The sequence below is a fragment of the Maniola hyperantus genome, chromosome 1 (assembly GCF_902806685.2).
Source record: "Maniola hyperantus chromosome 1, iAphHyp1.2, whole genome shotgun sequence".
NCBI lineage: Eukaryota > Metazoa > Arthropoda > Insecta > Lepidoptera > Nymphalidae > Maniola > Maniola hyperantus.
The window spans coordinates 8,560,426-8,827,590 of record NC_048536.1 but is presented as its reverse complement, the minus strand read 5'-3'; the positions used below and the strand labels follow the sequence as shown (position 1 = coordinate 8,827,590).

At 37.0% G+C, this 267,165-nt stretch overlaps 7 protein-coding genes and 1 non-coding gene across 10 annotated transcripts; 5 read left to right on the top strand and 3 right to left on the bottom strand.

The window, feature by feature from the left end:
• Positions 1-9,531: 9,531 nt before the first annotated feature.
• Positions 9,532-15,419, top strand: Eogt (EGF-domain O-GlcNAc transferase). The gene is made up of 8 exons (XM_034971532.2): positions 9,532-9,993; positions 10,494-10,584; positions 10,915-11,015; positions 11,705-11,881; positions 12,655-12,929; positions 13,470-13,804; positions 14,430-14,532; positions 15,139-15,419. The coding sequence occupies exons 1-8, from the start codon at positions 9,678-9,680 to the stop codon at positions 15,304-15,306; spliced, it is 1,566 nt and encodes a 521-aa protein (XP_034827423.1). The 5' UTR covers positions 9,532-9,677; the 3' UTR covers positions 15,307-15,419.
• Positions 15,420-41,288: 25,869 nt separating this feature from the next.
• LOC117986607 (uncharacterized) lies at positions 41,289-222,488 on the top strand. Of its 2 annotated transcripts, none has more exons than XM_069501657.1 (2): positions 41,289-41,295; positions 220,693-222,488. In XM_069501657.1, the coding sequence occupies exon 2, from the start codon at positions 220,695-220,697 to the stop codon at positions 221,400-221,402; it is 708 nt and encodes a 235-aa protein (XP_069357758.1). In that variant the 5' UTR covers positions 41,289-41,295; positions 220,693-220,694; the 3' UTR covers positions 221,403-222,488. The 2 variants fall into 2 exon arrangements, with proteins under 2 accessions (XP_069357758.1, XP_034829402.1); XM_034973511.2 differs by lacking the exon at positions 41,289-41,295 and adding an exon at positions 220,209-220,439 and having other exon boundaries at positions 220,737-222,488.
• LOC117997389 (zinc finger protein SNAI2-like) lies at positions 101,038-150,612 on the bottom strand. Its single transcript, XM_034985665.2, has 3 exons — positions 150,602-150,612; positions 102,920-103,248; positions 101,038-102,631 (listed from the first exon to the last, which is right to left on the bottom strand). Exons 2-3 carry the CDS (start codon positions 103,086-103,088, stop codon positions 101,670-101,672), a joined length of 1,131 nt encoding a protein of 376 aa, XP_034841556.1. The 5' UTR covers positions 103,089-103,248; positions 150,602-150,612; the 3' UTR covers positions 101,038-101,669.
• TRNAI-UAU (transfer RNA isoleucine (anticodon UAU)) lies at positions 160,719-160,810 on the top strand. The gene is given in 2 exon segments: positions 160,719-160,756; positions 160,775-160,810. It is a non-coding gene; the product is annotated as a tRNA-Ile (tRNA).
• Positions 210,117-214,999, bottom strand: Ccm3 (programmed cell death protein 10 Ccm3). The gene is made up of 5 exons (XM_034968491.2): positions 214,769-214,999; positions 214,081-214,258; positions 213,520-213,652; positions 210,957-211,118; positions 210,117-210,374 (listed from the first exon to the last, which is right to left on the bottom strand). The coding sequence occupies exons 1-5, from the start codon at positions 214,838-214,840 to the stop codon at positions 210,290-210,292; spliced, it is 630 nt and encodes a 209-aa protein (XP_034824382.1). The 5' UTR covers positions 214,841-214,999; the 3' UTR covers positions 210,117-210,289.
• On the top strand, positions 216,386-218,768 carry Arpc5 (Actin-related protein 2/3 complex, subunit 5). The gene is made up of 3 exons (XM_069509630.1): positions 216,386-216,661; positions 217,503-217,574; positions 218,441-218,768. Exons 1-3 carry the CDS (start codon positions 216,521-216,523, stop codon positions 218,678-218,680), a joined length of 453 nt encoding a protein of 150 aa, XP_069365731.1. The 5' UTR covers positions 216,386-216,520; the 3' UTR covers positions 218,681-218,768.
• tim (timeless) lies at positions 222,489-251,818 on the bottom strand. Its single transcript, XM_034972834.2, has 17 exons — positions 251,482-251,818; positions 237,746-237,852; positions 237,088-237,638; positions 236,421-236,574; positions 235,361-235,602; positions 234,463-234,743; positions 234,019-234,379; positions 233,361-233,552; positions 232,230-232,330; positions 229,931-230,129; positions 228,868-229,082; positions 227,847-228,322; positions 227,572-227,772; positions 227,295-227,478; positions 226,418-226,519; positions 225,385-225,552; positions 222,489-224,139 (listed from the first exon to the last, which is right to left on the bottom strand). Exons 2-17 carry the CDS (start codon positions 237,843-237,845, stop codon positions 223,911-223,913), a joined length of 3,756 nt encoding a protein of 1,251 aa, XP_034828725.1. The 5' UTR covers positions 237,846-237,852; positions 251,482-251,818; the 3' UTR covers positions 222,489-223,910.
• A 6,051-nt stretch (positions 251,819-257,869) lies between these two features.
• LOC117986033 (WD repeat-containing protein 55 homolog) lies at positions 257,870-264,490 on the top strand. Of its 2 annotated transcripts, XM_069501534.1 has the most exons (6): positions 257,870-258,247; positions 258,696-259,018; positions 260,053-260,170; positions 261,012-261,180; positions 263,375-263,518; positions 264,270-264,490. In XM_069501534.1, the coding sequence occupies exons 1-6, from the start codon at positions 258,142-258,144 to the stop codon at positions 264,373-264,375; spliced, it is 966 nt and encodes a 321-aa protein (XP_069357635.1). In that variant the 5' UTR covers positions 257,870-258,141; the 3' UTR covers positions 264,376-264,490. The 2 variants fall into 2 exon arrangements, with proteins under 2 accessions (XP_069357635.1, XP_069357625.1); XM_069501524.1 differs by having other exon boundaries at positions 257,876-258,247; positions 263,375-264,490.
• Positions 264,491-267,165: the final 2,675 nt, after the last annotated feature.

Sequence of the window (267,165 nt, the reverse complement as noted above, 5' to 3'; positions counted from 1 at the left end):
CCTAGCACAAGATTGACGCTTAGTTGGTGAGGAAAGGGGAGTATTAGTCATTTGACATCTCTATGTTTGACATGGCTAATATTCTTTTAAAGAAAAAAAAATGATATTTAATATTTTTAACGTATTAAAACACTGGAGAACCTATACCGTAAAACGGGGTGAATAGGAACTGGGGTGTGAATAGGGACAAAACTGGGAATGAGATTTGAACGTAAAAATAATACCCAAAACAGCTTAGAATTTTGGTAGCATTGTTTTTCCCTATAGTAGAATATTTGATCTTTTATTTGGCAACACTGAACCAGACACAAATTGACATTAAAATAACGAAAGCGTCATTGCAAAAACGTTGTTCAAAACACGCTAAACCGTAGGTCTCAAAACTTTGTTTACTTTGACGCAGTACGAGAATAAAACAGTACAAAAACTATTAGAAATCATTAAACATTTATCTAAGAGGCGTCACAAAAGCAGATTTGTCTAAATGTTACATATTTTTCTGTAAAAAAGAAAAAATTGGAAACCAAGTGGTTTTGGCTTTGCCATGGGGATTATAGGTACGGGAAAGGGGTGGATAGGAACGCTATACTTACTGAATTGGAACGAATCAAGGTTAAATAGGAACAGTAAGGTTTATATAGGGACAGGGCTGTCACTTTAAATATTTAATTAAATTGTTCAAAAAAATTCTTCCTTCTTGTGTAGTCGACTAGTAAAATTTTGTTAAATGGCATTTTACTGTTTAATATTGATAAATAAATAAATAAATAAAAATATTTTTTATTCAATTAAACTTTTACAAGTATAGGTAACTACACTACTTGTAACAGTTTAATTAAATAAAAAAATTTTTTATTTATTTATTTTTGAATCGTCAAACCACTGATTCGGAATGCCAGCAACCAGCAAGAAACTCGGCGGTTGCTTTTTTTTAAAGATTTGATACCTACTATGCCATGTATAATAACATATAGCCTATGTTACTTCTGAATAAAATAGCTATAGAATATGGTGAAAGAATTCTCAAAATCAGTCCAGTAATTTCAGAGTTTATCGATTACAAACAAACAAGTCTTCACTTTCCTAATCTAAATATATAAAAGGAAAAGGTGACTGACTGACTGATCTATCAACGTACAGCTCAAACTACTGGACAGATCGGGCTGAAATTTGGTATAAAGATAACTATTAAGACATAGGCATCCGCTAAGAAAGGATTTTTGAAAACTCAACCCCTAAGGGGTTGAAATAGGGGTTTGAAATTTGTGTCGGACGAAGTCGCGAGCATAAGCTAGTTTTGTAATATTAGAGGATAGACTAACTTGTGTTTGACAACCCTAACCTTTTTTCCCTATTCACCCCTTTGCCATTCCGTTACACCCCGGATCAAGTATAAATAGGGACAGCATAATATATTTTGATTAAAATATACCAGTAATTTATCATTATTTTATATTTTTTGGATGTTTCCTTAGAATTCTTACAACCGGAGATGCTTACAAACAGTTAAAGCATCATAATTTGTACCAAAACATCCGTAAATTTTAGTGCGAAGTTAGATTTCGTACCTATTCACCCCGTTTTACGGTATAGTTAGTAAAAATACTTAAATTATTTATAATATACCTACCTCGTGTAAACATTCAAATAATTATTACTCTATAATTTTCTAAAACTTTTATACTAATTCCATGCTCTGGTGAATTGCATATATTTTTAACAACTTAAAGCTTGTGTTAGCCCTACAGAAAAATAAAGAACCCGCTTTAGAGGCGCTTTGTGCTTGTTTAACATTAAAGCATAGATCATATAGAAGGTGTAATTTTTCGTCTTTAATGGTGGTAGTATTCAGCGCCATCTATAATTTTTTTATCGAACGTTGGCTGGAAACTTTCTCATTCGGCTTTAGTAGGTACCTACCTACCTACCTATCTAAGATCCGTGCTTGATGGATCAAGTGATTAGATAATAATGATAATAGTAGGTACTCTTTGGCACGTAGTCGCATATTCTGTTGTCTCACGTATTATTATTGAACTTGTCTGTGGTTATTACATACTCTTTGCTCCAAAGAGTACTTGCCATAGATTATCTACTATATACTAGAAATAGATGTGCGACTCTAGATTTCTTTTTCAAAGTTACGCGTGTACTCACATCAAGAGGGCACTAAAAGCGCGCTAGGCGTGCGAGAGCGCGAAAATTTAAATGCTATTTAAATGTACTTTACTAGAATATTTTATATTTTTGGAACACGTTTTAAATAAACATTAATAATTCCATTAACGTTTGTTTAAAACATGTTTAAAAATATATATTACAAGACTATGACTCTTTGAGCTACTTAATTATAACTATATTATAGAAAGAAAAAGGTTTTAAGGTTTTGTAAATATTTATTATCATAAATTCGTAACTAGGTAGATACATAAAATACAATAGAATAGAAAACAATACGAAGTGTATGTAAACACTATAAAATACATACCCAAATTCAAGACCCGCAAGATTGTGAAATAATTACTATTCAAATTTAACATTTTCGGTTATTTACTTTTAATAATTTTCAAATTATTACCACAATTGGTGTATTTGTGTAGTCAGAAAACAATAAAATAATTGTTATATGAGCCAAAGATAATTAACATAAAGCTAGCTTTAAGTTTTATTGTAATATTAAAAATAAAAAAAATTAACATAAATTATATTAAATAAAATTCCCTGTAAATAAACTGTAAATAATAAACATAAATTATACTAAATCAAGTAATCAATAAAACCAATCTACTAGATTGATTTTATTGATGGGAATTTATGTTTACTAGCTTATGCCCGCGATTTCGTTCGCGTGGACTACACAAATTTTGAACCCCTGTTTCACACACTTAGAGTTGATCTTTAACAATGAGATTTTAACATATGAGCTTAATAAAATATGTCATACTGCAAATTGCAAAAATATTAACTACAAAACTTTATAGACACTTCAAAACTGACAGAGTTTCATACAAACTTCAAACCCCTATTTTATCCCTTCAGGGGTTGAATTTTGAAAAATCCTTTCTTAGCGGACGCCTACGTTATAATAGCTATCTGCATGCCGAATTTCAGCGTGATCCGTCCAGTAGTTTGAGCTGTGCGTTGATAGATCAGTCAGTCAGTCAGTCAGTCAGTCACCTTTTCCTTTTATATATAGATTATATTATATTTGACTAGTGCCACAAAGGCAGTAATATTAAAAACATAATTACACAAATTAATCACACAGGATTGGCAAGAGTCTGTGATCAATCTACAATTAACAATTTAATCCCCCATATTTGTTAAAAGGAATACAAAACAATTTACTAAAGAAAACAATTTAGTAAAGACTGCCAAACGGATATAGCTTCTGTTAGATATTGATGCAGAAGATGACTTACGAATGTGCAATAGTTGACAGAAGCTTGAATGATTCCCCTTATCTAAATATATAAAAGGAAAGGGTGACTGACTGACTGACTGACCTATCAACGCACAGCTCAAATTACTGGACGGATCGGGCTGAAATTTGGCATGCAGATAGCTATTTTGAAGTAGGCATCCGCTAAGAAAGGGTTTTTGAAAATTCAACCCCTAAGGGGGTGAAATAGGGGGTTGAAACTTGTGAAGTCCACGCGGACAAAGTCGCGAGCATAAGCTAGTTTTATCAAACGAAGTCTGTAATTCAACTACTGATTTCATTAGATTGCATAAAATAGATTATTTACCTTTATGTGTTTGATAATATCTCAACGCCTGAATTTTTATGCTATCATTTTCAGTATCTGAATTTTTACCTTTTAAAATTTTATTTACATTATTGCACCAGCTGTGAATAATCAATTTGATCACAAAATTTATTATATAATTTTTCAAATTGACTTTGTGTGTATCACATGTTAAAAAATCAAAACTTGTACTCTGATCAACTAATAATTTTATCATTTGACTTTTGCCACTTTTCCCAGGATCATTTTTTAACATGCTTTTTACTATTTTTATTATATTTCTCACACAATTTGAAAAGTTACGCGAGGGTCGGTAAAGAGATCTCCTTGTGATATCGATAGAATGTATGTATTCATCTGCTTGAGGTGGGGTGGTGTCACACAATTCATTATTGCATTTTATACAAGATTTACACACATTCCTTTTTAGCTTTTTATGACAAACCCTGTCACATACTTTTTAGTTTCAGAGATTATTAATTTGTCTCCAATTTCTGAACTACTATCTGCCAAATTTTCTATACTTAGATCTGTATCCATTGGCTCATTGCTCATCGGGGGCTCTTTGATGTCATTTTCTATCAAAAGACAATCTAAATTTTGTAACATTTTGTTAGGATCTTCCTCACAGTTAGCCCCTAATGAGTGACTTGAATTTAAATTATTTACAAGTAATGTTTTGTAAATACTTTCAAACTGCTGGCAGGTAGGGTTTGTGTTTCTAGCCCCGTGGCTCCTCACAGAGGAGAAAAAGTTTTCCACAGGATCTTGGTTAAAACAGCGCGTTAACAAACTAGTTACATTATGTTTTTCATTTAGATATAGCCACAATTCTTTCATAACTTTAATATTGTGGATCCAATTTTTAATTGATGGAACCTGTTCATAACGAATACTTACTGTTCCATCTTTTTTTTTTGTTTCCATCTTAAATCGCATTGATTTTAATATTGGCACACTTTCATCCCATAATTTAAAATGGTCAGACTTCATTTTCAAACAATTTTTATATATTTTATGGGTCTTTTTATAAGACCCTCCATTAAAGGAGTCAAAAAGACGATCAAATAATAGCAGCAAGTCGGCTGTGTCAGCACACTCTTGTGGTAGTAAATTATTTTCTGAAAAAGAAAAAAGATTAAAAATTAAATACTTAAATAAATACTTAAATATATTTTTTATACATAAATGTCAGGCCACATTTACATGGATTTGTAGCTGATGCTCGCGACTTCACCCGCGTGGATTTAGGTTTCTTAAAATCTATGAACTCTATGATTTTCAGAGAAAAAAGTAGTGTCCTTCCCTAAGAAGTTATTTGTATACCAAACGTCAAAATTGGGTGGGCTGTGGGTCGATTTCATAAAACCGGCATCAATCATTATTACAATCTCAGTTGTTGTGATTGGCTGAATTTGTGCGATTCTTGTTGCAACAATGCATTGTAGCCAATAGTGAGCTGGCGTCAACCATTTATAATTGGAGTTGTGGATGTTTTAAAGTTGCACTATCATCACATTACAGATGTAAAATAGCGCCATATATGTTGCTAATAAATAATTATTGAGAATAAGATTAGTCCTTGCTAGTCAAGTAGTACCAAAGTCTGATGAATTAATTCTAAAGTGAAGAAGGTCTTCAAATATCAGGTCTTTAAAAGTTTCAGAACATTAACAGTACTTACTTGCACAAAATCGTAGCGCTCCTGATACACGCTGACTAAAAACTTGTGCAGCATGTTTTACTTTCATCTTCGGAATTTTCTCTATGAGTACATGAGCTTCTGTTAACTTGTTGCACATTCGTAAGTCATCTTCTCCTGCATCAATATCTAACAGAAGCTTTAAATGTATCCATTTAGCAGTCTTTACTTCGTCCTCCTGTGTGAATCTTAATTCTTTTGTCAGTAAATTGTTTCGTATTCCTTTTAACAAATGTGGGGGATCAAATAAGGGGAATATATTATTATTTTCTACAGCAAAACTACTATCCCTAGGCTCGTTGCCTAATCTAAGACAATCTACTTTAGTCTCTTTTATCAGCTCATTTATAACTTTGTTGTTAATTGTAGATTGATCACAGACAGTTGAGACGACAGCCAATCCTGTTTGATTAATTTGTGTAATTATGTTTTTAATACACCTTTTTAATATTACTGCCTTTGTGGCACTTTTGCAAAACAAATAGCAAATTGGCTGTTTGAACTTAGCTTTTAGCCCCTTTATCATGAATACCAAAACATGGTCAGCAATATTCTCTGTAATTTCATTTCCCCCAAAATCTTCAAATCCGATTACTTGATCGAATGCTGTATTGAAATGTAGGGATGGAGACAAAGACATTTCATCAAAGATTAATACACATAATCGTTGCTCCATCCCCAATTTGTCTGCCGCATTTTTCAAAAGTTTAATTATCGCAGGGTTTAAGCCTGGTTTAATTGTTATTTGTTTAAGGACATCCAGTAATGTTCGTTTTGATGGCAAAGTTAACATTTTTCTCAAAAAGTTATAGCCTTTTGGACTTTTCTTATATATCGAGAGTGACATTAATTTTTCTGCATGATTAAATCTTCTTCCACGGCTTTTTTTGTTATGCTGTGTTAATTGCATTTTTACAAGTGTTTGAGCAGGCATAGGTAAGTATTTTAGAACCTTGTTAAATAATTTTGTTTTTGACATTTTTTTTGCTATCTTTACTTGGTTTCTTTGTTCGAATAATTTATTTTTCAAATTAACTATTTTCCTTAACAATTTCTGAACTTTGAGATTCACATGTCTTTGACCAGCTTTTCCTGAAAAAAAAAGGTGTTTTTATTAAGTATACATTAACTATTAGACAATTTTCAATACTCTATTCTTGTTAAAATCTTGTTAAACAGTAAAGATTTTTTATCTCTTATTTAATTAAATTAAATTAAATTTATTGGATATTATTACATATTAAATTACATATAAGGAACACAAAAAATACTTATAATACAGATAAAAACAAGTAATAACAATTAAGTAGACCTAGGTCTAGTGGGGTGCCAGCCAGGTAACCTCCCAGTGTGTATGTGTGTATGTGTATTATTTGTTGTTTATGGCCACAACTTACTAGTAATTATTTTTTTCTGAATCTGAGTTTGAGAATATCCTGCTTGGATGTTGTGAACCACAGATGGGGTACTTTGAGCGACCGATTGATTATGTGTAGAACTTTCTGGTTGATTTATTGTATTAGCATCTAGACTTGAATCAATGGCACCTGAAATATGCAAAATAGAGTTTTAGAAGAAGTGTTTATGTTATAATTATTAGTTATACATAGTTAGTTTCTGTCTGCAACTTCATTAGGAGATTTCAGTTTTGAAGATTCCATAGAAACATTTGTACTTATTACATTTGATACCAAGTGGGGTATCCCGTAGCGCTGCCAAGTCGATTTTTTTGATATTAACAATAAACCTCTACAGTTTTGCGGCTTGTTAAGAAAAGTGATCTGTTTTACTCTTGTGTATTACAGAACCCTATGTGCTGTGTCCAACTCGCACTTGGCCAGTTATTTTCTACATAGCAGTTCTTGATTTATCGTGCAAAACGTCGAAAAATACGACTGAAGTATGGGACCCTCTGTGCACAAGTCTGACCCACACTTGGCCAGTGTTTTCAAGCTTCTACAATCTGTGCTTTGACCTATTATTGACATGTCAATCAATGTAATTTCTCAAAATCCTCTCTACTGTAATAACTAATAAATAAAACTCACCAAGGTTAAGAGAAGGAAATGCTGTCTTTGCTAGTCTTTTACTGTGATGGTATAAAAAACGATCTTCAAAGTGGTGATTGCAAATTCGATAATTCGTATATATTTCATCATCAGTCTTGCTTTCTAAATCTTGTCCTACTATCTCTTTCCATTGTTGAAATCGTTTCAAAGAGGAGTGGCCAGGTTTTGGAAAGTGATGCAAAACATCTGAAAAAGTAGTAACATAAAATATGCAATATATTATTGTATTATCTATACTTATTGTACTTATTTACTTAATCTCTATAATATATATATAAAAATGAATCACTGAATGTGTTGCTAAGCGCAAATTTCGAGAACAGCTGAACCGATTTCGCTAATTCTTTTTTTATAATATTCCTTGAAGTACGAGGATGGTTTTTATGGAATTGCCCGAAATCGACTAGGCGGTAAGACGTTCGCTGGGGCAGCTAGTAAAATATAAAAAAACCATAGTCATTAAAGTTCAAAATAATATCTAATGTTGTACCTACGTACCTACACTTAATTACAAAACAAAAAATGTACAGAATTAGTAGTCAATAATCCTTACCAATATTATAAATGCAAAAGTATGTCAGGCTGTCTGTCTGCTAGCTTTTCACAGTCAATTTGTGTAACCGTTTATGATAAAAGTTAGAAGGTACAGAGAAGCTTGCATCCAGGTAAGGACATAGGCTACTTTTGCCTCGGAAAATCAAACAGTTCCCATGGGATTCTTTAAAACGCTAAACCAACGTAGACAAAGTGGCGGGCATCATCTATTTGGTGAAGAGATAGCTTGCATCGGAGACGGTTGTAGGCTACTTTTATCACGGAAAATTGGACTTCTCACGGGATTTCTAAAATGGTTTTTTGGATGATATCCACGTGGACGAAATCGCAGGAATTATTTAGTATCATGATAAAATACCTAATGTACTAATGGAGCATAGAGTTTGACTCGTTTAAGAGATTTGTGTTAGATTACAAGTGAGCTGATTTTAAACTTACCGAATTGCTCACATCCGAACACACATCGAGATCTCCGTGGCATTTTCCCTGCACAAATCTATCGACAGAAAATCTTTTCACAAAGCAAAAACAAGTCCGTAATCCGTAGCCGTGGTCAATCGTTCAGGCATGAATCGAGTCCGTAAATCAATCCTTAGGTAGTTATCGAGGTGGTTAAAGGAAACACAGAGTCCAGTAAACAAAGCAGGGTCAGATAAATTTATCAGAAATAGAAATATTTAGAACCGCACAAACAACAATACACGAAAACATGAAAAGTTTTGAACTTCAACGGTGACCAGGGTTGCCAGATATTTACCAATTGAATTCGCCCGTTTTTTTTTTTTTTTTAATAGATATAGCGAGCAAGCGAGCAGGCGGGTCACCTGATGTTAAGTGATTACCGCCGCCCATGAACATTTGCAGCACCAGAGGAGCCGCCGATGCGTTGCCGGCCTTTAGGAATTTGTTTTAGGATTTTGCCTGCTGAGTAGCCTAAAATCGCCCGTTTCTATCTTCCAGGGGCCCTACCGCGGTTGTTTGACAGCTACAATGTTACGATCACAATCATCTCTGATTGGTTAATGCTCGCTCACTATTGGCTACAATGCATTGTTGCAACAAGGATTGCACAAATTCAGCCAATCAGAACAATTGAGATTGTAATAATGATTGATACCGGTTTTAGACAATCGCCCTACTGGTAGCCTAAATGGTTACTGGTAGCCAATCGGGATTTTTGGGCGCCGATTGGCCCGCCGAGGTAGCCTAAATGGCGGTAATTCGCCTAATCTGGCACCACTGACGGTGACTGTGGCTGTCCAAATGTTTGTAATTTAAAATTACAACAATGTGCCCGCCATCTATTTACGTCTTTTATTAACTGTTATCTATTTGTTTAGCCGTACTCGCGCTTAGATGGCACCACAAGCGAATTTCAATTTGCGATTTTTTAATGTTCTGGAGTTGCACCCCTATGGTACTTGCTCTTTGGTTAGGATTTAGGGATTTGTTTACCTTACAATCGGTGCTTACAACTTTTATCCAATACAAAACAAAGAGTATGTATCACTACGTAAAAATATAATTTGCATTTTTATATTTAATTAAATTAATAACCAACCATTAAGAACTAAGCCAATATTTACTGTGTAAAAAGTGAAAATGTTGTTATTTGTTATAATAAGTTTTGTAACATACATAAGTGATGTGATGTTAATCAACCTGACTGAATTAAACATACCACCGGAGCATATTCCTTACATTCTGAATTCGTTCCCTATCTTAGCCGAATCGTGTGTAGCTAATTCGGAATGCCCTTATAAGAGTGTCGTTGGTACAAATGTTTGTTGGGGCTATGAAGCTAACTGTAATAAAAATAATTCATATCATGTAAGACCTCGATGCCCGGGAGATCACAGAGGCTGGGTAAAAACGAAAGAAGCACAATATGATACCTTTTATACTCAAGCTGATTTTGGTAGGTAACTTTTATTAATCATCATCGTTTCAACTCATCGCCGGCCCACATCTGAGCATGGGGTTCCTCTTACAATGAGAAGGGTTTTGGACATAGTCCATCAGGCTGAGCGAGTGCAGATTGGCAGACTTTACAGTTTACACACCTTTGAGAACTCCCAGCCATGCAGGTTTCCTCACGATGTTTTTTTTTTCACTGTAAAAGTTGACATTTAAATGTTAAAAGCATGAATAACTCCCAAAAGTTACAGGTACATGCCCAGCCACTTAGCTATAATCGAGCACTAGGCTCTCATTTTTATTATTATACAAAAAATCTACCTATAGTCCGCGACAGGTCGAGATGGCAAAATATGATGCGGTGGGACGTCCCGCACACCCCCACATCGCCGGCACCAGGTTAGTGTGAGGGCTGTGCGGGTAAAGACTTTCATTGTATTGCCATTTCAACCTATTGCGTACTAAATATTTGTTTTGTAAATAACAGTATATTTTACACAGGTTACATAAAGGAACAGATACAGGAATTGATGGTTATGTGCAAAGCATCATATCCTAGTGATAGTTCTCTAGAATGTTCAAAGTATCTGAGGTAAGCACTTTACAATTATTTAGTTTAGATTTTAGAACAATACAAGGGAGGTTAACAATAAATGGCTTTTTAATATTAAAATAGTGGCCTCCTGTGGCTTCTTTTTATCCCGATAAATCAAAGAGTTCCCACAGGATTTTTTAAAACCTAATTCCACACAGACGAAGTCGCGGGCATCAGCTAGTATTTCATAAATAATTATATAATAAGCAATGTCAATATGTTACATAACTGTTGTTTGTATACAAAAATTAATATTTGTCGCATTTTTATGGAACACATCACTTGCTAGTCATAGTCTTGACATAGCTTACTACTTTATTGTTGCAGATTTTGTAGAGGTCGGAACTTAATGCTCAATTTTACTAGTCTTACAGGCAGAGGTGATAATCTTAGATATAAAATGGATATTCTTGGTCCTGGTCAAATAGGTAACATAATACATTTTTTTTAATTTTGGCAATATCCTATGAATGTGATTCACAAAATAATATTAAAATGTTGAATCAATTAAATCATTTTCTTTGGATTTTATTACATAATAGCTAAGTACTAATTTCAAGATGAAATGGGAAGAAATAGTATCTATACAATATGAAGTTGTTCCATAATATTTTTTATACATGCTTGTATCTCAAAATCCTGATTATGTATTCAAAAACTCTTTTGTTGTGTTGACAATATAATCAAAAATGATGCTTTAGTAACTTTTTTTTTGCATTATAGCACAGTTCAACCTGAGTTCAAAGCTTTGTGTTCAAGTTATTTGAGCCTTGGCTGTACTGATCTATAAATATCAGTGTTGTATTTTTCTGTGTGCGTGCGCGATTTTTTTGTCATACTGCTATTTTAATTATTGTCATTTGTAGGCTTGTGGCAATAAGACATATATTATTTTAGCCATATGTTAATTAATTTTTACTGTGTTTTTGTTGGTTATATGTTTTATTTTAAGGGGGAATAATAATTATGAGCAGAATTTGTCTCCACCTGATATTGTAGCATTTGTATTTTGCAATACTGGAAGTTGCAACACTCTTTGATAGATTGTCACGTGGAGTGGAGCTGACATGCTTATTTCATCTTCACTGCTCTTTGTAATAATTCTTTGTATTTTCAGGGGGCCACTGCCATTTATACTCTGAAAGATTAAAACAAGAGTCAGAACACATGAGTGCTTTACAGTCTTGGGCACCAGAGATGGTTAATTTTGTTAAAACATTGCAAAGACCCATTTCAGATGGAATGTGTGATATTACTATTGATAAGCCAACATATATTATGAAATTAGATGCCAGTGAGTATTAATGATTTTGCGGATAAATGACAATTATATAAGTCTCTATATTATGTGAATGAATCGCTGAATGTGTTGCTGATCGCAAATCTCGAGAACAGCTGAACCGATTTCGCTAATACTTTTTTCATAATATTCCTTGAAGTACGGGGATGGTTCTTACGAAGAGAATTTTTTTAAAAAATATCCTGAAAAATAATTGACTGTTAGGCGGTACGAAGTTCGCTAGGGCAGCTAGTTTATTATAAATATATAATATTATGTATGATGGCTGTACTCACGTGTTGTCGGTGTGTGCCCGACTAGTTTCTAAACCGTCTGGGGTCCTTCTTTAATAGCCCTTTGCTCGCGACGTGGTCCCCAGGAGACTGCGAGCCGTGCGGGCTGCGACAGCTAGGCATACTGTGGGGTGGCTGGAGATAAGGGGAGGTGACTCCAGATCATCTCCCGATGGTTCCTGCGGCTTTGTCTCTGCCATCGTCATACATATACATATATTTATAACGAATATCACTCACTTTAGTTTTTTTTTTTTAAAGAATATTAGCCATGTTAAATGACTAATATTCCCCTTTCCTCTCCAACTAAGCGTCAGGCTTGTGCTAGGAGTAGGTACTACAATAGTGCAAACGGGCGGGGTTTGAATACTAAAATTATAAATTCACGTAAAAAGCCAATAGCCCATTCTCTCTATCCCTATAGCCCACTTAGTGGACCATCAGCATTCCATGACACATGACATGATCTGAAATTCCTATTTTCTTTAATTTCAGCTGTAAATATGTACCATCATTTCTGTGATTTCTTCAATTTATACGCCTCACTTCATGTAAACTCTACACATCCATCTACATTCAGTAGAGATAATCATATTCTTATTTGGGAGACTTTTACCTATGAATCCGCATTCCAAGATGCTTTTAAAGCATTTACCAAGAATGCTATTTGGGATTTAAAAAAGTTCAGAGGTAAAGTGGTGTGTTTCAAAAATGTGGTGTTTCCACTTCTGCCTCGCATGATATTTGGGCTATACTACAACACACCTCTGGTAAGATCTTTATGATAGTTTATGGATTCAAATTAAATTACTAAATGCTCAATGAGGAGTTCAGTACTTACATTTACCTATTTACTAACATCTGTTAATGCAAACCTGAGAAATCGTACTTTACACTTCATAGTGGTATACAAGAGCTTGATGATTAATGAATGATAAAGATAATACAGATTCAAACAATAATCTCAAAAATTGCGGAACTGATTTACGTTAAGTATTCATCCCATAGATTTTCTCCAGGAAAATTTCTCTTTCCTGTGTGAAGTTGTGTCTTGACTCCAGTCATGACTCAACTACTTGATAATCTAATACTTCTATACTAATATTATAAAGAAGAAAGATTTGTTTGTTTGTTCTTAATTGATAAACTCTGAAACTACTCAACCGATTTTAATAATTCTTTTACTATTAGAAATTTATTTTATCCAGGATTACCATAGTCTATAAATTATATACCTTAGAGGTTTGTACCGCGGACGAAGTCCTAGGCAAAAGCTAAGTAATCTTCATGTTACTTTTCGCACATTTCAGATATATGGGTGTGAAAGAAGTGGTCTCTTCCATGCGTTTTACAAACATTTGCTCCATTCTTTAAACGTTAAACTACATCTGCGGAGTAATGATAAAGTAAGAGTGACATTGCTTTCGAGAGGGACCACATATCGCAGCATATTGAATGAGCAGGCGATTGTTGAAGCTTTATTAAAAGTCAAAGGCTATCATGTGCAAAGAGTGATGTATGACAGAACAGTGCCATTCACGGAGCAGTTGGAAATTACGCACAATACTGATATTTTCATTGGCATGCATGGTGCTGGCTTGACACATTTATTGTTCTTACCTGACTGGGCAGCCGTTTTTGAAGTGTGGGTATATTATTTTAAAAAATCCAAAAGATTGTTTTAAACGCACCTACTCCATTGCAAAGTCATGCAACTAGTTAAGTTTATGTTTCGTTCTCAAAAAAATATGTATAAGAAAAGCTGTTTTTATATAATCGCAACCGCGTCGCGCCGGGATTCTGTTTACCTACAACTGAAATGGATTTTGGAAAAGGTGTGCCATACAAGCATGTTTAAATAGGTGTGCCATACAAAATGAAAGTTATCTTTTGTAGTACAGTAGCCGGCAAGAAATATTGTACATCGAACTTTAGAATGAGGTTTCGGCTTTGTAGAGCGTTGTCTCTGTCGCTCATACCTATGTGACGTTTTGTCGATCTCAATCCCTTAAATATATAATTAGGTTATGCTCGCGACTTCGTCCGCATGGACTACACAAATTTGAGACGCCTATTTTTTCCCTTTAGGGGTTAAATTTTCAAAAATCCTTTCTTAGTGGATGCCTACGTCATAATAGCTATCTGCATGCCCAATTTCAGCCCAATCCGTCCATTAGTTTGAGCTGATATATCAGTCAGTCTTCAGTCAGTCAGTCACCTTTTCTTTTTGTATATTTATGTAATGATGCATATTTTTTGTTTTATTTTAGATATCACTGTGAGGACCCCAACTGCTACTCCGACCTAGCCCGACTTCGGGGACTTAAATATGTCACATGGGAAGATAAAACCAAATTAACACAACAAGACCAGGTAGGAGAACATAGTATAAAATCCTTACTATTATTATAAATTGAAATGGTTTGGTTTGTCCTTCATGCTGCAACAGAGCAACGGATCTAGGTTAATTTTCGTTTGGTGAAATTATTATTTTTCTTCAACGTGATATCACATGCGATTTTTCACAGAAAGTGACTTTTTCATATTTGTTTAATACAATTTTTAAGCTGTTTAGAAGAATTAAGTATAAAATTTTACTTGGCAAAGGTGTTCAATTATTATTATAATGTTTTTTCTTGAATTATTCATTTGTTTATTGTTTCCTCACAAATGTGAGAAAAGAAGTATACAAGTTTCGGCCAAAATAGCAATTAACATTCTCGTTTACTTAAAAAGAACTCTGCTAACGCCTCATACTTTCATGGCCCATCCATTCAACCGATTTTGACGAAATTTGGTACAGCGATAACTTGCATCCCGGGGAAGGACATAGGCTAATTTTCATCCCGGAAAATCAAAGGGTTACCACTGGATTTTTAAAAACCTAAATCCACGCAGACGAAGTCGCGGGCATCGTCTAGTTAGAAATATTACAATTTAGTAGATATTTATCTAAACACAATATTTTGTTGGTTTCAGGGACATGGGCCTGGTGGTGTTTCACATTCGAAATTTACAAATTACTCCTTTGACGTGGAAGAGTTTTTACGCTTAGTGGAAATATGCGCTGCTTATGTGCGCAATCGGCAGGATTTTAAGAATTTCGTTGAAGCATCTACATTGAAACAATATCACGAGGAACTTTAACACTACATAGTTATTTTAATTTGGTTTACGTATTTAGCACACCCATACATTCGCACGCAGAAGCGAAACGCCTTAATGTCTATGAAATAAATAAATACCGCGAATGCGTAAGTGTGCTAGTCTTGAAGTAACATTCCTCGAATATTATGTGATATTATCATATTATTTTACAAGGTAGTTTTGATAAGATTTTTATTGAATGTTTGTATAATACCTACACCATAAATTTTTAATTTTTAATTAGGTATAATAAAATAATGTTGATGAACTTAATTTTAGGCGAAACTCATAGCTTGTAGTAATTTTAACGCTTATCTGTGAAACTAAAACATTCCTAATATTTTTTATTATTTTCTATGTCTATAATAATATGATTCTACTTATCTAGGTTCGTAATGCATATAATCGTTTACTTCGTGCAATAGTATTTTTTTGGCTTTGTATAATTATGTATTATACAATATTTTTTTTTGCATAAACAAAAAAACATGCTTGATCTCACTAAAAAAAACTACAGAGATTTTAGTAAAGTATATTAGGGTGGAAATAAAGAAATTCCCGGCTGAGTAATATTGGAAAAAGAAGGCGAAGCTGAGTACTTCCCAAGTGATCTTATAGGACTCTGCTGGCGTTTCGACTTTAAAACGAAACGAGGTCATTAGTTATTGCCATTTCGCCCGAGACTTGTGTAGTACTTTTCGATCATTTGCGATGATCTGATCTGTAGCTCGCAGTCGAAATGAGTTACATACCTGAAATATGGATATTTGGTGTAGAATGTTGACCCAAATCAAAGTATTGCATTGCATAATATAGGTATCTGTAGCTGTGTATGTGTTGCGCGTATGATATGCGCGTTAGATACTACAATTAATTTAAAAGTAAAAAAAACCCTCTGGTATATTTTCATAGTCGTAAGTTTTCACTTCTGTCGGCGGTCGCCACCAACAACCATATTAGATGTGCTATTTAATCTATGTTTCACTTTTAAATGAAATAAAATGCTCATTTTTTAAATCAGTTTTTGTTATCGATGTACGATGTGGTTCATTGCGGTTAGAAAATCCTTTTCAATTAATTACGCCGAAACTATGAAAGCCATTAGATTGTTTATTTTAGTAAAACGTAGCTATGTATGTATGTTTGTATTTATATGCATTGCATGTTCCACTGTAGCGCCTAAACTATTGAGCCGATTTCGATGAATAAGGTGTCAATCGATTTGTAATTATGGTAACAGTGAGATATATGTTACATCCAAAAATGTCGGGGTTTCAGATTTTTTATTTGCTATCGTATCGAGTGGGGTGTCAAATGAAAGAGGAGCTGAGTTTATAAAATACTGTGCAATGACTACCCATAATATTATTAATACGAAAGCGTGCTTGTTTGTTAGTTTGTCCATCAATCACGTCACAACGGAGCAAACGGATCGACGTGTTTTTTGCTTGGGTTAAAGATACGTTTTTTCCCGGAAAATCAATCGATTAGAATTTACAGAAATAATAACATAACACTCACTAACAACAGTCTACTCTAGCTTAAAGTGCAATCGTCTTACAAATTCCATTATATTTATTCCGCCTCAAATGGTTGAACATAAACAAATTCAGTAATAAGTTCTAATTCTTTTATTTACCAAACAGTTTCTAGTATTTGCAAGGCAGTATCCTTATAGGTCTGTATCTGTAGAATCAAAATTGACGAATTAGAGTCTAAAGTTCATTGATGAGGGCTGTACCTACTTTGGGATTTATAAAAACCTAGATCACGCGGTCAAACATGATTTAATTTTAATTAAGCTTGTCTGGCCTTTTATTATTATTACATTGGCAAGAAAAAGATGCGCCTACCCTAAAATTTAGTTGTCATCCGAATCAGCACATTAGCATGAGCCAACAAACGTGCTGTTCATTTATGATTGTACGGATGCCCCGATAACTGTATCAGCATTTAGGCATTGCCGCGCATAACTGCCGTAATTGTACCCTGTTATATTGCGATAAATGGCTTTGTTTCGGTGAGGTGAGACCATGGTGAGAGAGTTGACTGAAAATAATATTATATACGAATAAATGATGCCTACGACTTCGTCCGCGTGTATTTAGGTTCAAAAAATGCCGTGGGAACTCATTGATTTTCCGGGATAAAAAGTAGCCTATGTCCTTTCCCGGGATGTCAAGCTGTGTTTCGACCTACCAAATTTCGCGACAATCAGTACCTACCAAATTTCGACAGACAGATATATAAAATTTCGCATTTACAAATACAATATTCTAATTACAATTAAGAAACGATCTTTCAAAAATCCACTCCTAAGGGGGTGAAATGGGGGTTGAAAGATTGTATGAAAATTGTAGGTACTCGTACCTACCTAAAAAGGTGTATGAAGTTTGGCTATAGTGCTATGGAGTGAGTAGGTAAGTGAGGACTTTTACAGCGGGAAAACTTCTAATCTTATGAGAAACAAGAGAATTTTCGCGGACGAATTCGCTTGTAACCAATATGAGCACATGGCAGCCTACTTGTAAGGAAATTGAAGCGGTATGTTACCTAGTTTCTAGTTCCAATATTTTGGCCTATCAAACTGGTCTGGCTGGATTCAGGCGGCGGCGCAATACCGGTGGCGTGTGGCAGTCCCTGCAAGAGACCTACGTCCAGCAGTGGACGTCTATCGCTTGATAACGATGATGATAAACGCGACGAGTGTTATACCTACTTAGGTTCATACGAACTATGAATAGTAGAATCCTACGTAGAGCATTTTATTCAATAAACTTTTACAAGTAGGTAGGTACTTTTCAATCGCCAAATGCATCTACCATTCGTTCGGACTTCGGAACCCTTTCCTACCAAGAATAATCAGCAAGAAACTCGGAAGATTTGATTTACAATATTATGCCTATACTAGGTAGTTACTGCAATCCAGTGCATTACTGGAGCGAGCTGCAAGTCAAATCACATTTACATTATCTTCGATTGTGTAATATGCTTTTTCAGGAGCATACTTTTAATAGATTATTTATACTTAATTCTCCAGAAATACCTATCTAATAAATACTAATAATAATAATAAATAATTATTTGTTATTTACTCGTGAAGCGGTAAATCGTAAAACAATCGATAACACAGGCAATATTTACAGATGGAAAATAATGAATGACCAAAGCCCGCGAGGCTCGGCCGTCGTGGCCATAATTTTGGCTTAACCAGATTGTATCGCTAAATAAGAATCAACAACTAATTGAAATAAATCCGAAGTAATTTTAAGATGATATCTTTAATAGTTTTTACAGTACGTCTTAATTTATGTTTCTGCAAGTTGGGCGTTATTAAGTTTTGTTTAAATGTGTGATAATAACTAGGTAGGTTAGAGGCACCTGCTTACCTATTTCAATAGTAAATACCAACCTATTTAATAGATTATTTACCTATACACAGAATTGTTTTTTTTACACTTCCCACTGACTGGTTTTACGATCTATTACTTATTTTATTGGTAAACTACAAACCGAAATAGGTTTGAGTCGGAGAAAGTTTGTAAGTCCGGCCCATCCACTTAGGGGTGGAATTTTGAAAAATACTTTCTTAGTGTATACCTACTGTTTACAAAGAACACACCTTCCAAATTTCACGACTCTTGGACCAGCGGTTTAGGCTGTGCGTTGATATATAAGTCAATCAGTCAGTCAGGAATTTTATATATAGGTACAGATGTTCACACTTCACTTATGGTAGTCCTACTCTAGGGCGATTGTAAATCTATAGTAGTAAGTAACTTACCTGTAGTAGGCTAGGAAGGTACTACTTAGGTGCGCAATCTGAGATCGTAAGATTAAAAATGTTTGCCTACTCAAATGAATACAGTAAAACCGTAAACAGGTTAATAAAGCTAGGTGGTTCGGTCGGTGGCGGTAGCAGCGCGCATGGTGGTCGCCTCAACGACCGACGCTACCGATTCTTGTCGCCGATAGCAATCATAGGCGCCGGCGCTCAGAACTATCCCTGTGTTTATCCGTTTATCGCCATTTGCGAACTACACCGTCTTTATTAAACTTCTATCCGGAATCTACCTTTTTTCTTTTCCACTTTTTCATTCAATGACAATTAGATGTGATCATACTTGATGGTAGGTCTGTAAGTGCCCAGTGGCAGGTACCTAATGTACCTCTCTAATCTATACCTATAGTCCGCGTCAGGTCGAGATGGCAATCGGGGTATGAGGCGGGGGGACGCCCCGCACACCCGCGCTCGGCCGCACCGGGCTAGCGCAGGAAAGTGCGTTCCCTCCCCGATTGGCATTTCAACCTGTCGCGTACTATACATAGATTTGTATCGAGTCAATGTAAGTAGGTATACCCAGCAGTTTATTAAACCCACACCCCCATCAATTTCTACTATGCTTCGCATCAGAACGCTAGATTGCCGGTAATACCTTTGCATATACCTAGGTCCTAGTATTAGAATGAAAACCACTTTGATATACTTTAGAAGGCTTTTATTCACTGTTCACATAGTAATTCTTAGTTATATCAGCACAAGACCAAACTATTCTTTTTTTTACGCGCCATTTTTGAGTGACGTTTCGCATAGATGCTACTCCACAGAGCACGCTACAGATAATACAATCACCTAGTTTTATCCGTCTAACACTAACACTAAACTAGCGGCACGCTATGATGGCCGGTTTGACGTTTGTCCGCTCATGAAGTTCCGTATTAATTGATAACGACTTTGAAGGAAATAATTGTATTACTTTATTGACGATAGTGATGTGCAGAGATTCATAAATTTTATCGAATGTAGTTTTAGGTTTAGGACTCAAAATTTATTTATTAAATTGATTTCTTAAATGTATACAAGTGTAGAAAAATCAGTTTGCACCATTTAAGGGGTGAATGTACTTGTGAATATGAACAATTTTCACTATGTGGACAAACCTCTGAAATCGCAAAAAAATATCAATAAATTTTTAAAAATGGAATCTAATACGATCGTCACATAGGATCGCTGGCTAGCACAACTACTACCTCCGGCAAACTCGCGTCAATGCTCAATGCAAAACAAAGCAGTTTCGAATTGACGTTGCTTCGAAAAGTATAAACTGTCAGTGCAATGCGATTGTGATATAGTTTTGACCTGGCTTTGGATTTCAAATATTGATACTGCATTACTGTTGACCCTTGCTCGTTAATTTGGACTCTGTTCAAGCCCTTTGTTGTGGATTTCGTCGATATGACCGAACGTACGCAGAGAACTGTTCTAAATAGTCAGACACGTGAGTTCCTAATACGCCTTCGTAACTATTTCGATCGTGAAGCTCAAAATGGAGGGCCAATTTTACCTATAACGTCAGTGGTTGAACGCGTAGCTGATGCGCTTAATATTGGACAACGAACTGTTAGACGGATAACTAAAAAAAAATATGGCGAGACTGGCACAGAAGAAAATAAACTTCACACACCAAAAAAGAGAAAACGAGCAAAACCAGTCGTAGGCATCGATAGCTTTGATGCCGATGCTATCCGAAGACATGTTTACGGCTACTATTTACAGAAGGAGTATCCAACAAGAAAAAAGTTGGTGCATTCACTGAAGGAAGCTGGATTATTCTTCGGTGGGGAAAGTTCTTTAACGAAGATTTTGAAGACCATTGGATTTCGATACAAAAAATGTAACAAACGCAAAATATTGATGGAAAGATTTGATATAGCGATGGCAAGGTATACTTTTTTACGGCAAGTGAAAGAAATCAAAAATTGGCAAAATGTTGTGTTCTTGGATGAAACATGGCTTAATGCTAACCATACTGTAGGCCGTTCTTGGAACGATGACACAGCAGCATCTACTTCCAAAGTTCCTGTAGGAAAAGGATCGCGACTTATAATTTGTCACGCCGGAACCATCAACGGGTTTGTCGAAGGTTCTCTCATGGCTTTTGCGTCAAAAACCACTGGAGACTATCATGAAGACATGAATGGAGAAAAGTTTACTGAATGGTTTACCTCAATGTTGTGTAGCCTCCCTGAACCATCTATTATAATTATGGACAACGCCCCATACCACTCGATGCAAATTGACAAGCCACCTGCCCAATCCCAAAAGAAAGCTGATATCGTCGCATGGCTTCGTAAAAATGGCGTAGATGCAAACATGAATATGTTAAAAGCGGAATTAGTACGTCTTTTAAAAGAAAACAAACCAACCAAGATCCGATACGTCATTGACGAAATAGCATTAGAACATGGGCACAGAGTTATACGGTTACCGCCTTACCATTGTGAGTATAATGCGATTGAGTTGGTGTGGGCTCAAATTAAGGGATATGCTGCAAGACACAATACAGAACCCCCATTTACCACAAAAAAAATGCTAAAATTATTAGAAGAAGCTTGTGAACATGTGACTAAAGGAGACTGGGAAAAGGTTGTGAATAGAACTGTTAAATTAATAAGGGAAGATTATGAAAGAGATGTGAAAATAGATAATATTATAGAAAACGAACATATAATTATTAATGTATGTGATGATAGCAGTGACGACAGTGAAAATAGTAGTATGGACGAATCTGATTAATTATGGCCTTTTGTGGCACCTTTTTCGGTATCTTTTGTATTCATATGTTTCTTGTGTGCATATAAAGTATGTATATTCATTTTCGTTCAAATATTCAGTTCGTTCAAATAAATTAAATAAACATATACATTTTTGTTTTATTAAACCTATTTAATCAGGTACAAAAACAAAACTTAATTGTTTTTTGTTCGAGAATAAATTGACATTCCACATCACTATTGTAATGTGTCAAACCGGCCATCATAGCGTGCCGCTAGTGTAGATACATTTTAGTTACAATATCATCAACTGCTCTTGTTCTGACTCTGGTACATCTGCATATTGAATCTAATAAGAATTTTCTATTTAAAACAAAATTGGGGAAAGTAAAATATGCTAAGTCAAGAAGTCAAGATGTAGAAAAAAAACTTGGAATTTTCGTTTTACCATAATTCGATATTAAGTAATCAAAATAATATGTATAACTATCACTTGTTTTAACGTTGAAGTCAGGAGACAACCTGCATGCCTGAGAGTCCTCCATAATGTTCACAAAGATGTGTGAAGTCTGCCAATCCGCACTTGGCCAGCGTGGTGTATGGTTTCTCATTCTAGGAAGAAAACTGCTCAGTAGTGAACCGACAATGGGTTGATGATGATGATAATTCGATAAGAAGGTACTTACCTAATACCTACCTACCTAATAGTTAAGCCATGGTATGGCAACAGGCAGGCGATTAACATTATAACAAACAGTAGGTAACAGATAGAAGACAAACATTCGTGGCTCTTTCAAAAGCGTAGTACAATAGTCGTCATCAATTACAGGCAATAGATCGCCCAACATCATTTGTCCATCCGTCCGTTAGTCGACTGGGGCATTCCCACGACTCGCGGGATGGTCGTGTTTGTTGTCGGAATATGTCCAATGAGAAATAGTAATAGAAAATTGGTTCTGATTGCGTTCGCTGTCTATTTTGTTCGTTTTATCCTCGTTCTCACTAGATTTCTTTTATCCACATAAAAATACCAATTTAATATCTAAAATAAACATAGTCGAGTACTTAGGTACAACCAAAGTCTGAACTTTGAAATACCTATTTACGTAGGTACATTCTGTAAATAATTATGTAGTAGATAGATGGCTGTAAGTAGTTGTACATTTGAAATCTAGGTCTAATTATATCATTTACACTTACGTATATTTCATTGAAATACCTATAGGTAAGTGCTGTTATTTATTCATTGGTACAAGTTGTACCAATATCTTAAGCATTTAAACTTTTTACAAAGGTATTCGCGTGATCGGCGATTAGAATGTCATTGGAATGATTGAATGGCTCTTTCCTGCAATATAAAAAATTAAAAATACTTAGAGGATTAACAGTTCTGCCTCACAATAAGATGCCGTAACACGTAGCAAAGTAGGAATAATAATAATTAATTGATCAAATGCGAGTCGGAGTCGCAAACGAAGGGTTCCGTAATCCGTTGCATCGTATAAGAAAATATAACACTTTTTTTTTTTTTGTGATGTAACCATAAAGCCATGGTTTTCGTATTTTTGCCTTTTAAATACTTCTACTATAAGACATTGCTACCTGCCAAATTTCACCACAACGGAAAGTAGGTACCATATAAGTACGTTTTGACTTCCTTGACGGGTCTTGACAGACACGACAGGCAGAGAGACAGAAAGACAACAGACAGACCGACATACACGACAAATAGACAGACAGATATGATAGACAGACAGATAGACACGACAGACAGACAGACACGACAAACAGACATACCGACACGACAAACCTATAAGGGATCATTTTTTTGGAGAAACGGAACCCTATAAAAATGTATGTACAGTACGCGGTAGAAAAAAAAGTACATTGGCCTTAAGAATGACATTTCAGCTTTGTAGAGCGTTGTCTCATGGTTGTCTCTGTCACTCATACATACCTATATGACGTTTTGTCGGTTTCAACGCCAGAGACAATGCTCTACAAATCCGCTAGGTATCTCCTTCTAAAGGTCGTTACAAACATATATACCTAAATACATTATTTTTTGCCGCGTACTGTATCTTATCTGGTCAGAAAATTACACTGAAAGCATGTTTTCATGAGTCCACCAGTGACCAGGGCCGGGTGCCGACAGCAGCTACCCGCTCTATGCCGCACTGCTCGTGTCGTCGCTATCGCGTTCCACGTCGCGGTTATCGCTGCGTTGATAATCTGCATAGTGCGAACCGTTATTGAAAGCCACGGTACTAGTTTGTGCGTGAAGGCTACAATAGCGGCACTTTAATCTGATATTTATTGACCGAGAGATAGAATGAGGGTATAGTGAGGTGGCCTAAATCTGGAGCTAATATGTGTAAATAATGATCTAGTGGTCTATGCGCTTCGTATGTAGATTATACGGGTATTAAAACTGAAGTTGACGTCGTAACCGATAGTGGGCCGAGATTGATTTGACAGTTGCTTGTAAGCGCGATCGAAAGAAACGGTCCACACAAACAAAATGGAAATCGATTATAAAGAACAAACTTTTAAAATTAAAATTGAGTATTGACGAGAGGCGTGAGTTAGTGGCGGATCGCAGCAATGGGACTCGCGCGCGCCTCCTATCAATGATCAATTTGGTTCCGGAGAGATTATCTTTTGATCGAAGCAATTTCTCTTCGGCCTTGTAGTCGATAACATCGAAACAGCAACGGTTCGCATCGATATCCATAATTATAAACCAGGGATAAATAAAATTCGAGAATTCTCTGAATCTTTTGTTCAGCATGAAATTAATAAGTAATTATAGTTAGTGGCTTCGCAATACATTTACAAAAATACCGTTATTGTTAGACAAAATATTAATTTTTATAAACAAAAAGGTAGTAGGTACTTAACAGCTTCATGACGTTTCCTCAAGGTACCTACTAGCTACAGAAATCCTCTGTGGGGTTCAGCACACGCATTTATAATATAACACCGAGCAAAATACTAGTTTATAATATAATTTCGAAAGAATTCTTAGGTTTGCCATTGCATAGGTTTAAAAAAATGTGTGAAACAACATTTATGAAAGCTTACCTAAATGATGAATTTATTAAAGGTACAGGCTGCTTGCTGCTTTCCAAACGAGTACCTACGCAACTGCGCAGTGGTAGCGTCTTAACGTAGCAGAGAGCAAGGTACACTTTATGCTTTTAGCTATATAGTTGGGGCCGATTCTATTGTACACAGTCTCTAAACTAAACTAAAATGACACGTCTAAGTCTAAGTCTATTGCATGTCATAATGTTGCTTGCGGGAAAGGATAGCATAAGATTTAAACCTGTTAATTTAGTTTAGTTTAGAGATTGTGTACAAGAGAATCGGCAAGTGTTTGATTGTATGAATTTAGCCATAATATTACGAAACTTTCGGCTTTGCTCTACAAATGCGCCCCGTATGCGCGTACCCGTAAGAGCCACAAATTGTCCTAAATACTATTACATGTAGAATGTAAGTAGGTAAATAAACTAAAAATATTTGAATTTATGTGAACCTATATTTTAATTAATTCAACCCCTAAGGGGATGAAAAATGAGTTTGAAATTTGTGACTTGTGTAGTCCACGCGGACGAAGTCGCGAGCATAAGCTAGTAAGTTATATTGTAGGTGATTAGGTAGGTACCCAAGTACCTACTTATAAAATTGACTGAAAGGAATATTTAAGTCTTACCTAAGTTTCGACGTAGGTATATAAAGTGTAATTGACGTTTGGCCAAGAACTTGTCACCGCTACTAGGTAAATCTAAGATCCAAATGAGGTTTATTCAAACTTTTCGATAGCTTCAATGTAAATACTGTCTATAGATATGCGCTTGCTACAAATCATCATCATCATCATCATGATCAACCCATCGCCGGCTCACTACAGAGCACGGCTCTCCTCTCAGAGTGAGAAGGTTTTTTGGCCATAGGCCACGCTGGCCATGTGCGGATTGGTAGACTTCACACACCTTTGAGGACATTACGGAAAACTCTCAGATTTCCTCCCAATGGTTTCCTTCACCGTTAAATCATGTGATATTTAATTAATTAAAACGTACATAACTCCGAAAAGTTAGAGGTGCGTGCCCGGGATCGAACCCCCGAACTCCGATTAGAAGGCGGACGTCCTAACCACTAGGCTACTATCACAGCTTTGCGACACATATACTTAACTAAAGAATTAAAGACCATCATCGGATTCCTATTATTCATTTGTGACATTGATGTAGAGATGAATCATTTCACAGATTACATATGAAAAAACCGGTCAAGTGCGAGTCAGACTCGCGCAATGAGGGTTCCGTACTACAGTCGTATTTTTTCGACATTTTGCACGATAATTCAAAAACTATGATGCATAAAAATAAATAAAAATCTGTTTTAGAATGTACAGGTGAAGATCTTTCATATGATAACCCACTTGATATAGTTTCTCACTTTGAAAGTTGAAAATACTAATTATTAGTTCATGACCACAATTTAATTTTTTTTGTGTGATCTAACCCTAAATTCACGGTTTTCAGATTTTTCCCCAAATGTCAGCTATAAGATCTATCTACCTGCCAAATTTCATGATTCTAGGTCAACGGAAATGTAGGTTTCTTGACAGACAGACAGACAGCCAGACAACAAAGTGATCCTATAAGGGTTCCGTTTTTCCTTTTGAGGTACGGAACCCTAAAAAATCACGTGAAAAGTCTTTTCATTGTACCTAACTATTTGCTACCTCACTTAAAGTAGCCTGTGAAAAATTATGAAGCAAAATCTCACAAAATCTTAAAATTGGTACATTGATAGCTTGCATCCAAACTGTTCGTCCTTTGGAATCCAAAGGATGGACATTGCCCCGGAAAATAGAATATAGAATATAATATTTAAAATAGAGTAGATATATTTTTATTCAAGTAAACTTTTATAAGTGCTTTTGAATCGTCAAATAATTTAATTTAAAATCAAAGAGTTACCACGGGATTTTTAAAAACCTAAATCTTAAAAATTACAAATGTGTTTCCTATCTTATATTTAAGACTCAATAAAAAAAGTTAACAACTCTCTATTTCTAAACGGATTTGCACTTAGGTTTCCACTTTACGTCGATATATTGAATATTAAATCTCTTGTAACAATAAACCCCGCATATTATTAAACAAACCGGCCAAGTGCGAGACCGAGTGTGCATCGAGGGTTCCGTACTTGGGAATTTTTTAGACATTTTGCACGATAAATCAAAAACTATTATGCGTAAAAATAAATAAAAATCTGTTTTAGAATGTAGGTATAGGTTTATGATACTTCACTTGGTATAGTTATCTTACTTTGAAAATTGAAAATACCAATTATTTGTCCATGAACACATTTTTTTGTGATGTTACCTACCTACCTCTGCCAAATTTCATGGTTCTCGGTCAACGGGAAGTACCCTATAGGTTTTCTTGACAGACACGACAGACGGACAGAGTAGTGGTGAACAGACTATTGCGTAACTACTCGGCGTTTCCTTGACCGAACCGCCCTCCCCTCCCCTCGCGACCCCGTTACACTACTATAGATAAATTCTTACAAAAACACAAAAACGTCATATTTAAACTTCACATTCAAAGTGCAAAGGTGATCATTGCTATGATTTTATTCTACCTAAATAGTTATGTCTTCAGAAGTATTGTTCGGACAGTTGAATGACCAATGTGTCAAGGTATTGGTATTTAACTCAGTGCTGTGAGCAAGTAGCACTCAATTAAGAGTACAAGTACGTTAATATTATTGTATTCTGTGGTACAAGGTAATGTGTTTTCAAATACTATGACGCTGCAGAGATCGATTGCATAGTTTTGTCTAGCGCCTCAGAAATCAGAATACATAATAGAAGGTACAGGCTATAGTGCGATCTTACCAAATCACCACTCAAATACACTCCTTTGCAAAAAACGGGCACCTATGCTAATAACTGTACGATACCTCGACGTAAGAAGTGATTTTTTCAAAATTACACTTAGGTACCTCGTCCTCGTCGAACATAGTGGAATCCAAGCTTCATTAGAGAAAGTACGCTACTTCAATTCGCTTGTGTCCAAGATGCATAATTTGTTGCGAATCTGCAACGGGCAATCCGGTGCTCAGGGAGTAATTTAAGGTCCCTAGCTGGCTGCTGTCTGCGTATGTTAGCAGCTAGAAGCCTCCTTCTCACCATCGAGACTAACTTAAGCTCCTAGGTTCCTAGGTTATTTTTTATGTAAATGTAGGTATTTGTAAACTACCTACATTATGTTCATAATATGCATATACCTACCTAGAATACTAGACTAATAACGACAGAGGAATGTGCAGTGCTCAGACAAGCCGCCAAGCGCTTACGAGCACGAAGAAACCAATATTGTAAGTGTTTTATTTTTGTGGAAAAAAAAACGAAGGTATATTCATCTGGTTATTGCCAGGAATTGAACCCGGGACCTCCCACAAATAAGACCACAGTGCTTACCACTGCGCCAGGGAGGTCTTCGTTTAGTGAGTAAGTTACCTACTCACTAATTAAATAACGACCTCTCTGGCGCAGTGGTAATTTATAACTGACTTCTTAGTAATTCTCTCCTCTAATATCTCTAAATTCTCATAATCAGGTTAATCACATGACTTCATGATAGTGAGCCAAGTAACACTGTGAGAGCTTGTTGCTATGCCTGAAAAATAGTGCTAGTAGCGACTAACGTGGGTGTAATCCAACAGAAATAAGCGTTCTGGCGCGGTTATTATTGCTCTTAACCTTTCACGAGTGTATCTAAAAGTTCACAAGAAATAATATAAAACTGACAATTTCAAGTGTATTACTCTTTCACAATATCAAGTATTTGTTTAGTTTAAGTACGTTTTGTTAAGGTATGATCTGTTTGTGTAGCGGTGTGGGGTGTACGCACTTTAGGCGCAGTATTAAGGGTGGGTCCACACGGCACACCTGACTTTTTGCTGATCACGTTTACGTATTTATATTATCGTATCAAATACGCGTAGGTATCTAACTTAAGTTTATACTATGTGGAGATGCTCGTTTAGATTTTAGCCATACCGCATCACTTGTCCCATTACCAGTCATTCGATCGTGTTATTACTGGAATTCATAATAGTCAAGCTAGGAGCTTCTTTAGGGGACCATTCAGGCGACATGTGTCATATTCAACCTTTAGTGCATTGACAATATGGACACAATATGTCGTTTGAATGTTCCCCTAAAGAATCTTCTATGAATCCCAGTGTAAGTCAGATCTGTGTAGTATTAACGCTATAAATTTTTCACCACAATAGGTACAAGTCCATAATATTTACTAATTTTTTATACACGTATCGCGATTCGCGTGGAGATGTGCGAGCTTATACTGTTTAGACCGTAATAGATCAGCGCTTATATTGGCGTAACACAAGTTTTTATCCAAACTACCATCATCGCGACGAAGCTGCACAACGGGGATCGTAATTGACGAAAATATAATAATATCTCTATCAGATGTGGACTCACCCTTTTAGATAAGTGTCAGGTTTCATAGATTTTGCTGTCTCAATCGAACTTTGTAAGACCTAACTTTCACTCGTGATGATTCATGCTGTAGGCAAACTGTAGGTATAATTATTATGTACAGTGAGCATTGGGCTGGGCGACATAAAATCAGTATAATAGGACTAGAATATCTAATAACAACAAAAAGTGAAGGATTAAAATATTTATTGAGAACTAATCCCAACTAAGTGATTCGAATAGGAAATCGTAACCAAAAATATTCCTGGTATTCAGGCACTTTCCCGGATGAAAATTAGGATACTAAAACACATTATTAGCATTAATAAAATATACTTAGTCATACTTAAATTGTCTTTGGCTCATAAAGTAACTTGGCGAAATGGTGGCGAACGTTCCAAGAGTCTTTTGCACAGCTTTTGCGTCTGTGTACGAGTAAACTCATAAGTCATAAGTTGGCGAAACTCAATGAATGAAAGAACTCAGGTGTGTTTGGTTTTATTAGGTGGTAATCAGGATATTATCGATCGTTTAAAGGACACATTACAAGATAGCGGTGTTTGGTGCGGTTGACACGTTCGATGTGCGAGATAGGGCTCAGCGCGTGTCCTGCGAAGAGCCTAATGGCCGCGATCGCTGCAGGCACAACGTGCCTCACAGTTTAAATTGAACGTCAAGCTATCGATTTGCATAAATCACTGTGTTACTATTTTCAATTATTTGACCGGTTATAAACCCTGGGTCGGTCGGTCGGCTGGTTGGCTGACAAACGGAATCTTTTTAACCAGTAGGTACCTACTTAGTCCTGACTTCTGACCCCTGAAGCTTAACATTGCTACAAATTGGGCCTTTTCGTTTCTTTGCGCTTCGGAGAGCACGGTCGTGGTTATTATACTAACATCTAATAATAAATCTCGTTCTCTTAGTCGAATTGTACCTATAGGTACGTGTGCGAAAGGGTCTGGGAACCCACCGCTTATCCCAAGAGAACACCTACCATAATGGATGGGAGTTAAGACTTAGTAATGAGAAATACTACCCCCAGTGAAAGAGGTGCATACAGCTTATCCTGGGGAACTGTGTTGCGATCGATGTGTACGACTCGTCCAGCATGTGCGAGCAGTTCTAATCAGTATCTATAGTTCGCGACAAGTTAAAATGACAATCGGGGAGGGAACGCCCCGCACACCCGCATAGCCCCGCGCTAACCCGGTGCGGGCGAGTGCCGGTGACGTGCGGATGTGCGGAGCGTCTCCCCGCCTCATATTATCTCGATTGCCATCTCAACCTTTCGCGGACTATACTACATAATGTATAGGCATCAGATAAGGGTGGGCAGGTAGATGCTAGATAGGTACTTTAATTTCTATGAACTAGGTACCAAAAACTACTTTCCAATTGGAATGGAAAGTTTGGTGTTGATGAATCAGTCAGGCAGAGGACATCCATCTTTATAACAATACGCAGTTGTTTATCTAAGTAATAATGTGTAAGTACCTACAGGTTACTGTCATCCGTGTTAATAATGATGTATTGAATCGAGTATCATCGTGCCAATCTTAAAGTCTTGTCGACAAATGTTAAACTTATGGTATGTCGACAGGATTGAGGGAAAGTTGAAGTATGTGAATAATTTTTTATTGCAGCGATTCATTTATTATTATCTGACATCCGAGTTCCGTAAATTACGATCGCTTATTTTGACAAGATTTTTAATGCAAGCAAGTTTTGAGCGATAATTTGTGAACATTATTTAAGCGGATTGTTGACGAAAATCTTAGGTTCAGGGGCAGATGCCCTTCTAAGTCTAATTTCCTGGCTGTGGCCCAACCTCATCTGGAGGCCCCCACAATTGAGCCCGCTGAGAACGGATCCATAAAATCACATCAGATAAAAAAATCTGAAAATTCTGAAGAATACTTAACTCTATTATTTTGTGCCCACAAAGAATATTCATACTACCTTTTCACCGATTTCACCGATCTTGATGAAATTACAGAGATAGGTAGTTTGCATCCTGGAGATCGACACGGGCTGTTTGTATCCCGTAAATCTAAAGACGTGTTCTCTAGGGATTTTCAAAAACTTAAGTATATCCACGTGGAAAGTGTCGTGGTCACCATTTAGTTGTTAATAAGGAGTTGTTGCATTAATTTCAATGGCCCTGGGGTTTTGTGAAACTTTATAGGTAGGTACGTATTTACTTAGTGATACGTCTTGATACTTCTAATCTAATAGGAGTATCAAGACGTTGGCTTAATTTTCGTAGTCCGCTCAGAAAATTTGAGTTTTCCTGCAAGCGATTTATGTAACTGGGCCACGGAGTCGAGCCCAAGTTGCAAGGGAACAATGGCCTCTCTTGTAATACAAGCGCTTGAGCAGAGTCGCGCGACCACGCCTGCCGCTTTCCGCGAACAACTTGACAGCTGATAAATGTGTACCTTATTTAAATATTTATGAATACGACCCCTTCTTACGTCGTCATCGGATGATAACATAATTATCACTCCACTTCCCCAGTGTTTTAAAAGAATGGCATCTACTAACTTGCAACCCTATATTAATAACAGAGACTGATAAACTTTTCTTATTGGAGTAGCGTTATTAGACATTCAATTAGTCATCACACTCAATTAGATAAAAGAGCGTGGATTTGACTCGCAGTAATGCGCGAAATGTATGAAATTCGGGATGAAAAGTGTCTCCAGGTATAAATCATATACAAGTGCGATTATGTTTTTCTGTATGTCATCTTGTAATTCATAAGGGTCAAATGAGGCCCAGAACGAAAACTGAGCACCCCGACTCTAGGCAGTCTTGTCTGACTTACCCCTAGAGTGTTTTCGTAAAGCGCGAAGACAGAAGCTCGCGAAAAAGGAACGAAGGGGCGACGAAGCGACTCTTCTTGCGAAGCTCTTTACAAAACTTGATCTTTAATTACTATCATCATTATCACCATTATCATTATCATCACTATAATAATGATCATCATCGTCATGAAAAATAAAACAGAAACTGAAAATCATAATGATAACTATGATAATCATGGTTATGGTGATCATTTATCATTATGAACATCAGGATTACCATCATAATTCTCAGTTTAGCTGCGTTTTATTTTCTATTTATTCACTAATTCTACGGTATAATATTACATTTTATACATTTCCTAGAAGCACTTTGGAATTGTATAGAGTGCCTATGAACTGTATACAATGCTAAGGAAATGTATAAAATGGTCAACAATAGATTGCATATTTTATACTTTGCCAAAACATAAGCCCGTATTTCACGGAATGCCTAGGTATTCTATCGAATCACTGAATTATATACATTTCCGGTAACATACATATAAGTAACACATTTGTGTTGTTTGCATACATTAAACAGGTATTTTATTTTAATGAAACCAGTGAAAAATAATACCTACCTAGCTAGTAGCTAGTTGAAATGCTTGGCGTCGTTGAAATTGTTTGACTTTTTCTAACTAGACTTGAAACGACGAGGAAAGCGGTGTTAAAGGTTTTTGCATCCCTATTTCTTACAACAGAGACCTGTGTGCATTTTTGTATAATAGAGAATTCCTATCATACTTGTGAAATTATCTTAGAAATATGCACACCGACCGGCCTCAGGCAACCTCGGCCGCTAATTAAAGCAATCATAATTCTTAAACACAACGAGCATAATGTCTGCTTACAGTTAAATACCCCTCTTAAACGTTATTAACTAAGTGACATTTCCGTAAATATCTTCTCCATGCGATGTGCAATAAAACGCATCATATTTACTATGGCTCTGTCCGTAAAAGCTTGTTAGTTCCTAGTCATCTACTAATTGACATGAGGTAATTTGAAGCATTCACACGTTTAAACTTTAATTATAATATCATGTTAATTTTCCTATTGGTTTGTAAAGTTTATATATAAAGCCGCTTAGTAAAAGGAAACTAAAACTAATGGAGACATTCCTGAATAACTATAGTTTAGGAGTGCTGTGCCTGCATCATCAGGGTTGAGGAATTGGGACTTGGAGTCCAAGCATGAAGTCGTTGCTTTGTATTTACTTAAAATATTAGTTCACTATGAACACTTCCTGAATCTTGATAACTTAGGTGGGCAGTAACCCTGCGCCATCAGGATTAAGGAGTTGAATCAAAAAAAATGGAACCACCACGAAAACTTCTACTGATGATTAAAATAAAATTTTGCAAAATTGGTCCAGAAACCTCGAAATAATCGGTGTACATACATAAAAAAACGCGCCGACTCGAGAACCACCTCCTTTTTGGAAGTCAGTTAAAAATAACATTTAACATTTTACTGATTTTATAAATAGGTACCCAGGACTAATTGATGTTGATAAATGAAATTTTTAAGAGGACAAGAGACATGGTGTTTATGACTATATTCAGATTAAGCTTTTTAAATTATAATTTATCACACACCTTTTCTAAACGAAGTAAGAACCTTTTTTGTTGTGCCACGGTTATGATTTCTATAAAGGTACCAAATCTGGTTAGGCGATTGCGCTATTGTTTGTTAGACATTACAGACCGAATATGGCAAGCACACCTGTTAATGCTACCAGATAGCTAACTAAGCCAACTTAAGAACATTATTTCATTTGTTTCTGACTCATAATTGTCCAGTAATAGCCGGTTAAATCCAAGCGTAGAATATGGAACGAACAAAAACTTGAATGTAAAGTTAGTAGTTACGAAATGTTTTCACTAGAGTCTAGACAATAGAAATAGATAGGCATGTAGATTTATGGGTTTAATAATTTTTGTCATGATTTGGTTTTTCAGCTAAACGCAATGAATTATATATACCAAGTTAACCATTAAAGTTTGTGCACTGGTTCTATTGGAATCCGAGAAAATACGGTTAAAATTGTTGTAGTGCTACACCTGGCTATACCAAAATATATATTTAACGAGTTTGGATCAGACTCTTTCAAGGTCTAATGACATCAGCGGGGCGGTTGTCTAAAACCTGCATCAATCATTATTACAATCTCAATTGTTCTGATTGGCTGAATTTGTTGCAACAATGAGCAACAATGCATTGTGGCCAATAGTGAGCGAGCATTAACCAATCAGAGATGATTGCGATCGTGACATTGTAGCTGTCAAACAACCGCGGTAGGGCCACCGATCTATATTATGCACATAAAAATGTTCTCGATTCATTTTTTCTCGGTATACCTACTAAGCGTAAAATAAATGGAAATATTGAATCTGAATTGTATGTAGGTAGGTCATTTTACCCGACCACGCAACGTATTTACATTATGTCTCTTTTTTGTTGGCAAAACTGCCACAAAGGAACAAAAAACGCGTGGACCGATTTTAACGATTCTTACACCAATAGATCTGTCTTCCGCGTGCTACTAAAGAATTATTATTAAAGTTATGAAAAAACGATATGTGAAAATTATAACACTATTTCTGACCTTTTCTGAAAGAGATGAAGGTGAAGGAGATGAATCAAGGTTGCGGCAGGAATGGAGGCGGGGACAATATTACATACGGGAGAAAGAATGGGTTTTAACCGGTAGGAGTCCGGCACTATCCGTTTCGGATGTCCATGAGGATTTCCCTTCCTACGGAAAAAAACGGTTACTTACCCATTATAATATGATCATAAGCATTTATGAAAATTAATATTATAAAGCGACTTTACCTAGTGTGAGGAGGGACCCTAATTTGTAGACATCCGTAGGCGTTTAAGCGTTATAATCGCGATTTACAATTGACAGAGCGTATTATTCTTTCATTGTAAATTTAACATCTGTTAACGTATTTGGTTATCGCTTTAATTCGACTTTCTCTACCTCCTTGGTCACATTGCATATATAGAAAACGGGGAGACGGGATTGTATAATTATTGTAGTCAATTCATTTTGGTCTCTTTGTGGAAGTTTACAAATAAATTTAAATGAAGATATCCATGTAAGTTGGTATCATCTAAGTACAGTAGCCGGCAAGAAATATTGAACATCTATCTTTAGAATGAGGTTTCAGCTTTGTAGAGGGTTGTCTCTGTCACTCATACCTCTGTGACGTTTTGTCAGCCTCACCGACAGAAACAACGCTCTACGAAACCGCTATCTCTGTCTAAAGGTCGATGTGCAATATTTTCTGCAGCGTTGAAAGCTTTAGAGGGAAAGCCAACAACATGTCTGTAATAATTAAACATCAGTGATATTATTATGTTAGTTTGAGTCATTTTATCACCATATTCATCATCATCAACCAATGGACGTCCACGGCTGGACATAGGCCTCTTGTAGGGACTTCCACACGCTACGGTTTTGCGCCGCCTGAATCTGGATTCAGCCACTGGTGGCTCCCTCCGATTCGTTTGATGTCGTCTGCCCAACTAGTGGTGGGGTCTTCCAGCGCTGCGCTTTTCGCTGTGCGATCGCCTAGCACCGTGGGACCCCAACGTCTATCGGTTTTTCGACCTATGTGCCCTGCCTATTGCCACTTTAGTTCCTCACCCGTTTAGCTATTGCGCTCTGGTTATCAAAGTACCTATTATTATATTATGTACCTATACCTACTCTGTCCTCGTTTATGTCTGTGTCCTCATTTTTATTTTACCTAATCATACGCGGTATCGTAAAGCTTAGTAACTTGGCGTTAAGTCTGTCGGTAGGGTGGTAACTCGCGTAACTAGCCTAGCCAGGGCCGAAGCCTCCCAAGACCAGGCAGGTAAACCAATTGCAATATTATAAATTCACATTTTGCCCTAAACGAGAACCTGGGACCTATAAAATTACAGCGCTACACAACTGCGTCAGGCAGTTTCGAGTTTAAATTTTTAACGGTGAAAAGAAACAAGGTAGAAACTATTACACAGTGTGTCCGCAAAAGGAGTCCTCACACTTACGTCCACGGCACTACAGCAAGACTTTAAATTGGCGTGCGTGAGATCCAATATCTGGTGTACGTTGTAAATATGTTGATCTTAATGCCGTTACACTATGTGTTAGTGATAGCGATGGGTATGATTGCTAATTTTAAATGATTTTCTTTTGGTGTTTTTTTTTTCACAGCGATTTCACAGGCGATTTTTCACGGAAAGTGATTTTTAAATTTTCGTACTTACAATCGTTTGCTATATTTCATGTAGATAATTATCAAGATCAATAGCGCTGATATTGCGCAGGTTGGTTTTGACGCAAAATAATTTTTTTCACTTAGGTATTACGTAAAAATTCACATTTCGTGAAAAGTAGCAAACGATTGGTTTCTACATTATTAACTAGATGTTTTTCATTTTCTAACGAGCAGCGAAGTGAGGGTTCTCGCTCGGGCGCTATTTAGCTTGGCCGTATGACCGTATGCGTGCGAAATTTTAACAATAGCGGAATTACCTAAGTGTAATAATTTTCAAACCGTGAGATTTTGCTTCGTGAATATTCATTCACAGGCTATTTTAAGTAAGGTAGCACGTGTTACAGTTATACTAAAAGGTTTTTCACGTAATTTTTCACATACCACCTGTGAAATGGTCCATCTCTAGTTAGTGTGTAGTGGTGGCCGAGACAGCGCCGCGGCCGAGGTGCGACAAGGGCGTGCGACGGACCGTTCCAATTTACGGGTCACGAGCGGAGCACTCGCGAGCCGACCTATCTGCTTTTCCTCTATAATTGAATCCACTGGCGTGGGAGAGTCGACATGGCGAAATAAAATAATCCATATCTGTACCATTGTTAATCTTACTTGTTATAACAATAAATTACTAAGATTTCCTTTATTGTTTACGAATATTTTATTTCCGATTAGCATCCAAAGTGCCTGTATAAAGTTCTGTAGACTATAACTTACAATATTTATTGATACGATAGATAGAAGTATTTTGATTAGAAGTCCTTTGGTTTAAATCTTTTTAGGTAGGTGAGTGAGAGAACCTACTTAGATATTATTTCAGTACCACGTACCCTCCTACAATAATGGCTTACATTGCTTGCGACATAAATCGCTTGGCGGCACGGCTTTGCCAGTAAAGTGGTAACTAGCCACGGCCGAAGCCTTCCACCAGACCAGACCAGAGGAAATATAAAAAATTATAAAATTCCAAACCGCCCCTGCCGGGATTCAAACCCGGAATTTCCCACTGATGACTGAGTGATCACAGCGCTCACCACTGTGCCAGGGAGGTCGTCTGTATTAAATTATACGTTCCAGTACGTATACTTACACCACCTTACACCATGACGTAGGCAGATTAAATGGCCTATTCTTTTTTTTTTTTTTTTTTTATTCAGATACAAGTTAGCCCTTGACTGCAATCTCACCTGGTGGTAAGTGATGATGCAGTCTAAGATGATAGCGGGCTAACCTGGAAGGGGTATGGCAGTTTTTATTAAACCCATACCCCTTTGGTTTCTACAAGGCATCGTACCGGAACGCTAAATCGCTTGGCGGCACGGCTTTGCCGGTAGGGTGGTAACTAGCCACGGCCGAAGCCTCCCACCAGACCAGACCAGAAATTTAGAAATTATAAAATTCCAAACCCCTGCCAGGATTCGAACCCGGGACCTCCCACTATTAAGACCACAGCGCTCACCACTGCGCCAGGGAGGTCGCTGAGGTCTCTTCATTTAACTCATAAGGTAAGCGAACCGAAGCCTAAAAATTATTGCAACTTGAATTTTAATAAGTAGGCTCGTTAAACGAAAAAGTACATATCCGACATCCGTGACTTACCGATTTTATTTGAGAGTGCGTTGGCGTCGACCGCGGCGCCGCTGGGTCGCGGCACAGGTGCGCTGTCGTGGATCGCTACTCGATAATGCTATAGTATTAAACCAAAATAAGTAAGTAGGAACTAAACACTTGTGCTATATCCCCTAACGATTTACTGCTGTCAGATTATCGCTAATCGGCATTTGTGGTGCAAGATTGCATACCGAAACCTAATTAAGATATGTTTTAGTGACACGCGACCATTTCAACTGTAATCTATCTAGATTGTGAATAAGTCTAAGCAACTAGGTATGACTAATGTACCTACTTACTTAGTTACCTACTGGTAAAATTGTTTTTATATATGATTAATAAATCAGTATTTCAACCCATAGTACTAAATAATATGACTTTCGAAACTGCGTCCTATCAGATTTCAGTCTACTTTTACATTATTCAGTTCATTTTGCTTTCGTCAAGAAAGAAATGTCAAAACTCGCAAGAGTAAAGTCAAGGTAAGATAGGCAAAAACCTAGTGAATGTCAACCCTTGCTTATGGTTTAATTATTTACCTCCAAGCTCTACCTAATGCCTATTCAGGACAAAGTCGTGTAAACTGACAATTTTTCCTTAATTGTACCGTAGAAGCTTTTGCTCCAAATTTAGATATAACTCGCAACCGTATACGCTCTATGGCGATCACATTATAAGGCACATGAACCGCGATACGGCCGCACGAAAGGTTAAGGGCACACGGCACCACGTGGGAGGTGCCAGTTTAAGAAACCCGAGATCCTGTCTTGTTCTCAAATGGCGTCCATATTCATTGCAACTTTGTCCTGCAACAGCAATATGCAGGTACTTTGTTCTACTAAAGTACTCTAAAGTGACTCGTTTGTTTACGACGAATGTCAGATGAACTTAAATATAGGCAAGTGGCTAAGAGGCTCGTGGCTCGGAAGTGGTGATAGCCTAGTGGCTCATCATCTTCCTTCTTTTCGGGAGGTCGGGGTTCGATCCCGGACATGCACCTCTAACTTTTCTGAAAATTAAGTGCGTTTTTAAAAATAATTAAATATCACTTTTTTTAACGGTGAAGAAAAACACCGTGAGCAAACCTGTATGCCTGAGAGTTCTCATGTTCTCAAAGGTATGTGAAATCTGCCAATCTGCATTGGGCCAGCGTGGCAGACTATGATCTAAGCCCTTCTCACTCTGAGAGGAGAACCGTGCTCTGTAGTGAGCCGACTGTGGATCGATCATGATGATGATGTTTGGCAGTTAGGTATAATGTGACTAGGACTAGGAAAATACTAAGAAAATGTTATTAGAAAATAAAGTTATTGCATAAACCTGCCTTTTTAAGGTTTTAAGGAAAAGGAAAAAAGGAACCCTTATACTTAGTGAACCACTTTGTTATATTCTGTCTGTCTATTTGTTTGTCTGTCTATCTGTCTGTTTGTCAAGAAACCTATAGGTTGACCTACAATTATGAAGGTAAAACGTAAAGGGAAAATCCGAAAAAATACGACGATATTACGGAACCCTCGGTGCGCAAGTCTGATCGAACTTGGCCGGTTTTTTTTAAACACTAGCATCTGCATATTCACCAGACACCACCGAAGTGGTAGATTCACTTGATGATTCAAAAGCACTTGTAAAGGTTCATTTGAATAAAACAAAACTTTCTATATCTATTACAATAATTCTATACACAATCACGAACGTGGACGGTTAAGGCAACATTCACACAGTCAAATATCATGAGGGATGTTTTATATGGTGACGGCTAAGTAAATCACGATTCGAGAAGGCGAGAATAGTGCATTACACGTGAGTTTGTAAGCGCAGTCGTGCACACGAGCCAGTTTATTATCAGGCGTGATGCATTTGCCTCCTCTTGAGCCCAACCGCCGTGCCACTTGCTGTTATGGGACTACTTTAAGAGAAGTATCAAGTATACCTACTCTTGCGCTCAAAACATACATACTCGTAGTCATTAGCTTTGATTTGAATATAAATCAATGAATTAGATAGGTTCTAGGAACTATCTGTAGATTCCCGTAAAATATTTCGTTTAAAGTTACATACAATAAGTACAGGTAAAGTTAAAGTCAAAGTTTCAATCGTTAAAATTAAGTTTATTTTAATATGGATGTAAGACGTTGAAAAGTAATAAACAAATGTACAGCCTTTGTGACGTTTTGTTACAAGTGGCTTTGGTTTGAAATAATATTATCTAATGTGTGACGCCTTTTGGACTGATTTGCAATGTAAAGCCCATGATAATGATGGAGGAAAATATAGATCCTCTTTAAAAACACGTCAGTTTTATGTGTAAACCGAGCGACAACTGTAAACAAAATTGTTAAAGGCATCCACGATACAAAATTACCTAGTGTGAGTATCATCACAGACATCAATTAAAGTTGTTTTTCATTTTTTAAATTTGTTTTTTCAGTATTAGTGAATAAGCGATCTTCAGTGAAAACAGTTGATATACCTACAGGACTTTGTGAAATGTGAAGTTGTTTTACATTTTCACACAATGACAAAGTAAATGGAACTTTCCAATAAGTTAGTGGAGAGTAGAATTATTGATGCTCCAATTTTCTCCATTGTTACCACAGTCAACAAATCCCGGCCGGTCAATTCACCGGAGTCCTAATTCCGATCGGTGATTTACAACTTGTTAATAATACGGCAAGTTCAAACCGCACACCCATAAATCAAGATCAAGACTGAAGCTTAAAACGAACATATTGATTGTAATACCTTGCTTTACGTGCTTCGAAGTAAATGTAACAATTTTTTCTCGATGGCTATGCGTGAATGTATGCATACTATACAAGCGGTGATAGCCTAGTGGCGGATGTCGGCTTCCTATTTGGGGAGTCTAGGGTTCAATCCTAGGCATGCTCCCCTAACTTTTTGTGGGTTTTAAGTATGTAAATATCACTTGCTAGAGTTGCTTAAAAGAAAGGCGAAGGAAAACATTGTGAGGAAGCTTGCATGCCTGAGAGTTCTTTATAATGTTCTCAAAGTGTGTGAAGTCTGCTAATTCGTACCTGGCCAGCGTGACCCTTCTCATTCTGAAAGGAGATGGATTGATGGTGATGATACAAGAGTTGATTGAATGTTGAGAGAATACTTACTACCTTTCCCTCTTTTAAGTTCCTGTCACTTCAACTTTTTTTTCCGAGTAATCAATTTGTGAGACAAAGAACTTTTTGCTTTCTGCACTTCCATTAAGAAGAACTCTCGAAAATACCAATTCATTTTAAACTGATGCGTTAGGTTACGTTACACGCACGGTATCACTGACCTCTACTAATACAAGTACGCTGGACCTGCGATTGCAGATCTGCGGTTGAAGCACCTTGATTTTCGCCGTTTTGGTGCTGATAGGTATCAGCGTAAGCGTTATAAGAGCGTACTTGGACCTAAATGTTAGAACTAGACGTAGTGAGAGTGACTGTCAACATAGTGTCAACACGAAGACCAATTTGATAAAAAGTGTCGATTTCCTTCCCAGTACGCTCGGTATCGGCACATAAAATAGCTGTCTGTTTGTATAACACACCTCTTCCAGCGTACTTATATGGTCCATTCCAGTGCACGGTAGTCATTACGGAAGTGACAGATTGCAGTAATAAATACAATTTTAACACGGTTAGATGTAAGGGATTACACGTGGGTATCTCTTGGCGTCTATTCTTACTCGGACATAATTAGCAACGCAGGTGTAATTTGTTAGGTGATGGGCGTTCTGTCTTATTGGGAGAGTTAATTTAAACTGAATGTTGGACGACCACGTTGTTTCAAGAAAATCTAAGATAATTTAGCAAACGAAGCGCTGTTTTAGTTCTTTACTACACTAATTAGCTAAATAGGAAGAAGGTAAATTATGTAATAAATACATATTTTAAAGAAATAAATAGGCAAATTAGGTTTAGAGAATACTTAGGTATTGCATTTTTTATACTTTACATGTCACGAATTTACGAAGAAGTTTAATTTTAAGAAAAACAAGACTTCATCATCATCATCATGATCAACCCATCGCCGGCTCACTACAGAGAACGGCCATAGTCCACCACGCTGGCCATGTGCGGATTGGTAGACTTCACACACCTTTGAGAACATTATGAAGAACTCTCAGGCATGCAGGTTTCCTCACGATGTTTTCCTTCACCGTTAAAGCAAGTGATATTTAATTACTTAAAACGCACATAACTCTGAAAAGTTAGAGGTGCGTGCCCGGGATCGAACCCCCGACTTCGGATTAGAAGGCGGACGTCCTAACCACAAGGCTATCACAGCTTATAACAAGACTTATCTCGTTTTAAATAAGACATACCTACCTACTTCAGTCCAGACTTTTTATTATTATCGCGTAGAGCTGCCAAGTTGAAATTAATAGAGAGAGAGCCAGCGCGTGCCCGACCTGCGTTATTTTATAAAAATTGAAAATTTCTCTGCGTATTTGCCCCAACAAAGGGAGAAACGATCAGCGACTAGTCTACATATGAAGTTTGGATCATGGTGGCTTTGGGCGATAACAGGTAAAAATGATTTTTGAAAATTTAAGTCATCATCATTCAATGAAGGGGTAAAACAGCGGTTTGGATTTTGTATAGTCCACGTTGACGAAGTCGCGGCTAGTAAAAAATATTTTTATAACTCACATATTTTGCGGTTGGAGATAATTTAAACAATAAAATAATTACACGTATCCTTCCAAGTCACGGGACTTTCGGTGCGCGAATCTGACTCGCACTTGACCGGTTATTTTATTTCAGCATTTTATTACCTCTTAAAGTTCAAATAGTTTGTATCGCTACTTACCTGTTTCATTAGAGGCAAATTATTATCTAAACAGTGACTGTATGAACCTGTTAATACGCAGTGACTTCCAGTTACCTGTGCCCGAGATCGTTCAGAAGGTGGAACAATGAGAGCCGAGAGACGTGCGTGCGAGCTACGAGGTGAGTGCAGGCCGCGGGGTCACTGATCTGACCTGTGCGTGGGCGCGCCCGTTTCCGCCCGCGAAACCAAATCATTGAGCTACACTAATCTTCGATATTGTACTTCGCCACAAACACATTAAGCAATTGCCACTGAATTGCTTTACGTCGCACTTTTCAATTCAGTTTTATTTACGCTTAGTTATGAGTTATGATATTACCGATCATGAGCTACGCTATAATAATCTGCGATATTGTACTTACGAATTACGACCACAAATACAATTTAAGTTACTACTGAATTGATTGAATTGGTATGCGTTAAGTTATTTAAAAAAAATGAATTCTGCTTTTTTAACTACGAGTACACATATATGAAACACCAATAAATATGACATAAAGTTTAGTACGGAGTAGGTACCTATAAAATACATAGAAATATTTATTTTTAATTTTCAAGGACGCCCAGGCTATAACGATAGCACGCTATTCATTAGGTTTTTACGCTGATCAAAAATGTGCAGTTAACTGCTTAGGTTAAAATATATTTTTCGGTTTCATAGTGTGTAACCGGCACTTGCATTGTTCGGCGCTATCGGAACAATTAATAGTTTAAAACAATTGAGTTAAGAGAAGCTCCGTTAGTTCACTCCATCTGCGTCAAGAGAGCACCGCACCGAAATATGTTTATCGGCCATCGTCGGATCGAACATTTGAAAGTCCTCATTGATGCTAAAAACTATGGAGAGCCTTTTTAATTAACAAGATTTTTCTTTTAACCCCTTTTTCAATCAATTCCTTACTTAGTCACACCCAGAGTAACTGTGTGACTCGATGGGAATCCTAACGGATAAAAAAGTTACAACTAGAAACAGTGCCACTCGACGGGAAAAAAATCGTCAAGTTCCCAACAAGTCACACTGTGACACGATTGAGTGTGACTTGTGGGAACCCACCATTTTTCCAGTGAAGTTGTATTTAGTCCAACCAAAATTCGGCGATATTTTGTCCTTGACCAAAGGCCGAATTCTAGCACATAGTTCCTTTGTTTAATTAATAGTTTTTTTGCGCCCATATTCAGTTTCCGATGTCGTATAAATAACATTAAATCGCATAGATGAAAAAAGCTCACAAGCAGCTTAGCTTAGTGCTTTTTAAATTGAAGCAAATTAAAGGTGTAAAACTTCCTGTTTATGTGCCCTATTGTGCAAAGTTTTTTCACCGTTCCTAGGTATTATACAAATTACACTCAATGTCAATGTACCAACTTGAACGTTTTCTACTGTTTACGAGTTGCTAAAGTTTCACTTATTACTTAATTCAGCAAAATATCATGATTATTCAGTGACATCGTTAAGAAACAGATCAGGTTAGAATTGAGCTCGGGACTTAATATAACGTTCCATAATATGTATAGGTACGTATATCCAGGCAATATTTTAGAGCTACTCTACTGGAGAAAATAATTATAAGTAATAAACTGTTGAGATGGGAATCGGGGTATGAGACGGTGGGACGCCCTACACACCCACCGTCACCCGCGCTCGCCCGTACCGGTTTAGCGCGGGGGCTGTGCGGGTGTGCGGGGCGTTCCCTCCCCATCTCGACCTGTCGCGTACCTTATAATATGGTCGTGCTTATCGTTGTAGCGTTGCATTTTTTAACTATTATTTTAGTTCTACAGCTATTCATTTATTGCTTGATTCGCTTGAACAAAGATATTATAAAACTCCAAGATAGACATACATAAATAGATAAATAAATATGCTGAGGCTGACTTTGTTGTGGGCTCTTGTTAGACTTGGCGGCTTTAGAACCCTCGTAGCTTTAGTTTTAAGTTACGTACGTACGTAACTTAAAACTAACTACGCAACTAAAGTACGCAATTAATTATCACCATTACATTATAATCTTATAAATCCAACTTATTGATAATCAAAAAGTGTACAATGTTATAAATCTAAATACATAAAAGGAAAAGGTGACTGACTGACGACTGATCTATCAACGCACAGCTCTAACTACTGGACGGATCCGGCTGAAATTTGGCATGCAAATAGCTATTATGACGTAGGCATCCGCTAAGAAAAGATTTTTGAAAATTCAACCCCTATAAAGGAGGTGAAATAGGGGTTTGAAATTTGTGTAGTCCACGCGGACGAAGTCGCGAGCATGCTAGTTTTGAATAAATTATTTGACTTAGACTTTGAACATTGGCACAGGCTTCATAAGTTACACAGTTTTGACACCTTCGAGCAAGCTTCAAAAAATGGTGGCCCGTCAACAGGATTGTGTCTGATTAGTGATTAAACTTATCAAAAAGAAAGTGCTAGTTATTTGCTTATTCTAAAACAGTCATGAAGAATCAGTTTCCATAATTGTAACATATTGCCAAGTTACAAAAAACCTATTTGCATACACATGTAGGCAACTACAATGGTTGAATTAATTACAGTTTATTTTTTCGTATGAATTAATGATAGCTTTATGTTATGTTATAAGAATTAAGAAAGTAGAGGTTTAAAAGTTTTTATTCAAGACATTTTTCACATGTTAGGTGCATGTTGACTGCATGCTGTTATTTCTTGTGAACCTTATTAAAATTAGTTGTGAATCTTTAAGTCTCCATAGCCATGTCCCAAATATAAATAACCAGCTTGCGCCCGCGACGTCCAGTGAACTAAAACACAAATTTCAAACCCTTATTTTACCCCCTTAAGGGTTGAAATTTCAAAAATCCTTTCTTAACGGATGTCTAGGTTATGTATTATAATAGCTGTCTCATGCCCAGCTCCATCCGTCCAGCAGTTTAAGCTGTGCGATGAAAGATCAACGTCAGTCAGTCAGCTTTACCTTTTATGTATTTAGTTATTCGTGGTAACATACAAATAATAATACTTATTAGTTATATGTTGGTATATGTTTGTTGGTTTGTCCTTCAATTATGCTGCAACGTAACAACAGACGAGCGTGATTTTTTTGCATGGAAATAGTTAAAAACTTGGAGAGCGACATAGGTTACTTTTTATCCCAGAAAATCAAAGAGTAAATTAGTTATAATATGAAATGACGGCGTATAAATGATATTGTTAGGTTTTTTGAGATACAATTACTTACATCCTTTAGTTAAATTTAATTAAAATTAAAATATGATATTTATTTTGAACCACGATCACTTACATGTTTTTTTTGCTTTGGATCCTGGAATAACAATAAAACATAGAGTTGGTTGACAAACTAACATTATGGTCTTAGAACCTAAATTTCGTGGATAGAATTTGTGGTTTATGTTTAGTGAATTTCGGGATAAGGACACTTGATATATACATAATCTGAATATATTTCATTCAACTATGATCCCAACAAACCCGTGGACTTTTATTTTAAAAATATAAAATGCTAATTTATGTAATATATTCATTATTCAACGTAACATGTTCCCATTATATATAACCAGGGTCTGCTTGTTATTCTAACCCATATATTACTGGCTACCAGTTTATTACGCTAAGCTATTATACCATATCAATACTAGCTTTAGAATAAATATCCTACTAAAATTATTGATTACATCAATAGCTGGGAAATAGGTATAATTAAAGATCAAGTACAACCATCGATCACTATCATATGCGTCCATGATTTGTCATACAAATAATTGTATGGTGCACGATAGCTTGAAGAGCGTGATGGTTATGGCAGCCGATAAACGTAGCTCAGATAACCGTCGTAACTCGTAGCTGATGTGGCGGTCTCCACATACATGCAATAGATGACACTATTGACACGCAATACGAAAGGATCATACAGCAATCAGCACTTGGCCAGTGTGCTAGACTATGACCAAACTCTTCTCATTCTGACAGGAGACCCGTGCTCAGTATCGAGCCCGCGATGGGTTGATGATGATGATGACAGGTATCACAAATTGCGAGCCCGTGATAAAACTACGTGACTAGATGACACCACAGGTATTCGATCACGCACTAGAAAGCCTGAATCGCGCTAATGAAGTGTTAATATCGGAAGACTAAGTATACCTATTATACGAGTTCATAGATACAACTGTTGGATCAACTAGACTGGGCCTCGAGCAACATTACCTGCTCAAAGGAAGAGCTTTATTTTTTTGTTTAACAAAACTTCTAGAAGCGATTTTGGATATGTTTCCGTTGCGCGTTTTGTTTATCCAGGCCTTTACTGCCGTGAGACAGCGTGGGTTAATTAGCTACCCAATATACCTTTGTAGTAATTATTTATTACTGAGGACAGCTAAAAATTTGGTGCTAATTCTAATTATTGTCAGCTTCAATATTAATTATTGTTTATCTACCTACCCTTTTAAAAGAGTTCAACGCGCACACGGCTAGATAAGACTTAACTATTGAGAATAGAGAATAAGAGAAAATAATTATTGTGGTTTGATTTTATAAAGCAATATATTCAATAGACAAAAATTGTTTGTATCCATTGAATAAAAAACAATACTAATACATTGAATAAACAAAATAAAAAAGCAAAATCATATTATTTTACTGCATCTGGATTCTGGACTGGATTTGAAGTTTGAATTATACTGATACTTGAATCCATACCTACTAAGTAATATAGATGCCAAAGTATGTCTGTCTGTTTTTTGTTACCTTTCCACTGCCCGTCCACTAAACCGATTTTGAAGTTTGGTACATGATACAGATAAGTAGCTTGCCTCCTGGAGACGGAATAAGACTACTTTTGTGTTGGAAAATAAAAGAGTTTAAGGGGTTTAAAAAAATCTAAATCCACGCGATTAATATTGCGGGCACCATCTAATCTTGTAATTAATAAAATAAAAATTCATATCCGCAATGGAGTATAAATGTGAAAGTGTGTTTGTCGGTCTGTCCGCTAGCTTTTCACGACTCGTCTGTTTAACCGATTTTGAAGTTTGGTATGGTTATGGTACGGAAAACTAAACTAAAGAGTTCCCACGGGATTTTTAAAAAGGCCTAAACCTACATGGACAAAATTATTTACTCAGTACATCTAGCTTGCATTCTGGAGACGAATATGGACTACTTTTTATCCTGGAAATTTAAAGGATTCCCGTGGGATTTTTAAAACCTAAATACACACGGACGAAGTCTCAGGCATCATTTAGTAAGACATAAGTTAAACTTAAGCCAATTCAGTTTACGAAGACAAGATAGTCTCGTCAAGCTGCTCAGGGTTTAATTTTTTGCTCTGGTGTGTGATAAATATAAACACGTCAACTTGCAACCTGCTAGTCGAGGTTGAGGAAATGCGGGCGATCCCGATTTAGGACTAACACCTGCAAAGCTTCGATGTAATGGTACAGTGATAAAAATCATTATTGTATTTGTATACCCTTTTATATTACAAGTTTTTGTTACCATAGTAGTTTCCTATTTTAAACATATACCTATTTGCATTAAATCACCTTGTCCACGCTGGCGAATTATGCTTGCACAGTAGTAAACCAAGGTTGCACTGTGCTGGTTTAACAAATAACACAAATGTGTTATGTGTCACAAATAAAAAGAAAAAACAAGAAGAGAAGATTGAAAATAAGTTAAAGTAAGTAGTTAGTGCACTTCTTTCACTTATCCATTTCATTTATTTATCATATTGCTTTTTTGTTATTTAGTTATAGAGTTGAAAAAATAAGGATTTATTTCTCAATTTATCGACGTCTCATAGTAAAAGAGAACTCGCTTTCACTTAAAAGAAGTTCAGTCAACCAATCATAAAAAGTAATATTCATTGTTTACACTGATATTTATTAAACTATTATTGTATGAACATAACAACACATTGATAAGACGTAACTAATTGTGGTATATGATTCAGGCATCTATATTCAAAAGAACTTTCATATGCTTTCATTGTAAGCGTTTACACTCCAATATTTTTTGGCACCAGGCCATTGTATGCAAATGAAGAAATGAATGTTTTCACTGCAACAAATCACGAGTAACGGTTCCCTAAGTGAAGATTTGTCGGCCAATAATAATTATCTTGACTTGTAACAGTTTTTTACACGCATTGGTGACTGGTGTTCATTCTTAAGTAAAGTTCTAAAGGTTACAAGGTAGGTATATAGGTACATATATATTATATCTTTACCTATACCAATTAGGTGATAATTGAAATTAGAATACAGTTTGTTGCAATATAACAAAACAAAGAGTTAGGTAGGTATCAACTCGTAATAAATAAGATGAAATGCAGGAATCTATAAATAGGTAGTAAGTGCCTTACATGAGGTATTTTATATGGTGAAACGTAAAGTATCTGATATGTTATAAGTGTGTAGTTAGGATAAAATTATCTAGGTTGGTATCAGTAGGTACCTCAAGTAACATACCAGGCTTCGCAACCCCTACCCAGAACCCAAAGTAAAATTCTATAACTTTCGAGAGCTTCATTAGGTAGATACTTTTAAGTTTTCTTTACAATTATTGGTGGTTATCCAACAGACATACCTACAATTAAAAGTTATTGCCGACACGACGTCAGCTCCGTATCTAAGTTTCATCGTAGATTTTTTCAAATCTGACGGTGCGATAAGTGAAAGAAATCATAATTTCGTCAACCGAAAGTGATGCTGTAAAGTAGTACGCTGGTAGCAGGCGCGGGTTTAATAGTGACTAGCGATTGATTCAATTAAGCGATTGGCAATTGCGCTCACTTGTTGCCGACGGGACAGCGGGAACGACGATCGACAGATCGCATCATGGCACTCCGCACCACTTTCTGCTACGCGTAGGGTTGCGCTTACCAACGTAAGTATAGTCGTGAAGTTAACGTAGGTAACGAAAGTTCGTTTGCAGTAAAAAAGGTTGGAGCGCCGTGAAAAGCTTTTCTACGATTTATTTACCTTTTATTTACGTATTTCAATAATTGAAGAAAACCTACTTGCCGGCAATTATGTCCCGCGTTGATTTTTTCAAAATTCTATTTGAAATCTTTTATCAAATGAAAAGTATTCGATGTAGAGGTACTGGACAGGCAGGTTTGTGCAAAAAGTCGTTGAAATCGGTCCAGTAGTTGAGGCGCAAAAAGTAACAAATAAAAATGCTGACATACCTACTGCCCAATTATATTAGTAGATACCTACTAGATTATGACCGTAACTTTATTCGCGTGGACTTAGGTTTTTTCAAAAATTCTACACTTAATATAATTAGATACCTATACGCATTTATGATGGAGGTTATAAAATCTCCAGCAATTCGATGTAGTCGCATCACTATTGTCTGTCCGATATGCCGATCCGATGCCAATGATACGATCTACTTCACCGCAGAGTCAATGTCGTGATGTATTAAACTCTGATCTAAAAACTAAATGGACGATAGTTTTAGGATACCATTAGTGGGCTTTTATTGTTTAGATTCGTTGCTATGAAAATTACTCGCTATTTTGTTTCTTTCAATTGCATCGATTTGTTTAAAATGTTAGAAACAGTTTTCTCCGAACAGTCACGTTTTTTACTGTCGTTACATTTCGAAGCAAGATTTATAGTCTTGTGGCCATAATTAAGCTATATTTTTTACTTAAGAATTATAATGATAAACGCCGAGCTAATATATTAAAATATGTGTTAACTGGTCTAATAAATAATTAAGTTGTCTCATCTGGTTGCAAGTTAATTTAACTTCTTTTGTTGGATCTAACATAGATTGATGCTGTGCTCTATTATTTTAAGAGCTCAGAATATTTTAACAATTTAAACATTATTTGTTACTATTAACAAACTCTTATCAACTTTTTCTAGAATTGATGTAGGCGAAGTTATAGGAAAGGATGTAAAATGAGAGTAGAAGTTTTCAGATTGGCTGGGTATTTATACTTATAAACTAACTTTTATATGAAATGGTTACTTAGGCAACTCAATAAATTTTTATCTCTGCTACGTTTTATTGAAGCAAATGTAAATTTGTCTTGGAAGATATACGTTGGGCGTCGGCCGGTGACCCTGTCCAATAATTGTCTTGTCACTCCAGTAGAGTTACGCGCTCCATCGTCGTTATGGTATAATAATGTTTGCTTTATATAATACAAGCTGAAAAGCTAACTATACCCGGCTTCGCTCGGATGGAATTTCTGGAAATCCTTCCTTAGTGGTGGACTACGCTATATACAGAAAACCTACATACCTACATATATGCAAAATCACAAACTATCTCCTTTTCTATGATAGCAAATCGCTGGCTGTCATAGTCGTTGTAACTCCTGAACATGAAAAGCGTGAGTCGAAAAAGTTATGGTTTATCTCCTCAAGTATATACATTTGTTAAATAAAACTAGCATTTATTTTAAAATCGTTATGAGATTTCTAAGACGTAATGACACATAATTAATGAATGACCATCAAAGTTTTATGGCTACGGAACCTTACCTGATTCGTATTTTGAGACGCACTTGATCGGTTTCATAAGGATATTTTGTATGGAGGAATACGAAAAAAAATAAGAATGCAACAGCATTCACCCGATTCTGTCCAACTAACGCAAGAATAGATTATCTTTTCTATTGATTGATTACTCCACCCATTATTTGAACATTTATGACCAATACTGACAAAAATAAGCCATTACGAACCTATAATAAAGATAATAGCTCAATAGCAATACAAAGAACGAAGGTGTAATTTACTTTTTGAGCAGGTTGTTGGGGACCTCGCAGCACGTGAGAGCACTCGTGGGCGGAACATTTTGACTATTGGTAATTACATTCAGACACCTTAGACGGACGTATAGATGAAATAGGCAATTACGTTTCATCATAAATATCGTACTAACTTTTTGTCTAACAATTTGAGCCATATATTTTGTTAACCTCACATCATAATTATGTAGACATACCCACGCGCAAAGATGTATTTAAATAATAATTTCTTTACAATTGGTTTTAAACTTTACACGTTTGCCTATACATATATTTTATACCTACTCCTATAGATAGGTACAAGTATGACCTACTATACCTAATTATTATACTTGTCGTTTATAATTAACTAGCGACCCGCCCCGACTTCGCATGGGAAGCTTATTACAATTTTCGTAGATCTATAATTTTTTTGAAAATAAACTATAGGTATATAAAGCGCTCAGGAATAATGTAGCTTTCTACTGGTAAAAGACTTCTCAAAATCGGTTCAGTGGTTTCAGAGATTACCTCCTACAAACAAACTTACAAACTTTACCTCTTTATTATACCTATTGGTATAAATTTATATATCCTACCCCCGATTTCGTCCGCGTGGATTTGGGTTTAATTTAAAATCCATACTTTAGTTTTGTGCGATAAAAAGAAGCCTATCTTCAACTCTAGAATGTACCTAAGCTATCTCTGTATACTAACAAATTTAATAAATGATGCCCGTGACTTCATTCTAGTGTTTTTAGGTTTTAAAATCTTTTAAAATCCCGTCGGAACTCTTTGATTTCCCGGGCTAAAAAGTAGGTGGTATGCAAGCTATCTCTACCAATACCAAATTTTGACAAAATCTGTTTAATTGATGTAGGTACCATGAAAAGCCAGCAGACAAACAAATACACATTTTCGCATTTATAATATTACTATTAGTATGAATATTAATATTTTACAAAAATCTTTGGCTAATCAATCTTGTGGATTCCATAAGCTCTGTAGATCGAGCAAAGAATTAGAAAGAGAAATAACTTTAACTAGCTTATGCTCGCAACTTCGTCCTCGCGGACCAAACAAATATCAAAACCCATATTTCACCCCCTTAGGAGTTGAATTTTCAAAAACCCTTTAGCGGATCCCGTAGCGGATGCCTACGTCATAATAGCTATACCCGATCAAATTTCAGCGCGATCCGTCCAGTAGTTTAAGCTGTGCGTTGATAGATCTGTCAGTCAGTTAGTCACCTTTTCCTTTTATATCTTTAGATTCAAAAGGAACTGTAATATATCTACTATCTAAATATATGTACTATTTATGCCATATCTTAACTATTCTTTGAGTTGCTAGTTGATTAGAAAAAGACGCTAATTACGAATTGTGGATTGCGATAGTGTTTTGATCGCCTTCGTTTCACAAAGTGAACAATAGAAAAGGTCACTGTGAAATCATCTCAACTTTTCGGTTCCTAAAATTCACTTTCACCATAAAATATGGGCAGGCTACACACTATAAACAAAGTTAAAGAGGTCAGTAGATACATTTTATAAGTTAACATACCAATTGTGGTAGATAGGTTATTTTAACTCCTTTGTATTACGTTTTGATATATGAGGTATGTATTTGGTTGTGTTGATTCATTGTGGAATATTTTATTTTTCATTGCTTCACAAATAATATAACGTATACGAAGGAGCTACGTACCTAAATAATAACTGTTATGTAATACCTAATGATAGACGTTGGGGTTCCAAGGTGCTGGAATGGCGATCTCGCACCGGAAGACGCAGCGTTGGAAGACCCCCCACTAGGTGGACGGGCGACGTCAGACGAGTCGCAGGGAGCCGCTGGATTCAGGCGGCGCGGCTCAAGACCGTGGCGTGTGGAAGTCCCTACAAGAGACCTATGTCCAGCAGTGGACGTCTATCGGTTGATAATGATGATGATGTTATAATATTTAGCAGTGATATCATCATCATCTGAGCACGGGTCTCCTCTCAGAATGAGAAGGGTTTGCGGATTGGCAGAGTTCACACTATGGAGAATTGTGAGAATTGTCATTCTCTCAGCGAGGTAGAGAGTGATATTTTAATTGCTCAAAACGCACATAACTCCGAGAAGTTGTTTAAGAGGTGCATGCCCGGGATCGAATCCCGACCCCCCGAAGCCCCCTATGTTCTCTGACTACTTTGGAACGTATTTTCACGAACTCGGATCGAATGAGTGCGTAACCGCCCTAAGCATTACGGATTCGGTCCGAGTTTTTTATATCCGTATTTTCACGGATTCGGATCGGATGAGTGCGTGATCGCTCTTATTGTTTGCTGCCAGAGACTGCTCGGGTCGTGCTAACGCTCGCGGGTGATGATCATGTTCCGTTGCCACTGCGACTGGTGCACGATCTATTTAATATTGTTCCGCTGCTCTAGTGAGTCTTCATAAAAGATAATATTTCAGCGACCACCAGCAAATTGAAATGGTTCGTTTCCTTGACTCTCAGGCTGCAGTGGATCATATTTCTCATATTTCTATTTTATTGATATTAATCCCTCAAGTTTTTTGTTTTATATGAACAATTAAGTAGGTACGTACCTACTCGCATTTATGATAGAAGGCCGTGGGCTATCACTGGATCATGCTTGCCCCGCGGCCGATGGGCAAGTCTCATGTGTGTGATTTGATAAAACTACGAGCGTTTGCGTCACTTGTTTTTACTTAGTTTTTTGTTGTAGCATGGTGCGTTGGATAGCGTTTAATCGAATAAGTAAATACTAATTATAGAATATCATGGTTTAGTATTAGTTGTAGTTACTCTAGTATTAGTTAGTACTTATAGTAGTCGATGAAAAACGGAAAAATATTTCAAATTTAATGCAGCAGCTAACAAATTGTTTAACTCTGTTTGATATTATACTTCGATTATTTGAATGATATCTCTAGCCGAAAATGGAAGACATACTTAGTAATATAGTACTTAATTGCAGGTCATGCAAATGAAAGAAATTAAAATTTTAATTTTTTCACAGAGTTTCACCCTTTGATCACAACTAATGGTCTACTACCAATTAATAAAAAAAATTGATCAAGTGTGAGTCGGACTTGCACACGAAGAATTCCGTATATCGTATAATAAATAATACAGCACGCGGCAGAAAGTAATGTACATCGACCTTTAGAAGGAGATAGCAGATTTGTAGAGCGTTGTCTCTGTCGTTGAGACCGACATAGGTATGAGTGACAGAGACAACGCTCTACAAAGGCCATGTCATTCTAAAGGCCGATGTATCTACATTACTTTCTGCCACGTACAGTACTTTTAATTTTTTGTAATTTTCATAGCGGCCATATTGATTTTATTTATCATTTCTCTACCTATTACCACAGCCTTGAAATATACAGTCCAATTACAAATGTATTTATACAGAGCAACGGTGAGGTGGGTTGCGGAGCGCGGGCGGCGCGGCCCGCTGCACACAGATTCGCGTAGTCTGTGTGATTGATGGACGAGGGTTTACGTGAGCGTGGTTTTAAATATTTTAAGTGTCATTTAGTAAGTTCTATCATAAAATGGTGCATTACTGTTCTGTCTTCGGATGCTATACGAATTCTAAACAGAACAAGGGTCTAAAATTTCACCGATTTCCCCACGATGCGAGGTAAGTTTAATCCGAATTTTGTGACAACCGTTGCATATTTGCGTAGGAACACGTATATACACGAGCGGCGGCATCGCTCGACTTCAAAGGCGTCGAACAACTGGTAGTATTTCGTTAAACTGTGCTATTACGGTTCACGAGATACAGTCCGTTGACAGACAGATGGACGGACGGACGGATGACCAGTGGAGGCTTAGTAATACTTAGTGCCCCGTGGCACCCTTCGGGTACGTTACCCTGAAAAACAGAATGATGTTCTCACAATCGCTTCTTGTGTTGAATTAATGAACCTTAGTTACGGTCATCCTGCACCATGATATAACGAAAATAGTACTTATAGTTTCTTAAATTTATTTAGGGGATTTTGCAACTACGTAGGTAGGTATATAGTTTTGATGCAGATATCATTCGCGGCCGCTACGTCGTGCTTTCGCCCGCGGCTGATGACCATGCCCCGCAGCCACTGTGGCTGGTGCACGATTTATTTTCAATTGTACCCTGATTCACTTCGTTTGCATCATTTGATCCACTTATTGTTATCATGTTACAGGCTTAGAAGTGACTCAATAGTCAAGGTTATACACGTTTAAAAATTAAAGTATATCACTTTGCCCCCTGAATACGACATGAATCGTGTTTGGAGTTTGGACTTTGGATACAGCTTAGGTATGTTATGATCATTCCACGCAACCCAGCTAGTATATACCTTCAATCAGTTTGCTATTGTTCCATTTTCATTATTTGGCCACACGATAGTCATTAAATAAGTAGATGATTAATTTTGCTTAGTAATATAATGTATCATTACCATCAATATCAAATCACATTTATTGCTACAGATATAAATGGTAGTCCTAGTCTTCCTATGTAGATAGAACGAAGTCCTATAGGAACAGATAGTCTACTTATAAGTAGACGCTCATGCTAATGTAAGCTGTCGGTCTTCATTTTTCAGAGCTAATGTGATTATTACAATGATGCATCTGAGACCTGTTACCTACCGACATTATTCTCTTACGCGATAGAATGTAAATTAAAAGTAGTTATAAAGGAAGACCCTTTATATTCCTACATGAAAAGAAAAGTAATTTATTTTTAAGAATATCTGTTTGCTATATTTGTTCCTTAGGCGGGTAAAGAGGTAGGTACTATGTTTAGAAAATTCTTAGTTTTAATTTAAACATTTTTATTCCTTAATACTATGACAAAAATAAAAAAATACAAGATAATATACTTAAAAACTTAGTATCTAAGTATAAAGTTTCTATAAGACTAGACAAAAAAGTTACGAGTGGTAATACCAAAGATCGTAACTCTGTCTCTATAAGTATGCATAGATATTACTTTTCCCTGAATTTGTTACACATACATAGCTTATTCTTTATTCTCGATAGTTTCTGAGAATTAAAACAAAGAATAGCATTTATTTATAGCCACTATGTTACAGACACCGAAAGAATGAATACCACGATGGTCATTAAAACATTTTTGGAAATCTAAGTTATGTATGTAAATTTTATATTATAATATCCAATAGTCTTATTTAATATCTATTGATATGTAAGTATGTAACTTAACAGGTAGGTTTCATTTATCTGTCTTTTAAATATTATTTAAATTAATGGTAATTAAAAAAATAGATTAGGTAAAATATTTTAAACATTTTAGATCAAACGAGAACCGAAGCGTGTTTTGTTCTCTGTCGGCTTTAGTGGAATCTCTGGCTCATTTTTAAATACTGTAGAAATGTCGCGCTTGATTATTCCAAAAGATTTACTGCCAAAAGTAGTTTTCGTGAACACATGTTAATTGTTTTTGTGATGTAACAACAAACCCACACGACAGACAAACGGACAGCAAAGTGATCCTATAAGTGTTCCCATTTCCTTTTTTCCTTTTCCTTTCGGAAAAACTCCATTCAAATGAGTCCGGGGCATGTAATAATAATAAAAAGTTGTAGAGAGAGTATGAACGTTTATCTGAGCGACAGAAATAAACAAACTTTATTCAAATTGTAGATTGCTCATAGTGTACCTATATAAGTGACATCGACTGAAGGTTTGCACTCGGGTAAGACATTCAAGTAGTGAGATGATATTTATGGAGGAGCAAACCTCCATCGTCTACATACTAACTAAACATTACAAAAACCCAACTTTAGAACGAATACTTAAATATTTTTTAGGTACAAGGTACCCTTTTCATACAGTCCGTCTGCCTGGCTATGTGTCACAGCCATTTTAAAAAGAAATTATTAGAGCTGTAAATTACTATACCTACTTAGCATTATGAAGCTTCTTAAACAGTTTTTTAATAAAATCTACCGTTTACGAAATAATACTAAAATATAATAAATATGCAAAAGTGGCTGTCTACTAGATCTTAAAACGAAATGGGATTGAAGTTGTACACGGGTGTTCTCAAAGATGCGTTGCGGGCGACCGGGCCGTCCGAGCGCAAAGTTGCACGCTTTTTATAAATATTTACATTTAAAATTCTATGTGCTCTGTTACCATAAAATAATACCGCCATAGTGTATTGAACGTAAATACGAAATTTTATTGAAATTACTTTTATATCAATCGAATAAAACTGGTTTTTCTCCTAATGGTCATGTAAAAAACGCGTCTTTTGGGGAAACTTCATTTTTTTTGTATCGAGCCAAATTGTGCCAATCGTGTTTTGGCTCTCGTAATTCTCTAAAGAATATTATTTGAACGTCCAAAATGTGTCGCAACTCCGCTTTTGGAACGCATATCGGCTACACGACCCATAATTTTAACCGATTTTGATGAAATTTAATACAGAGATAGCTAGAGTCCCGCGGATGGACAAAAGCGCGGATTGTCCAGGAAAGGTAGAGTAAATTCTCATGGATTTCTAAAAAACCCAAATTCACATAGTCGAAGTTGTGGGCATCATGTAATTTTGTATAGAGATACATATACTTATATACTTGCATGTGGGACACGAATATAACTACTTTTGTACCGGAAAACTGAAGAGTTTGCAAGGAATTTTAAAAAACCGTCCAATTCCAGGTGGACGAAGTATCATCATAATATTATCATCTAGTTTATCTATATTTGATAGCAGCTGATGCCTGCGACGTCATCCGCGTGGATTTAGGTTTGTATTATTCCGTGAGAACTTTGATTTTCCAGGACAATAGCTTAAGTTGTAACTTTCCAGGTCTTTAACTATATCCATACAAAAGAATCACACCGATCCATTGCTCCGTTGCGGCGTGATTGAAAAACAAACTACAACAATCAAATAACAACCAACAAACAAATACACTTTCGCATTTATTTATAACTAGCTGATGACCGCGACTACATTCGAGTGAAATTAGATTTTCAAAAATTCCGTAGGAACCAGAAACTTTTTGATTTTCCGCCTAAAAAGTAGCCTATGTCACTCTCCAGGTCTTCAACTATATCTATGTAAAAATTCGTTGCTCCGTTGCAGCGTGGTTGAAGGACAAACCAATAAACCAACAAACAAACACACTTTCGTATCATTATATTATGGATAGGGATTTTGCGGAATAGTGCGCGCTCTAATAATGACATCTCTCTGCATTTAAGTGAGCCATTCACCCCGAACCTGCACTCGACACGCGCCTGCGCTGATAGATCCTGCACAAGTAAATTATGAGTATCTCGCCACGATTTATGCTTATCCTTGATTTCTACCACGACGACTTTTATTGCATGTGTTGAAACCACAGATTGTATTGATCTATACGTGTTATGGTGTACAATTATGCAGGTATTATTTTATTAGGTATATGCTCTGGCGGAATACAATGGCAATTAAAATGAGCAACGAAGATAATTAATAGTAAGCGGAAGTAATAGTAATGAATACCAATAACTTTTTCTAAGTGACGTTGTGAGATGATGATAAGTGATGATCACTTATGACCTGATCACTTAGATCAATTGGTATATCTATTGCTAGAGTAATTTCTTACAGACATCCTTTAAAGAGAAGTACGTTCAGATGGCTATTTATTAAGTTTGAAAACTGCAATTATATATTTCGCAATTCTAAACACTATTAATTATTCATAGTACCCAATTCGTTTACAACAATAAGTTTGTGCGTGTCCTTGTTTCGCATAAATTGTTCCAATTCTAAAGTAATTTTGAGATGTCTTGCCGATAACACTGAGTGCATGACTTAACCTTAACTAACCTCTTACTTAAGGCATGACCCCACAAAAAGCGAGACGGCAGCGACTGCAATGGCAACTGTGCTGCAGGAGATTATAGTGAACGCGCGCATACGCGTGTAAGATTTTTAATATAAGAGTCTGTATGAAGAAAGTCATACCGTAGAGGGCTACAGCGAGCTGCGCTACTGCGTCAGCGTCGCTCCTAGTCCTATGTGTGCTTGGTAGTGTGAATTCCTTCTTGCATTTCCTTGTATTAGGCCATCAAAACAGAAAAGAACAGAGAGGATAGGAGATGTCTTATAAATGACCAATCAGATATCATTATTTAGTACATATCTCTCTGCGTAGCTTCAGTGGACACCATTCAAGAGTCAAGAAAGGATGTCTCATTTTTCTAAGATAATTTTCAGCATATAAGCGGCGAGCAGGCAATTGACGCGCGGCGGACACGTGAAATATTATGTCTGATGACATGTCTTTCTTCCATGAGCGATGCACTTTACTTTACCCGGTTCACGTGGTCCTGACTGAAAATCATCGCTGTATGCTCTTGTGTATCAAGGCATACAGCATAGTACTGAGCTGGTGGGCTGGAATCTTTTTTCGGGTTGTGCCACACACGACACTGTTTGTTTCAGTGCTTCTTCTGCTTGAGGTATGTTGACTTTAATGCTTAAGTGGAGGAAGGGCTGGGATAACTAAGTCTTAATTATAAGATGATGAAGATGTGTGGGACAATTTAAGAAATAAACATTTTTCTTTCTTTGTCTTTTTTTCTTTCTTACTGTTGTACTCTAGCCAGCTCATATTATCTTCGCTCCGCATTGGTGAAAACACCCCCATTACGCTGCTTGTCTCCTCTCCTCTCTGCTTTGGTAGAAACTAGGAGCCGCATTGAACCCGTTGCCGCGGTGTGTATGTCCAAACCTTTAACGCCATGCACAGAAACCGTGCCGTTTTCAATACAAAAGAGGAACTAGTGTTAAAATCATTTAGAGGTATCATTAATTTTAAATTATGCATCAGTGAAAATTAACATAATATAATGAATTGCCTTTGTCTGATCTTGCGCAATCACATTCAGATTCTTACATTAAATAAAACAATGTAGTGTATGGTTCATTTACTACCACGAATAAGTACTTCGTATTCGTTATCTGTACAGATATTAATAGATTTAAGTTTTGTGATGGTCATGTCAGTATAGATTATAGAGAGAGAGCCAGCGCGTGCTAAACCTTCGTTATTTTATAAAAGCTGAAAGTTTCTCTTCGTGTTGTCTCCAATACTGAGAGGAACGTTTGTTTGGATCAATGGTGGCTCTGGAAGATAATAGGTAGTACCTAAAGGTTTAAAAAATCTCACGTCAATGTATATATTATATAAGGGTGTCTCGCAAAGGTTGCCATGATACTAAGTGTCTGGCAATGCATGACGTTATTTCTAATACTATTCTAAACAACAACAAAAAATGAATTTGAAAATCCGTGCTCAGTAGTGGGCCGGTGATGGGTTGATGATAATGATGATTCTTGTTTAAAATTATTGTTGGGTGATTGAAAAATCAAACATTAAATATTTTGGGAACTGTTTTTATCAGTTAATAAGCTATGAAAGCATATGGACGACCAAAAAACGTAAAAAGCAAAATCACCATAATAGATTCGGTTGCTGTATGTCGATATAGGGCCATAGTGTTGAAATATCTTTCTATTTATTTTATAAACTTTAGCTACAGCCAGCAAAAAACCGTTAAAAAAGTTATGTTAAGCTTTTAAAGTGAAACGAGCCGTTTTGTGAGGCGTGTAAGCAATCCTAGTAGCGGGTAGTTATCGCATTTCGTTCCGGCTATGTCACTGCGGCCGCAGGTAACTGTTGCATGCGGTCACCTGTGGACCGATTGTGATTCATCAATCGGGATCGGAATCACAACATTTTTGTACCCGTATTTTTTTTTTAAATAAGGTAAACAAACTAGTAAATAAATAATAATTGTATACTAAATACTATCTGTCCCGGCTTTACTCACGCGTGTAGTCAACGTTAGCCCGACTAGTTTCGAACCCATACGGGGTCCTTTTTCAAGGGAGTCCGTTCGCGCACGCGCCGCGGAATGGAAATCACTCACGGTAGTTTAAACGCTAAAATAATTGTATACCTATACCTATACACAAGTACATAAAAGACTAAATTGAAGAATACACTTGTTATCTACAATTGTAAAATTGCAAATGACGTAGGCGTATGTATTACATAATAAGTAATTTATAGTTATTAGTTAATTTGCTTATCGAAAATCTATAGTCTATACCAATACATAATATTGCTGTAAACATACTTAAGCGGTATTGCTCGTAGGCCTACTTGTTTGATTTGAAAATATGATGCTAACAATTTTCTACATTAACTATCATAAACGATCTCGATCCTTAAGTAACAATTCCACTGAACTTCACCACTGCCCGCTAGCACCGACATCCTACACTAATTAAATAACTAACGACACGTGTCGGGTTCGCGGCGACTATATTGCACTGCTTTCTCTCAGCGACACCCGAGAAGGCCCTCCTTACTGTAAAGAGAAAATATAATTGCGGTTACTAATGGTGTATGTAAATATGTCACGGAATGCGTTCATAATTCATATTAATTACTTTTTAATAAAAAAGGAGGGAGAAATTTCCTATAGTCAGATTTATCTATTTCTAAAAAGCAGTTAACAGCAAAACGTACTTTTGAGTTAGATATCGCAAAAAAACGTGGGAATGATGGACATCTACTTTTAGTACCGAAAAATCAAAGAGCTCATACAAGATTTTTTAAAACCTAAATCCAGGTGGTTGAAGTCACGGATATTATCTATTTGGTAGATACATACATACATTGCTTGCATACCGCACACGGATAATAGGCTACTTTTTATCCCGTAAATATTAGACTTCCCACGGGATTTATAGAAAAATCTAGATCTACGCGGACAAAGTCGCGGCCGTCACCTAGTGGTAAATATTCACAGGGCTGTACAATAAATTAACATTATAGATTGTCAAGTAATGAAGGGTTGTGTCCGCAATTTTTCACGGGCAATACCGAGGCACGGCTGGCGCACTATTTAGCGCTTGATCTGAATCTACGGCCGATAAAAATGACCCGTCTATATTCATATTTGACTGCCAATTAATTTGGTGCTGAATCATTTTTATGTTGACAATACTCGACATTCGTTACAAATATAAGTAGGTACGTCTCTCTCAGTAACAATGCTGAGAGTCGTGACTCCTTCCATATTTATCACAAGGACAGGCATTCTCTTAAGTATCGTCTAATGTAGTGGACTCCCATATCTTTCCGCAAAAATATATTATAGCTGTGAGAGTAAGAAAGACATTAAAATATTGTTACTTTAAACATATTGTAATGTAGGTAATATATAATTTTATTAAATTGATAGTTTTTGATCAGAAATATTTGTTAATCATGTTGTATCATTATACTGCGCATTGACATAGTTTACTCTGGCATTGCACAGCCTGGTTACAAAAATCAAAGACACGGGCCCGGCATAAAATTGCTGTATGACTAGTGATTTAATCAATAAGTTCTTGTCTTTCGCTGGTCCACAGAAGAAATCAGAAATTATTACGAAGTATGAGAGATCAGTCTGAAGGAAATTATCTTATTGTTTCTGAAAAATATGGATTTTCAAGAAAATAATCTTAACATAGAGCCCCTACAGTCATTGATGTTGGAATCCCACAGTCATCACAAATATTATTTGTCAGTTGGAGTACCAGTCATAGCATTCGTTATTTGTATATTTTAGTCCATGTTATTTTTAAGTAGGTATCTGGTATGATACTTAAACAAGATAATTGGCCGTGATCTTCATAACGGTCCAAGTATGCCACAATAGACGCAGTTCACGTTGGAGTTTTCGGAACACGTTCGCTTAATAATGGGTGTTTACTCTGTTCTTAAGTTCAAAAGCAAATAGATGTCGATCATAGCTGTGCCTGAATTCCAAAAGCTACAACAATAATAGCTCACGCCGCCGCCGACAATAACGAGGGCGAATATTTTTGAATAACTAACAAATATTTTAATATCGAACGAAACCATCAGCAGTATCTAACGAATACCCAACTAGCCTTCGGAGTTAGTATTTTAGACACATGTAGCCTATTTTGTTGGAATACTTTACTAGCTTGTCCGTCCAGGCTTTGCTCGGCTGGAATTTAGAAAATCAGCGTGGGGTGGAATTCCCAAAAATCCTAAAACACGTATTTCTTCATTTATTTGCAACCCACGTAACAATTTTCATGGAAATAATTTGAAAAATTACGAACTTTCATACATACTTTCATCCCCTATTTAACCCCATTGGGAGTCAAATTTTCAAAAATCGTGTAATACATACTTATTATTTAATTTTAACCGAAAGCCTAAATATCAATTTCATCGATGTACCTAACAAAAATGACGGACTTACATACAAACTTCCATACCCATATTTAAACCCCTTAGGGGTTGAACTTTCAAAAATCCTTTATATGCTATTGACAAAATTTCATGTTTCTAACCCCAGCTGTTTAGGCTGTGCTTTGATAGATCAGTCTGTCAGTCAGGACAAGTTTTTATATATACCTACCTATAGATTATGAACATATCTAGATGAGCAGATTGAGGACATTATTGGATAGGTACGACGAAGTTTTAAATGTCTCAAAATAGATTGACTCTATGTATACGCAGAGGTACACATTCCTAAGAATAACTGGAGAACTCTCAGGCATATAGGTTTCCTCACGGCGATGTTTTCTTTCACCGCTAATGGTAGTTATATTTCAAATTATACTTAAAATAAGCTCACATAACCCACAAAAAAGTAAGAGGTGTGTGCCCGGGATCGGACCCCGCATCCCCAGAAGAGGAAGCCGTATTATCGCTTTTTAACGATTAACATTAACTTGAAAAGCCTCTAAATTTAACTTCGAGAGAGTGAATTTAGCCTTAGCTCCTAAGTGTCGAGACCTCGTGTTTGAGGAACAAGCCTGCGCAACGACAAAGGAGACTGAGTAGGTTCATCAGGGCATAATATGATATTTTGTTCCTTGTATTTTATGCATCAATATATCAAGAACAACAGACGTAATTATAGGGGATTGATTAAGGGAAAATATGTATATTAACGTTATGCATAACACGTATAATTTAGAGAAACTTTTTCGGTGAAGAAGTTAAAACTACGCATAAATTGGTTTTTAACAAACGTGATCGTTACGTCGGACTTTCGTTGCAATACACTGGAATACATTATTTAAAATGATTTAAAACATAAATTATTATAAATAAGCCACAGGGCGAAATTTCTTATTACGAAGTATTTTCCTCAAGATGTACCTGTACCTACCTACTCGTATGTATACCTCCTACGATTTTACAATTTATGAATTGTAGATTGTCAAATAGGTACTTAGCAAGGTTTGTTTATTTTTAAATAAAATTCATTTACATAAAAGTAACAAACAAAATATTTAATAAAAAACCTATATACTACAAACTTCACAGATAGATGTCTAATTGAATATTCCGAAAACAAAACATGAATCGGCGCAAACTTTACCTACAGGACCAAATTAAAATGTCCAAATATTCACACCTATAATATAAATTTGTTAATTAATTTATGAATAATGTGTCTCTCTAAAGTAGTAAACACACATTTATAGTGCAGTAATTTCGAGTTTGTAGTGTCATTAATAACTACGCAAACAGGCGTTGGCAAGTTTGTAGAGAGATAAGTTTTATAGTGTCGTATCTATTAAAAGCTTTGCAAATGCTACCAAGAACTATAAGATGTCTTAAAAACATAATTTATATAATGGGACCTTACTTACTTTGTTACACTCACTGACCTCTACTAATACAAGTAGGTACGCTGGACTTGCCATTGCCGACCTGTTTTGGATGTTACTTGATTCTCGCCGTTTTGGTGGTGACAGCAGTGAGCATCATGTGAGCGTACTCAGCAGAACTAATGAATCATTAGTGATGACGATGAGATATAGATATCAACATAGTTTGAACACGAAAACCATCTTCAAAAAAGGAGGAGGTTCTCACTTCATTGGAATCTTTTTTTTATTTTTTAAGTATTTTCCCGATAAGACGCCTGAACCGAAATTATAAATTCTTTTTTGTTTGAAAGGGTTTACTTCCAAGGTGGTCCCGTATAAATTTGGTGAAGATTTGATGAACATCTTCGAAAATAGATACTGGAACTCCTCAACGGATAACAGTAAATTTCTCGCGATCAGTGTAATAGTAAACAGAAACATTTTTGACCAGGCATAGCATATTTTAATACAATGGGGCCAGTAAAAATTGTGAATTAATTTTTTTTACAAAAAGAATAAAAACTGACTTCAATATCTAACCGTGTTTGTACACTAAAAATTAAAATTAATTTTTATTTATTACCGAATATATTATGTATACAAAAGTTAATATAAGTAAAGTAAAAAGTGAAATATTCTTTATTGTTCATCAATGTACACCAAGGTGCTGGCATGGCGACCTCGCATCGGAAGGGTGTTGGCAGATACGTGGACGGACGACATCAGACGAGTCGCAGGGAGCCGCTGGGTTCAGGCCGTCAGGTTGCAAGACCGTAGCGTGCGCAAGTCCCTACAAGAGACCTATGTCCAGCCGTGGACGTCTATCGGTTGATGATGATGATGATGCTCAGCAGGGCGTTTTGAATCGGCATAAAAAATTTCTGAATGCTGTCATTTTGTATGCATACCTCTTCCAGCGTACTACGTAGGTAGGTAAGTAGTTTTATATTATGTCCATTTCAGTATTTATACTGCATACATACATACTGATATAAATAGTTCAAACGTTTTAGGAAGTAAACTGCAATCCAAAAGATTGTAGTTTCAAATCTCATCTAATACAGTTAAACATACCATTACTTAGAGCGAAAACTGGAAGAGAACTTAACAGTATTCCGTAAAATTAAAAAAAAAGATTCCGACGAATTGAGAACCTCCTCCTTTTTTGAAGTCGGTTAAAAAAATGGTTGTGAATAATTTCGATATCACTTGCGGTACGGTACCTATGTAAGTAGTACAATTCATAAATCTATACGAAAATTGTCTTTTGTCCATAATTCACAGTCGTAAATATTGTCGCTTTTATGGGTGTATTAAGGTATTACCTACGCAAACCCGTTTTTCGATGCGATAATAAAACTGTCGTCTTTTTTATTATAATCTAACACGTGCCACCCAGTTCCGACGTAGGCAGGTCTGCCTAAATAGAGAACACTGTAACAATCTGTTTATTAAAAAAAAACTGTGGAAATAAATAATTATTCTGCAATCTGCATTCTGATTTATTCCCATTCTATTACTCCAAGACTTCGTTTGCGTGGATTTTTTAAAAATCCCGTTGTATTTCTTAGTGGAATATTATGTTCAAATATTAGAGAGTTGATATATTATATCGGCGATAGGGAAATCGGCTCTTATATAATGGTAACTTATTTTGTTCATAAAAATATAAATTTTTGTGATTACCATGTGAAATTATAGGTAATATTTGACTAACAACAAACACAAAAGTTTCAAAATATTGCTTCACACAAAGTCTAATAACTCAAAAATACATAATTAAGTATTGCCTAGTCCGAAGCCGAATTGACAAAATGGAGTTTCGGCTTTATGAGGCACTTTTAGATTGGCCTGAAAACACAGACCACCCTGAAGGTTAGGTTAAGTTAGGCGGTGCTATGGCCGGTCCGTCACTCACAGTTTGCTCCTTGGGTTGGTTGGCGTGCTATGGTTCCGGCAAGCCTCTGGCGGTGTTTGGGGGCACATAGTGCCCCTAATGGTGGGTCTGCTGTGGCGGACATCCGCTGGCGGAGTAACGTCGAGGCGTTGTTGGTCCCTTGTGCTCCGTCGTTAGCGGGGGGGTGGAACTTCGTGAGGTTTTTAGTCGGTAGGAGTCCGACATAACCACTGTGCATCCTCGTGGCCGGTGGTATCCATGATGGATTTTCCTCACGAGAAAAAAAAAACAAAAGGCGGTGCTCAGGAGGGGTACCAGTCAGGTAACCTCCCCGTGTGCCTGAGTGTTGCAAGTCCCTTCCGGAGGAAGAGCAGCGCTTGGGCCGGTGTACCCTGGTAACATGGTTAACAGTTTCTCTTCATGGGATATTGTTAGCCATGGCTCTCTCTATATATAAAAATGAATCGCTAAATGTGTTGCTGATCGCAAATCTCGAGAACAGCTGAACCGATTTCGCTAATTCTTTTTTCATAATATTCCTTGAAGTACGGGGATGGGTCTTACGGAGAGAAAAATTTAAAAAAAATCCTGAAAAAGAATTGACTGTTAGGCGGTACGAAGTTCGCCGGGGCAGCTAGTATAATATAGATTATTTAAGCTAGAGACGGCAAGAATGCTTATCTCTCGTCTGAATTTCGAGATTATAAAATGAACCTCTCTGAACTTCAACTTTCTAGATAGGTACAAGGTTTTAAGTAGGGTGTTGATCATACAGTCAGCGAGATTAATCATGACTTTTCATTTATATAGGTATACCTATCTATATTTTTAAATATAATTGCCTTAAATAAAAATTAAAACATCAAATAAAATTAGAAACTTAGAATGTAATACTCAGAATGGAATAATTAAAATGAGTCGTTATCTTCTAGGGATATATCTACCTCTGTTTGGTTCAAATGCATTTCCTCCTAATCCTTTTGTAGAGAAGGTTACGAGAGTTGATGCTCAGCTTCCAGTTTTAGGAGCGAGCACGCACGCTAACTGCCTTCATGAATATTTAGATGCGCGATACTTCATTAGTCACTTGTGGGTCGTAGGAAACGGGCGTGTCAACATAGAGTTATACCTTATCAGCTAACCTGTCGTTTTTATTAGGTACCTAGTAGGTAATAATAGTATTAGATTCTCTTAAGCGAGATAAAACAATAAAAACTGTTTTTGAGAGACAGATGTCTTAATTGTACCCTATAATAATGAAAAACTTTTTTGGACAAAATTTCCAGGATAATAATATTTTAAAAATTTATCGTTCGATTCCAACTTCACTAAAAAATGAGTAATAATGCGTAAAATTTAACTCCTCACGCACCATTTTAACTTTTTGTGTCAAATTTTATGTCAAAAGTACTACTTTAGCCCTTATTTTAAAGGTTAACCATGGGTTAACCGTACTTTTGACATGACAGTTGACCCATAGAGTTAAAATGGCGCGTAGGGGTCATTTTTTACGTACTATATATCTAAGTATGGAAAGTCAACAAAAACATTTTTTATTTTTATCGGTCCTTAAAAGATGTAGGTACCACTTAATATTATATGAATGATTACTCGAATGAACTTTCACGCTATTAAAATTCATTCATCTGCTGTTAAAAGTCAAACCCCCACAAAATCAGAGCCATTGTTCTGACAACAAAATGAAAGTTCTTTATTTGCATATTTGATATTCGGCGCCTATATTATTATCTAGATTTGTATTGTATGTCATATCATAACAAGATTATTATCGTTGCGCGTCGCTAAGAAATTCCAATGGCCTTTTATGTATTATTGACTACTGCTATTATCTATATAGATAGATAGGTTACAAGCAAAGACATTTAATAACCATTTAATATTATTATACTTACCTACTGTACCTACGGACTGCACAAATATAGGTACGTCCGCATCCGCATCCGCAACCGCATCAATTAATGCGGAGCTTTTACGGATGCGGATTCATATTTGCAACAAGTAATGACCTGCAAAGAAAGTGGGCTGTAGGACCAGAGTGGCGCGTGCTCCGCGCGTGTTTGCTAATTATTGATATCTTCGTTCGCTAACTGACCAATGGTGTACAATGGTGCGCAACAGGGGTGCTACGGAATGTTTCGCATCCACATTCGCAAATGCGGAGCAGTCGCATTCATTCAGACATCCGAATCCGCAGATGTCAAAATATTGGCATCCGCAACAACTCTGCTAGGCACCTAAAAGATATAAAACAGAGGCAAGCACAGAGGATAAAACATGTTATATTTTTTTAATGTGCAACCCTGTCCACGATAAACTGAGTGTTCAATAAAGCCTGACCAAAGAGATTAATAAATGTTAAAGGTTAAATTGTTATATTATGCGTACAATCTTAGAAGGGACTCGCCACATTTGCTCTATGCATCAACTGTCATGACAATTTTTTTGTGTTTTTAGGGTTCCGTAGTAAACACGGAACCCTTATAGTTTCACCATGTTCGTCCGTCTATCCGCCCGCCCGTCCGTCCGTCCGTCCTCGGTTAATCTCAGAGACTATTAGTGCTAGAAATCTGTAATTTGGCATGGGTATAAATATTAATCACGCCGACAAAGTGGTGAAATAAAATTGTGATAAATATTTTTTTAGGGTATCTCCCCTACATGTAAAGTGGGGATGATTTTTGTTATCGTCTACCCCATAGTATAGTGTTGAATAGGTCTTTTAAAAATACTGTGGGTGTGGGAACATCAGTTTTCGATTTCTAGATCCGTTTGTAAAATTATGATGTCCCCCCCCCCATCAGCCAAATGGTAGTTTAATCAATTTTAAAGGAAAACTATCATGGCTAAGTAGGGTTTGTGGCCGATTTTTACAAGAAAGTTTACATGACTGTTGAGACATAGAGTAAATCAATATGGAATCCGTCCTCAGATTGTACGAGCAATACTTATAAATAATATATATTGCAAGTTTCTAATCCTCGAAGTTTCTGGAACAAACGCTGATTTAAAATAGTTGTTAGATACTTATTAAAAATGTTTGGATAGGTATGATTATGATGGACTAAATTAATATTATGCGAGTATCACTTTGGTGACAACATGACTTGATGGTTATCTTCAATGGTAGGTAGGATTTAATTATAATTTTATATTACCTACCACGCATGTAAGTAGGCAGGTTATACATAAGAGGAAGAAAGATACACGAGGCGTACGTTATTGTTGTTGAACATGATGAGTTCTTGACGTTTGCTTATTACAATTGTGAAAGTAAGATATTTAAGCATACGAGCGTGCCGCTGACACGGACAGGCTGGCGTGGGCGCGCAGCTCCCGATCGCCGCCCCGATACGTGCTGCGCCCCCCGGCCCTGCTCTTGTTTAGAACACTGAATAGAGAGACTGTCTGGAACTGAACTGAAACTGGAGGTTAGGTTAGAGTAAGGTTAGGTTTTGATAGATACACCAGTAACTTATACGATGCACGATGGTTTCTAAAAGTTGTATAACGTAGGTATAAGCAGCACCAGCCCCAACAAACTCGGCACCTTAATTAGTGGACTTGCTCTTCTTGAGCAAGCAAAATAAAAAACAAACAGTTAAAAGGAAAAGATAAGAAGTGGACAGGGATGCTTTGGCAGTGGGAAAGGCACATTATGTGTGATTTAGAAGCATTTATATAATCGATGTTTACTCATAATTAAAGCGAAAGGGGAAGTAGATCCAGATACCTACTGAATTACAATACCAGATTGCTAAAAATACCAGATGCCCGAGCGAAGCGAGTGCGCAAACTCTAATTTTATAAAAACAATCATCAGTTCAGCCCGGCGGATATTACTTATGGCATTGCTAAAAACTATGTTTTTATAATTTTGTATTGTTATGCTGGTGAAACATAGAGAAAGAGGTGGCCAAGTGGGACAGTCTCTGATTTGCGCCAACATACCATATGTCCCGTACCATCGCTATGTCGCTCCCAAATTAGAGCGCCTGTTGCTTAGTTCGCCTATATGGAAGAGCTGGCCGTGATTACAAGGAACCACCAAGGAACTGTATGAAGACGTTCACAATGTGGGGAGCGCAAGGGCCGCGGTGCTGCATTCACGTCACCGTCACACTCAGGAGTATATTATATCGTGCATTGTTATACAAATTATAAAGCACGACACGTGCTTTATATAGTTCCTTGTGGTAAGAAATCCTCATATATTATAGTAGAAACTGTAAGGAGTATCTAGCAGAGGATATTTACTGCTTGGTATGTTTTTAAAACCTCCCGTGCCTCCTCCGTTAGTAAAATCATAATTGATTTGATAACTGCGATTTAAAACCACTTAACGTTTGTAGGATGTTGGTAGGTATTAATTTGTTGTCCATAATTCTCTTTTTTTATTGAGTAAGGAAAACAACTTAAGTTGAAATATTCGTATCGAATTGAAAGAGTCGTAACGTGAAATAAAAACCAAGGATGTTCATCAGACGCGAGGCTATAAAACCAGCCCTAAAATGTTAAACGACTGCTCAAAATTGGTGGTAAGAAGAAATTACAAAATAAAACGATGGGATTACGGTACTTTGAATGATTTTTGAGAGAGTCCGTCTTAACCTATATTTCACTTTATGGGTGAACGATTTTACAGCCGCCTCGCAGGCAGTTCGAACGACTATACGCTCGTAGAAAGTTTCAGATATAATTTCGCAGTGATCAGTCATTGTATTAAACCTACTTTTTCTTTTATACACCCCAACATGTTTAAATAATCACAATAAAAGTTTACGGAACTCTTCAGTTTTAAAATAGGTAGGTACCTACTTATATTTAAAGTAGATAGGTGGGTATTTAAAATAGCATTTACTTACTAAAAACTTCATAAATATTTTCAAAAAAATAAAAGTAATACAAATCCTATGAAAATCGGGAAAGGTGCTCAAGAAAAACGCAGTCGTTTTATCGCTTCGTAGCTGCTAAAACCTTCAACCTACATAAGTTTCTAGGTCACCAGGTCAATTTTTATGATTTTAAATTTTTCTTTGTTAATGTTCATAGGTCTGTCTTGGCCGTTTAAGGTATGGCGTATGCCGTTTAAGTAGTTAGGTATTGATTAAAGGAAACAATAAAAGTAGCATTTAGGCAAAATACTTATAGTTTTTAGCTTATATCCACATTCGATTTAAACTCGTTCGACATAGTGGTTATCGTAGACCAGTGTTTCTCGAGAAAACACTAGACCAAAAATTCTACAATTTTTTTTCACCAACTTTCTCGCATTTAATTCCATATATAGATAGATAGGAAATAGATAGCAAATAATTTGCATGATTATTAGCGGTGATAACCTAGTGGTTAGGACGTTGGCATCCTTCAGGCGGCCTGGGGTTCAATCCCGGGTATGCACCTTTCACTTTTTGGAGGTAGGTATATGTGCGTTTATTTTTAAATAATTAAATACAATATAGTTTAACGGCGAAAGAAATCATCGTTCGAAACCTGCTGCCTTTTTCAAACGTATGTGAAGTCTGCCAAACCGTACTTCGGCAGCATGGTGGACTTGGCGTAAATCCTTGTATTCTGAGAGGAGACTCGTGCTCATTAGAGATTATTTTGCGTTCTCTACTTAGTAAGAGAAATGTTCATTGTTCATCTATTTTGACGCACACATAAATATTAAGGCAATCGGGGGCACCAACATGCATAGTAGGTCGATTGAAATGGTGGTATCAGTGTACAAATCGGAACAGGCTGTAACAAAGCGTGTCGCGCAGTGATCGACGCGTTGTCGTCGGGGCTCTATGACAAACGCAGCTATGAGTGATTGTGTCCGTCCGCCGCACACTGGTTCTCTTTGTGTCGAATAATCCGCTGAGTCGTGATCTAGAGTCTAACGGTGCAGGTCTGCAGCCTATTGAGTACGCTCTCGGTAATAGGAACAATTTTTCAAGCTTTCACATAAGATCACTAATACTTGTTAAGCCAAAAATCCAAATAATGATATATTGACTGTGAACCAGATAATCTTGACTCTATTGTTCGCGTGCTTATGCTTTAATAATCACGGTAGATCTAAATTTGTTTATCCGTTTCAACATAAAGAGTTGCCTCGTTGCAACTAATATTAGGTTAGTATACACTGATAAATACGTATAACAATCTATTCGTTGGCCTCTTCGTATATATTGCACTCATTTTTAACTTAGGTGTTTTTAACAACTTATATACCTAGGTAGTTAAAACACCTAAGTTAATTTGTGTTATTTATGATCGTGAAGCATACTTAGATAATGGTGATGGCAAAAAAACATTTACTCGCATGCCTAAACTTTATATTATACTTAGGTAGGTATAGTGCCTTGATTATAAAATAACATAGTCACAACTATAGCTACAAACCTAAATCATTTGCCCGCGTCTGTCACTTTTTCCACTAGTTCCTTGACAATTCGTCAGACTCTGCGGTGAGTATAGTAATAATTGCTTTTAAATTTTTGGTGTATTATAATTTCAAGAAAAACTAAATACCAAGCCACGCTAATCATTCAGTGTAGCTTTTAAGTACCTATTTAATTTTTCGAAGTTAAGTTTGGAAAATCAGCGACACCTGACCTTACCACCTTGTTTACCTTGTTCACAAGCTTCAAAATCAAAACTATTACATATCAATCTCGTCAACGAACGAATAATAAACCGAATTATTCATACCAATAAAATTTGCACACTGTTTATGACATGCTTATACATATACTCACTATCGTGGCGCATGGAAGTCCTTGGCACATGAAGACCTATGGCTAGGTAGCAGGTAAGTAGGACGTCTTCGATGTCTAGGTAGGTATCGATTGACTACGATACGCATTGAGTGTGTAATAGCTTATGGGCTATAATTTTGCGTATCAATTACGAAAATTGCTTCTGTTCTTGAACATATAAGATACATAATATTGACAGAGCAGATAATAAATGTAAAAATATGCAATTTATGGAAGTTGTAAGCTCTTAATTTGACGTACTACAGGCTCGTAATATTACAAAAAAAATACCCACCGCTTTTTATCTTGATGGTAGCACGCGTGATTTTTCACACTGAGGTTAACTCGATTTGAGTTAAAATCTCAGGTCTCACCTGCAAACAGGCAGCCACCTGTTAACTGCAACTTGGCTCTACAAAAAAAGCAAAGGAGCGAGCGCCAGCCAATGCAAAAAAACAAGAATCCAAGACGACACGTTTGGGAAATAAAAAAAGCTCTCGCCCACCAGATGGTTGCCTCGACGCGCCGAGAAACTCGCTTTTGAGCAGGTTGTGACTTACCACGCAAATTCATTTGCACTTAAGAATATGGGGAAAATAATAAATCTGATTTTGAACAATTAAGTAAGTAGGTACCTACCGAGATTTTTATAAATTCTAAACTAAAAGCTAAACGCTACACTTATCTACATTACAACATTTTCGTTAAAAGGTTGAATTTGAGGTGGGGTTCTTATGAAAAAATATGTAGGTAAATAGATGTGTGTGTGTAAACCCTTACTTTACGTTAGAACAACAAATAGTAGGTATACTTAAATCGAGTCCGAGAGTCGACGCGGTTGACGTTATTCTCGAATTCCAAATAAGATGCCATAAAGAAATTATCTTTATCTTTTAAAATTCTTAAACAAGTAATAATTAGTATAATTCATATTTATTATCTGTATGAAGTAAATAACCTGAATAATACTTACATGAATAAAAACACAAGAACGTGATGCGAGAGCTTTTGATGAACTAACTTTTTTATTACACCTTTCGAAACCGATTCCGCTGCGCTCATTTGGCAGAGTTAGCAGAAATTAATTGGCCATATGTTTTCTTTACATTGTCATTAAAATAGTCTTTTAAAAGATACAACCCCATATGGTGCAATAATTTTTTTCTGTTGCAAAAACAAAATGGAAACACTGAGTCGACATAACAATCAAATAACAAGCAGGAAAAAACGGACGTGCTAACCTGTTTTACTTTTAAATAATGTGTCAAGTCATCTCATCACCTTAGTTCCTGTCTGCTCTTTTATCTTTTTAATGATATTTGTAAAATGCTGGGGCGGCTGATTTATACGGTTATATACTAGTAGTAAGTATTTATAAGTTTTAATTAAATATTATTTCTCTTTATAGGTATGATAATTAATGTAACTCATGATCGGATTATCACAGTCCAAGTCATCTTTTCATTTTGTAGTGAAATCAGATGAAAATTAATTTGTATAGGTATAGTAATCATCAACCCTTGCCATTTTTATGATGAACAACTCACGCGCTATCTATTGTAACTACACGAACTTTGAAAATACTACGTCAGAAACCTTTCTGTATACACGTCCTGACAACAACTGTACAAAGTTTAAAAATGAAATGGTACCCATAGGATCGCATAAGGAACAAGCAAACAAAGAAACATTTATTTTTAGGTATACATTTAGATAGATATACTTGATTAAATAAATATCTACTGTGGATTTCTGAGTTACTATTGAGTTCCGCCCATCATCATCATGCGACGCAATCTTGCCGACTTCAAATGCAACATTTGTTTTAATTTGTAGTAACTGTTTTTACATAATATTATATCACATTTTTATGAATTAAATCTATGAAGAATTAACACTCAAGCGGTATTTAATAGTTTTTAGACAATTAGCTGCAGTAGGTACAAGGTGGGAAATTGGTCTGCCCCCGCAATTAGTTCCGAGCTAACTAATGCTCGTGTAACTTATGACCAACGATAGCAGCCGTCTTATATCGCTCATTAATGGATTGTTTCCATTACTAATCAACACCAAACAGCATTTCCCTTCACTTCGTAATTATAGTATTTGGCAAAGATTAGCCGCATTTAATAGCAGGACCGAAATATCTGTTGTTTATGGTAAAGATAGCTTCAAGTTTAAGTTTTCCTTGTTTAGATTCGTATGAGCGTCTATGTAGAGTGCCTTTTCCAACAGTCACATTATCTAGCGGCACACAGACAGACGCAACCTTACTTTACTTTAAACCTATACGAGTTTATAGTGCTAGTAAAATGTAGCCGTGATAGCCTAGTGGTTACGACGCCCGCCTCCTACTCGGTAGGTCGGGGGTTCGATCCCGCACGCTCATCTAATGTTCACGAAGGTGTGGGAAGTCTGCCAATCCGCACTTGTCCTGCGTGGTGAACTAAGGCCAAACCATTCTCATACTGAGAGGAGACCCGTGCTCTGTAATGAGCCGGCTATGGGTTGATCATGATGATGATAATGATACTTTAGTCTTTGTGGCAAGTAGTAGAAATAGTAAAAAAAAAGGTTGATACTAGAATATAACTAAGTACTAGCTACTATATAAATACCTACATAACATGAAATGAAAAGCTTTCTTCCAATTAAAACTATTTTAAGAAGGAAAGTATTAGTGTATAATATTAGTAAAATCTTTGAAATGAAATCCAATTAGAAATCCTGTTTATCCAGATTTTTGTAGATAGCTAGGTAAAACTGCAGTTTTCCAATGACGAAATGGATAACTTCTGTTTGGTTGTATAATTTACACTCAGCAGATTGACTTTATCTCGAATTGTAATCAGTTAACGCTTCTGAAAGTAATAAGAAATCACTTCAGTTAATCAATACATGTAGATAGCTTTTTATTAATGTTTGTCAGTATTACGACACAGGTGGCTCACGGGTGTCGGCAGTTACTACGGTCTAGGGCTGACAACTTTCAGTAGTAGGATATTATATACTTTGTCAGGACCGGTCCTGCGTAGTCTACGGCGACTTTAGAAAAGAGTCTGATTTGCACGCGAGCCGAAAGCAAATCAGTAATTTTAGATTCGAAAAAGATTACCCGAAGACGAAAATATTTGAAACAGTGGAAAATTATTATTTTGACAATTTGTTTGGTGCAAATAATCCAATAATTTACTGTAAACGAAATTAATGTGGCTCGTAAGAACGAATGCAAATTAATTTTATATGCGAAAGAAACGAAAAGATGATTAAAATGATTTTCAGAACATAATAGTAAATAGTTTTTCCGATAATCGAAATCCGAGTTAGATTTTCGACTAGCTTATGCTCGCGACTTCGTCCGTGTGGACTACACAATTTTCAAACCCCTGTTTTATCCCCTTAGGGGTTGAATTTGTCTTCACTTTTTAAAATACGAGTAGGTACAAGTCGGAAATATCTGCGCATATAGGTATCTTCCCCTCGCGCTTCAACTTGCCAGTTTTCGCCTATCCAGTACCGGTGCCAACGAGAACGCGTTGCATGACGTCACTAAGCCAGGTCCACAGATGTTTCCGACAGTTTGTATAATGCATAAATTTTGAGAAAGGACTCGCCACATTTGCTACTTACTATTGTCTACTACTATCATGTTAAAAGTACTTATGGTTTAAGGACTAAAATAGTACTTTTGAAATGACAGTTGACACATAAAGCAAATATGGCGAGTCCTTTCTCAAAATATATGCACTATGAAATGAAATGTATTTGCTGGATAAGTATATGTACAAAGGATGTTTAAAATAATATTATAAATGAGTATAAGCATCTTCATATTTTACTACATAGCATGCAAATATTCAATACTCATCAGGAATAATCTATACAAATAATCCTGAGGAGATAATATAATAATATGAGCTTTGCCGATTTGCAGTTTAATTAGCTTGATGAATTGGCAGCCCTAGAGAGGTTACCTGCGCGAAGTGCCGCGCACCTGTGCCCGCATGTGCCCACCACTACGTAAATGGTGACACGCAGCGTGATGTCCATCCATTACTATACACGGTCGTTGTGATGACACTTTAGCTTATTGGGTAAATTCAACATGTGAGCGTAATGAACCTATTCAATCCCATATACGTTAAAGACGTGCTTTATTTAGTATCAATGTATCGTTTGATAAGTATTCTCCTTGGTTATTTTTGTAATAATGAAATACCAGAAATCGCGGTGAGAAACGTGGAAAAAGTATGTTATACCCAACTATATTTTTGTAAGACTGCAAAAAATTCCAAAGTTTTTATGTAGGATAGGATTGAGGAGGAATAAAACTATTACGTAATTTTATTGTGCTTTGCAAAATATGATCTTGCAGTCTTTGATAGTTTTCCCCTTTTTAAAAAACGAGGTAGGTACCTAGGTATCAAAGACATTCAAAATGCAGGCACGTAACTACAATATTTAGGTACAAAATGAAAAACTATTCAAATTCAAACATGAAAGTATAAAACAATTTTAAGCGAACATTTAAAAAGTTTCTGCTGTAAACTGCATTCATGTACTACTCTGAAGTAATACTCACAATTAATGTTGGATAATTCGGAGAACTCTTTGAACTTTCAAACACGTTTGTAATAACACCTCTCTTATAATACAAAAATGATTCGAAGCATATCAAGAGTAAGATTCAATCATACGATAAAATAATAAATGATCCCACTCCGACACATCAACACTTAAGTCGTTAAGAGCACTCCGCATAATACTGCGCACGCGCTATTGACATGCACTTACGTATTACGGTGGAGATGGAATGTTTTTCTCGCAAATGTTCAATTAGGGTAATTGCTAGCTATTGGTAGGTATTATGGAATTAAGTTATGTTATTTCCAATGTACTGGTCTTGTATTATCTTGGATCTGTTTTTGTTATAGGTACTTTGTCCTACATAGAACTGATAAAGCGGGTAGGCAGGTACCTACTCGTAATAAGGTGAAATATAATATTTCAGTAAGTCCGTCATTCTGAGGATGATTGTCGTCGTTCGTGGTCTAGCGGCCGACCAAGTAGCATTAATGTGAAGCGTGTCCTAGAAAGTGTTGAGAAAATTTCTCAAAAAAATATTACATACTATTTTATTACTATCCGAGTATTCATATGAGTATTTATATGATTTTGTTGCATAGTTTATATTGTAGGACAAGTTAAAATATAACAACGTTTTATTGATCTGGGGTAAAATAGTATAGCGTTGCTGCAAAACACTACTTTCAAGGTTTTCATTTCAATTTATCAATTGTGAGCTTTTTACGATGCCTTACCTTTGTCAGAAATTTTATCCATCTATCCATAAGTGTGGCAGAACTATGTAAATAGAACAAAACCAGAAGAATCCAGCCTTCAATTACTTATTTTGTTTTCATCATCCATTTATCATTCATTTATAATTGCATCAATCTTGTCCGAAGCTTTGAGAGATAACTACATCCATACAAGAAGAGCACGACAAAAAGACTATAACAAAACTATTAGAGGGTCAGATTTTGTGCTTTGTGTAACTTACGAAGCGACATAGTCACTAAGTGACTAAGCTTCTAAATAAAGAGTAAAAAAATGTCAGGACTACCACAAGACTACGACAAGACTACGACATACTATGACAAGAGTAAGACAAAAGGATGACAAGAATATGACAAGAATGCGACAAGACTACCACAAGACTATGATAAGACTACAACAAGAGCATGCTAAAACTTCGACAAGACAGCGACAATAGTACGACAACACTAAGACAAGAGTAGATACAACAAGACTACGATAAGAGTATGACAAGAGTACGACAAGACTACGCCAAGACTGTGACAAGTACGGCCAGAATACGACAAGAGTAAGTACGACAAGACTGCGACAAGACCACGACAAGACTGTGACAAGAGTACGACCAGACTAAGACAACACTACAACAAGAATGTGACAAAAGTACGACAAGACTGCGACAAGAGTACGACAAGAGAGCGATAAGAGTATGACAAGACTACGACAAGATTACGACAACAGTATGACAACAGTACGACAAGAGTACCACATACCAGTACAGCTTTCATTGATGAGATAAGATAAATGTATCGATTTGTAAAGGAAACGGAAACTTCTCTGCTAATCTTCAGAAGCTCCTGGTCTTGCGGAATCTGGTAGGTATACTTATACTTTTTGAATACATTTTGAAATAATTGTGTAACAATTTGTGGAGGCGTATTAGTTTCAAATTACGATGAAGACGTTCGTTGTACCTAGTAGGTACACAAAGATGCCTGGCACTCGGCCACAGCGAAACGCTACTCAGTCCGATCTTATCGTATTATCTGCTATATTGATTGCGCCCGTGTCGAAAGCCTCGCGCGGTCAAAAACGACGCAAACGCAGATTGAAACCCGAACGTATCCGATGATTGATTACATCGTAATGGACACTGACACACGGATGCGATTCACTCAAAATACCAATGTGACAATATGTAGTGGTATTTATGATGCCCGTTTATCAATCACGACCTGATGTATTACATGGTGTCCATTAAAGCTTTTTTTCATCATGCATACTTAGACTTTTATATCACGAGCAAAAAAAAATGTGTAAGAACTTTTTAACTTATACCTACATCGCTTATTTTGTGAAAACTTCTTTATGCGCGTTGGGCAATTTAGGGATGGGTAAAAACTGCAAGTTCGCGTCACCGACATGCTTATGTTAATATAGTGCTCGGAGTGTTGACAGATGTAAAATATTATACATTATGGAATTGTAAGTTTTGATAATTATATAGGCACAAAAAATTTAAAAATAATTATTAAATTACTATTATAAATTAAATTAAATTTGTTTCACTTCAGTCAGCAGTCCCCACTGAATGAATGACAATTTTTTAAGGGGCAGCGTGTATACCTACCTGCCGCATCAGCCTTGAATATAAAATAAATGACCGTCGGAATACTTCAGATACCTACCACAATATTACCAATTACCAAAATTTCACGCTCTTATCGACTCATAACGGTTATGTAATGAGTTTTAAACAGCATTTTGAATCGCAAAGTACTCAAAATCTTTACATACGAGCGAGATCGTAATCTAAAGATTGAAGATGTACTAAAGATCTTTCCATACTAAATGATTTATATACGTGTTCCGGTAAGCACCATGATAAAAATATCAGGGAAGGTTTTCGCAAAGAGACGCTTTAAAATAATTTATCGAATGTTCGGATTTCCCTTGTAAAATGGCATCATAATTAAAATAAAAAGGCTGCGAATTTTGATGAGGTTAATGCGTTGTCGCGGTGCAGTATATTATTAAGAATAATAACGGGTGATAAAGCTGTAAATTGCGAGTGCGTGAGGTCGAAGCACTCGGGCGGCGCGGGCGGCGCGCGGGTCGGGCGCGACGACGCGCGGCAGCCGGGAGCCGTATGCGCAGCCTCAATTGATTGATAATGCCTGCCATCAAATCGCCTAAAATACTTCACGCACTTGACTTAAGAGTTCACAAGTTTTTATTTATAAGAATTTTTTTACTACCTGTTTGTACATGTCAAAATTTATATTACGGGCATTTGTTAAATTCTTTCTCGTATATTTTTAAACGAGTAGGAAAGTACCTAGATGAGGGTGAGGTATTCATATATAATCAGTAAGCACATACAAAACAAGATAATGACAATGTCATCAATCTACGAATAAAAATATCTAAGAAAATGATAGGTTAATATTGTAAGTGATTAGAAATTCTTGTGGACACTGTTAAACTAGATTATAGTTTTCCATAATAGAGATGGCGGTAGCGGGTGATGCTACAAACTACAACTATTTAACAGCCTGGCCACTGGGATGGGCAGCGCGAACGCGGGAGCGGCGGTGAGAGCGACGGCGGGAGCGGTGGCGGGAGTGGTGGCGGGAGCGGCGGCGGTAGCGGTGGCGGGTGTGGAGGCGGGAATGGTGGAGAGATTGGTGGCCGTAGTGGTGCCATGAGTGGCTTTGGGAGCGGTGGAGAGAGCGGTGGCAGGAGCGGCGGTGGTAACGGCGGTGGGAGCGGCGGTGGTAGCGGCGGCGGGAGCACCACTTCACTCGGTACATTGCGCCGGTCGCTTTGCCTCGCCGCTGCGCGTGGCTTGATCAGTAGTCAGTACATTTCTATAAATTTATTTTAGTCGCTAAACGCTTCACCGTTCGCACCGCGCGAATATTCGCCCGTAGTGTCTAATAATGTCCCGTAGCCAGGTCGTTATTTAGTGTTTTTGAAGAACCTAATTAGAATTTCTTAAAATCCTATATTAGAGAGTCTACATTACAAAGAGAATATAAATCTATTCTATCCTAAACTCCGTTTACCCAAAATTCTATTAACTTTAGGTGTTGAACTTTATGCTTTACCTACTTAGATCCTTGTTGAGCTAGACGATAGATGCAGGAATGTCAGTCATTTTTTCCATTTGTTTGTGTAATCTTTTTGGACTAAATAATCACCATCGTGTGCTCTCTTCGAAATGAATTTTGGCGGTCATCACGCAAACAGCTGTTCTACCTAAAGCCGCTTCTTTTGAATTCGGATAGCTAAGCGCTCCCCACCCTCTTGTATCGCCGAACCCTTTGCGTCTTTGGTGACCTGGACCTTTTTTGCCTGTAATTCTTCCTTCCAACACTAATCTTGGAAATAAGAATTGAACTCCTCTCTGTAAATGTCTAAATAAAGCGAACTTTCTCCGCATGATGATGGATATAAGTTTTCTCTCTTTGTTGACCATTTCCAGTAAGTACCTTAGTGTTCGGTGTAAAGCTGTTCCCGGTGATCTTGAGCATTTTCTTGTATATTCATACTAGATGATGCCCGTGGATTTAGGTTTCTTAAAACTCCTAGGGAACTCTTCGATTTTCCAGTATAACAAAACAACCTATATATCCGTACACGGAATGCAAGCTATCTCTGTACCAAATATATGATCCATGATCCCCAATGGGCCGTGAAAAGCTAGCATACAGACAAACAGCCACATTTTCGCATGTATCTACCTATCTATTGATTTCAACAGTTTTTTATTTGTGCCAAAAATTAGTACTCGTTTTTACGAGTACTAATTTTTGGCACAAAAAAGAAAAAAGATAAGTAGGGGACAGGGAAGGAAGGATCTCTATAAGAGATCTCTATCAGTGACCCTTGGCAGTGGGATAGGTTGTAAATAGGAAGAGCATTCGAAAGCTTGTAGCCTTCCTTTTTGAGAGCCCAACTTTTGCAACCATTGGACTGAATGTTTTCGTGCAGGGATAATTAGAGCACTACCTAGTACCTAAGTCGACTAGATCATACTTGGACTAGTCAACGGCGCGTGACGTCCACCTGTCGCGTGCGAGGCGCGTGCCAACTGCCAACCGCCCGCCTCTCAAGCGTGGCCGACACTTGCTGCTTGCGCGCGCGCCCACCGACCGTGGACGCCACCAACACCTGACGCGCTATGAGCACCTCCATAATGTCCTGTTTCCATGACAACTGACCCTCCAAAGAAAGTAAACTCAGCTTGCTAGCTGTTGACCGCATAAATTATGTTTCGTTTTCCCCGCCAATTATAATATTGGGTCCTTCAAAAGAAGAGTGAATAGGCATCTTCTTGGCGGGCGTGTTTCACATCATTAGGCAATAAGTTTTCATTGGAGATATAGATCTACATTATATTTCAATTCTGTTGTAATTTTTTTTTAATATAAATATATGTAAGTACATAATATCTCATTTATATTTTTCGAAAATATTACAACATTACAAAAAAAATAAAAACCGACTTCGTTACACAAACACTAAAAATTGAAAAATAATTTAATTTATTACCGAATATATTATGTATACAAGAGTTAATATAGTTCCATAATAATACTTTTTGGTGCCGGTGCCAATTAGCTTTAGCTGCGCGAATCGTCTAGACTTCATATTTTTATGGGACTCCACAATGGCACCTCATTGGCACCGACCCCAAAAAATATTATTATGGAACTATATTAACTCTTGTATACATAATATATTCGGTAATAAATTAAATTATTTTTCAATTTTTAGTGTTTGTGTAACGAAGTCGGTTTTTATTTTTTTTGTAAAATTTTTTTATTTCACAATTTTTAGTGGCCCCATGGAATTATGCTATGACTGGTTAAAAATCTACTGTTTACTAAGCTATTACACTGATCGCGAGCAATTTACTCTTATCCGTTGAGGAGTTCCAGTATCTATCTTCGAAGATGTTCATCAGATCTTCACCAAATTGAAATGGGACCAACTTTGAAGTATACCCTTTCAAACAAAAAAAGAATTTTCAAAATCGGTCCAGGCGTTTTCGAGTAATCGGGGAACATAAAAAAAAAAAAAAAAAAAAAAAAAAAAAAAAAAATAAAAAAAAAAAAGATTCCGACGAATTGAGAACCTCCTCCTTTTTTTGAAGTCGGTTAATAAAAATTGAAAAATAATTTAATTTATTACCGAATATATTATGTATACAAGAGTTAATATAGTTCCATAATAATACTTTTTGGTGCCGGTGCCAATTAGCTTTAGCTGCGCGAATCGTCTAGACTTCATATTTTTATGGGACTCCACAATGGCACCTCATTGGCACCGACCCCAAAAAATATTATTATGGAACTATATTAACTCTTGTATACATAATATATTCGGTAATAAATTAAATTATTTTTCAATTTTAGTGTTTGTGTAACGAAGTCGGTTTTTATTTTTTTTGTAAAATTTTTTTATTTCACAATTTTTAGTGGCCCCATGGAATTATGCTATGACTGGTTAAAAATCTACTGTTTACTAAGCTATTACACTGATCGCGAGCAATTTACTCTTATCCGTTGAGGAGTTCCAGTATCTATCTTCGAAGATGTTCATCAGATCTTCACCAAATTGAAATGGGACCAACTTTGAAGTATACCCTTTCAAACAAAAAAAGAATTTTCAAAATCGGTCCAGGCGTTTTCGAGTAATCGGGAAAAAAAAAAAAAAAAAAAAAAAAAAAAAAATAAAAAAAAAAAAAAAAGATTCCGACGAATTGAGAACCTCCTCCTTTTTTTGAAGTCGGTTAAAAACTTCAAGCTAGCCTTATCTAATTACTTTACAAATCATGCCCGCGTGGAATGGTGCCAAGAATACTGGCTGCATTTCCGCGCTGGACAGCCAGGCTGATCCGTTGCGCAAAAAATGAGCCAGCCCTTCTGTCACCAGATGAGGCTATTAATCGCGATGAAATGTCTCGTAATTTTTTTTTGCACTAAGACTCTATGACCCCAGGGTCTCCACGGTAAACGGAACAAAAATGTAACTCTCAATAAGAGAGGCATACTTGCGCCGCTTACCGTTTTCAGCTGTTGTTACAGAAGTAGTTCCTGTCATCATCATCATCATGATCAACCCATTGTCGGCTCACTGCAGAGCACGGGTCTCCTCTCAGAGTGAGACGGTTTCGGCCATAGTCTACCACGCTGGCCATGTGCGGATTGGTAGTTCCTGTAGCAAATTGCAATTAATGATGGTCGAAATAGGCGTATTTTCACACCTTTTAATCGCATTAATATCTTTTAAGTTTGAGATCTTTTTAATTTTTCCATAACTCTGCTGAATAGTTGACCGAACGAAGAAATTTTACAAAAATAAAATCTCTACTACCCGTTTGTCTAAATCGACATTTGGAAGTATTATTTTGTTTAAATATATACTTTACCTACTTTTTAAATACAAATAATTATTATATTACTATCCGACAATCTTCTAGATTAGCTATCGTTATGGCGCCTGACTATAGATAATACCTTTAGATATATTGTTAAAGTTCACAATGCGGTCTATCAACGAGAAAGTTGTATTTAATAGTTCGCTTAAGCCATTTAAATACGAGGACAGAAGTAGTTCCTGTTATAGGCAACGCACGCAAAAAATACCAGTGTGTAGGACTGTAGGTATACTACCTACTTCCTCGTTATGAATTACCAAAAAACTTTCTTTCTTTATCATCTTTTATCCTTATCGCCTTTATTTCCTTACACGCATAATTTAGTTAATCTATCTTCTATCTAAATATATAAATTCACGCGCCATTTTAACTTTATGTGTCAATTGTCATGTCAAAAATACGATTTTAGTCCTTATTTTAAAGGTGAACCGTACTCTTGACATGACAGTTGAGATTTAAAAAAACGGGCTGAATTGAGAACCACCTCCTTTATGGAAGTCGGTTAAAAATGGCGCGTGAGAAGTCATTTTGTACGGATTATATCTTGGAGACGGACATAGACTACTTTGTCCTGTAATTGAGGATTTTCAAAAAAACCTATATCTACATGGACTGTCGCTGGCATTCTAGCCTGTCTGAGCTACAGCAGCAGCTGACCACAGCTTACAACGTAATAATGTTCAAGTGACAACAACGGCATTGTTCTTATTCACAACGAACAAGAGAGTCGCAGTGCGTGCAAATGTCTCCCTGTCTCCGCCCAACGGCGAATTTTGTGCCGTCGTCGTCGGCGAGATACTGTTTTGTAGACAATACAAGGGCTAATGAAACGGTTATATATTGTTTACAAATTGTTCTTAAACAGTTCCACTTGTCTTCGGCTTAAATATGGCATTATAGTATTTCTGTACCGGAAACAGTACAATTTTCTTTAGAGGGTACTATGTAGTATACAGTATACACATAGTTGTTTTACTTTCATTTAAGGCATTTTACTTTACTGGTACAATAAAAATAGTAAGTACCTACCTACTAGAGAGAGAGCCAGCGCGTGCCAGACCTTCCTTATTTTATAAAAGCTGAAAGTTTCTCTGCGTTTTGTCCCCAAAACTGGAAGGAACGTTTGTTTGGATGTGTGTTTGGATTATGGTGGCTTTGGGAGATAACAGGTAATAAAGGAGAAAAATAATTTTACGTCAAAGTATAAAGTGTAATTTTGTATATTTTCTTCGGAGTAGTATTAGAAATCACGGCATGCATTGCGAGACACTTATTGTCGTGGGGACCCCTGCCAGACACCCTTAATAATTTATTAAACTTTAAATATTTATTAAACTTTTAATAATTTATTAAACTTTAAATATTTATTAAACTTTTAATAATTTATTAAACTTTAAATTTACGTATTCCAGCATAATGTATCTAAGTACCCATTGTAAAAATATCACAATATATTAATCCAGTGGGTGATACAAAAATATTGAGGACTAGATGACGTCTGTGACTTCATTCGCGTGGATTTAGGTTTTTGAAAATTCTGTACGAACTCTTTGATTTTCCGGGACAAAAATTACTTATGTGTACCAATTAGAAAATTTCCACGACGTCGTCCATGTGGATTTAGGTTTCATAAAAATCCCGTGGGATTGTAATAATAGGATTGTAAAAAAAAATGAGATTGGGCCGTGTAAAACTAGCAGATCGACATAAAGGCACACTTTCGCATTTATAGTAGATATTAGTACCTACGGATTAACCCAGTGGGTGATACAAAAATATTGAGGATAATATCTGCCCGCTGGGTGGCCGCGGTGAACAAACAACTAGATCGCCTACGCTGCGTGCAGGCAAAGGTTATCAGAGCCGCGAGAGATTACGCAACTCGCTCTAGGATGTATATGCTGCGTTCCCAACATAAATAACAGCTACAATGAGAATTACATTAAAACGGACATTGATATTGGGCACGTGTCGAGGCTATAGGCGCGTGTGCGGCGCCCGCTCCCGCCACGCTCCGGTGCTCTACACCCTCTACCCCTATCACCGTGACATTACCACTTTTTACAATGAGTCTAACAAACATTCTTCCAACCGTCATGTGCACGACAGTTGGATTCAGGAGATAAGGCAAATTTAGTAACACATTTAACATTACGCTCATACTTAATTAAAATTATTGTCAGCTCTCTAAAACTCAAACTCAAAACCAACAAGGGTAAAACTCAATGTTTAGGTACGTTACATAGGTGCTTATTAGGTATAATATGTGCGCATATTATAATCTATGGAGATTTCTGTAAAACAGATAGTTTTAAAGTGGATAAACAAAGCTTTAAATTTTATTGTATAGTTTTCAATATAAAAACAGTTTCAAAGTTACACGAAATCAAAGATAACAATAATTTTAATAACGTAAGTAGGTATATACAAATCATCGAGTTCGATTTGTTCATTAAATATATATAAAGAGGAATCAAACTCCGTTTGTATGGCTAGCATTTCGAATACACTCCTCTAACTCAAAAGCTACCAAACAGCAGTCGGTGTTGCATCATTTTAATACATATTTTACTCATTCGAAGTAGGTAGTTGCTTAAAGTAAATTCGGTGTATCAATTACAGGAGTGGGATGGGATGTAAATAATATGAAAAATGTTAATGCGGTGATGGCACGAGATGATTTGACCAGCCGGTGTCGGGTGTCGGGTGTCGGCAACTAGCGGTGCTCAGTCGTCACGATGCATGGTGGTCGGTCGCGCACGCGGGGGCGGCGCGGCGGCGGCGCTTCGTCGCCGACTCACAAGTTGCTATATTTTATTTATAATTGCGGATGACGACGCTCCGAAACCCGGACCTGTCGCGATTTCACCTGCTATTATTGCCATTTTATTCATTGTTATTTCATTTATTACGTCGCTTGTTACAGATTTTACCGTCGGGAGGTTTTAACGTATGGTTCTTAATGATGAGAGTATATCTTCGTGCTGATTTCTCCTTATAAAACCCGCACACGTAACCATTGCATCTTTAGTTAGTGGTGGCGATTTTATTGATATGATTAAGTTTTTATGTTTTCCAGATACACAATGTGAAAAGAAAGTAAAACGGAATCCAGCGTTAATGTTTAACTTTCTTGTAATAAATGTTGGTACCTCTCTGGTTGGATATTAATGTTTTTACGGATACCTACTGATTATTTGTAGAGCTCATTTTTAAATAATTAATTATTCATAGCTGTTATTCAATTATTTCCTAATATAAAACCATTGTAAGGTGGAAAGTTATCTATATCAGTTTTAAAGTCTAGTTATTTATTCAAATCGGGTACTGTACCTACACTTTTTGACTGTCTGTGTTTTTGAGTGTTTGATGAGTATGACTTATGGGGATAATGATTAATTATTTATCCGTGAAATATTTTTTAGAACCCGATCATTAGTTCCGGAGATTATCCCCGATCCCTAAATACAAAACAAACTAACAAATTCTACCTCTTCAAAATATATTAAACTAGCTGATCCCCGCGGCTTCGCCCGCGTAGATTTAGGTTTTTGAAGATCCCGTATAGCCTATGTCACTCAGGAATAATGTAGCTTTCTACTGGTGAAAGAATTTTTAAAATCGGTTCAGTAGTTCTAAAGATTACCCCCTACAAACAAACTTAACGACATTACCTCTTTATATAATACAACGGGCCGTGCAGCAGAAATCGTAATATTTTAATTTCGCCATAACTTCAAAACCAAACGTCCAATTTTAATCATTCAAAGACCAAATATTATCTCCATAAACTGTTCTTAGTGATGAAATCATTTATTTTGATAAGGATTAATAGCATGAGTAAAATAAACGCGTTTAAATGTAGTCCAAAAAAAATTCAAGATTTTTAAATAAAAAAATGGTTGCTGTGCCTCACTCGACATAGATGGGTATAGTGTGTCGCGGATTTTTTTGTAGATATTTATAAGATCTACAATTAATTAGAATATTTTATGGTTGTATCTTTTATAGTTTAGGCAGCGTATGCAAAATAAGTAACTTTTCTGGTTGATTTTTTACACCTTGTGTCCGAAAAACCCAAATATCTTACGGAACCCTATTTTTTTCCAAAATAAAATATAGCCTATGTTACTCGTGGATAATGTAGCTTTCGAATGGTGAAAGAATTTTTAAAATCGGTCCAGTAGTTTTTGAGCCTATTCAGTACAAACAAACAAACAAAGTTTTCCTCTTTATAATATTAGTGTAGATAGGTAGGTACAATATATGTAATGAAATAAAAAGTAACATAATGGGTAAAACTAGATGATGCCCATGTGGATTTCGGTTTTTTTAAATCCCATGGGAACTCTTTGCATTTCCGGGGTAAAAAGTAGCCTATGTCCTTCCCCGGGATGTAAGCTAACAGCTAACTCTAAGTATACCAAATGTTATCAAAATCGGTCTGCTGGGCCTTAAAAAGCTAGCAGACAGACAGACACACTTTCGCATCCCGGAAAATCAAGAAGATTCCAAGGGATTTTTAAAAAACTGAAACCCGTTTGGATGAAGTCTCGGGCATCATCTAATATTATTACAAATGAAGAAAATTAATTTCTAAATTTATTTTTTGTAAATAATATTTTTAATACATCAGTGGAAGGACATAAGGTAAATGATGGACGTGTCTGGCTGGTGGATCAAGTAACAAGAACAATACTTACCTATATGATCCCGCGCATGCGAACTGTAGGTCGGTCGGAGGTGAGGGTCGGGCGAGCGCCTACGCGCGGTACCGTTATACAGCGGTTAATTTTTATACCGACAGGATTATTGTATTAACGCCCGCGCCAATGCGCCCTCTTGCTCGACAGGTAACCATTCTGATACATATGTATCTACTACGCATTCCAATGATGGCGCCACCGCTCATTTATAGTACGGTTTTATTATCCATGCAGACAAAGTCGTCAGTAAAAGCTAGTTTAAATAAAACTGTAGAAATTTATAGTAAAGTACCTACTTCTAGTATTCTCAGAAAAGAGTAAGTATATCAGAAATGAGAAGATCCGTAGGAGAACCAGAGTAAGCGCCATAGTTAAACGGGTTGCGAAGCTGAAGTGGCAATGGGCAGGGCACATAGTTCAAAAAAACGATAGGCGCTGGGGTCTCCAGGTGCTAGAATGGCGATCTCACACCGGAAAGCGCAGCGTTGAAAGACTTCTACTATAGCTGGAGAGACAATCACAGGAATCGCAGAGACCCGCTGGAGTCAGGCAGTGCCAAAACATCACGTGGAAGTCCTTACAAGCCACGGTCTATATCCAGCTGTGGACGTCTATTCAATCGATTGATAATGATGAATGACCTATAAAAAAGTTCAACTAAATAGGTATGTATGCTAAATCACTTTCTGATAATCATTTACTGATAATAACCGAATTTGATAAGAGCTGGTCAGTTTGAAATAAGTTGTCTAAAAAGGTTCATCTTATTTTATTTCTTATTTAATTTATTAAAGAGCTTCATGACACAGCTACACTTTACATAGAGAGCTCGACAACAATGATCTAGTCTTTTATGCTTAATAATACGTGTGCCAGACTGTTTATGTCCTCTTTTGTACTTTAACGAACTCGTAACAAAGCCTCCATAAACAATCCATGTCATAACTTACCGCGCTCTGTGTACAGTCTCCTTAATTAAACTGGTCAAAAAATAAACATCACATAAAATCACAAATACGGACAAATACAAGTAGGTACGCTAGATACGCCATACAAAATGACAGTAGTTTTTGTGCCGATTCAAAGCGCCCTATCTGTAGGACGCATTGAAGGCTGAGCGTACGAGAAGTTAAAATTGGCACTGCGTCAAATGGTTTTCGTGTTGACAGTATGTAAATAGATGTTTCATCAGTTGCATTTAGTTCCAAGTATGCTCACATGCCACTATGCTGCTATCAGGCAGCCCCAAAATGGGGATAATCAAGTTGTTTTAAAAACAGGTTTGCAATAGCAAGTCCAGCGTACTTGTATTAGTAAAGTTCAGTGCATAGATCCAATACCTTTCTACAATAAAAATATGAAGATGCACTATTTTACAGAAATTACGCTCTCTGTAGTACATTTTACTGTATATAATTTTAATAAAAGAGGGTATTTTTACATTATTTAAAATACTTATACTTTTACTAAAATTAACTGCAAACTTAGATAGAAAACGTTGAAAATATTTGTGTATGCATTTCAACTTTCAATAGAAGTAGTGTGATGACGTTGATGTCTTTTATATGGCGCCGATTTGGAGCGGTACGGCGCTTGTTGTTATAAAGTGCACAATACCTTACTACTTCGGTCGTTACTTTATAATAGCATTAAAATTATTGAAACGCAGCACGGGGCTTAAGGACATAAACAACTAGAATCCATTTAGGTGAATCTGAAAAGGTAAGCTACCAGTGAATAATCTTTTGAAAGGCGTTGAGGCGCATCGCTCGCCTACGCGCGGCCTGCACCATACCTTACAGTCTTGCCTGTAGTTATTGGCACAGGATCATGGGATTTATTGACCCAGCTCTCTACTTCGTGTTTGGACTTTGATACTAGGTACCTACCTGTAATATCTTACTTCCTATATTTTGTCTGTTAGGCAGATTTATTCATGATAAGACCACACGAAAAACGGTGCTGTCCGACAAAACTCCAGTTGAAGTAATTAAAACTAATTAGCGCTAATTGGAAATCTGATCCAAATAATATAAAACATTATTTATATAAATAAAAAAAATGGACCAGTGCGACTTGAACTCGCTAGTAGAGGGTTCCGTCCAATCAAATCGGTTTAAATCAAAGATAAATTGTAACCTTTCTGTATATATGAATATTTGATTCGAAATCGATGGGGTAAAAAAGTTATTAAACATTGAAAGGAGTATAAATCAATAGAGTTTTTTTTCATGGTATAAAAATTATTTAAATTTTTCGTGATTCCCACATGACTCACAACGCGACCTTCGTCAGTGTAGATCAGAGGCGTATTTGAATACATACTTACTACTGTTAATTTCACTTGTGTCCGCGCCGCGGATATGGCTTCCATACTGAAGTACAAGTGCCCGTTTTGCCTTTCAGTTTTGGAGATTAGGAGGAAGGATCAGTTTTCACAAATTTTCTTAAATAACTTCAAAACCATTTATTTTAAAATTATAAAAAAGTTTATATTTAAGACTCAAGTTTCTTTTATTTAATATGTCACACTTTGCACAACTTTTTTAAATTTTATGATACTATGCACCCAAAAAGTATTCAAAACTCATTTATCTATACGTTACACGTCTGTGTTTAGGTCACAGAAATTCATATTTGTACAGATTGCAACTTAATCGGTCCAGTAGATTAGGAAAAAATTGGCAGTGACAGAGGGACAGACAGACACACGACTGATCCTATAAGGGTCCCATTTTTCATTCGGGCGTACGCAACCCAAAAAATAATGTTTTTATTTTTATCTAAAAACAAAATTTACTTAACAGTGGAATAAATTATCGGACCGTCCATAAAAGTTGAATGTGAACGTGGAATGCTAAGGTCTTGGCTTCTTTCGTATCCGTGTTGAATAATTACTCCCTAAAGAGTTAGGCAAAGAGCCGATACCAAGAACATGCTTTACAAAATTCACTACTATTAATAATTATTAATGATGGATAAGTTCATGGTAGATTTGAGTTAAAATTTGATTTATTGAGGAAAATTCAAGGTTACCTGAGAATCGAAAACTTACCATATTAGTAAAATATAGCATTTTAAAATAACGTGATCAAATGTCTGATTACAATTTTAAATGGTGCAATGGTGCTAAATACCTAGAGTATTTTATATGGTACTTACTTTTAATATGTTTTCCATATTAGGACACAACTTAGATTATGATCTGCTTCTTCTTGTGGTGTATTCTTATGGTGTGTTGTCTTCTTCTACTCTTAAAACACCTGTAATAATCATTTCCTGCTCTGCGGCGACAAAGGCCAATCCATATAGCGCTCCGGACACAATAAGTAGGTATAGTGGACCGAGCAATACGAGCAAGTAATTATCATACTTTTAGAAATCAATACTAGCTTATACTGGACAAATTATTATAATAGTACACTAGTTTACTCCCGCAACTTCGTCCGCGGGGACTACATAAATTTCAAACTCCTATTTCACCCCCTTAGGGGTTGAAATTTCTATAAATCCTTTTTTAGCGGATGTCTAGGTACGTCATAATAGCTATCTGCATACCTTTCAGCCTGATCCATCCAATAGTTTGAGCTGTGCGCTGATAGATCAGTCAGTCAGCTTTTCCTTTTTACTTATGGCGCTGGTCAATTCTTCAAAGTTTGGAACATTTGCGCAAAGTTGCATGTCTATCGGTATTCTACAGGATACATTTCGGAGAGTGTGCCGAAGAACTTTTCAACCTGGCTCCTCTTTTACTTTTCTACTATCGTACCACAAGGCATCGCCAAGGCATTCCACGGACACGCACGAAGCCATTGGCCTCCTTATTTCTAACCGCTAAGATTTGGAACACCCTTCCAGTATCAGTTTTCCCCTCCAATTATATACCTTCAAGTCAATTTATATTTTTATACTATAAAGGAAAATAATTTTTTTTGGTGGTTATTAAATACATCGTCCAAGATACACGAAACCCATGCTCCCTGCTAATTTTTACGTTGGTAACCATTTCAAATTATGTACTAACTACAAAAAGCACGTTAAATTGTTATGACGTTACATTTCACTATTCAATAAAAGCTCCCATACTTTAGTATCTATGTGTTTTTCCGTTTCATAAAGAGTTGCGGATTTGATTAGTTGGCAACATTCCTATTTTTACCATGGGCTCTCCGGCTAAGTTGAGTGTGTGAAGGAGGCTGGCCGAACACGTGCCGTGACTTTCGCACCTCCAGCTTCGCCATTGTTCGCTAACAGTTCTGTGACACCTACTTACTATAAGGTATGTGTATATAATATGCTCCGTAGAAGTTTATTGCAGGAGATTATCTATACATATTAGAATTACAAATAATACAATGGAGCCGGGATTAGGTACGCTTTCATATTTTCTTTACTCTTTAATAAGTAAGTAGATACTTATATTTTTTATATTCATTCATTAGAAATATAAATATTTTATAGCTGTCCTGTGTATTACAAACACATAATATATTTAATTTTAGTAAGTACATAATCGTGTAATTAGAATCTAAAAATAATGTTTAACTGAAGAGATTTCCTGTAAAAAACTGCCAAAACTTCAAAATTGTTCCTCAGTTAAAAATTATTTATCGATTGGAAATTAGAGAAGTAAACAAAAATAACTTACTGAAAAGTCCTGCGCATATTATTATAATATCTATACCTACGTACGTTGTTAACGTTAAAATATGTGTAGGTACCTACAGACATACCTAAGTGAAGCGCAAAAAATCTGCTACAGTTGTGGTTTGAGCTCACGACACCCAAAATTGAGAACGAAAGTTATTCAAACACACAAGTCGACAAGCGTGTTTGGTTATCACGATGCTCTCGGATCAGTAATGAGCGCACGTGACAATCACTGTAGAATATAGTGATGTACAATATTCTTCCTTATAAATATCGATGATGGTTTAATCAACAAATAAAATTATTGTTGTCCACAGGCTGAAATGATATGATGAATAATTATCTATACCCACTAATATTATAAAGAGGTAATGTTTGTAAGTTTGTTTGTAGAGGGTAATCTGGAAAGAACTACTGAACCGATTTTCGAAATTCTTTTACCAGTAGAAAGTTACATTATTCTTGAGTGACACAGCTATATTTTATTTTCAAAAAATTTGAGATTCTTACGAAAATTGTAATAAGCTACCCGTGCGAAGCCGGGGTGGGTTGCTAGAATTCTATATAGAATATGATAAGGTTTCAGATTTTTCGTAGTTACTAACATATTATAAGTGGATTTTTTTTGCTGTAGGTATACTTAGGTCTGGCATACTCTATAGGTACATTTTTAAAGTCGAACACAACCGCTTTTAAGACGTTACAGTTTCATGAAATAAATAGCTTAGACTGAAATATATCTCAAAATAGAAATCGATTGTTTAAAATACAAGCAAGTTGATTTCCAAGTTTGCGGTCGGATTTCTAAATGTCTCCGTCGAATATTCGTATTTGTGTTTGATCTCACGAAACTCTACGCGTACCTATTCTTGCAACTCTATAAGTACATGCTCAGGTGTGCTTATTCAGGCAAGTTTGGCAGGCACATTTAATAATCAAAATTAGTAAAACATTAAAAGTTCTTATATATCTTCCACTGCACAAATATTACAAATAAATAAATGACTGAGCTGGTTGCAGAAAACTGAACATTTTATTATCGCCTATTTATTAATATTCCTTACATCACTACGACATACAATATTGCTCACAACTCGTGCCATACTTACCTTACCGCGCAGGTACGTTGATTAGCGTTTCTTAGAAATTAATGCCTTCATTAAGGTTACACTTTCTAGTTGCAGAGATATAAACATACCTAATTTACAAGTTCATTGTCTTTTACGCAGTTTTAATTTTTTTGCCTTTTAAGATATATAATATGTTAGCGCAGATATTTTACCTAAGCAAAATTCTGAAAGTGAATTAATTTCAGTAGCGTTTACACTGTAAGTACAAATTTAACTTAAAAATATAGGTTTAAGAAATAGAGATACAAAGTTTAAAAGCATCCTATATCTATTGCAGAGATTATTGCGGGACGAGTATACATTAGTAAATAATCTGAATCTGAAAATTCTTTCACTGATAGATTACATTATCCCGGAGTGCTTTGAAGAGATTTGTATCTGAAAAGCTAGTCTGTACGTATAAAAAGATATGTCCTTGAAAGATAAGATTGAAAGATAAGTTGGTATGAAAGTCCGCCACTTGGGTGGGCAAAAATTAAAAAGCATGTGTTTCAGGGTTTTTAGAAATTCCATCCTCACATCGACCTTAAAAAATCGAAGTTGGGGCGAGTCAACTAGTCACTACCATAACTACTATAAATGCGAATGTGTGTTATTTTGTTGGTTTGTCCTTTAATCACGTCGCAACGGATTTACGTGATTTTTTATATGGGTAGGTACAGTAAAAGACCTGGAGAGTGACATAGGCTACTTTTTATCCCTGAAAATCAGAGTTTATAAACCTAAAACCACTCGGATGAATTCGTGAAAATCAGCTAGCATGTATAGTACGCGACAGGTCGAGATAGCAATCATGCTGGGGACGCCCCGCAAACCTGCATAGCACCCGCGCTAGCCCCGTGGGATATCGCGGGCGTCCCCCGGCCTCATACCCCGATTGCTATCTCGACCTGTCGCGTACTATTTATAGTATATACTTATATATATGTATATCATCAAAGGTTCTATATTTGAAGAGATTATAAATTGTCATATCAAGAGTGGGTTAGGTAATTTATTGAAAGGTGAGCATTGAATTCACGTTTATTTGCGCGCACGCGTCGAGCGACGTGCCACGTTACAAATCATGCTTATCGGCCGAGCGCGACTTGCTCCATTGCCGCTGCTACTCCTAAATCTACACGGATCAGATACTCTACCTACTCATTGCTTCTTCGGGTTTGAGCCGTCTTAATATTCAACTTGTTTCACGGGTGCTGTGTGATAGGAAACTTGTTTATTATGGCTTATTTAAAACTTAGTAAGTAGATTCTGGAATTTTTAGACTAAGTATATGCTATTAAATTTATTTTCGTATTATATAGTTTTCCGCGCTGGTTCTTCTCGGTAGGAACGGCATTTCGAACCAGTGGTAAATTAAATTATTTGACGATTCAAAACCACTTGTCTAAGTTTACTTGAATAAAAATATTTCCCACGACTTCGTCCGCGTGGATTTAGGTTTTGTGAAAATCCCGTGGGACTCTGCAATAAAAGCAATTTCATTTAAATATATACCTATTTATTCTTATTAATATCAAAGTTCAAAGTTCTATTAGCCTAAGTACCTACTAGTACTAAGTGTGAACACTAACTAGCACGGCATATCGGTGGTCAATCTCGGATTAGATAATCACGATGCAAATAGAAACAGAATTAATTAATTAGAAATGCGTTGGATTGGACGTGTCGGACGCAGCGCACGCGCTCGCCGCCGGCGGTGGTCGGCGAGACCAATCCAGCGCGTCGCACGTGCGCTCTAGTCTATACTACTTCGCAGGTTCTTTCTAATTGGCACTCGTGTGGGTTGATGTGGGTATTCACAGGCGAGTGTCTCTAGCGTCGATGCTCGCGAATGTTACCTATGCCCCTCTACGCCCTCTAGTCGCTAACATCTTCCGCATGCTCTCTTTTCAATTAAGTAGTTATTAATTATCCTACTTATTAGATAAGCTGATGCCCACGATTTCATCCGCATTTTCTTAAATCTCGTAGGAACTTTGATTTTCCGGGATAAACAGTAGGTAAGTATATAGTCTATATCCGTATATGGGATGCAAGCTATCTATGTTCCAAAAATGTGATACTCGTGACTTCAGTAAGTGGAATTAGGTTTTTAAAAATTCCGGGGGAAGTATTTAATTTTTTGGGTCAAAATACCTATAAGTCTATTTCTATGCCCAGGATTCAAGTTATGTACCAAATTTCGTCAAAATCAGATTCGTTTTTTGTCAACTTAAACGATGGGCCGTGAAAAGCTACCAGATAGACATACACGCACTTACGCATTTCCAATATTATGTACCTATAGGTAACTATGTAATTACATATTCATCTATGAAATTCATTAATATCAGTAGGTACTTATTTTATCATTAAAGTGTAGGAACGTACTCTATATAACGTCTCGTTTAAAATTAAAATAAAACTTCCTATAACGTAGACTTTAGTTCAATTTGGTCTACACTCTTACGCACTATAACGCAACAACCATTAGGTAAATTACAAAGAAATAACTGTGTTAATATAATAAAAAAACCGGCCAAGTGCGAGTTAGGCTCGCGCAACGAGGGTTCCGTACCACAGTCGTATTTTTTCGACATTTTGCATGATAATTCAAAAACTATGATGCATAAAAATAAATGAATATCAGTTTTAGAATTCACAGATGAAGACCTTTCATATGATACCCCACTTGATATATGTATAGTTATCGTAATTCGAAAATTAAAAATACTAATTATTAGCTCATGACCATAATTAATTTTTTTGTGTGATGTAACCACAAATTCACGGTTTTCAGATTTTTCCCGAATGTCTGCTATAAGACCTACCTACCTACCAAATTTCATGATTCTAGGTCAACGGGAAGTACCTTGTAGGTTTCTTGACAGACCGACAGGCAGACAGACAACAAAGTGATCCTATAAGGGTTCCGTTTTTCCATTTGAGGTACGGAACCCCAAAAATAGTCAAGGTGTGTTGTTGTCGCAAAGTTTATTTATCAATTAAAAAAGAAATTACTTAAATCGGTTCAGTAATTTCGGAGATTTCGGTGTACATAGGTAGAAAAACACAACTCGTCCTTTTTGAAAGTCGGTTAAAAAAGTAACCTCTGTTACTCCTTGGTTAATCCTCTACTTGTCTGTGAAAGTCCCGTCAAAATAGGTTCAGCCGTTGCAAAGATAAGCCCGTTCAAACAGACAGACAGACAAAAATTTTAAAAACGTTTGATTCAGTTAAGGTAAAGTTCAAATAACCATACCTATGTGAATATGGGGCAGTTATTTCCAAATAACAGACATACACTCCAATTTTATTTATTAGTAGGTATGGGTAATGGATGAATTGTAAATAAGAAAAATGAAAGAATAAGTTTTTCATATTTGCAAATAGGAAAACTTTATTTAGGCTGGTACTACTATTATAGAGGGCGCCGTGAGTTTTAGACTATACGCTTATTTTGTAACGGCACCAATGTTTTGCAGATAATATCTAAATCTAAGCATTTCGATTAAAAGTGTTACCTATTCAATGCTAAGGTATCTTAACTTCGAGAAACGTGCACTTGCCTGACAGGGTTAAAGGTTAATACAGATCCGATTGTTATCTTATTGGACCACTTTCTTACTAGTGAATGACATTGTGACATTACTGTTGACTTTTGGACTGAAATGTCTGTTTTTTATTTACTTATCTTACTGCTACCTGCTACTTTGAGGTTTTGAGAGCAATATTTATCTTTATCTATCATAAACGAAACTTAATATTTAAGTAAGAGTTAAAATACGTTAGTACGGTACATAGTTTCCTAATTTGTGTAGTACGTATTAGTACCTATTATTTATCTTTCTAATCTCTGTGTAGGTAATAAAGAGTCCAATTCGGTTTTTCTGGATAATAGCTCTGTGTGGTACCTACTACACCTACACCAGTTGTCACAGTGCGAACAGTGTCGAATTTGGCGCACGCACTTGAATTAAGTAATTTTGAAAGAAGCGCTCTCTCCACATAATGACTATGTTCCTACCTCTCCCAAGGATGTGTGCGTCTGCAACTTTAGTTTATATAAAAAACTACAATTTAGTGGGTAGGTACATCCTCTTCCTATCCCAGTCGTCTAACTATAGGCTATATAAAGAATTTATAACATTATATAAATTCTTGCAGTCTTTCATTGTAACCTTGTTTAGCAACAAAGCAGACCTCTCTTGCTACCTACATTTTTACATCTTAACCGCTGTACTTATCTAATATCTATGCCTATATAATTATAATAAGTAATATCTATACTGATATTAGGTTAAGGTTTGAATAGTTTTTTGTATAGGTAGGTAGTTTTATTTTATCTAATGCAGAACTTGCATAATTTTTCGAATGTTGGGCCTTCAAACATCGTACTGCAAATTAAAAAGACTTTGTTGTCAGATAAAAGTCAAAGGCGAATATTTATCGGAACAGGCATCGCAATTGCCACTGAAAAATAGAGATCTGAGATACTAATCGCGGGATATGTTAAGAGATGTCAGGATTATAGTAAGTAGGTACATATCAGCCTTAAAAAGGCTGACCTATAGGTAGACTTGCCCTAATTTACTTAAATTAGGGCACGCCGCACGTCTTATTTAGGTAGGTAGGTACTAGGTAGATAGGTACTTACTTAGATAGGTACAACTAACAATTTTTTCAAATTTCGACATTGCATTACACCTAGTGTCCAAGTTTACCCAGGTAGCCAACAGTACCTAGATCATAAGGACGTTCTAGTTAAATTATATTAAAAACAAAATAAATAATTTAAAATCTTTTTATTTTCTGCGGAGGTAACACAAAGGAACGCATATCGGCAACGGTTTTATAATTTACAGCCTCTTGAATAGGTTTGTGTTTAAATATATCTTATTCAATAATAAAAATACTAATCCTACAACTGTTATAATTTTTTAAGAATATATTAATCATCTATAATTAAGGCACTTTGTACATGGCTTAGGATATGAATATATGCATATAAAAGTGTATGACACTAGGCAAATGCCACATGACTAGCGATGCCGCAAACAGCGCGACTAAACAAATAATATAATCTACAAATTGCCTTACTCTATCTTACGTCTACGGAGCTTACTTTACAATGGTCTTTTCTAATATACAATACCTACATAGTAACAACTTAAATAGAATAGACGCACACAAGTTTTATGTTGTAAAATGTACATGAATAATTTATTTTAAAATAATCGGGTCTTGTATACATTAGTGAGTGTTGTTTGTTGAACTTAATCTAAATAATTCGAGATCGAGGATTCTACGGTATTCAGTCTATCAGTAAGCATGAACGGTGGCGTGTGGCGGAAGTGGCGGATGCGAATGCGACGGTGGGATTGCTTCAGAACGGTATTCATACGGAGACGTACCCGGAGCACCGCAACCGCCTTCTAAATGTTTGCTGAGTAATGACATACGAGAAAAAGTTTTGCCACAACCCGTGCAAGAGTACTTCTTCACGTCTGAGTGAGTTTGTAGATGAGCACGAAGGTTGGATCTGTCGGCGAATGCGCGGCGACAGTGGTGGCATGAAAATGGCTTTTCGCCTGTGTGGGTACGAATGTGACCCTGTAACAGCCAGGGTCGTGAGAAAGCTTTTCCACACAAGTGGCATTTGCACGGCAAAGTGTGGGTCCTGATGTGCATCTTGAGCGCACCCAGTGATGTGTATACCTTAGCGCAATATTTGCAACTAAAGGATTTTCGGGCTAGACTTCCTTCGGCAGCTGCGCAATGGTATTGTTGGTGTTTAGAAAGTCCAGAATAGGTTGAATATGATTTCGCACAATCAGGGCACTGATAACGAGGACGACGAGGTGCAGTCACGGAGACTCCGGAATCTGACGAGACTGACCCCGGCGAGCGGAGATCTTCGGGGCAAGGCGGCGGCGAACAAGAGGAAGGTGGAGAGGCGGGAGAGTACCGCGTGTACAGTTGCGGATGCGAGGGAGGAGAGAGAGCCGGCGCGGCGGGGTACAGCTCTTCCAGGGGGTACGCCGGGTAGAGGGTAGGCAGATAGGCGTACTGTGGTGTCGGTCTAGGAAGCTCCGTGGCCATGGGCTCTAATCTTGCCCGACACGCTGCAAGGTATTCCAGATGCTGCTGGGACCACTCTTTTGGCTCTACTTTAACGGCTGCTGTAGTAACCGGTGACATTGCTTTGCTGGGATAGTTGCCGGTTTTAGACAGATCTTCAGGCTTTGTGCTTAAATTTTGGGGTTCATCATTTTCTGTGTCACCTGTAGGCAAAGAAAATAATAATTAATAAAATATACCTATTTATAGTTAGGTACAAATAATATCTAAAAAAATCACGGAATAAAATATGTTCAAAATAACTAAATATGATTTACTATTTTTTGTGCATAAACTACGAGTAGCTTATACACAATAATATATTGTGCATTAACGATTGATTAAACTTTGCGATGAAAACTTTTCACGAGCTTTTTATGTCCCGTTTTTGGCAAGGCAGTGGGTTAAGGTATGAAGATTAGGTAAAATTACTTTTAATTTATTAAACTTACATTGATAATCGTAATAAAGCCTCGTAGCCATGTGGGCGGGGTGAGGCGGCGTAGTGGGCGGCGTCGCCGGCCGCTCCTCCCGCACAAGCACCGGCCGCTTCTTCAGCGGACAATGCGCATATTTCTTCGTCATTAACGCACGAGCAGTTTGAGAATCTTCCACTAGCATCTTGCACTTTTGTCACAACACTTAATCGCTCAACGTAATAATTAGAAGAATTATAATCACAAGCTCACTATAGTTCGATAACAACAGTCAATCGATCACAAAGTCGCACCGGAGTCGTAGTAAGTTTTTCGCTTTCGGGACGCAAAGACATACGTGTGCACTCACTGACATCCGGAACTCGAAGTGGTGCGGCGAGGGAAGAGCGCTACTTATAAGCGATCCCCGGCAGGTCTCGCCAGGTGGCGGCGGGTAGGCTGTGCACGTGCGCCGTGCCCAATCGGCGGAGGGCGCGGGGCGGCAATGGGGCGCGGCGCGGCGCGGGGCGGCGGCACCTGCGCCTGCGCAGCCGGCCGCATCGCTCTCGGTGCAATATGCCCAGCTTCAGCACCGTTCCGGTTCAAACCGTCCTCGTCTTAGCAGCCGATCTAATTTTTTGCGCAACTCTTGGGGTTAAGCACCTTTGAACCGAGCCATACGTCTTTGTGAAACGGTCCCGTCAGAATAATAATAATCGCGACCGAACCGTCTCGGCGGGCTTATTATTAAATGGTAAAACACGATCTGCTTTCTTGTTGGGCTTAAGATCAATAAGTAAGTAGGTGTATACCAACTAATACGTACCTGGGTACTGAATATATGACGTGGTTACTATAGTAGAACCTGTTTAAAATTACTTTCCGTAACATATTTTGAAAACTTTCTCAAAAGAGGTTTATGATGAATACCTACCTAATGATATCTAAATAGGTAGATACTTACCCACTTAGTAGGAAGGTATTGTATTTCTCTTCTTACATAATAAGGAATTAAAAGTAAAGACTAAAGAGTCATTTCATCAATAAAACGGTGTCGAATTAGCTACCTAGCTATGTCATGTGGCTGATTATGACCTAGTTAGCGAAAATGGTCTGATATATGAGACAATGATGACACATTAGTTACGGACAATAGGGCAGTCGGGCTAGACCTTGCCCTCTATAAGCAACGCATCTTTCCTTTTTTGATTGTGATAAGTAGGTACCTACCTAAATGGGTTCTTGCACCTATATTAGTAGGTAGGTAACTTTTCTTGGAACTCTACAAATATGGATAGAGTAGGTAGGTATGCATCTACCTTTAGTCGTAAATTAATTAGTTATTAAAGGCAGACTTTTAGGTAGTACCTACCTATAGTACGTAAGATACCTGTAGTAGGGAGATAGGGTGCTCTAAGTAGGTATAAGTGCACTAGGACAATACCTTGTGGTAGCGGCTGTTCCCTTCAGTGAATCTCTATTGTTCCGAATCTGTACCTACCTAGGTAGTAGGTATGCCTACCTATACCCAGCCGGCTTTGTGGCCACATGGCTGAGGGTAGTACATACCTTGCCATCTACCTCAACCTCACCTGTCTCTAATCTAAGCAATCTCCCGAAAACAATATTGAACACAATGGAAAAATGAAGATTACGATGAAACTTTTTATAGTTATGACTTTTTATAGTTAGTTAGAACTTGCATGAAGAATTCTGACATACCTAATACCTAGATAGGTACCAATAACGTACAATAAGTGGTAGGTAGGTACGCAAAACAAGTCCTCATTGTAACGCATAGTGGACACTAGGTAGGACAATGGTAAAATTCTAAAAAATAAAACATGTGAACAACTACTACTGGTTCGGAATGAAGATTCCACTCAGAAAAGCCAGTCAGAAACTCAGCCTCTTTTCAAATCATAACAAGTTACAATACCTATAGGTATTACAATATACCTACTTACCCAACTTGTGGGCAACTGAAAACTCAGCCGGTTGCTTCCACGCAACTTTGTTACTAAGGAATTCATCAATTAGGTATAGCCTTGACTTCTTATCAAAGTGTGTTTTACACCATACCTAAGTACTTCAAGTCTAAAAATTCTTTCGGAAACATATAATAAAAACAAATACTCAGCCTTAATAAATGTATTCGTAACTGGACGTAACTAAAGTAGGTAAGACAGGTATGCTTGCTTCACAATCGATCTATGGGAAAATAGCTGTAGTAAGTGGGCATAGGTAGTTAATTGATCTGATCGTACTTACGACCATCACGAATGCCGACGAACGACAAGTGCTTCACAATTAATAAGCTCATTCAGCATTTTCGACAAGTGCTTCACAATTAATAAGCTCATTCAGCATTTTAATTAACGTTTCGAATAACACATGGACGTGTCACTTGAACGGTAACTGATCATGTGCTAAGTAGGTATGCTGTGTGTAGGTATCTACTTACATTCCTTGTTTATTCGACAAAGCTGTACCTACCTAGGTATCTTATCTTTTTCATAAGAATTTATTTTATGAAATGTTCTTTGATATGCTTAGGTAGATGTGTTAATCAAATTTAGTTCGAGCTTATCGATCCGGCTTGGTATATGAACTTTATTTACAAACACAATTAGGTATCTATTACCATTGTCTTCCTACAAGATCGATAAATCCTTGTTTCTCTACTAGAAATAAATACCTACCTAGGACATTATTAATTATCCAGCAATAATGTAGAGAAGGTGGCAATCAGGTAAAGAGTATAGAGACGTGGGATAGGTAGACGTAAAGTTTTATAACTGTAACCTAATCATAAAGTAAGAAATAGGGGACTGTTTATCGGCAACATCAATACGAATGTATCATATTCATTTGAAGCCCCAACAAATAAGTGTTTGTAATAATAATCTCTGTAGTGCTAACCGGAAACTCTGAGAACCCGTTTGTAAAGATTTCCTTGTGCTAGTATCAAATCAAACAACGATCGTCCTCAACCCCTTCATAACGCGGAAGTACAACGTCCATAAGTCTTTTGTTGTTGTATTCTGTGACCAGTGTTAATTCCCACAGGCTGGTGTTCCCTGGCCAATTTCGATATTCTAACAGAACAAGTTTCTTTTTATGTTCTTAAGTAGAAACTGCTTGACAAGTTCCATTCCTTATCTTTTAACGCTGCCCCAATGGCTAATTTCCCGATACACACGTTGGGCGAACAGTGTTGGTGCTGGAAAGGCAAGTATTTTTGTTGCTACCTACTGGATTTGGTCCACAAAGAGAAAATTAGATATAGCCCTATAATCATCAGTTACAAATTACAATACAACACAAAACTTTAAATGGAGAAACTTTTCATACCTATGTTGAGCGCCAAACTTCGTTTCGAAGAGGACATGCGATGATAATAATGATGCGAGTGTTGGGTACAAAACGCAGAGAAACTGTCAGCTTTTATAAAATAAGGAAGGTCTGATTCACTCGCTGGCTCTCTATCACGAATACGAATTTAAGGTAGGTAAGTAGTGAAAGCTATGTCATTAACTGATAGGACATTTTATAAGAGAACCTTTTAACAATTGGTTTAAATTGTACCATTCCAGCAGATGGCAAGTCATGCTGCAACTATTGTTTGACGATCGATGGAGATCTTGCCTCAAACAGAGTTTTACATAATAATATCATGTAAACTTGGTCAAACCTATAAGCAATTTATATTTACCGGAACGCTCGAGTGCTTGGCACTCGAAGACACATTCTGCCTATTCTGCAAGATCAACTGTCACTTAAGGTCAGATAATCCATATCACGATGACGAAAACCTTGTATTGTGAAATTACACCATGAGTCACTGCAAACGTGTCAAGGGATCGACGTGCGTTTCCATTGCTCGATTTATGCACATCTGTGACTAATCGCGCTGATTGGCGGTCAGTTAATCAAAACTATAACAGATCATTAACTAACCATCTGTATTGTCTGCACGTTATAAAAATAATTCAATACATTCCGATAATAAAAACAAACCAATTTGCTTTGTTGACACATTTTTCACTGTCTCTCGTTACCTAAATACCAATGCATAGAAGTCATGAATGGACACTTATCGCTAATGACCTGGGAAACGTAAACAACTCATTGGAAGATGATAATAATATTGTAAACAAAAGTGCAAACTGATATTACTTAGTTAATAGTTAAGTAGTTAAATGTTGTAATGAATGACAGTGATAATAACAGGCAGACATGAACAAATATTTTGGTAGTGTAATTAGGTAGGTGAAATTATGAAGTCATTGTATTAGTCATTATACCATCAGTGAAACGGTACTTATAACTATACCTATCAATGACTTTTTATTCTATCTTAATTACACAGGCAAGGTGTTTAGTTATTATTAAGTACCTGCCCATAGGAAACCGCCCTACGCTGTTTTTATACTAGATACTATAAATTGGAGATAGACCAGTAGTTCTGGACCACTACCTATGCAATTTTTTTTAATCAACAGAGGATGTTTCCGTGGTGGTCCCATAAACATTTCTGGATCCAACTCCTCAATCCTGATGCTGCAGGGTTACTGCCCGCCTAAGTTATTAAGATTCAGGAAGTGTACATAGCGAATTAATGTTATAGGTACAAGCAACGACTTTTTGCTTGGGTTCCAAGTCCCAACTCCTCAACCCTGATGAGGTAAGGTACAGCACTCTTAAACTATAGTGATTCAGGAACTGCGGATGATGCAATATTATTTTTGATGCCAAGCATAGACTACACCATTGAATTTTGGATCCCATCTCCTCAATCCTGATGCTGCAAGGTACTGAACTCCTGAAATCTGATGGTGCATGGTATAGCACTCTTAAACTATAGATATTCAGGAACTGTTCCTGGTGAAATAATATCGTAAATACCGAGCATAGACTTTGTTATTGAATTCCAAGTACGGACTCTTCAATCCCGCTGCAAGGTACTGAACTTCTAAGCCGTTTGGATTTGGAAAGTTTTAGTGGTAAATTGATATTTTGGGTACTTACCAAGCAATGACTACTTACACTAAAAATCTTTAAAAAAACCGACTTCCAAAACCACTACAAAGTACAAAGTAAATAATCTTATATTATATATATATATATATCTATTGTTTCTACACGTGTATTGTACCTATGTATGAAGTCGGGCGAGCATATTAATGCAACTAGAAATCAAAGCGTGAAGCTCGCTCGACTTCAACATACATAGGTAATATAGGTACACGTGTAGAAACAAAAGTTATTTTTTACTTTGTAGTGGTAATGGAATTCGGTTTTTTAATTTTTTTTTTCATACGAGGAAGGTCCTTATGGTTGTACCTACCTATACCACAATTATTTTTATCTACACTTATAAAAAGACTTTTCCTGCGTGACTTGCCTGATCTATCAAGTATAAACGCACGGCCCAAACCACTGACAGTAGGTTCATTTTACTACGTAGCTGTAGGTACCTACACGGTAGGCACTCACTAAGGGAGGATTTTTGGAAATTCCACCCCTTCAGGATTTTTCAAAAATTCACTCGTGCAAAGCCAGAGTGGGTCAGCTAGTTCTATAAAAAAGTCCTACCCATGAGAAACCAGTGCGACTCAGTATAATAATAATGATAAACAAAATATGTGCTGATTACTGATATTAAGTAAAGCATCGATAAAATGATAATGAGGTGATGATTGGTGTCAAATGGAGTGTCATCGGTGGGGTGTCAGTGCGGGCGGAGGCGGGGGTGCAGAGCGCGCGGCGGCTGCGCGGCCACGGCCAGGTGCGAGTGCGCGGGGGCAGGCGCGTGCGTAACGGTCGGGGCACGAGCTGCGGCGCGCACCGACGAGGGGTCGCGCCGCGGTGCGCTATGGCGGAAATAGCGATGGACAGGGGCGCCGCGGGCAGGTGGTGCTGCCAGCCCGCTCTCAATGTCACACAAATTGGCGGTTGATTCCGAGCATACATTACCCGATATGAATAAAATCACTGTTGCTCGGTACCTACTTAGTTATGTACCGATTATACCGAACTATGTTGTACTTAGGTACGTTAAGCTAGTTTACATGATAATTGAAATTCATTGAGTAGGTATTCAATCATAATACCTATTATATACGTACTTTGTACCTATGGTACCCACCTATATTTTAAACTAGCTGATGCCCGCGACTTCGTCCGCGTGGATATAGGTTTTTAAAAATCCCGTGGAAACTTTATGTTTTTCCGGGAAAAAAGTAGCCTATGCCACTCTCCAGGTCTTTACCTCTAACCTATACACATACAAAAATCACGTCCATCCGTTGCTCCGTTACGACGTGATTAAAGGACAAATCAACAAACAAACACACAGTCGCATTATAATATGGGTAGTAATGTAACATTTTGATATGCTTGGCTTCTTTTCTTATTTAATTTAATTATCTGCAAATTTTGTCTGAAACTGAGAGTAGATAAGTAAGTGGGTTACAAGCACAGATAAGGGAATATAGGTGTAGTGTAGGTGTGTATTGTATAATAAATAGGATAGTAGGTAGGTACCTATAATAAATATGAATGAAAAAATGCGCTACATACCTACCTGCCTAGCACCGCATTTCTTTCACTCATTAAAGAACACAATAATAAGTAAGATGTACTTAGTTATCACTTTATTTACCCTTTAAAATTATTGTCACTGTTACTTAGCTTCGGGTAGGATCTATTAAGATCTTATTATCTACCATGCCGATGTACCTACATAATATAGATACCTAATTATTAGATAACTAGCTGACCCGCCCCGGCTTCGCTCGGGTGGAGTATTTCGGACTGGGAGTGTCATCGTGAAGCCGTTGCTTGATACCTAAAATATCAATTCACTATCAGAAATTCTAAAATCCCCACGATTTAGGACTTTAGTACTTTGCAGCATCAGGATTGAGGAGTTAGGATCCGAAGTTCAATGATGATAGGCTACATCTGATAGTGAATTGATATTTTAGGTATCAAGCAACGGCTTCACGATGACACTCCCAGTCCGAAATACTCCACTTGGTACCTAAATTAATTTTGCATCATCCGCAGTTACTGAAACATTATAGTTTAGGAGTGCTGTACCCTACATCATCAGGGTTGAGGAGTTGGGACTTGAAGTCTGAGAATAAAGTCGTTGCTTGGTACCTACAATATGAATTCACTATGAACACTTCCTGAATCTTGATAACTCAGGCGGGCAGTAACCCTGCAGCATCAGGATTAAGGAGTTGAATCCGGAATTTTTTATGTGACCACCACGAAAACTTTTTTTGTTGATTTTAAAAAAAATTTTGCAAATCGGTCCAGAAATCTCGAAAAAATCGATGTAGAAAAAAGAACCACCTCCTTTTTGACAGTCGGTTAGAAATCGATGACCTTGAAATATTTACGGAACAATCTTTAAAATATCCCCTTTCTAACAAAAAAAGAATGATAATCATAATTACGGTATTTTAATATATGCTACACTACACCACCTCGGAAATGTCTAAAATTTTTACCTACACTACCTGCATATTTAACTAAAACTAATTTCAGCTTTACCATGTAAGTATATAACAAAATAGTTGTTACAAAGCCAACTTTTTTCTGGAATCTAGCTAAATACTTATAAAAAAATTGATTAATAATACTTCTTATCTGTCATATCGAAGGTAGGTATAGGATCGCAAGCATCGCACACCTGAGCCATACCTACGTCATTGTTGTGTGTGTATCTGTTTCATTGTTTGCTGAGCATACCGTCGTACATAGCTACACAAAGCGTACAGGCACCCACGAGCGCAGACCCTGCATTGAATTGAATCAGTGCACAGCTATGCCGGCAGCTGGCTGCGCGTGCAGAATCACATGTCTGTACCCGAATCGCACATCTGCATCGACTCGTCCACTCGACCTAAAATGACGTATTCACCACACTGAACCCTACAATATTCCATACCGATGTACCAGCTTCGTACCTTTCAAAAATAAGCACCTCGATTAGGGTCTCCCCCATTCATTGTTCCGATTGCGCAGGGTTAAAAGACGTAACCGACAATCCCCAGTGAACTTGTAGTGCCGTTTTATTATGAGACGCATTTATTTTTCAGTTACGCTGTGATTAAAATGATTTTGGAAATGAAACTTTACTCACATGTGTTTACGATTCTATTTCATTTATTTATCTAAGTTCTACTACGAAATTAGAGTCCTCGTTTGAAGATAAAATATTTTGGATGTAGTTCTTTTTGGCTCTGAAGCCCCGCGACTTGCAGGTAGGTGAGTAGTTTAATTTTAAATAATGGCATAGCTGTATAGTTCTATAAAAAGCACACAGGACCATTCAACGCTTTTATAAACACTTTTAATACAGATGGATTGAATATGGTTTTACAGGATGATATTTTTATGGTCAAAATTATTTTGTGAACAGAAAGACTATTTGTATAGAAACTGACTTTATATTGTCAGAAAATAGAATAACGATTTAGAAGAAATAATGTTATATTTACTTTTAACTAATTTTACCTACGCCATAATAACGTATCGTATGAACCACTATCGAAATATTTTCAAATTGCAGACTATAATATGCTGGCGAATCGATCCTGTCCTAATTTAAATAGTTATAGATATCTTACTAACAAATGGGTTTAAGTTTCGTGTAATTACTAACACCAATATGATACTTTTGTTAGTCGAAATAAAAACATTTTATTTGTTATTTATATGGAACGCACTAACGAAGAGATGTTTTACAAACCAATAGGTATAGCAGAACCATTCAGTGCCGAGATCGCTAAAGCTTGTTTGCACCTAACAGTCAGGTTCTAAAAGTATACGAAGAAAATACGGACACATAATTAAAAAATCCTATATTTAAAATGTGACTCAGTTTTTAATTTTTGCACTTGTTGTTTGAAGTTGTGTTTGTCTTCTTGTGGAGTAATTTTACAATGTAATGAAGCAGTAATTATTGTCTCAATCACTCCAGTGATTTTTGCATGATTCGCGCACAACTAAATAACAAGCACTAAAATTATTCTGATAAAATATCTAATAATGTGAATATAAATGCTCCCGGCTGCACTCATGTGGTAAGTCAACGTTAGTCCGCCTAGTTTCGAACCCATCCAGAGTCTTTTTCACAGGGACTCAGCTCGCAACGCGTCGCGGTTGAGACTAACAACATAAAACATAAATAAGTCGGGCTCACGTCGACTAACCACGTGAGTACAGCCGGAAGCATCTATATTTATAATGGAAACTACTCACGATAATTTAAACGGTAAATAATAATGTTATAAGTGAGAACAACCTGTAGAGCGGCGGCTGTAACAGCTGAGATTTCGGCACACGCTATAGAGCGGTGCGCGGCCGGTGCGTCACCAGCCGGGCCACCTTTCACCCTCGCGACTCTCGTTCCCTTATGGCCTTCTATTCCTTTACATATGAAACTAATGTGAGATTTATAATTATGTACTTCTATTTATAGTTACATTATGTGGAATGAAAATGTTGAGCACAATAATATAGTATAACAGGTGTGAAAAGTAGCAATTATTGACTACCTATTTTAGGCTTTCTATATGTAATTTCATCATATGTGTACCTACATAATATTATCTAGGAACAGTACGGTACACGGGTACGGTACGTGATTTGCTTATTTAAAATTATACTTTACTAGATGATGCCCGCGACTTCATCCGCATGAATTAAGGTTTTTTAAATTCCGTGGGACCTCTTTAAATTTCCGGGATTAAAAGTAACCTATATCCTACCCCGGGATACAAGCTATCTCTGTACCAAATTTCACCGAAATCGGTTAAACGGATGAACCGTGAATAGCTAGCAGACAGACAGACTGACACAATTTCGCATTTATAACATTAATTTATAATTTATAATATTAATATGGATAAGACGCAAAGTCGGCGATGCCCACGACTCCATCTGCATCGGTGGGGAATTGGGGATTTAAGTTTTAGGATTCCATGCCCAAAGGAATTAAATATCACTTGATTTAATGGTGAAAGAAAAAACTGTGAGGAAACCTGCATGCCTGAGAGCTCTCCATGACGTTCTTATAGACCCATACTCGGTAGTCAGTAGTGAGTGGCGATGGGTCGATCATGATAATAATGAAGATGATTCCGATTCTAGGTAGGTTATAATGCGTAAAAAATATGTCAAAAGTACGATTTTAGCTTTTTTTTCAACGGTAAACCGTATTTTTGAAGTGTCAGTAAATTTGACAGTCAGTAAACGCGTGAGAACTCATTTCGTATGGACTTTGTTTTTGAAAATAAAATACGAAATATGGCTCTACCTAGGTAGCTAGGTACGTAGGTAATGTAATAAATAATTTGTACGTGCTCTACTGTAGGTCGTTCTGCTTCATCATATAAGTACATGTTAATTGTAGACTGTATGTAGGTACCTACTTACCTACCTACCTACTAAGTATTATAACGAATTTTGATCGATAAGCAATCATACAAAGGTGATGCGTTATATGTCTTTATTTTCCGTGCTAGTTTAACTATCTAAAAAGACGTTCAGGGAAAGGTATATATTTTGGTTCCCACATTTAAATGATTTTTTTTATGTAAAATTTTACCGTTATACGGATTTTTTGCGATCCTTATAGTAAGTATTTATAGTGCAAAGGTAAGGGGAAAATCTGGGGTTGGTGGCAGGGCAGCTGCATCACCGCGCCAAGACCGAACAAGTTGATACAGTATGGGATTAACGCAAGCGTAAATGACGGGTAACGGTTTTGACACTTTTTCTACGTAGGTACAAAACGCAATTTTTTATTAGATCCTAGATACTTACATAGGTAGCTTAGTACCTAACTAATGAGAATGCTCCACCTCGCTTCAAAATAAAAACTGTATGATCGGTGTTTGCCAAAGACCTAACTAATATTATTAGATTAGATAGGTAGGTAAGTATAGCCTACTGTACCTACTGTACATTCCATTTACCTAGGTTATAATGCATAGATACATTTTGAAAACTCACTCGCCATTTATGCTCTATGTGTCAACTGTCATATTATCAAAAGTAAGATTTTAGTCGTTAATAAAGCTGTAAGGCTAGAAAACCGGCCAAGTGCGAGTCAGGCTCGCGCAATGAGGGTTCCGTACTACAGTCGTATTTTTTCGACATTTTGCACGATAATTCAAAAACTATGATGCATAAAAATAAATAAAAATCTGTTTTAAAATGTACAAGTGAAGACCTTTCATATGATACCCCACTTGGTATAGTCACTCACTTCGAAAATTGAAAATACTAATTATTAGTTCATGACCACAATTTAATTTTTTTTGTGTGATCTAACCCTAAATTCACGGTTTTTAGATTTTTCCCCAAATGTCAGCTATAAGATCTATCTACCTGCCAAATTTCATGATTCTAGGTCAACGGGAAGTACCCTGTAGGTTTCTTGACAGACAGACGGACAGACAGACAGACAGACAGACAGACAAAAAAGTGATCCTGTAAGGGTTCCGTTTTTCCTTTTGAGGTACGGAACCCCAAAAAAAGTAAAAAGGTTTTAAAAAAGGTAGATTTAAGGATTAAAAATTAAAATCGTACTTTCGACATGACATTAAACACATAGAGCAAAAATGGCGAGTGAGTTCTCAAAATGTATGCATATAAGAGTACCTAGTTATGTAGGTAATTAATTTGTGAATGTGACCAAGTGGAAAATAGAAGTAAGTAAATACTGTACGTATTTTACAACTTCTACTTATTTACTGCCTATTATATACATATTTAATGTATATTCCTTTAATATCTTCTTCATGCAAATGCGCCAAACATAAAATGTATGTTTTTATAGTTATTGGTGCTGTAGAAATGCGTGCACCGTATTTGCATTTAGTTTTCCAATGAAATAATTATTGTTACCTCGCCTAGATATCAAACAAAACGTAATTACTTAAAGCAAACGGCGGCGCGGCGGCACACCCGTTCCGGGACACCTTTTCATTTAATCAAAACTTGTTTGCACACCCAGCAAACGGTGTTTAGTTCGCGGAGGGCGACCGATCTGTACCAGAGGAGCGATGCATAGTTGCACCCGACCACTGGCACCGGTTTATTTGGCAACGCCATTTTTCCATAGAACCTTTTTAGGGTTCCTTACCCGAATAATGCCGGTGGGACCCTATTACTAAGCTTCCGCTGTCTTCCTGTCAGCTGGCTGTATTGTATCTTATGAACCGTAATAGGTACAGAGTTGAAATTTTCAGTGTGTAGGTATTTATATTGCCGTTATAACAAAATAATAATACTTAAAAAAAACCAAGATGGCAAATTTCAAAACAACGCTCATACAAATTTAAAAAACTTGTCAAGTGCGAGTCGGACTCGCACACGAAGGGTTCCGTACCATCGTACAAGGTCTACCTAACGCTTTTATGTAGTATACTGCAAGTTAAACACATACAGACTGAGCCATCTATAGCCTCTATAGGTATGTGATTTAATAAATTTCTTTTTCGTGAACACATTTTTTTTTGCGATGTAACCACAAATTCACGGTTTTCAGATTTTTCCTTTATTTGTACTATAAGATCTACCTACCTACCACATTTCATGATTCTAGGTCAACTGGAAGTACCCTATAGATTTTCTTGACAAACACGACGGACAGACGGCCAGACGGGCAGACAGACAGACTGACAACAAAGTTATATAGGGTTCCTTTTATCCTTTTGTGTTACGGAACCCTAAAAAATTAAAAATTACATAGTATTATATCGTGATGGTACGGAACCCTTCTTGTGCGATTCTGACGCGCACTTGGCCGGTTTTTTCATTTATTGAAATTTGTTAAAAGCGCAGAGAGGGTGCGCGTGCGCGATGACTGTGATTATTGCACCTGGTGAGCTGGCCCACGCGTGCAGTACTAGTACAATATTAGCTCCGTAGTCCCTATCAATGGCGAACGTTGGTGATCCATTGCAGGCTGCAGGCAGCTACGACAATATTATAATGTCATGTGTTACATTTGCATTAAACGTTTCACTCATTCATTTAGCCCCAAGTCCCCAACCCACAATTTGTCACTTCCGATAGTGAAGTTACATTCTATGGTACAATGTACCTACCTATAATCATAATAATATGCATATCAAATATCGTGGACGCGTTTAAATCTTGAACCACCATCAAAATTAGTGTGTAATCCTCAACATAACTACTAATCAAAGTTCCTTTTGTGAGTTTGGCGCGACCATGTGCTAATTGCTTGTCAGATATTGCTGATATTTTTGAAAGAATCTGGGGACCCGTCGCATTATAAAATCTGCCAAACTCGACTCCTGAAATGCCAAAAATATGCCATCGCAAATTTTCAGAACCATAAAAGATTGAGATAATTTTGCTTGAATGATCCCATTATTCGAAACGAAACGGTAAATTGCGTTCCTCTAGGATAGCATAAAAATTAAGCTACCTACCTATGTTTTTTACTGAAGCCGCGAGCTTCGTGTGCGAGTCCGACTCGTCTCGCACACGAAGGGTTCCGTACCAACGTACAAGAAATAACAATTTTTAGCGTTTAAACTACCGTGAGTAATTTCCATTCTAAATAATATCTGTCCCGGGCTGTACTCACGTGTTTAGTCGACAAAACCGCGGCGCGTGCGCGAACGGACTCCCTTGAAAGAGGACCCCGGATGGGTTCGAAACTAGTCGGGCTAACGTCGACTAAACACGTGAGTACAGCCGGGACAGATATTATTTATAAATAATACTTTATTTATTTAAATTTTTATGGCGTATTTTGAAATTGTTATTATAAGTACATATTTGCTATTATCGCGGAAATAGAAATAGAGATTCTGTGAAAACTACCTAAAATGGGTCACAATCCTTAGAATTGAGAAATATGACTCAGATATAATGCTGACATTAACTAATTAGTACGAATTTGGTACGAATACCATAAAAGGTAAGTATCTACATAATCTTAAAAATTCAAATTTCGGAACGGTGAAAGTTAGACGTGTAGGACTTAGGATTGGCGCTTATCTTTCGGTTCGAATACTTTCGATCAAGCATAAGAGCTAAGGGATAATACTGCTCCTGGAGAATGTTTTGTCATACCTGGCGGTCGCTAAGGAGTTGCAATCTATTGCACTTCTGAGACCACACGGTCGAACATCTAGTGCACGACGTGGAAGCAGTATATCTGACCAATGTCAGTTTGTTCAGTGGATCGCGTGCGTGAACAGTGAGGCTGCGACGCTGTGGTCCCCGTGTAACGTAACGTCGATACGTGTCATGCTATCGACCGCCCACTGAGCACCGCTTATGTGGTCTGCACTAATTCAAGAACCTGCTGCCTTCTAAAGTTCTATACGTGGCTAAGCCATCTTGTCTTTATCTTTAGTATGATTGATCCGAGATCTATCTAAGGATTTTTGTAAGTTCCACTCTTAAGGGGGTAAAATAGGGATTTGAAATTTGTGTAGTCCACGCGGATAAAGTCGCGGGAATAAGCTAGTAAATAATATGTAGTAGAGAAGTGTATAAGTTATTATTATACCTACATAGAGACGTATGAGTTATGAGTGAACAGGAAGTTTCAAAGCGCAGTATGTACGAGTACTACCTATATGCAAAGTACGTACAAGCTCGATTGTCGGCTCAAGCAAGTTGATCGTATTAGGAACCTTTGTCCGCAAAGCCTCAATGTCGCCCTCGATGCCGCATTATGCGGAAACAATGCGGACAACATTCGTGCGCCGCGACCGCTGGCCCGTCGTGTTCGTCCGCGGTCCGATATTTGCGCTCGTAAAGTGTCATTATGGTAACAGTACCTCTTTGTTGTTTTCGGCGATGCCCGTCTCCCTATTTTCTCCGCTCGCCGTGAAAGCTCGGCTCGTCACGGCGAATTATAACAAAAATGGGTTACGACCGACTGTTGCGAAACTTTTTACGGGCCAGCGTCTCCGACGAAATCTCGTTCGGTTTAATGGCCTTCGAATTTTAAGTGCTAAAGAAAGGTAAATCACATTGACGTGTCATGAACTTAAATTCATGATTTGATTTGGATTGGATGCTGGAGGATTTCCATTTTGTATTATGACGTTATTATTCAATTTACTTCCTTTAATGGTAGATAATATAATATATGTACATATATAGGTACAATGATCGCAAAACAAGTAGTTCAATTTGAAGTTGCAACATGACGGTTTGCGCAGGTCATAGTCATAGAGTGCGACAAGCCCGCATGAGATCTGTTTATGTACAATGCGTAGTCATACACACCCTGTTCAGATTGGACTATAAGAACTTCCTACTTGTTTTGCGCGCATTATAATTTATATGATAGAGTTTTAAGTTACGTTTTGTCTGAAATCTCACAATGGAATTTGGGAATACCTAAGGTAAAACAGAACATCTTTGAACTGACTGTTGATATCTTGCTGCAAACTTTAATAATTGTTGGGGTCATTCTGCACCACACATCATCTTGTATTGCAAATATGTGCAAACATCTTTTCTTTGATTTAAGCATAATATATTATGTATAACCTTCTAAGCCCTAATCAAAATAAATCAAAACACAGATTAAATGTAGGTATGTAGGTGTAAGTATTCCACTTGTCGTTATTATGTTTAGACTAGGGCTATTTTTGAGTAATAAGTCGAAAAAAATTCTAGACTAATCATAATGTCAGCGGAAAAGTTTGCCTTTAGTGTCAGTAACCTTGCCAGAAATATTCATGTCATATTATTGTATAGTTACGCAATAAAAGGAGTAGCGTAATCGAATATAACAAAATGTTCTATTTTTTTTCGCTATTAGGTACCTACGTAACAAAATTGACCTCTTCGCTTACTCATATTAGCATTATGTTTCGCGTGGCCTGCGAAAACAGGAGTCGTTTATTGATATCAAATGTGTGCACGAATAAATTACCGAGGTAAGTCATTTTTTGCAATAACAATACACCTTACTTATTGCAAGCAAATATTGTTTTGCAAGTTGTCAAAAACAAGGTGCTTGACACGCTAAACTCTAATAGGTAAGTTCTAAGTTTTCCGTGTGTTTTCCTTTTTATAATTGAAGATCTCGGGAATATTAACATAGCTAGGCTAATTTAAATAGCATACCATACCATTTACCGATCATATATAGGTACCTACTATCAATACTTAATAAAATTATAATTGTGAAAGTATATCTGTCTGTCTGCTATCTCATCACGGCCCATCTATTTAACAAAATAGTTTGGACGATATTTAGTACAGAGTTATTTTACATCACTCTGACAGACATAGGCTACTTTTTGAGAAAACCAAAGAGTTTAAAAACTCAAATTCACGTAGACAAAGTAGTGGGCATCATCTAGTTGGTAGAGAGATGGCTTGCAGCCTAGAGTCGGACATAATTAAATTTATATCATAAAAAGTAGACTATATTATATTATATTATATTATATTATATTATATTATATTATATTATATTATATTATATTATATTATATTATATTATATTATATTATATTATATTCTACGAAAGTGGACCGAACAGTCAATATACTCCATAATTATCTCCAAAAAAACAAAGGCCAATGGTAGTAGCTATAGATGGTGGCATCTACCTGAATAAAAATCATAAGGTAGGTATAATATTATGTATGTTCAGTCTTCAGAACGAACTGCTGTTGACTTAAAAAATATTTATTGACACATAACAATGGATCACTAATAAAAGGTAAACTATGTTGGAATAAGCACCTACTTCAATAGGCTACTTGACAATTTTTTTAAGTTGGTCTTAAATGGTTAATATTTGTCCTATTATATCAAAAAAATTAACACTATATTTTTTTGCGCCCTAAAAACCGTAAAACTTTAATTTAAAAAAATATTTTTCTTAGACAGGTGAAAACACTGTCGGCCATGTTTGGCCGATAGATTATCTGTGCTCTGACGTCATGCATTTGTAAACAACAGCATAACCACAGAGTACATTATATATACTGAGCATAACCTACCAAAGTTTAATAAACATGACTTCTATACTAGTTTACATGAAAAATATAGTAATTATCGTTATTGCATCATCCGAGAATGTAAAAAACGCATCGATAAAGACCACAGGAAAGTTGTGGATTAGAGTGCCCAGTGAAATAAATATACGTAACACGCAAAGACTTGCTTAAAGGGATCCTATATGACTAACGACTTCAACCCAAATTTATTTTTGCAAAGATCACTTTGTTGTAAGTCTTACTTAATAACTTATTCAATTTATAAAGAGAAAACGATATTTTTTTACGTTTACTATGAGTTTTTAGAAATATATAAAAACTAGCTTATGCTCGTGACTTCGCCCGCGTGGACTTCATAAATTTCAAACCTCCATTTAACCCACTCAGAGGTGGAATTTCAAAAAATCCTTTCCTAGTGGATACCTTCTCTTTACCTACAAAGAACACACTCACCAAATTTCATGTATCTAGGCCCAGCTGTTTAGATGTTTAGGCTGTGCGTTGATATATAAGTTAGTCAGGACTCTAAATTTTATATATATGGATACTACGTTAGTCCCCGCGTGACATAGGAATGACATTTCTTTGTTTACATATTTAATGACGTCACATCATGGCTGACAGCGTTTTCTGCGTTTCAAATAAAAATAAAAATTGTATTTTTTTAAATTGGATTTATATATCCATCCTGCGTTTTTAATAATTGTTATTGATATATTTCGTTGTTTTAAGCAAAATACTATATAAATAATCATTTATTGGACGAAATTAGATATGAGTCAAGTAGCCTATTCCAATAACTGATTAAGAACTAATCCAGCTATAGAAAGTGATACGGCAAGTTTCCTCTTCCTACAACACCTATTTACTTATACTAGCTTGTGATTGTGACTCCATTTGGATAGTGATCGTTTATGCTGATCTCTTTCGCAGTGTCACAAACATGTCACAAAACACAAAAATAAATTCTAAAATCATCGATTTTCCCATCATATCAACCGTTGGGATTCAGGAACTGATGAAATAGAACAAAATATAAGAATTATTGGTTGTCGTGTATCGTACTCTTTAATAAACTAATAATGATTATTTTAACGAAAAAAGTTTATTTATTTTAGATGAACTGATTTGAACATTTACCTTCTACCCTCATACGAAATGAAATACGTCTTATTAGCTTTTTATGAAATATTACTTTTATTGTGTATCGTGTATTGTATATGTTATGTATAAATGTGTGACCTAAGTTTCACTCAAAAGCGTGAAATCAGTAAACGTTTTCCACAAGAATTAAAATTTGAATAATACTTTTTAATAAAATTAATATTTTATTACCAAGACTCCATTAAGAAGGGATCTCAAAGATCCTAAAAAATCGACAATCGGAAATACAGATTCTTGAACCTAACTCAGGCAAAAAAACGGAAAAAAGTCTTTTTCACACTGCTTCGAGTCCCTACCTTGTTTGTGTAAAATATTTTCAATGTACAGAAATACTGGTTATATAAATTTAAAATATTATAAATAGACAATCTGTTTGGGTTGAATTAAAAACTGTTATTAGCATTCTGATTATGCCATTGTTTGTGAGTCATAAAACAATGATTATTGAAAATCATTATGAAGACGTCAGCCAGTGATCACGGTTTAATAAGAAAGTACGCTTGAATAAGCAAATATAATGGCCTCAATGATATAGAAGACAATGGAGTTCCTCTGGGCGCAGCATATAAGTTGTGACTAAAACTCACGTACGGTTCCCACTTGACTGAATATTACTCGCTCTGTTGAACAGTTTCTTAAAATTATATTTTTTGAAGATACCTATATTGTGTATGCTGTGATAGCCTAGTGGTTAGGTCCTCCACCTTCTTATCAGAGGTCGGGGGTTCGATCCCGGGCACGCACCTCTAACTTTTCGTAGTTATGTGCGTTTTAACTTTTTAAGTAAATAATTATCACTTGCTTTAACAGTGAAGGAATAAATCGTGAGGAAACCTGCATGCCTGAGAGTTCTCCATAATGTTCTCAAAAGTGTGTGAAGTCTACCAACCGGCACATGGCAAGCGTGGTAGACTATGGCCAAAACCCTTCTCATTTTGAGAGGAGACCCGTGCTCTGTAGTGGGTCGACTGTGGGTTGATCATGATGATGATGATGATGATGATGATGATGATGATGATGATGATGATGATATTGTGTATGATGTATTTTTACTTATTACGATCTCTTTGACGTAACGTTGCGTCCAATGGCGAGACTTTTCCCCGTATCAGTAAAAATTATCAAATGAGTTTCACTATATTACTCATACCTTAAATATAAAATGTTATAATGTCCCTTACACCCCCCCCCCCCCCGCCCCCCCCCCGCCCCCCCCCCCCTCCCCCTCCCCGCTCCCAGCTCGTTGCACTATTGTCGTACCTCCTCGTAGCACAAGCCTGACGCTTAGTTGGAGAGGAAAGGGGAATATTAGTCATTTAACATGGTTAATATTCTTTTTTAAAAAAAAATCGCTTAGCCCTTATGTCTTCACGATCCACCTGTGTCCATCCCTCATTTTAGTTTAAAAATCTCTACAAATTATTAAAAATTACATTAACACAGTAGGTTTTTTAATGTATTCAAATGGAACAGGTTGTCCAGGTAAGCCACAGTTCTGTTGAATGGAGGTGTAATCAGCGCTATTGAGGCGGCTCGTCACCTGCAGAACTTGTTATTATTGTGAGCATTTGCTAGGAGGCAGGAGCTGAATAACGCCGCGGGGCCCGCAGTGCTCCACCATTCAATCCGTGAAAACCGAATTCACTCAACACTCGAATCGCTTCGTTTGTTATGCGACCGGTTCCTCTATACCTCGGTAGGATATTATTTAGGTTATAGGGTAATATTATCATCATCAACATCATCATGATCACCCCATCTCATTAGTGAGCATGGGTCCTCTCTCAGATGAAAAGCGTTTGGCAATATCCACCACGTGCGATCGTCAGATTTCACACATCTGAGATGAGATGAAATTAAATGAGAATATTATGGAGAACTTTCAGGCATGCGGGTTTCCTCACGATGTTTTCCAAAACGTGCGGGATAGAATTCCCGACCTCCCGATTAGGAGGCGGATGTCTTAACCACTACGCTTTGACGGCTATACAGTACAGCATTTGTAAGTACCTAACTACTATACCTAATAATAAATGAAATACGATGCCATATTATGCTTTTGCCTTTTCATTTTAATTTTAATACTCGAATCTCTAGCGACAAACGTATGACGCGACGCAGCACATGCGGACGGACGGTGTGGTTCCAGACGGACAAACGGACAGACAGTCAGAAAGACAGACAGACAGAGAGACAACGAAGGGATCCTGTAAGGGTTCGTTTTTCCTTTTCAGGTATGGAACTCTAAAAACGAGTCAGCTCTACGACATAGTTTGTCTTGTGGTCTTGTGGTCAATTTCCTCAAACCCAAAAATATTACTGCACATGTACTTACGTAATACCTACCTAGTTTATAGTTTTATCATTGGTGAAAAAAAAGTTACTTGACTAGCAAACATAAATTGAATAAAATATATTAATAATATAATGTAAAAGCTACCAGTAATTCAATTGTGCCGGATATAGCCGTATGACCGGAAATACTTGTTTGTACGCCATGCAGGTAGGTACGTTCCCATTGGTATAATACAAATACATACTTACACATGAGGCCCGCGGGACCCTCCGAATGCACGTGCAAGGACCATGAACGAGTACAATAATCTTCATCTCATGATCCGGATTTTATTACGTCGTTCATCTTTATACGTCTTCAACTCTGCGCCTCGTAGAGAGCTGCGTTGATTTTATTTTGTGGCTTGCACAGGAAAGTCTTTAGAAATGAATATAATAACATTGTAGAAATAGTTACCTACATTTAGTTACAAATCTATGGGTATAGAATAGGTACATATTTTATGCTGAAGAAGAAAAACTTAAATTAAAAAGAGAGAACTATTTTAAGAATTACTAGACAGGCTTTGGGATTAGGTTGTAGGAACAACAGTTTGTAGGATGTAACAACACCGTCCGGTTAGAAGGATTTAAGATACAGATTATGGTCCGAACGCTGCAATAATTGAGGATATCTTAAATGTGTTGTTAATAGGCAGATGGAAATTTTGTACATTAAGTAGGTACCATATTCCTTACTAGCTTATTTCCGCGACTTCGTTCGCGTGGACTACACAAATATCAAACCCCTATTTACCCGTTTAGGGGTTAAATTTTTTAAAATCCTTTGTTAGCGGATTTCTTTTTTATTATTATTCAGATACAAGTTAGCCCTTGACTGCAATCTCACCTGGTAACTGATGATGCAGCCTAAGATGGAAACGAGCTAACCTGGATGGGGTATGACAGTTTTTACTAAACCCATGCCCCTTTGATTTCTACCCGGCATCGTAACGGAACGGTAAATTGCTTGGTGGCACGGCTTTGCCGGTACAGTCGTAACTAGCCACGGCCGAAGCCTCCCACCAGTCTACGCCATAATAGCTATCTGTATACCAAATTTCAGCCCAGTAGTTTGAGTTGTGCGTTGCTAGATCAATCAGTTAATCAGTCCGTCAGTCAGTCAATCAGTCAGTCAGCTTTTCCTTTTATATATAAGAAACTAGCGGATGCCCGCGACTTCGTCCGCGTGGATTTACATTTTTCAAAATCCCGCGGGAACTCTTTGGTTTTCCGGGATAAAAAGTAGCCTATGTGTTAATACAGGGTATAATCTATCTCCATTCCCATCTAAATCTGTTCAACCGTTTTTGCGTGATTGAGTAACAAACATCCAAACATCCACACTTTCCCATTTATAATATGAGTCGGGATTAGGATTAAGATTAGGAATTAGGATTAGGATTAATATTATAAATGCGAAAGTGTGTCTGTTTGTCTATCTGTCTGTCTGTCTGTTGGTCTGTCTGCTAGCTTTTCACGGCCCAACAGCTCAACCGATTTTGATGAAATTTGGTATAGAGTTAGCTTACATCCCGGGGAAGGATATAGGCTACTTTTTACCCGGAAATTAAAGAGTTCCCACGGGATTTTTAAAAAACCTAAATCCACGCGGACGCATTATCTAGTAGATAATAAAATCCATTCAATAAGTATATTTTACAGTAACAAATTTCACTAACACAAGCGAGATGTGTTCCACATAGTTCACAGACAGAAGTGCATGGTTATTAATCAAACAATGGGCATTCCGTGAAACAGTGTGTCGGCAAGATCTTCGATAAGGGTCCGGTAGCAGATACAAACGACTCTCGGTAGGCGCCGACTCAGGCGCAATAAGTATTTCGTGTTTATAGTTGAATGATTTTGAATAATTGAAGAAGTTATTTATAAGTTTCCTCTTTAGAAGCGATTCGTGTGCGCGATCGCAGCCGGATGCCGCCACCCTTCAGAGGGCATGCCTTCACAAAGGTATTTAGTCTATTTAAAGACATCCTGCTCAGTGCGGGGGCCCAAGTCTCCTCCTCGCACGTGCGTCAAGTGTCCTGCGCCCGCCGACTTGTCAATTACTGTCACCCTCACCTATCTCCGAGCGCACTGCGTCTAAACTGATAAACTAGTGCTCGCTCTGCGAGACCTGCCATTCCCAACCTCGTAGACTGCAAACTTGACTCGTTTTGACACTAAGTATGCCGACATATCCATGCAATGTCATTCCAGAACCCGTATCTACTAATAACTAACTAACGTCAGTTAACAAATAAGATCAATACTTAAGTACTTTTATTTATACTTTTCTGTTTAAGTAAGTAGATACATATATTATATTCTTATTACACTAGTAATTTGATGACCGCGGTTCCGTCCACGTGGATTTAGGTTTTTGAAAATCCCACGGGATAATTTTCCGGGATAAAAAATAGTCTATGTCCGTCCATCTTACAGGATGCAAACTCTCTGTGAAGTGTGAACCAAGTAAATGATGCCAACAACTTCGACCACATGGATTTAGGTTTTTAAAAAATCCGTGAACTCTTTGACTCCAAGATAAAAAGAAGCCTGTCCTTCTCGGGATGCAAGTTATCTTTGTACAAGTACAGCTACCAAATTTCGTTAAAATGGGTTAAACGGGTGAGCCGTGAAAAGCTAACAGACAGACACACTTTCGCAATTATATCTCATTATTATAAGTATGTTACGGCTAAAAGCCGAAGTGATGAAATAACTTATACCTTTACTTGAGCATGATTATTTGGTTGTCTGAAGTTGGAATAGTCTTTCTTGTTACGCTCTGTCAACTCTGATATTGTTCAAGAAATCTAAATTTATCTGATGAACACACTGGAATATAATGGAGTCGAAAACAATACGCACCGATTATAAAGAGTAGTGAAGCGAACATTATGGCCACTTCGGCTGAGACAACGCGGGCGCGGCCGCTCCCGAGCGCAAAACCTAATGATTCGGAGCAACTAGCCACTTGTACTATTGTGATACATACTAAACTACCTACCTGATGCTTACACTCAACTACTCCTCGTTAACTGCCTGAACTTGATAAAATTCTCATTCTCAATCTTACCTAGAAACCACCTACATATGTACTTACTATTTAGTAGGTACTTATTTACCTATCTGTCCTAAGTTCAGTAGCTGAATATGGTTTGGTCTGGTGGGAGGATTCAGCCGTGGCTAGTTACCACCCTACCGGCAATGCCATGCCGCTAAGCGATTGATTGATTTTTTGCATAGTTAAGTCAAAGTCACTGGTCTTTGCCTAAACTGAGCAAAAAATCACGCCAATCTATTGCTACGTTGCGGCATGATGGATGGACAAACCAATAAACCACACTTTCGCATTTATAATATGGGTAGTGATAATAGGGGTAGTGAATAGTGATTAGTGAAAGTAGTGCCTATGATTTTAATGTCTAGGTATTCCTTTACCTACGCACACATAGACGTACAGAATAAATTAATATCCAAAATTACTATAACATCCTTCTATAACAAATCGTCCATTAATTAAATTGCAAAACTAATTATTTGTAATCAGGGTACGCTATCCGAACTAATCGTAATGCGTAAAATTAGAAGATCAATCGGTATTATGATGTCACTTGCGGCAATCGTTTCATAACCTTGTTGCAGCCGTAGTTTACAGCGGTTTGAGATTCATCTACGTGGTATTGCTCCCCTAGTGTTATTTTTGAAGTGGTAAGTAAAGCATGGAAGTAAGATTTATAACTAAGTAAGGGATCACCTGCGCGCGCGCTTCCCGGGGTGATCACGCGGCGGTTCCTCCGTAGTGTAGATCTCACGTACGGCGACATTTCACCAGCGACAACCCTCCTTTCCTTCAAACAGAGCAATGACCTCACCCGCTGTATGCTCCCCTCACGAATTTCAAAACTATCGAAACCACATGTTCCTGACTTACCTTTTTGTTTTTTCAAAGTACGTTGAGTGACGCTTTCTTCCGATACCGGAGAAAGAACTTGATTTATTTCCGTTTCGTGCTTTTATTTTGCAAGGATGTAGGTTATTTAAAGCCGCCTATGCATCATAATAAAATGTCGTCAAGATAATATAGGTACCATTTTACCAGCTACTATTCTATCAAACCAGCAAAAATATTTTAAAAGATGAAAGGCATTAGAAAAGCGCTGATTTTTGGAATTAAAAATAGATATAGATTAGGATATTAAAAAGAGGTAAAATTTGTAAGTTTGGATCTATGGGGTAATCTCCGGAACTAATAATCTGATTCTTAAAGATCTTTCACTGATGGATAGCCTACATTATTCCCGAGTGTTAATAGGCTATAAATTATCTCACGCGGATAAAGTCTATAATAATGTCGAATTGAAAATAAAAAACCGGCCAAGTGCGTGGCGGGCCACGCGCAGTGTAGGGTTCCGTATAACTCCTTAAGAGGCCGTACGCTGTAGCGCTCTAACGAGTTTCAGCTCGAATTTTAAATGTGTGCGTGTACCTCACAATGGCACCGTAATCTGCACTCACACATAGACATGGCATATACTTACCTTAGGTCGGGCAGGCCTATATTGATACTTTGCGTAGTCGATTCCAAAAATTCTAAGCTCTTATAGAACACAATTTTGGATCTTTAGTATGTTTTTATTTTATTATTTTGTTAGATTTATTTATTTTGAATTAAGATGTGTGATAACTTACACATAGGTAAACACCTATAAGAATGCATATTATAAATGCGAAAGTGTTTTTGTTAGTTGGTTTATTAGTTTGCTGGTTTGTCCTTCAATCACAAAACAACAGATTGGCGTAATTTTTTGCATGGATATACCTAGTTAAAGTGACAGTGATCTGGAGAGAAACATAAGTTTTATCTCGGAAAACCAAAAAGTTTGGATGGGATAATTAAAAACGTAAATCCACGCGGATGACGTCGCCGGCATCAAACTGCGATGAACAATGGAAGGAACCCGATTACTAACTAATGTTTATGACATTGGTCAATAGAGTAATCTGGTTATCTCGGGTATACCATTGTTATTTTCATAAAGAAGTACTCTCAGGCACGTAATATTACCGTGTCTTAGGTGTGCAATTGTCTATTGTACAGGTGCTAAGCTTTAGGTAAATAAAATTTGCACGTGCTGAATTCTTGCAGGGACATTTATTGTTTGTAAATGTAAATTTTAAGATACTTTGATAATTTTTTTCGGTCATATAAATAGCTTCTAGAATTCTATTTTTTTACAATTTACGCTAAGTGAATACTGAACTTTCGTGCTATATTTTTTATTATTAGTTAAATTGCGACAATTTAAAGATATCCGGGTTATTCTAACGCTTACATTTTCATAAATCGTGCGTACGGTTTTGATTTTTTTATCTACTAATTTTGTATACAACATATAACAACTAAATCCAGGATTATAATTTTGAGAGTGTGTTCATAATATTGGTATTTTTTTTAAGTCGCTTTCTACAATTTTTTGGTTATTAAATATGTGGCCGAAGTTTCACTCAAAAGCGTGAAATCAGTAAAACGTCTTCTGGAAGAATTAAGATTTGAATTATAATTTTTAATAAAATTAATGTTTTGTTACCTGTAGTCTATTAAGAAGGGATTGATCTATGATATTTTACCTTTTTTTAAATTAGAATCGTTATATCTGAAGCTTCAATAGTTCCCAAAAAATCGAAAATCGGGCATGCGGCCTCTTAACCTGTGAACCCTACTTAGCCATGATAGCTTTTCTTTAAAATTGATTATATATACTACTGCTGTGAATTTTGTGTGATGTGTGATGTGAGATTAACCGAGGACGGACGGACGGACGGACAGACGGACGGATATGGTGAAACTATAAGGGTTCCTTGTTTACTACGGAACCCTAAAAATAGAGCATCCAATACCTAAATACCTTCTAGGTAGAGTTTTTGAATCCTAATTATTTTTATCTATCTATACTAATATTATTATAAATGCGAAAGTGTGTTTGTTTGTTTGTCCTTCCTTTACGTCCTAACTAAGCAACCAATCGACTTGATTTTTGGCGTAGAGATAGTTGAAAGGACCGAGAGTAAACCTAGGCATTTTTATCTCGGAAAATCAAAGAGTTCCCACAGGATGTTTAAAAACCTAAATCCACACGGATGAAGTCGCGGGCATCAGCTAGTTGATACATAAACAATATATCAGTATTCTGCTTAAAAAATGGTTGGTAGAACCTCTCTACCTAAATATTATGTTTGGTCAATTAGTTATTATTGATCATCCAATCCTGAGTTTCTCAGAACTCACCACTGGCATTGTTTCCGGCATCGATTACATAAGTAAATCAATCGAGTTCAAATATCGCACAGGCCATCTCATTTTCTAGTCTCGACACTTGCATAATTGGACCGATTTGCACAGAGTGGCCGCGTTGAGCATCGAGGTACAAGCATAAATTGCGCAAACTAACAATCGTTCAAGCTTTGACGATTAAACAGTGAAATCGATGTTTCGCTGTAACTCGCCGCATCACTTGTTGTTCCAAATTTAATGGACTATGTTATCTTATTTTTGTACCATTCTCAATCATTAATAATTATACCAGAAGATAAAAAACCGGTCAAGAGCAAGTCGGACTCGCACCCGAAGGTTCCGTACTATCGTACAATAAATAACAATATTTTTTTTGGTGATATAAGCACAACTTCACGGTTATCGGATTTTTCCCTTTACTTGTGCTATAAGACCTGCCAAATTTCATGATTGTAGTTCAACGGGAAGTACCCTATAGGTTTCTTTACAGACACGACAGACAGACAGACAATAAAGTGAGTTTTTTTCAAAAACTTAGACCATCGCCGGCTCCCTATTTAGAATGGGTCTCCTCTCAGAATGAGAAGGGTTTGGCCATAGTCTACCACGCTGGCTAAGTGCGGATTAGTAAGCATGCAAGTTTTCTCACGACCTGTTTCTTTCACCGTCAAAGTAAGTGTTATTTAATTGAATTCCTATTTAAGCAGTCCAGTAGTTTTAGAGCAAATTGGCTGTGACAAACGGACATACAGACAGGCAAACACACGAGTGATCAATATAAGAGTTCCATGTTTACAATCGGACGTACGGAACTCTAAAAACTACTTACTAAAATAATTAATGAAACGTAAAATCGTGGTAACTTGTGTCTGAAATATGAAAACATATTAATGTTCAATACGAAAAACGTAAACAACAAATTACAAAACTGAGTTGTTAATAAGTAATAACATTAATTATTACGTTCTGTATTGCAGAGTTTATGGGCACCATCAATAATTAAAAGAGGGATTATTTAATGCTTCCCTTAAATACCTATGTATAAGTACCTGCCTACATACAGTGGTACCTACATTATTATAGAATGAATGACGGATTACAATTTGGAACTCTACCTTACTACAATCATTTTACAGAATGCGGTTTAGGTACAACGCACTATAATAACATAATTGATTTCATAATTTAAAGCCTGACAAGAAATATAAAGAACTTTGCGCCACATAATGTACATCGACTATTAGAAAGAGGTTTCGGCTTCGTAGAGCGTTGTCTCTGTCACTCATACCTATGTGAAGTTTTGTCGGTCTTAAGGATCGATCTTATCACTTTCTAAAGGTCGATGTACATTATTTTCTGTATGTTTTTACTTTTAAACAATGTTCAAATTTGTATAATTATGAATCTAAAAATTCTTTTACTTAGCTAAGTTTTCAAAGCAAATAGGTACTCAGCTAAAAATCTAAAATTAATTGAATAAACTAGCAATCTGAGCTTTTGTAAGTTGGTCAATTCTGCAGGTACCTACATGTAGAAATAACTCAACTGTCGGCTCTTAGTCGTTTAATTGAGCCACACAAAGCGACCAGCCGTTGCGGCTGTGTCGGCTAGTCCGGACCAACTTAGTGCTTGCTCATAATTTCTCGCCGCCTGGCTCTGTTCCTGTTGGTTACACCTACATGCAAAATATAGGTACTATTTGCATGTCATATTCAATCATTTCAAAGCGCCACCGGCCTGTTACACCTTTGGTATGTATACAATAGTGCTAACGCAGGCACACCCCACCTAAGCTCTCCTAACAAGAGGCTAGACGACAACAGTTAGTCTCGAGGGTAACGTCAACCAGTTAACACGTCTTTCCGGTTATTTGTTTTCGTAATATAAATTGTGTAGAAACTAATTAAATAGTTTTAGGGAAATAAAATCTTTTTTTAAAAAGCCTTTCCCCAAAGATCCCGTAACAATTTGGTGGCAGCGCGGTGGGATCCTGAACATTCCGGTTTGCCTAAAAAGTGTCGTATACCCCGGGCTCCGCGTAGACCGATTTTTGAACGTTTTTCCGGAAGGAAAACCTAAAAGAAGAAACAAGGACTCTAAAGTGAAAAGTGCTGTGCAAAAAGCTCATAAGTGAAAAGTGTAGTGAAAAGTGCACGAGTCCTGTGTCGGCAGACGATCTCAAATTCGTGAAGTGTTGTTAACCCGTCCGGTGCAACGCCAGGGTGTGACCCTGACCCCACAGAGTTGGAATTCACGGGAGGTCCGGCCGCTTATTCTGTAAACATCTTCGCTTATCGCTGAAGAATGCAGGCGAGCGTCTTGTTTATGTTAACATTCGTCGAACTGTAAGTGTTATCTCTATTATGGTCTACGCGTTATAAATGAACAATATTGAATTGAATACAAAGAAGATTATAGATTGAAAATTATAGATTTAATATTCAAGGAATTTGAAAGTTTAAAAACTATTAACTTTTGACAAAGTTATATAAAAAGGAATTTATAAAAGGAGAATACATAGAAAGTTGTGGAAGGAACTTATATTTGACATTTTACATTTGACATTTTATATTTTTACAGTTTTATTTTACATTTTTGTGTGTACTTTATTTTACTTGTGTGTTTACTCTATTCTATTGATTGTTTTTTTTGTGTTTTGTGTATCAAAGTATCCAGATCGAACTACTAACATAGTTTTACAAAATGCCGAGGTCAGATAAGGTTAGCTTAGACGTCCCACAGAGACCTCAAGACAGTGAGACTAGGTCACCGTCCCCGGTCCTGTCAATTAAAGGCGAAATAGAAGTAGATTTGAACATCTTGTTAAAATTTATAAAACCTTACGATGGGTCACGAGAAACTATTAATTCTTTTATCACGAATTGCAATAACGCTTTCGATTTGGCTACAGAGTCACAAAAGTATATCCTATTTAAATACATTCTAAGCCAACTTCAAGGCAAGGCTGAAATAGCAGCCTCGATTAAAGACTTTACCTGTTTCGAACAACTTAAGGAATTTCTCAAAACCCAATTCAGTCAAAAGAAACACTATTCCCATTTAATCATGGACCTGCAGGAAACAAAACAATTATCCACAGACAGTGTTGTACAATTTTCAACCAAAATTGAGTCAATTCTCACCCAGCTTCTAACAGAGATTACCATGAATTCACATAGGAAGTTAGAAATTCCAGGGCGTACAGCCGCGATGGAGGACTTAGCTCTCCATCACTTCCTTATGGGTTTACACCCTAGGATTTCGAACATTGTTAGGTGTCGGTCCCCTCGGAACCTAAACGAGGCAATTTCGCTAGCAATCTCGGAAGAAAAGATCCAACAGACATTATATAGAAAAACTGAAAACTACCAAAAGGAAAGAAGGAATTTTCCGGGTCAATTGATGTCAAAACCCCTTCAGGGACAACAAAGAAAATTCTACAAGCCTCCTCAAGGTAATAATTCCTTTATGCCTAGACCCCCTCAGGGTCAGCAAAACCAATTTGGGCCCCGACCCCCTCAGGGTCAACAAGGCCAAAGAAACTTCTATAGGCCTCCTCAAGGCTCATCATATTATCCACAAAATAGCTTTGTGCCCAGACCTCCTCAAGGTCACCAAGGAAACAGATTTCAACAACCATCTTATTTCAATAAACCACACATCAACTTCGTTGATGAAGAAGAGGAAGAAGATGATAGGACTCCTTATGATGAGGAAAATCATCCGGGACCTTCCGTCCCCGACGAACAGGATCATGACGAAACTACCGACTACTATGAGAACGACGAGGATTTAAACATGTAGATGTCACGTCGTCGTGCCGGACGCGACATCACCCAAGTCGTGGCACGAATAGGATTTTCAAAATCAATAACAACAACAACAGGCTATTACCACATATTAACGTACAGACTTCAGGAAGTTCCAGGCCTCTTTCATTATTGCTCGATACAGGCGCATCCATCTGCCTTATAAGAAGGTCCGCCTTAACAAACACCATGAAGGTGTATTCGGAAAATGTGTCAGTAAAGGGAATCGATTCCAAAATCGATTTACCCCTCAAAAGTTTAGGTTACGTGAACCTTAAAATAAAAATAGGAAACGAATTGATATGCCATAAGTTCCATGTATTCAACGAATTACAGATCCCCTATGATGGAATCATAGGATCAGACCTTTTTGCGGCATACAATTGTCAGCTAAACTATAATACAAATAGCCTCGAAATCAATCAACACAAGGCATATTTAATTTTCACTGAACCAAAGTACCTTATTACACCAAGATCAGAAACTGTCATCGAATGTTCGGTAGAAAATCCCGAAATAAGAGAAGGAATGATAATAGATCAGAGAATTTCCGAACAGGTTCTTATTTCCAACTGTATGGTTAAAGTGAAACCCAACAAAAGAGTCAACATCACTATATTGAATACGACTGAAGAACCTATTGAAATAAATTCTAATCTAAACCTTAAATTGCAGAAAATTCCGTCTCACAACATAAAATTAGTTAACAATTGCCAGAACACGTTAGAGAGAACCGAACGAGTTGTTGATTCTCTCAGGTTGTCGCATTTAAACGACGAAGAGGGCGAACAACTCGTGAATGTTTGTTCGCAATACTCCGATATATTTCACTTACCAGATGACAGACTAACATACACAAACGCGTTGAAACATCAAATCAAAACAAATTCGGACACTCCTATTAACGCAAAATCTTACAGATTCCCTCAATGCCACAAAGACGAGGTTCAAAACCAGATAAAGAAGATGCTAGACCAAGACATAATCCAGCCATCGATATCACCCTGGTCATCACCCATCTGGGTGGTACCCAAAAAAATCGATGCTTCAGGTGAAAGAAAATGGAGAGTGGTGATAGACTACCGAAAACTCAACGATATAACCATCGGAGAATCGTATCCCATTCCACAGATCAACGAAATCCTGGACCAACTAGGAAATAGTAAATACTTCTCTACCCTTGATTTGGCATCTGGGTTCCATCAGATCCAACTAGACCCAGAGGACGCGGACAAAACCGCCTTCACCATCCCGGAAGGGCACTACCAGTTCAAAAGGATGCCATTTGGACTAAAAAACGCCCCAGCCACGTTTCAGAGGATGATTAATACCGTTCTCTCCGGGCTGCAAGGAATTCACTGCTACGTCTATCTAGACGACATCGTCATTTATTCTTACGATCTAAATTCGCACATAGAAAAGTTAAAAAGTGTATTCGATAGGTTACGCCAATTCAATCTTAAACTGCAACCAGACAAATGCGAATTTCTGCGAAAGGAAGTAAACTATTTAGGACATACTATTACAGACGAAGGAGTTAGACCAAATCCCGACAAGATAAAAGCTGTAAAAGAATTCCCTATCCCAAAGAATCAAAAAGATGTAAAATCTTTCCTAGGTCTCATTTCCTACTACCGAAGATTCATTTCAAATTTCTCCATGCTTGCAAAACCACTTACCTCACTCTTGAAGAAGAATACCACGTTCAATTGGGGTAATGAACAACAACTCTCTTTCGAAACTTTGAAAAGTAAATTATTAACAGCACCAATACTTATCTACCCAGACTTTACTAAGCCGTTCATACTTACCTGTGATGCATCAAATTATGCTATCTCTGCAATTTTGTCTCAGGGAGAAATAGGAAAAGATCGTCCTATTGCTTTTGCGTCGCGTACATTAAATAAAGCTGAAACAAATTACAGCACTACAGAAAAAGAATGTCTTGCAATTGTTTTTGGTACTAAAACATTTAGACCTTACCTGTATGGAAATACTTTTACCATTGTCACAGACCATAAACCGCTTCAATGGCTTTTCAACTGCAAGGATCCTGGATCACGTTTAGTAAGATGGCGACTCAAATTGGAAGAGTATGATTACAGCATAAAATACAAAAAGGGAAAAGTTAACGCTAATGCTGACGCTTTATCAAGATACCCAGTTAACCCTGTTACAGTAAATCCAGAAGAACTAAATTTAGATGGAGATCTAGAAGAATTACTCATTTCTCCACCATCATTTGAACTAGATGAAATCTTACCTGATACCGAAGACCAACCTATTATTCCCACTTCTAATCCTCAAATAGGAGACTTCTCTCCGTTACCGATTGCCGAAGATCTACCAGACATTTTTGAAACACCACTGGTTTCAAAACCATTACCACCTGTACCTTCTGTACCATCTCCACCTGAACTCATTGGTTCACCACCTATCGAGCAGATCGATCTACCAAGTAGAGAATTAAGCCCAACTGATGATGACTACTCCACATTTCTGAAAACTGTGTCTGACAAGAATAAAAATTTCAATACGCACATCGTAGAACACAATGAAAGTTTACTGAAATCATCGGTTAAAACATTATTAATACCCACATCCATTGATCTCGATGAGTCAAATCCATATGTTGAAGAAATATTAGGTAATGTTGCAAATTCAAACGAGATTATGGAAGCTGAAAAACAATTACATTCATATTACAAAGTAGAAGCAACCAATAAAACATATTTTCTTCTCTTTACGAAAGTGCACCATTTCGATGAATCACGTTATATTGAAATATTTGAGACTCTGAAACGCGTTAGAAATCAATTATTAATATTTGGAAATATAGATGAAATTGCAATTTCCGATTTCAGAGACCCGTTTGAAAAACATTCCTTCACAAAGATATATAATATTATTTTATTTCTTTTCAATAACACTGGTATTAAGGTGAATATATATCACAATAATATAACTTATCCATCTCCTACCGAAATAAAGAAGATTTTACACGATAACCATGATATCCCAGTCGCTGGACATCTAGGATCAGCCCGCATGTTTAGTAGAGTAAAAGATATGTACTACTGGAAAGGAATGCGTAAAGATATAGAAACATACGTCAAAGCCTGCAAATCTTGTCAGGAAAACAAAGCACTAAGGAGGATAAACAGGGCTCCCATGCAAATTACCAGCACTAGTACTGCGCCATGGCAGCGCCTCAGTCTAGATATAGTTGGACCCTTACCAGAATCCGGATTAGCAAAACTAAAATACATACTCACACTACAAGACGACTTAACGAAATTTTCCGTAGCGTATCCAGTTCGTAGTACAACAGCAGAAGAAACGACAGACTGTCTTCTACATTTCATATCTCTTTTTGGAATACCGAAAATGATTCTTACAGACCAAGGTACGAACTTCACGGCAGAATTATTCAAGAAAACCTGCCAATTCCTGAAAATAAAGCAATTATGGTCTTCGCCATATCACCCCCAGACACAAGGTGCATTAGAAAGGAGTCACTCAACCTTAAAAGAATATTTGAAATCCTATGTTAATGAAGGACAGACTGACTGGCCCCGTTACGTCTACACCGCAATGCTAGCGTATAATACAGCTACCCATTGTACTACCAATTACACCCCGTACGAATTGTTATATGGCCATAAGCCATTTATCCCAAATTCTATCTTTGACGAAACTCCTGGAGCCACCTATCCCGAATACGTGAAGATGCTTCAGAATCGTCTTAAATTCTCACAACAAAAAGCAGTTCAAAACATACAAAATTCTAAAAACAGATCAAAAAACTATTATGATTCCCATAGTAGACCACGACAGTACAAAGTAGGCGACTACGTTTACCTGAAAAACCATCTAAGGTTACGCAAAGCCTTATCCCCATTATGGAAAGGACCATATAAGGTCATAAAAATTCTCGGTAATAATACCTTATCCTTGCTAATCAATAGACGTCATGTCACTCATCATTACGATGAGGTGAAATTGGCCGAAACATCCGGAAATACCTAATAGGTTAACGGAAACTACTTATAGGTATTAGTTGTAGGAGAAAAGTTTACCTTTAAAATTAAAAGGTAATTAGATATAGTATAGTATTAATTTCATTTACTTACTCTCGTAAAATTTAATTTAGATTACTTAGCTTAGGTTTAAAGAAAAGACTCTTATCATTTTTAAAATTTAACAAATAAATTCTTGAGAATTACCATTAACATATATTATGAAATTTTCAGTGCTTTCGCCCAACCGCATCAGGAATACATACAACAAATTTCAGCAAGCTCCGGTATTTATTTTGATTACCTGGGAAATGTAAAAATAAACGAAGGACAATTAAATGTTCTAATTCCATTAGATATATCGTTTGTAAAACCACATGTCGAAAATATTAACTCGGTAATTAATACAGTTAGAAACACTTGTAAGAGAACTTCAGTTAGTAAAGATTGCTATAACATTTTCGAGCCTTTAACATTACGATACCAAGATATAGTAAAACAATTCTCTGCCATATCTCATTTGTTAGATACAAAAGCCAAACGCAGTGCTTGGTTTGCAGGGATCGGTTCCATTATGAAACACATCTTTGGAACTTTAGACGAAGATGATGCAGTAGTTTTCGATGAAGCAATAGATTCCGTATTGAATAACGAAAGGAAAATATCGTCTTTGGTTAAAGAAAACATTTTAGTAACTAACTCTATAATTAATAATTTTAATGAAACATTCATAAAGGTCCAAGTAAATGAACACCGTCTGAATGAAGCTATTGACAAATTCTCGGCGAAAATAGGAAATTTATCCCTCACTGAAGATAAAATTCAATTGCAATTAGATATTAACGATGTATTCACTAGCCTTGAAATGTCTATACTTACATTATCATTCAAACTTGAAGATATCGTAAATGCCATAATGTTCAGTAGTCAGAATATATTGCATCCATCAATAATTACACCAAAACAACTCCACAGGGAACTTATTGATTGCTCTAGACATTTACCTCAAGAATTAGAATTACCAGTCCCACTTGAGATTTCTATGATACATACTATTATGAAAATATCAAAGGTATCGTCTTACTATATGAAAAACAAATTGATATTCGTATTACAAATACCATTAGTGTCAAGTACACAATATAGATTATATCATAATATCCCCTTGCCTACACCGCATATTCCTGGTAAACCAGAGTCTTTCAGTTTAGTAATTCCTAGTTCGAAATATATCGCAATGACTATTGATAAAAACCACTATTTCGATCTGGACGATTTGAATAACTGTTTAATTATTAATTACGAACATTATATATGTGATGTTGCAAATGTGTATGCAACTGATGGTAAAAGTACTTGTGAAAGCGAATTGTTATCAAAGGTCATTAATAAAATCCCGAACCAATGTGAAACCAAGTTCATATATGGTAAAGTAAATATTTGGAAAAAATTGAATTATAATAGGTGGATATTTGTCCAATCCGAACCAAGTAAAATTATCATAGAATGTCAGAGATTTAAAATACATAAAGAGGACACTTTGTTAGGTACTGGTGTTCTAACCTTACGAGAATCATGCATTGGATACAATAAAAACACAGTCCTTATGACAAATAAACTTGATAAAAATATATCTTTACCTCTAATAACCTTTGATTACAATCTCATTAATGATTCCTGTTGTAATAGGTTTAAATTTGAGAAAATTAAAGATAGTGTGTCCCCTATTCGTTTGGAGAGAATCGATTTAGATAATTTAAAATCCCAAAGGGAAATGTTAAATAAAAATTTCTTCAGCACAGAACCGACAGAAGAGATTCCTCACATAATAAAATACGGGACGCATTACTCAATTCTAACCATAATCATTTCCATTGGTATTGTCGGTGGAGTGATATATATTGTAGTTCGTAAGATATTCAAAAACGTAAATGTAAAGGAAAATAAATTACCGGATAAGAATTTTGAAAATATAGAGTTGGAAGTGAATATTAATCCAAAGGGCGGTGAAGTCGATGAAGTCACAGATAAGTCTATTGGATATCCGAAACTTAAACGGAAACTTTAAGTCTTCTTTATGAAGATAAACTTCGGAAGAAAAACTATCCGAAGTTTACCCCCATGGGGGAGGTGTTACACCTTTGGTATGTATACAATAGTGCTAACGCAGGCACACCCCACCTAAGCTCTCCTAACAAGAGGCTAGACGACAACAGTTAGTCTCGAGGGTAACGTCAACCAGTTAACACGTCTTTCCGGTTATTTGTTTTCGTAATATAAATTGTGTAGAAACTAATTAAATAGTTTTAGGGAAATAAAATCTTTTTTTAAAAAGCCTTTCCCCAAAGATCCCGTAACAGGCCGCTCGTTTATAATAGACCTGATTAGAAGTAATTAGATCAATACGCCGAGACGCGTGTCTGCACTGCGTGTAGCTCAAAGTACTATGCCTTTATAGGTCCATGGCCTACTACCTACTTTTTCTTTTCTACAAAATACAACAACATAGGTACAACATTCATGTAAAATTAATGAAAAGTCTTACAATATGGTTCCGTAAGAACTTTTAGATTTGCCATTGTAATGGTAATAGGTGTACTTACACTTATCAATTCAAGCATGTTTATTATACAACTAGCTTATTCCCGCGACTTTGTCCGCGTGGACTAAACAAATGTTAAACCAATATTACACCCCTTCAGGGGTTGAATTTTCAAAAATCTACGTCATAATATCTACCTGCATGCCAAATTTCAGCTCCATCCATCCAGTAGTTTCAGCCAGCTTTCTTCTTTATATTTAGTCAGTGCTTTTATATATTTAGAAGATCATCAATGATTCTTTAGTTACAAAGTTACTTACATGAAAGCAACCAGCTGAACTTCGGTTGTCCGCAAGATCGTGTAGTGTATTGTTACATGGATTCATTTATTTTTAAATTTTCTTATTGATGAAGTTACACTGTATATGTAGGTACCTATAACAATAAAAGCAATGGAGTACAAATTCACTTATCAAAATCTCGGGTGTAAAATCTTAATCTGTGATTGTATCTATTTTATATCTATTAGGAACAATTTTATAACTACCTACATTAAAAGCTTCCGCATAAGAAGCTCTATAATACAAAAATACGAAAATGTGTCAGTCTTCTGTCCTAACGTTTCTGTTCTGCAGCGACCTTAACAGGTACAAATAATGTAGCTTGAATTCTGGAGACGGATTTAGGCTATATTTCATCACGATGCCTTGTTCGTTTACACACACACACGCATACACATACAAACTTCCCCTTTATAATATTATATATATTATAGTGTGAAGTGTGATGTGATTAGGTAATACATATTTAAGAAGAAAACAGGATAATTTTTATCGAATAGATGATCAACAGATAAATTTTTACAGAAACAAATAATAATGATGTCTAAGTTCATGAATCACTCCATAAGAGTCAAAGACATTGGTCGTTTGACCTACGATAGTTGATTCCTGATAACCTCAGCGATAACTCTGTGAATCAACAATTATGTGTATCTGAATCAATAAACTAAAACAATTTCGAATTGTTCTAACGTAGCGACATGTCGCTTTGTCTGTGAAATAAACTAGACAAAGATAATTTCAGTTGTCTTTATATCCAACCGGTCTTGTGAGTCACCGTGATTGTTTAATTCAAGCTGCTAAACTTGTCGTGGCGCGTGCACAATCACAACAAGCCATATTTTCATCAGCCTAATTGTGTTTCTACCAATAATTTAACGGATATACATAATTACTTACAACAATATTATGAATCATAGCTCTATACCTATAATAGATATAAGATATCTACTGTCATTTTACATTTAGGAAAGGCATTTCGAACCAGTGGTAGATGCATCCGACTATTCGTAAGTACTTGTAAAAGTTTATTCGAATAAAAAAGATTTTTATTTATTTATTTATTTATTTATACGCTTCCACAACCGTAGTTTGATTCTCAATTGAATATACATAAGTACCTACTTAAACCAATCCAAAACCAAAATAAAGTTCAATATATTGTAGACACGTTATTTTTTAAACAAATATCTGTCTGTGGTTTTTCAGATTTCCGTAAAAATTTACAGTTTCAAAGATACGCGGTGTATCGTAAAGAATTTAGAATTGTTACGTAAAGCCTTTCCCTTTATTTTATTCGAGCACTGCGTTGTACTTTAGAATTTACAAGCCGCTAAGTTACAAGCATCTTAAAGAATAAGCGCGAGTGTCCCAGCGTTTTAAGAACTCGACACACTACTACGAATATTAATCGATGATCCAGAGCCGATTGATATACGAAGATCAACATCGACATCAAAAATTGATTATTTATCAAAATCATACATCTATTAATAAAAAAATCATTCAGTACTTATTGGCTGAGTGGAAGACTGGTTCCTGTACCTACTAGGAGTTCTATTATAGTCAACCTCCCAACGTGAGCAACGATTCAAAGCTCCCAACCTGATGAAACCAATGCAAAATATTACTGGAAAATAAATTAGATTTTTTTTATTGAAAGAGAGAGATACCGAGCAAACGAGTAGGCGGGTCACCTGATGTTAAGTGATTACCGCCGCCCATGAACATGTGTGTGTGTGTGGGTGTGTTTGTGAATACGTGAAACCAGTACCTACTGCAAGGTAGATCTCACGCATACACTATGTACTGTTATTAAATCCTCTGTTTCAATATGTATACTTTAGTTTTTGTGTATGTATGTACCTACAGTAGGTACGCGACAGGTCGAGATGGCAATCGAGGAGGGAACGCCTCGCACACCCGCACAGCCCCCGAGCTAACTAGGTGCGGGCGAGCGCGGGTGACGTGCGGATGTGCGGGGCGTCCCCCCGTATACCAATAATAATACCAATACCAATAAACCAACAATAGTAATACCACAGTTTTACGATGTAAGGTAAGTAGGTATCGTAATGCTGTGATAATATCTAATAAATTACCTGAGTAATAGATGTAGTTAGCGTCGTTACAATTTTAGAGCATTAAAAGATTATAATAACTCTGGAACCATACACATGGTGCCATGTGTATGGGTATAAACCAACGAATTCAAAAGAAGCGACCACACGTCACCTAAACTAGTAGATAATCGCGGGGCATGTACCTGTTGCGTTGCGCGCTCCTTTCATGGAATATTCTTCTTGTTATAGAGAGCACACGACACAATGCGGGTTTATCTGAACGCATTATGAGAAACATCTCCGCTCCCAGATCTCGCGATAATGCTCGTCGTCGAGTTACAAAAGTGTATGGAGAGGTGCGACGCGGACGGGCCTGAGCTGCGGGCGGCTCACAAACGTGCAGCCAGCGACTGCGATCCATGTAGGTGTTACCGCTAATACTAGTGAACCAGTTAGAGTTGGGATTAACTAGTTTACAGGGCCCGGCCCTATTGCATAAGAACAGATCAAATATGGCCCATACGAATCCGAGCACTCCAATTTCATGCAGTCATGTGTATCCTATCTACCCGACACCGGCTTAGAGGTTTTGTAAAGTGCCAAGCTCACGAAGAAGCTCCTGAATGCAGCGAGCCAAGTGGAGCAAAGGGGAGGTGGCGAGCCATATCTGCTGATGGTGTTAGGCTTAATTCGTGGTTTAACGACATAATAATATAAGGTAAAGGATTACTTACCAGGATTAATTCGATCATTTTAAGCTAACGATACCTGCTACTGTACTGTAATTTATTGACTCCGGTAATCTCCGGTAATTACTTTACAATTAAGTTACAAATTATCTAGATAATGCGGACATTAACGATTTCCGTATTCTAACGGTAACATAATAAGATCTCGCTGACCTTTGTACGACAGGCAACCGCTGTCGATTCTCTTTGTCTCAGCTTGCTTGTCAGCATCCTCTTGAGAAGGAACTTTGTTGTCTTTCTCCAAAAGAAAGTGGGCAGAGATATCGATGTAAGCATTGTACCGTCTTCGAGTTAATTCAATAGTGCTGCTGTCTATCGAACGCCACTTTTTGTTTAGCATTTCAATAGAGCTCATTGTACTAGAACGGCGAGCAGGTGTGTCTTTATAAATCTAAGGTTGACGTAACTCTATTATTTTGCTTCTATCTATCTATTAAAATAGTCTTTCGTAAACATTTTAAGCTTTCATGTAGGAATGTTGGTAAGTATATGAAAGAAATATACTCTAGCGATAATGTTTTTAAGATAGCAATTGATTGGTTCTTTAAAGAAAAATAATAATTTGGTAAGTAAATGGCTAATAACTATACAACAAAATATAGTACCTAGGTAGTTTATCCCTTAAGTTAGGAGCAATGCACTTCGTCAGAGCCGACTTTGGCATACCTAGTAGGCACCGGCGGCGGCGGCAATAATTCCAGGCGTGCATAAATGCGGCACCCGGTCCTTCGTATTTCAAAGTATCTAGGTAAGGTACATAAAGCATTAGCTAGGTACTTAGTTGTTAAAAAATCTATTTCATTTGCCGACAGCAAGTAAGCAAAACTAAACAGTTTGTCTTCTCGGGTTTTCACTAATAATGAATTTTGGTTCAAAATAACTTCACCAGCCTTTTAATTTTTTTTAGTATAAGAAAATAAGTAGTCTATGTAAACTTTAAATATCAAATTGTAAATCTGATCGCTAGTAGCCCTACCAACTTGTGAATCAAGGTTATACCTACTATTAATTATCACTTCCATCTGATAGAAAGCGTTTCAGTGGCTGCAGCTAAAGGAAGTTAGTGAGCTATTGTGAATAATAAAACGATAACATTCCGTGTGAGATTATCATTTATATGGTCACCTATTTCAAATGAGCGATGAAGAGGCGAGATGTGTCATCGGAAATCAGTATAGAGGGACATGTTTGTCAAACGACACTCGCTAAGGCCGTGAGATCGTCGCCGTGATTCGTGAACACGCATCCGAATAAAGGCTTATTAACTTCATTCACATGCTTATGGGCAGAGGCTTTATATCTATACAAATATGTAGTTACATCCTTTTTATTTTTGGTTGTATGTAGGTATTCATAATTCCTTTTATATACGAACGCATTAATGCATGATCATATTAACTACTGCATTGTTACGAGCATTTCTTTGTACTTTTTAAATGAAAGCCTCCATATACTGTTCCGGGGATTGAATGTAATGTCGGTTTTATCAATGACCTCGAGAACCCGGTCAATGTTATTAACACGTTATTAAAGAACGTACTACCTAGTGTATACTATACACCACTAATTTTTTAATTACCATAAAAAGTGTAAGGGCAAATACCTACAGAATTTACTTTTTGAAATGTACTGCAATCGTTTTTTTTTACTTTAATTTAACAAGGTTGGTTATTAAAGTTAGTTTTGTTTTTGTACCTAAATTTTCCTAATATACAGTAAATGTGAACGCATACTACGCTACAAAAATAATATTTTGACCAATAATTAATTACTTATTCCTATTTTTTAAGGATATTTTTGGAAACGCGATTTATTTATTTTTTAATTGATGGTAATTAAAAATTAGTGTTGTACTATAGTAATATTCGAAACAAAAGCGGAAACAAAATAAACAGGTAGGATCACAGATGACGCGGACGCCCGTAGCCATCGGCTAAAAGGGCCAATTCTGACAGATGTACCAATTTAATCCGTGTCACCTAGTTCGGGCCCGTTAACGATTAATACTGCCAATGCATAGCGAACGGTCAGCTGGCATATTTTTTTAGGTTAACGTAGTCTCCGCCTTTTATTCGTCTGCTGACCCATATGTCTCGGTCGTAACTCGTAACGAATATCACAGGTTTTATGCGGCCGTACCGAAAATTTATAGTCTCAGACATGGAAGTAAAATTTTTGTGGTTTTAATGATTTAATAGAAGGTTCACTAAAATGTAAAGTACATAGTATTCTTTAGCTTCAGGCAAGTGTATCTGATATTCTAACAAATCAGAAAGTAGGTACGTACGTATTTTAGGCAATAAACTTATTTTACTTTGATTTTCTAATTCATCTATTTATTATTGATCAAATGACAAATCAAACAAATCCATTTTAAACAATAATAATCGAAAAAATTTAGTTTATTTTACGTTACTTACTCGTTCATTACTCGATTAGCAAACTAATGGGAAGACGAACCGAGCAATAATTTATGGGCTACTTTAACCGTGGGTAGCGATTGTGAAATTCACATGCACAGTTACTTGCCACTTTAATCTACAATTAGCCTACTCGAGACTTTACTTGGAGATTATGAAAAAGGCCCTTAGTCGAATAAATAAATCTTTAAATTACTTTTTAAATATGAATAAAATGGTGTAAGTAGGTATATCTACTCAAACGTTTTATAGTACTAGTGGTACTATTGTATCTACTTACCGTAATTTTAGTATGTATTAAGTAATGATATGTTACCTACCTATACTACATATTTATGTTGATCGGTATCACACGTAGGTACTTAACCGGAGAGCCATTGGCAACCTGGGTGCCTTTACTATACGTTTCTGCACCGAGCTTGGATTGCTAAAGTGACGACTTCGGCGGGAAGGGCATTAACGTCAGCTGATCTATTAAAATCGGTTCAGTAGTTTTAGAGTTTATCAATTACAAACAAATAAACAAACCTTTCCTCTTTATAATGTTATAGTACTTATATAGAAAGTACAGACAAAAGCTTAAGTACGGATACTTGCTCAGAAGGAAGTAAGAAGAAAGAAACACAATTTAGTTGTATAATCTTCGTATCCGTCTCTCGGCCTACAATAAATAATGTGCAGTCGCGGACGGCTTAACGTGTGGCTTAACTATCGCCGTCCTCGAATTTTGCAACTTAGTTGCAGGTTTGCTAATGAGCTTACCGACTATATCGAATTAAAATGAAAACTTTTAACTTTGAAGAGAAATTACGCATGCTTTTGTCATAAATAAAACTCGTACATTTGTATTGAATATCGATATATATAATTGTGTTCGTATTAAATTAAATAATAAGTCTTTTCCGGAAACTATTAAGCAAAATAAAGAAAAAAAAATATGACAGATTATAAAGAATTACTTTAACTGAAATTATAAAGAATAACTTTAACCGAAATATTTATGACAGATTATAAAGACTTTAACCGAAATATGAGGAAATAAAATCAATTTACAATATTTGGTTTAATAAATAACACGGCATAGCGCATACACGCGTAGCAGCGGACAACTTTGTGAGATACGAGGTATTACATGAATGTGTAATCAGAGAGTTTATTGATCGCGCAAGATTAACACCACTCCGCATTGTCTGACTTGGCACGTCTTAAATTTTCCCTTTTTGTGCCAATAACTTAAGGAATTCACGAATTAATTTTTTTCTTCACCTTTATGAACGTCGTCGTTTATCACAACGGGAAAGAATTATTCCTTCTTAAGTTGCGATTTCGTAACTGCTTTTCAGTTATAAATTGTCATGTTTTACCGCTACGTTTCGTGCACAAATTAGAACATTTTGTAGAAAGATTTACAAGCATACCAATAAATGATAGGCTTCCTCTTCTCCGTCATAATATGCCTCCCCTGAAAGTCAGCAGTCGGTTTTTTGAACTTTTCCTTGTCTATGGCTAGGCGAAATAGTTCTCTGGCTGTTTGTATTTCAGTTCACTCCCTTATGTTTCGTATCCATGAATTATATTTTCCTCTCGCCCCTCTTATTCATGCGATTTTACCCCTCATAAGCATCATATCTGCAGCAGGTGGTAGATACCTTCGTGTCACAAAATTAGAATTTAGAATTAGAATTTGTTTATTAATAACTTGGTACACAATCAATTAATTTACAAAAACCACTATAATAATTAATAATCATTAAAGTAATATGTGTAAACAAAAACAACACAAACGATAGAACTGCATTAGTGAAACACTGCGTCGCAATTCTATCGCCCATCCCTCGAGTAATGAAACACATAATTGAAAAAAGTCTAAATATAACTATTTGCTATAGATTACAAAAAATAATGATAATAATACAAAACATTAACTATAACATTCATTAGATTAATCAAAGTAAGAGCTAAAAATTGAATTACAAAGTTACATGCAACAACAAGTAGGTAAGTTGATAATATAAAAAGTGTAGGTGTATGGGTGTGTGTGTTGTAAAGTGTGAGTGTAATGTAAGAATTTATATTTAAGATTTTAGAAGTAGTAAATATGGCCCAGGTATGAGACCTAGGTGACCAGAACGTGCTTATTGTTTTTGACCATTAAGCAGTCAAAAATCCGTTAAAAGAGCTATGTAATAGGATGTAGGTACAGCTACTTATTTAGGTTTTTATTTAAGTTTTATATATGATCATGTTTGCATATTATAAGTAGGTACTTAGTAGGATTATTATTGAACAAAAGAAATTTCTGAAAATGATCTAGTAATCAACCACTTTAGTTCAATTTCCATTGCAGTTTGCATAGTAGGTATTATAGTTATTAAACAATGACTTGTATTAAAACACTAATTCAGTTAGGTACCTACGTATACTACGCGATAGGTCGAAATGGCAATCGGGGAGGGACGTTGCGCACACCCGCACAGCCCCCGCGCTAACTCGGTGCGGGCGAGCGTGGGTGATACGTGAGTGTGCGGGGCGTCCCCTCGCCTCATACTCCGATTGCCATTTCAACCTGTTGCGGACTATAATTAAGTAGGTTTAATTATTCATGCGGATCTAATAAGCATTCTACCATCTAAAGTTACACAAACATTAGGTACCTATAGTAAAAGCAGTGTTCATTTAATTCAGATGTATCCTTTTCCGTAGCTGTGAGATAGCAGGGGGTGGTCGGGTCCCATATGCGCGCATCCTGCGCCCCCGCACGTGCCGCCGCGCGACCGGAACCTCCGCGCCATCGACACACTTAGCACGACCTTCGCGAATATTTGTTTAATGTATGTCGATATCTCTCCCATTATTGTAACATGGATATTACATACTAGTTTTTTCCGCGAGTTCTTTCGCGTTGAGAGTTTATTTTTTAAATTCCGTAGAAATTGTCAGTCGCTTCGCTGTTCAAAAAAATACATATCGAGTATCGACGCATATCGACGTCATCAGCAGCGAAGGAGCCGTAGTCTAAGTACTTACAGTACGCGGCCAAAAGTGATGAACATCGATCTTTAGAAGGAGACAGCAGATTTGTAGAGCACTGTCTCGGTCGTTGAGACCGACAAAGCGTCATATGGGTATGAGTGACAGAGACAACGCTCTACAAAGATGAAATGTCATTCTAAAGGCCGATGTTCATCACTTTCGGCCGCGTACTGTATGAGATATTTCAAAGAGATAAAGATCAAGGCTGGGATCTTTATCTCTTTGAAATATCTCGTCTATCGTCAATTTATAGACTACATAGATCTTTTGCAGGGACTTCCACACGCTGGCCGTGCGAGAATCCCAAAGTTTGTTTCTAGTTTGAGTTGGCTATGGGTTGATCATGAAACATGAGGATGATGATGATGAATATAAGTAGGTACAGTAGGTACGCGATAGGTCGAGATGGCAATCAGGGTATGAGGCGGGGGGGACGCCCCGCACACCCGTACTTCACCCACGCTATCCAGCACCGGGTTGGCGCGGGCGCTGTGCGGGTGTGCGGGGCTTCCCCACCACGATTGGCATCTCGACCTGTCGCGTACTATTTATACCTAAGTAGGTACTAAGTAGGTATGTCGAATTTAATTTCACTCAAGCAAAGCCGGACAAAACAGAGTACAGTGTACCTATATATCTATAAGATCATCTGGTAGTGATAAGCCACCTAAAAAGTAGGTATTTTATATCAAGAAAAATATGGTCGAACACCGAAAAAGTAAACTATAAAATATGATCATCATACATGACTTTTTAGAGCGATGGCTATCGTTGTATTTGCATAGGAATTGTTGACAAAACTTATGCAGATAAGAAAAGACAGGTTGAGGCTTATCTCGCGGCAGGGACATCCGCACGTTGCCGCTTGGATGTCGGACGTCGGACGTGCGCTATCACTAACACACATTTGAATATCACATCCCTGATCGTGATCGGCCTCGAATATCGGTTTCTTGATAACTGTCATTAAGGAAATTAAACACTCTTTAATTTCCTTCAATCTACTTACATTTTTTTTTATTACTTAATTATAATTTATTTAATAGGCAGCCAACGGTAAGTAGGGATACAAAGAAATATTTTTTTTTGTATCTAAATTTTAAAAAAAGACTACTTAGATTATAATAATTGTAATAAATAAAACGAACTAGGTACCTAGTTGTTTATTATTTCATGCAATCAATTATATTGTGACGAGCCCGAAAGTCCAGATGAAACTTGAAGTTTTCAAAACTACCGCGGGAACCATTTGTTTTCCTGAGATAATTAGCAGGAATCTAATCTAGTTAAGTATTTTCTTCTCCAGACAGTGTTTCAGCTTTAAGCCTGTTATTGAAATCAATTGAGTTTTTCAGATTTATAAAATTGGCAAGTAGGTATCTACCTACAAATTTCCGTAGCAGAAAGAATGGTTTTTTATATTTTTATAGTAGAACTAGACCCAAATTTGACTAGATCACTAGTGAACTAAAATGCATTGTACCTACTTATCTTAAAAATAATTAAGTATGTACCCCTACTTTACACGAAAACCAAGACATTAACAATTGTTGATTAAAGCAAACACCGTTTTAAAAACTTGAAATTGCTAATGCTGAGTAAGTTAAAAATATATTATGGATTTGATGAACGAGCAAGGTTCGAGACACCGTGCGCTGCGCGTCAAATATAAACGATATTAACAATGACATATAAAGATCGATACCTACTTCAAATAAAAACTATCGCATGCTATAATAAACAAGTGACGAATGTTTATTTTGATCTTTAGCTTAGATACACTTATGCAGTCATCAAAATACTTGTACTGGTCAAGCGAACAAAATTTTTCACGGTTTTGGAACCAAATAAATCAGCGCCACCTCTTAGATACTAATGAGCGACCCGTTTGAAATCCAGACGTCACTGAGGTTGCATTGGTGCTAAAGCACCACTGAGTCGATGCCATTTTGTTTGTTCAATAGCCCTGTCCATAAGAAAATAAGTCAATACTTGTACCTATAGTAGGTACGCGACAGGTCGAGATGGCAATCGAGATATGAGGCGAGGTATGAGGACACCCCGCATACCCGCACATCACCCGCGCTATACCGTACGGGGATACCGTGGGCGCTATGCGGGTGTAAGGGGAGTTCCCACCCTGAATGCCATCTCGACCTGTCGCGTGCTATTTTCTGAATATTTTTTCTACGCAAAAAATGTATTCTAAGGTCTGACTACCTTCCAAGCTAAAATCGATCGTGTACCTATATCGTACTTCAATAGCGTCGCAAAGTGCAAGTAAATTCATCATCATCGTCAATCGATAGACGTCCACAGCTGGACATAGATCTCATGTAGGGACTTTCATACGCCACGGTCTTGCGTCGCCTGAAACCAGCGGCTCCCTGCGCGGCGATTCGTTTGATGTCGTCTATCCATAATAGAGGGTCTTCTAACGCTGCGCATTTCAGTGCGAGGTCACTCACTAAGTATTCCATTAAAATTAGAAATCATACGCGGACGAAGTCATGGGCAATCGCTAGTATTTAGCCCCACATATATTGGTATAAACAATATTTAATTCGCTTTTCGTCATTGTAAGTTACATTAGTCTGTATTGAATTCACCTATAGGTAGGTACATATTTATTTTTTTAGCTAGAGGTGCGTCTAAATGAAAGACCACAGCGCAGGTACAATAACATCGCAGTTTGTTACGGTTTACTGGAAGCACTGTACGATTGTTCCTTCTCAGTTTAACAATAACCTGTTCAAGAGCGGCGACGAATTTTTTCCCAAAATGTTCTTTCATTCGCATTCAAAAAGCTTAATGGAATTTCGCAATGCAACATACGATGTATTGTACAACGGTGTGGAATGTGGATAAAATCAACAACGCACTAAATCTCACATGCCCGATTGTTAAATAGTGGTTAACAAAAAATGTTTACCTTTCGTCTTAAGAAAAGTGAGCAGAAACAGTCTCATGAAAAGTTCGAGGTGTGCTGCCATAATAACAGGTAGACACAGACATGTATCTAATTGGGAATTCAAACTTCTATAATGTATAAATAGGTAAATAAATAAATTAACTAATTTATGAAACGGAATGGTCCTCTCGGTCATTCCTCGTCATTTACCGAAATTGGCAAGTAGGTAGATAGGTTTTATAACAAAGTAAAGGAAAAAATCCGAAAACAGTGAATTTTTTATTACATCACAAAAAAAAATGTATTTTCAATTTTCAACATAGGATAACTATACCAAGTGGGGTATCAAATGAAAGAGCTTTACATGTAAGTTGTAAATTTTTTTTATTTATTTTTATGCATAATAGTTTTTGATTTATCGTGCAAAATGTCTGGGTTGACGATATCAAGCAGACAGCGGGGTCACTATAGACAAGAGCAGCACAAAACAGACTCACATGGAAAAACCTGGAGGAGGCCTATGCGTCAGAAGACGCGCTGATCGCAAAGGAACTAAAGTGCGAGATTTGATTAATTGTTGAATGTAAATTCAGCAATAAAGGCTTTATTTATTTATTTAAACTTATAACACACCTCTTTTGCGTCAAGTGCGATGCGAGTGCGATGTTCACGCCTACGAGCCTGGGCGATCTCTACAATCGCAGCGCACGTTCAGCGCTCCGATCTGCACGTTCTTGGCATATCTGAATCTGTATACACGCGGCGGCACACCACCGCTGCCTCATATGGGCAAAAATTGAAACACGGAAAGTAAATATCTGAGTAGGCCTCTACCTACACGTATATGAACCTCTGCAACTTTCTTTTACTTTAGAGATGGACCATTTCGCAGGTAGCATGTGAAAAATCACGTGAAAAGCCTTTTTATATGACGTACCTACTTAATAACACTTGCTATCTTAGGTACTTAAATTCGCAAATGTCTGATGATATGTAAGAGTGATATAATATGCTACTTTTGATCCCAGAAAATTAGAGTTTTCACAGGATTTTTAAAATCATAAATCTGCATGGAGCAGACGGACTCAGATAGCAACAGCAACAGATAGTCGGCAATAACTAGTCATTTAAAACCACTTTTGTCCATTAGTACATATTCTACAAGCTTTTCCAAGTAGGTCCCATGAGCGGTCTGTAGCGGTAGGTTTTTTTTATAGCGCATAAATGCAAAAAAGTTCAAACAGCGTCGGCAGATCACCACTTTCAGATAAAGCCCTCCCAAATATGGAAAATGACGACTTTTGGTCATTTCATATTTAAATATGATAACTTGCATAAGATTGAGATAAACTACAGAGATCGAATTTTAGGTAGATATACATATACACTTTTAAAAGTTTAAACTGTATTTGTATAGAATATTCCGTATTGTATACTACTCATAGGATCAATCAATCAATCAGCCTGTTTGCGTCCACTGCTTGGACATAGGCCTTCCCAAGAGCGCGCCACCACACAGGATCCTCTGCCTTCCTCATCCACCCACTTCCCGCTACCTTTTTAAGGTCGTCAGTCCAGCGGTAGCACAGCGCCATGAACGTGATGAGCGCCAGAGGCCCAGAGCTCTATGAACAGCGCGAACACACTCATAGGATATTCTATACAAATAGAGGATAGATTAGGTAATCAAATCAGGACTGATTCTGCGATGAATCTCTATTAGCCAACACACAAAATTAATGACGAGTTTATTTAGTTTTGGTTTTCTTTCTTTTTTGCAACAATTTCATCGAATAAATTACTTAATTTATTTATAATATTATATAATGCACCAAGCACACAAATATAGTTAAGTATTGTAAGAACGAGAGACAAATTTTGCACGTCTGTCGAGTCTACCTGCGTGAGTCCCACGGGCGGCGCGGCGGCGCGGCGCGGGCGCTTCAACAGGTGTGCACCTGAGTAAGCGCGCTTTTTCATTAACTACACATACACAATCAAACAAAAAGTTCGACATGCTCGCATAAGAATGATGCTCGGCCCATTCATCGCTGGTCGTGGAATTCTTTTATGTGTATTGATCGTGCTTGTTTTTTTTTTTCAACGATTCATTATGACATTAACGATATCCGTCGCAAGCTTAGGTGTATGAATTCCACAAAGATTTTATTTGCTTAACATATTTTAATGCTTCGTCATCATAGGTATGTAAAGGTCGTGGCAACCCCCTGATGCAAGACGCCCTTAACGTTTAATAAATTGATAATAAATAAATTATAATTAATATAAAACGTAGTTATAGCCGCCTACTTATGATAATATGCTGAATGCTAGACATAGCCGACGACATCAAAATCTTATGATCAGTTTGGCTGTTTGGCAAATATATCGGATAATATCTAGGTATTCTCAGAAGTTAGATTATTATCTATCGATCGATACTTACTTACCTATACCTATTTCCTTTGAATTGCTTACAAAATATTTTTAACGCATAATATTTACAATTATAAACTGAAGTGTTATCCAACATTGAGAGATAGCATCAACCTTGAATTATTTGGATGAGATAAGTAGGTGATGTTTATTTAACTATTTACATTTCCATAAGGATCTGTGAAATATCTTAAATAAACAGACCGACAAGTTTCACTATTAGCTTTATACCATTTTATCGATAAATTTGTTCTTGATTTATACTGTATCCATAAAGATACTGAACATGTACCTAACCGTAACCTTGATCCACACTTGTACTAGATATTGAAAAGTAGGTAAGAAAATAAAGGTGTTCCTGGAGTGAAGCGCACCACAAAAAATTAAAAATAATATTTGGAAAGACTTAATAAGTAGGCTTATTATTATTTTCCCATCGACTTATATCCCATGGTCACACACGGATCACTGGTGGCATTTACAAAGTATTAAATCGCAGTGCGAAGAAATTGAACAATTTCTCTACCTGCTCCAATCTTGTCAGGCTCATGATCAATTGTATACAATTTCAATTTAACGTATTCTTTGGAGTATTGTGTACCTATCACTTTTGTAAAAAAAAGTGTGGGAATCCGAATTTTGTAAAAGTACAGATCTGCCTACCTATCCTAATATTATAAATGCGAAAGTTTGTCTGCCTATCATCACCTTATCGCAGCCCATTCTTGTAACCTATTTTGACGAGAGGTAAGTAGGTACAGAGATAGCTTGCATCCCAGGGACGGAAGGCTACTTTTTGACCCGGAAAATTATAGGCACCTGATTTAAAAAAAAACCGCAGAGTCGCAGACATCATACATACAGTTATTACTATATCTTCCTACGTTAAGACAAGTTTTTGATATTTCACACGTCCTTGGGCGACCTTTCCAAAAAGTAATTCATATGTTATAACTTAAAACCTATCTTATACATAATCTATAATACTTATATATAAAATCATTATTCATATTTATACATATATCACATACCTTATTTAAACTATACATACTTAAATAAATAAAATTGATAAGATTACCGAGTAGGTATTTTAATTAAGTATAATATGTACATCGATATGTATGTATATTTACACAAATGTTTCCTTAACAGTTATTTTTTCATAGGAAGGTCTGCGGCGAACTTTATAAAATAATACCACCACGTCTAAATTAGGTCGTTATCATCAACACATCGCCGGATTACTACTGAGCCCAGGACTCGCCTCAGAATGAGAAGGGTTTGGCTATAGTCTACCACACTGGCCAAGTGTGTATTTGCAGACTTAATACACCTTTCAGAACATTTTGGAAAACTCTCAGGCATGCAGGTTTCCTCGCGATGTTTTCCTTTACCGTTAAAGCAAGTGATATTTAATTATGTACTTAGAACGCACATGGCCCCGAAATTTTAGAGTTAAGTAAGTACCTAATCTATCGTAAAAAGTCTACATTGTTCCTGCCACACGTTATTTCTGAAAATTGTGCCCATTAAATTAAAGTTAAAAAGTTTTCAAACAAATTCGACTGCGGTTGGTAATGCATTGTAAAGCGCATATAATCTGCCATTTTGATTATTCAAAAATTTAATGTAAGTAATACCTAAGTCCACGACAGGTTGAGATGGCAATCGGGGTTTGAGGCGGGGGGGACCCCGCACACCCGCACGGCACCCGCGCTCGCACGAGGTTAGCGCGGGGCTGTGCGGGTACCTATGTGGGGCGTTCCCTCCTCGATTGCCATCTCGACCTGTCGCTATACCAACCCTGTAACATTCGCGCCATCAAGACGAATGTAATGACGTACCTAACATTTATCAAAATCGGTTGAACCGTTAAGTAGTTACGAGCGGGCATAGGAACGGACATACATACATATACATACAGTTATACAGGTGAAAACGGCAAGCGGCGCAAGTATGCCTCTCTTATCGATTAATAGCCTCATCTGGTGACAGAAGGGCTGGCTCATTTTTCAGCCTGGCTGCCCAGCGCGGAAATGCAGCCAGCATTCTTGGCACCATTCCACGCGGGCATGATTTGTATAGTAATTAGATAAGGCTAGCTTTAAGTTTTACTGTAATATTTTCATTAAATTTAAAAAAAAAGTTATACAGGTCAAACACATAACCCTCTTTTTGGGCCTAGTCGCAGTCGTGTAGAAAGTACAAACAAGAGCACAGTACATAATACATGTCATTCTTCATGAAAAGGCACAGAACAGACAGAACCTATACATTTTGTAATGAAAGCGTGTGTAGGCTGATTTAGGCGCACATTGTGGTGTCGGCATCGTTGCGCAGCGCGGGCGCGGCGTGCCGTTATCGACGTCGGCCGATCGCGTCGTGTTAATTACTTTCATTAGGGGCAATTGTCCTGCTCAATCGGGCCGATCAGTCAGTTTGCCGCCATCCGATATTTCCAGTCAGTGCCATTAGATCGATGTAAACGAACCGCGCGTACAAGAAAGTTGGCCGCTTGCCGCAGCACTGACGAGTCTGTGATCTTAAACAGAATATGATCGTTATGTTAGCTTTATGCTCTAATCAGTCTCATTCCCATAATAAAATATTAGCTATTGATAATACCAAAGTTTCTACTAAACTAAATCCAAGGATTTTCCAGTAAAATCTAAAATTATCAACTTATTAAACTTAATTAATATGGTATATAAAAGCAAAGACCTATAAATACTCAGTAAAAGTTTGAACTGTTCTGTGCTAATCGTCGGACTTTTAGTACCTACCTTAGGTTTTACATCTGAGAAGCAAAAGTCGAGAAGTTTGAATTCACGTTTACTAATTGTATTATTATTTTTGTAAATTTCTCATTCGACATCATCCCTTCACTCATCTTCACTTACTCGACCTTTATCTAAATATATAAAATGAAGAGGTGAAAGCTCAAACTACTGGACGGATCGGGCTGAAATTTGGCATGCAGATAGCTATAATAGCTATCTGCATGCCAAATTTCAGCCCGTAGTAGTAAAGTAACGTAGGCATCCGCTAAGAAAGGATTTTTGAAAATTCAATCCCTAAGGGGGTGTAATAGGGGTTTGAAATTTGTGTAGTCCACGCGGACGAAGTCGCGAGCATTCGCTAGTTTCGAAATAAAGAGGAAATATTGTTTTGTTTGTATGTAATCGATAAACTCGGACACTACTGAACCAATTTTAATAATTCTTTCACCATTTATTCAAAAATAGCATAGGATACATAATATGTATATCAAATTCCATCCGAGTAAAGCCTGGAGGATCAACTAGTCCATATCAATACTAATACTTATTATAAATGCGAAATTGTGTCCGTCTGTCCGTCTGCTAGCTTTTCACGGCTCATCCGTTAAATCGATTTTGATGAAATTTGGTACAGAGATAGCTTATATCCCGGGGAAGAATATTTTTGATCCCAGGAAATCAAAGAGTTCTCACGGGATATTTTAAAAACCTTAATCCATATGCATGAAATTGCGGACATCACCTACCTACTTGGTACAGAGACAGCTTGCATCCTGGAGACATTAGACTTGGTACATAGACTACATTTTTCTCCCGGAAAATCAAAGAGTTTCCACGGGATTTTTAAAAACCTAAACCCACGCGGACGAAGTCGCGGGGATCAGTTAGTATTTTAAAAAACTTACAAGATAGCATGTTTCTTATCATCAGTTTGCGATATTATTCAGTATGTTATGGTTGTTGGTATTTGTGTATTTGATTTACAATTTAGTGAAAACTTACATAGTACTTTTTAGGTAAGCTACCTAAACTTGATTATCTATAGCAGAACCGGTGGCAGAGCGCAGGTAAGGAGCATTGAACAATAAACTATGATTCAGATCGGTCATTAACATATCATTTTGCTGCGCGCCAAACGAATGCCCGTGAGGCTTGCCGCTCCTTGTAGGCGTAGAGCCCAACTGATTAAAATTTGAAATATGTATTTAAAAGAAGTCTAATTGCTAAAAATGCTGAAAAGTGAAACAGCGTTTTATGTAGGTAGATACTAGAGATGAACATTATTGCTACTTTAAATCATTTTCATTTGGTGAATATTTTTTTCACAGTGATTTCACATGCAATTTTTTACGGAAAGTGATTTTTCAATTTCAAATTTCAATGAGTATCAAAAGAGTGTTCGCGCTTGCGCACTCTTTAGCGTATTAGGCTGGGTGAAATTTTAAAAAGTGGATAGTATAAGATTATTTTTTTATTTTTTATTTTTGTTTATTTGAAAGTAATCAACAGCGTAAATTCATAATTATTATTTAAATTTAAATCTAGGTATAACAGAAGGCCAAAAGAGATTACTTAAAATTATAATTAAACTATTTTAACAGAATAGAGTTAGAATAAATGTAGGTATATACAATAATAAAATAAAATAAAATATATATAATTAAAATCTAGGTAATAGTTTTCAAACTTTATGACATTATTAGTGATTATTAATTAACATTTAACAGGCTACTTTAAGTAATAAGTAGCAAGTGTTACAGTAATAGGTATAAAGAAGCGTATTTTTACGTGATTTTACACAACATGCTACCTATTAGATAGTAGATCTCTGGTAGATACTAAGGGTTCGGTGTCTGATTTTTGTATTTTGTTCATACGACAAATGTTAAAAAGCAGTCCGCGTTTAGGTACCTATTCAGCCGCTACATTTAGCGATTGATTAACGGTGATCATCTCATTAGATAGAATCTTAGTAGACAAATAACAAATAATTGCAACTAGCTGTACCTATCGCTAAATTCCCATAGCATCCATAGTTTACTTAGCTCAGTGTAAGTCAATGGAAAATGAATCGATGCTGTTGGTGAGTTTTACACACTTCATATCGCTATATATCTGCGTAGAAGAACTCTTACGGAAATACATCCGTCTTTTGCACTGAATTAGGTACAATAAATTTAACACAACGTATCAGTACTTTATATTACCTATTACTTACTGTATCATTTTTCTTATACGGTGGGCTCTTAAATGATACCGCCACTTGTTACCCTTTCGTTAGTAGTCCACCCCTAATACTCTAAATTTTTTACCTTTGCTTCGTAAATAATTATATGTTTGGAAAACAATCAATTTAAAATAAACAATACCGAACATACCTACCTATTAATAACAGGTAAGTAATCAAATTTCCAAGTAATATATTATGTTTTTGATTTATCAATACAATTTATATACAGTATTCTTATGAATTATATTTTATAATCTTTAAAAAAAGGAACTTTTTGCTTTTCCGGGATAAAAAGTAGCCTTTATTCTTGGCCGGGATGCAATCTATCCCTGTACCAAATTCATCAAAATCGGTTGAACGGATGAGCCGTGAAAAGCTAGCAAACAAACAGACAGACAGACAGACACAAACACTTGTGCATTTATAATATTTGTATGGAATAGTATGGATTGATATCTACCTACATTATTTTTGAGGATATAAATTTACATTTTTTTAAAACACTAAGCGACTAATAAATAAGTCGTGAGCCATTTCCGCCTACTCCTATTTCCGCCTATATTTTCATTCCCTTTTTTTTTTAAATATTGAAAATTCGTTGCTTTTCAGTATTTTCCAAATAATTCCAAAATTGCTTTCATGACGTGAGCTTATTCGGCGTTGATAGTTAATGGCCTACGACCCAGCGCGTGCCAGACCTTCCTTATTTTATAAAAGTTAAAAGTTTATCTGCATATTGTCCCCAACTCTGGGAGGAAAGTTTGTTTGAATCATGGTGGCTTTGGGAGATAACAGGTAATAAATAGGTGTAAAAATCTTACTTCAAAATATAAAGTCAAATTTTTAGGGTTCCGCACCTCAAAAGGAAAAGTAACCCTTATAGGATCACTTCGTTGTCTATCTGTCTGTCGCGTATGTTCAGAAAACCTATAGGGTACTTCCCGTTGACCTAGAAGGACCTTATGGCACAATTAGTAAAAGTTCGAAAACCGTGAATTTGTGGTTACAGCACAAAAAAATCAAAAAAAATTATCCAAACAAACATTAATCCCAGTGTTGTGGTTGGGGGCAAAACGGAGAGTTTCAGCTTTTACAAAATAAGGAAGGTCTGGCACGTGCTGGCTCTCTCTATGTATAAGTGGGTGTTGGAAAAATTCATTCAGCCATTGCTGCATTCATTTCTATCTTGATGTGCTTTGCAAATGTTGTTTTTTTGGTTTTTTAGAAAACAATGGCTGAATGAATGAATGTATCATGTACTAAGTAATATATTTTAGAAACTGCATGAAGCCGTTTTACTTGATACGTGACACAATAGGTGTAAGATGAAGTTAATTTAATAGTAGGTACAAAAAAATAATGACGTTACGATTTTTTTCAGGACTTTAAAACTTGTCGACAACATCAAAACTTTGTGACCCAAAGAATACATTAAACTGTGCTATAAGTAAGCGAAGCCTCATATTTTGCAAACGAAGTAATTGTTCTTGCGGCCTAGTGTTAGAGTTGATAAAACAATTATTAAAATAAACAAACAATGATGGCATGACGTAATCGAGTTTGTTAAACCGATAATAGACAAGTAAGGCGCGGTGCGGGAGGGGAAATGGGAGGGAAGAGCCATGTAGCACTCGTTACGTAATTTCGAGCATGAGCTCGTCGCTCCAGTGGCGCAATTGGTTAGCGCACGGTACTTATAAGACAGTGTTCGTGAGCAATGCCGGGGTTGTGAGTTCGAGCCTCACCTGGAGCATAATTTTTTATCTTTCGGATTTTAATCGAAACTAGCTTGCATAAACGTAAAACCATGTCCATTGTCCTTTCTTAACAACAGTTTTATATCCAAAAGAATTTAATTTAGGTAAGTACGTGTTAATTTATTTTTATAAAATAGGTGTTTAATAGTAGGTAATTCGTAAATATGTTAATGTAGTGTACCTACCTCAGTAAAAACATTTGTACTTAAATGAAGTACTTACACAATACTTCTAAAGTATAATGCAATACCTACGTATTGCATACTTCTAAGGTGGTTTTTACATAAAATTATTGTAACCGATCTATCTAGAACATACCTAGACGAGGCGCCTATTTTTTTAAGAATATTAGCCATGTTAATTGACTAATATTCCCCTTTCCCCTCCAACTAAGCGATAAGCTTGTTATAGGAGTGGGTACGACAATAGTGCAACGACTAGGGTTTGAACCGGCAACCTTTCTGAAAGGTCAACTACAAACGTCAAATATTTTCCACTTTGATCACCTCACCTCACGTTCCTCCCTGTGTTAAGGATAATACGCAGAGAAACTTTCAGCTTTTATAAAATAACGAAGAGTCTGGCACACACTGGCTCTCTTTATAGAAAGAGAGCCAGCGTAGCGTGAATAATGTTATGTTTTCATTCGGTAGTCGGAGGGTGGTCGGGGACTTAGCAGGCGAGCACGACATTAGTAACTAATCTACTGGCTGCACGCCGCGCGACCTCATGATCCTGACCTCCCGACCCTCGAGCCCGCTCCCGTGCGGTGCACTCCGCCCTACTCCTCCGCATCTACAATGCACTACAACTTACAAGTTAAGGTTGAAACCAACGGAACAAAAAATGTGGCTAGAGGTTTTAATAATTAAAAAACACAACTGCCCTGCCAAAAAGCGATTTAAAAATAAATAAAATAAAATAAGTGTGAGTCGGACTTGCGCACTGAGGGTTCCGCACCTTGGAAGGATACGTGCAATTATCTTCTTGATTAAAATATGTCCAACGGAACTGCAAATATACCTAAGTTTGTGTGATATATCTACCTACCTATACGTACGGCGATAGGTCGAACTGACAATCGGGGAGGACATGCCCCGCACACCCGCACGGCGCTCAGTCCCCGCGCTAACCCGGTGCGGGCGAGCGCGGGTGACGTGCGGGTGTGCGGGGCGTCCCCCTGCCCCATACCCCGATTGCCATCTCCTGTCGCGGAATATAACTACAAACTTCACATTTGAAAATGGCGCCATACAGCCGCCATACATGATGTGTTTTATTTAGGTACGCGCGAAAGAACAAAGGCGAGCTTCAAACAAAATTTTACCTTGAATGCGTCTATGTAGGAAAAAATATTAATACCACAGGGGGTCCATTACTTAAACATAATCACCAAGATTTTTCATTTCAGGATCCACCAAAAAAAAGATATTAATATTTTTATATTTTGAGATTATGAAAGTAACGTAGTGGTTACATACTCTTTGGTTGGTAGTATATGCAAGATTGATGCATTAATATTATCAAGTAAAAACACTTAAGAGTTGTGTGCCCAACTCGTGAGTAAGAGACTCTGACAAGTGACATTTGCAACTGCAAATGCACGAATCACGCGCATGCGCACAAAGAGTAGCAAACGAGCACAGCTAAGATACTTACCTACTAAACAATGGTCCTTTACATGCCATTGGCATTAGCATTGTCTATAAAAGATATTTTTCAGTATTTAGCATGATGTACTAGTCTGTGATTATAGTTTAGTTGTTATGCACGTAAACAATTCCGATTTGACAATGGAACCAAGATCCCTATTAATTACGGATAGTTGGTAACTACCTCTTTCTTCTAGAAAGGCAATATGCAACCAATCCGGAGCAAGGCTCTCATATTTTGATAGAGCCAAAACACACGAGATAATCAGAGAGGAAGCTTGTGATTAACTAACGATAAACTAGAAACTGGAAAAAAACTGCGAATACAAATGAAATACAAGTCTTGAAGTTGTTATTTAATTTGTAGGTATTTAAATTCCTTTTAACCCAATTTTTACCATATTTTATCCTGTAAGGTTTTATCTTATTCAGATGCATATGCTATCTCTATGTTCAGATGACATTCCAATAATCTATTAAAAATCAAAAGTTTTTATTCTTCTATTAAAAATCAGATATAAAACCTTTTTCATTTATTCTGCTTTTAATATAAACCCTCATTTAAAACAACAGCGATTATAAATACTTGTCAAGACTTTGTCAAGATGGCAATGGCAATAAGTGTTGCCATTAATTTTATTTTAATTACGACTTACAATATATAAGTTGTTTAATAGCTCTTGGATAATGCTCTATAAGTATAAAGAAAAGAAAATATTCAACTTTTTAGACGTCCAGTAAACTCAACAATACAGTACCTACGCGGCAGAAAATAATGTACATCGACCTTTAGAAAGAGGTAGCGGTTTTGTAGAGCATCGCCTCTGTCGTTAAGACTGACAAAACGTCACATAGGTATGAGTGACAGAAACAACGCTCTACAAAACCGATATCTCATTCTAAAGGTTGATGTACATTATTTTCTGCAGCGTACCTACTGTAAATAAGCGCGGATGTAAGTGCGATGGTTTGGTATCTAACAAGTCTAGGTATGCACTATAGTTTTGTATCGGACATTGTGTAGAGATGTTCTGGTAAAATTAAGTTGATGCATTTACGGAATATACCTAACCATAATATTATAAATGCGAAACGGAACTACGGATTGATGTAATTTTTTGCATGATTATAGTTACACTAGAGCCTAGAGCCGTAAAGCAAGTTTAAGCGCAGACAAATAAACTGTTCCCATTAACCAACCATTACAAACCAACTATTACATCAAAAATTGTTGTAACAAACCCTCAATAATTATTCTTTCCTTGAGCCACGTGGGGGCGAAGCTGCGGGTAATAGTTAGCACAATAATAAATATAGTTTGGAAGCATTGATTTATAAACAGTTTTATTTATTACTTAATAATAACGAAATACCTATTTTAAAGGTAACTTTTTCTAGAGTGGCAACTCTGGTAATGTTTTGTCATTATAACCAACACCGGATATGAATTTAATCAAATAATAATTTATTAATTTAATAATTTAATCTACGATAAAGTCTTACAAAACTAATTTTGTATAAAAACTAACCAATTAAATTACTAAGTTTTGCATAGGTCACATTTCTAGACGCTTCCTAAAACATTCAGGTAATCCCACGCCGATGTTCTTTATTTGTCTCAATATTTGGCCTAAAATAGTATTTCACAAGGTTCATAATTTTTAAAGTAATTAAGTATAATTTTGGCAAGTTGTATATTTTGTTGTCGTTGGGCATAATTAATAATGAAGAGATAAATCTATAGATAGGTACCTATACTTGGCTTCGTTTTAAATCTAGAATAATAAATACTTAGTAAAATAATCGGCGTAGGTAATACGTTTGTATGGTGCATACTAGCTCATTCCCGCGACTTCGTCCGCGTGGACTACACACATTTCAAACCCGTATTTCACCCCCTTAGGGGATAAATTTAGAAAAATCCTTTCTTAGCGGATGTCTAAGAAAGGGGGGTGGTAGTATATCAAGTGGGGTATCATATGAAAAGTCTTCATCTGTGCATTCTAAAATAGATTTTTATTTATTTTTATGCATCACAGTTTTTGAATTATCGAATAATAAAAATACGACTGTACCCTCGTTGCGCGAGCCTGACTCGCACTGTTACCTTAACCTTAACGCATCAGTGTAACATAATCCTACAAAAGTGAACACTTCGATTGTGGATCTTTACTTAATAAATAATTGCTAACGCGTAGGTATCTATATTTAATTGCTTCATCACTTAGAACTTACGTACGGGGTACCTACCGACTACCGACCTGCGACCATCATCGTGATCGTGGTCAATCAGTGACCCTCGTCGATAAAAAGGTTTCCCCAAATCAACAAAAACTTAAAAATGTTAACATTTGCGTGAATTCCTTAAACGATTGAGTTTTTATCACTTTCTATTTTTTAAGCTATCACAATCGACCCGACCTGACATACCGACCGCGCACCGACCCTTAGAAATCGTGAGGAATGTAAATCGCTGATCGTGCGCGAACAACCCCCACAAGACCTACACGCAATCATACCTTTTCATTACTTTTTCACATATTATACTTAGTGCTGCCGCCCACTGGGCTACTATAAGTGGCGGCCATAAACGTGACCACTAGTGATAAGCCAGTAGACGACGCAGCCACTGACAGCTGGATGCGGCCACCGATTTTATAGCAACTAGTGATTAGAATATATCGTCCATTTCCCACAATATTCGAGTATATTGAAATGAAAAAACTTGATTTTATTGATTTTATCGTACATTCGGTACGGTTCTTACAGCAAGACAGGATAAGCGGGCGGCGGCGGCGGGGAGAAGCTGGTGACTGTCGCGCGAGATAAGCGAGAAAACGTGGCCACAAATAGTTCGCGCTGGCCACTCCCGTAGGTTTTGGCTCGGACTGGGCCACTCTAACACTCAGTTTGCGCCGATATGACCTACAAAATTTCGTTCGCACTCCTCTCGTCGCAGCTTGTGGTGACCACTACTCGTCGCTACCGGTGCAGTGTGCGGCAGCACATAAAGTAACCTATAAACACCCAGTTTGCCTTTGCCTTGAAAATACGTGCACGTACAGAAAGAACGCGGACTCTCGCTAAGAGTGACTTCTTTGTAAGACTGAGATCAGAATTTATAATCAATATAACCACGAGAATATAAATATTAGATTCCCGATTGATACTGAGTAGAAAGCAAACAAAACAAAGCTGGAAAGCAATAAAGATAAAAGCTCGTCGCGATATCACATGATCAGCAATAATGTAGTCTACAACAAACCAGAGATGTTCTTTTACAATAATATAATGTACATTTCAAACAATACAATATTATAAGTTATTGATATTGTTCATAGTATTTTATTGCGGCGATAAATAGTTTAATTCGTATATTTAAGTTGCTCGTTGTCATCTATCCATATTAGTGATAAAGTTTTAACTACGTAAGTATATTCCCATTTGTCTTCTAGATATCAGACCTAAATCAAATGCAACGTTAATAAAACACCGGAAAAGTGAATAAACAAATAAATTCATTTACAAAAATAATTATCACCATGCTATTTTAGTTGTCTAGTTGATTAGATACCAGAAGCTGTACAATGACCGGGTTTTAGCATTGACTTTGTATAGCAAACAAAGATCACGAACTGCTTCGCTTTCGCCAATCGCGGTAGCACTCCGTGAATAAATTAAGATTCAAGAACGAATTGTCAAGATGCGTATCAACAGCGTTCAAACAATAGCACTACTTTCTTGACAGTTGCTTCATACCATACCTACCTTCTATCTAATTAATTAAAGAAATATCAATTAATATTGATGCTCGACAGATGCTCCGTCCTCAGCTAAGTTAAGGCTCGAAGTTCATAATACTTTGGCATGGGAACAAATTTCGTCAGAGAAGTAGGTAAACTTCTGAGTCAAACCCTAGATTACCTATGTTAATGATAAGAGAGCGTGGATTTGACTTGCAGCACTCTCCAGCAATGCGTGACTGCACTTACCTATTACTTTGGCATAATACGAGTAGGCACTTATTAAATCTTTCTTTCAAAGATTTGATTAACAATAATGCTGGGTGGCTGCTCAAAGGAGCAGCCACCCAGCATTCCGAGGATTCCGAACCAGCAGCATTTGACGATTTTTTTTTTCTTTTTTTTTATACACCGCTCCCCTGACAAGATGTCAGAGACTTTTTTAGGCTTTATAAATTTTGAATTACACTAATTTGTTATTTATTTAATTTATTTATTTAATTTTATTTGTTGACAGAAGTGTCATTTTGTGCAAGGTGAAAGGAACAGAACCATGCAATTTTTGTCCATGTTAATTTATGTATTCTTATAATAGAAAACAACATTGGACCTTTATTATCTGGTTCTGTTCCTTTCAATGACTATTCTCGCTATTCTCAAGCAGAATAAGAATATTTTCCGGCTTGCAGTGCTCTCCAGTATGGCGGGGATAGAGCCCCTGCACAGTTCTATTTGTATTTGCTGGTGTAGGTCCTCACGTATTCGGCTGTGCTGCGGACAGTCGATGAGTAGATGTAAAATCGACTCATCGACACTGTCATCGCAGACACAGCCAGGACCCTCCTTGCACTTGAACCTGTGCAGGTACTCTGAAAACCCGCCATGCTCACTGAACACTTGAACAAGAGCTGGTGTTAGTGTTAACCTGCGCAAGATGGCATTAGCTCCTTCCACTGTTGGGAAGAACGACTTGGTGACTGCATTTGACGATTTTAATGTTGTAGAAGTTTATTTTATTTTTAAATTCTTTCTTTCTCCTTTCTTGCTATCGGAAACCTTCGGTCTCTTCGTAAGGCAAAAAGGACATGATTACTTATTATATAAATCAACGCTGCAGTAGTCAAATACTGCAGCATCATGCTGAGGCAGTAGCCCCTTCAGCTCAAACAAGACATCATTTTGGTTTTAAAACTTTCTAGCTCGTAAGTTAAATTAACCTAGTTTTAATATTGTAATTTTCATCATTTGTTTTTTGTTCTCTTGTACTGTTTAGTGAGCTGAATAAACTTTTTCAATTCATTCATTATTACCTAGCATCTAGAAGTGGAAAAAGCCGTAAACAAATTGGATTTAGTAATGTAAATTAAAGCGTCCACATCTCCGACTCAAATCAGTCCTTAAATGCCGATACTGTAAGCCCTTAGACATCGACAGAAGACTGATTAAAACGTATCTTTCTAGGCTAACAGTGCGGCTAGTTTGACTAATTAGACCTCCTGTAGTTGCCTATCCTCCATCTACTGTGCGTTACCGATTCGTCGTTTTCATACGATTCAGAAGGCGTAAGACCTAAGCAAAAGCGGAACCTTTACCTACGGTCTACTAAATTATGATCAACTCATCGCCGGCTCACTACAGAGCATGGGTCTCCTCTCAGAGTGAGAAGGGTTTGGCCATAGTCTACCACGCTGGCCATGTGCGGATTGGTAGACTTCACACACCTTTGAGAACATTATGAAGAACTCTCAGGCATGCAGGTTTCCGCACGATTTTTACCGGCACCGTTAAAGCAAGTGATATTTAATTACTTAAAACTCACATAATTCCGTTAGAGGTGCGTGTCGGGATCGAACCTCCGATCTCCGATTAGAAGGCGGACGTCCTAACCACTAGGCTATCACAGCTTGTCTATTAAATAAACAAACATATTATAGACCGATGTTGGGGTTCTTAGGGTTCTGTATCTCCAGAGAAAAATTAAAACTCTTATCACTTCGTTGTCTGTCCGTCTGTCGTATCTGTCAAGACCCGTAAAGGCAATAAAGTCCTACATATACCTTCCCATTGGCCTAGAATCGGCAGGTAGCAATATTTTATAGTAAAAGTAAAGGGAAAATCCAAAAACCGTGAATTCGTGATTATGACACAAAAAAAAAGTTTTTTCTTGTACGATGGTAAGGGACCCTTCGTGTGCGAGTCCGACTCGTACTTGACCGGGGTTTTCATATCAATAGAATTCGTACATACGGTGTTTGAACATTTTATCATCATCATCATCAACCAATAGAATAGAATAGAATATGTTTTTTATTCATGTAAACTTTTTACAAGTGCTTATGAATAGTCAGGTAGTTTTAATTTACCACTTTAATTTACACTTTAGACGTCCACTGCTGGACATAGGTCTCTTGTAGGGACTTCTACACGCCACGATCTTGCGCCGCTTGGATCCAGCGGCTCCCTGCGACTCGTCTGATGTCTTCTGCGCTTGCGTCTGCGCCGGAAGACGCAGCGGTGGAACATTTTATAACATCTTGGAATTCAAATAATATCAAAATATAGGTGAATAAATCTGGATATTTAACCTATTCATTATTATCGATATAGAGCCCAAAACAGTATTTTTTGTTTGTTTGTCTGTTTCGTATATGCGAAAGTGTCTAATCTGTTACTTTTTCACGAATCAAACACTGAACCCATCATTTACTGGAAACAAATATAAAAAACTAAAGTTAAATTATAGGTATATTAATTAATTAGCTTTATCAATATACATAATATAATTTATACTTGGACCGACGTTGGTGGTTGCATAACTTACAAAATCGGTTCATATTGTGGATACCTAACGCAGGTGCAGCTGCTGTAGGTACCTACTATAGTGCTGCACCCTCAATAAGTTAGCGAATCGACTTTATTATTAATTATTTGGTTAATTATTTGGTTTGTTAAAATTGTTAAAGATCTAGGAATAAAGGAGCCGTAGAAGTAAAATGTCAGTTTCCTGCTACTAAAGTCATAAGTATAATATTAGTAACCCTATTCTTGGCAGCATAATGTGACTAGTTCCGTTGTACACAATCTCTGACACGTCTAAATCTATTGCTATCCCTTTGATAATGTTGCTTGCGGAAAAGAATAGCACTAGATTTAGACCTGTTAATTTTAGAGTTTGTGTACAAGAGAATCGACCCTATGTAGGTGTATAGGTACCTATACCTGCTACACAATGAGAAATTAATCCATAGGTACTATTATAATAGGTATATAATATAAATACGAAATGCAGTCTGTCTGTTTATCTGCTAGCTTTTCACGACTATAATCTGTTTAACCGATATTGAAGAAATTTCCCACAAAGATAGCTTGCATCCCAGGGACAGACATCAGTACCTGAGGGTAGGTACTTTTTGTTCCGGAAAATACATTAAGTATCAGTTTGGTACAGAGATTACGTAGTGCTATAGACTACTTTTTATCCCGGAAAATCGAAGTTTCAGAAAACCTAAATCCACGCGGACGAAGTTGTGGGCATCAGCTAGTATTTCTTACTTTCGGGTTTGATTTCGTTTTGGTTTGTTTTTGTTTTACAAAATGTAGATATTCTGCAGACTCGAATCAAAACACCCATTTTAAAATTCTTAGTAGACTGGTATTAAGGTAGGTAAGGATCAGTAAAATCCCAGTTTGGAAAGTTTTACAACTTTACGGTAGATACTAATTATCGACAATCTACTTATTCACGACCATTTCATTTCAGCACAACCGGCGGTCACAATACTCACAATGTTGTTTGTTTCAAGAGAATTAGTAGTTCTAAATCAACGTTGACGTTTATCGCCGCACAGTAAGTTCAAAGACAATGCGTTGGCAGATCATTTGGGCATAATGTTCAGCGATACTATAGTAGTAGTAGGTAGTAAACAGGAATCCAAAGGCATGAGTCAGAGTGCCTACCGCGAGTGACGCGGGCGCCGGCGACGCTGGTGTCGCAACGATCAGTCGCCACCTCGCCTCGCCACCGCGCTGCCCAATCCATCATATCGACTCAACAGTCAACTGCATGACTGCCCATTGTTGCCGCAAAATGGAGAAAGGCGCATAATCCTGCACTATTATTTATGACATATTGAATGATGATATCCTTGATCACAATCAGTAGGAGATACCTAATTGATTAACTACTTATACTAATTATTATGTTAAGGCAATCACAAACACAACAAAAAAAGAATTGATGCAGTTGTGGTTATGGGCGTAAAGTCGGCGTCAGGTTGAGATGGTAATCGGGGTATGAGGTGGGAGGACACCGCGCACACCCGCATGTCACCCGCGCTCGCCCGCACCAAATTAGCACGGGGGTGTGCGGGTTCCCTCTCCGATTGCGATCTCAACCTGTCACGTACTATACATACATTTCGGTAATTCATTTTTATTTATATAGATTAAACTAGCTTGTTCCCGCGACTTCGTTCGCGTGAACTACACAAATTTCAAACCCCTATTTTCTTCATTTTAAATTCAACCCCTTAGGTGAATTTTCAAAAATCCTTTCTTAGCTAAACTAAGAGTTACTTAAGAGTTGTCCATAACGTTCTCAAAGGTGTGTGAAATCTGTCAATCCGCACTCGGCCAGCGTGGTGGCCTAAACCATAAGCGTCTGTGCCTTAACCCTTCTTATTTTGAGAAGACCTGTGCTCAGTAGCGGGCTGGTAATGGTCTGATGATGTCCTTGTTGAGAGTCCACGAGCTCTAATATAATAATCTCAAACATATCTGACTGTTTCCTGCCATGTACCTACTTAGAGCCTAAATATTTTCAAGGTAGAGTAAATAGGTATCTTCTAGGCAAGCGCATTGAACGCGCGCAAAACTATGAAATACCTAACAGTGGTTTTTTTTAGTTTTACAAATTAATTGTACCTAAAATTAAATCTATTAAGTACCTATCTACCTACTTAATACTAATTTAGTTTTTACATTTACCTATCGGCACTCCGAGCACTAACATTAGCATGTTAGTGACGCGACCTTGAAGTTTTTACCCATCCCAAAATCGCCCAACGCCCATATAAAGAAGTTTTCACTTCAAAAAGCCTTTTATGAACACCTTACTCGTACTAATCGAAAACCAGTATTGTATTCGTTCATGGCTAGCCGACTGTAATATGATATTTATTGATTTCTGTCGGAGCGTCGCTTAATGAATGCGGAGCACATTTCATGATTTCTCACGATACGTTTGGGAACGAGATTTTTTCTCATTTCATTTCTCTCTGCAAACAATAGATCACTGAACGCGGATGGAGGGTTGGAAGTGCGTCGCCGCGCCGCGCCGGTGTCGTTGCGACCATTGCAATCGAGTGTACTGGGACGCCTTGAAATTGGTCGTTTTACCGCATAGTATTTAGGTGCAAACGATTTAGAAAAGTTAATATTATCTGGTACAGGACCTTACGTGTGGTGTAAGCTGTAATCGCAACGATACAAGTCTTTCTTGCAGTTTAGTGTGTTCAGACAGACAAAAATTAAAAAATATTGCTTCGACCTCGATATCGATATTAATGCTTCCTCTGAATAAATTTTTCAAAATAATATGTTTAATGTATAGAATTGGTGCCGTTTTATAATTAAGCTTACCCGCGACGCTACTTACCTATTCACTGGGTGATAATATAGCTATCTATCAGTGAAATCGGATCATTACTTGCGGAGATTGCCCCCTATCAATTATAGGGAAAAATCTCCGGAAGAATATAAATTCACAAACTTCCTGTTTATTATTAATATAAATAGGAAGTTTGTGAATTTAATATCTATTATAGATTTATTTTATTATTTTCATTTTTAATACGAAAACGAAGCTGATTAACTTAACTGATAGTCTATAAGCCTAGTGGTTAAGAGTTAAGACGTCGGCCTTGTATTTGGGAGGTCTTGGTTCGATACCGGGCACACAACTCTAACTTTTCTGAGATAAGTGCGTTTTAAGCAATTAACTATTTTTTGCTAAGCGTGAAGAAAAACCTCATGACAAAACCTGCATGCCTGAGGATTCTCCATACTATGTTCTCAGAGGTAGGTATGTGAAGTCTACTATTAAGAACAGCGCCAGCGTGGCAGACTATGGTCTAAGCTAAACCCTACTCTTTCTGAGAGGAGACCCATGATCAGCAGTGAGCTGGCATTGCGTTGATCATGATGATGATGAATATGAAAACGAGGAACCTGAGTATAATTAATATTGTTAGTTGTTGCTAAAAAAAAAAAAAGATTCCGACGAATTGAGAACCTCCTCCTTTTTTTGAAGTCGGTTAAAAAATTTCCTTCAGGTGTAGTTAAAATACAGATTGTTTTGTAATAAAATATATAAAGATCATGACTACGGCTTTGAGTTTAAATAAGTACATAATTCAAAGGATTTCTGTTATAATATTAGTGGCCAATGCATTGGGAGAGTAGTATACCGTGGGGTGAGTCTCTCCCCGCTTTCGAACGTGAACTAGTTCCACGACACGTTGGTAACCTGTCGAATTACTTCCTCATTTAATCATTCAAATTTATTGCAGTGCAATATTCTTTGTTGCGATAAGTATTCACAGTTTACACAATTAATTTATTCTGATTATGTGCATAATTTTTGCATTAACGTGGACTTTGTGTGTTGAAAAAGTGAGCCTTTAAATAATTGTAATAAAAATATGTTGATTCGTAATAGATAAATAATTGAATATCTCTCTTTCTATTCACGATTATTATAAACACTGGCTATGAACATAAAGGGTTACTTGCTAAACGTTACTTCCTCTAAAACCGTAGGTATCTATCTAACTACCTACCTGACAGACACTTACCCACCTAACCTACATTACACACATTGTAATTACTATCCCAATTTCGTTGCCTAATAAAACACTCGGCGGAAACTGCTACCTGTCTCGTGAGAATTCTCAGAGGATGTTGCAAAAGGTGCTCGTTTTTTATTTACATGTGAGATTTGTATTAAAGAAAGTGGAATTTAGGGCGATTCCGTCCCCAGACTAGGATATATGTACACAAAAACACCTCTTTCAACGTAAATATTAATTCTATAAATTGTATAAGTAGACATACAAATACAATAAGTAAATTCGTATCTTTATCTTCCTAACATAAATATTTATAAGTGTAGGTTCTTAGGTTCATTACACATAAACAATATAGTATACACAGGTAAGTACCTACCTAATATAGGACCTAGTTGATAGGTATACCTACTTAATGTGTTCAAATTGACTAAGACGGATTTTCCGCAACGTTGTGACGTCTACATAGCGCGTGCACTGCGGTGCGGCAAGTTGCGCTGCGTTTTAAAATCCGTAAAGAAAATCTATTAAAATCCGGCACGGAATTAAATTCGAAGTGCGCGCGGTTCTTTAGTTCTTGCTTCAGAGTTTGAACGTATAGTAGATATACGAGTATTTTTTAATTTGCACCGAAAACAGAGTGAACTAGTAGTAGTAGTAGTGGGTGAACTTTCGATCTGATCCTGAATCGACGATATTAGGCTATGGTGATTTAAAATCAAAGAAAAATAGGGCTACTTTAGGGCTACCTACCTGCGTTAAATAGGTATACGTACTAACATTTGCCGCCTGCCAGTGACGTCGAAGCTTCGATGTTTTGTTCGAAGTGCCCTAACTGCCACGAACTATGCCGAAGAGGCAAAAAGTTTGAAACCGAAAGATTGAACGTGTATACATATAATTTGTAGGCACTGCACTACTTTAAATAAGATAGGCCTTGGAATAACAACTGGGCACATTTATAAAAACTCTACTTAACAACAAAAATAAACAATTACTTAAAAAAATATTATTGAAATTAGGAAGGTAACAATCATAAAAGCTTTAAGTAGGGAGATACCTACCTACCCGTGTGAACTAAACGTCTCTTCACCTGCTACCAAGTTTGTTTACCAAAAAAACAGGCAAAAAAAAGTAAGAAAACACTATCGGTATTACGTGTAGGTAGGTACTAGGTGGTGCTAGTAAATACGTAGGTAAGTAGGTAGGTATAAGAGTATTTTCATATTTCGAAATGATGATTCTTGTGATTCTTATAAGTACTTACTGAAGTAGATTCTTATTTTCCGTTCCCACACTGATCGATCACGACATTATGCGTACACTATTATGACTTCTATCACTTAATGCGATAGAAAGTTCACTAACCTTGATGTCGTTATCTGTATCATAATAAGGCATTAACAATATAAAAGCAATCTATCATTTGAAATTAATATGATCAGTGATCGGGCCAGTGCCGGTGGTAGATATCTGCATAGCTGGGCGGAATGGCGGTTAATCAGGTGGCCCGTTATTTTACATTGTGCTCGCCGTGAGCCCGAACCCGACAGAACAGGTTGCCCCAATGACAAAGGAGCAGATTCCATCGTCCGCAATCCGCGTCTGCGAGCCCCACATTATAAATAGTTCCTCGGAATAATCCGTTGTTGCACGTCACTCGGGCGCCCACCAACGTAGGCTTGTAACATTCATTTTTTAATTTGTCTAATGCCTCACTTACGTCACTTTTACGATTATTAATAGTTGTGCCTAAATCGAAACATTTCTAAATTCATAAACCGTTAAGCTGCACCGATCGCTTCGAACATCTAAAGTTTTTCTTCATGTACTTACCTACATATTATAAATACGACCATATTTTGTATCTAAAGCAGGATAACCATATAATTTATTATTTACAAGACATACATATGTACTATGTTTTATCCACGCTCATATCTTAAAATCCTGATTATGAAATCAAAATGTGTTACATATTGAAGTATTTTATTCACATACATCTTTAATATTTAAAAATAACCTTATAATCAGGAAAAAATTGCAAAATAAGTTTTCTGGTCGAGGACGGCCTAGCCTTGGCGAGGACGACGCGGACGCCAGAAATGCACTGCCTCCGATCGAGGCATCTATAGTGCTTTTCTAAAAAATTAAATAAGTAGAGATACCTACCTAAATTATTTAAAAAACTCTATATTTTTCGGCCTCCACTCTCAAATTAGGTGCAATCAACTTACATACTATCCTCACGTGAGCTTATTTTATCTAGTAGGTAACTTGTTTAATAAATAATAATTTAAAACAAACAGTCAATTTGCGCATTTTAATATGAAAAAATCTAACTTTTTAAATTTTTGACCCGAATGACTTAAAAACCTCGCTTGCAGCTCGGGTTATAAACCCACACTCGTGTTTTAATACAATCTATTACGCAACAGTTTCATAAACTACTATTATCATCATCATCGTCAACCCATCGCCGGCTCACTACTGAGCAGTGACCTTCTCTCAGAATGTGACGGAGGTTGGTCATAGCTTCCCACACTGGCCAAATGCGGATTAGCAAACTTCACACATCTTTTAAATCAATTTTCTTTTCAATTTGAGAACATTATGCAGAATTCATAGGCATGCAAGTTTCCTCACGATGTTTTCCTTCACGTTAAAGCAGGTGATATTTAATTTAGCACGTTACTCCGAAAAATTAGAGGTGCGTTCCGCGTGCCCGGAATCGAACCCTTGACCCCCCGAATAGGAGACCGACGTTTTAATCACTAGGCTATCGCAGCTTATCCTGCTTAGGCAAAATTAATGTAAAAGGTGTGAAACTTCCCATTCCCTTGTGGGAATGTAACAAAATAGCAATAAAGTTACTGTTTGAAACCTGCATAATAACAGTAGTAAAGCACAAACAATCGACTTTCATTTACAACAAGGATCTGTGCGCCCGCGCCACCTGCGCCGCAGCCTGCGCGAGCGACGCTCGGAGTCATTACTTTACTGCCAACCGGAACAATGGAGCAAGGCTAGTAACAGTATTGTTGTAACAGCACGTGTTGCCAACTAAGTAGGCGTACACTACCACCTGATTTAAATTATTTTATGAGTGTTTTCTACAGTTTTTACTAGAATACAATGCCATTTAGGGTTCCGTACCCGAACGGTGCCAACAGGACCCTATTACTAAGCCTCCGCTGCCCGTCTGCAGTCTGTTCTTCCGTCTGCCTGTCAGCGAGCTGTATCTTGTGAACTGAAATAGGTAGAAGGTTGAAATTTTTACACAATGTTTATTTCTATTGCCGTTATAAAAAATACCTAATAAAATTTTCAATCTGGCTACCATGTAAATTTAAAAAAAACAAAATGTTATTTCTTGTACGATGCTACGGAACCATTTGTGTGTGAGTCCAACCCGCACTTGATCGATTTTTATGTTCGCACGAAAGCATCTGTCGTCAATATTTGAAACTAATGGTAATTGCTGTTTTCATAATACCTTAAACCCAGAAAGACCCTTTTTTATACAAATTAAATTGTTGTTTCATTTAGGTATTTATTTTTGTTTTAAGATTTGACAGGTAAAGCTATTTTTAGATAAAGCAACAGTACTTACCATATTTTGTTTCACGCTTTGTTCACCTTGTGTGTTTTTTTTTAATTTATTTATTTTAAATAGTTGTAATACATACCTGTAAATTATTAACTATTCATATTCCATGTTTGGGAAGGCACTGGCCCCTAAGGCACCTAAGGCACGGGATTTTCTAGTTTAGGGGTCAGGATTCCAGAGAAATGAACTGTACTGAGTTATTAAATAAATTATTATTATTATATTTTACAAACGGATCTAGAAATCGAAAAATGGTGTTCCCACACCCACAGTATTTTTAAAAGACCTATTCAACGATACCCCACGCTATGGGGTAGACGAGAAAAAAAAATTGATCCCCACTTTACATTACACTAAAAAAAAAATATCAAAGTTTTATTTCACCACTTTGTCGGCGTGATTAATATTTATACCCGTGCCAAATTACAGATTTCTAGCACTAATAGTCTCTGAGATTAACCGAGGACGGACGGACGGACAGACGGACGGACATGGCGAAACTATAAGGGTTCCTTGTTTACTACGGAACCCTAAAAACGCTTAATGGTAGGTACCTGCCCTATTTTCATCTAAAAGTATTTGAGTAATGTTATCTAAACCACATGTGTCTGCAAAAGTTCAACCTAATCGGATGATAGGAAGTCTTTCACTAAGGGTTCCTTACCATCGTACAAGAAAATAACACTTCTTATATTTTGTGACGTAACCACAAATTCAGGGGTTCCGGATTTTTCCCTTTACTTGTGCTGACATTGCTACTTTGCCAAATTTCATGATTCTAGGTCAATGGAAAATACCCTTAGTTTGGTTCCTTTGACGGATCCTTAAAATTATAGAAGAAGAACTTTTATTTCCACAACTTTATTGAATTTCAAAAAAATAATAGAAGGGCAATCACAGCTGATGCGGCATATTCAAAGATGCATTAAGGCGATTACACACCATTTTAAATATAAACGCTTGTAACGCCCTGACTAAAGGGGTTACCTTAACCCGCTCGGCGGAAATTGATTTAGATTACACTATTAATAATTTTAATATAACACACTGCCTTCATGTTTTTTGTCGTAAACTTCTGTTTTAGTTAATGGAATTATATCAGCCCCAGGTCACACAAAAAAAATACCTACTAGAGAACACGGTGTTTTTTCTATGAAACCAGTTATTGATTTTTAATTTGTAAATCAAATAATAGGCGTATCGATTTTGTTATTGAGTATTAATATGCAGGTAGTGTAAACTTCAGCAGGTGAGTACTTACTTTACTTACGTTTTAGTTAATAAGGTCCTACCTACCCTATTATCATTAACTAAAGTAGTATATTATCAAGTGCTTGTCAGATATACCAAATGTATATAGATTACTACAAATGTATATAGATACCTGCTGTATAATAATAATAATAATAATTAAAAAATATTCTTGGCACAGGAAGTTTTAATTCGGTAAGAAAATATGTAAGTTCTAAGCATTTCTTATTTCAGTTTACAAAAATGTTCCCAACAAGACTTGGCCAAAATAGTTCAAGCAATAATTTAATAGGTTGGCCTATGTATGATGAACACCACGAACAAAATAACTTCGAAATCCATACTAATATTATAAATGCGAAAGTGTGTCTGTCTGTCTGTCTGCTAGCCTTTCACGGCCCATCCGTTCCACCGATTTCGATGAAATTTGGTACAGAGATAGCTTGCATCCCGGGGAAGGACATAGGCTTTTTATCCCGGGAAATCAAAGAGTTCCCACGGGATTTTTGAAAATCTAAATCCACGCGGACGAAGTCGCGGGCATCATCTAGTATTAAACTAAAATATTAAATCTTACGTAAAAACAAAATACATAATTGGCTATTGACCCTTTTCTAATAGTTCAAACATAAAAACTTTAATTTAGAGAGTAGTGTATCAGCGGTCAATTACTGACCCAGCAGGCGTTATCCTGATTATGGTTGGATTGTGGGTCGAACAGATGGTTATTTTTCAACACTCGGCCCGTGACGGGGCGCTGAGTGTTGGCTGTTGTGCTCGTGTGGGGGTGCGCCCTATAACCGAATAATTACATGTAGTAGCGCGCGCCGCACGCACAATTAGCCCAAACTAGATTGTGCTTTGAGTTGACGCGCCGACCATGTTGCTTGTTCACGGTTATTAAGGTGAGCTTTAAGCCTTTGATCCGTTTTTAATATAGAGTTAAACGAAAGCTACTCGTTTTATTTTATTCAAATACTTACTCTTCTTTAGTACCTACACTTTTATTACACTTTGGAAACATAAAAAAAATTTCATTATCATCATCATCGTCAACGATAGACGTCCACTGCTAGACATAGTAGGTCTCTTGCCGGCCAAGTGCGAGTCAGGCTTGCGCAACGTACTATACATTCGTAGCATTTTTGCGACATTTTGCACGATAATTCAAAACTATGATGCATAAAAATTAAATAAAAGTCTGTTTTAGAATGCACAGGTGAAGACCTTTCATATTATGATACCCCACTTGATATAGTTATCTTACTTGGAAAATTGAAAATACTAATTATTAGTTCGTGACCACAATTTAATTTTTTTTGTGTAGTGTAACCTCAAATTCACGGTTTTCAGATTTTTCCCGATTGTCTGCTACCAGACCTACCTACCTGCCAAATTTCATGATTCTAGGTCAACGGGAAGTAGGTACCCTGTAGGTTTCTTGACAGACCGACAGACGGCTAGACAGACAGACAGGTACGGAACCCTAAAAAGGAGATCCGTAGGAGAATAGTAAATTTTGTACCGCCATCTAGAAATGTAAGTTGTAGCCTGATATGCTCATCCAGATAATTGTTAAGTTTGCGACTGATTCAGATTGTTATTACTTATTAGTATCCAGAACAGAAAGATCGTGTTAGTTTTGACTTGTTTTACTTTATAAAACCGTATATTAATTCCTGGGCCACACGCTGACTAAGATGCTTGGCAAGCCTAGATGAGAAGAGAATCGACATTAGGTCTGGTTTCCACTTGGACCGAGCGGAGAGGAAATGTGTTCAGTCGACCAACAGATTTTTGATAAATGACGCGATAATTTCCTACGTCATCTGTTAAGAATCTAATTGGTCGATTGAACACATCTCCTCTCCGCTCCGCTTAGGTGAAAATCGGGCTTTATGCACAGTCAATGGCAGCCGAACAAAGTGTGCCGTCGACAAGCTTGGTGTATGAAAATGAACGTTTGCCGTGCCTCGCCAGACGTGTGGTTGCACTATGTCTCTGTATCTTAGATACCCGTACTGTCTTGTCTCCTAATATGCTAATTTAGGTGCATTCCAGTTGCCACCTAGTCAAAATTTATGATTTAATCACTAAATAAACATGTGTCAATTCAACAAGTCACTAACTATCTGTGTCATCTAAGTTTACAGTTATATCGCACAAATGCCAAGGGCTACATCGATCAATCCAGTGTTGTCGCAAGCGATTCTTAATCGACGGCTGCAGTCGAAAGTTGAGCAGCCACGTCGTGATTCCGAACTTAGCCTCCTTTGCACCGGTAAGTATATACACATCGAACATTGTGAAAACGTGGCGTTCAGCCCGCCTCGATAATCACAGAGACAATGAATAAAAACAAATTATTAATCTCTCGATCGTGACTAACGATTTCGGATGATCGTTTACGCGAAAGTAGGTCGAAAGTCCAGATTAATATTGGATCAATATTCGCGCGGTAATGGTTTCAAATGTCGCAGACAGTTGATGCCGCACTGACCGTTGCCGCCCGGTCACGCCGCGCTCGTCGTCGCCCGTGCCCGCGCCGCCGCCGCCGAATGCAGCCTCGTTCCGAACTGGCACGTAACCTTTATTATGACATAGCTCCTCGCACAACTTGCACACATTACTTAGTTTACAATTATGTCGCTACCAATTGATATAAAGTACCTATACTCTATCTCTATAAAATCAACAATTATAACAGAAAAATAATTTTCCCTCCCTGCGACTCGTTTAATCATTTAATGTTATCTGTCACCTAGTCGAGGGCTTCCAATGCTGCACTGGAATGCGGTGCAACGTCACCATTCTTGCACCTTGGGACCCCCATAACGTCTTTCGGTTTTCCTATTGCGAAGCTGAAGTGCAGCTTCGCAACCCTCTGAGATATATAGGTTACTCTGATTTTCCGAAGGATCTCCTCATTTCTGATTTGATTATATGTAGTAGAACACCATGCATAGCTCTCTCTATCGCCTGCTGAGTGACTCCGAGCTTTCTGTGAGGCCCACAGTTAGCGGCCATGTTTCGGATCATATGTTATCACTCGCAACACGCACCGCTCGAAGACTTTGGTCTTCAAAAACTGAGGACTTTTGGACGACATCTCGAAGCTTCGTGAATGTTTCCCAAAAATCAACATCATCATCATTGTAATCAACCCATTACCAGCCCACTGCCCACTACTGAGCACAAGCTTCTTCTCAGAATGAGTGGGGTTTTAGGCCATAGTTCACCTTGCTGCCAAGTGAGGATTGGCAGAATTCACTCACCTTGGATAACATGACTGAAAACTTTTAGGCATGCAGATTTCCTCACAATGTTTTCCTTCGCCGTTAAAGTAAATATTAAGTAGGTATGCTTAAAATGCATAATATGGCTCCGAAAAAGTCCATGTCCGTGATCGAACCCTTGACCTCTCGATTAGGAGATGGACGTCTTAACCACTAGGCTATCACGGCTCTCCCCCAAACAATAGTAATAAATAAAAGAAATATTGTGATGTGAGACACCCCACAACCTCAGACCCACAACATATCACATGTTGAGATTCGATAACGTTTATCGACGGCAGGTGTTGGTGTCCGACCTCGATAAATAACACCTCATAGATATACGCACCAGAAAATGATGATTCTACTTAACACCTTGATGGATCGTTTTGACGGTTCCGATAGTTTACAAGGCTAATGAAACATAATAACCGAAGATAAGGCCATGAATTAACTAAATCGTTCCATGTAATCATATTACTTAAACGGTTAGTTCGACATCTTGAATATACCTACGATTAGCTTCACTGTACATACCTGTTAATTAGTTACCTAATATCTATTCTGGTTTATAATACCATTATCTTATGCTCGCGACTTCGTCCACGTGGACTACACAGATTTCAAACCTCTGTTTTACCCCCTTACCCGGTTCGTATCCGTGATTCTTCGAAGTGGCCGTCAAAATACGTACATTCGATTCGTATTTTTTTCACGGAGATGTAAAATCACGGATTCCGTAAAAATACGAATCTTATGAGTTCGTATTTGTATGATGGCTACTTCGAAGGATTACGGATACGAACCGAAGACGGATGAATGCACAAACGCCCAAATCGGTACGTACTCATTCGATTCGTATTTTTAGTGAATCCGTGATTTCACGGATGAGTGCACAAACACCTTCAGGGTTAGAACTTTCAGAAATCCTTTCTTAGCGGATGCCTTACGTCATAATAGCTATCTGTAGGTATGCCAAATTTGAGCCCGATCCGACAAGTAGTTTGAGCTGTGCGTTGATAGATCAATCAGTGAGTCAGTCAATCAGTCATTCAGTCAGCTTTTCCTTTTATATTTATACATAGTTGTGGTATGAGGTATGTATATCTAGGTGATAGTCTAGTGGTGAAGTCATCGGCGTTTTAATCGGCGGTCTGAGGTTCGATCTTGCACATGAATTCGCCGACTCTCATGACAAAGGAGCACGTAGACCATGACTCTCTTACTCGTAATAATGATTCGATCAAAAGAGCTCTTGCAAGTTGCAACCATTCATATGCCTGTTCCTACGCTCATTGAGGCCTGATGGATTGACGCTGGTTCCTGGGAAGGAGGACGTGCCCTAATGTAGGAATAACATTGGTCCCGTATTATGATACGGGACCAATCTTATTCCAAATGTGTCAAAGAGACAGCATCATAACCGGGAGCCGCAGCAGAAATAGCTGAAAACGGTAATCGGTGCCATTGTAATGTTTACTCCTCTCACCAAGAGGTACATTTCTGTTCCGTTTGCCCATGAAAGTATGTATATGCATTATACAATGTAATAATTAAATTTGCCAAACACTACAAATTAAATACAGGGTGATGATTCATACTCTTACTCGGTACCTACCTACTGTGCAATGCCGGTTGCACACATAGAGTAAGGAGTGGCATTTATTTTAATTAGATTTCTCATTATTATCTCAATTCTAAGTCTTTATACTCTCTACATATTATTCTCTAAAACGTGTTCAATTAAAAATTTAATTTAATTGTATTTAGTGGGTGAAGGGTATAAGGTCAAGTGCCGACAAAAACTGAGATTTGAATCTACACGACTTATATGAAAGCCACCGAAGTTACTCAATATGGCGATCGATTGAGTTGCAGTAAGCAGCCGCTTTATTCAAGCTTATTGTTTTAAGTGCGGTATTGCCGTATGCGTTATAGAATAGATAAGTCTGTATCTAGGCTAGCGAGATAATGATAGATAATACGACACAATGAAGCACGCGCCGCGACCGCACCGGTTCGTTAGTGTAACTGTTGAGTCACGCACCCAAAGATCACCTGACGGGGTGCCTTTGACAGCTCGCGGTGAAGCACACACGCCGCTGCGCCTCGCCTTGCTGCATCGCTGCCTTACTACTCTATCGTCCGCATCACTATGTGCTTAAGTATTTTCCTATCTACCGAACCATTTTTTTTTTTTTCATTTTAAATATGGAATCAATCTGATAATAATAGACACCTAATAATTCTTATATAATATAAATACTTAGTACAATCCACCGTCTTTAAATAACAATAATTGAGAAAAATAAACATCGTTACACTACATTCCTATGTTCCACTTCAATAGTAACTTTATTTGAGGAGCTGGTGAGCAAAATGGTGTTACTTGCACAAAATATTTTTTTACAGGAAGAGCAAATAACTTTGGAACACTGAACTCAATTTTAACATAGGTATCATATTATTTGGCAAAACTTAAAGTATTTTGATCAAAAGTGTAACTAATACATACTTACCTACACCGTTTTGTTCGCCAGCTCCTCAATTGTGGTAAAAAACGACGATTTTAGTTAGTTACTTATCTACTTCAAAATCGTTTTAACAATATAATACTTACCATCTATTATTAATTATTATTACTCTACCTACTAAAGAATATTACTTGGTAGCGCAATACCCTCGTCGGATCTTCTTAACAATAAAGACTACTATGACCTTCAGGAGCGTGCAACAGCTTCACGACTTTACACAAAGACTGTCAAGAATAATTAAAGTAATTACTGTTTACAGTAATTAATGACCCACATAACGTGGTATGGTTTGATTGATCTCAACGTGGCGACGGGATAATTGTGCCTTGCTAGGCGATTGCCACATGACGTTTTGTCGACGCTTTTCAATTACTAACTTCATGTCTACGAAGTTGAACACAATGCCTGGCATCCTGCCGGACTGTATTGTGTAAAACGTTTTTAGTGCTTAAATTTCACATTTTCTGTATGGATATTGTGCCAAAAACACATTATAATGTCCTCCCGATCAAATTTTGCCTACGGCGCGGCGCGCGGCGGCCAAATCGCGCGCGGGAGATATTAGGGCACAGGTGTGTGTACAAACACAAGTGCACTCTCAATTTTTTTCACTCTCATAGCCCGATAGGACGGAAATCCGACATGACCGGAGAGCGATCAGCGATACGGGGGTGACACGTCCGCCAACTTCCTAACTCCAGGCTAGTATGTACTGTGAATTTCTTTACCGAAAAGTTGCATGCCAAACGATCGAACCCAGGACCTCGTCATCCACAGTCGAACATGCTAACCACTAGGTACATAGATGGACGAGGCAGGCAAAAACACATACTGTAGTGTAAAGCTTCTTAACTTTAGATGCTTTTAAATATTTGGCAGTTAAACTTTATTTATTTTTGAAGTAATGACAATCCTGGAACATTATGGATATTGGATACCTAACGTTTACCCTTTTAGGGTTCCGTTCTCCCCCTCCGAAATTATTCATCAGATCTTCACTGAATTTACTTGGGACCATTTTGGTAGTAATATTAGTATGTCTTATATTATACTTTTTAAAGCAAGTAGGTACCATTTCTCTTTCTGTAGATTGTTTAATCGGGTGAATAGATATTTTTCAAATCAATACAAACTCAACATATTGCTACGTATTTGTTTAGTTGTAGATATATTCATTAGACTCACTTCTGATTGAACATTTAGTCTATGATTTACGCGTAACTTTCGATATGGAAGTTTATTTTTAATTAATGAAGATTATCGGTTGTGACTTGTGATTCAAAGTGGCGAAGCAGCGGCGGGCGCTTGCCGATAGCCGCGAGCTATCCGGTACATAGACACTACATTAGGGCTCCTCCGCTCCCCATTGCGGCTTCTTTGTTTCTTGTAATCACGATCGTATTTCTTTGCGACGTGCACAAAAATGTACAAGGGCATACTTAATATACCTACTTACCTATCACTTTTTTTTATTTAAAAAAGGTGAAAACGTGCTTGTCCATTTATGTCTTAGAATGTCAAAAGCTAAGGTATTTTTTATTATATTCTAGGGGCATTGTTGAAAAATAAATTTTTCGAATTTTCAAAGCCCAGTCATTAAAGCAAGTGGATTTTCACCTAGGGGTCAAATTCTGATGAAAGCGTGCATATCCATTTGTCTTCTTAATATTTTACATGCTATATGCATGAAAAAAGCTGAGATAGCCTAGCGGTTAGGATTAAATAGCGAAAAGCGGAAGTTAACGTGAAGGAAAACATCGCACATGGCCAGCGTGGTAGACTATGGCTAAAACCCTTCTCACTCTGAGAGGAGACACGTGCTCTGTAGTGAGCCGGCGATGGGTTGATCATGATGAATTTGAAGACATTATGCCTTGTCATTCAAACAAGTGGAATTTCATCTACAGGTTATCTACTTCCTTCGTACCTTCCTTGCCGTACACTGGATTCACCTGGGTTAAATATGTATTCACCTAGGTGAATTAAGTGTACCTACTTAGTACAGTACTTAATTACAATACAGTGCACTTTTCTAGCGAAGGGCAATAATTTTTTGGACTAAACTAAACAAATATGAAACAGCTATCCAGTTTGGTGGCCAATAAATTACCACATTAGTGCGGTAATGACAGGGCTAGGTATTGTAGCCCAAATAACTGCTGTAATATTTTTATCACACAAGTGTGGTACAAGTCTTCTTTATAGTTTTAACAGCGGCGATGCAAGAGCCATTTTATTAGCCGAGTATTGTAAAATGCTATACTTGCTAAGAATTTTAATCTGCGAATTGCACATCCCTAATTAAGGCTTAAGGCATGCAATCTAACTTAGCTGACCTAGCCTAAACGCCGTTGGCATTTATTCACTGTTATCTTAACATTATTCAGAACACCTTACGATACCTAAGCAGGTATAATGAACTACCATTTTAAGCTCCTCAGTAGTAAATCACGGTTACCTGATAAAGTATCGATAGTGCAGTTGCACTAAGAAGAAAGGAGCTTACCTAGATGGTTGAAATGATTTAATACCCCGTACGCAATTTGCAAAAGCCAACACTTTCACATTTACTATTTATCATGCGAAAACGATGCAAAATTTAACTCAAACTGTTTAAAAAAACACTTTTTTTTAAATACCATTGATTCAGAGTAAGAAGCTAAAGGCAACTCCGAGGCTTAGATCGGTAAGTAGAGAGTAGACAATTATAAATCTATCTTTATTATAAAGTCACCGACATCGTCACGCAACTTTAACTGCAATCTCGAACATAGGCATACACACAAGCTTATCGCTTCTTCCCCCGATGCCTGAAGTTTTGATTGTCGAAAAAGTCGCGGGCAAAGCCAGTAAGTATTAAAATTGTTGGAATTTAATTCTTCTGGGGTCGGCACAACATGTCTTCTTCTTCCATTCACTTCTGCTGTCCGTCAACGAATTATCCTCCTTTTTTACACGCATATCCTCTTTCACGCAATCAATCCTCTTTTCCTTGGTCGTCCTCTCCTCTTTTTTTCCTTCCACATGCATTTTATTTATTGTATTTTATTAATTCATTGTAACTTGGTAGGTAGCTAGGGTAGGTACGACTGTATTAAATTGTACAAAAGCTAGATACCTACTTAATTAATTTCGTTCGTTTTGTAGTCAAGGGAATCGTTCTATGGCGCCGGCATTGCAGCGTGGGCGCAGAAAGCGCGATTGACTCGTCAGCAGTATCGCGGTTCACTTAGCTCGCGTGCGCTTTTATCGCTCAGCGACACCGCTACGCGCCGCGTCGCGCTTGTCGCAAGTGACTGAATCATTTGTTCAGATAGTTATTCAATTTTGTGTTTGCCTCCTCGCATCGGCAATCTCGATACATCTATTTCAATTTTATTTTCTCTTTGCGGATTTTTACAGTCTATAACATATCCAGTCAACATTTTGGATTGTCATGACGCAATGTTACGACAAAAATCAAAATTGTTAGTTTCCGTAGCTGGAATCTTCAAGTACCTATGTGCTTCGAAATCATTTTTTATTCAGATACAAGCACTGACCTCTACTCATACAAGTACTCTCTCATTGGTTTTTAAAGCACCTTGATTTTTGCTCTTTTGGCACTGATAACAGCAGTGAGGGTCATGTAAAGTGTCAACTCGAAAAACATTTGACACATAGTCAATTTTATTTCACATAACTATACGCTTCATAAAGGTAGAAATTCGTGAGGTAGGAAAAGTACCTACCTACACTCGGTGGGGCGCTTCGATTGCCACAAAAAATAACTGTCATTTTGTATAGCATACGTCTTCCAGCGTATTCAGCGTAGCTTTCAGTATTTCAGTGACTAGTGTATATTCATTTCAGTGGATACAAGTTAGCTCTTGACTGTAATCTCGTCTCGCCTAAGGATATTTCAGTTTGTTATTGAACCCATACCCCTAATCGGTATCTTAACGGCGACGCTGAATTGCCAGTAGGGTGGTAGGTACCCAACTAGCCATAGCCAGTCTCTGGCGACACCTAGACGGTGGACCATCACTTAAGTATGCTCAACACTGCAAATGCCCCAATATTATAAACAATTGTAATTAATTCGAATAGTCTGGTTAGCTTATCGGGAATTCACATATTTTGTATACTTCTTTATACTTTTATATTGAAAATGTAAAACTTTTTAAATCAAAGGAAAAACTGCACAATAAACTTCCACCGCGAATATTATCACTTTAAGAATTAAGTTGCTCCGTTGCAGCGTGATTGAAGGACAAACTAACAAACAAACTCGCTTTCGTATTCATTGTAATATGGATATAAATTATAGTTATTGTTCCCTTTTCCAACGCGGACCCACGTTAGCTATAATGTCTAATTGTTGTTTCTAATTTCAAATGTGGAATCGATCCGTTATTGCTCTTCTCAGTGAACTAAAAAGAACCGATTAACGACCGAGATGAAAAGAATGAGTGCATGGGAATTTTTTATTATTCAAATTTAAAATGCCATGATTAGGGGACCACTTATAATACTGGGTTACTTTTACGTTATTAAAGGTTATAACAATAACTGCCTGCAATATTTGAGCGATTAATGTAAGCAACTCTTTATTTGCTTCCGTTTAATAAAGGGTAAGTAGGTATTTTGCGTATAACGATTAACGGTTGTAACGATACCCGAACGCGGCAAATAATCGAGAACAATATACTTCATTCATCTGAATATAATAAACTAGATGATGCCAGCGACTTCGGTCGCGTGGATTTGGATTTTTTAATCCCAAGGGAACTCTTCTATTTTCCGGGATAAAAAGTAACCCATTATGCACGATATCTCTGTACCTTTTAAAATCGGTTTAACGGATGGGCTGTGAAAAGCTAGCAGACAGACAGATTCACTTTTGCATTTATAATAATACTAGCTGACCCGGAGAACTTCGTACCGCCTTTTACTATTAAGTATTATTACGAATCTTTTGTATGGCAATATAGAAAAGTGTTGTTTTTAGACTTTTTCAGGCAATTTTTTTAAACCAGTCCATAAACCAACTCGCGCTATAGGTATTCTGTAAACTCGGGCGTAGAGCATATTTCACAGACTAATGAAACTTCGCCTAACATGCAGTATGGATTTTTCTAAACTTCCAACATAATATTAAAATGAGCTTAGTAGGTATCCAATTAGTAGCTATTGTATCTGAAACCGAACATCTATTTTAGTTTTCTGTAAGAAGTCCCTGAAGGTAAGTAGGTAAAGAATTTATTTAATTTTTCAGGAAATCTGCGACTTATATTTTTTATTTAAATATACCGAACTCTTGAAAAAAATATACTATATAGGAACGTATGTGTACGCAAATCTACCTGCTTATGATAGATAATGTATGTCATAGATAATAATATGTATATAGGTATAATATTATATAAATACTCTTATCGTATAAGAAATGAAACAAAATAAGATCTATCAATCCGCATACAAATTAAACAAATTATATTGAATCATCTTAGGTTCATTAGCAGTGGTGGGTAAATGATGTTTTTAATTAAAATTAATAATGCTCAGTTCGCACGGATGAGCGAAGGGGTGGTCGGGAACAGTGATGTGATGAGCGTTGCTAATCATGGCCTACACCCCACGCTACCGCGCAGGTAGGTAAGGGTTGATACATAGACAACTTTATTTATTTATTTAAACCTTTATTGGTAACTACAATATTACAAATAATAAAAATACAGGATACATTTAAAACAAAGGGTGTCCTTATCACTAGTGATCTCTTCCAGGCAACCCATACTTATGAACTTTAAAACTTTACCTATAATCTATACTTTACAGATTCACACCTATAAGTACTTGACAATCTTATTATTTTGAAGAAAAATATTTTGAAATATATATTGACGTGTTAAATAACGCCCGCGTGGATTTATGTGTTTTTTTAATCCCGTGAGAATTCTTAGATTTTCTGGGATAAAAAGTAGCCCAATATCTATGCCCGGAATGCAAGCTATCCTTGTACAAAATAGATGATGCCCACTACTGCAACGCGGGAGACTAACAGGCTATATCTACTTTTACTCCAGAAAATTAAAAAGTTCCCGCGAGATTTAAAAAAAAACATAAATCCACGCAAACGAAGATGCATCATCAATTTATTAGAATAAGTACCTATAAACAAATCTGAATTCCTACGTATCTGTATGTACGATGCAGGTAGGTACAATGTACATGCTAGTTTATAATACATATATGTATACTTATAGTTATAAGTATAATGTGTAATTGTAGTAAAAAACAATATTTCGGCATTATTTTAGGAGACAAATTGTATAAATTTTCATTCCAATAGCGTTGGTAAAAAAATTGTGCAACTATGTTAAAAGTGTCAACAACCTAAACGACGTAGAATTTATAAGAAAGGAGTAAAGCTTTCGATATTTGTAGAATAAGGTTTAGATAAACTGATATCCTTGGACCGGTACTACGAGCTTACTCACCGTCTGGCAGCTTTGCACGTGCGCCGCCGCCGCCGCGCCGGTAGGGACGGGCTCACTAATCGCTTCAAGATTAGTGCCCAGCATTTAATCATATCGATAACATTATTTCCATTTGCTAAACATTCGTTCTATTAAACGGTTACAATAAAGTACTGATAGTGTGGGTTTTAGTTTTCTCCATAGAAAAGACATCAACGAACTTCATGCTGACACATGTCACACATAATATACGTAGGCAGCCGAAGCGACTCTGAGGCTGCCTGTCCACTGGTGCGGTGCGGAGCGAGAAAGTGATGCGGAGCGCAGATGCAGACTGTATCTATCCATAGACGCGGAGCTAGGTAGCGGAGCGGAGCGAGAAAGTAATGCGGAGATGAGTTGCGTACTGTGTTTCGTGTTTTTGCATACGCAGAGCTAGCCCCGCTCCGCTTCCCCGCTCCGTTTCTCCGCTCCACGTCCCCACTCCGCGTTAAAATGTATGATTATTAGGGTTCCGTACCTCAAAAGGAAAAACGGAACCCTTATAGGATCACTTTGTTGTGTCTGTCTGTCAAGAAACCTACAGGGTACTTCCCATTGACCTAGAATCATGAAATTTGGTAGGTAGGGTAGGTCTTATAGCCGACATTAGGGGAAAAATCTGAAAACTGTGAATTTGTGGTTACATCACACAAAAAAATATTAAATTGTGATCATGGAGTAAGAATTAGTATTTTCAATATTCGAAGTAAGATAACTAGATCAAGTGGGGTATCATATGAAAGGGCTTCACCTGTGCATTCTAAAACAGATTTTTATTTATTTTTATGCAACGTAGTTTTTGAATTATCGTGCAAAATATCGCAAAAATACGACTGTAATACGGAACCCTAGTTGCGCGAGCCTGACTCGCACTTGGCCGGTTTTTAAGCTAGTCTGCAAGTCCTTGGCCTGTCCACTGAAGCGGAGCGGGAGTTTTATGCAATTCTATTGGTTAATATTTGCACAGCTCCGCTTCGCTCCTCTCTTCTCCGCACTATTGGACAGGCAGCCTTACAACTCAAATCTTATCATAATATTAATATTATTATAAATGTAAAAATTGGATGTTTGTTACTCCTTCACACCACAACTGAACCGATTCGGCTGAAATTTGAATTGGAGATAGTTTATACCTACTCTGATTTAACACATAGACTAAGAATATTTGTTATTTCAGAAAATCTCTTTGATTTTCCCGCGGTATTTTTATATTGGCACTAGGTATATCCACGCTGACAAAGTCAATCTAGTATTTTATAGAACTGTACCTAATTATATTATACTATACTTATTATAATAGGTACATAGCACAGTGCAATAACTCAACATATATCTTACTTACTTAAATCAGGTAAAACATTGAAAATTTAAGAGACCTGCATCTGGGTTGCATTGCATGACTGTTTAATACTTTATTTTTTCAAAGAAGGACAAATCTGTGGACTTCTGCTTCATAGAAACTTGAAACTATTTCTTCGTGTATTACAGGCAATTTACAGGGCCCTATTTACGGTACTAAGTATAATGATTGTAGTTACGTTAATGCTTACGCGCTAGTAGGTACGCGCGAACACCATCCGATACCAAAACGACTTTATGCGATTGTGGAATTAAGTTGTGATTAATAATATGAATTGCTCGCAAACAAGCCTCCAAAGCAATCACTAGCGTGCAGCGGAGCCGGTGTCTCCGCGCAATCGTAAATATCCGACATTTAACACACAGTGGTCTCACAACGCTTGGTCATTATAAATAGATTATTGCGATACAGACGACGTGTTTACAGACACTATCTGTCGATAGTCAGATCCGATATCAATACTACGTCATGCAATTAACTTGGTGGACAAATAAGCTCGCGTTAAGTTTTTTATAGCTCTCTGTGACTTAAACTGCACAATTTTGTGGAGAAGAGATAGATTGGGCGGATAGAGGTGAATGAGTGAAGCGAGCCAACAAAAAGACGTTACAAATCGTTTAAGAATTTCATTTTCAATCGACCTTTAAATAGTGAGGTTACAATTTGACCTGTACACATACATACATACCTACTTGTATGTAATATGTATAGTATGTATGTACCTATGCAATTTTTTCGTTTCTGGCTTGACCGATTTAAATGTCTTTTTAATAATCTATCATGCGGAGTTTATTCGGAGCGTGCTCCATACAAACGTATTCCTATACTACTAGTTTCGTTACCATTAAATTGAATATTAACGCATATAGCGCAGAGCAGCGCGCTTCGCTCGGGTGACAACGCCCGTGCCGTGCATAGACCGCATTACTATACTAAGGTACTAGTTAAGTTGAGCAACTGTAAGCAAATACACAGATAAACGCAGATTGCGACTTTGTCTTATATCTAGGTCCTACCTACTATGAGAGATCATATAAAATGAATAGCGCACTTATTGTGTTATCGGAGACAGGTAACATCGGAGGGTAACATACACGCCCATTAAATAAACACTAGTATTGAATGTTTCCATATCGGAGTTCATATTGCGAAGACAATAACCAGTTAATTAGCAAAAAGGACGAGAGCAAATGTACATTTACAATAATGCTCAGTAACGAGATATCTTCACTTAGTTATTTCTGCTGTCAGTAACGAGAAATAACGATGTAGGAAGAACATGGAACTATTGCGTGTAGAAAACGACTCGAAGAAAAGCAGCATAATATTTGGTTCAATAAGATAAACTAAAGAACGGTTCAGGAATTTTCAATGATTTTGACCAAAAAGTTATGCAGTTAGGTGCCTATCTAATTTTTAAAGTAGTCAGTAGGTACCTACATCTACATGATGTTGTGTAACATAATGTTTTATGTTACATAATATGATTGCATTTTTGTTAACTACTTTTTATTGATTATTGAATTTTTTAAATGGAAATAAAGTGGGAATTTGGGAAATACATAGGCTATTTATCCCGGAAGATTAATGAGTTCCCACGGGATTGTTAAAAACCTAAATCTACGCCGAAAAAGTTGTGGGTAACATCTGCTTAGAATAGGGATATATGTAGTTTGCATCACATATACGGATATAGGTTACTAATTTACTATTTATCTTGGAAAAACGAAGAGTTCCCTAAGAATTTTTAAAAACCTAAATCGAGTCGAGGGCATCGTCTAGTATTATATACTTACTAGGTTCTTATGAAACAGTATAATTCAACTACAAGGGAAATAGGAATCGCATTTGAATTTAGCTAGCTGTCAGACAGGCGCTCGTTACTTAAACCGGACTTGCTCGAGATCGGTCAGTGGTCAGCGGTCGCGGGCGCCACTTGGCGATTGTCCTCCTGTCCGCGTCGCGAGTTGCGACCAGCGCAACGCGCAGACTTACTACAATTATGTGCAAATCCTAATAATGACTCGTTAAAGGGTACCACGGCTAAGACGTCATGATAATTTTATTATTCTTTTTATAAAGATATTTCTTTTCAATAGTAAGGCACCGTCCGCGGCACCATTTGCATTGAAGCGTACACACGAGCGCGAATCAGAGTTGGTGCGCGAACATTGTGAATAGTTACGCAGCAGCACGTTAACAATTTTTAACTAAATAATAACAAGGTTTATATCTATAGGTAAATATATGGCAAAACGGTGTCATTTACCTAGAACGTGATTCCCGTGTGTTTTCATGCACTGCTTCAAGCTATGTGTTTAGTATGAGCTTGTATCTGCTCAAAGTTGATAGAATTCGATAGTTGAAACGTGAAAGTGTTCAAGTTCGTCCATACATATACAGCCAGCGCTGCAAGCGGAAACCTTGCGAAGATAAAATCTATAGTATTGTTCCCGGCAGTCTAGTAAATAGTCGCGTCTGACCTATGATGCAAGTGCGAGCTCGCGCAGCGCAGGTAATGTTCCACGCCCTCGTGTATTGTGTACGAATATAGCACTCACAATAATGCAGGTGGCGAACGCGGGATGCGGCGTGGCATGCGGGCTGGTGTGCTCACTCCCTCGCGTCGCGCACCCCACTGACGCCTAAAAAATGCTATTGCAATAGGTACGTCTTGCGGTTAACTTCAAAAACGACTATTTAATTGGCGCGGACAATATTTTCCGACTTTATTTAATTTTATTGGATGCCATCAGAAATTAATGCACAGAGAAAAAATATTTGCGTGTAGGTACACCCAATTGGCAATTACTAGCAAACTGACATGCATTTTTACAAATGTGCAAGTAAGTACGGGATTAATAAATACAAATAATATGAAATATAACTGTGCAATATTTTTTTAAATGACTATGTAAAACAAGAAAAACCGGCCAAGTGCGAGTCAGGCTCGCGCAATGAGGGTTCCGTACTACAGTCGTATTTTTTCGACATTTTGCACGATAATTCAAAAACTATGATGCATAAAAATAAATAAAAATCTGTTTTAGAATGTACAGGTGAAGACCTTTCAAATGATACCCCACTTGATATATCATGACCACAATTTATTTTTTGTGTGATCTAACCCTAAACTCACGGTTTTCAGATTTTTGTCCAAATGTCAGCTATAAGATCTACCTACCTGCCAAATTTCATGATTCTGGGTCCACGGAAAGTACCCTGTAGGTTTCTTGACAGACAGACAGACAAACAAAGTGATCCTATAAGGGTTCCGTTTTTCCTTTTGAGGTACGGAACCCTAAAAATAAAGAAGAGGCATATGAGATCATACCTAATCCTGTTTGTATATAGTACAAATGCAGCATTTTTATGCACTGCTGCAAAGAGAGCGAATGAGGATCTATAATAATATCTTTGCAGCTTTGAAAAAGTTATTATGTTCGCGCAATTTTCTAATTAGACTTTAAATAAAGTACTACTTTACTCCAACGTTATTGCATATTGACGTTCGATTTTTAATTGAAAATGTTACAACTTACAAACCTCAATCCTAGATCTAATAACTATATTATCATGCCCGCGTAGGATAGTGCATAGGATACTAGCTGCAATTCCTAGCTGGACAGCCAGGCTGATCAAATATATTATTCGTTCGTTCGTATACTATCAATAGGAATGGTGAGAACTAAAATCTCATACTAACCCTACTGAGTGTCCAATTGGATTTCAAAAACGTTTACAAGGATTTTCTTTATACATTTATCGAGGGAGCCTCGATGGGCGCTGTTTACTTAATGTTTGGTTAATGTCACCTATTCCTGTCGGGAACCAAGATCCCTTTTGCGGCCGAAGATACATGAATGAACACGTGCGCTTGCGCAAACACATGTGTGCCCAGTGTTCACACCGGCGCCTTTTAGAACCTGATTAGATAAGGCAGGGCGCGAAAGGCAATTAGTTCGTAATATTTACGATTGAGGTCACGTTGGTTAATAGCAACAAAGACTTTCTTTATAAGTAGAATACATAGGGTGCTTAGCTAGCTAGGTATATAAGCTTATCATCACTTATAACTCTTATAAGTAACTAACTTATAACTTATAGGTAAGTAAGTATACTTCAATGTAAGTATTTTTGTTTACAATGATTCCTGACTATATTATTATGTATTGTCGGGTATTATCTTTACTAGGGTAAGATATTCTTCTACTAATATTGTCCTGACTCGTCGATGAGTCCTGGGAAACGGATCAAACGCACCTGCTCCGAGCTTCCGATTGCTTATTTGTTGACTTTGAAAGGGAGACCCGTTCGGTTAAACGGCTCCGACAGAATTACTCGTGACACAATTGAAAACTAGTTATTAATTAATTCAGTATAAATATGCACTAGCTTTTCGATCCGGTTCCCTTTGTGTGTGACTTCAATCGAAACGAGGTTCATCTGAATACGATTGATTAAGTTCATACATATTGAGATGCATACTGAACAAAAACATACATTAATATTAACGTATTTTTCAAAGTTATGTTAACGCACCAACTTGGTGAGAATAAAGAGTCAGGTAAAATAAGTATAATATCAGTTGATACCTTCTTGAATTATAATATAAAAACAGTTCGTCCACGCTGAAGTTGAATATGTACCTAAGTACCTACCTATGTTTTGTAGGTGTGTCCATTAATATATCTAAATATATAAAAGGAAAAGGTGACTGACTGACTGATATATCAACGCACAGCTCAAACTGCTGGACGAATCGGGCTGAAATTTGGCATGCAGATAGCTATTATCACAGAACATATAATAGTAGATACTAACGCTATTATGACGTAGGTATCCGCTAAGAAAGGATTTTTGAAAATTTAAAAAGGATGAAGTAGGGGTTTGAACGTAGTTGTGTAGTCCACGCGGACGAATTCGCGAGCATAAGCTAGTACATAATATAAACAGTCCTCTGAAATGTTGTTGATAATGATGAAACCCGTGCGGATAGAGATTCAAGAGATAGGTATATAATTAACTAGCTGATGCCCGCGACTTCGTACGCGTGGATTTACGTTTTTAAAAATCCTGTTGGAACTTAAATTTTTCCGGGATAAAAAGAAGCTTATGTCCTTCCCCGGATTGCAAGCTTCCTCTGTACCAAATTTCGTCAAAATCGGTTGAACGGTTGAGCCGTGACAAGCTAGCAGACAGACAGACAGACGGACAGACAGACACACTTTCGCATTTATAATATTAGTATGGATTATTGATAGGTACCTATGTTGAAAAGTTGTCCTCTTTGAGAAAATTGCTCTAGTCAAAAGTCTAGTAGAAAGTGGCTCAGCTGTGAAACATTACTACCCATATTATAAATTATAAGTGTAGATTCGATGGTGTGTTTGTTTGCTTTTCAATCACGTCGCAACGGAGCAACGAATCGGACGTCATCTTTTGCATGGATAAATCATATAATATAGTAATTGGAGAGTGACATAGGCTGCTTTTTATCTCAGAAAATCAAAGAGTTCCAGCGGGATTTAAAAAAAAATCCACATGGGCGAAGTCGCGGGCATCCGCTTGCTTTTCATAAGTTGTTCAACATAGGTAGGTATAATTAAATATAGTAATGTAAATATAGCATCGGTAGTGCACAGTCCGGATGTAAGGACTTATGAAATACAAGTCGTTTTCATCCAAGCAAGAGGCGAGGGCACTGGGCACATATAACACGTGCTCGGTACATAATGTTCAGGTAAAGGGGAGCGTACAGCTGTTTCCACAAGAGAAACATTAAACCACGCCCGCTTTACCTCGTCTTGCGCTGGTTTTAGGGTTCCGTACCAAAATGGTGAAAAAGGAAACCTTATGATGAAACTAAATCCGTCTGCCAGTGCCACACCTGTTTATTTCAGTACCTATTAACTACTATGCAATCGATTTTGGAATAGTTTTACTTAATGCTTGCCCAACTCAATAGCAAATTAAATATTTCAAAAAGTACCTACAAATTATTACAATAATTATAAATAGGAGGGTCGTGGAATTCCAGGTTAGCCCGCTTCTGAATCTTTGATTGTATCATCACTTACCAGGGGATCGCAGTCAAGGGCTAACTTGTACCTGAATAAAACAAAATAAAAAAGTCCCTACAAGAGACCTTCGTCCAGCAGTGGACGTCTATCGGTTGATAATGATGATGATGATGATGGTACTACCTACGGTCTACGGTGAAACTATATTTTTATTTATGAACACATATTATATACATTTTTGTGTTTACCGATCAGCTGATGGTAGGTAACAAAGATTTACAAAAAAATCGGACAATAGAGAGTTTACGCAATGGCAGTTTCGAGGGTATTGACGGCGAATTGCTTTGAAAGCGAGATGATTCCTTGGCACTGCAACAACCTGCAAAAATTCTATTGTTGTCGTGCAGCTGCTAAGAGCAAACGTCACAAGAAAAAACAAAGTTGGTAGGTATAGGTACTTTGAATATGCAGACAGGTAGGTAGGTATATATGTATACCTACATATGAATATATTGTTATTATATAATTAGTAACTTACTAATGAAGAAAATAAGATGTGTATCAATTGAAATTTTGAATTTTAATACAATCCTTTCAGTCTTTTCTGGCAGATTTTTAAAAAAAAATATTTCCTACAAACCCTGTCCTGACAATTACAAATACGACAAATCGGTCCAGACTCCAGATACTCTCGAGTGATGGATCTTTCTACCTATGTGGCAATTGATTTTTATCTAGGATATAGTAACTAGGTATAGGTAGGTACCTACTACCTACTACATGATACGCGCGACTTCGTCCACGTGACGAACCTCTATGATTTACGGGATGAAAAGCATCCTGATTTTTAAAAGTACCCATAAAAAAAACGTTTTTAAAATTCATGTAGGAACTCTTTGATTTTACGTGACAAAAGGGTCTTTAGCTACTTATAACCATGCAAATAATCACGTCGATCAGTTGCTGCGTGATTGAGGGACAAACTCTCAAACCAACAAACAAACGGCCTCTCGCATGTATAATATGGGTAGTGACAAGCACCAGCAGTCATGTTCTGGTCCATAAGTTTTTCGATTATATCGTCCGCGTGTCGCGCGCAACTGGCGGCGGTCGCGTGCCAGCTTAATAAGCTCTTAATGAAATTAACGACTGTTGCGACGTGCCATATTGATAGGGATGACCAACAAAAATGTAACAATTAAAACTTTCGGTTGTTCAGTCTCCCCCATTCGTATTTTAAATTAATGGTAATGCTACCTACCTATACGATGGGTTTGCTTTGTGTACACTGTACATGTAAAGCTGCGTATCCACAATGTTCGTCTGACTGCTGGCTTTTCACGCCCCAACCGTTAAACCGATGTTGAACAAATTTAGTCCAGAAATAGCTTGTATCCTGGAGAAAGACATAGGCTGCTTGTTATTCCGGAAAATTTAAGAGTTGCCTAAGGATTTTTAAAAACCTAAACACACGCGGACGAGTCACGGGCATCATCTAGTGTACTATAATCGTACATTATGGTACAAGTGTGCAATGTTGGTGATTACCGCCACGGTAATATTATTACCGTATTACCGCTGAGTTAAGATAGCGGAGGACGGTAATCATCAATACACACGTGTATCATAATTCATACGACGTTTTTCAACACACTTGTGAAGAACAAAAGTTTGGCTTTTCGCAGATAGCGTTTTAGCCACGTACAAAATGAGGAATTTCAAATTTTCTTTATTAGAGAAAAAACAAAAGTTATATTTCAGTGAAAGTTTTATTTATTAAACACGTACAAGTTGAATATAAGTTGCATGAAATGAGCAAGCAATAGGTACATTGCTTCCGTATAAACCACGCCATAAGTACATGTATACTAGATGACCTCACCGTCATCAGATTAAAAGGATATTTAACATCAATTTGTTGATGACCATAGAGACCACGATATAAGTGGTCACGCAGTGTTGGTCATGGCGTCAGGTGGTGTTACACCCCTCAAAACAAGGGTTATGAATAATCCATTATTACGCTATACGTTGATACCTTCCTACTATAGAACCTACAACATACACGTACCTAGATTAATTTAGTTTAAAAATATTTTAAAGTAAGTAGTGCCCGGCATTCATCCCGATGCGACTTGCGCTACCTACTCATTGTAGTGGGTAGGGTAGGTAATGCGTAAAAAGCGGCAAAGTGCAAGTCAGACTCGCGTACCGAGGGTTCTGTACTGCAGTCGTATTTTTTCGACATTTTGCACGATAAATCAGAAACTATTATGCATAAAAATTTGTTTTAAAATGTACTGGTAGCTATTCGAAATATATTATTGTATCATGTTATTTCATCGTGATAGAGAAAATTAATTATGATGGTAGATAATATTGTATAACTATAGATTCATATATCGCGAAATAGGTTGCCTAGCTAAATAAATCACGTGCGGATGATGTTCTCTATGTTATGTTCTCTATCACGATTAAATACCTAACAGATGAGATGAGTGTAGATATTTCTAATCGGATCGGATCTCAAACCATAAAGTACGGATCTTAGACCGTAAAGCCCTTTCATTAGTATTTTTCAATTTTCTATAATTTGCTAAAACAGAGGAAATCTGTATGGTAAATTTCATATACCTACTACCTATAATATAAGAAAATATATTTTTTTTATGCTTAGTTATTATTAGAAATTACGGGATGGCTGACATTGTATTTTAAACTTCCATTTAACAAAATTAGGGGTGGAATTTCGAAAAATCCTTTCTTAGTAGACACCTACTCTTTACAAAGAACACACCCTCCAAAATTTATGTCTCTAGGACCAGCGGTTTAGGCTGTGCGTTGATATAATATAAGTCAGTCAGTCAGGAGATTGAATTTTACATGTACAGATTTAGATAGATGGACTCTGAAGCTATTTCTAAAGTGTTTCGCTTTTTATTTTGTGTCCGGTGATTTATTTTGTAGAGATAAACGTCTTCATCATGATCAACCCATCACCGGCTCACTACAGAGCACGGGTCTCCTCTCAGAGTGAGAAGGGTTTTGGCCATAGTCTACCATGCTGGCCATGAGCGGATTGGTAGACACCCTTTGAGAACATTATAGAGAACAGGTTTCCTCACGATGTTTTCTTTCACCGTTAAAGCAAGTGATATTTAATTAATCAAAACGCACATAACTCCGAAAAGTTAAGAGGTGCGTGCCGGGGATCGAACCCCCAACCTCCGATTAGAAGGCGGACGTCCTAACCACTAGGCAATATTATTCAGCTTCAAACGTAGATTAGATAAAAACTTTTGTGGGAAAATTAAAACATAATAGCACTAACGTTCGTGGCGCGCTAAAGTATTGTTCAATGCGTAGGCGCCGCACAATAACTCACGGTTGTTTGTATTGAAATGGGGATTTAGTACATGATATTATTAATTGAAAGTTTTAGTTCCCACAGCTTCCGAGGGGTGAGTCCAGAGTCCGGGTGACCTGTCACGGGCGGCTCTTTACTTGTTATTGTAATGTGATGTGCGATCAGTTTCCGCGCGCACTCCCACGACAGGGAACAGATGCCGGCTGCGGTGCGCAGGGTGCTGGTGTCGCCGCCGCTCAACCACCGCACTCGCCACTCACCAGTGACCCCTTTGCTCCTGTGGGAATCAAATCTGCCCTTGGAAATTGCGAGTTCACCACTTCCTAAACGTGGCTGATCAAATGATTAGTGTTTGTGTACTCTTTGAACTGATTGATGACTTTGTTCATATTAAAATGCAACTGTGCGTTTGTTTTTTGGTTTGTCCTTAAATCAATCGAGAGATCGGAGTGATGTTTTTTACGGATGTAATGTGTTAAAGACCTGGAGAGTGACAGCTGTCATAGACAGAAAGGTGTGTTTGTTTGTTGGTCATCATCCTTCAATCACGTCGCAACGGAGAAACGGATGGACGTGATTTTTTTACATTGGTATATTCCGTATATTAGTTAAAGACCTGGAAAGTGACATAGACTACTTTTTATCCCGGAAAATCAAAGCGCTTCCACGCTTTGATTTTCCGGCTAAGATTTACTAGTAAAACCTAAGATTTACCAATAGTCAAGTTTGTACCGCAACTTGAACACTAGGTAGGTGTGCCGTCATTTATAAAAAAAAAATTACCATCTTTGTTCTCCTGGAATTAAATTGTAAAATGATTGTAATACAAGAAACAGACACTTGACCCATCAAAACAACGCATTATTCAGCGCGCGCGGGATTAGCATAATTTGCCTGGCGATCGTCGGCAGGAGACGCCATTGCGTATGCGTCTCGTCCCGCGCCGTCCCGCGCCACCCGCGCCGCTCCGCTACCGAACCCTCCACCAGCAGATGCTCCATTAATATTTTATTACGCATCACATTAGACACGGGTTGCTATACCGTCAAAATTTCATCCTCACATCTGTCTATACTGAAACATGGAAATTTGTCAAATCTGAAAACATTTAAGGAAATATATACAGGCTGTCTGAGATATTAATATTTTGCTAGACATGCGTCTGTTGCGAGTAATCTAGGTTTTAGACTTGAGTGAATCAATTTTATGTGCACCTGGTTCAGCCATTGCTAGGTTTCTCAAAATTCGGTACTTAAATATGAAATCTTTTTTCACTACCTACCAATAAACTTAGCTGACTTAATTTCAGAACTCTCCAAACCCTTTACAACCAGGGTTCAGAGCCGGTCATAGCACCACAACAGCATTGCTGAAGGTTACAAAAGACTTACGAGAATACTGATAGGTATAGACATCTAAATAATCTAAATGGCAAAATGTAACAGGGACCATCTATGTATGTACGATCATTTACTACTCGCATTTAGCAAAATGTAATGATTTCATTTCATTAAATTTATATAAAAAAAGTGAGTGATCTATCAACGCACAGCTGAAACTACTGGACGGATTGGGCTGAAATTTGGCATGCAGATAGCTATTATGATTTATGACGTAGGAAACGTATAAGGATGGATTTTAAAAAAATTAACCCCCTGAGGGATTAAAATAGGGGGTTGAAATTAATGTAGTCCACGCGGACGAAGTCGCGAGCATAAGCTAGATGGACAATAAACAAGTACATAGTTAACAATATATTAAGTAAGTAGTAAACAAGTAGTTAAATATATATTTATTGATTTTAGCAATGCATTGAATGTAGACCATGATATTTTACTTGCTTTTCTGGCCCAAAATAATTTTTCTTCTTATTTATGAGGGCGTCTTTTAAAAAAAAAAAAAATCTCCCCTGCTTTTTTCTCTATTCATTTAATTACATCACTTCCATACTAATTTGTCAATACCACCTTTACTCTTACGACCTGCAGCTTTATCATAAAACCAAAGTCTACAAGTTAAGGAATGCAATTGGCTCTCTAAATAAGATTGCTCTGTGGTCAAGACAAAACGGTGTTATGGTAAACCCCTCTAAGCGTCAGGCAATTACAGATAGTTGTCGCTTGCTAAAAAGAGTCGACTTGAAAATCGCTTTCGAAATTACAATTTAACAACTCATCATTGGTCATTCCCATTTCATCCAACGTCATAAGGACCTCGGCTTCATTTTTGATAACTCTTTCAGTTAGCGCAATCAGCGGCTCGATTGCGGTAGAATGGCAAGCTACAATGTCACGATCGCAATCACCTCTGATTGGGTGACGCTCACTCACTATTGGCTATCTATTATGCGTTGTTGCAACAAGCATAACATAAATTCAGTCAAGCACAACAATTGCGATTGTAATAATAATGGTTGATGCAGGTTTTTCGGAATCGGCCTACAGTCAACAAATCATCTATCGCGCGAATTCTATGACACTACATTTCACGCTAGGTACTTACATTGAACTGAATTACGGAACCCTCGTTGCGCGAGCCTGACTCGCACTTGGCCGGTTTTTTCTGCTTCGAATCAATAACATCGTTTTTTTCTGTAACTGTTCAATAACTGTCTTTTACCGCTACATAAATTGAAAAATTCAAAATAGACGTCATGAAAATTTAAAAAATAATAAATGGTATTTTTTGTACGATCGTACGAAACCCTTTGTGTGCAAATCCCACTTGCACTTGGCCGTTTTTAGGGTTCCGTACCTCAAAAGAAAAAACGGCACCCTTATAGGATCACTTTGTTGTCTGTCTGTCTGTCGGTCTGTCAAGAAACCTACAGGGTACTTCCCGTTGACTTAGAATCATGAAATTTGGCAGGTAGGGAGAGATCTTATAGCAGACATTCGGGGAAAAATCTGAAAACTGTGAATTTGTGGTTACATCACACAAAAAAAATTAAATTGTAGTCATGAACTATCATAATTAGTAAGTATTTTCTATTTTCGAAGTAAGAACTATATCAAGTGGGGTAGGTATATCATATGAAAGGTTTTTACCTGTGCATTCTAAAATAGATTTTTATTTATTTTTATGCATTATAGTTTTTGAATTATTGTGCAAAATGTCGAAAAAATACGACTGCAGTACGGAACCCTCGTTGCGCGAGCCTGACTCGCACTTGACCGGTTTTTTTTTTTAATAACTGATAGTCCTTAATATAAGCTTTGAACTGATAGGTATTTCATTAGGATAGGATTAGGTTATTCTAAGCATTTTGATCTGTCAGTAATAATAGGTATAAGATTTCCTTTATTGCACACTGTTTGACTATTCCAATCCAAAGCAATAAGGGTAATTTACCGTTTTGTTGAAAAGTATCTTAATTTGACCCTAAAGTGATAATAAACTACCAATAATTTACAAAAAAATTATTCTATCGATAAGAGCAATAAAATGAATTTAAATTTTGCATTTCAAAAAAATAAAAATCAAAAGCTGTACCTACCACATGAGTAGCTATCTGTGTCTGTACGATCACGACAATAGATTAGTACCTAGTAGGTATGTACCTATCACTTTATTGTCACCGCAAGTATTGTGAACATCTATCCTGAAGCTTCAACTATAAGCATCGTTGAACTTTCATGCATCTCCTTCTGTATAATGTAACAAATTGAATGTCCACTGTCCAGTATAAATCACAATAACAGTTTCGGTTATCGAATGTTAATATCTTCAATAACAAATGCTTTGTTTTTGCAACGAAGAACGGAGATTGATGTGCAACAATTACCGGATGCTCCTCAACCATAAATTCAAAATGTGTTGCATTGGCAACTAGGTTTTTCTGAAGTCTGTTATGTTGATTTGTAAATTGATATAAATGGTACTTCGATAAAATAAATCCATCGTCCATTTTAGGAGTTTCGTAGGCAAAGGATAGTATCTAACCGGTTATATTTCAGTGTTCTGTCAATTGACATACTCGTATCTACCACTAGTCTCGTCTGGTGGGAGGCTTCGGCCGTGGCTAGTTACCACCCTACCGGCAAAGCCGTGCCGCCAAGCGATTTAGCGTTCCGGTACGATGCCGAGTAGAAACCAAAGGGGCATGGGTTTATTAAAAACTGCCATACCCCTACCAGGTTAGCCCGTTTCCATCTTAGACTGCATCGTCACTTACCACCAGGTGAGATTGCAGTCAAGGGCTAACTTTTATCTGAATAAAAAAAAAGTCTCATTAGTAAGTTAGATATTTGATATATAGAGTAGATGATGAAGAAGTATGATACGAGAGAGCATATTTAATATTAGTTTATGAAAAGGGAGCGTAATAAGAGTTATTATAACACGAATGTGAGTTTTAAACCAGAGCCGCAGGCGAGGGAAAATATAGTATAACGGGACTCCATGATAATATTGCGACGCGCTTCGCAGCGCGGTGAGGGCAACGGCGAATATGGGCGAGAAGAAGACGTAGAGGAAATAATGGAGGCAAGGCCTGCCTGTTACACTACCTATCAATATTATCATGCGATATCGCGATCCTGTATCGAGGAAATATTGATGGTATTGACAGGATCGCAATGTATCCGGATGTTCTTGAAATCCTGCGATCCAAGAACCGCGATACGGTATCGATAGCGTAACACTCCTTAAATAGGTTACGTGTTTGTACACTGTTGTATGCAATATCATCCGCTTTCATCTCATTGATGCGCATCACTGGCATAGAAGTAGATACTGATACTCTACGTCGGAGTTAAAATCGATTACGCCTCCGCTTCAAAGCTATGAATATTTTAACTGATCCATATGATTGGTTCATTGTTAAGATTTGGTGTCATAAGATGAACGCTCGTATTTGATACGGAAAGAAAGTGACCTTTTGTACCTGTAATGTAGGAATGAGGACTTCGCATCTTCAATTACCGTACACTTATTAATCTCACTGGCTCGTAAAGGCTTTTTTTGTCGTTCGAAATCTGCGGGAAAAGTATATTTTAACCGCTAGCATGGAAAAGTCCTTTGAAGTTCGAACGTGATAAACTTTCTTCTTGGAACAAAAATAAAATTTAACTTTTGCTCTAAGAATTTCAAAGAAATTTAAAATGATGTCTGTCACCGATCTGTATCTCGTGTATCATAATAGGTAGAGACCTCAAATTTTTACAAAATGTGTATTTCTATTGCCGCGATAACAATAGAAAAATTTAAATTTATGGAATAAAGATAATTTTGATGCATTTTATTAATAAGGTAAGTATAGTCCAAAGGCGAAATGGGCATTGTCTAACTGGACGATATAACCTGCCTGGCGAGTGTTCGGCCAACGAAACTCAATTTTATAAATTCGGCTTGGGACTAGGCAATCCTGAATTATGTATTTGAATGCGTTTAGACTTTGAATAAAACAATATTTTTAGTATTATCATGTTTAGTGTTAACTAACTGACCTGTCCTGGCTTCGAACGGGTGGACTTAATTAGGTAGGTACATATCAGCTATTCCATAGACAAATGCCGGAAATAAGTGGAATTCTGTACAATTCCAAAAAATCTATATATTATACCTGTATTAGTGTCTCAGAGATATAATAAGAAGGATTTGATCAAATACCTAAAAAAATATATAAAATCCCAAAAATACTTGATCGAGATTTGCTGGTGGACCGCTATAATGGCCGTGGCTAATTAGTAGTTACCACTTGCCACCCTACCAGCAAAGCCGTGCCATCAAGCGATTTAGCGTTCCGGTACGATGCTGTGTAGAAACCAATAAGGGGTACGAGTTTAATACCCCTCCCAAATTAGCTCACTTCCAACTTAGACTGCATCATCACTTACCATCAGGTGAGATTACAGTCACGGGGTAATTTTTAGTGTTTGTAATGGAGTAAAAAAAAAACAATTCATGGAACATCTTAAAATGACAATATGATCATTTCCCTAAACAATTAATCTAGTGATATGACAAAATAGGTACCTAGGTTATAAGTACGCGACAGGTCGAGATGGCAATCTGGGTATGAAGCGGGGGACGCTCCGCACAACCGCACGGCACCCGCGCTATCCCGCACCGGTTAGCGCGGGGGTTGTGCGGGTGTTTGGGGCAATGCATGACGTGATTTCTAATACTTACTGTTCCGAAGAAAATATTTAAAAAAATTGCTTTGTACTTTGACGTAAGTAAGATTTTTTACACCTTTATTAGGTACACCATGATCCAAACAAACATCGAAACAAACGTTCCTCCCAGTGTTGGGGACAATACGCAGAGCTTTTATAAAATAACGAAGGTCTGACACGCGCTGGCTCTTAGTCCAGTAGGGACGACGACGGAATGAGTCTGCTGGCCAACCATTTGGCTACCTAATCAATAAAGACAGCAGTAAGTGCAATTTATTTTTCTTATTTAGGCTGCGACTTCGTCCGCGTGTATTTAACTTTTTTAAATCTCTTTAATTTTCAGAAATAAAAGTAGGTACCTACCTAGCTTATGTCACCTAAATCCATGCAAATCGTGACGCGACGGTGCTCCGTTGCGGCGTGATTGAAGGACAACCCAACAAACAAACACCCTTTCGCATATATATCTATGTATTACTAGTTGATGCCCGCGACTTCGTCCGCGTAGATTTATGTTCCTAAAATCCCGTGGGAACTCTTTGATTTTCCGGGATATAAGTAGCCTATGTCACTCTCCAGGTCTTCAACTATACCCATGCAAAAAATCACGTCGATTCGTTGCTCCGTTGCGACGTGATTGAAGGACAAACCAGCAAACAAACACACTTTCGCATTTATAATATGGGTAGTGATATTAGATAGGCTTGATTCTGGATGATGGTAGGATGGTAGTGATTCTGTGTTACACCTCTACAGTGGGAAAATGAATTGGAACTTGGGGTTAGACAAAAAACGTGTACGCGGAAATATGTAAGGTCGAAGACCGCGGGTGCTTGTGTCAAGTGTCATGGACAGGGCCGGGCAGGGTAACCGAGACGCGTCGAGTTCAACCGGCACGGCACGACCAGCCATTGTCCGCTGTCGCACGACGAGACGAATCACATCGCTGGCTTCATGACCCACGTCAACATCGTCACGAAACCATTTTAACACCTTCTTTCTCTATGACGCTATAAAAAGCTATAGGTAGGTATAGTCCACGACAGGTCGAGATGGCAATCGGGGTATGAGGGCGGGGGGACGCTCCGAACACCCAGACGTAACCCGCGCTCGCCCGCATTGGTTTAGCGCGGGGGCTGTGCGGGTGTGCGGGCGTTCCCTTTCCGATTGCCATTTCAAACCTGTCGCACGTACTACCGGCATGGGTACCAAACTTAGCACAGGACCCAAGTTTTCCCATGACATCAGACATGACAGTTCAAAGTTGAACCCATAGTTTAGTTCTACTCTTTTTTTACCCGACCGCAGGGAACAGGGATAGTGCTTGTTACGAGTAGATAATATGTGCGTTTGTCGGTTTATCAATTCTCTCATAAACTTATTAACAAACATTAGTAATTAAGACAAAGATGTATGAGATGATCCCATATGATCCTCTCTTTCGAGTCGAACATCGCGTCGGTGGCATAACGACTAACGTACAGTAGCCGGAAGGAAATATTGTATATCGACCTTTAGAAAGGGATTTCGACTTCGTAGTGTCTCTGTCACTCATACCTATGTGACATTTTGTCGGTCTCGACGACCGAGACAACACTCTACGAAACCATCGATGTACAATACAACGCCTCAATAGCTCAACCGGTAAAGGAGTGGACTGAAAACCGAAAGGTCGATCACGGTTCAAACCCCGCCCGTTGCACTATTGTCGTACCTACTCCTAGCACAAGCCTGACGCTTAGTTGGAGAGGAAAGGGGAATATTAGTCATTTAATATGGCTAATATTCTTTAAAAAAAAAAAACGATATTAATTGTTTGAGATAAGATATGAGTCAAGTAGCCTACCTATTATCTAATATTTCACTTTTTGTGTAACTCTACTATAGGGAAAGGTATCTTGATCGGTTTGATCACAATTTAGCTCTTGACTGCGGTTGCACAGCATTGTTTCGATTCAGTCTGCATTGAAGGGCACAAAAGGGTGTGGCAGTTTACATTTGTACCTACTTACCATCATCAAGACGCGCTGAAAGGGACATATACAAATACGCTGGAAGAGGTGCTCCATACTACATGGCAGTTGTTTTACGCCCCACTACTTGTCAAATACGGTTAAAATTGACACTTTGGTCTTTGTGTCAAATTTGGTATTGACACTATGTTGACAGATGTCTTATCATCAATCAATACTTATAATAAAACTGTAACAGGTCAAATTCTGTACATTGAAGATATTTTGTACTTATAATAAAACTGTAACAGGTCAAATTCTGTACATTGAAGATATTTTGAAAATTTTTTTTCGAGGGCACTCTATAATCGATACTGAACACAAAACTGTAATTTTTTTCATTTTTGTCTGTCTGTCTGTCTATCTGTCTGTCTGTCTGTATCACGGCCGCGCATCACGCTGAAACTACTGAATGGATTCCAATGAAACTTGGTACGATTTGAGGTCATACTATGAGGAAGAATATAGGATACTTTTTATCCCGAAATTCAGCATGGTTCCCGTAGGAGAGGGGATGAAAGTTAAAATGTATACTGAGTTGTAATTCATTAACGCGTAGTCCGATTTCATTCATTCTTTTTTTGTTAGAAGTCCCTACGAGTGACCTATCACCAGCAGTGGACGTCTATCGGTTGATGATAATGATGAATGCCTAAATCTATCAATCTGTGTTTAAAACAATTTAGTTTGGGATAATGCAGCAGCCGGCCAGCATCTACGGTACAATGACTCGCTGCAGTGGTCTCGATGAGGTTTCAGATTTAATTTAATTTGTTTTAGTTTTAGTTTTAATGTAATGGTTTTTTTTTACTTTTAATTTAGATTTAAGTTTATTTAATAGAATTGTCTGTTCTTGTTATACCTTGCAAATAAAAATAAAATGGTATTTAGTTTAAAGAATATTGAATTGTAAAAGAATTTAAGTACCTACATTACAATATTATAATTTCTTACTTCGTATTTAATTGGATAAGAAGAGATACTTAGTTTCCATCACCAAAAACAATATCCATATTATAATTTATATTATCTTATAAGTTGCACACAAAGTTACTATTTTTCACTCTAGAAATTATGTCAATATAACTATAAACTAGCAGTATTAACAATAAAAATCTTTTACAAACTATATAATAATATAGGTACATATTTATCTAATGGAACATCAAAAATAATACTTCTTACTCTGATTTATTTTTCACAGTGTATAAGATTTGATTTGTTTGGTAAATCAAATAGAGTGCACTCACAAATACAGCATTTGCCCTGAAACAAAGAAAATATTTTAATATAATCCTGTAGGACTTTAAACGAGAACTTCTTGTATCTAAATATGCAGATATGTAATTAATTTCTGGGAACTATTTGGATGAAATTTTAATTTTTTTATTTTGAAATATTGCACACAAATAAAAGGACACACATAAATTTGTTTTAGATAGTGTTTTACTTTCGAAGTTTACTAAGACAGGTTTCATCATAATACCAATTAACACAAAAGGCGCAGATACTTGTTATAATGGAGCATCTATCCAAATTCTAGTCACCACAAAAAGCAATTATATCTCAAAGTCCGAAACACAAACAACGTCGCAAGGGTCATAACATTTATGTCCTACACAGCTCTTAAAAGTAACAACTCGAAAACTGTATAACACGCGTAGAAGCCGCGCATATGTCAGTCTTTTTCTTAAGAGTATGTTAGATAATTTAATCATAATGCTAAGAGTCCACTTATAATAAGCAGAAGTTAGCTGTCATTGTCTTGGTACAAGTGTAATGACTTACTAGAGCTAACTTCTGAAATATTGCTAGTGCAACCTAGGCCTAGTAACAGATCCAACTTACTGTCCCTCTTTGAAATACTCTTTAAGTGTATTGGAGAACCGTTTAGAATATTTGACAAATTCCCTCTTCCTTTGCTCCAGTGCCTGCTTGCCCGTGCCAGGAGTGTATGTTGACACCTCATTAACTGCATCCAATAATTTCTTTATAGCTGATGCTATTTCCCTGTTCAACAAAAATCAAATTATAATATACTACTAGCTATGTGGGTGCAATCCTGGGCACACACTTTTTGGAGTTAATATCACTTACTTTAACGGTGGAAAAAAACATCGTGAGGACACCCGCATGTCAGTTCTCTATAATGTTCTCAAAGGTGTGTGAAGTCTGCTAATCCACACTGGCCCAGTGTGGGAGACTATGTCCCAAGCCCTTCTTATTCTGAGACCTGTGCTCAGTATTGAGCCGGCAATAGGTTGATCATGATGATGACTTGCTGACTGATCTTGCTTCACAAAAACCTACCATAGTGTCTATTTCATACAGGTGAGTTGTGACTACCGTGATATATACAGGGTTACAGGAAAATAGGACACGATCCCGTTAAGGGGTTATAGTACAGGACATTAACTATCAAACGACCCCTAAAGTGCTTATGCGAAAGTGTATCGTTTTCGAGTTATTAATTTTTTTATTTTTTTCTTGGTAAAAGGGTGTTTGCCACTTTAAAAATTAATAAAAAAAAGGAACAAAGTATTTCTGCAGATTTTTTTTTATTTCTTGCTAGTACATATCCTTGTTAATAATAAACAGTTATAAAACAAGAAAAATCTTCAAGCATTTTAAAATTACAGTCCAAAAACTGTACAAATTTTTGATTTTTAAATTTAATTCATTGAATAACTTGCAAATGTTCTGTAAAAATTACTATGGCACTTATCCTGCGGATTATTTTAAAAACATCTACGTTTCATTAGCTATCCATTGGTACAAAAAAATTACAAAAAAAATCATAAAATCAAGAAAAAATTACACAACAAAGAGACCAGGTAGAAAATTCTAACAAATGCTATTGCCAAAGAGTTAAATCAGAATCTATGTAAAAACGAGTTTAATGCAAAATAGTTAAAGATTATTTTTAATGAGGTCAAAAGGTAACATAAAATCAGTCAAGTGCGAGTCGGGCTCGCACACGAAGGGTTCCGTACCATTCGTACAAAAAATAACACTTTTTAATTTTTTTTAATTTTTATGGCGGCCAGTATGTAATTTTTAGTATTTAATGTTATAGCGGCAATAAAAATACACATTCTGTAAAAATTTCAAGTCTCTACGTATTAGGGTTCACGAGATACAGTCCACTGACAGACAAACGGACGGCCGGACAGACGGACGGACGGACGAACGAACATGAAATTTTCACAAAATGTGTAGTTTTATAGCCGCTATAACAACAAATACTAAAAATTACAAAATGGCCGCCAAAAAAATAAAAAAATAAAAAAAATTGTTATTTCTTGTACGAAGGTAAGGAACTCTTCGTGTGCGAGCCCGGCTCGCACTTGACTGATTTTATATTACCTTTTGACCTCATTAAAAATAATCTTTAACTATTTTGCATTAAACTCGTTTTTACATAGATTCTGATTTAATTCTTTGGCAATAGCATTTGTTAGAATTTTCTACCTGGTCTATTTGTAGTGTAATTTTTTCTTGATTTTATGATTTTTTTTGTAATTTTTTTGTACCAATGGATAGCTAATGAAACGTAGATGTTTTTAAAATAATCCGCAGGATAAGTGCCATAGTAATTTTTACAGAAAATTTGCAAGTTATTCAAAGAATTAAATTTAAAATTTGAAAACTTGTACAGTTTTTGGGCTGTAATTTTAAAATGCTTGAAGATTTTTTTAGTTTTATAACTGTTTATTATTAACAAGGATATGTACTAGCAAGAAATAAAAAAAAATCTGCTGAAATACATTGTTCCTTTTTTTTATTAATTTTTAAAGTGGCAAACACCCTTTTACCAAGAAAAAAATAAAAAAATGAATAACTCGAAAACGATACACTTTCGCATAAGCAATTTAGGGGTCGTTTGATAGCTTATGTCCTGTACTATAACCACTTAACGGGATCGTGTCCTCTTTTCCTGTAACCCTGTATACATTTAAACCATTCTCTTTATTGTGAAATGTTCTAATTTGGTGAGAATAACTGAAATACACATAATTAATAACCGGTTACGAACAGACAAAGTTTAAATATTATTTTGTAGCTGGTTACGAAACATTGGTTACCAGCGTGAACAGAACCTATTATATGAGTATGCTGAATAAAGACAGAATAAAGGTCTTATCACTAACATTTAGTTCCAAGTACGTTCACATGACGCTCACTGCTGCTATCAGCGCCAAAATGTATGTGTGGCGTCAATATGACGTTCAGTTATTTGTAGCGTATGTAGTGTGTCCACACTTTTAATTTAAAACAAACTTTAATAACATTGGTACTGATTCTGAGCACACCCAAATTTTAGAGTATTCACATCCTCTCCTCACTAATGTAATTTACTGTTTTTTGATCTTAATATTATTTCTATACAATACTACTACCTACTACTCACTTGATAGTCTCGAGAAATGTCTTTCTGTCAGTGATTTCATCGGGAATTCTGCTTAGTATTTTTTTCAATGCAGCAGATTTCTTATTCAATTCTTGAAATGCTTCTTCTGATCTGTTCAATCTTAGGTCTGCACCTGTTTTTAAAGCATACTACATAGTATTTATAGGTAACTAAATGAATCCAGCATCTTTTGAATCCAGAACTCTTTGATTTTCTGGGATAAAAATGTAACCTGTTCTTCTTGGCATGTAAGCTATCTCTGTTCCAAATTTCATCGCAGACTGACACTTTTGAATTTATAATAACGGTATGGATTATTAATTAATTTATTTAATGGTATGGTGGGTGGTATGCTTTAGACATTTATATGGACAAAGTCATAAACATCATCTATTTGATATAGAAATAGCTTATATCCTGGAGACAGGCACAGTCTACTGGTTTATATCCTGGAAAATCAATGAGTACCTACCCACAGGATTCTTAAAAAAAATTAATTCATATGGACAAAGTCACAACCATTAGCTAGTAAGTAATAAATTTGAATAAAGCTATAATTACATTCAGACTCAGTCAGTGTTCCTTGAAGACGGAGCAAGCTTTCATTCATGTTGACGGGAATGTCAGCTCTCCTCATGATGCCAGCCACCAGGTCATAGTTGAGTCCAGGCACAGCAGCCTCAGCCTTTGTAAGAGCAGCTCGCAATGTTTGTGATGCTCCCAAATCATATTTTTCTAGCTGAAATATATCATTCATGCCCATTAACTATAAGAAGCCAATGCTTACTAAGTGGTTAGGGTATGTAATTCAAACAAAAAAGTGTAGTTTATCAGTGTAGTTGTTCAACTACAGTAGATATTGGTTACAATGATGATGAAGGGACCATTACAATCCTGTTGCTATATCTGGAAGTCACTGTATAGATATAAAGAAAATATTTATTAAAATTATGTATTTTTCCAGTCCTTTAAGTTGTATACCACAACTGTTATATAAAGGTTTTAAAGAAATGACACAGGTGATCTTAAGTCCGACAATGACTGGAGATTTTAATGAAACTGTGACATAAAATTACCAAATCCAAATAATAGAATTCCTCCTTGTAACAATTACATACAAACTTACAAGTTTGTTGTTAGTATTGCATCTCATCAATTTTATTTAGGAACTGGGCAGATGATGAATAGAATAGTGATAGCAAAATGCGTAATATGTATGTTAGATATTAAAGTAAAATGTCTCATTTACCTGAGATAGTACAGGACGTATAAGTACAGGCAAAACTAAAGAGGTGACAGGTAATTCATCCCCCATTGTCATTCTGACTAAATAATATGTTAAAACCAAACAGCAAGATTAATTAAAAGTCAAGGCAAGACTATTATTTGTTGCTAAATTTTTATTTTTTACGTTCCCCAGACACACACAACAGCTGGCAGCACAAACCTGTGTGTGGCACAAACACAGCACAAAAATCACCTTGAAAATCACAGATAAAAATGCAATTTGACAATGACAATGTCAACTGTCATTTTTACTACTGGTTTTACAGCTCTGGGTGGTAGCTCTTTTGAGCCTTTGTCTTTTTAAATGACAAAAATAACTCCAAATATTAGCCAACACCCCTGTGGTGCTAATTCAAGATGTATCTACTAGGTACTTCTCAACTAAAACTTATCAGATGATTAAAGTGAACCCAGGCTATGTCAGTTAGTTGTAGTTATCTATACTGTACTGTAGTAAATACAAATAAATATATATATATACAAATAAATATTTCTTTCAAAACACGTCCATTTTGCCATTTAAGCAGACTCTTTAAATTTAGTGGGCACCTCGCGAGGTCCACTCTAATTTTAGAAAATTTTGGGTTGACGTTTCTTAATTTAGGCATTTAGTTCGTGCAACAGAATAACTTTTGCTCTTTAAAATCTAAATTGAATAGTTTAGTGCTGTCAAATTCAATTTTAGGTTAGACCTGTCATTTAAGTGGGTTTTCAGAATAACACACCTTTCTAAGTCTAATGTTAGACGTTTTAAAATTAGAAAATCGCCTAGAGAATCGGCCCCTTTATATACTCTTTAACTATAAATATGGTACGTTCTTGTTCTAATCAAAGGTTCTAATATGCTCATAAAGGCTAGAACCCAGAGCAGTAAAACCAGTTTTAAAAAGTTGTTTTAACTATACCCTCCGACCGTAGACTGAATAAAAAAAAGCTAGACTAAAGTACTGTGTAACCGCGACTGAGATAGCGATAGCCCGACGTAACGATGAATAACACGACAATTTACCATTGTTTAGCAGTTAGTCAATATTTGTATTAACCGATCAACATTTTTGTGCCGTTTGCCGTGGAGACCCTGGGGCCATGGAGTCTTAGTGAAAAAAAATTTTACGAGACATTTCACAGCGATTAATAGCCTCATCTGGTGACAGAAGGGCTGGCTCATTTTTTGCGCAACGGATCAGCCTGGCTGTCCAGCGCGGAAATGCAGCCAGTATTCTTGGCACCATTCCACGCGGTCATGATTTATATAGTAATTAGATAAAGCTAGCTTTAAGTTTTATTGTAAAATTAAAAAAAAAAAAAGTAAATAACTAACTTATGAGAAATACAATGATGCCACGAATTCTCAAAGTTTGTTTTGCAACTAATGTTGTATTCCCTGAAACAAATCGGTTACACGATAAGGGACAATATCTCTGTTTATCACATTAATAACTTTATCTGTGCTCTCTTTTTAGTGTGAATGAGAAAGCAAACGTTCCTTTGTCTAGATTTTTTACTCCGTCTACGCCTCTGACAAATACCTGTTTATAACTAATGTTATTATTGTTATTGGTCTGTGTTTATATATGTAACATAAATTCCACTTCCACAGACCAATAGATAAATTCCAACTCCCAATGCTCCCAAGTTCGTGATAAATAATAAATACCTAATTCATTCCAATTTCTTCTTTATAAATAAGTGCTGCCTAATACTTTAAGATAAAATGGCGAAAAATACTTCTAATTCGGCGTTCCGGAAAATCGATATAGATCAATACAATGAAGATAACTTCAAGGAAGACGAGGCTGAACAATCTATGCCTACTGGACCGGACGAGGGCGAAGTTTGTGTGTTACTCAACCAATATCCTTTTTTATACTACGACCACAACTTTCTTAATCATAAATAATTATCGTCTAACACGCTGCTTGAAGTTATTATCATCAATACAAAATGTATAAAGTCCTGACTCATCAAAGCACAGCCCTTACGTTTGGAAGAAAGTACTGTGTGCTTTGGATCTAGAAAGCTGAACAGTTTCCCTTTATTTTTTGAAACTAGGAAATCCGTGAAACAAAATTCATACTCGGAACTCGTATTATGCTTAACATAATTACTTGCTCATTATAATTATTAAATAGATAAAAACTGTGTTTAGTACATATCTATAAGTCATGGCGCCCATACAGATATCTCTTATCCCAGTCTTTCTCTTGTCTGACTGTAGGATGCGAGCTATCTCAGTGCTAAATTTCATTAAGATTAGTTCAGCACACAACCTGTGAAGAGGTAACGTTAACTAAAAGACTAACTTCTGGATTTATAATAAGGATTCATCAGGGTTCCTAATACCTAACCACACTCATCAGAATGGCTCTTAGTAACAACAAATCAAATCAATCTGACAAATCTTATAGAAGAAGCCCATTCTCACATGAGGCAATGAAAATAAGACCTCATTTCAATGCTGATGCAACTTATTGCTTTGGCACATACTTTTCTTTGTTACACTGTTTACACTGAGCAACTTATCAAACCCAACAGTGGCAGCATCAATGCGACTAGTCTTATGCAACTCGGTGCTAGTCGCCAGCATGTTGACAATACAACTTTTCCTAAAGTTGCTGACATACTACTTTATGTCAGAACAAGCATATCTAGATAAGTTACCAAAATCAATGTTTTTCCTTATCCAACAAAATACAGGTCGTTATGTTGAAGCTCTTAAACATGTGTTGAACAATGCACCTCTGGGATCATCTGATCAACAAATCAAGGTAAGAACTTCTAGTTTTTATTACTTTGTGACTACGCCATCTGCATTAAGGTTTTAAAAATGCCACGAGTTTCAAGGATGCAAGCTATCTCTGTACCAAAAGATAAAAACCTCTTGAATTTCCAGGAGAAAAAGTGGCCTATATCAGATATCCATCATTGGGTTACAAGCTATCTATCAAATTTTGTCAGAATCAGTTATGTTAACGGATGGGCCATTAAGAGCTAGCAAACAGACAGACAGACAGACACACTTTCGCATTTATACGTAACTAGGTGATGCCCGCGACTTCGTCCGCGTGGATTTCGGTTGTTTTAAAATCCCATGGGAACTCTTTGATTTTTCGGGATAAAAAGTTGCCTATATAAACCTAAAACGAGATGCAAGCTACCTCTGTACCAAATTTCATATAAATCAGTTGAACAGGTAGGTCTTCAAGAATCCAGTGGGAACTCTTGATTTTCCAGGATAAAAAGTAGCCTATGTCTTTCCCCCAGATGTAAGCTAACACTGTACCAAAATTATATCAAAATCAATTAAACTGTTGGCCGTGAAAAGCTAGCAGACAGACACACACTTTCGCATTTATAATATTAGTATGGATATTAGTATGAATGGTAAATTTATCCCTAAAATACTGGACAAGTTTTAGGTCTGCCTTTTCACTATGCTGTATGATGACTTGCCAGCAGGTCTGATTGCAGCCAAGCACTAGTCCATAAATTAAAAAAGAAATGCACACCATCTCGTACATCCATGAACTTAACAGCATGGTGAAAAACAGCCTTAGTCTAGACTCTAGACAAACAACTGAAATTTAAATTAGTTAGTTAGTATGTATTTATTATCCTTGTTTTCTGCTTGCAGGATAACGCACTATCACTCACTTTAAAAGTATTAATTGCAGTAAAATCAGCACAAATTGAAGAAGTTGTTGGAAATTTATCACTCGATGACATAGACATTTTAATGAAATACATATACAGGGGATTTGAATATCCCTCAGAGGGCTCAAGTGGTCATCTTTTACTTTGGCATGAAAAAGCATTCAACATTGGAGGTTCTGGATCTATTGTCAGAGTCTTATCAGACAGAATGAAAGTGTAATTTTATGTACTTTTCCAAACATTTTATTTATAATTAGTTTTACTTATTATAATTATATTGCCTACTTAATAAACGTTATAATATTATGTTAAGTGTGTTATTATTAGAGATGCCGGCCAGCATTTGTTATGTCAAATTATTTTCTAAAATTATTCAACATTGAATCCATCCTTTTAGTATAAATCTATATACTAATAATAATATAAAAAAAGAAGAAAGTTTAGTTTGTTTCTTATCGATAAACTCTGAAACTACTAAACCAATTTTAATAATTCTTTCACCATTAGAAAGCTACTTCATCAATTGACTACAATGTACCGTGGATGAAGTCACGTCGTAAAAAAATCAATAACAGTAGTCTGACCTTACGGCTTACACACCCTTACCTGTGCCCTTACACCCCACATAACCCTCTCCATTTTAGGCTGCATCATCACTTGCCACCGGGTCTGATTGCGACCAGGCGCTGGTCTATAAATTTAAAAAAAAACTACGAATAACAGCTGTATGATATACTACCTAAGTACCTAGTACCTACCCCATTTTCTAGTAAGCTAGCAATACCTAGCTACTCCAGCAAGGTCTGTTTATTCAGAAAGACTGTTTGATTTATGAAAAGTGTAATAGACAGAACGTATATTTAAGCAAGTAGATCCCCGCCACTTCGTCCACATAAAATGAGCTTTGTTAAAAATCCAGTGGGAACTTCGATTTTCTGGGATAAAGAATAGCATGTGTCCGTCTCCAGGTTAGTGTGAATTTCCCGTGGGTACTCCGATTTTCTGGGATAAAAAGCAGCCTGTGTTCGTGTCTCTACAATGCAAGCTGTATCAAGTAGGTTTAGATTTTTAAATCCCGTAGGAACTTTGATTTTCCGGGACAAACAATATATATGAAGACAACAGACTGAATAGCCTAACGAATGGGCTGTGAAAAGATAGCTGACAGACAGACACACTCGCATTAATATCAGTACCTACCTATGTATTACATCGACATAGTCACAGCGCAGTGTTATATGTGCGCAAAATGTAGCGACGTTTGCGGGGTCGAGTAAGTATAGTTCGCGACAGGTCGAGATGGCGATCATCACCGCACGTCACCCGCGCTCGCCCGCACCGGGTTAAAGAGGTTCCGGAACGGTCAAGCACGTAGATTTTTGCTTGAGTCAAGCATTTACGTGATTGATTCGATTTTATATTTTTGCTTGACGCGACTTTCGGACAGTGTTCGATTATTTCAATGTATGAAAAAAGTGCCGTTTGCTTGATCAAGCAAAAAAACCTACGTGCTTGACCGTCTCGGAAGCTCAAGGCGGGGTCTGTGCAGGTGTGCGGGGCGTCCCCACTCCCCACCCTGCTATCTCGACCTGTCGCGTACTACATATATTATATAGGTATTCGCTTTTTTATAACAAGTAATTCCGAAAGACTCAGATTTTAACTGAACTTCCTCCCTCTATCGGGTAAAATAAAAATCATGCAAATCGGTCCAGCAATCTCGAAGAAATCGGTGTAGTGTAGTAGTAGCAGGTACCTACTTATATCTGCAGCTTACAGCAGTGAATGTTACAGCACCACTAAGCTTTTCAACGAACACAACGATACCAAGTGACTGTTAAAGAAAGTAATCGTTAGTTCGGCTACACGAACCAGCCTCTTCACCTAGAGAAGGTGCTATATAAAGCAACACACTGCCGTGGAGAGGCGATAGTTCTAGTTTCACCTTGGTCTTACGCTCACTCAAAATGGAACTACTGGTTAGTATTTTTTGTTGATCTTGTTTTGTTGATTGCGTCGGCAATCATATTATCAGATGGTCTCCTACTCGGAAATAATCAGATTACATAACGTCCTATTATATCACCATAGTAAATACTTCCGTTCATGACGAACACTAGGTATTTATAAATGAATGTAATTATATAATAAACCGGTTATATAATAAAATCAATCAGATTTTTAACAAAGCTACCTACTTTCAATTTTTTTCTAAATTAAACCTACCAAAAGAAATGAACCTTCAACCATCACTCATTGTTTTACTTTTGTTACAGAACTTAATAATATTACTCTGCTGCACTACCATTTGTTTGGCGTCACATCACTCACATCATACTCACGTGATACCGGTTGAGGGCTATGAAACGGAACTCGAGAATCTCGGCGAGCACGTCGAATACCCAGAAACTCCAGTTAAAGTTATCAAGATTACTAAGACGATAGCAGTCAAAGTGCCGGTCCCATACCCGGTGAAGATCGTCGAGAAAGTTCCATATCCTGTACATGTCAACAAACCTTACCCAGTGCCGGTGCCACAAATCATTAAAGTTCCCGTCGCGCACCACCCTCACGGGCACGAGGCCCTCGACGTCGACCATAGCAATCAATTCCAGGAGCGGCAACATAACGGGAACTCCTACCAAGTGCAAGAGCATCCGCATGGATCACAACAGGAAACATTCGATGGATCAGTGAATCAGTCCTATGAGGGAGGAAATCATGGTAACAGCTACAGTGCCCCTAATGTCGGAGAGTATTCCGGGGAAGGTTCACCTGGCCAATATAGCCAGCAGGCTCAAGACTTTCAAGGATCGGCGGACGATCTAGATGGGCATAATTCTTTTGAATCCAAAAGTTACGACTTAGCTATCCAAAACTATTTGAACAATTTAAAGCCTTCAAAAGGAAATTATGCAGGTCAAGAAGGAGGCTATCATTAATGTGGAATGTGAGCTTTTAGGTCGATTCTGTACTACGATGATGTCTCAAAAATTAAAGGCAGTAAAAGAAAATCACCATGTAGTTCAGATGGCCTAAGTAAATATTGTAGTACCTGACAGCTATAAGAAAATAAGGTGTTTAAATGCATTCTAATATTTAAAAAAAATTTACAAAAAAAGACTTCGTTACATAAACACTAAAAATTGAAAAATAATTTAATTTATTACCGAATATATTATGTATACAAGAGTTAATATAGTTCCATAATAATACTTTTTGGTGCCGGTGCCAATTAGCTTTAGCTGCGCGAATCGTCTAGACTTCATATTTTTATGGGACTCCACAATGGCACCTCATTGGCACCGACCCCAAAAAATAATTATTATGGAACTATATTAACTCTTGTATACATAATATATTCGGTAATAAATTAAATTATTTTTCAATTTTTAGTGTTTATGTAACGAAGTCGGTTTTTATTTTTTTTGTAAAAAATTTTTATTTCACAATTTTTAGTGGCCCCATGGAATTATGCTATGACTGGTTAAAAATCTACTGTTTACTAAGCTATTACACTGATCGCGAGCAATTTACTCTTATCCGTTGAGGAGTTCCAGTATCTATCTTCGAAGATGTTCATCAGATCTTCACCAAATTGAAATGGGACCAACTTTGAAGTATACCCTTTCAAACAAAAAAAGAATTTTCAAAATCGGTCCAGGCGTTTTTGATTCCGACGAATTGAGAACCTCCTCCTTTTTTTTAAGTCGGTTAAAAAGGTTCTTTCTATTTTTCAATGTAGAATTTTAGCCTAAATATGCTGCATTGATATGGTAATTTTTATAACAGCTTTATAAGTACGTAATATCGTAATTATGTGATTGTAAAAAAAACTGTACCAACGATTGTAGCAGTTTATACAAATTGTTGTATGTGATATAAGTGTATTTACATTGACCTGTTAAGTTTTTGTTGCGTGCAGTCTGTTTGTTTGTTACTAAATGTGTAAGTAAGTATGTGTTATGCAATGGTGTTAAATTTTGAAATGATTGAAATAAAATAATTTATTAAATAAAATTACTAAATGCGTATAAACTTTTATTTACTAAAACACTACAAATTTTTTTTTGGTTTTTTTCTGGACAGCATTTTATAGATACTACTTCACATAATAAAGCCACACCCCAATAAAAGTAAAATTTCAAACATTTAATCTAATATACTTAAATACATTGAAAGTTGTAGTTCATCATCAATCAATCATTTTCATTAAAAATAATTGTTTCTTAATCAATTACAATTTGTTAATTGTAATGTAAAATGGACCCTGGCGTATTTAATCTGCTTAAAAATTATATTACACCTAAGACAATAATATTAATGGTATGTATGTATAACATAGAAATCATTTAATTATTATATTTTTGTACGTTTTTAGGACTATTGGACATCGAACGGATCTCTACAAAGCTTTCGTCAAACTGCAACTTGTACAATTTTTTTCGATGTCGGTCCAGCAGGTCCCGAGTGATTAAGACGGTTAATCGAGCCACTTAAAGTTAATGTTATGGTTAGAAGTCCTCAAGTTTTTCAGCGATTTACGCAATCGAACGAACGAGTCTCTGGTCTCAAGAGGGTCCACATCGACTGTAAACTGGCAACCGGTACTATCTCAATTTTAACAACTTTACAGGTGAAGGGAAAAACTTGTTTCCTTGAGCTAAATCTCCCCCAGTCGAGTTTTTTTTGTTATACTTATGTTTATTCTATCTGTGAAAACTTGTCATTAGCTTTAATCTTCTTCTGTTTTTACCTATTCATTTTTTCATATTAGCTGTAAGTTTTTCTGTTAAATAAAATAGAATAAAATAAAAATAAACAGTGACTGTATACGCCTGCTAGTGTAGATGAAGCCTCCCAAGTGTGTATTCTTCACTATTTTGAACTGTGACAATGGAGTGAGTGACAACATTTAAATCTTCAAAATTTTGAGATAAGACAATATGTTATCAATTCACAGTCGATATGTTATAAACAAAACATGGCTTTAACTTATTGACTAAGGTTCAATTTTTAATTAAACAAAGAAAATTGATGTTTTTTGTGCTACCAGCTTTTGCCGAAAAATTAGTGTTGGGACATGTGCCATGGGTTTGATTCGACTCCTAAACAAACCTTTGTGGTACGAACATAGTAGTTTGCCTGGGTATCACTTTTCCATATACGTAGGTATATACATATGTAATATGTACTGTATAAAAAGTATTGGAAGATACATATGTGTCATAAAAATTGTGTGAGCTCAGTCGAAAATATAAAGAAGTAGGAACTGGTTCATTGACTCATTTATAATGAAACAACTGAACCATATCACATCCCTATTACTTTAAATATAGCATCAATTTTTACTATTTGACATTAGTTAATGTTCAAAATGCTTTGTTTAATTAAAAATTCGATATAGGTATGGCTCACCGACCAACCGCCCTTGTGTGTGTTGCACAGGATTATGAGCCACAGTAGGTTTTAAAATGGGGTAAAAACTGTACGCGGGGTCGTTTTCCGGCGACGAAGCTTCCTAGGTCACTGGAGCTGTGCGTGTCTGCGGCGTCGAGCGGGTCGGGCGCGGCGACGAGCGGCGCGCGGCCGGCGCGCTGCAGCGGCTCGGGCTTCTCGTCCTCGTCCGACACGTACATGCGCGTGAGGTCCGACGCGACCGACGCCGTCTCGCAGACGCTATAGAACACGTATTACATGACCAAATAGCTAAGCGTGCAGTAAAGTACCAAAACACCATGACGCTAAATTATTATTTGGTACCAACACTATTTTTACCTTCCAAATCGAGCTATAACTAGTAGGTACACAAAGATTTAGAAAATCTTTACATTCTGGGATAGATACTAGATGGATATTTCTATGTTTTATTTTATTAAAACCTCTTTAAAATACCAAAGTGAAACGTCTTTAATAAAAAAGTGACTATCTTTAGTCACTATCTTTAGTCACTTTTTTATTAAAGCCAACAAGCTGGCATTCATTATATATTTTTATCAATATCAAAGATGGTCTTAAGGCCATGATGGATTTTTTTGTGTTGCAATAAAAATGCGTAAATTCTTGTTTGTAACCCATTGCTGGCTCACTACTGAGCACGGGTTTAGAAGGGTTTGCCCATAGTCTACCACAATGGTCAAGTTCAGATTGGCAGACCTCGCACAGAATCACCGATCATGAGCAGCTCTCAGGCATGCCGGTTTCCCGCTGTTTTCTTTCACCGATATAGCAAGTGATATTTATTATAGGATATTTGACAGCATGTAAAATATAGGATCCATAAAATACGGATACCATCAATAGATAGTATCCGTATTGAATATGAATTTTGGAAACCAACTATTTAGTCAGTTTAGAAAAATACGAGATATTTTAAAAGAAAATCGACAAAGAAAATTATATTTTTGTCTACTTTAGGCACATGCTCGTATACGACTGTGATGGCCGTAAACGACGGTATAGATTTTCTATAGAATCCTTGACTTAAGACATCAGTGCTTAACGCAGAACAGTTTTTAAAAACCTGTCAAATACCCTATAGCTTAAAACGCACATACCCGTAACTCCGAAAAGTTACAGCTGCGTGTCCGGGATGGAACCCCCGACCTTTCGAATCTGAGGAGGCTGACGTCTAAACCACTAAGGTATCACCGCTATAAGTTGGTACGAATGCTTTATAGATCATCATCATCATCATCAACCGATAGACGTCCACTGCTGGATATAGGTCTCTTGTAGGGACTTCCACACGCCACGGTCTTGCGCCGCCTGAATCCAGCGGCTCCCTGCGACTCGTCTGATGTTGTCCGTCCACCTAGTGGGGGGGTCTTCCAACGTGCACCGACTCCTCCAGCAGCTTCATTGCCTCGTCCTCGTCCATAGTTAGCGACCGGCGTTAGATGTCTCGGATATATAGATACGAACCTGTTATTGCAACAGTCAGAATCCGGCTGTCCGATCGTGAAGCCGGCGGGCTGCTGCTGGCCGCTCAAGATGGTGGATATGCCCACGGGCGGCGCCGCCTCCAGCGACACGTGCACCGACTCCTCCTGCAGCTTCATTGCCTCGTCCTCGTCCTCCACGATTATTGACCTGATATGGATATTTTCGTTATCATTACAGCAGCCGGCAGGAAACATTGTACATCGACCTTTAGAAAGAGATTTCGGCTTCGTAGAGCGGTTGTCTCTGTCACTCACACCTATGTGACGTTTTGTTGGTCTCAACGACAGAGACAACGCTCTACGAAACCGCTAGGTCGATGTACAATTTTTGTTGCCGGGTACTGTATTCAAACTAATTATGTACGCTGGACTTGAACAATTAAAGTCGGACGAATATAAAAATAAACTAGAAATGGATACCTGCAGCTCGCCCGCTTCCCGACACTGTCCAAGACGGAAATAAAGCTGTTAAAGACCGAGGAATACCTATTATAAGTGAATTTAAAAGGCCGGACCGCATTGGGCACAGTGGCATTTCAAGCGAGAGCGATAACTAGATTATTACAAACGAACTGACGTTTGTAAGCCCGAGCCGCAGGCGTACGTAAAATTTCAAAATGGCCGTATTTAATAAAACGCTCCATTTTGTAAATAATAAAACTCTTTGCTATGGGTTTGCTATGGCCAATAAAAAAAAATTGCAAAAAGATCGCACTTAAATAATCTTTACTAGCATTGAAAAAAAAAAATTTCAATCATTTCGTATGCATGTTGCATTGCACTAGAGCGGCGGCGCTGCGCAGCGCTTCTCTGCATGCAGAATATTTTAACGCGAAACAGGCCTGTCTCACTCTTGGTACATGCGAGACATAAGTAACTGACGCAACGGGTGAGAGTATCCGAGGGAAACTAAGTGCGGGTCTTTTAAACAGTTTACGAGTTTACTTTAGACATCTATTTCAATTAAAAAAACATAATACCTGAAATTAAAGGACAGGAAACGATTCACTTACTTTCCTAAATCCAAAGTGATTTTGTATTCTTGTGATTTTTGTACAACTTTTAACCAGTTGGGCTTATTGACGTTGTCATCTGCAGTAGTAAAAGAGCCAGGCCTAAAAGGAAGACTTGATTTTTAAAAATAAACATAATTTTAGTGAAATTGACAAAATAAAAATAGATCAGTATCTCAAGTAAATGCTTTCGAGTAAATGAAACTGATTCACTAGGATATTTCATGTTGTTCTCTTTTTGTATGAATCAAATGAGAAGAGTATAAAATTTTATCATAAACTCCGAAAAATGAATTTTGAGAATGAAAAAGTCTGGTCGTCCAGATGTTAATCTAAATCAAAACAAATTGGTTTATTTTCCAGATCCAATTTTCACACTTTGCCAGGCTTAAGTTCGCTCTGGTTTGGGATGGCTCTGCCAAATATTTCGATGCACAAGACTTGAGAAATCGCCACGCTCGAAGAATTATTGGCGATCAATCACTAACGCAGGCGAAAATTGCTTAGCTTACAGCACCGACGCAATATCACCAGCCTATCCATCTTCTATCGCATATACTTAGAGCAATGAACTTTACAACCTTGTACTCTTTTACCATTCTACCACAGAACAGGGAGAAATCATGAGCGGTGGCATCCTTATGTAGTTGACGTCCAATCTACTATTTTGTTCAATGATTCTGATACGAATCGCTAAGGATGAAACAACCTTCCGACCGCCGTTTCCTGTTTCCGGTTACTTAATGTTCAAGGCAAGAGTGGCGAGGCATCTTCTAGGCAAACACTTTCCAACGTGAACCTCATTATTGTTTTTTGTAAAGCATATTATCGTCAAGCGCAAGCAAATTTTGTAAAAAAGTTTACAATCAATACTCACATGGGCGTAAAGTTGACAATTGACGCGAGGAGATTTTGTTTTTTGTTATGAATCTGGTAGAAGTTATCAGGTATCGGCGGTAGCACATTGGTCTTCGAGAGCTCCGGCAAAATAAGACTGCTTGTTTGAGCCGAATACAGGATGCTGCTTTGAGAGATGTCTTTCAGACAAAATTTCAGTTTTGCTAAAATAAATATATATATATATATTATTGGCACGTCTCAAAGTTCCAAGTGAGAATATAAATTCATAAATAAGTTTTAGGTTGCAGACTTACAAATATCAATAGGTGAAATTTTGCCCGCTACTTCATACAGAAAATCGGGTGTCCAAAAATGTGGTATTCTAATAAAAACTTTTCCAGTATCTACTGGCATATGAAATCCGAGTTTGTGTAAAAGTTGCAAAAATTTCAAATCCTTACAAATGGAGGCTTGCTGGTCGTTCCATGGTACAAGTGGCACAGAGTGGCTCAGAACTGAAAATGACAATAGGTGAATTTCTTATTTTATAATGGTAACTGAATTGAGAAATAGGGAATAATATGCTTACGTAATGAATGATAGGATACCGGTGATACAAGTGGCAAATCTTTAGGTTTTTGTGTAAAATGCTCAAACGGCTGCCCATTTTTTGGAAAGGTTGCGAAACAAAGTGTTTCCGAAGTCTTCTTCTCCAAATATATTTTGGCGGAGCAACATTCTAAAAGAACATTTTGAACCCAGTCTAAAAATTCAGATTTCCCATCCTGTATGAGTTGCTCGCACAGCTTGCCAATTTCATTCTCCCGAGTTTCCTTAATTTCTTGAACTATGTTCTTGGCCGGTTTTTCGGACTCCCTTTTTGAAAGTTTGTTAAACTGTTCTTTGTTTATGATGAACTGATTATAGAGTTCTTTAACAACCGACTCGCGGGTCTTTATAACTCCGTCGTCTTTGAACATCTTCACAATTTCCGCGATCACATCTGGTAAGTCGTTGCATTGTAAGTAATTCCAACTCAGTGATGATAGTTCATCTTCGGTCCAACTATAACACAAAAATCGTTTTTAGTGTTCCGTCGTCATCATCAACCCATCGCCAGCTCAGTGAGACCTGTGGCCACCATAGGTCTCACTGTCACACAGGTCAGAATAAGAAGGGTTTAGGCCACAGTCCACCGCGCTGGTCAAGTGCGGATTGACCGACTTCACGCACACCTTTGAGAACATTATGGAGAACTCTCAGGCATGCAGGTTTTTTCACGATGTTTTCCTTTACCGTTAAAGAAAATGACATTTTAATGGCATAAAACGCACATAACTCCGAAAATTTAAAATTTTAAGTCCCAGGAACAAACCCCCGACCCTCACAATAGACTGAGATCTATAGAGCGCACTTTGCTCAGACTTAAGATTGAGTTAAAATAATAGATTTATGTAAGAAATATACATCTGTCTCGTTTTAACTTTTTCTTAAGTCTAAGTAAAGTCCGAGTGCGCTCTATAGATCTCACCCTTAGCCTCTAGCCTATCGCCACGTATATTTAACGTATATTTATTTCCCATATTTAACTATAACTTAAGATAACTTACCCATTAGAATTATTGGGTTGGACCAATTTTTCTTCTTGCAATAACAATTTTTCTGGCATGAATTTCTCCGTATTGTCGGTAGATTCTAGTAATTCTTTCAACCTCGTATCGTTCTCAAACATCTCCGCATCCAGGCGGACTTGCACTGAACTTTGTAGCTTGTATGGCTTCTTTATGAATGTGTTTATCACATACTCTATTAGATCGGACCAGTCCTACAAAGTGTTAATCCAAAAATTTCATATACTTAATACCTAACACAAAAGATACCCGGCTGGTCCCATCATTTTCATAGATAAAATATTACATCCATACTAATATTATAAATGTTCAAGTAACTCGGCCTGTTTGTTAACTTTTCACGCCTCAAGGTCCTCAACTGCTGAACCAAGCCTAACATTTGGCACAGAGATAGCTTGCATGCTGGGAATGGGCATAGGATACTTTTTATTGCAGAAAATTAAAGAGTTTCCACAGGGTTTTTACGCGACTCCTAAAAGAACCGGTTTTCGATTTGGCGCTTATGTCTTTTTTTCGCAGAAATTTCTAGATCTATTTGTGTGTTTTTTTTATTCGATAGAGGAAGTTTGCGAGATGGTCCCAGCTAGTTCCAACTCCTCAATCCTGTTGCTGCAGGTGTACCTATACTCTGCCTTGTTGTAAGTTTTGGGGGATCTGATTTGTTCTTATCAATAAGGCGAATCAATATTGTAGGTAACTCCAAACTCCTTAATCCTGATTTCTGCAGGGTACAGTACTTCCAAGTCGTGGGAGTTCAGGAACTATTAACTGCCAAGGAGGCTGAGTAACTGCCGGTTGTAAATTGAATGAACTTACACTAAAAAACCAATGCATCTAGCATTTGACGATTCAAAAGGACCAACATACTTGTAAAAGTTTAATTGAGTAAAAAATATTTCTATTTCTATACTAAAAAACCTAAAATAAAAATATAAAAAACCAACATCATAATAATCGTGCATCATAATAATCATCCATATTAAATAATGCGTTATAATATATATAAGATACCAAAATAAAAATACAAAGGCTAGTTACTTACGTCACATATTTCGAATTCCGACTTAAAAATTAAAGTGAAAATCTTCAAGATTTTTGGCTGAAACAGTGAAATTAAGCTTTCCAGTTCGCCGCCGACGTGATGCATCATTGTGAATATGCAGTCATTCACGAATTCACCGTTTCCCTCATAATCCTCTAAGAGAAGACCGTACTGATACATTATTTCTATGGAACAAAATCTGAAAGCCACATAAGAGCTTTAAGATTTTACTTTACGCATATTTTTACAGATTTACATCTATTAGAAAAAATCCAAAATCGAAGCTTCCGGTCCGGTCAAATCCATCTGATCAGTCCGCCAATAAATATAATATAAGTCAAATAAAGTAAAAAGTTGCTATTTCGTATGTCTCTGTGAAGATTTTGCGGTAAGAATTTGGCATGAGTGTCATACATCCACTGTAGTCCAGGCAGTATCTGTAGTGGGTTGGGTGGATTATGAGCCTATTTTTTTAATGACTCCAGAACATCACCAGGGAGTGAATTCAGCATAATTTATTATTGAAAAAAATGTTTAAAAAAACATTTGTTTGTTGATATTCTGGAGCCATTAAAAAAATATGATCCACCCAAACATAGATATTTTCAAACACAACTCGTACTGTCTGGCTTACTGCGGCGTGTGGAAGAAGGGAGTGGTGCCTGAAGTAGACTTGCGTGGCGGGCGCAACCTTGGCCACTAGCAGCTTGCAGCCCATGACGGTGATGATGAGCAATGATTTGTACACTAAAGACGGCAACATTGATTGCCTACGATTTATGGTAGCGTGGTACTAATGGGGATGCTGACGCAAAGCTAAACGCAGAGGGCGCCAGTAGCGCGATGGCCGCCACAGACCAATAACATATAGGATAATGGCCGCTGTCATTTTGTAATAGGCTACTTGACACTTTTTTTAAGTTGGTCTTAAATGGTTAATATTTGTCCTATTATATCAAAAAAATTAACACTATATTTTTTTGCGCCCTAAAAACCGTAAAACTTTAATTTAAAAATATATTTTTCTTAGACAGGTGAAAACACTGTCGGCCATGTTTGGCCGATAGATTATCTGTGCTCTGACGTCATGCATTTGTAAACAACAGCATAACCTCCCAAAGTTTAATAAACATGACTTCTATACTAGTTTACATGAAAAATATAGTAATTATCGTTATTGTATCATCCGAGAATGTAAAAAACGCATCGATACAGTTTTTATTTTTATTTGAAACGCAGAAAACGCTGTCAGCCATGATGTGACGTCATTAAATATGTAAACAAAGAAATGTCATCCCTATGTCACGCGGGGACTAACGTAGTATCCATATATATAAAATTTAAAGTCCTGACTAACTTATATATCAACGCACAGCCTAAACATCTAAACAGCTGGTCCTAGATACTTGAAATTTGGTGGGTGTGTTCTTTGTAGGTAAAGAGAAGGTATCCACTAGGAAAGGATTTTATGAAATTCCACCCCTGAGTGGGTTAAATGGGGGTTTGAAATTTATGAAGTCCACGCGGGCGAAGTCACGAGCATAAGCTAGTTTTTATATATTTCTAAAAACTCATAGTAAACGTAAAAAATATCGTTTTCTCTTTATAAATTGAATAAGTTATTAAGTAAGACTTACAACAAAGTGATCTTTGCAAAAATAAATTTGGGTTGAAATCGTTAGTCATATAGGATCCCTTTAAGCAAGTCTTCGCGTGTTACGTATATTTATTTCACTGGGCACTCTAATCCACAACTTTCCTGTGGTCTTTATCGATGCGTTTTTTACATTTTCGGATGATACAATAACGATAATTACTATATTTTTCATGTAAACTAGTATAGAAGTCATGTTTATTAAACTTTGGGAGGTTATGCTGTTGTTTACAAATGCATGACGTCAGAGCACAGATAATCTATCGGCCAAACATGGCCGACAGTGTTTTCACCTGTCTAAGAAAAATATATTTTTAAATTAAAGTTTTACGGTTTTTAGGGCGCAAAAAAATATAGTGTTAATTTTTTTGATCTAATAGGACAAATAGTAACCATTTAAGACCTACTTTAAAAAAGTGTCAACTAGCCTATCAGGGACCAATCTCTCAATCTAAGATACGAACATAAAATAAAATTAACAGCAGAACTTAGCCAGTTAAGGGGTCCCTGAGGAAGTGTTCCTTTAACTTTTTAAAGACCCTCTCGCTGACCTTATTCTCTTCTCTAAGCTATTGTAAATTATAGGTACGATAGCACATCATATCTATCACACAGATCAGCATTAAAGACATGTAAAAACCTTACTGTCTTATATGATCAACCATAGTGCCAGTGCCTTTGTAACCGGGCAATTTCATGACGTTGTCCATAAACATCAGAAGAATGTGATTAGTCACGACCAGATCCTAAAACAAGTATTGTGAAGAATTAATGTAAAATAACACCAATTCCGCTGTTTTATTTAAAAAATAATTTGTTTAAGTTTTCCTTCTCTCTAGTATGTAAGACATAGGATGTATGAGATTCATTTTATTGTGTACCTAATGTTGAAACTTAAAAAGAAAACAAGTTTAAATTCGATGCTGATTGTCGTTTTTAACCCCCGACCCAAAAGGAGGGTTGTTATTTTGACGAGTGTATTTATTATTGCTTTTGGCACACTTCACAGTTAGCTGTACATATTGTTGTCGTGAAGTACAGTAAAGTCGTGGAGTGCAAAGGCTCTATAAGTCTATAGTCGGATTTTTAATTAAACAACACGTTTTGACATTAGCTAATTATCAAATCGTAAAATAATGATGCCATATTTAAGGCTATGTGGCTCAGTTGTGTCATGTGAATGAGTGAATAAACCAGTTCCCCGCTTCTCTATTTTAGATTGAGCTCACACAAGCAGAGTAAAAAAGAAGCATTATAAATAATTACTTGAGTAAAATAAATACCTAGACATGGGTAACATTGATATAATAGCGCTTTAAAAAATGATTTTAGAATATGATTTAACTAAAAGTGTTTTATTGACTAATTAGGTGATCTTAGATGTGAATAAAAAAATTACAGCAGGTTACACCATTAATTCCATTCAGCTATTGACTTATAATGTGCGACACGTTTCTAAAGTTACCCGTAGCTGCTGTACCAACTGAGTCTGTGGTTCATACCAATATGTTGTTGCCACCAGCACTATTTAATTTTCATAAATAATAATTCAATCTGGTAGCACTGGAAACATCAAAAAATGTTGTTTAATTAAAAACTCGACAATAAGTTTCTTTTTGCCTCACTAAGCGCTGCAAAAACCTCACACTTTTTTTTTTTTTTTTTTAATCTTTTATTAACAGGCTTTTACATTTATGTATGTCAGCCCCCTCACACATATATTTTGTTATTTGTCACATGCGATTCAAAATTATGATAAGCAAATTTACTGCTTACCTGCAGATACTGCTTCGAATGATACTTAGGGTTATAGTACCTCAAAAGCAGCACTAAAAGCGAACGCAGTTCATCTGTTTCACACATTTTGACTTGCAACTTATCAAGTTCGTGTTTGTCGTTGTTACAAATATGTGCTGATTTCTTGTACACTTCAATTGCTTGAACGAATTCTCGGATAGCTGTAACAACCTGCGTGGTAAAAATTAGTGATATCAAATTCATGGTCATGATTTGAAAAACATCAATCTATTTAATAACACTAATACCTATTATAAAGGCGAAAGTTTGTATGGGTGTAATGTTTGATATTATTTCCCGCAAAAACTACTGGACGGATTTGGCTGGGAATGAAGATAGCTCATACCCCGACTTAACACATGGGCTCTTTTTTATCCCGGAGTTCCCGCGGAATTAAAAACCTATATCCACGCGGACGATGTCGCGGACATCATCTAGTAATATTATAAATGCGAAAGTGTGCCTGTCTGCTAGCCCATTCGTTTAACCGATTTTGACAAAGTTTGTTACAGAGATAGCTTGCATCCCGAGGCTACTCGTCGTAAAAATATTATTTTGCTCCCTTATGATACAATCTAAGGAAAAAGGACAATAATCACTAAACAGATATGTATGTAATAGCTATTAAATTACTTACCAGGTGAAGTCTCCTTATACTTGGCTTTAAGTCATTTCCGTCCAACTTGATAGCTAGTTCAAATTGCTCACACAAGTTCACTCCTTCCGCGGTTAAATATGACACGATCTCAAAGGACAATACACAGCAGACATGTTCTAAATCCAACTCAATCTGAGTGGCAAACTTGAGGAAATAGGTCACAAGCCAAAAAAAGTGTGAAGTGTCAATTTCTAGCTCGACATTAGTGAGGATTTGTAAATGCAGAGTTCGAACTAAAGAGTTGTAACCTTTCAAAAGAAAATCTACGGTGAATTCTTTCAATACGTTAGATATATCGTCATCGGTTGGCGTGGTGTGTGATAAACCTTGCACGTTTATACTGAAAAAAAATTAACAATAGCATAATATAAAGGCAATAAATAAATTAGGCTACCACGAAATGTGAATTTAGTAGTGACTTACATGTTTGCTTTACCCCTCTTTACGATTTTTTTTCTTTTACGTTCCTGAAGAGTCACACTTGGTCGAGACTTGTTATTTATTCTCTGTTTAGTTGTATGCGGTTTTTGGTGAACTGGTTTTTTCGCTGGTAATTCGTCTTCGTTGCTAGAAGTCGATATAGATTCTTGGTTTTCGATCTGTGTTCCATAACCACAGTCCGAATTTTCCGAAATAACGGTTTTCTTTTCATTATTTTTCATAACATTGTTTGTATTTGTTCCTTCTTTCATGTAATTATTTTCCTGTAAATTTTTAATAATATAAAAATTTTGTTCACATATTCATCAAGGTATATATATTTTTTTAATTGAAATGGACTAGATATTGCTAGAAATAATAATAATAATATTAAAATAAATAATTTGAGTTGTATGTGACAAAAATAGTTAAGTATAGAATGTGTAAATAAATAAATAGTCGAGACGGCGATCGGGGTGGGCCCGCCGCACAGCTCCCGCGCTCACTCTGTGCGGGATAGCGCGTCCCCTCGCCTCATACCCCGATTGTTAGTTATATCGATAACGACTCTGCAGCATTCTCACAACCCTATGATTGTAATGATTTATGACCCAGTTCGCACGTTCATAATGGCTCAACTATAGTGGTTGTTCGGTACATACATAAGTTTATCTCAGATCTAACCATATTAATATGAGAAAGAGTGCGAATTTTGTGAGTTTGTGTGTACAATGTAGAATATGATCTCAAGGTTAACTCGGGACCACTGCACCTATTAGAAAGAATATTTCACCATTAAAAAGTGTGTTATTTCAGATGGGGTTATATAATATTACGTACTTATACATAAAACGGGCAAAGTCGGAGCGGGCTGCTAGTAATGAGATAAAATGCAACTTACTTTGTTACACGAACTGTTACGATTATCGACGGAGTTACTTCGATCGCTTTCACAAGAGTCGTTAGGCATATTATTCGTGTTTTGAGACTGGAAGTTTTGTTTTTCACTCCCACTGTTCCTGGAGGAGTCGTCCCAGCCATTATTTACAGAGTTGGGCTCCCCATTGCACTTTCCACTGGCTCCCGTGTCGGATGAATCCGATGTTTGATCGGACGTTAACATAGGGGAAGAATCATCACTACCTGATAAAAAACTGCAGACTTTAGCTTGCGCAACGTATAATTTAGTTATTTTTAAAACATCTTGAACCTGTCTTACAAAATAATATGTTGATATGAAAACTATTTTACCTCAAACACTATATTAATTTACATGCTTAGTTAAATTTAGTCTGCTAAGCGCCGATTTTTAAATCGTCAAATAAATCTGGGAAATTAAGTGGAAGTGTTTGACGTACTTAGTTTTAGCGCGAAGTGTGCGCAAACAGACAAACAAAAATTAAAAAAAAAACTTTTTTGGGCTCTTTATCAACAATAAAATGCTTCCTTCGATCAAAATTTTCAAAATATACCTCCATGATGTACAGAAATCGTCCAGTCACAGTATTATTATAAGATTAGATATAGATTTGGAAAATTATATTCGTTTAATAGCTTGACTGCGATGGTGACGATGTATACCATGATGGAAACGAGCTAATCCGTAAACATAATCTCATCGTACCCCTAGTCGTCGGCAAGGTGATATTTAACAGCCGGTAGCGGTAATGTTTGGTTTACACGGTGCGAGCTCACAAGATGGCCTGGGTCAGTAGCTGCAATGCAGCAAGTAGCATTGTTTAGACGTATCATACGAGTTACATTATTGTTTGGACAGTAGTTCGCATCCGAGTAACTTCAATATTTTTTGGTCGAGTTCATAATTCGAGCAGGTGTCTACTGTCCAGTCAACAGCTCGCACTGTATAAATTACTCTTAAGGAATTCGGGGTCTCATTTACATTTGTCTATAAAATAATTAAGGGTCAACTAATCTATAATATTATGATTGTTTCTCAGTACCCCTATTTGGTGGCGAAGTGTTACTCTCGTTATCTTCAGAGCTTTCCGAGAGCGATGCTTCGAGCCACATATTGAGCAGTTTGTGCAGGGTGGTCACATGTTGGTCTTTGTACAGCAAGGCGATTAATTGCACCATTGTCACTCCCCAGTTTATCTGTGAAAAGAAAAAAATACAAAACACACATCTTGACTTTGAGCCCTGATAAACAATCGCTACCCATATTATAAAATATGCGAAAGCGTGTGTTATCTGTTCAAGTTCAATTAGTTCTTCAAGTACATGGATATAGTTAAACATCTGGTTAGTGACTAAGGCTAAGACTAAGCCTACTGACTAATTAGGTACCATAAAAGTGCAACAAAAATTTAGAAACAGGAAGCCTACACAATACTTTCATGTTTTCAAGACTCGAAGGCAAAGTTTCAAGTGAAAACTTTTTCACATGTAAGTAAAGTTTTACTTCAAAGGTACAAATATTTTTACACATGTGAGTAAACAATAAAAAACCGACCAAGTGCGAGTCGGACTCACACACGAAGGATTCCGTAGCATCGACGTCGAACAATACATCAGCTATAATGATAATTATTTATTTTACCGTCTTGGAGTGCTAATTTTACTATTTCATTCCAACTCAAATCTTTAGTAAGTACTTAACAAACTTACCGCATCAGGAATTGTCATTAATTTTATGAGTACTTTGTCAATACTTTGACTAAATAAATTCCATAATAACTGATTTTGAATTGTGTGAGGTGGACCACTATATGTTGGACTGTGGCAATTGACATCTTCTGGTATATGTAGTATGTTACGCAGAATTAAAAGGCTGTTGCTTATATTTGTACACTGTTCCGGAGACAGCTTCCCCTTTTGCTCATTTTCGGAATTCTTCTTTAAAAATTCAATAATAACTTTTGTTACACGATGATCAGTAAGTGCGATTTTTGTCGAAGAAAGCAAATTATTTATTTCAAATATAGTATGCCTCCCTATATCGGTCCTTGAAACTGAATCTAAAGACAGTAAGCATTCTACCGGAATGGTTAAATTGACGAATATTTTAATTAACAGCTCTATTGTTTTACCATCCTTGGTGTTAATTAACAGAGGTACAAGGTCTTTATTAATATTTTGTCCAAAGCTGATACTTCTGCGATATGTTCGCAAATGTTTATCTTCTGTTATGAGGTTGTGAAAAATTGACTCTAAAGCAGCTGAAAGAAAAACTTTGTTAATTCATTTATATTGTTAAATACATTTGTGTCTTTCATTCTGTTTATCGATATATTTTAAAATAAAATAAAAGTGTATAATCACATACAGTTGCAATTTTCGTTTATGTGATACCCTCCATCTGGAAGTGGAAATCCAAGGTTGCTGAAAGTGTTATGGATTTGGGGACTTCGGAGAACCCACTCCATGTTTTACCTGCAACAAAGGAACAAAACATAAGTTGGGCTAACTTGGTACCATAAAAGTGCAACAAAAATTTTGAAACAAGAAACCTGCAAAATACTTTCATGTTTTCAGGACTCGAAGGCAAAGTTTCAACTGAAAACTTTTCCACGTGTATGTAAAGTTGTGATTTCACAAGGCCGACGCGCTAGCCGAGTCCTTTTAAAGTTTAAAACTAAACGAGGCTGTTGATATTTTAGCCGAGACATGTATATGGGAGAAAACCATAAGAGAAACAATAAAAAAATAACGGTCTAGCTAGTGCGTTCCGTCCATCGTACAAGAAATAACACTTTTTAATTTTTTTACCACAAATTCATGTTTTTCTCATTAGGGTTCCGTACCTCAAAAGGAAAAACGGAACCCTTATAGGATCACTTTGTTGTCTGTCTGTCCGTCTGTCTGTCAAGAAACCTACAGGGTACTTCCCGTTGACCTAGAATCATGAAATTTGGCAGGTAGGTAGATCTTATAGCTGACATTTGGGGAAAAATCTGAAAACCGTGAATTTAGTTCACACAAAACCGTAGGGTTAGATCACACAAAAAAAAATTGTGGTCATGAACTAATAAGTAGTATTTTCAACTTTCGAAGCGAGTGACTATATCAAGTGGGGTAGGTATCATATGAAAGGTCTTCACCTGTACATTCTAAAACAGATTTTTATTTATTTTTATGCATCATAGTTTTTGAATTATCGTGCAAAATGTCGAAAAAATACGACTGTAGTAGGGAACCCTCATTACGCGAGCCTGACTCGCACTTGGCCGATTTTCTTTCTTTACTTGTGCTATCTAAGACATTGCTACCTGCCAGATTTCACGATTCTAAGTCAAGGGAATTACCCTATAGGTTTTAAAGCGAATAATGATTTGAGGCTGGTATAGTGCTGTGTTCGTCCTTGGGTTCGCAATAAACATGTCTACGTTTCGATTTAGACACTGTGTGTTGATACAAACTGTGGTTTTATTCTATGACGGACGGTCCCTGAGGTCACGAGTGCTTGCCTGCACGGTGGGCCAGGTGTGGGAACAAAAAGTGTAATTTTAAATACACATCAAAAATTGCGAACCAGCAGGAATCTAACCCGCGTCTCCTGGGATCGCGCCCGACGCGGATTCGATTCCTACCGGTTCGCAATTTTTGATGTGTATTTAAAATTATTTACAAATTTCCTTCAAGTGTAGGTAAAAACACTATAAAAATTATAAAAAAAGTGTAATGTCTTGTACGATGGTACGGAACTCTTTGTAAGCGAGTCGGTTGCCGGTTCTTTTTAATTTTTGTCTGTCTCTGTCCGTGCACGCTTCACGCTGAAACTAGGGTTTGAACGAAAGTTGCATACTTATTATACTTACTAGTGACCAAGCAAGGGGAGTTTATTACAATTTTCGTAGAGATCTCTAATTTATTTAAATACTCAGGAACAATGTAGCTTTCTAGTGTTCAGTAGTTCCAGAGATTACCTGGACAAACAAACTTACAACTACCTCTTTATTATATTACTAGATGATGCCCGCGACTTCGTCCGCCTGGATTGAGGTTTTTAAAAATCCCGTAGGAACTCTTCAATTTTCCGGGATAGCCTATGTCGTTCCCCGGAATGTAAGCTAACTCTGTACCAAATTTCATTAAAATCGGTTGAACTGTTGGGCCGTAAAAAGCTAGCAGACAGACACACACACTTTCGCATTTATAATATTAGTATGGATTATGTATAGATAGCTAATACTCCGGGTTATACAAACATTATTATGGGATAGTTTTTATACCAAAAAACAATTGGGTTTTTTCGGGAATTTTGTCGATATTATTCCATAACTCAGTCAAAATATAACCGGTTTTAACAATAATTATTTTTTCATTGCATTGTGTACCTACTAAATAAAATCTCATGTAAAAGTGCAGATCTGATGAATAGTTTCGGATCTGGAGGACGTACTCGTCATCGGCAAACAGCAAATCGAAAGCGATCAGTGTGATCAGTATAATAGTTAAGTAAAGTAAACAATACAATACAATACAAACTTCTTAACACATAACATACACATTAACAATAACTATTACACATTTTCTGAACAAATGAATGTTGCAGATAGATATTACCTAGGTATTTTATGAAATTCGCACAGTCCCCGCGCTAACCCGGTGCGGGATAGCGCGGGTGACGTGCGGGTGTGCATACCCCGATTGCCATCTCAACCTGTCGCGAACTAAACTCAAATCTCTCCTCCACGCATCGCATCACGAGTCACGTGTCCTCGTGTAATTTAATTACTCGATTATAAAATAGTTTAATGCTTCATGTTTACAATTTATCATTCAGAACATTTCAAGAGGAAGTTTGACTAGCTGATACTTCTGCTACATCGTCCGCATGGATTTAGGTTTTTACAAATCCTGTGGGAACTCTTTGATTTTCCGGGATAAAAATTTCAGCTTTTGTCATTCTCCAGGTCTTTAATTGTAACCATGCAAAAAGTCACGTCAATCCGTTGCTCCGTTGCGACGTGATTGAAGGACAAACCAACAAACACACTTTCATATTTATAATAGGTATGGGAAGTGACTACATATTGTACATATTGTAATCATCATCATCATGATCAACCCATCGCGGGCTCACTACAGAGCACGGGTCTCCTCTCAGAGTGAGAAGGGTTTTGGCCATAGTCTACCACGCTGGCCATATGCGGATTGGTAGACTTCACACACCGTTGAAATGAAATGAAATGATTGAAATAAAATGATTTATTTGTTTTAAAGGGTCTTTTTAAAATTGTGCCAGGGACCCTGAAGTAAGTTTGCAAAACCTGTATCTCAGGGTCCCCGCTCTCCCTCCTCCATCATTAACAAATAAACACTTATACAAAACTAAATTGAGTGATATGATATGAATATGAAACTTAAAAATACGTGTGTGTGTGTGTGTGTGTATGTGTATGTGTGTGTATGTGTGTGTACATATGTGTATCAGTGTGTATGTGTGTGTGAGTGTGTGTATATTTTTAATAACAAATAACAAATTTCAAATTTAACCTACCTATTTATATTCCTATAAGTAATTCTGTTTCGTCGTACCTACGTTTTTTCTTGTAACCACTTAGACAATGTTTTTTTAATATCAAACTGTTTACTAGTTGTTTATTGTACCGTTGAGAACATTATGGAGAACTCTCAGGCACGCAGGTTTCCTCACGATGTTTTCCTTCACCGTCAAAGCAAGTGATATTTTAGTTACTTAAAAAAGCACATAACTTCGAAAAGTTAGAGGTGCGTGCCCGGGATTGAACCCCCGACTTTCGATTGGAAGGCGATGTCCTAACCACTAGGCTACCACATATTTTTCATACATCATTACATATTGTAATATAACACGTCATATGGAATAGGTAAACCCACCCGGGTAATGCCGGGGCGCTGCGGGTTAACTAGTAAAGAAATAAAATTCGACGCAACACCAGATAAATACAATCCAATAATTATTGTGCCTTTAGAGTAGACTGAGTCCACGTGAGCGCGACCTACGCTCCTATAGCAGGCCACGCGAGTCACGTGTCCCGTAAACGTGCGAATCGATCGAGAAACGGCGCGGTGCGGCGCGTTCGCACGCCGCCGCGGCGGCGTGCGAACGAGCGACGACGCGACGCGACGGCGAGACGAACGAGCCCAGCGCAACTTGAGCAGTTTGTAATTTTAAAAAAAATTAAGAATATTAGCCAAGTCAATTGCTGACTAATATTCCCCTTTCCCCTCCAATCAAGCGTAAAGCTGCTAGGAGTAGGTACGACAATTAAATAGTGCAACGGGTGGGATTTGAACCCGGCGACCTTTCGGTTTTCAGTCCACTCCTTTAGCCGTTGAGCTATCGAGGCTCTTAAATATAAGCGTGATATCAAAAAAAAACCGGTCAAGTGCGAGTCAGACTCGCGCACGAATGGTTCCATACCATTATCTATAAAACACCGGCCAAGTGCGTGGCGGGCCACGCGCAGTGTAGGGTTCCGTAGTCACAATCAAATTAGCAATTAAAAACATCATATTTTACAAACGGACCTATAAATCGAAAGATGATGTTACCGCCACAGTATTTTTAAAAGACTTTCAACGATACCCCACACTATGGGGTAGTAGACGAGAAAAAAAAACCGGACAAGTGCGAGTCAGGCTCGCGCAATGAGGGTTCCGTACTACAGTCGTATTTTTTCGACATTTTGCACGATAATTCAAAAACTATGATGGATAAAAATAAATAAAAATCTGTTTTAGAATGTACAGGTGAAGACCTTTCATATGATACCCCATTTGATATAGTTATCTCACTTCAAAAGTTGAAAATACTAATTCATGACCACAATTTAATTTTTTTGTGTGATGTAACCCTAAATTCATGGTTTTCAGATTTTTCCCCAAATGTCAGCTATAAGATCTACCTACCTGCCAAATTTCATGATTCTAGGTCAACGGGAAGTTCAAATTCTGTTGACGTCAACGCGGTAGTGAAATATAAACAACAGATGACGTAGGTATATAATTCTACGGTTAATGATAAAAGTAGGTAATCTTAGGCATTTAATAAAACTAATTAATAATAGGCTACTTGACTATATGATTATTTATTATAGTATTTTGCTTAAAACAACGAAATATATCAATAACAATGATTAAAAACGCAGGATGGATATATAAATCCAATTTAAAAAAATAAAATTTTTATTTTTATTTGAAACGCAGAAAACGCTGTCAGCCATGATGTGACGTCATTAAATATGTAAACAAAGAAATGTCATTCCTATGTCACGCAGGGACTAACGTAGTATCCATATATATAAAATTTAGAGTCCTGACTAACTTATATATCAACGCACAGCCTAAACATCTAAACAGCTGGTCCTAGATACATGAAATTTGGTGAGTGTGTTCTTTGTAGGTAAAGAGAAGGTATATCCACTAGGAAAGGATTTTTTGAAATTCCACCTGAGTGGGTTAAATGGAGGTTTGAAATTTATGAAGTCCACGCGGGCGAAGTCACGAGCATAAGCTAGTTTTTATATATTTCTAAAAACTCATAGTAAACGTAAAAAAATATCGTTTTCTCTTTATAAATTTAATAAGTTATTAAGTAAGACTTACAACAAAGTGATCTTTGCAAAAATAAATTTGGGTTGAAGTCGTTAGTCATATAGGATCCCTTTAAGCAAGTCTTTGCGTGTTACGTATATTTATTTCACTGGGCACTCTAATCCACAACTTTCCTGTGGTCTTTATCGATGCGTTTTTTACATTCTCGGATGATACAATAACGATAATTACTATATTTTTCATGTAAACTAGTATAGAAGTCATGTTTATTAAACTTTGGTAGGTTATGCTCAGTATATATAATGTACTCTGTGGTTATGCTGTTGTTTACAAATGAGTGAAGGAAGACACAGCCGGAGGGCCCAAAAAAAACTATTACTTATAATTACTTTATTAAAATAAGATTAAAACTAATTTACAATACTAAGTTTTGGATTTAATGCTACGCGATGTAACAAAAGAATCAGAATGCCTTTTTGGACGTTTACAATAATTAAAGAAAACTCCAATTTGGGTCGCCATGTCGCAATAGCTGACGCTGCCACTCGTGCCTCTAGCAATATCGTAGAGTCAGCGCTCCACTTAGGGCTATGCGATATAGAGTCAGCGCTTCACCTAGAGCTATGCGATATAACTCCTCCACCCTGAGATCAGCAACTATTTGGGAAAACTGTGACAAAATGTTGCTGGAAGCTGCTCCTGAAGTCTGCCGGGGTCTCCATCTTCTTGGTGATCCTTTTCCAGATTGGGTTTCACTCCAGTCTTGACTCCAGATGTGGTTTTACATCGGCGGAAAATTATGATGCCACTAGTGAGTGCGAGTGTACTTGATAGTGTGACGTAGAATGGTATCGTCGTGTGATAATTTGAAGAAGATTCCTCTTGGCATGATGAAGTCTTCTTTGTTGCATAAGGTGTGAACTTGCGTAGGGCGTGGAAAAGATAGGATATAGTGTCGTCCATCTAGTTCTACTATGGCTTCTTGAAAGAGGGTTGTAGTGGTTATACCGCAGTTAAGGTTTGTAGTTTGGTTTTGAAGTAATTTCTGGATGCAGTCCGATGATGTTCGAAGCTTATGACTCTTCTTTTCGCAGAGGTACCATTGATTGTTGTACTTCGGGCATTCAGCCTCTATGTACAAGAACAAATGCCTGTTGGATAGGATGTAGGGAAAGGGCGGAAAGAGAGCCTGCCTGTTCCTATTTGGGAATACAGCTAGCCTATATAAATCAAAGGACTCTACTGATACTATTGGAAAATTAAAACTATAATATTGCCTAAGCTCTAGTTCTATAACATGTTCCCTGTTATAAATGATCCTAAGCTTGTCTACCATCTTATCTATACTTACAGTCGAATGATGAGTGTTAAAAGCTCTAATAAAATCTAGAGAGTTTAATAGCATTGTTATACTTAATTGCGTCTGTATAATCTGTGTTACCCGAGATGCTTTTTATTAACGACCCTAATCCGTCTATGAGACCTCGCTCTGAACGATTTGGCTCTAAGGTTTCTAGCTGGATCGACACATTGTCTAGCTTGCCGTAAAGATAATCGATTTTTAATTCATATAAAGCGAAGGTGTCATTTTCCAAGGATCTTTTAAAGTCGGGTAATTGGATCTGTAAACTTGAAACCTTGTTATCAATATGGTCGAGTCAGATATATTGTAAAAATGAATGATAGTGTATTACTAGTCTCGTTAGTCCAAGTTTAAACGGTACCTAGTAGTCCATGTCCATTTTCCAAGCTTTCAAGTCGTACTGTCTGAGTAACTGTTGCTTGAACTGTCAGGAGGGTCATTGGGATGCCAGTAGAAATAAGTGTCTTGTAACAATTTGTGACTCTTAGGAACTCGTTTGAGTCTATGTTTTGCGATTAGGTTTTTCTTTTTAGATGTATAGATATGGATTGGAAGGTCGGCTAGGACTTTATCCTGGATATACCGTGGAGCTAATTTCTGCTGGCTTACAGAAGGGTTGCCTATGCGGGTGTTGTCGCCTACGACTGTCAAATGTCTGTGGAATTTGTTGAATGGTTCGTCAGTTATGGGTATCTCTAGGATTGAGTTCTTCATACTAGTATGAGTAGTTTCTGTGGATGAACCTATTGAAATATGGTCCACCGAAGGATTTGCTATAAGAGAGCTAAACTCCTCGTTATGGATTTGTATTCGCGACAAGGCATCGGCATTGGTGTTTGCTGTACCCTTTTTATACACAACAGTAAAATTGTACTCACTTAATTTGAGCTTCCAACGGGTTAGTCGTGCGTTGGGTTCCTTCATGCTCATAACCCACTGTAGGGGTTTATGGTCGGTTATGATTTTAAATTTTCGACCAAATAAATACGGACGGAAGTACTTTGTTGCCCATACGATGGCTAACAATTCTTTCTCGATGGTGCTATAATTTAGTTCGGATTCGTTCAGAGTCCTTGAGGCGTAACAAATGGGCTTGTCAGAACCTACGGGACCTTGGGATAGTATGGCACCGATAGCAACGTTAGATGCGTCAGTAGTGAGGATAAAGTCTTTATTAAAGTCTGGGTATTGTAATATGGGATCATTAGTTAAAAGATTCTTACACTTTTCGAAACAATTAATATACTCAGAGTTCATGGTAATTTTATTTCCTTTTTTTAAACATTGCGTGAGGGGCTTAGTCAGTCGAGCAAAGTCAGGAATAAACTTGCGATAGTACCCTAATAGACCTAAAAATTGTTTTATCTCCTTAGTAGTTTTCGGGATTGGGTAGTGCTCTATAACTCGAATTTTGTCGGGGTTAGGTTTAATACCTTCCCTAGAGATAACATGGCCTAGATAAGCTGTTTCTAATTTTAAGAATTCTGATTTATCCATCTGGATCTTGAAATTGGATTCCCTCAATTTTTTAAATACCTTTTCTAAGTTAACTAAGTGTTCCTGCAAGGATGTACTAAAAACGATTATATCGTCGAGATAAACTAAGCACACGGTATTCTGTAATTCCTTAAGAACGTTATCCATTACGCGCTGGAAAGTCGATGGTGAGTTTTTCAATCCCATAGGCATGCGTAAAAATTCGTAGTGTCCGTGTTCAACATTGAACGCGGTTTTAGGGATATCCTCGGGGTGCATCTCTACTTGATAAAACCCACTAGCAAGGTCCAAAGTGGTGAAGTATTGACAGTTACCGAGTTTATCGAGAACATCCGTAATGTTCGGGATAGGGTATTTATCGTCTAAGGTCTTTTCATTTAACTTCCTAAAATCCACAACTAGCCGCCATTTTCTTTTACCGGAGGCGTCTGCCTTTTTGGGGACGACCCAAATAGGTGAACTCCATGCGGATTCCGAGGGTCTTATTATTCCCTGCTCTAACATCTTTTTAATCTGATCCCTAACCTCCTGTCTATGAACAAAGGGATATCGGTAGTTTTTACCATGTACTGGGATTTCGTCACTCGTCCTAATGCGATGCTTAATCTTATTGGTGAATGTTAACGCTTCCCCTTCGATATAAAATATATCCGCGTACCTTGAACATAGGATCTCTAAATTTGCACGTTCCTCGGGGTTCAAATGCTCTGTACGAAGTCGCGATAATACTTCTTTCGCACGGGATGATAAATTAATTTTTTGAAAACTTTCTAGGTTGTAAATTTCGGAACTAATCGTCCTATCCATGGAGAAAATAACGTCATGTGGAGTCGGGTTAAAGACCTCAATAATTCCTCGATTGTTTTTAACAGCTGTAAGGCAACTATGTATGATGCAATTTGATATTACCTGCTCGGGAATTAAAACATCGCCGTCTTGACTATTAATAGGTAACCTGAGTAGTTTTGATGAGTTCGCAGGTATTACGTCTTCGTAATAATTTAAATTGCGCGAGTTATACATTTCGATCGGGTTTACGGCATTTGCTGTGTATAATAGTCTGTCTTTAAGGTCTATTTTAGCTTCCCATTGTTCGAGTAGATCTAACCCTATGAGTCCGTCAAAGTAATTATGGAATTTGTATATAAAGAATTTCATATCGGTCATGTCGTTGAACTCTGTAAAAGTCGGTATTGTAATAGAATAGTTGTTACGAGTCGTCGCATGTACATTAGTTACTTCGAATGGGTCATACTCTGGTGAAATGTGGGGAAAGTATAAGGCTACAGCTTCTGGGCTAATAAAGGATTGGTTAGCTCCTGTGTCGATGAGTAATTTAATCGGGGGGTTATTAATTTGGATGTATGGAAGCTGCCTCTGTGTTTGGATGTTTACCTCTATTTTGGTCTTTTTAACGTTGAGACTTTCGGAAAATCCGATTGGGATTCACAGGTCGTAGGTTTTCTGTCGGGTTCTACGTCTGAGGGCTCGTTAGTCACGTCACAGTCGGTTTCGGGATAGTCGGTATAATATGTAAGGTAATAGTCGTCCAGTCCTGGGTCGTAATAGTATTCAGGATAGTCGTAGTAGTTTTCGTGGAAGTTAAATTCATGGACGTTCGTTTCGCGGGGATATGGTGCGAATCCACGGTTATTAAAGTTCGTGGGTGGTAGTTGCTTTGGTGTATAGTTAACAACTCCACTCATGGGCACTTGGGACTGATTCTGATTCCTAGGGGGAAGTCTAAATAAATTACTTTTAGGGTTATAATTGGGAGGCGGCGCACGGAACATTTGTTGCGTGCGGGTCGGCTGATGCTGATTCGGTCGACCTACCTGGTCGTGTCTCCAAGGCAGAGGTTGCTGCTGATGTGGCTGCGGGGGAACCTGCTTTTGTATTGGAGGCACAAACGGAGAAGAGTGGAATGCTTTTGGTATCGGTGGTGGGAACACCATCGGGTTCGCGGTAATGGGTTTCGGTGCCGCGTGTTTCCTATCGTTAAATGATTCATTCCTACTTTGCATGTACGTAGCATTCAACTCTTCTTGTACATATTCCAGGGCTTTTTCGATACTGTCGGGTCGCATGCAGCGAATCCGGGAGCCGAGAGGCTCTTTTAGTCCGCGTACATACGCCTGCATAGCCAGTTTCCTATAAAGGGCGCGTTTTGCCTCTACCGTTGAGGGAAGTGCCTCATGAAGTACTACGTAAGTCATGATGGTGCTGAATAGTGTTTGGCACCTTTCGTAGTACTCCTGTGGGGTACTGTTCCCTTGTGTCGCCAGGGCCAGATCATTGTAAAGCGCGGTCTCGTCGCGCTGATCCGAAAAGTTATTAATTAGGGCTGTCCTAATCCCTGCCCAGTTCTCCGCTATTCCGTTCGAGTTTATGAACCGCGCCGCTGGACCGGTGATTTTATTGAGAATACAATTAATTAAACTTAAATTAGTGAGTTCCGACCCGGGTTCGGTCCCTATGTAGTGACCTACTAGCTGGTCGCAAATACTTATGAATCTAGGTAAAACGTGTGGGTTCCCGTCGAATTCGGGGACCACGCGTACGGCCTTAAGGATAGTATCTGGATCGTGGCTTGCCATGGTGGCTTCCCTGATCGTTTCTAACTTTCTACCTATATCTAAATTAAATCTACGAGAGGTCCTACTCGATGCAGGCCCTCTTGGGTTTGATTCCCTAGGATGGAAAATCGTGGAAGCTTAAAAATAGGGGGAGTAAGGACACAGGCTAGTTCTATGTACTTACATAAACATTTCTTCTGGGCTTGAATCGATGTCTGGATTCACCTCGGCTTGTGCTTCTAGGTTCTTTGAATGTAGGAACTTCTTGAGAGTTGTCGCGATGACTACTTCTTCTTGAGTATCCTACCGACTGCGCCAGTGAAGGAAGACACAGCCGGAGGGCCCAAAAAAAACTATTACTTATAATTACTTTATTAAAATAAGATTAAAACTAATTTACAATACTAAGTTTTGGATTTAATGCTACGCGATGTAACAAAAGAATCAGAATGCCTTTTTGGACGTTTACAATAATTAAAGAAAACTCCAATTTGGGTCGCCATGTCGCAATAGCTGACGCTGCCACTCGTGCCTCTAGCAATATCGTAGAGTCAGCGCTCCACTTAGGGCTATGCGATATAGAGTCAGTGCTTCACCTAGAGCTATGCGATATAACTAATGCATGACGTCAGAGCACAGATAATCTATCGGCCAAACATGGCCGACAGTGTTTTCACCTGTCTAAGAAAAATATTTTTTTAAATTAAAGTTTTACGGTTTTTAGGGCGCAAAAAAATATAGTGTTAATTTTTTTGATATAATAGGACAAATATTAACCATTTAAGACCAACTTAAAAAAATTGTCAAGTAGCCTATTGCGCTTGGATTAATAATTTAATTTATACATTTATATAATTTAATAATTTAAGTTATATGTATAACAACAAATACTAAAAACAGAATGAAATAAATATTTAAGGGGGCCCCCATACAACAAACGATAATTTTTTGCCCATTTTAGGGTTCCGTAGTAAACAAGGAACCCTTATAGTTTCGCCATGTCCGTCCGTCTGTCCGTCCGTCCTCGGTTAATCTCAGAGACTACTAGTGCTAGAAATCTGTAATTTGGCATGTGTATAAATAGTAATCACGCCGACAAAATGGTGTAACAAAATGTTGATAAATAATTTTTTTTAGGGTAGCTCCCCTACATGTAAAGTGGGGATGATTTTTAGGGTTCCGTACCTCAAAAGGAAAAACAGAACCCTTATAGGATCACTTTGTTGTCTGTCTGTCTGTCTGTCTGTCTGTCTGTCTGTCAAGAAACCTACAGGGTACTTCCCGTGGACCTGGAATCATGAAATTTGGCAGGTAGGTAGGTATTATAGCTGATATTCGGGGACAAATCTGAAAACTGTGAATTTCTGGTTACATCACACAAAAAAATTAAATTGTGGTCATGAATTAGTATTTTCAACTTTTGAAGTGAGATAACTATATCAAATGGGGTATCATATGAAAGGTCTTCACCTGTGCATTCTAAAACAGATTTTAATTTATTTTTATGCATCATAGTTTTTGAATTATCGTGCAAAATGTCGAAAAAATACGACAGTAGTATGGAACCCTCGTTGGCCGGTTTTTTTATTCATCGTGCAAAATGTCGAAGAAATAGGGCTGTAGTACGGAACCCTCGGTGGGCGTGTATAGCTTGCACTTGGTCAGTTTTTAATGGCCTTAAATACTCAAGACTTTTTACCAACTTCATGGCTTATCATTTGCCATGAAGTAGGTGCCTACTTAGTCATTCCCAATAATATGCATAATATAGGAATTTCATATTTATCCATCTATCTATATCTGTACTAATAAATAAATTTAATTCGAACGGGCTAATCTTCTGAATGGCTGATCCTATTTCGACGGGACTTTCGCAGATAAGTAGAGGATTAACCAAGGAGTAGCATAGGTTACTTTTTTAACCAACTTTCAAAAAGGAGTTGTGTTTTTTTACCTATGTATCCCCGAGATTTCTAAACTGATTTGTATAATTTTTTTTTAATCAATAGGGAAACTTTATGACATTGTCTCATAAAAAATTTGGATTCCAACTAGTCAATCCTGATGCTGCAGGGAACCTGACCACCAAAACTGATGGGATTTAGTAACTGTCGATTATAAATTAATATTGGAGGCACCTACCAAGTAAAGACTTTATCATTAAACTCGAGGACCCAACTGCTCAACTTTGATGCTGTAAAGAATTGCATTCCTAAATCGTGGTAATTTAGAAATTGGCCTAAGTTGGTTAGAAAAAGGAACGAAAGGCTCCAAAATCCTGCTAACATTCCTATTTGCATTGGGATTTGATATCGGTATGAACCTACCTAACTTGCCAGTGGGACAGGAGTGAAGAAGGCAGGTAGAGAGGCGCGACGGGTGCCACAGATCGACGTGATTTTTGCATGGATATAGTGAAAGACCTGGAGAGTGAGATAAGCTATTCTAGCAAGCTTTATTCCGGAAAATCAAGGAGCGTCCATGGGATTTTTAACAACGTTAACAACCTAAATCTATGCGTACGAAGTTACGGGCATCAGCTAGTCTAGAATAGAATAGGTAAGACTACCTGGATGAAGCTGAGGTGGGTCAACTAGTTACATACACAGGTTGACTACATACCTAATATATTAGGATATATGTACATATTAAAAACTAAACAACCTGCTTGAATTTTATATGTAATACTAGCTTCTCGCGACTTCGTCCACATGGACTACACAAATTTCAAACCCCAATTTCACCCCCTTAGGGGTTGAATTTATAAAAATCCTTTCTTAGCGCATGCTTGTCATAATAGCTATCTGCATGCCAAATTTCAGCCCGATCTGTCCAGTAGTTTGAGCTGTGCGTTGATAGATCAGTCAGTCAGTCAGTCAGTATTTAAGACAAAGCTTTGTATTTACCTAACATTATTAGTATTACCTGAGTATGTATAAAAATAAATTGGTAAACTAGAAATATTCTATGGACAACCATGGGCTTATAATATAATGAGGGTATACCAGAAGACATGGATTTCATAGAACTTAAAAGATTTATCCTTATTAAATACTTAAATAATATATAGTTATTATCGCTTACTTTGATTTCTTGAAACTGTGTTTATGAAGACCATTAGCGTATTCTTCTGCAGGTACCTACACTTCACAAAAATCTACGTCATTCAGAACATTATAGGTTCCCTGAATGTTATCAAAGTTGGTATTATTAAACGCACCCACTTCTAGCTGTGCCTATCACTAAAGTAGGAAATTAGTAAGTATATAAACGGTTTATTTTAGTACAAATTTCAATTATGTAGGTATTTGAAATTTTAATAGATTTAGTATTATAAACGAATCGGTGTAGTCTCCACAGGTAGTCTCTCACTACTCTATGGTCTCTCAACTAAACGAACAACGAACGAAAATCACGGTCACAGAGTACATTGAATATTGATCACGGTCAATCACGGTGAAGAAGTCGGATGCACAGAGTACATTATATATACTGGTCGGATGGTCGGAATTCGGATTTCGGACCATCGGAAACATTTTTTATTTTATTTATTTTACGGCCCTGGATAACAGTCCTTTAAGGCCTCATCGGACACAGATCACTATATACCACCGACTATATACTAGATACTAGCACGGAGCACCTGTGACTAGCACCTGCTAGCACCGAATAATATTCACAGACCATTGATGTGTAATTCGGATCAACGAGGAACATGTCATGGTTAGTCCACAGATCACCTGGGCCTTGTTCTGAGGTAAAAAAAACACAATGTTTTTTTTTTAAATATTACAATAAAACTTAAAGCTAGCCCATAGATTATCTACTATATTACTAGAAATAGATGTGCGACTCTAGATTTCTTTTTCAAAGTTACGCGTGTGCTCACATCTAGAGGGCACTAAAAGCGCGCTAGGCGTGCGAGAGCGCGAAAATTTAAATGCTATTTAAATGTACTTTACTAGAATATTTTATATTTTTGGAACACGTTTTAAACAAACATTAATAATTCCATTAACGTTTGTTTAAAACATGTTTAAAAATATATATTACAAGACTATGACTCTTTGAGCTACTTAATTGTAACTATATTATAGAAAGAAAAAGGTTTTAAGGTTTTGTAAATATTTATTATCATAAATTCGTAACTAGGTAGATACATAAAATACAATAGAATAAAAAACAATACGAAGTGTATGTAAACACTATAAAATACATAACCAAATTCAAGACCCACAAGATTGTGAAATAATTAATATTCAAATAACATTTTCGGTTGACTGACTGACTGACCTATCATCGCACAGCTCAAATTACTGGACGGATCGGGCTGAAATTTGGCATGCAGATAGTTATTATGAAGTAGGCATCCGCTAAGAAAGGGTTTTTTAAAATTCAACCCCTAAGGGGGTGAAATAGGGGGTTAAAATTTGTGAAGTCCACGCGGACGAAGTCGCGAGCATAAGCTAGTTTTATCAAACGAAGTCTGTAATTCAACTACTGATTTCATTAGATTGCATAAAATAGATTATTTGCCTTTATGTGTTTGATAATATCTCAACGCCTGAATTTTTATGCTATCATTTTCAGTATCTGAATTTTTACCTTTTAAAATTTTATTTACATTATTGCACCAGCTGTGAATAATCAATTTGATCACAAAATTTATTATATAATTTTTCAAATTGACTTTGTGTGTATCACATGTTAAAAAATCAAAACTTGTACTCTGATCAACTAATAATTTTATCATTTGACTTTTGCCACTTTTCCCAGGATCATTTTTTAACATGCTTTTTAGCCTAAATGGCGGTAATTCGCCCAATCTGGCACCACTGACGGTGACTGTGGCTGTCAAATGTTTGTAATTTAAAATTACAACAATGTGCCCGCCATCTATTTACGTCTTTTATTAACTGTTATCTATTTGTTTAGCCGTGCTCGCGCTTAGATGGCACCACAAGCGAATTTCAATTTGCGATTTTTTAATGTTCTGGAGTTGCACCCCTATGAGCATAGATTATCTACCTATGAGCTAGCCTTAGGTAGGTACCGTAAAACGGGGTGAATAGGTACGAAATCTAACTTCGCATTGAAATTTACGGATGTTTTGGTACAAATTATGATGCTTTAACTGTTTGTAAGCATCTCCGGTTGTAAGAATTCTAAGGAAACATCCAAAAAATATAAAATAATGATAAATTACTGGTATATTTTAATCAAAATATATGCTGTCCCTATTTATACTTGATCCGGGGTGTAACGGAATGGCAAAGGGGTGAATAGGGAAAAAAGGTTAGGGTTGTCAAACACAAGTTAGCTCTATCCTCTAATATTACAAAACTAGCTTATGCTCGCGACTTCGTCCGACACAAATTTCAAACCCCTATTTCAACCCCTTAGGGGTTGAGTTTTCAAAAATCCTTTCTTAGCGGATGCCTATGTCTTAGTAGTTATCTTCATACCAAATGTTATTATACATGGCATAGTAGGTATCAACTCTTTAAAAAAAAGCATCCGCCGAGTTTCTTGCTGGTTGCTGGCATTCCGAATCAGTGGTTTGACGATTCAAAAATAAATAAATAAAAATATTTTTTATTTAATTAAACTGTTACAAGTAGGTAGTGTAGTTACCTATACTTGTAAAAGTTTAATTGAATAAAAAATATTTTTATTTATTTATTTATTTATCAATATTAAACAGTAAAATGCCATTTAACTAAATTTTACTAGTCGACTACACAAGAAGGAAGAATTTTTTTGAACAATTTAATTAAATATTTAAAGTGACAGCCCTGTCCCTATATAAACCTTACTGTTCCTATTTAACCTTGATTCGTTCCAATTCAGTAAGTATAGCGTTCCTATCCACCCCTTTCCCGTACCTATAATCCCCATGGCAAAGCCAAAAACACTTGGTTTCCAATTTTTTCTTTTTTACAGAAAAATATGTAACATTTAGACAAATCTGCTTTTGTGACGCCTCTTAGATAAATGTTTAATGATTTCTAATAGTTTTTCTACTGTTTTATTCTCGTACTGCGTCAAAGTAAACAAAGTTTTGAGACCTACGGCTTAGCGTGTTTTGAACAACGTTTTTGCAATGACGCTTTCGTTATTTTAATATCAATTTGTCTCTGGTTCAGTGATGCCAAATAAAAGATCAAATATTCTACTATAGGGTAAAACAATGCTACCAAAATTCTAAACTGTTTTGGGTATTATTTTTACGTTCAAATCTCATTCCCAGTTTTGTCCCTATTCACACCCCGGTTCCTATTCACCCCGTTTTACGGTACCTATCTAATTACTATATAGGTAAATCATGACCGCGTGGAATGTTGATTTTTTTTACTGGTTTTACGGCTCTGGGTTCTAGCCTTTTTGAGCCTACACAATGTTGGGTTGGAAACAATACCAAAGAATATGTAGTCGACGTTTCATAGAGGTTTCAGTGGGTTCCAATCTTTAACAAAAAACAAAAAAATATTTAAAAAAAAAACTGACTTGGCAAAACCACTGGACCTAGAATCTAGGTCCATCATAGGTCCATGTACTAAAATTCTGAGTTCTGTGGTCATAATTTTTTTGTTGATAGCGAAAGTACCGTAAAACGGGGTGAATAGGTACGAAATCTAACTTCGCATTGAAATTTACGGATGTTTTGGTACAAATTATGATGCTTTAACTGTTTGTAAGCATCTCCGGTTGTAAGAATTCTAAGGAAACATCCAAAAAATATAAAATAATGATAAATTACTGGTATATTTTAATCAAAATATATGCTGTCCCTATTTATACTTGATCCGGGGTGTAACGGAATGGCAAAGGGGTGAATAGGGAAAAAAGGTTAGGGTTGTGAAACACAAGTTAGCTCTATCCTCTAATATTACAAAACTAGCTTATGCTCGCGACTTCGTCCGACACAAATTTCAAACCCCTATTTCAACCCCTTAGGGGTTGAGTTTTCAAAAATACTTTCTTAGCGGATGCCTATGTCTTAATAGTTATCTTCATACCAAATGTTATTATACATGGCATAGTAGGTATCAAATCTTTAAAAAAAAGCAACCGCCGAGTTTCTTGCTGGTTGCTGGCATTCCGAATCAGTGGTTTGACGATTCAAAAATAAATAAATAAAAATATTTTTTATTTAATTAAACTGTTACAAGTAGGTAGTGTAGTTACCTATACTTGTAAAAGTTTAATTGAATAAAAAATATTTTTATTTATTTATTTATTTATCAATATTAAACAGTAAAATGCCATTTAACTAAATTTTACTAGTCGACTACACAAGAAGGAAGAATTTTTTTGAACAATTTAATTAAATATTTAAAGTGACAGCCCTGTCCCTATATAAACCTTACTGTTCCTATTTAACCTTGATTCGTTCCAATTCAGTAAGTATAGCGTTCCTATCCACCCCTTTCCCGTACCTATAATCCCCATGGCAAAGCCAAAACCACTTGGTTTCCAATTTTTTCTTTTTTACAGAAAAATATGTAACATTTAGACAAATCTGCTTTTGTGACGCCTCTTAGATAAATGTTTAATGATTTCTAATAGTTTTTCTACTGTTTTATTCTCGTACTGCGTCAAAGTAAACAAAGTTTTGAGACCTACGGCCATAGGGGTGCAACTCCAGAACATTAAAAAATCGCAAATTGAAATTCGTTTGTGGTGCCATCTAAGCGCGAGCACGGCTAAACAAATAGATAACAGTTTACAAAAGACGTCAACAGATGGCGGGCACGTTGCTGTAATTTTAATGACATTAATAAATTATAACCTCTGTGATTATAACCAACTTTTCATGTTTTCGTGTGCTGTAGTAAATATTTATATTTCTGTTAAATTTATCTGACCCTGCTTTAATAACAGGACTCTATAGTCTGTATTTCCTTTCACCACCTCGATAACTATATTCTAAGGATTGATTTACGGACTCGATTCATGCCTGAACGACTGACCACGGCTACGGATTACGGACTTGTTTTTGCTTTGTGAAATGATTTTTCTGTGAATATATTTGTGCAGAAAAATGCCACGGAGATCTCGATGTGTGTCTGGATGTGACTAATTCGGTAAGTATAAAATCAGCTCACTCGTAATCTAACTCAAAATTACTTCAATGAGTCAAACTCTGTGCACCATTAAGGCACCATTACAACATTTTATCATGATACTAGGTATATACTTCCTGCGATTTCGTCCGCTCGAAAAAACTATTTTAGAAATCCCGTGAGAAGTCGAATTTTCCGGGATAAAAGTGGCCTACAAGTTACAACCGTCTGATGCAAGCTATCTCTGTACCAAACAGATTATCTGTTTGGTACAGAGATAGCGTGACCACCACTTTGTCTACGTGGATTTAGGGTTTTTGAGAATCCCATGGGAACTGTTTGATTTTTCCGTGACAAAAGAAGCCTATGTCCTTACCTGGATGCAAGCTATCTCTGTACTAACTTTCATCATATACCTACGGTTACACAAATTTACTGTAAAAAGCTAGCATACAGACAGGTTGACACACTTTTGCATTTATCATATTGCTGTGGATTATTAACTACTAATTCTGTAATTTTTTTGTTTTGTAATTAAGTGTACTTACAACATTTATTTTGAACTTTATTGACTAAGTTATTTTTATATTATAGGTATCAACTATCAACTAATTAAGTACAATAAGTAAGTATAGACTAATGCATATTTTATGTTACTATTTTTTCAGATGTTTGCATGGCTTTCCAAAACCTGGCTACTCCTCTCTATGAAACCATTTAAACAATGAAAAGAGATAGTAGGACAACATTTAGAAAGCAAGACTGATGATGAAATATATACCTAGTTACGAATTGTCAAATTTGCAATCACCAGTTTGAAGATCGTTGAAATACACCAGTTGTGGTAGTAATATGAAAGTTATGAAAAGTAAATAACCAAAAATTTTGGATTTGAGCGTTACCTATTTCACAATCTCGTGGGTCTTGAATTTGGGTATGTATTTTATGTACCTAGTTCCGAATTTATGAAAATAAAATACTTTACAAAACCTTAAAACCTTTTTATTTCTAGGTATAGTGTTTTATAATTTAGTATCTTAAAGAGTCAGTCTTGTAATATATATTTTTAAACATGTTTTAAACAAACGTTAATGGAATTATTGATATTTTTTTAAAACATGTTCATAAATATAAAATATGCTAGTAAAGTACTTTATAAATAGCATTTAAATTTTCGCGCTCTCGCACGCCTAGCGCGCTATTAGTGCCCTCTAGATGTGAGCACACGCGTAACTTTGAAAAAGAAATCTTAAGTCGCACATCTATCTCTAGTAATATAGTAGATAATCTATGCCTACGGCTTAGCGTGTTTTGAACAACGTTTTTGCAATGACGCTTTCGTTATTTTAATGTCAATTTGTCTCTGGTTCAGTGATGCCAAATAAAAGATCAAATATTCTACTATAGGGAAAAACAATGCTACCAAAATTCTAAGCTGTTTTGGGTATTATTTTTACGTTCAAATCTCATTCCCAGTTTTGTCCCTATTCACACCCCGGTTCCTATTCACCCCGTTTTACGGTACCTAGCAATCACATAGTTATACTTATAAGTGATTGATCTGTGATAGCGAACTTGTGGAGGCAAAAATTTTGTATCATTTTGTATCGTCTTGTATTTTCATTAATTCACGAATTATTTTTGTATTCTTTTAATTACTTCGTAATTAAAATTCATAATGACGTTCGATTTTCGAGATTTTGATAAAGACTCTTCAGATGATAGTAGTGACGATGGCAGTGAAATTGAGGATTCTGAAATGGAGCAAGAAGCTTTTTCTAATGGTATGATCTTATTGTAAAACATAATCAATTATTTAAACGAATCTTAAATCCTTGCGATCCGTCCGACTGAGTCGTCGTCGGGCAATTAAAAATAGATTCGTCTTCCACCGGTCGGTCTGCTATAAATTTCCATAGTGTAAAGTAATAGTATGGAAGGAAAACACTTCCTTTATTAGTCGAAACAATATTTTAAATTGCAATGTTTACATAGTACAGTACGCGGCGTTAGATAAGGTAGCTTCAAATTTAATATGATATTTTTGCCATATTATTCATTTACCAAGAGTCAGAAATAAGCTATGTACAATAGTATGTTCAGCCAATAAGCTATGTAAGCGATTCTAGTTCCATGGCTTACCCAATATTTTAAGTTTATCTTTATATATAGAGTTTGTTGATTTATTATAGGCAAAAGACTTATGATCACAAAATGCACTTTGTTATTTAGGCAGTGATGATGTTGAAAATGAAAATAATGAAGACATTCAAAACAGCTCTGATGATGAAGATGAAGTTGTGAAAGCTATTAAAGCTGAGAAAAACAAGCCTCGGGACCATCCTCCAAGCATCAAAACTGAAGATTTTATTGTAGATATTTGTTTCCATCCAGTGAAGAACTTAATAGCTATAGCAAATATAGTAGGAGATGTATTACTTTATGAGTATACTAATGATGAGACCATTTTGCGTAAAACTTTGGAATTACACCTTAAAGCCTGCAGAGATGTAGAATTTGACAATGATGGTATTACTATGTTCACTACAGCAAAGGTACAGTATTTTCTGCAGTTTAAACAGTAGATCTAAATAAAACACAGTGTTTTTACTGTTGTCATAGACTTCGAAACCATCCAACCGATTTGCCCAAACTGGTTTCATTAGAAAGTCAATAATGCGAAAATGATTTCAGAGGGTTTTTAGCATAGAATCACACCGGGTATCCGTTAGTTTTTTTTTATAGTAATCATATTGTGAGCTTGAAGAGTTATAATGAAAAGATATCACACCAATGAATCAAATGAATGAAATCTATACCATACTTATACTGAAAATTTTAGTTGAAAGAAGCTTTATAATCAACTAGATGATGCCAGCAACTCTGTCTGCGTTGATTTAAGTTTTTAAAAATACTGTAAACTCTTTGATTTCCTTTATAAAAACTAGCCTATGTCTTTCCCGGGGATGCAAGCTATCTCTGTACCAAATTTCGTCAAAATCGGTTGAACGGATGGGCGTGAAAGACTAGCAGGACACAGACACTTTTGCATTTATAATATTATTATGGAAGTATAGGAGTCCAAAACAGGTTTTTTTTTCTGTCTGCGCCTGTTTCACACTGAAACTACTGAGCGGATTTGAAGGGAACTTCGCATACTTAACAATAAGGACCAGCTATGGTCATTATCGTTGGATGCAGAATTAAAATTTCTGTCAATTTGGAGTATGTAGATAAAAACTGTCATAAACCATGCATGATCAGGCATGCATACACATCAAATAAAACATACGTATTTTAGTTGTATCTCTTATTTTGCAACATTTATTTGTATTATGCTGTCTTTTAGCATGATATAAAACCAATATTCCTTTGTCCTGTGATTTGTCCATTAAAGTTAACCGTCACAGATCGAGATGGCAATCAGGGTATAAGGCGAGGGGACGTCCCGCACACCCGCACGTCACCCGCGCTCGCCCACACCGGGTTAGCGCATTGCCATTTCGATCTGTCGTATTCTGTAAGTTCACATTGGATTAAAGTGTACCAGACTGAGAAAAAATTATATTCGTTCAATATTATGTTCCAGGATAAGGCAGTCATGGGTACAGATGTAGAGACAGGACAACTGAAAACATGTTTTGAAAATGCACATGAAGATCCTGTATACAAATTGTTTCCTCTAGACTGCAATAAAATTATTTCAGGTACGTAAGTATGTGTTCCATGTCAACCATATAATTAAGAAGATCTTGGTGGATAGTGGTTAAATTGCTTTTGTAATGGAAAGGTCGATTTGAAGAATGAACCACGATGACAACTAGGCTCGTAAGATACATTCTGATGAATACTAAGTAAAATGGTGAAAGCTGATCCTTATCAAACAACCCAAGAAGCATGATCACTTTAATTTACCCGCAGAATTAACTCATTTGCACCAAATTGGCACAATGAAAAAAATTGAGAAATGAGTGTCTAATGAATTTTCTGATGTTCATAGAGGAGCATACATCGAAGCTTGCTTGGCGTTGACGAGTTAGATACATATAAAATAAAAGTCCAATGGAAACTCTTAGATTTTTTAAGATAAAAAGTAGCTTCTGTCCATCTCCGAAATGCAGTGTCTTCACTGTGCCTTTTCTCAAAATCAGTTCAGTTGTTGAGCCATGTAAAGATAACAACAGACAGACACTCACTTCGGTTTTTAATATTCCTATAAATTATTTGTTTAGTTTTTGAATACGACAGTTTAGTCCTACACAACTTTTTAACAGACTTTTAGAAAACAAGATGTTTTGTTCTTTAAAAAACTGGTTTTACCAAGCCTGGTATTAATTCTGTATTATGACTCGTTCACACATGCATCAGTCATTAACGATTCTTTATCAATATTTTTGTAATTTTTCACTATTCCGTCTGAGGGATTTGAGATTATGAGAGCAACCTAAAATAAAAACAATTCGTCCTAAAATCTAAAGATTCAGAAAACGTTGATGTGTGAACGCCTCGTTAATGACGAAAATCATAATATATTAATGTATAAAACAGGTGATGAAAGTGGTACAGTTAAATTGTGGGATCTCAGAAGACAAGATCCTATATTTACTATAAAAATTGGTGAAGAATATATTTCTGACATGATTACAAATGAAGCCCAAAAATACCTTGTGTGTACTGGCGGTGATGGAATGCTTACATCAATAGACTTAAAAGCAAGGTACATATTTTTTATTCTAGTTTGTGTGTTAGTGATTCTCTCAAATTGTAGAACTTGCGAATGCCAATAGCAAGTGTAAAGCTGTACATCAATCACCATCGACTTTACCTCATTTATGTCACAATTAGGAGAGTCTCTTTTCTTTAATGTTTAAAAACTATACTTTTAATAAACTAGACGATTTCTATTTTATTTTAATATACAAAACGGGTACTACCACGAAATAAACTTAAAATCATTAGACGATTTCTGTACATTAAAATATCATCATGAGAACCCATAGCCGGCTCACTAGTCACTACAGAGCATGGGTCTCCTCCTAGAGTGAGAAGGGTGCTGGCCATAGTCTACCACTCTGGCCAAGTGCGGATTGGCAGACTTCACACACCTTTGAGAACATTATTGGGAACCCTCAGGCATGCAGGATTCCTTACGATGTTTTCCTTCACCGTTAAAGCAAGTGGCATTGAATATTTTTTTTTATTACTTAAAACGCACATAACTCCGAAAAGTAAGAGGTGCGTGCCCGAGATTGAATAATATTCTTTATATTATATGTCGGCGCGAAGGCGTTAATAGTTAATCGTAGTCAATCAAAAGTTAAATATTACCTTGTTAACAAAGTACTAAAATAGCCTCAGAGTTTGTAAAGTTCATTAATCATAGTGAACAATTGAAAGTGATGACGAATTGTTATTGTGTGCGAGTGATTACGCATGTTTTGGTATAAATACAGGCGGGCGACGTCTCAGGAAGCATTATTGCTTGAGACGTCGTGCTGCTCGAACCTCTCGAGATTTGCAATGAAAGTAAAGTTCAAACGAGTATTGTGGTTTCATTCATAATGGATGAAGATACTGAACACAGTGACGTCAGCAATGCTGACGTCACGCTTTTTAAATATGATTCTGAAACTCTTTAGCCGTCATCAGAAGTGGGATCGACCGCTATTCCACCAGGTCGATCATTAGATTTGCTGCAGCAAAACAACCTTGACGTCGAACCTCGAAATGAAGTAAACTGTCAGTCTATTGGTTGGGGTTCCGCCTCAGTTCTACATGCAAATGATGCAGATGATGCAGACAATGTCGGAACGTATGTGTGCCCCACCTACTGAATCAAAGATCAGGCAACAGAATAAAAACGGTGTGCTACCATAATCTAAAAACTTATTATCCAAAACCCTGTGCATGACACTACTCCTTCCCCATCCTCTACGAGATCCACGAGTTCTATCCACGAGTTTATCCACGAGACTATCCACGAGACTATCCACGAGAATATCCACGAGACTATCCACGAGACTATCCACGAGACTATCCACGAGACTATCCACGAGACTATCCACGAGACTATCCACGAGACTATCCACGAGACTATCCACGAGACTATCCACGAGACTATCCACGAGACTATCCACGAGATTATCCACGAGTTTTATCCACGAGATTATCCACGAGTCTATCCACTTGTTTATCCACATCCACAAATATCCACAATAAGTGAAATCTTTCACTTATTACCCAAAGACCAGAAACATAAAAGATGTGCTGGTTTACTAAAAACATAACTAAGCATCATCTGATGCTCACAGATACCAATCTCAAAAGAAAAATAATTGTTTCAGAATCAATATCAATCGTCAGGCTGGTGCAGAGCGCGCACCGCCTGTCAGTATGGCCGTGTCGGCGCGAAGGCGTTAATAGTTAATCGTAGTCAATCAAAAGTTAAATATTACCTTGTTAACAAAGTACTAAAATAGCCTCAGAGTTTGTAAAGTTCATTAATCATAGTGAACAATTGAAAGTGATGACGAATTGTTATTGTGTGCGAGTGATTACGCATGTTTTGGTATAAATACAGGCGGGCGACGTCTCAGGAAGCATTATTGCTTGAGACGTCGTGCTGCTCGAACCTCTCGAGATTTGCAATGAAAGTAAAGTTCAAACGAGTATTGTGGTTTCATTCATAATGGATGAAGATACTGAACACAGTGACGTCAGCAATGCTGACGTCACGCTTTTTAAATATGGCTCTGAAACTCTTTAGCCGTCATATATTATTAAAATTAAAATGTGTTTTAAATGTTATAATTTTCAAATATTTTGCTTAATAAACTAAAAAACACTATGATCTATCTACTCACATAATATACTTATTTCAATAATTATCTAATCGATTTTATTTCTTTCAGCAAAATATATTCAAGATCTGAACAATATGAAACGGAATTAACTTGTATGGGATTGTTTCGCTCCGAGACAAAATTGCTGGTTGGATCTGCGGTTGGCAAATTCTACTTATTTAATTGGAAGGAGTTCGGTTTCCACAGTGATGAGTATGTTGGACAAAAACATTCAATACAATGCATGATCCCTATAACACAAAACATTGTTGTATCATCTGGTGAAGATGGGATATTACGCGCAGCGCATATGTTTCCACAGCGTCAACTGGGCATTGTTGGTCAACATAGTTTGCCAGTAGAAGCCATTGACATAAGCCATGACGGTCAATATATCGCGTCTTGTTCACATGATAATGATGTAAAGTTTTGGAATATTTCATACTTTGAATCAATCGATTCACTTATTGATGTCAATCATAAACAAAATAAAAAGAAAGATCTATCAAACAACTTACCATCGAGTAATATTAAAAATGCTTCAGATTTTTTTTCAGGATTAGTATAGTAACAATCAGTAAGAGCCTGAGCAGATGTATGACTTAGTCTGCGGAGGACAAAATCTTTCGTCACTACGGTGTTTCGTTGTACTATTAGTTCATTGATGCAGTTTAGTGATCCATTTTTGTCCTGCGCGGATAGTCCCTCATCTGAGCATGCGGTGACACTGTTTATAATTGGGATATGCCTATCTCAAAAATTAATTATTTCTAAGAAAAACCATTAAAAATTATCGAATTAACTAAAAATTACGTCAAATGTTTATAACGTCACATCTATGTATTCCTACTAGCCCCCTTACTAAGCGAGAATTTTGACGTTTGATAAAAAGTCGCTGATTCGGCTATTAGTTATCATCCCTATTGTAGCAATACATAACCCTACTCTACTCGTCTGTTTCCAGAATGGCATTACCTCGCGTCGAACTTCCCCAAACCACATTTCCAGACAGACTTTGTCAGAGTCTGTCTGTGTGGAACAACAGTATTTTCGAAACACAAGTAGTGTAAATAAATCATCGGAAATTCTTTTACATCAATACAAACTTCGTTACAGATACACACTCGATTTATTACTTTTGTACAATAATACCCTCTGTATTGTTGTACGTCGCAACGGTGCTACGGATTGACGTGATTTTTTGTATGGATATAGATAAAGACCTGGAGAGTGACATAGGATTTTATCCCGGAAAATCAGTTTCCACGGGATTTTCAAAAACCTAATTCCACGCGGACGTAGTCGCGGGCATCAGCCAGTAAGTAATAAATAAAAATAATCTTTTTGTCAACTGTACTAGACAGACCACTTACGGCATTCTTGAATCGAACGGGTAATAGTGGGTAGTACAGTGCCCGTCAAACAACTTGAATATTGACGCGATTGGCGAATGGCAGCTGGTGCACGCGATTGGTTGATCAGTCTGCGTGGATCCACGCCATTGGTTGATTAGTTGACCCTTGCTTCCTCCATTCAAGTTGTTTGCCGGGCACTATAAGTATTAACTGTAAAAGTAAAAATTAGGATTAAAATTAATATTTTGATTGATATATAGATTTTGAAAAAATTGAGTTTTCTTTATCCCGTGATATTTTTTTATTCAGATACAAGTTAGCCCTTGACTGCAATCTCACCTGGTGGTAAATAATGATGCATTCTAAGATGGAAGCGGGCTAACCTGGAAGAGTTATGGCAGGTTTTATTAAACCCACACCCCTTTGCACATAGTGCGCAATGTATGTTCTCTAAGGGCCGATTCACACCGGAACGACAGCGGCCGGCAGCAGCGCGGCAAGCACTTTCGGTGTGAAAGAATTTTAAACTTTATTTACATAATAGGCTACTTGACAATTTTTTTAAGTTGGTCTTAAATGGTTAATATTTGTCCTATTATATCAAAAAAATTAACACTATATTTTTTTGCGCCCTAAAAACCGTAAAACTTTAATTTAAAAAAATATTTTTCTTAGACAGGTGAAAACACTGTCGGCCATGTTTGGCCGATAGATTATCTGTGCTCTGACGTCATGCATTTGTAAACAACAGTATAACCACAGGGTTAACCATGGCCAAACATGGCCGACAGTGTTTTCACCTGTCTAAGAAAAATATTTTTTTAAATTAAAGTTTTACGGTTTTTAGGGCGCAAAAAAATATAGTGTTAATTTTTTTGATATAATAGGACAAATATTAACCATTTAAGACCAACTTAAAAAAATTGTCAAGTAGCCTATTAAAAGACTAGTATCGCTTGAAAAGGTCGCGCGGGCGCCGCGAGCCTCAATACTGCCCGCGGCAGAATCTGCCGGCCTCGCCGCGTCGCTGCGATGTTTTACCTGTAGTCCGGTTCAGTTGTCCGGTCGATGTTTTACCCGTAGTCCGGTTCAGTTGTCCGGTCAACCGGACTATGGATAAAATAAATTATCCATGGTACAGTTAACCGGACTATGGAACATTTTTTTTTATCCATGGTACAGTTGACCGGACCACGGAAGATCTAGTGCTTAAGCTAGATAACCTTTATGATAACATTTTATGGTCTAGTCTAAAACTATTTAATATTGACATTGATGTTCCTATTGATTGTGAATTCGATTATAAGTATTATACTAAATTCTGGAATATTATTTTCATTTTTCGCCTTACACAGAAGGTAGAGCTGAAAATATTAAGTACCTACATACTTTATTATGTCTCAACCTTTAAACTTTATTTCGAGGCAAGGTGGTACAGTACTGATACTTAATGGGCATCAACTCGCAATCCCAGTGTTACGTGGAGGGGAAAGTAGGCAACCTTTATTATTTCAACTCCTTGGAGTATATTCTTTCAGCAGATGCTCAATTTTCAGGGTTATTCCCGTTGAGTCACACCCCGTGAGTAAGAGTGTGACTCAAGTGTGTCGTTTTCAGGGTTTTCCAGGATGCTGAATCTCATGATCACATTTATTTTCAAATCCAACTGGATTTAGATTTTTTGTTAAAAGTGCAAGTCTGCCATCTTGGATTTAAAAATAAATGATATCATGAAATTCGGCATCCTGGAAACCCCTGAAAAAGACACCCATTTCTATTTTTTGTAAAAGTGCAAGTCCACCATCTTGGATTTGAAAATAAATGTCATTATCAAATTCAGCATCCTGAAAAATCCTAAAAACGACACCCGTGTCTATTTTTTGTAAAAAGTGGAAGTCCGCCACCTTGAATTTGAAAATGAATGTCATCATCAAATTCAGCATTCTAGAAAACCCTATAAACGCCCATTATTGTTTACCATAATTGGCACGTACCGGATCTTTACCTAAGACATAGACAGTAACATTTTCGTAATATTAAAAGTACATTTTTAAAACATTTTAAAATGTACTTTTAATATTATGGTCTATTATATTCCCCTAAACAAGACAACCGGACCACGTAAATATTTAATTTTTTTAGTGGCCACACTAAATTTGTATTTTTAAATCGTATATCCACGGAAAATATTTTTTTTCCGTGGTTCGGTTGACCGGACAACTGAACCGGACTACAGGTAAAAGATGGTCCGGTCAACCGGACTATGGATAAAAGAAATTATCCATGGTACAGTTAACCGGACTATGGAACATTTTTTTTTATCCATGGTACAGTTAACCGGACCACGGAAGATCTAGTGCTTAAGCTAGATAACCTTTATGATAACATTTTATGGTCTAGTAAAACTAAAACAATCTAAAACTATTTAATATTGACATTATGTTGACATTGATGTTCCTATTGATTGTGAATTCGATTATAAGTAAATACTAAATTATGGAATAT

Excerpts from the sequence above, each read along its gene's own strand:
- Eogt (XM_034971532.2), top strand. The coding sequence starts at position 9,678 with ATGTTGTTATTTGTTATAATAAGTTTTGTAACATACATAAGTGATGTG. Across the intron at positions 11,882-12,654 it reads TATTATGAAATTAGATGCCA|CTGTAAATATGTACCATCAT; the intron begins GTGAGTATTAAT and ends CTTTAATTTCAG. Across the intron at positions 12,930-13,469 it reads TATACTACAACACACCTCTG|ATATATGGGTGTGAAAGAAG; the intron begins GTAAGATCTTTA and ends CGCACATTTCAG.
- LOC117986033 (XM_069501524.1), top strand. The coding sequence starts at position 258,142 with ATGACGTTCGATTTTCGAGATTTTGATAAAGACTCTTCAGATGATAGT. Across the intron at positions 258,248-258,695 it reads GCAAGAAGCTTTTTCTAATG|GCAGTGATGATGTTGAAAAT; the intron begins GTATGATCTTAT and ends TTTGTTATTTAG. Across the intron at positions 261,181-263,374 it reads TCAATAGACTTAAAAGCAAG|CAAAATATATTCAAGATCTG; the intron begins GTACATATTTTT and ends TATTTCTTTCAG.
- LOC117997389 (XM_034985665.2), bottom strand. The coding sequence starts at position 103,088 with ATGCTAGTGGAAGATTCTCAAACTGCTCGTGCGTTAATGACGAAGAAA. Across the intron at positions 102,632-102,919 it reads GCTTTATTACGATTATCAAT|GTGACACAGAAAATGATGAA; the intron begins GTAAGTTTAATA and ends CTTTGCCTACAG.
- tim (XM_034972834.2), bottom strand. The coding sequence starts at position 237,845 with ATGGAGTGGGTTCTCCGAAGTCCCCAAATCCATAACACTTTCAGCAAC. Across the intron at positions 230,130-232,229 it reads ATGGTTGATCATATAAGACA|ATTTTGTTCCATAGAAATAA; the intron begins GTAAGGTTTTTA and ends TGTGGCTTTCAG. Across the intron at positions 224,140-225,384 it reads TCTGACTGTTGCAATAACAG|CGTCTGCGAGACGGCGTCGG; the intron begins GTTCGTATCTAT and ends CGTGTTCTATAG.
- Arpc5 (XM_069509630.1), top strand. The coding sequence starts at position 216,521 with ATGGCGAAAAATACTTCTAATTCGGCGTTCCGGAAAATCGATATAGAT. Across the intron at positions 216,662-217,502 it reads TTTGTGTGTTACTCAACCAA|GGTCGTTATGTTGAAGCTCT; the intron begins TATCCTTTTTTA and ends CAACAAAATACA. Across the intron at positions 217,575-218,440 it reads CATCTGATCAACAAATCAAG|GATAACGCACTATCACTCAC; the intron begins GTAAGAACTTCT and ends TTCTGCTTGCAG.
- Ccm3 (XM_034968491.2), bottom strand. The coding sequence starts at position 214,840 with ATGACAATGGGGGATGAATTACCTGTCACCTCTTTAGTTTTGCCTGTA. Across the intron at positions 214,259-214,768 it reads TACGTCCTGTACTATCTCAG|CTAGAAAAATATGATTTGGG; the intron begins GTAAATGAGACA and ends GATATATTTCAG. Across the intron at positions 211,119-213,519 it reads ACATTTCTCGAGACTATCAA|GGAAATAGCATCAGCTATAA; the intron begins GTGAGTAGTAGG and ends TTTGTTGAACAG.
- LOC117986607 (XM_069501657.1), top strand. The coding sequence starts at position 220,695 with ATGAACCTTCAACCATCACTCATTGTTTTACTTTTGTTACAGAACTTA.